The sequence below is a fragment of the Molothrus ater genome, chromosome Z (assembly GCF_012460135.2).
Source record: "Molothrus ater isolate BHLD 08-10-18 breed brown headed cowbird chromosome Z, BPBGC_Mater_1.1, whole genome shotgun sequence".
Lineage (NCBI taxonomy): Eukaryota > Metazoa > Chordata > Aves > Passeriformes > Icteridae > Molothrus > Molothrus ater.
Window position 1 is genome coordinate 14,907,904 of NC_050511.2, and position 288,358 is coordinate 15,196,261.

The following is a 288,358-nucleotide window of genomic DNA, read 5'->3' on the forward strand; positions in this document are numbered from 1 at the left end:
GTGTTTGTTACAGACATCCTATATAGATCTATCCATATATACCATCCATACATATCCAAATCCATATATACCAGTCCATATACAGACTGGTGTGTATATATATGTATATATCTATCTATATCTATATCTGTATATTAATATCCATATCCCCATAGTAATATCTCTATATATCTATATAATCTAATCTCTATCTATCAATATAATCTATCTATATATCTATCACCCATATTTGTATAGTATAGAGAAGTGCTATATATTTGTGTTAGAATTTATGCATTGTTAGCTTTGACACATTTTGACATACTGCATGAATGGGATGCACACAAGCATAATGGGATACATACTCAGCATATAAACAGTATCATCAGAAAATGGATAATACCTTAAACTTGAGGTTTCTCTAGTAGGGGAGATCCCTGTGATTTCTGTATGGCTGAAACACTTACCAGTGTGGATTTACTTAGCCCACATCCACAGGATGGTTGAGTTAAGTGACTGGAAGCAAAAAGTCTAGAGGTGCACTCTCTGGCTGCAGCAGCACAATGTGGAAACTAAAATATATGTTTCAAGCTTTTCCTTTTCAAATATCTTTTCTTTTTCTAATTGCCATTGCACTTTTGATAAAGCTAAAAGGGAATGATAATAACTGAAAATACTAATTTGAATTAATTTTAGGTATGAATGAATGGCACAGAGACCTTTTCTTTCCTCTTTTGTAGGTCACAAAATGAAGAGGAGACTATGGTATTTAAACTGAGTTAAAATAGTAGTGCTAATTTTAACCTTGATTGATGAAATAATGATCCCGCTGTAAGAAAGCTACAGCTTTGTTCCAGTTCCAGTTTCCCATGGGCCTGGGTATCTCAGCAAACAGTCAAGTGGAAGAATGGCTGGAGGGAGATGTGTGATGTCAGCACCATGGGAGCGAGCCAGGGAAGGGAGCCTGAGGTACCACCACCCACGGCAAGGCACGAGCCATAAAAGAGTCTAACAGAGCTGAGGGCAGGCCACACCAACAGGGAGCTACATAACACCCCTCTTAGGATCCCTTAGGTCACAAATGGAAGGGGTTTTGCTTGTTTTCATTGCAACCCTGAAAAGTTGTTTGTCTTGGAAACTATGTTTTATAAAGGCTTCTTTTACACTGTAAAAGAAAAGTCTCCAGAGAAGATATGTAAGGTGGAAATAACCAAATATTTTGAAGCATCCGATAGGGTTTATTTGGTTTTTGTATTCATTAACAGTGATAGGAACATGAAACAGCAAGCACCTTAAGCATTTCAAATAAGATATTCTTGCCACTGCATGAAAAAACGCACAAATTCATCTAGAGAGTTTGTCATCTGAAACAAGTCAGCTGATTGTCAAGAGACCAATGACTCAGATATCTCCTTAATATTGCTAGATGACCTGTCAAGGTTTACTGAAATTCCAATTACCAGAAGTCATTCAAGCACTCTCTAGTAATAATTATATCCTCTGCTACCTAGTACATGGTACTGAGCAGGAAATTGGAAGGAAAATATAAATCTACATTACATTCTAATGACTTAAAATTTAGTGAACAATCCAAGGAAAAAATTACTATTTCCAGATGATTGCCCCTGAACATCATGAATAAAGATAAATATTAAGTATCTTCATTGATGCACAAGAAATAAAAAAAAAAACCAGCTGAAAAACAATCACCGATTCTAGGCCTTAATAACCATGTGGGTTTAGGTATTTCTCATTACCATGGTTTGAGAAGGTATAGGATTTTGCTTCCTCTCAGTCATTATAGAAGTAGTTGGCCTCACTCCAACACTTAAATGTTTAAATGAATCTTTATCTTTCTGTTCAAGAGATTCAGCTAGTTAATGGTTGAACAGCAATTCTAATAAATGTGTTGAACAAAGTAGATGATCATCATCATAATTTAAAATAATTCCATTAATGCTTTATCACCATTGTTTAATATTGTAGCTTTAGAGTGTGTTTTGGCGAAGCTTTCACTTTCATAGTTACCCTGGCCTCAAAACAAGAAGCTCATTAGTAAAATTACTTAAGTATTTTTCTGGCAGTTAACACATGCAATCTAAGAGTGGTCATCATTGACTCATTATGATAACAAAAATGATAGGATAAATCTGATGAGACAGGGAGAATTGATGGGGTCAATATGTGTAGATAAAAGAGCATGAGATGAGTCCTAATTAATTAGTTGCTACACGTCTGTGGAAAGAAAGAAGATCCTGGATGGCAAAGGTTGCAACCAGGCAGCATCCGGCACCAACGTCCATTTGGAGAGCTACAAAGCTTTTCAGAATGGTAGATCAAAATTTTAGCAGTAATGTTGTGGTTGTGTACTCATGGGGAGAGTACATAGAAGACAAATGAACTCATCAGGTGATGTGACCAGCCTAAGACTGTGCGTCCTAGCACAATGTCTGCTATACAGACATCCCCACCTGCACTGACTAATGAGAACAGCCTGATCTGTTCCCTCATCCAGACTATAAAGGAAAATGGATAAGTGGAGGCCAGAGCTTGGACCATTGACCAGGCTCTGTTCAATCTGCAAACTACTGTATCCTATCTAATTATCTCACAAGGGCATCTGTGCTGACACAAGTTGTTTCAGCACATGCTTGGGGAATTTACTTCAACAGTTCTGAATGGCATCTACATTTCCACAATGTCAGTTAGGTGATATGAAACATATAAGATACCAATGATATATACAAATATCAGAATGTCTTTCAGAGGTTTTTAAAAACAAGGGATGTTTATTCTGTGCTTTTCATGAACACAGTGACAAATAGCTCATACCAAAATTTCCCAAATATGCTCTTTCCTTTATCAAGTTTTCCCAGTTTACAAAAAACATAGTGAAGTACAAAATTTAAAATTGGGTACCCATTAATAACTTCATGGGTATGAGCAGTGGGAGTACTTAGTGAGTGCCCCTGCTCTTGCACAGCAAGGCACTGCAAGGCAGGCAGCACATCAGCTGTTTGGGAGCATGACAGCCACCAACTCTTGTGATGGCATTTCCTGAGGCTCAGCTATTTCAAGGTGCTGGAGCTGCTTCTATCTTCTACCTTGGCAGTCAAAAGGCAGCTCAGGCCTCTCTGTGTTCTGTTATTATTGCACAGAGACTAGACGTTGTCCCCTTTTCTATTTGTCTCTCTTTTCTATGTGGAAAGAAAGGTTTTTGCTTTCATTATCACCAGGGCTTGTGACATTTTTGCCCATCACAATCTCTTTAGGAAGCTATGTCATATTTAGATAATAAATAAGAACATTTCTCAGTTTTCATTTATATTAGCAAGTACTCAGTGGAACTCTTATTAGGTGACAGTGGTACTGGCAGGTCTTATAAATTTTTGACAGAAAAGAGAAAAAGGAACAGTTGGGACACAGAGTCACATACTCATTCTCATAGCAGCTTGGGCAATCACAATCAGCTTTTCCCATACTATTGGAAAGGCAGGTTTGGTTTGTGTTTTCTCAACTGATTGGCATGTTGTGCAGACAGATCTGCCTGCATATATTTCTCTATGAGAATATACCCCCCAAACTTCAAAAGATTTTTGAATCAATAAATCTAGGGTTTTTTCACAAGTCACTCTAGAATAACTAATGCCTTCAATGGGAAACACAAACCATCCAGGGTTAAATAGATGAAAATGACAGGATTTTTTGCAGAGAAAAGTCCCTTCCTTCAGAGCCACTGGTAGTTCAGAAAAATCGGTGTGTTCCCTGTGGACCCCTTGAGATCCCTCCTTTCCCTCTTGGCTGGCACTTGACAATGCAACTGCTCCACATCTTGCTGGGAACTCCTCCTGGCCTGTAACCAAATGTCTGAGCAGTGGCTTGGGGGATCTCTTGCTCTCTGCCTGTCCTACCCAGCAGCCAGAGAAAACACTGGGAGCAAACGTGATCTTTTCCCCATCACAAATGCAATCCTTTGACTTTGTATCACTTTTTATTTGCCAGAAGCTCCAGAAAATGTATTAAAAAAAAAGTCTTACCTAGGTTTGTATCCAATCTGTAAATTGTGTAATTGCATCTGAAAACAAGCAAGAATTAAATTCCTTGGCAGGTTTTCTTTCTTGGTTAAACCTTTCTCAGCTACAAGGATAAATATTTCTTACTTATCTAATATTGCTTACTTAGCTGATATTGACCTCCTTCAAAGGCATGAAATTTATTTATGTCAGTGCCCAAGGACTAAAGTCTAGTTCTCCATTTGAATAAATGGTTTTAGCAAGTACAGTAGTAGACAAATCATTGTATTTTGTGGTGCTTCTGGGCATCATTTATCTTGCATTTTATGCTACACCATGAACAACTTCTGGTACTGATTTTGTTGATTCTGAGTTTGAACAGTACACAGCTTTCTCCCCCAGGTCTCTTTTCCTTCTCATTTTACATTCTCTCTCATGTCCAAACTGGAGAGCCACTATCCATCCCTATAAACATCAGACTGGATGAAGCAAATTCCCTGGCTTGCCAGATTTAATTACTTTGTCAAAGGCAGATTCTGTATCTTTCTGAATGTTCTGCCTCAAATCCTGTAATAGTGTGTTCCCTTAGTCAGAAACCCTCCTCAAATTTCTTTTGTTATTCTCTCAATATCAATAAGAATACATCTGAAAAGTTTGTTTGGCTTTCTTTTTATTTTTTTCCCTGAAGTAAAAAAAAATGCAACACTTGACTCATACAGTTTTGTCAAAGTTCCCTACTCACATACAGCTCAATGGCCTATAAATTATGCCCATTTATAAGGGGAGCTTTAGACTGATGACTGGAATCAAAGTTATCAGATTGCTAGACTATAGGACAATTGGTTCATGAAAATTTCCTTTTAACATCTTAGTCTGCTGTTATGTAACAATTTCTGTCTTCCCTTAAGATGAATCAAGTTATAAAGAGCCTTTTTGTTGGACAAAAGTTATGGTCAATTTTAACTCCCTTAATTTATGATTGCCTCTTGGTTAAAGATTTCTGGGTACAAGGTCCAGAATTCATTAAAGAAGTTATAAATGCTGACCTTGATCGACCCTTGCCTCTGGTGGTTCTTATATCTGCTTCCCTGCCTAGGGGCAAGGATACTAATGTTGAGAATGTATTAAAATATGCTTCCACAAAGATTCTTGTTAATTGGCCAGATTTTTCCAAGATCAATAGCAAGCACACTGGACTGAACTCTAAGTGCTTGACCTGTGAATGCTAAAAAATTCCAGCAACCAAAACTGACATTAAGATGTCATCCCAGGATCCCAGAATATTTTTCCTAATTGCCAGTTTATCCTGCCCAAAACTTGAATCCGTAAGTTTCATATCTCCTACTGTATCCTGCAGCATCATATTTTGAGCCTGTGTTTAGCTCATATTTTGTTCAAAGGTCATTTTATTTGGTTTTCAGACTTGTTTTGATGTCTCCTTCAATTTGTGGAAGTATCACATATAAAATGAATCAAGGCAAGCTAGAGAGGAAATGCATGAACCTAGAACCTCTGTCTATGTTTTCCATCCTTTGTTTCACATAGTACACTTTCACACTTTCTTCCTATCTGAAAATCATGGTTCTGTAAATAAAATAGTAATATTTTTGTTATGGGCTTGTTTTCTCCTTCGTGTTAAATGGCAGCTTTGCTCTGGTCTGTCAGTCATCCACTTCAGCCACCAGTGGGTGAAGAACAGTAGCATTTCACCCAGAAAATCAAACCTGAAACTGTATCTTTGCTTGGAGGGAACATACAGAAGAAGATTGCTCTCAACTAACACAAAACATCTAAAGATGTCTAGATCTGTGCAATTGCTTTAAGCTCTGTGCCTGATCAACAGAAAAAAACATTCATGTCCAAGCAGTGAGTCATCCTATCTATTTTAGGCATCTTAGCAAGATGCTGGAGATGCTTATTTTTCTTACTTAAGACAGATTTTTTAGTTCTATTAGATAAAAGTCTATCAAGGCCATCAGGAATTAAATTTTTAATTGGCATGAATTAGATTACATAAAGTAGGATAAAATTGTATGAAATTTGGTCAGATTATTAAAGGTTTTTCTTTGGATAACACTGGAATGAAAGACCACTTGATCTGGTCAGAATAGACACACAAAAACTTCCAGTGTTGAGATTTTCTTCTGATTTTTAACTCCATACTTGATGCACTTTTTAGTACGAAACCCATAACATTTCCAACAGTTTATCATAATTGTATTATAGGAAAGTATAATTTTCCTATGAAGAACAAATGATCCTTTAAAAATACTTCTGCAGAATGAATTAATGTTTTTCTTTAAACTAGAAATGTTTTGTTGGATTGGAAAGCACACACTGCAAATAATTCCTGATTCACCTTTAAGGAGAACCTGTATTGTTCTTTAAGGATCAGCATCTTTCTCACCTTCTGTTTTGAAATATGAGGACATAGATAAGTGGGAATAGAAGTAAAAATTCCAGGTAAAAAAATAAAGGCTGTCTGTTCAGCTGCTCCCAAGGGCTGCATGTCAGGAGAAGGGCAGAACCCAGGGGAAGTGGTTTGGTGCTGGGGAGAGCTGAGTCTGCTTTGAGTCAGCCTGAGCTGCAGGAGATCATGAATCTGAGAGCTTCTGGGAAGAGAGGAAGAAAAAAACCCACAATACAAAACAAAAGAGAAACACTCCATATCCCACCTGTCTCTAGTGATCCAAAAAGAAATGTGCAATTTCCGGTAGTCCAAGAAGCCATGGAATGGCACTGGGCTAACATTAAGGGAAAAGGGACAGAGAGGAGACAGAGATTTGTTTTGAAATTTTTGTTGTAAGTCTTTTTAGCAGGAAGACATCGTTATCTCCATTTCAAAAGTGACATTCATAAATGCACTAGAAAGTTCTTACTTCAAGAGACTGAAAACAATTTCTGGTTTCAAAGTGTTCAGTTAAAGGGAAAAAATAAGCTAAGGACTTAGCAAAAAGGGCAAAACAATCTTTAAAATCCTCAGCTATAGTCACATAAATTTGTTTGTAGTAACAAGATGCCAGGTCCTTACAGTTCCTAATATAAAGAACTGCTTTATGAATGGTAGCTGAAGGTATTTTCACATATGAGTCAGATGATCAGAGCATTTGGGTCTCTTCTGGGAAGAAACTTACTGAATGTTCCTGAATGTTGTTGTGGTATGAATAAAACAAGCAATAGGCTTCTCTTAATTTAAAAGGTCCTACATAGCACCCAGTCAAATACTCAATGCACGTTTTTCCAGTTCTGAAATCCTCACCAAGGGATAGTCTTCTTCCTTGTTCTATGTATTTTTATAGACATAGGTTTGAAGAAAGGACAGCGAAGTCTCCTTAAGTTACACATTTCTTTGATCTCAGATAACCCTAAAGCTGGTGCACACAGCAACTTAAGTTTGCATACATAAAAATTAACTCTCTTTGGTGTATCAAAGATAGCAGTAGTTTTTACTTCAGGTTATTTGCTTTCTGCTTTAGTACTAAGTCTGCTCTGAGCTAGACTTCAGTTTGCTTTAATTGTTCTCTTTCTTCTAATTTTCTTTAATTTTTAATATTGAAGTGGTTCAGCAGAGTAACGTAGAAGCAAAGGAAACACTGTCCTTTTCTTGTAATGCTTTCCAAAGAAATAATAGGCAGAAACTGTCTGTGACCATATTTCATGAGGGTTGGATGAAACCTTGGAAAAGGTTGCCTGTGCCAAAAAAATTGCAGGTGAAGTTCTCGCTTGAAAACCACAGAAAAAAAATATCCTGACACTCCAAATTACCTATATAGAAAAACCCAAACAAATGAACAATGGCATTTTAGTTTAGTTTGGGAAGAAGAATTCACACTCAAGAATAAAGTCGCTGACTTTCCAACTGTATTTTCAGTGACCAATTACAAAATCACAGAAAAAAAGATGAAAAAATGGACTGAAAAGGTCACCTATTTTATCTTTGGGTTGCATCAACTATACCTAACCAATCCTGACAGATGTTTCTCTAACTTGTCCTTAAAATCCTCCAGTGATAGAAAGGCTACAGGCTTCCAAAGCAGTCTCATACACACCAATTTATTATGATAGATAACTAAACAGTTTAATCAGAGATTACTTTTAATGCTCCAAAGGAAAACATGTTTTGAAACTGCCTGAATATCATCCAGACTGGCTTGAGAGAATCACAAGAAGATGTGTAATTGCAGTTCACTCGTGGTCAAGGCCAGGACTCAAGGATGTACATCTGTTTGCTCAAAAGGATGAGGGATCAATTGCTGAATGCAACTGCAATAAGAATTACAAATTACTGGCAAAGGTACAGCATTAAATCCATGCAGCACCTGGTAAGTACACATGCATGTGTAGCCTCACCAAATGCCAGGTATCCTAGTTCTCATTTATTGAGTGGGAGGAAACAAAAAGAAGGCATGGAACACAGCCCAGTAATGTGGAACAGCTGATTAAAAACTCTCACCACTGTTTACTTAGTAATATTTTCATCTATACACACAGAACAGATAAAACAGTGCAATCTATTATAATCTTTACTGTGCTAAGGATTTTGAGGAAAATATAAAAGGCTTCTTTCTTCTTGGTGTCTGTTTTTTCTATTTTATCAGGGTCAACCCACTGACAATCACATGGGAGTCTTACACTGAGAGTCAGATAAAAAAAATCTGGAACTTTCATAAAAATTTAAAAAGCAACCAAAGGATTAGGTGATACCCAAATTTCTCTGAACTGGAGAACAGGTTTGGTATTGAACAACTGCACTGTAAAATCAATACATGACTGATACTTTTCAGTTCCTTCATCTCTCCCAGTATGAGCAGAAAACAGTCTGAGCTGTGCATTGACTTGCATTGGACCCAAGAAGGTTTTAGAGTTGTGAATATGTACTCACTCTCTTGTGTCACATACTTTGCTGTTAGTCACTGTTTTGACTAATACCAAATTCACCATGGACCACAGCCTTTAGAAATTGTTGGCTAAGGGAAAATGTTGGTTCAAGGGCAAAAAGAGCAAGCAAGGTTTGTAAAGAGAACAGTAACAGCTGGTCCTTCAGATATATTAGGAGAAAATATTGATGTGGACATATAACACAAAATAGTCTATTTACACTGACAATACACTGGCTACACAAGGACCATACTTCTACAAAAGAAGAGTAAAATATTTTACAGGTCACCTGCAATACAAGATAGAAGATGGTGGAGTAATTTGGGAGGAAAATAAATTATTAAACAAAGGTAAAAATGAAACTAAGGGAGATATGGGCATTTTCGGCAAATAGAAAAGTACTTTAACTGTTAATAGGACAATTAACCAAGGAAAGTTTAGCTTGCAAACTACAAAATAGCAGGGTGAGTTAGATAGGACTGGAAAATTACCTCTTGGCAGACAGAGGCTGGGGAAACCCTGTTCCAGATGGTTTTAAAAAGACCCTGTTAAAATAAATCTCTGTGGGGGCTGCTTTAGGAATAGCTGATCTTGTCTTGGAGAAGGAGACCAGATCAAGACACCTGCAGATATTTACTAAACAGAGTAGATTTTTAACAGTTCAAGACATTTGCTTGCTCTAGTATAAGTGACACAACACAGAATTTGTCAGTAAAGACAAATGAAATACAAGAAGAGAGTTTTCTCCTTTACTTTAGCAGTCTGGAGCAAACGGGCTCTTCCAATACTGCTTGGCTACAGATCCATTATTGCTTTATAAACTTGCTCGTAGGTTTGCCTCAGATGCAGAATCATGGTGAAACTGTACAAGTAAAGTCCTATCCAAGTAGCAGAGAATGAAACCAGGAACAAGGCACTATAGACAAAGCAGAGACTTTTGAACAACTGAGAAAGCAATCTCTCTAAGAGTAGTCTGTTACAAAGGCTGCAGAGTTGTGTTAAATACACTCAATGTAAAATCCTTCTGAAAAATCTTGTTTTGGAAAATGCATGAGATGATAAACTATTTCTCCATTGGGATATAAATGGATAAACTATTTATTGGTCTGGATGTAAATGGATAAACTATTTTTTGATCTGTACATAACCTGGGATGAGCCGCTATATATCTGTGGAAATTTGAGTCAGTGGGACTGACAGGGTTCATTCAATTCAATATGTTCACTTGAGTCCCTTTGCCTCTTCACAAGGACAAGTACAAACTGAGCTCCACTGCAAGGGATTTCATGTTTGTTTTTTGTAAAATTTTCAGTGGAACAGTTAACCAAGTGAATGGAGTAATCCATCTACAGCTCAAGTATATTGCACAAGCAGGCAGGCTAGCAAATCTCAGACCAGGTGGAGCAGGCCAGTGTTCATATACCCACTACATGTTCAATACCCCAAGCACTTTGAAACACAACTGACTAATCCTCCATGAGAATGCGCAGAATCTGATCACAGCTTATGGACAGAGGAACTATTTCTTTTTGTAAACCTCATAGTAATACAGAGCCTTATTTTAAGCTTATTTTATTTTTTTTTATTGGTAAGATTTGAGTGCTAGGTGACTTTGCTTGTAGATGATATGCTATTAGTGGCTTACTGAAAGTATTTCTGGAAATGGAGAGAGGGTCAGGTATGCAGGTTCTATCCTTGAACTGCCCCACTGTAGCTACCAGAGAATATGGGAGACACAAATGGACAGTTATTCTTGTAGCCCTCTGAAGTGACTGCCGGACCAACAAACCTGCAGCTGTTACCACAGCTATATCCCAATGGCTATACTGAGCACTATCCAAAAAACAAGATTGTGTATCTGGTCAGGTCTTGTCTCTGTGGAGGATTTTCTTCACAGCAGAATGCTGCACCTGCCAGGGGACTGGTGTTCCCTGCATGACACCTTGGGGAAGTTAAAACACACCAGTTTTCACTCCCACTTAGCTTGGACTATCATGGAGCAGGAGAGCTGTCGGGGTCTCTCGCTGGTCACTGTGACCCCGAGAAAAATTGGAAAGTCTCTTTTCCCAGCTCGGAGCTTGAAGAAGGAGTCAGAGCTCTTCATTTCTTGGTCTCAAGATTGTTTATTGTATCTTACCTATGAAATTCTTTCTCCTGTCCGAGGTCCACTCACCATGACAGTGAGAGGCACTCTGCCTGCCCCCGGGGTGGTGTTATGTCTTTATACTAAAAACTACGTACACAATGTTTATAATTACTTTCCAATACCTATCACCTATGTTAGACAGTGAGCTTCTACTCTAAACCAATCTAAAAGTGCCAACATCACAGCAGAAGATGGAGGCCAAGAAGAAGGAAGAAGAAAGGCTGGATGCACCCAGATCCCTCCATCTTGCCCCCTGAACCTCCATTCTAGAAACCCCAAAATCTACTTTTTCGCTCAATGATAAATTCACTATTATTCTACTTAACTGTCGTGGCCTGCAGATCTTCATCTAAGGTTGGTAACTTGCTCCATGGGTCATAATCAAACCCACCGGCATCTTGGGCTCTGTGCCAGGGTCCCTGAGCCCCCTGGCAGGGTCTTGGCTGCTCAGAACAGCCAGAGGGATGTCCTGGGTCCTGACAGAGAGCGCAGTGCATCATGACCTTCTAAAACTGAAGGTAATCAGTAATCTGTATGCTTTTCTCAGTCCATGAACATATCTGTGTTACCATGTGTTTAAGCAGCGTGAATCTTTCCTTACATCTGTGCATTTAATTTCAATTAATTAGAAAAAGTGCTAATCCTAGCTGGATTTTGCATGGATTAAATACATAGTACAACCTCTAGTAAAAAGGTTGATGTTTTTCAATGCCACATTTCACCACCTAATAACTGAACATCCCTGTGGGTCATATGTGTCACCAGGAAAGGGTCATACTTGCAAGGTCAAAGTGCACAGTAAAATTTAAGAATGATTAAGAATGATTTAATTCTAGAAATTAAAAAAAAAGCACTATATTTTGCCTTTTTTTCCCCTAACAAGAGCAATTATCAATTCAGAGACAAAACAAAACCAAACCAATTCCCAGAAATATTACTAAAACCTTAATGAATGTACTTGAAAAAAAATATAATAAACTAAGGAATAAGTGCCCAGTGAGCAAAAAAAGTAATATTTCCCTACTTGCATAACTATTTTAAGAGAATTTTGCTTCTTAATGATCTCAGCCTATTTCTATTTCTAGTTTTGCAAGTACTGCTTTTTAGGAGTCTCACAGCATTTAATACTTTACAGTGGTGTGTGCTGTCCCAGATGTGTCGTTCTGCATGCTAAAATACATTTGCAGTGTTGCAGGTTTTGTTCTGCTGACTCTTAGCACAATATCAAAGGCAGGTGCGTGCAGGATTTGGATAAAAAATTGTTAATTTTTTTTTAACTACCCCATTGCCTTTTTATAATTTTTTTGTGTAAATCTATAAACAATTTCAATACTTCATAGGCTACAGGGATGAAAAATGCAAAGGCTCAGTGTTGAAGTTGTTTTAGTAAAATTCCAGGGAGTCACTTGTTCAAACAAATTTTACTATTTTGTTAATCTTAGGGATGAACCAGATGCTCAGGAAAAGACTATTTAGGTGGCAGATTTGAGGGCTGGATTGTGTTGTGAAAGCTGCCACATGTTTCTGGAGCTTTTTGTTAATGCCCATCACTGCAGGGGATGGGGAGGACACACTCTTTGTAAATTCTTAGAGGAAAATAGAAGTAATTACCCAGCCAGACCTAGTTCTCAATACTATTACTATTTTAGCACACTTTTCAGATGTGCCAGATCATCTGATATGAAAAAAATGTTCAGGGTTTAGCCTGAATCTCTTTAAGCACTCACACTAAAACTGTTCCTGTTTCTGAGCACTTCCAGATAAGAACCACTAGTTATTAAATTATTAATTTTTTTCTATTTTAAGGAAAAAAACCTAAGTGTGGCTAAATCAAAGTTACAGGAATGTCTTCAGAGAGACTGAAAATCAGCTGAGCTGTTTATGTCTTCACCATAGACAGTTTGTATGACTTTTAAAAAAGTATTTGGCAATACCAAAACATAAAGACACAGAATAGGTTTCTGTTGTAGGTATTTAGACATCACTCTTCTACAAAGTCCCTGGTCATTAAAAAAATTCATCTCTGTAATAATGAGAACAAATTGAGGAAATCTTTACTGTTATATCAGCCTTTGTGGTAACTTTCCTTTTCCCTCCTTTCCACTCCCCCCGACACATGCTTGGCTCCAATTCATCCTAATTCTCTTATATGATAAATTCCTAAAGCTGCTGGAAGCTGTTGGCAGGGAGAGATGTAATAAAAACAACAGGGGGGAGAGGGCATTAGTACTTATAATAACACTGACACCAAATGACTTCCACCAGAGCTGTAAACATGTTCCTAAGGAGGGATTCACCAGGCTGCTTCCCTCTGCCCACAGTTTAGCTCCACAATGGGACACAGAGTGGGAGCAAACAGGGGGAAACAAACACATTTCTGGGAAACAAACACATTTCTAGTAAACAAAGCACAAACAGGGAAAAAGCCATGACCCCAGTAGCCCTCCTCAAACCTTGATTTAGCTAGCAAGCAAGGTTTGTGGGCACACATTCTTCCCACCTCCGTGTGAAATCCCTCCTGTGTTGATGAGCCCAAGAGTTGCCAGGTTCTGCTGTGTTTTCTTTGAGACTTGTGTTTGCCTGGAGACAGCAGGTCCCACCCTGCACTGATGGACTCTGCAGTTTCTGGCTGCCTTGCCCAGCATTACACCAATGCACCAAAAATCAAAGGAAGCACAGGTTCCACTGCAACAAGCAGTTTTCCCAGTTCTGTGCTCTTCAATGCAGGGATATGCATAAACACAAATAATTATCTTGCCTGAATAGATGCAAAGGTAAATTACACTCAAAGAAGTGAAAAGAATTTGCAGCCTCCCCAAAAACCCCCAAAAAACTCCCAAACTGAAAAACCCCAAACACAACCAACTAAACACAAAAACAAACACAAAAACCAAACAAACAAATGCCACAAAAACATGGCCAAAAGAGAAATGTTTGGAAATTGATAACCAGGAAAGACTTAGAAATAAAGAGACACACATGAAATGAGATAGAAATAAAATATTGTATAACTGAAGTATAAAATCACATCATTTCAATACTTATAAATTTTAGAATATTCTAACTGCATTTAACACTACATAAACAGACATATATAAAATATTATTTGTATCAATAAAACCATCAAATCATTAAAAGCAAATTAGATTTTTAGATTTTACTAAGGACAGGCACTTTTGAGTTCTTATGTATATTCCTAAGCAGGAGTAGACATTTCAATAGGCAGGACAATCCTAACAATGAATACAACCCTTCTATTTTCACGATTGCTTTCCACATGATTTTATTGTAGTTTAGCTGACAGACAAGGACATGAACAAAAGAAAAAATATCTCACACATTGAAGAAAATGTATCTTCTCTAGTTTCTGTCAGAGTGATAGATTGCATTGTCCTATATATGTTGTATGTAAAGAATACACCCAAGAAAAGTGCAGAGCTTGCAAAACAATAGTTTATGTTCAGTTGAAAATAATCCTGAGAAGAAAAATACTATTAATGGCAAAGATTCCAAAAAACATTGTGGAAGCACAGTTTCCCCATTTCCTGATCATTTTTCACTTCTCATAGAATTATGCACAATATCTCTGCCATAATTCTTCATTAATTCAGGTAAGGAAAGAACTTATGAGATAGTTTTCAGGCATTTTACTTCTGAAGATGAAATTATGTTTTAACTTCACTTAGACCCTACTTCAGGTTCAATTTTATCTAAAGCCTCTTGCTGGGTGAGACAGAGATGCAATTTTTAATGAGATAACCTATTCAATTAATAATTAAAATTCTGGTAAATAATTTGAAATAAAGTTAGGGGAATTTTCTTGACTAGGAATTTTTCTGAAAACTGCTAATCTTATGTGGCTTTTTAGGACTGTATATGAACCATCACATGTTCAGAAATTGAATTGAAAAGTTAGGTGTCTTTTTCCTCTGGAAAAAACATCCAAATTGCATTCTTACTTTTAATCTCACTCTAAAGAACTGTAACTTGGTTTTATAAATGCCCACTGCTAAGAGTTTATTGTTATAAACCATTGTGAAAATATATGTGTTCACCCTGTGTTGGTACTCTGGGCATCCAGGAAGGCAGAAGCCATTGCTCTCCCCAAGTCAGTAAATTCAGTGTAGGTTATTATGTAGGTCAAGCATGATGTCCCATTTGTGATTCCTTGTTAATCACTCCTGAAACCTTTATTGTCCTACCTGTGCCTGGCAGGATTTTGCAGGATTAGCTGCTCCATCACTGTCCCTAGGTGTCAAGGTGAGACTGAGGCACCTGAAGTTCCCAGGATCCTTCTTGCCCTTTTCAAGGTAGGAGTAACATTTACTCCTTTCACTATTCCAATTACTTTTGTCATTAACTGTTAACAGTTTCATGACATGACATGTTACTATATAAGGAAATATGGATGATGACCCTTTTTAATATTCCCAGGACAAGTGTCTCAATTAGAATTATTTGGTGCTGTCCTGCTTAAGGTACACAATTCTTACTCAATTCAAAATCATGTAAACAAAAAAGTTATATTCCCAAGATTGCAAATGAGGAATAAAAGTATATAAGTATAGCTCTTTAATTTCTTGTGTTGACATTACTTCCGCAGTCAACTTTAAAACTGTGTTAGGACCTGCAGTGGTCCTTTTAATTTCATGTGGACTGAAAACAGGCACCACCTGTCAGAAAGTTAAAGCTATGTTAGATGGCCTTGATCACATCAGTTCTACTGGTAGTAAATCAGTAAAAATTCTGGAAAGAGACACAAGGAAAATGCAAGGAAATTCAAAAGTAACTTCATCATAAAAAGAAAACGTGACTCTTTGTTAACTATTTCAGTTTTCTAGTAAATACTTGCCATCTATTCAGATATGTGAGAGAGGAAATGTGATATATGTTTATGCAGGAATGAAAAAACAAAAAAATGAGGCTGCAGAAAATAGATGGGAATTAGAACATGTTATTTAAGAATTAATGCCATAAAGCATCATATAAGTGCTAATATTTCCTCAAGACCTGGAAAATGCTTGGAAGATAAATAGCTACTGTTCATATGCATAACGGAGCAAGGAACACAGAATCACCCCAGGTTTTGGTCCCCAAAAACTTTGGGAAGTGGATACTGATGAGCTAAACACTGCAAACTCATGAGATAGCCATACACTTGCTAGTCACACAGTGAAAAGAAACAATCAAACCAGTCAAGGACAGAAATGGAATGTGCATTCTTTCTTCCCAGGCAGTTTGCCTTATTTGGATGACTAGTTAAATGAGGGCTACTGAAAAAAATGCTTTCACCCCAAGGCACTCTGCAAAATAGCAACTGAAGAGAAACAAATTCTGTACCTGAACTGGAAATAGATATATGTTACAGAAAATTTTGGATTTTATAATTTCAGAGGTCTCAAATGTTAACAATGTGATAACACACAGCAATCAAAATTTAATGCTGCATATTTAGAGCTATTAAAACCTTCTATGGAAAGCCTGTTCATGCAGCACACACAGCACCTGACCAAAAAACATAAAGAGGTAAGGTAGACATCCAGAAAATGGTAAATGATCAGGAAATTACCAAGGACTAATCATAAAAAGATGAAGAATGAAAGAAAAAAACCAAGACAACAAAACAAATGAACAGTGAGGATGCACCTTATTCATCACTGAAGTGTGCAAATTGTCATGAATAGAAAGTGACAAGCAATGGTTGGCTCAGGTATGGGATAATAAAACACAGACTATAGGCCTTGATTAAAGAGTATTGTCTTACATAGCCAAGGAGGGTAAAATCTTTGGATGCCTGATGAAATAATCATTTTCCATTAATATCCTTAATTGAAGCTTCTGAATCAGAAAAAAATGCTTGATTTTTGACAACTGTCATTTTGAATCTATGCTTTCCCAGCATGGTTATAACAAAATATATTCTTGACACAGAAAATGGGACATGCAAAATGGAAAACTAAAAAACCATCTCAGTACTGAAGAGTCTGGCATCTACTAAGAGATGCTGCATCACACATAGATGGAAATGGTTGATCAGAGATGATATGAAAAAAGCACAGGGATAAAATGGCAGTAAAATGGCAATAAAATGGCAACTGGCAATGATTTAAGCAGAAGAAAATGAATGTGTTAAAGTTAATTTTGACTTCTGAGCTGTGACAGAAGAAGATGCAGTTAGGTGCCTTAGGGGAGCACAGGAGGTCTGCAGATCCTACACAGAATTGGACAGTATTTCCAGCAGCTCTGGCAATTACACCATGAGCCCATCAGCTATTGAGCAGGTACCTAATATACTCTGCTCCTTCACCTACCTAATGAAAGAAGGAATTCTTTCTGATGGAAAAACCCATATCTAATATGAACTGTGACTAAACAGCTGCACTGAGTCTAATTCAGTCTAAAGCCCTGGAAGGTCTGCAATGAGGCTGCACACCTGGGACATGTGAAGAGTCTCTGCTTCCTTTGCACTGAAATTTTAATTCAGGTGGCGCTTAGTTCCACCTACTTGGAAAATGTCCAGCAGGCTGTGAGAAAAATACATTGGAGCATTTTTACCTAGAAGTGTAAAGAAAAGTCTCCCTATGCAATATTCTGGTGAGAGAGGTACTCAGGACATCTGTGTCACACCACTGCCCAGTTTAAGTGGGTATTTGAGCTTCAGCCCCAGATGATTATTTATTCATTTATCTGGCAAAAATACCTAGCTCCCAGCCAGAAAGGAAGGCCTGGCTTTGTTTAGGTACCCAATGAGGTTCTCAGCCCAAATCCTCAATGGAGGAAATTGCTTCTCTCTGGCCTAGAAAGAGGCATGTGGCTCAGCATCCCTTCCTCCAAGGACAGCTTTGGCTCTCTTGGCTCTCAGTTCTCCTTGAAATTTTGCTTCTGAGTCAGGCCTTCCCTGCTTAGACATCAGCATTTTTGTGGGCACCTAACTCATCATGTGCTGTACCAGGAAGCCCTATCAAGGTGGATACTGTGAAGGACAGCCTAAAAATTTGATAGTGTGCAGTGTGTCCTAGAATGCTTGCTTCTTTCGCAGCTAATGAGCTGCATTTTTCAAGGGACACTGCCAAAATATGCCATTTAAAGTGATTTACATTGCAAATGAAATGAATGCCAATGAATATCCCATTTTCTCCGCCTATCCACGGCATGGTTTCCAAGTGTATATAAGAATAACGCATATCAAAAAAGTGTGCTTGAAATATTTCCAATAGGAACACAAAGTCTGAATGTGACCACCTCACCTCCTGTAAATAACCTTTCATTGCCTAGACTTCTGTTTATTTGTGTTCTTAAATTTAACTTCTAGACTTCAGGGGAAGGTCATTCCCATCAACCAGAATCTCTTAAGTAGGCAAGCACTTGGAGATCAGAAAAGCTTAGAGTTGTAGCTGTGTAACAATCACATGTGATAGAAATCAAACATTTGTTTCAAACCCTGTAATTCTAACTGACATAGAGAACGTTAATGACTGAGGAAGGAACAAAGACAATGGAAGCTTCAGCAAATCCTCATGCAAAATTAATAGGCAACTTTGAATGAACATTTGAAATTAATACAGAAAATTTTAACTTGTACCTGTAGTTTTGCATCTGTATATGACAAAGCTTTTCAATCTGTCTCTCTTGTTCAAGGAAGTGTGAGTGAAATGGGGGTGGGGAAAGGCAAAAAACCCTGCCCTGATGCTGGGAATAAGTTTTTTTATTCTCACTCTGACACTCAGAACTTTAAGTGTTATTACTGCCCCAAAAAGAAACCCTGAACTATAATTTCAAACTTCTCACAAATTACTTTTTCCCCACACTCATCCTTGTCTAGCTGAAACTATATTAAATTAGGGGCAAAGCTCACACAATCTGCATATGTGCCTACACAGAGATGACTATATATTACCAGACATGTAGAAAGGCTTAACAATTTATTTACAGTTGGATGACACTGAAATTAGATGTCAGGTGCTCAAGCATTCTCATCATCAGAATGACAACAGGAGTAAAGGAATTGCTAGTGCTGTTTAATTGTTTACCACAAGAGGCATTTAATAAAAGAAATGAAGATCCTGTGCTCTTGGCAGTGTATAAAGGTATTACAAGATTCTCTGAGATTTACATTTACCAATATTTTGTTAATTGTTGTTCTACTTCTGACTTAGCTGGTTGCATCTAATTTCACGGTTGAATTCCTAATATAATTTCTGAACTTTATTAGTAGTGATCTGGTTATTAAGAGACATATGGTAAATTAAAAAACCCAATAGCTTGTTAAAAGGGGACCGGATGTGCAGTCTATTGAAATCAGTGGAAATTTCCCTTTGACTGTGGACCAAGCTCAAGGGAAGCAGCATCTCAGCCACCAGGAATGCTGGTAACTCACTACCTTCCCACTGCCTTCCTCCATCAGTGTCCTGAAAGCAGTCCCCTGTCTCTTGTCTGCTCCAGTTTTACAATCTCACTATTAAAGAAGGCCATTCTTTTTTGTTGTTTTGTTTATAATTTGAACAATTTTAAAGCAGCCACATTTTATTTTATAATATTCACTAACAATTCATTTTTGCCCAGAAAACATCTAGGTGGATTCCAAAGGTCCACCTATTGCCAACACCTAGAATAATTTCTTGACCTCTAATCAACTTTCCATTAAATCAATATTTATATTCCTTTCCTCATAAAACACATCGATGTCAAAAGCCAGTGATATCAAGGAATCATTGTTACTGCAGTGAAAAGTGAACCTCTATTGCAAAAAAATGGAGACAATTGTAATATATTATATTATTATACAACCATTATGTGTCAAAGTCACAGAAATCTTACTTAAGATCCCGGTGTAGACACATATCCTTTATTGTTCTAGCTTAAACACATAAATTCACCTTAGTAGAATAATATCTCACAGTCCTCTTGACAGTAAGAATCAGATTTTAAGAGCATTCCTTGCTAGATTTTCAAAGAAATTTATTTCACCACCCAAGAAAGACCTTTTGTATTTTCTTTTTTATTTTTTAAAAAAAATTTTTCACTTCATTTTTTTCAGTAATTCAGAGTTCAGCATTCTGAGTTTATTAGGAAATGCTGCTAAGTATACAGCAGGTTTACAGTTGCCAAGCTACTTATTAATATGACAGTCATAAATAAAGGTTAAATTTGAATTGGTATTAATTTCATTATAGCAGCACTGTGTATGCATTTAGATATGAATTACAGAAACAGAGACATTGAAATTCCTGCCCCCGATTCCTTTTTTGACCCTTTCCTGGGACTCCCAAAGCTACTGAGGCATGCTGATAGCTAGGACCTGGTTAAATTTGGCAGAGTCAAGTCATGTGAAAATATATGTAACTAAAATGTTAGGAAGTGTTTATTTGGGTAAAATGATACAGAATCACATACAGAAATGGACCAGATGATAAAACCAATCAGGACAGTCTAGGCTGCGTGCCTGTGCAGTGCAAGTGCCAACATGGAAAACAGGCACACAAATGCCATGTCATGAGTGGAGAGCAGATGTGAAACAGCACTGCCTCAGTGATGCCTTGTAGCACACCCCTGCTCTCTGGGGACGCACAGCGCCACATTTTTCACAGAGAAAAAGGTGAAATGTGCCCTTTTGACTTCACCAAGGGTGAGAGTAAATTAGCAGGGAGTTGCTGGCACTGCAGGTTCAGCCCTGACCCACTGCAGTGGCTTGTAGCCATGTCTGTGCTGCAGCAGTGTTGATGGTCCTACGCCACGAGATTGCACTGCCGTGTGTGACAGAGCCCAAGGGCAGACTTGGGTCCATAAACAGGCTAAATTGTGCCTATGGAGGCAACACAGCTTACTGATGCCTTTACTGCAGATTTCCATCCCCTGAACTTGGGAAGGTGTTCTGCTTTTCAAAACTGCCCTCAGGAACATCTTCCACCTCAGAGCTGAAAGCTGCTAGCAAAATGAAGAGTATGGCACTGCCTGAGGCAAGATAACAGACTTGAAAGAAACAGTGTGGTCTTGGCACAAATAATTTCCTAAAATGTAGGTATTTCTGAGGAAAAATTCATGCATTAACAATTTTTAACCTAAAAATGTCTGAAATAAATGTAAATTAATTTTAGAAGCCCTCTGCCAAGTATAGTCAGTGTCTCCAAATGTTAGGAGAGGAGCATGTAATGGCCTCTGGAAGCAACAGTGGCATAACATCAGGGAAGCTGAGATGGAATTAGATATCTGGCTCTGAATGCACTCTGCAGTGTGCCCACAGTCCAGAGCCAGACAGCCCAAAGCTCCCCCACCAGCACACAGAGAAGGGAGGAGGCCAATAACGCAGAGGAACAGAAGATTGCAATGCAAGGACCAGCAGGAGGTCCTTGATCCTTCACCCAGTGCATGAGGTGCCCTTGCTGTACCATTTTCCTGCTCTGCAGACTGAAGGCACATCATATCAGGAGACATGCTGGGGCTGGGTAAGGCAGCCTGGTCTGCTTGCTGTACAACCACCAGCAAAGCAGCCTGATCTGCTCATATAACATGCAGCACAGCTTGGAAAAGGTGACAGGTGAGAGTAGTGGGGGACTCTTCTGGCAGAAGGAGAGGCACCCCTGTGCTGACTTGACACACTCTCTAGAGAGATGTGCTGTTTATTGGGGGATCACGTCAGGGGTGCCAGCTGGAGACTACTAAGCCTCCTAAAAGACCACTTATTACTCAGTGCTGTTGTTTCACATGGGTGGCAGTGATACAGACAGGAGCAGTCTGAAGAGTACCAAGAAGGATTACAGAGCCCTGGAAGTGGGCTCATCAGTCCCTCTGGTCAAAATGAAGGGGTTTGAAGGGGCCATCTTCCTCATATAAGAGATGGAGCAGTCCTCCAGTCATCTTCCTAGCCTCATCTTCCTTTACTGCAACCTCTCCAGGAGCTCTTGAACTGGGGCTGGACACACTACTCCAGACACAACCTCACCAGGGTAAAGTAGAGGGGTCAGGATCCCTTCCCTTTACTGGCATTACACTCATTGTAATGCAGGATACCCATTGGCTTTTCTGGCTACAAGGGCACACCAGGACTCTCAGGTTCTTTTCTGCAGAGCACTTTTCCATCAGGCCAGGCCCCATGCAGTACATGCACCTGTACTGGTGCATGGGTTTATTCTTCCCCTTCTGCAGGACCCTGCAAATTTGCCTTTGTGGAACTTCATTAGGTTCCTCTCCACACAACTCTCCAGCCTGTCCAGGTCTCACACAGCTTCCTGAGTATCAACCACTCCTCCCAGCCCTGTGCCATCCTCAAACTTGTCCCTTCATGCCATGTGCCTTCATCCAGGTCACTGATCAACAGACTGAACAAGATGGACCCAGTACTGAGCCCTGGGGAACAGGGCTGACTGCAGGCCTCCAACTGCACTCTGCACTGCTGATCACAGCCCTCTGAGCTCTGACAGTCAATTCTCAACCCAGTCAGGTGCCACAATATAAGAGATTTTAAATTATTGGAGATCGTCCAAATGAGGGTCACAAGGACAATGAAGGGTCAGAAGGGGAAACTGTCAGGAGCAGCTGAGTTCACTTGGTCTGTTCAGCCTGGGGAGGAGAAGACTGAGGGAAGACCTCACTGCAGTCTAGGAGGAGCTTCCTCATGGGGGAAAGTGGAGGGGCAGGCAGTGACCTCTTCTCTCTGGTGACCAGTGACAGTTCCTGGCTCCCTGAGGTGCTGGTCTGTCTTTCAAGGAACAATGGGGCACTTTGCAGGATCTCAGCTTGTCAGTGTAATCCTATAACTTATTTACTACAGAGTGCTTTTAAAATCCATCAAGAAAAATCCATTATGCTTTAGAGAAAGGTCTTATAAGGGTTTGAATGCTGCAGCAGCCTGTGCTCCAGTATTAGGGCAGTTACTTGCAATGTGACCAGCTGTTTTTTAAATGGCCACAGCCTATTCTGTCTCTGCAGGAACAGCATCTCTCATGTCTGTCTCCACCGTGTCATCTGCTCAAACTGAAGGCAGCTCTCACAGCACTCCCCTGCAGCTCCTCAGAAATGGATGAGCAGAAAAGCATTTGTGAATCTCATGAGATCACAGGAAGAATGTAAACACACAGAGAAGAAATCCAGAAATAAAAAGGTTTCACAGCATTTAACTCAAAAGGTATGCTCTGAGTCAGAAAATGGCTGCTACCTGGACATTTTGAAACTAAAAGTTGATGTAAAATTACAGTTTATTGGGAGTCAGGTACAGGCAGAAATGTATTTTCTTTCATAGTTGCAATACCAGAGCAAAATCTGAAAGAGAAGATAGATTTAGTGTATCTGGTCCTGATGAAGTACTCATTAAAGTATTAGCCTAGGTGAGCATTAAAGGATGTCATCTCAGCCCCATAGTTAGGAGAGGAAACCTGAATTACCTTTTCCGCATGAACATTACAGAATACCTGAGAGTGGTTGGCACCTATAAAGACCAACTTTTCTGTCCCCTTTTCTCAGAGCAGGGTCACCTGTGGCAGATTGCTCAAAGCCATGTCCAGTAATGTTTTGAATACCCCCAAAGATACAAAGTCAACACTTTTTTGGGCAATCTGATCCATTGTTTGATCACCTGCACAGAAGTAAAAAAAAACAACCTTCATAATTCCAAGTAGAAATGCAACTTTTGCTTATTCCTTCTTTTCCTCTCACTGGGTACCACTGAGAAGTGTATGACTTCATCTCCTTTATTTCCTCCCATCATCAGGCAGTTACCAGATTGGTAAGATTTCCCCTGAGATTTCCCTTCTCTGGGATAAACCCTCTCAGCTCTCTCAGTCTCTCATGGTATGCCTGATACTTTAAACCCAGCCTCAATCATCTTAGTGACCCTTTGTTAGGCTGTCTAGTATGTCCACACCTTTATTGTCCCGGGAAAGTGACTCCAGCTGTGTCTTACCAGTACTGAGGGATTGGATACCTTGCCCAACCTGCTGCCAACAGTTCTAATGCAGTCCAGGATGGTTTTAGCCTTCTCTGACACTAAGGACTATGACTGGCTAATGGCCATGTCATAATTTACTGGGACCCTCAGATTCTTCTCTGCAAAGCAGCTTTTTAAGTCAGCATTTACTCATGCCAGGGGTTATTCTTCCCAAGGTGTACGATTTCACATTTGCTCCTGTTTGACTCAATGGGTTTCCTGCTGACACATATATTTTGAATAGTGGCAGAAACAACTGGTGGCAGAAACAACTGTTGTATCAGGTACTCTTTTGTATCATCTGAAAACTAGCTGAAAACTCTCTCTCATCACCCATTAATGAAGATGCTAAATGGGATTCATCCCTGTATTGGAGGGAGGAGGTAGCTCATGTTCAAGGAGAGGCAGAGTATGAAATGAGTAAGGGACAGTGGCAAAAATCTAGCCTTTGATCAGGTCTTCTACAACATGATTCATCTTCATACACATTCATTAATGCAGCTGGTTTGTGACAACAAACCACCTTTTAATGTAAGTTTTCATTTCTGTAGTCTGATATTCTGTGACTTGCTCCTTTCTACAAACCTTTCTACTTTTAGATTGTATCCTAAACATGCCTTGATAGTTGAGAACTATTTAACTTCCAAGACCAAAGAACAGGAGTACTCATCCCAGTGTGCCCAAATGTAATACACTCCATGACAAAAGACTGAGAAGGCAAAAGAGGCCACTCAGGCCTGTCCCCACACAAGCCTTTGGAGGGCCAAACAAGTAATTTGCTATGATATCAACAAATCAATGGGTTGAGCTGGTGCTGAGGCCAAAAGGTTGCAAACTCAAAGGCTGCAAAGGTAACCAAGCCCTTCTGCAATCATAACCAAGCTGGTGAATGATCAGGGAAATTGCTTGAAAACCACAACTGCTCTGACACAAAATACTAATGTAGGCACAGCCTAAAGCATAGACAGCAGAGATAGAATTTTCTCTATCTCCAAGAAAATGCAGTAACAAAATTAGTCTGAAACATGTTCGGGAACAAATAACTTTTTCCTTATTATCTTTACCTCATTTGTCTCTAGGAATCAGGAAGTAGTTTCTGAGGGGAAGCAAGATAAGAGTCCAGAGAAATTGACAGGTGGCAGCTATATACATATACATACACATACATATATATATATACGTATGTGTGTGCACACATACGTGTGTCTAAGTCCAAATGCATAACTAATCTTTTCCCAAAGCTCATAAAATTCAGGTCATGTAAGTCCTTGTTCTTTCTGTATTGTAAAGAAACATATTTTGGTTTTTTAGACTCAGATTAGAATTCTCTGAATTAGTGCACAGGGAACCTTGCCAGTTTAGTAAATGCCTGATGAGATCCATATATCACAGCAAAACACAGCACTCAGAGGCCTGGCCTACCTTGCATGAAAAGTTGAGAACACAGCCATCAATAGGTATTTAATGTTGCCTTGTAAGTTATTGATTTTTTTCTTTAAAAAATCAAGGAAAGAATGTGAAAATAATAAGTCATGCTTACAAACTCAAATTGTTTCATAATGTATACAAACGTGTGTATAACAGCACTGAAAACTAGGTTTCTATTCAAATCCCTGGTGGTACTAAAGATCAAATTTACCTCATTGAAAAGCAAATACAAATCAAATTAATGTACTGAATGTCTTTAAAAGCCATTTTTACTTTTCACAAATGTTTCCTTAGATTGTTAGAATTATTTCAATTTAAAATGGCCTACTTACATTCTTGTCAGCTGCAGGTTTGTTACAGTAAGCAATTAGGGAGTTTTGTGCCATCCATCAAGAATATTGAATTTTCTGTCAGTGTGACGATTCACATTTAATAAAATTAGTGCAAAAGTAGCAATTGTTTGAATATTGAGCCCAAGAGAGTATAAAAATTTGAACTGCCTTTTGTATCCCATGAAGAGAGTGTAATTAATCAAATAGTATTAACGCTCTGGAGTATTGCAAAATAGCCCACTGCAAAGATTCTTAGGATGCACTATGATAGGGACAGGCTTGCTGCCCCCACTGAAGATATCAGGTGGCAAAGTGAAAAACAAGATGCCTTTTGTCCTTCCCCCCATACTTGCACTGGTTGCAGTGCCACCAGGGAACGAGTGGGTGTCAATCTGTCAGGCTTTCCTGTCAGGCTTTCCTTTTGTTGCATTCAAGGAAGACTGACAGTGACAAACTTTAGCTTTCAAAAATCATGCATTAGAGCTAAATAATAGTGAAATTCTGCTCCTTTTCTTGTTTATCTTACATCCTGAACATATTTTCAGCTTGGGTAGATTTACTTTATTTTTCTTTTAGTGAAGTTGACATGCTGATATGTTCATTATTCTAGTTTTAGGGCTGCTATGAAAACTAAGAAAGAGCAGAAGATCACAGTAAATTAGTAAGAATTGGTAACACTGTACCATAATAAGATGACTGTAGCAAACACCACTGAGCATTGATGTTAGCATAAAATTTTTATAAGAACTTCCATTAACTATGGGCTTTACATTCTCCTAAATTGTTTGAATCAAAAAGGGATCCATTTAGATATAAACTCAAGGCATATTCAGTTGGCACTAATTCTCTAATTTGAGATAGGAAAAGGTTTTGACTCAGGCTAAAAGTTTGTTGGTTATTGGAGGTTTTTAAAAATAATTATGTAACCACTTTCAGAGCAACTATTTACTCTCTTGTTGAACTTGTTGAACCATTTTACATAAAAGTCTTGCAGAGTGTAACCTAAAATAAGAACTGTAAAACCAAGACATGGAAATGAAGCAACATATGCCTGGATGCTGTTGATACTTTTGCCATATTGGTTTAAAGCTAGGAGGGAGTATTTCATCTGCACTCTCCGTAGATAGCCTAACACCATGGCAGAGGCACACAGCTGACAAGTGACACAGCAGAGTGTTGTGTGAAGTGATACAAGCAGCTGAAAGGCAAGGAGGACTTTTCTGTGTGCTTTGCTCTTATGCTTTCCTTTCATGCAAGACCTTAATTTTAAGGGTTCATAAATTATTTGGCTAACAAGGAATCTCTGGAAATGGACCTTGGTGTTCAAGCAGCCAAGCAGCCAAACTAATGTCAAAGAAAACAAAATACTATCTCCTAGTTCTCTCTTTCTTCTGCCTTTTGAGCTGATTTTGACTGGAATCCAGTGTCTAAATTTTGAGCGTGTCTGAGGAGGCTTATTTTACTGTTCTAGTAGGCCCACATATTCTGTGAGAACATTAGAAGATATTCCTACCACTAAGCATTATACCATGTGTTGGGAGGAAAGGGTTAGAACCAGAAGATATGGTGAGTAGTGAATAATTTCATTTAAAGTCATCTTGCAGCTGGGAATACTAGGAATATAAGTGTGGGAAAACCCCACTCATTATGCCTAGCATTCATGCCCTGCCTGTTCTGAGCAGCAGAATTCCTGCGTTGAGACACTCTCACAGACATGCTTGAGCCTCCTCCTGGAGGAGAGAGAACGTGAAAGCACAGTCTCGTGATAAAGTGTGTGTGCAAAGCCCTTTTTACACTGGGGCAGGCAGTGGGCCCCCCCACTGTCTGTCAGGGTGAACTGAGCCTGGCAGAGCCTGTGTCCCTCTGCGCCTCTGCCCACTAGGATGACCTGAGCCTGAAGGAGCCTGTGCCCCACGTGTCTCTGCTGCCTGATGTTGTTAGGAAGGTAACCATGAAAATCTGCTCTGCATTGTGGCTGCGGTCTGCTGGTCACCCTGGCTACCTACATCTGTCAATTCACACACCACGAAATACAGGGCACGAGCAGTACCCAGCTGATATCAAACTCTTGAGTTCTCTTATGTAACCGGTCCAGTTACCTGAACCTCAATTTAATAAGTGTGTACAGCCACATCCATGAAGACACATTCCTGATTTAAGGAGAGATGTTATAACAAGCACTGGAATTATTTGCACATGCACTGAATTATTTTCCCTTTCCCTATAGTGTGTTATAGTAGAGCCTGGTGACTTCAAATTCAAGTGGCTTGCTAAGGTGTTACTTTTCTACTCAAAGGAATTCCTTCTTTGTTAAGGAATCCAACTTGATTCTTATTTTGCATCTCTGGGGCTTCATGTACCACTACTGCAACAGATAATAAAATATTCAGGACCCACATGACTTGGACTTACTCTGTTTTGAAGAACAGCCTGAGTCCAGAGTACATGTGTGATGATACAGTTTAGAGAGATTGACAGTACAAGATGCGTGTATGGGCTAGAGAGACCGAATCTATGTATGTACTGTCTGGGGCAGAGTGAAATTTGGGGCCGCTTAAAAGCAAGGCTTGTTTGACTCTTGACTCTGGCAATGATTTCTAGTCCTGTTTCTCTGTTCCTTGTGTGTAAATTCAGGATAAAAAAAAAATTTCCTTGTTTCCCACGTTATTCCAAAAACTGTTCAGAAATTGCTAATATCTTTGTTACATTGACTAGCCAGGAAATTATATTAATTAGCCAGGAAATTATGTTGAGTAGTCAGGAAAAGTGTTACCCACAAGATAAAAGAGGATGTTAGCAAAATACAAGCTATTTAGAAAGAATAATGGTATGATGGAGTCATTTTTTCAAATCATCAGATATGTGATGTTGTACAATGTTCTTTCAATAGGATGACTTAGGGATACATTTGCTAAGCAGTAAAGAGACTCAGGAGAAAATAAATCTGATGGGTAAGTAAGATAACTTTCAACTCCTTCGTGTTTAAAAAAATGTGATTATCTCAAAAATGTTTAATTTCTAGGGCTGTGTAAAGTGTGCCTTATACTTTACTGCACATTTTAAGAAAAACTTATTTCAGGACAGCTGATTCTACATTGCTGAAAAGAATCCTGATTAATTTTAGGGTAACTAACTAGTAAAATATTTTCTCAACATAAGGAAATGTTTGGCAGAAATCACAGTGCATGGTTTTGGCACAATTGTAAGCTCCCTAAAGCAGCAGCTACATGTGCTGTGAAAAAGGAGGGGCTCTGGTATGAATAAAAGAAAATTCTTGCCACTTCCTCGAGTTTTCTTGGGTAAGGGAAATTGGAAATTATATTAGAAGAGATGCATTTATTTCATACAGAGATAGTAATCAACTTTGTTCTTATGTTTCTATTTTAAGGAGAAAAAAAATTACTAAGAACTGAAAATAAGTTTATGTATTTCATTTAAGCACAGGTCTTTTCAATTTCAGAAACCCCAAATCTAAATGCTGTCTGTCATATCACTAAAACCCATGCCCATACTTGCTCCTCTAACAAGACTTTAATGAAATCACAAAAAACTTCGAAGATATAATCCATCTGTAATTCACAAAGAGTGCAATTAAGAAAAAGGACAGCAATCTTTTCAGAGCTAATCACACCCAACTTCTCAGTTTCCATTGCAATGACAAGCCCTTGCTGATGCCACCTTTCCAACAGAGAACTATTCTGTCACTGATATGAACTGTGCTTGATACGTCATTAATACAGCCCGACTTCTATTTCACCTAGAATGAACACAGCCATGATCATAAACACTACAAGATGGGTTTAAATAGTTATTTTTCTCTCTTTACAAAGCAGTATATGTTTCTTAAAACAAAGATTTCCAGGCCCAAGAAAATTAAAGCCTGACTTGTTTTGGAAACAGACTAAGCACATCTTCGGATCACAGATTAGCTCAGGAAAGTTTGCTCAAATGGTTGACTCTGTGAATTCTAATAAAGTCACTAAAGTTGCCTATAACAAGTTGTTTCTTGAGCTTGCACTCCAGTGTTCTGCTGACACAGCTGCAACAGAGATACACAGAGTCCCTGAGCTGCAGGATCCCTCTTGGACAAAAACATTGATCAGCAAAACTCTACTGTTAGCAGAGTTGTTCATTTCTTTCATTGGATGAGCACTTTGCAGACTCTATAGATTGAAACTGTACCTTCCCATTTTGAGCCATTATCTGGGAAACCACATTTACATTTCAGTCAACAGTCTCAGTCCCTACTTCAGTATGTTCCATAGGATTTTCTTTCATCCCATTGCACATGACAGAAACTAAGAAGCAAAAGTTGCAAGACAGCTCTCATGTCACAGGAAAAAATGCTTCCTGTGCATCATCAGTTAATACAATTGGATTTTGCTCTGGGATTTAGGTATAGACACTGCTCATCTGCACACGGGCCAGCAGAGCTATTAAGATGTCTCGGTTTCAGCACCAGTCATTTGGCAATGTATTTAAGGCTAAGTAGCATCAGTAAAGCTTACGGCAATAAACAAAATTGCCAGATTGACTTTATACTTTAATTAATTAGAAATACTTGTAAACTATCTTTATATCTTTTAGATGTAAGGCTAGCATTAAGTAAAGTAAATCACCATTAACTGTTAAAAGCAGTTGATAAAAAAGCAGGGATTAAAAAAAAGTAATTAAAAATAATAAAAGATGACATTTTTTATAATAGAGACAGAAATGAATGCAAGGACGAGAGGCCAAGAAAGCATGGAGAAGAAATTTTAAATAAGAGAGTGGCAGGGGCAGATACATAAAGTGCTATTTGAGCTTTCAGACTTCCTTAATTTTTTGCTGCAAGGAATAAAGGACCATTGTGTATTCTACAAATTCAGGAATGTCTGTGGGGGGGCACATAGTGCAATGCAGCACTTTCCAATTTTTATGCAATTTTTTATTGCTGTATGACAAATACAAGTTGCACACAATCCAAGATGTAACAAACTGGGAACAAACATCATTCTTGAAAAAGTGACTGTAAAAACTCAGCTGTTTAGGGCTCTGCATCTTATGTGTCTCAAAGGCTGTAAATCACATCTGTTCAAAGCAGAACTTGGTTTTTTCACTTCTAGAAATATGGCCAGAAGGCTTCCTTTGGGATAAGAATATTCTACTGTGTTCCTTTTGGATTATGCTTCTTCCTCGGAATGATGATTTATTTGAATACATATTTCTGAGTGTGATAGGTAAGCCAAAAGGAAAGCAGAAGCTTCTTGCAATACCAACTGCTTGCAGAAAACTTTACTTATAGCATAATGATTCAGAGCTGACTCTGAATGGTAGTGGAGCACCTCACCTGGCTACTTATATTAACTGATGATCAGAGTTAAAATGGTAATATGGTTACCATGGTTATCTGCTCAGTAACTGAGCACAAAGGTTTGAATTTTGCAGCATGTACCTGAAAATGACTAAAAATCCATTTGACACACATAGAGGGCCTACCCCAACTTTGATAATAATAATAATAAACTTGCAGCAATATGCAGTATACCCCTGCTTCATGCTAACATTTAAAATCCAAATTAAATAAGATACTATGAAGAGCAGTCTTCAAGTGCATTGAACAGTATCTCCTCTCTGGGGCTGTTAGCTTACTTCTAGATGTCAGGTCTGAGAACAGGAAGGGGATGTTTCAAAATGCTTGGAATCTGTCACCTGAAATAATAAAACAATCTCAGCATCCAACTTTGGTTTGTAGAACCCTTTAGAATGTCACTCGGCCAACAAAGACAGAGAGGCCCCTGCACTGCTCAGATTTCAACCAGAAAGCAAGCATCTTCTAACCTCAAAAATGAAACAACATAGATAACCATCTTTTTGAAGCCTAATTGAAATGTCTTCTTGAATGACAGCAATGGCTATCACACAATCCAAGCATGTCTGGAAAGAAGCATATGAATGGCTGTCTTCTCACATACCAGATTTTACAGGTATGAATTCTTCCTAGTTCAATTTTTTGCAGCATTATTGGTCCATAAAAATCACTGCACACACACAAAATCAGTTTGATTTGTAGTTAAATAGAATATTTAATTTCTTTCAATACAGAGTGAACATGCAGGGCTATGTTCAGCCTGTGTGTGGAGACAATACATACAAAACAAATATACCCTGGTTTCTGTATTACAGATGGGGACACTGGGCTATAATCCACATAGAAGCATAAACAAGATGCTTCTATCACGTTTAGTATTACCTGTTGCACCTCTGCCACAAATGAAGACTGAGTTTTGGATGTATAACTACAAGTTTGCTGACAGTTTTTGTTCTGGTTTATAGCAACAGACAGAAGGGAATGCAGCCTAGCCTGCTGGCACCATAGTGTTAAGTGCAAGAGACAGTAAAATACTTGTCAGCCGAGTGAACAGAAGAGGTTTGAGTGCATATGCAGAAATAAGATTGCCTGAGGAAAAAACTGGCAACTTTACTTAAGAATTTTCCAGCAGGAAGGACACTGTATTACCTGGGACATTTCATTGCTTTCCCCCACTCCTCTGTGTTCTTCTCTTTCCCTCTTGCTTTTAACTTGAGGAGTGATTCCAGGGAGCTCCACTTCTCCTAAGGCATCTTGTACAAGGGCTGTTCTACAATGCCCAAGCCAGAAAAGGTCTCCATATTAACAACAAAGTAGCAATGGCTTTGACTTTGTGACATAAGGATGCAAGCTTGTTCAGACAAACTGGCTGGTGCTGAGATTGCAGGAGTGGTGGGCACATTACAATCACAAAATCATAGAAAAATTTAAGTTAGAAGTGATCTCTGGAGTCTATCCAGTACAAGCCTGTTTGAGACAGGTCTAGTTAGATCAGGCTCCTTGTGGCAGTGCTCAGTTTAGTCTTGCACACCCACAAGGATGGTGATGCAACAGCCTCACTCAGCTGGTTTTCCAGTAACTGTGTGCCCTATTAGGAAAAAACATTTCTCCTTTACATCTATCTGGAACTTCATTTGCTCCAACTTATGTTCATCACCTTTCAACCTGCTGCTTGCATCAGCAAGAAGAGTCTGTGGATGTGTCTGCAGCACATCCGTATCCTCTGATCAGGTATTCACAGACAGGAAAAAGGCTTCCCCAAGGCCCACCCACTTCATCTTTAGGCTAAACAAGCTCTCCTTGTCCATCACCCTGGATATCTTGCGTATTCTTTCCTGGACTTGTTCCATTGCTCAATAGTTTTCCTGCATTGGGGAGCCCTGAACTGGATACAATACTCCTGGTTTAGTCCCACAAGTGCTGCATTGAGGGACAAGATCACTTCCCTCAGCCTGCTGGCTGCTGCTTTGCTAATACAGCTGAGCATGTCAAGTGCTGCCTTTGCTGCCAGACCACAACCTTGACTAAAGATCATCTTGTCATCTGCAGGACTTGTCATGTCCCCAGCTCTTCTGCAAAACTGTTTTCTACATAAACATCCCTCAGACTGTAATGCTGAATAGAATTATTCCATACCAGCTTCAAGACTTTCCATTTGCTTTTTTGACCTTCATGAGATGTCAGCCCATTTGTCCAGCCTGCTGAGGACCCACTGGATGCCCTTGTCCTCTGTCTTATGAACTTCTTGTCCACGCTGCCCTGTGTCAGCTGTGGAGTGCTGGTAAATTTGCAGAAAGTGCGCTTTGTCCCACCACCAGAGTTATAAAGCTACTGGCCAGAACAGTGGTCCCAGAGGGATGCTGCTAATTACTGACTTGTCAGCTGGACTGTGCACCCATACCATGCAAATGGTTGTACACATCATTTGAACTGCCTTTAAACACAGGCAATGGTGGTAAATGGTCTATTTGTCCTGAAAAAAAGGAGTAAAAATTCAAGCTGGACTAGGGAAGACTAGAAAAATAAAGGTTAGTGAATGAACTGTTAGACGAATAACCCTGAGCAAAAGAGACTGAAGCTAAAGGGCTGGTACTGCCATGAGACTGGGGGAACAGAGCTGAAGCATTTGTCCATAGTGCTTTGTGTAAGATTTCTTTACTCCAGCCCTTACAGAAATTCCTCTGTTCAGTTCTACTACATTAGGGTTTCTTTCTTGTATGCCAACACTATTCTCTAATGTCAATATAATAAAATATATGAAATTAAGGTAATAATCAAAACTTATTCCTTGTGACATAACCTTAATCTTAGTAAACAGTACAAATCTAATATATTATCTAAATGACGGTTCTACTTGCTGAAAAAAATCTAAAATAAAATGTCTTAAGTATGATATTTAGTATTTTTATAAATGGTTAACAGTTTAAGATTAGGAAATACTTTCAGCTAAATTTCCCGCACTGAAAGTTTAAAAGGAATAGTTTTGACTACAACATTCTGCTGGCTGAAAAAACATCCCCTCAGCCACTGATGGTATTGCATGCGCTTAGCAATGGCTGGAGACTACAAATGGCTGTAAACAACTTAATATACAAGGTGCTGTCTTTGGATTCAAGGTATAGAAGGTTGGGTTGTGCTGCTATCTCCATAAAAACCCATGCACAAGCTTTAGACAGATGTAGATAACTGTTTCAGCTTTGTTCTATTCAATTTGGTTTGATTTATTTACACATTTATACATTACTGAATAGCTTTCCATCGTTTTGCTGTAAATGCATGTATACAAAGTGCTAGTACCAATAAAATTTCAACTAATTTACATGAGGCCTATTGAGATATGATGTTCCATCAAAAATGCAGTTTGTATGTGTGTTCTTAGATGTTAATGGTTAAATGAGTGGTGTCTCTTTTCCTCCCAAAACTCATTTGTTGTAGGGTCTTAGGTGTAGTCACTATTCATTTATCCTAGATTTGATGTTATTATCTGTGATGAGCTTGCTTTTCCCCAACTATAGTGTTAAAACTTAATGTATAAATAGAATTAAATAATATTCTAGTTATTTTATTCTTGATGGATTTCAAAATAATGAATGGCTCTCTTTAATTTTTGCAAGACATATTATGAAGCAAAAAAGTAGCCTTTCCTGGTTATAGTCTCTGCCAAAGACAGTTTTATCACAGTTTTCTGGGGCACTGTCATGATTTGTTGACTTTCACCATCACTACAGTGATGTTCTGGCTTCACTCCCAGAAGCCAACAAATGACTTACAGGATGTGCAAAAAAAAAAAAAAGGGAAAAAAAAAAGAAAAGGAAGATAGGGTGATGTGTAGGGTTTAAATTAGAATGAATCTTTGGGAAAAACTTCATTGGAAATCTCATATGCTATTTATGTGGCATCCCAGCCTCCACCAGGCCCTGACCAGTAGTATTTTTTTGGGGATTTTCATTTTAGTTATTTGGACTGATTCACATTAAACTTTTTTCAGCCTATGCTGAAGTTTAATTAGCAATGCTGACAAATCTTGTGCACATTTTCCAATAATTATAAAAGGAATTGTTAGACACAGAGTGCAATGCTATTGTAACAAAAAAAATATTACAGCATTTTTCTATGTAGAAAAGGTGCTACAAGGATTCATTTATCAGTGAACATAAAATCCCAAAATATCCACTACTTTTGTGATGTTCTTGATCATCTTTCTTACATCCTTCTTCTAGCAGGCCCATCTCTGACATCAACAGAAGGAACAAGCAAAGTAGGTCTACCAACTTTCACTACTCAAACAACATAAATTACATAAAAGAAGTCCAGTATTTGTGGCAGAAACAAGAGAGATTGATTTCTGCTGCTCCCCCAGCTTCATGGCTACCCTCATGACAGAGCCGCTTGGCAGCCTTAAATAGGACATGACATGTTGTCCTCTTTGCTCCCCTATCCTTTTCAGGTCCTTCAGGGAATCTCGACACAAACGCCTTATTTCAAGGAAATAATTTGTTTCTGCCTCTGGCAATTCTCTTTTCCTTTCATCTACTCATTGTTATTGTCACTTTTGCTCTTTTCATTGTGCTTGGGCAATGACATCAGTATTTCACAATTACTACTGAGAACCTTCTCCAAACATATGAGAAAAAAAGAAAAAAAAACCCTAGAGAACAATCATTCCACCTGATGCAATGAATTTTTTCACCTATCATGGCTGAAGTGATGAAAAAACTGTTCTAGAACAATTTTTGTATGTTCCAGCTATTCGCATGTCTGTCTTGCACAGGAGTACTAGGGACAGGATAAGAGAGCAAAAAGTGACCCAAGCAGAGTCAGCAATAAACAATACATGACCTCATTAAAAATCATGGACTTGAAACAGCCAGTGTAACCAGGACCATGACATATGGTGCTCTGTGCTAAGTGTTGTCTGCTGTAATAACACTGCTTACACTATGGAAGTTTACCCCAGATATGTCAGTTTTTGCCACTTATTAACAATGCCAACTTTCTTTTTCTTAGCAAGCTGTTAAAACAATGACAGAAGACCCGTTAAAAACATAACTCCTCTCACAGAACACTTCACTGCCATAGAACTGAGCAAGAAAACAACAGATATATAGTATTCATCTTCCCAAACTCCAAATCTAGGAGATGACATATGTGAGATACTTTCATTATGATTAATGCAGCTCTTACAGAAAACAGGAAACAAGTTGGAATGCTTATTTATAGAGGATCAAAACCTTAGGGATTTGTAATGTCCTCTTTTTGTTGCTGTTTTTGTGTTTGGATTTCTTATTCTGGGACATTAAAATGTGTACAAACAAAATAGGAGATTAAAAGCGTAAAGACATAGTTTCTCACTTTCTGGCTCAGAGGTTATCTTTGATCTTACCCAAAGACAGATTACAGAGTGTTTAGGGACACATACCACCTTAAGCCATGTGGTGAAAAAATGAATTTTTTTGTTGTCTAAAAGCTTGGTTTTTGATGTTATGTACTAAGATTAGCATAAGCTCTATAATTTCTCTGTGTGTATTAACTCAGTCAAAGTTTTCACTAGCAGCTCTGAATTGTGTCCACATCTTTTTGTCTTGCAAAAAAGACATGAGCAAAAGCAACAGCCTTGAACCACACCATCTGATTCTTATTCATCTGGTGGATCTGATGAACTTCTTGCTATTGGAGAGAACAAAGGAGATGTCAAAACCATTCTCTAGAATCTTTCCATGGCATTCACCATTTCTGCCAAGAGTGTGATTATCTGTGATACAGTACCAAAGGTTCAAGTGCATCAGTGAATGTACTTGAGTCCTTCCTGATGGAGGGGCACCAGCATAATACCAGTTGGTAAAACATACACATACATTTCCTTTATCATGTTTGGTTGTTTTTTGACATTGTTTTGTTTGCTTTTTTTTAAAACCCCAGATTTCTTAATCTTTTTTGATATTTAACATGCAGGTATCAGCTTAACGGAAATATAGTTGCGATGCACTCTCTACAAATATTGGTACATATTTCTGTTGCCAAGACGACGTTGCAGAGGATGAAGACACATTACAGACAAAATGGGCATTGACTAGCAGATTTTAAAAAAAGCAAAGTCTGCAATTGCAATATAATCTAGTTTATCACAGAAGGCTCAGATGTGAATTGATCAGTCTGGTTCATTTTTGGGGATATTTCTGGTTTTTGTAAGACCACATCTAATACTGCTATCCATCTTTGTGCTTTACCTAGATTTCCTGTAGCAGGGGGCAACAGTTACTGCTCACAGTGCCTCTAGCTGGAGTAGAGGAATGAATATAATAGGATGTAAATCTTCCAGCACTTAGAAATAATTAAACGCTATAAAAAAACTGCAGGTCTCTCCTCAAAAATAGAGACTGCACATTTGGTGTAACAAACACAGCACACCCATTATTAATGTTGACTTTGCAGAGAAATAAAAAATCCAATTCAAGAACAGCCTGGCCTAGGAACCCAAAATGCCTAACAGCTCACATGAAAACTGAGATCTGCAGTTATTGTCCTCTGATACACAGGAACTTTTTAAACTTCAAAACCAGATCTCTACTTAAAACCTCTACACTGCAGTGACAAAACAGAAACAGACTGCACATATTTGGCTTTCTGAAGAGAAGGTGTTTAAGCATGAATAGTGGTCATACTCAATGTACCACCCACAGAATACTGCAGATTTTGTGACGTTAAGATGATCAAGAATATGATTCACAGGGCTAAGTATGCAAGCACTGGGTACTGATTGTTGCGGAAAAATCTATAAATTCAAAATTCACGGCATGTGTTTCTCTTAGGACATAGTCTAGGACAATATTAATGCTCTTACAGTCAGTCCCTTGATTAAATTAAAAAAATAGAAGCCCAAACCACTAAAGAAATAAATTTGCTCACCCAATTCTAATAGAGTGTTAAAATAATGCTTGTAGCTCAGACCTACGATTTGTAAAGAAATATTTTCTGTTCCTATAGTGTAGCAAATTTTTTTTTTTTTTTTTGTGAACAGAGGAATTTTGAACAGCAGAAATGACTGTCACTGAGTATTCCCAGAGCAGCTGAATTTCAGATTAATTTAAAAGTTTATCGTCTTGTTTTTCAAATAAAATGCTTTTTTCTTCACTGAAGAATGTCACTTACACAGTAGAAAAGAATGCATCGGTATAGAAATACTGAAGTCAGTGTGAGAACTCAAATTTTGAAAACAGAAGTATTAAGTTTACCTCTTACTGACATGCACCAAGGCATGAAAGTTTGCTATTCATAATAAAATTTACTTTGGTTCCAGTCCAAAGTAAGGTAGGAAGTAGGCTGAGGTAGATAGAGATATAAGAGATTAAGAGATTCTAAAAATATACAAATTAGTGTGTAAATACACATCAATATCCTGTATAGTGATATAAAATACCACTTAAAAATAACCCTTTGTTTTGCTTGGATGTGGACACAAAAATATATGTTATAATAAGACTGGACCAGACAGCAATGTATACTCGTGAAGTGGTCAAATGCAGACAAGATAACTGGATTTTGCTGCTTAACAAAATTCTTCTGGTTCAATGCTGGTATTTTTGAAAATCACTTCACTGCCTATTATTGGAATAGAGCTATATCTTAGCAATGCAAAGTAAAAAAAAAGAATAAATACTGGTGAAAGGAATTCACAATACACTTTACAGTGCAAATTACAAAAAATAGAATAAAATAAAATACAACCACCCATGCTTGCTTAAAATCAGTTTATCAATTTAGGATTCTATTGACCCTACTGAAGGTAATGTAAAACACACAATGTGCTATTGATTTGAACGGACTGTGCTTTTTAATTTACAATGACCTAAAATGCGATTAATAAACATTACTTCCATGTCAATGGTGCCTTAAAATCTCAACTCTTATACACAAGTTCAGAGGTACATCATCTGGGATTGGCACACACAGTAAGATAAACTGAAATATGATAGAATACATTGTCCTTAAGTTACACTAACAGCTATTTGCAATTCTTCCTCAGGATATTTAATATATAAAAACAAGCTTAACTTTCAAATATTTGTAGTCATGATATATTTCTGATAAGTGGTAATAGCTTACATGAGAGTTTTTTGGGAAAATAAATTTCTCTAATCTGCAGAGGAAACACAGCTTAGGAACTGCTTGTGTAAATCACATAGTATCCTTGAATTTCTAAGCCTTCTTATTTCAGAAAGGCACAGAATTAATCAGGCAGCTTTTTCTCCACCTCCCCATACTCAGTGCCTATCACTTTTGGGCACAGAATAAAGAAAAGAGATAAGCAAACAGTTCTTCTTTTATGGTAAAGCAAAAGTTGGCTCAGTTACACAGATAATGGAAGGAAAAAAATCATGGTTTTATTTTTTTATATATTTTCTTCAATTTATTAATAATCTTTTATATTTGTTTATTTATGGCTTTGAGCAAAGACAAAAAAAAATCTAACTCATCCCTGATCATACAATTATTGTAAGAACCAGATCTATATTCTTCCCAGCAGCAGTAAGATCCAACCTTTTTCATTAATACATTTCATCTTGTACAGATGTGAGATTTCATACTTATGGGCCTACTTATGTACAGAGAAAATAGGTCACTTCTGAAACTAGCAATGGACCTTTATATTACAGGAATGTGAGTCATTTGTTTCTTAATCTAAGTATATATACATTCATACATACATATATATATATACGTATATAATTTTATACCCTGTACCATTTTTTTTAATTAACATACAAATCCTAGATATTGTCCACTCTATTACAAAGTCATTAAAAATTATTTATGGTTTCACTGAAAGACCATGTGAATTAATATTTCTTCATAGTGCTTAAAATAAAATAAAAATATATATAAAAATATTTTGCTACTAACCCCATTTCTCCTATTAAATGTAAACCTTAAACAGTTTTCAAGATCAGTATATGATCTTAATTAACTGACAGAATTTGTTAGCATTAAAATAATATAAGGGGTATTGTACTCATAAATAAATGGTCTTGCAGCGTATCCATAATGTTTGAGACACTTTTTTAAACAATCATTTCCCCATTTCCACTCCAGGTCACTTAAATTAATGGCAGCAGCATGTTAGTGGGTTAATTACATTGATCTTTACTGGTGAACGTGAGTCAGCAAAAAAAATGGACGATTTAAAAAAATTTTATTTGATGTACCACTTTAGTAAAAGGTATAACAGGCAGCACGGGTTCAAGCTCTGTTAGCTTTAGAGAATTTATTTGGCTCTCAAGTACATCTGGATTCACTGCATTACGTAGTTTGTGATGTTATTTAATTTTTCCATGCATCGTTAAACTCAGCATTGATGGGAAGAGGAGAACTCCTTTGCATTCATTTCCTTAACAGAGTCAGCTGGGTTTTAAGGAACAGAATATATGCTTGTATCATATCCATAATGCTGATTTTTCAGTGAGTTAAATTATGACACATTTAGTTTCAATCTCTATTTAATGTGACAAATCAGGTACAAACGATTACGAATTTTTTTTTCTTTTTTTTTTTGTGGATAAGATAATGTGAAGGTTTGAGCAAACAAAACAAAATGTTCACAAAACAGTATGCTTTAACCCTGCTTTCTGTCACCATTTCCTTTCTGTTTTGAAGACATAAAAAATAATAAACCTCATACCTATGGGCTATGTTTGACACTACATGCCTTAGGATATACTAACCATTTAATTACAATATACACAGAGCAAATCGTGCATTTCCAGACAGACTTGATGCTATATTATATTTATTTTTGTAAATTAACACCACAGTCAACTACAAAACTACAGTGAAGACACAGAAAGCACCTGAAAGTCTAAATCAAGCTGTGGTTTACAAATAATCCTTTAAATGAAAAACCTCACTTCTAGACTTAAACCAGAGATTCAAAGTCAGCATTATAGGAATTTTAAGGTAGACACAATTAATGAATGGTTATTATTTTCTAAGATACCGTAAAGCCTTTTCCTACTGACCAAACCTATTTTTATTGTCTTTTTTTTTCCAAAGCATGCATGGAATATTCTCAGATGCTATTGAGGGCAAGAAGAAAAGTGATGGTATTGGTGAAGTACAAGCGATTTGCAGGATCAAGCGTACAATTTTGCATAAAACATTGCATGTAAAAGTAACACTGTAGGTTTTAAGCCATTGCATTACAATTTAACAGTTGTGTTGCACTTAGCTTTAACAAATTTTAAAACTGTAAATTTTGAAGTGAAAAGCGGAACCTAAATTCCTAAACAAAGACCTTGCAATGGTACACCACACAGCATCTATTTTTGCTTGGGTCTAAAAAGTTATTTACAATGGAAATATATTTAGTCTTTGAAAAGTCTTTAGCAGTGTGAAGATCAAAGTCCACCCAATTCTCTTAGACAACAGAAGGGTTGACATGCCATGAAGTTACAACCTATCCAGAGGAGTGCTAGTGCCTCCCTTTACACTGCAGGTGTTTGTAATATAATTCTCTTCCAATCTAAATTCCAATGGATGGTGCTAACATATGAAATGCAATGTGAAATAACAACTGAATTCTTCACGAGAAATTAACAACGTATACGCAACAAATGAAGTAACAAAGGTTTCAGAATATCACTCAGTCAGTGCTATGTGTTAGTTAAATTGATGGTTTTCTTTCCTTTTTTTTTCTTTTTTTTTAATATACTTGTTTGTTGTTGTGTTGACAATTTCCCCATGAAAACAGCCAATCTCATAAACAGAGAAATCTGTTAGGCTGATTTTAAAGTCAACACATTAAAAATAAGTAATATTAGCGCTAATTTTAATCTTCTGCAATGGTTGCAAAAAAGGAAGACGTGAACTCAAACAAGTTTTTTTAATTGCCTTTATATATATATATTTAGATATATATATATATATAAAACTTTTACATTCGTTACATAGGGCAAAGCTGTCTAAATTATTTTTCTGATAGTAGACTGCTGGGGCACATTAGGAAACAGGCTAAAACAGTTCGGGGGATGGTGCTCGGTTTGTTGCAAGTCTATTGCTCACAGTCACCAGGGATCATAAGTTTGAGGCGAACCGCGGTTTGTCTCCCTCGGGCTCTGTGCTTAAGACTGTGGAAGAATCCCTTTGCAGCGGGGCGGCGGGCGGCGCGGCCCCGCGGTTCGGGGGGATGGCTCCCGAGGACATCTGCCGGAACAGCGAGACCCGCTGGGGCACGGTGGCCCGGCCGGCCGGGGGCACGCCGGGGCCCGGCGCGGGCTGCGGGAGGGAGGCGAGGGACTCCCCCACGGTAGGGTGAGGCCTGGCGATCAGGGTGGAGATCTCGTGGGGCAAGGAGGGCTGCGAGGCGGACAGCGGCCGCACCTCCCGCGTCAGGTTGGTGTTGTGGAGGGCCTGGGTGCTCTTGTGCACCTCGTTCTTCTGCGCGGCTCCCGGCGGCTGCTGCGCCGCCTGCGGCTGCTGCTGCTGCTGTTGCTGCTGCTGCTGCTGCATGAGGGAGAGCTGCGAGGCGGTCGGCGAGGCGTACTGGAAAGTTCGGCCGGCCAGCGGGCTCTGTACCGGCGGGCTGCAGACGGCCGTAGTGTAGGAGCAGGGCGACAGGATGACAGCCTGCTGTGGCGGCTGCGTGCTGGGCGAGGGCGAGTGCAGGTTGGTGTGCGAGAGGCTGCTGCTGGTGTACACGGGAGGGGACTGCGTCCTGCCGCGCGACGACGAGGCCGAGGTGCTGGAGTTGAGGGCTGGCATCTGCTGCAGGCTCACCGGGGCGATGGTCTGCACCATCTCCCTGTCGTGCTTCACGATCTGCTTCAAGATCTCATTCTCCTGGTTGTTGAAGACGCCGGTGTTGAGGTCCTTCTGGAACTTCTGCAGCAGGATCGAGTTCTTCTTCCCTTCACAGAGAGGCAGAAGAGTTAGTGAGCCCGAGGTGCGGGGGCAGGGCCCCGCTCTGGCTTTGTGTTCAGCACCCATCGCTGAGGACTGTGTGTTGTAAAAGCCTCAGCAGGCAGCGGGTGGCTGAGCGGGCATCGCTCGGCCGGCCAGCCCAGGGCAGGAAGGGGCTGTGCCCCGCCGGCACTGCCGCAGCTCCCCGCGGCTGTGCTCCGCATGCAGCCCGCCCCGGCCCTTCCGCACCGCGGCCTTCGGAGCACCGCCGCGCTCCGACACCTGGCCTTGCTCTGCCCCTTCACCTGCAGCTCACTGTTATTACTGCAATTACGTGTAAGAGCCGTAATTTCCTGAACAACTGTCAGAAAAAGTCATCGTGCTCTGCACCTACATCATCTTTCTCGTTGCAAAACTGTCTAAATTTCCACTAAACAGTTACATATTTTAAAAGTACACCTGCCATCTAGCACATTTCTGGGAACTAGTTACTAAACATCGGTAGTAACCAGTGTTTTTAAGTGTTTGTGAACTAATATGAACTCGTGGATAATGTGACGCTTGCACAGTGAAGACGGCTGTACACTGTGACCTGATGTCTGCATGATGGCTCACAGTGTCTGTAAGATGCAGACGCTATTCTGAGTCATCAGATGCTTGGGAACACAATGGCACTCAACTGCTCTTTTTTTTTTTTTTTTCGATAAAAAACTGCACTTCAAATGGGATTGCTACTCCAAGAACAGACTGGAGCTTTAGTGCTAATATTTTTCAAGCACATATTACTTAGAGTTGTACTGCAAGACAAATTGTCTTGCAAGACAAATTGTAGAAGTTTAATGCATTGAGTTGATGTGGAGAAGTCCTCAGACTGAAAATTTCTCGTGAAGTTGAGGAAACACCACCAAACAGGACAAGTGACTTTTTTTTTTTTTTTACAGCTGTATTTTAAAATGAGTGGCAGTAATGATGATCAGAGTGCAATTCTCCTGACCGAAGATGTTATGCTTTGCCTAGTATGTCCTGTTGGGAGGTCCCAAATACTGGAACAGCAGGTTTACACCTCTTGATTTTATAATCTGCCATACCCTTTCACTTGCATATTATTGGACTGCTTTTCTGATTGCAGGCAGATCTGAGCAGTGCCAGTGTGCAGCCATCAAGGCTAGCAGTGCCCATGTTGTGAGGAAAATGAGAGCCCTGTTGCAGAGGATTAATTCACTTCAACAAACAACGGGTTTGTGAGTGCTGAGAGGCTTCAGCTCTTCCCAGCATTATAGATGTCATCCGTAAGCAATTTATTTAGGAAAATGTCATCTACTGCTCGTGACACAGCATACATCCTATCAAGTGCTGAAGGCAGCAAAAGAAATCTACAGGATTAATAAATAATACTAATGATAATTAAAGTATGAAAAATAATCCTCAGAGGAGTACAAGACCTTTCTAAAACTCGGTGGGTTTTATTATTTAAAAGTGAGACTGCAAAATTCTTATCTGCACATGTGTTATTTAGAGATCAAGAAAACATTTACTGCAGCATAACAGAAAAAAACTTTTAAAGATGGCTATTTTATCATGCAGCTCAAGGGAAAGAGAATGGATTTTAAGAAGGATTTTAAGAATTAATCATATGCAAAAAAATGAAATAAATACCTATCCTGTCAAGTCTGTCAATTGCCACGGTTTCGAAGGCCCTTCTCATCATGGGGTACTCTTCCAGGACCTCGTTGAAGTTGTCCACGGAGAGGGAGTACAGGCGACAGTACGTGTCTGCTCGGACACTGGCAGTTCGACGGCCCTTGGTTAAAAGGCAGATCTCTGGGGAGAGAAAAATTCAGCACACACTGAAAACAAAGAAGTTACTGAACCATGTGAAACTTTAAAGGTAGAAATTGACTCTGTGCTAACAAGTTATAATTTAGTACTCAGCAGCAATTTTTCTATTTCTGCTTACGTAAGGTTGCAGGGACAATTCTGAAGGTATTTGATTCTATTTTTGCTACTCTGAAAAAACAATTCATGTCCTTTAAGAGCCCTGCCTATAGGTTTTCTCAGTATGAACTCTGATTTTATGAAGCCTTTTTAAAATAGTGCTTCAAGTTCTAAGAAATGATCCATCAGCTGTCAAACACAGCTTGGTGACTTTGATTAACCCAAGTGCTGAACTAACCCAAGTGATTCTATTGCTTTTTTTTTTTTAATATACAGCTGCCATAGAGGACCAAACCCTTTAATCTTTCACCAGATTTGCTAAACTAATGCAATACATGATATCATGATGTAATGATATTTGAATATAAGAACTGTTCTGAGAAAAAAAATAACTTGAAGCATGAACATGCCTTCTGTTTCCTTGATGTTTATGGCCTAGGTATTTTGGGGAGAGAAAACTTACAACTTTTGAACTTTTTTCTCATTAGATTAAAAAGTGGAATTCATATGCCTTTCTCTGCAAGTGCCCCCAACAGGAATTCACTGTTCTGGAACACTGGAAACTGAAGCTACGAAACAGCCGCAAAATTCTGACTTCTAATTCTTCAACCCACAGTATCAGGGTTACTGCATAGAGGCCAAAGTCGGTGTCTGAGGCTTGTATCAGCAAAACGCTTGGGGTAAAATATTTATTCATGTTATTTAGATTAAAATAGAGAAAATTAAAAAGTCATTTGCAAAAAGTAGTGTTTGAGTTCATCCTATTTTCAAACTGGAGACTAAGAACACACTTAAAAATACTGAGAATTCTTGAGCTCAAGCAGAGTGAGAGACAGTTTCCCTAGTAAGTTCCAGCAGTCAAGGGCTGCGAGTTCATACTTTGTATTTAAATACAAAAGTAGGAAACTGTCTCCTACCTTTCTTTTTTGTCCATTACATGCTCAATTTCAATCAAACTATAATTTTCAAGTGGAAAACTAATAAATAATTCTGGGGACTTCAGTTCTATAAAGTACCAACCTAGTTCTTGGTTTGGGGTCTTTTTGCTGTATGTTTTTAAGGAATATATTTTTTATTAATCTAGAATATGAAGAACCTTGATTTTTTTTGTCACATACTTCTTGAGGAATTTCCACATGCTATCTAACCCTGAAGGCTTAGGGGATAAGATGCTTAAATTACAGTGGATAAATCAAAGTAAATTAACATTGGACCAGTACTAGTACAGAATGTACTTAAACCCCAACAGCTTTGGGGAGAATTTATAGAGACTATTGGGAGAGTAAAATACAGAATTTATAGAAAATGCTGGTAAGAGACTTGACCTAAAGTCCCTCACAAAACTCAATGCCCATGAAATAATGACAGTTTACTGTAAAGAACCAGCCAGGTATAACAGAAGTCAGTCCTTTCCTTTTCTCACTCCTAGCTTAGCCTGACCTCTTCTCCTTAGATTGAACCCACTGCATTTTAGTTAAAAGAGAAGGACATTTTGCCCAAAGGGAGCAGTTAAATGCAGACAATACCTGTTTTATTTCCTAAGATATTCTTTAGGTCTCACAAATAATGAAGTGTTACAATGCATGGTTGAATTTAGAGAAAATCATCTGGAAAGTCTGTGTGACTAATGATCACCTATTGATTTTCAGCTCTCTTCAATTAAAATTGCTGCAAACAATAAAGACACATAAATAGGTGTGTTTTGCTACTCTCAACAAATACTTGAGTATAAAAAGCATCAAATCCACCCCCAAAAACCCAGCATCTCCTAAATCCCCATCATCCTGAAGAGTGCAGAAAAAATTAGAGAAAGTACAGTTTTCATCGTTAAGTCTTGACTACTGTATTTATATTACTTAAACAAGAAAAATGGGAAGAAACCATAAGAGACAATGTTAGGCTTCATGACAGGACAATGGGACCAGAGAATTCATGGATATTGCTGAACAAGTAATTCCTTTTTTTCTTCAGCTTCTTTCATCTTCTATTATTTTTGTCAAGGTGAAGGGAAAAAAATCAATGAAAACTGATGTGCAGACTCTGTCAGCCCACAACTTCTGGTTGAAGACTGTAAGTCTGGAAGGCTTTTAATATCTGTAATCCTACTAGTTAGATAATATAATAAACAACGGGTCAGAAAAGATGACTAATATCCCAGTGCCCAGAAAATGGTCAGGGAGTGCTGCTGTGGAGCCTGACTGCTCAGAAAGCAAAGACAGCTTTGTGTTCTCAACTCCACTTGAATGGTCTGAACTACAGTTTCCTTACAGAAAAAATACTGTGAATGAATACCCACATACTGCATTTCCCGTGGTATTTCTTGTCTGATTAGAACTGTATTGTAGTCACTGATACATTATCTATATTGCCTTGTAATATGTATCAATAGCATCACCTGTAGTCTGTTCATAAGACTAAAGTGTTTGCTAATTGCATGTGTTAATCTATCAGCTGTTTGTTTGGACAGACCCTCAAGCATAATAAAAAATAATATGTGAAATCTTCCTTACCAGGACCAGAGAGGAGGAACACAGAATACTGAAATGAGTTCTCATTAAACACTTGTGTTCATTTAAATAAACCAAAGTGTTTGTTTTCCATGAAAATAATAAAGTAATGAAAACAGCCATGACATATTTAAAATGAGCCTTAGTGGCATCAAGTACACCAGGTGCCCTTAACAATTATGCTCTCCTTGATGTTCAATTGATTTAAATAGACTGGGAGATACAATAATAGCATAGGAGTGTATAGGGGAACACAAAAGGCATAGACTATTTTTAAATAGCTTGGGTAAACAAGGTGGTCTATTAGCATTAAAATAAAGTGTCAGCAGCATATTACTCACTAATATTACTATGTGCATTTGGCATGGTGCATTGCCTTCATGCTGACACTTTCAGTGTGTGAAATATTACTATCTTTCCTTTCCAAACAAAAGAATATCTTAAGTTCCAATTAAAAATTATGTACAATGAACCCGTAATTCAATTCTGAATGCAAATTCTACTTTAATTATTTACTCTCTGTGGACAGCTGTTACCTAGAACATTGTGAAACAATTGTCAATCACTGAACTAATGAAAAGTGACTGAAAACACAGAATGATGCTAAAAACATTCATTTGTTCTTACAGTCCATGTTTAATGCAAATTTAATTAATTCATTTGTGAAAATCATAATTGGCGGTCTGCAAGGATCAGGTGTTTCCCATGTAAAAAGACAGCCCTCAAAAGAATATGGAAATGGGCTCAAATACAGTGTACTCTCTGCTGTGAAGACTCTAACTGAAATGTGCAATGATAGGTTAAAGCTAACTTGTTCTGAAAGTTGCAATAATCAAAATTGATCACCAACAAATCAATTGCACACTGATGGGATGTGGCTGTGTGATGGAGTTGTTAGTGCTGGGTTAACAGTGGTACTCAATGATCCAAAGGTCTTTTCAACCTAAGTGGTTCTATGATTTTATGGCAGGATTTCAGCAAAAGCTGGATCAGATTCAATTTTTGAAACACTATGAATTTCTAAAGGAGCTTGCCTGTATCAGTTTCTCATAAAACGGGGAATGCAAAGGTTGTGTTTTACTATTGCATTAATGTGACAGAACACTCTGCATGGGAAATTCTGCATAACTGAAAGACAGCAATGAGGAAGGCTGATTTCAGGAAAATCTGAACGAGGTAAGGTGAGTGACATAGCCCACAGTATGAATTTTAAAGAATAGGATTAATAGGTCTTTTGTAAGGATCAAGTTTTGATCCTAACTGAGACCAGTTTCATTGTTCTTATGGACTGTACTGATATGCCACTGTAGGAGATAATTTTTAGCCCTCCTCTGGTACTACATGATGCCTAAACACCTTTTTCTTTGAGAAAATAAGGTTATGGGGATGTAAATGTAATGTATTATGTATCAATCTCCCCCACATTTGTCTATATGGATGTGGGGCAGATTAATGATTAGTAGTATGTATGACATTGATCTCGTCTTTAGTCTTTGCTGGATGGGTATGTATCTACTGGCCATCCTAGCAGTAACTTCTGGTTTCCATTTTATACAGAAAATTTTTAGATAAGAAAATTTCTTTTTTACTCTGAGAAGCAGTACAGTTTCTATGTGAGTGTTAACTTGTCCATTCATCATCTATTCATTTTACATCAGTTATATTCCAGATGTAATTACCTCATATGTCACATTAACATTTGACTAGAGAAAATCTACAGAAAAAACGTGCCCACCAAGTGTGTTGATAAAGGTAAGCTATGAGTCCAGTAGTTAGCAAGTTTACTGAAGGACACCAAACCAGTCGTGTCTCCATGGACCATATTTCTTAGCTTAGGATTGTATGAACAGAAAATTCTTACAATGAATTACCGTATGTGCATCTTTGTCTTGCAAGAACACAAGTTCACTTTACTAGGTGTAGAAATTAAATTTGTGTAGTAATGAATTAATGAATTCAATAGTATTTCAGCTATATAGTGTCTATATTAAAAACAACTAAAAACAAATAGCAGTTTTTATACATTTCTGTCCCCTTCCAAATCTGTGTGATTTCTCATCATCTGTTAGATTAAACATTACAGGATCTAGTGAGAGGTCCTTCCAACTGAGGACAGCTGACTATTGCTTCAGTTCCTCAACAGCAAACTTGTTCTTGTCATGGGCATATAATATAGGTTGCTGTGCGTGCTATCAGCTGTTCAGGCTGACTACTTCCAGCAGCAGAAGAAAGATGGAAAGTCAAAGCAATTAAAATGCTTGGGTCAGTCAGTCTAACAGACTTGGGAATGTTTTTTAAGAACAGGACAGTGGATTAGAATATAGTTTATTTTATAGAGAGCAGTGAGTTACTGAACTGCCATAGACAAATGTCCAAGTGCTCTTTCCATCCACCCATCTTGTAAGACTTCAGAGTAAGCTTCCCGGAACCACCATGGCTGTCCTTATTTTCCAACAGCTCTTCCTAACAGCATCTCCTTGGCATGCTACAAAGATTGATAGTTCTTTACTTTTTTCAAGCAGCTGAAGTTATCCACTGAGCAGAAACTAGCTAATGGGCACTTTCTTGCTGTGCCACTCACAGCAAGGGACATTCAGCATGGGACACTCAATTCTCAGCTTTACAACACTTAGTATGAGAATGGTTGGGTTCTTTTTCCCTTCAGGAAAGGACTATATGAACTTCAAGCAGGTTAAAAAAAAAAAAAACAAAACATCAGTAAGCTTCTAGGCATCCCATTCTTTCAGAAATTGTGTGATTTTCCAGTTCCATGTTGACTTAAGCATCTCCCATATAGAAAAGAGGGAGAAGCTGTTTCATATGATAACATGTTACTTTTACATAAGCATCTGCACTTCTGTTTTCTTTTTCTTTATTAAACTCTGGAAAATTCTAGAAATACATTTATCTATGTTTTTTCCACATTTTAATGTGTTCAAAATTTCAGTGTATTATTGCTAGTGTACACAATGGTGAAGTCAGACATATGATGCTATTTTTTTTTATAGTTACTAAAATATCTACCAGCATCTCTTACAATTAGTCAGAATGTAGTTTGATGCAATTAAAAGAATTTCAGTAATCTGTGTTCTAAAAAATTCAGTCCTCCATTTAAGAAATCCTAAAATATAGTCACTGCTCAAGAGGAACATTTCTGCAGCAAGGAAGAGAGCTTAAGGAGAACAGAAAATGGAGATAATTCCTGCCTTTTACAGCCAGATTTGTAATCTGGACTGTCCAAAAGGAAGCTATGGAAAAACTGCCACTTTTGCCACCATGTTTACACTAAATATGGAATTGCAGACAAGTCAGTTTGAGTTAGGAGATACAGCCTGCATGACCTCTTCATTTAAAATATGACAGCAATAATTGTCTTTTGAGTTGCTTTCAGATATCTGGACTCATCAGTTGGAGAGAGGGAGCCTGGATACATAACTGAGAAGTTATTGTTTTGAAGAGGGGCTAAAAATGGCTGTTTGGAATGAAAAGCAACTTCTGTAATATCCCATCTCCAGTCTTTTATCACTTTTTAAACTACTTACCTGAACTTATTTTAAATATATCTATTTGTAATTTGTGATAGCTGTTGCCCTTATTAGTCATCCTATTAAAAAATCCAACCAAACAAATAACCAAAAAACCCCGAAATTCCCCAAACAAAAACCACATACATTAGTTTAGCTAACATTTTTACTGTCTGTTTGTAGTATGAAATTTCTGTCTCTGAAGACTGAGACCTGAGCTCTCCACATGTTCATAGTTTAGTTAATAGTATTTTATTTAATTTAATGTAAAAATAGCAAAAGAGCAAAAAATTACTTGGGGAAAAAAAAGTGCCTACATTTAATTGGCCCAAACTTTGATAGAATTTATAGACAAATACTTATTAAATAAAAAAAAATATTTTAGGGTTTGCCAACAACCCTGAGAGTATGTCCCTTTCTTTACCTAGCTCCAAATGTGTATTTTATGCCACTTAGCTAGGAGAAACCAGTTTCTCATCTTAATAAAATGTGGCAAGTTATCTGAGCAGGAACTTCTTATTTTTCATCCTGACCTCTCTTTGCTTTCTTCCATGTGCAGGTTCTGAAAATAGCTGTGGCCAAGTTTTCAATACTAGTGCAGAGTAATGAAAAGGCCAGTAGCAGAAACACAGAATCACTGAGGTTGGAAAAGACCTCTAAGATCATCAAGTCTGACCTTCAACTGAACTCCACCCTGTCAGCCAGACCCTGGCACTCAGTGCCACATCTAGACTTATGAACATTTCTTACATCCTGTCTATTTTCCCATGTTCTATCAAATTCTTCTAAGAAAGGTCTGTAAGACAGAACAGCAGCTTAGGGTCATTTTATAAAACAGAAATAAAAGTGCATATTTTGTCTTCAAAGCTATTTATAACAGAGCATCCACATGTTTTTCTTCTTACTTATTAAAGCGTTCTTTCTAAAAAGAGTGATTAAGATAGTCTATTTATTATCTTTTAAAAGCCCACAACTTTACTGATAGGAATTCCATATGCTTTAAAAAAATTAATAATTAAGCTAAGATCCTAAGATAATATGCCTAAGTACAGATTTAGTTTCCATACTCACTGTGTCAAAGGCCAAAAGTGATTTTATCTAATTCATTTACTCCTACTTTTATTCTGACACATGCTTACTGCCTATTGAAAAAAAACCACTTAATTCCTTATGTATTCAGTAGTATGCTCTTGTAATCTTGAGTTTGGCAAACAATAACAGTTACAATTTAAACTATTCAAATTAAATTAAAGTTGACTATAAAAATATTGTACTTTTCATTAAATTATTAAAAAAATTATCAGAGACTGTCGGTTCTGAATTAAATATTTAGATTAAATATTTAATCTAAACTCAAATATTTAGTTAAAATTCTACTGTATGAAATTGAAGGTGCTTGGAAAATCATCTGCTTTATCTGTATTGACCACATTTGATTTCCAAGGCATGTTATGTCATATTTTACTTGTGTCTGGTTATATAAAGTTTAAATTAAAAATATATGCTGTTAATGAATTAGTAGAATTATAATTATAAATTATTTATGCTTTTAGATTGCAAGACATATTACTTGTGTTATTATTATGAATACTGTTAAATTTATATTTGTGTTTGCTACCTAATAAAACTCCTAAACCCAAATCAGCTTCTGATTAAGAGTAAGTTATTTTCATTCCATTTTCCTAAAAATTCTCCTGTAATTTTAAAAAAATTATTGAGTTTGAATAGCAAGAAGTCCTTCTGACTGATTATTATTTTCAATATAAAATGTGGTGCCAAAAGAACAACACAACCATTTATTGTCAACAAGAAATTACACAATATTATGAGGACTATTGCATATTATGTACCCTCAAAATGGCAGATTAATCTGTGCCAAAAAGATATTTAATTTTTAGGCCCTCTTGCAGACAATATTTTTAGAAAAATGTTCTATACTGTTCAGCTGAAAAATGTTTTACAAACGAGTTGGCATGGAGATGTGGAGATCCTGCTCCCTTAAAGCATTTAATTATGTCCCTGCTATTAAGAATACGAATAATCACACCTCAGTGGGGCTACTTATAATTAACTATCTGGATTATAGTATGAATATTGAAAGACTTAATCTACCACTACCTTGAAAAACGAATAGCCATATGCAGTATTTTTGCAAAATGAAAAATTATAAATCATATCATATCATAATGTCCATATGTAAAGCACTTCAACAGATTTTTTTACTATTTAAAATCAGTATTATACTGCAAATCTTTTAAAATATTCTATCAAAAGGAAGCACCTAGAGTGTAACCAGAAAAAAATAAGTGGGAAAATATAATCTAAAGTGACTCAACATTTCCCATGGTATTATTTTCCACTGCACTGGTCTAAAATATACTGACAGTTACTGTTCCGAGAGGGGGAAAAGTTCCAGAAATAATAGGTAGGTCAAAGAAGTTCTGTCTAATTGGCCTTCTACAAGCTGAAGTAAATGCAAAATAGAGTTTATTAGAATTTTAAGTGCAGAAGGGTAAATGTTAAAACTGCATTAAATAATTGAAGCAAAATAAAACATTTAAAATTGAAAGTATTCCATGAACTACATGTTACAAAAAATAAACCAAAAAAGAAAAGATGCTATAATATGTCTCTGGGACATTGTCTGGGAAGATGGCAATCAGGATCTGGTTTCTAGATAGATTTGTTAGATGAATGATGACATGAAGCACAGATAGTGATATCTGCCTTTGAGTAAGTAAAATAAAACATGTATTTGTCTCCTATTACAATGCAAGAGATAGGCCAATACAATTTCGTATTCACACACAGTAACTCTCATATATACAGCTCATAATTATTTTTTTTTTAAATCACATTCATTTCTTCATGTTCAACATACCTGGAATTTGATAGGAAAAAAAAAATTAGCAGTATGAGTTTTAGTTATTCTAAAAACTGATTTATCTACTGATTCCAAGTGGCATGATACCAGTGGCATTTTCAGTGGGGGGAAAAAAACAATGGGGAGCTGGATCTGCAATGGATACATGAAAAAATTGGGCTGTGTGAATTATTGAAGACTTACCTACTGGAATTAGAAACTCCGTGAGCTAACAAAACCTCCATGGGGCCCCCAGACCTAATTAATAAAAATATTTCTGCACTTCCTAAACACTAAGTTTGGATTTCCCTAGCAATGTCAGCATTCCTTCAGCTCTAACATAGTATCTGTTAAAAACAGCAAAAAAGGGGTTAAATTTCCAGGAACATATGTCTGGGCTGCTGCATGAAGGAAAGCCTGTGTAAACACAGGTGGGAAAACAGATGGAGAAAGGAAAAGATAGCAGGGAGACCAGTCTTATCTTGTGTCCTTTGTGGTTGAGAGGAATTTTGCCAGTGACTACAGAAAAGAGCAGGATGAGACCACAGTGAATAATCAGGCCTCTGTCCATCAGTGAGTAAGCAAATGAAGTAACAGCAGAGTCCTGAATGTGTTCACAGAAATCCTCCTTTGAGTAAGCTGTGCTGAGCTGTACTGGTTGGGCAGTGTGGGATTTATTCCTTTCTTCTCCTCTCTGTAGGCATGTCAGCTCCCCTCTAACACACCAGCTCATGGAGGCAGCTCAGCAAGTGCTTATCTAAACCAGGACTACCTGTCCTTAGTCACTTCTCTGGTTCTGATTCTGACAGGGCTGGCAGCTGACGGGGCATAGGACCTCATGAAACCACTCCTGCTCATCAAAGTCCTTTGCACTAGCTTTGGGAGAGCTAAAACTTTTTATGTTTTCGGGGGTAACAATCTCAGGCAAGTTATCAGTGGTTGAAAGCTGATTTTCCACTTGGCTCTCCAGGCAGGATCCTGCTGTGTGTAGGTGCGGGCATGGGAACACCATCTGACTGAGTCTGGGGTGAGGGATGTGCAGAGAAGTGGAGGGTCACAAGGTATCAGGGAGCAGAAGGCCTTTCCAGAAGGGAAAGAGAATTTGCAGGGCTTGATCTTACTGTCATGACTGAAGTACCCTTAAGACCCACACATCTGAGAGGAAGGAGATAATTGGAAAGGCTTTATTGTATTAAAGCAAACATCTCTTTAGTTTATTACACTACTGCATGTTTGATAATTAATGTCAGATTAATCATCAGAGATTTTGAATTACCAACTTATATAATATTATTATGGAGTGTTTCTGAAAAAAATCACCACAGCAAAAATCAGAATATTCACACAGCAGAGGTAGTACATCAGTTTCTATCAATATGTATTGGTATAGGTAAATTAGATTAGTATCAGGCTCATTAGATATGTTAATAATTCTGCTCTGTAAAGCCGCTGTAACTGATGAACTAATCTCTTCTATAAGCAAAAGACTCATATTCTTGTGCTTCATCTCAAAAGATGTCAAAATCTTTGCATTTTGCCGATTTTGTATGTGTAGTGAAGAATTAATACACAACCTGTTGAGTAATTCCTCCTGTCACAAGAAGAGCAATTTCTAATCCAATCACCTGGTACTGAGAGAAAAAGGTTCAACAGGATTGAAACCTGGCAATTTCTTTCCTACCATATATTACTAGGATTATATCATAAATGAGTTTGGACTACCAAGATACTAAAGAGAAAGACAAATATGCACTGAGACAGAGAAAGCAAAAATGGGGGAGCTGTCATAATCCACTGCTGTGTACTTTGTATTTTCAGTATTGTAAACTGTAGATACTCAGGACCAGGGACAAGATGACAAGAAAATTAAACCACTTCATAATCACAACATCCTCAAAATACAATTGCTTACATTTTTCACCTGCCTCCTGATTTTTATTCTTCATTCGAGGAAGCTGAGTTCAAGTGTGTCAATCTCAAGTTTTCAGTTCAGCTTAACTGCAAACACATGTGCAGTCAGGTTTTCCAACTTGCTATCCAAAAGGGATAGGTGTAAGTACCTTCCCACTCTTTTCCAGATTCTGGAGGTTGTTCAAAACTGTGCTTGCCACTTGCGTTTTCCTCCCTTTCCCATCAGTCTCATGCCCATGATGTTCCCCTGCACTGTCAGCTGCTCTGTCTCCTATTTATTTGCACCACTCACAACCTGACTCCTACCCACAGAGTTCTCTCTCTGTTGACATCTATATCACTCCCCACGCTCTTCCCTACAGTTTTGTCCTATGTGTTAACAGAGTCCGTACCATCCATTCATTCTCTTCTGACCTTCAGTCACATGTCACTAACCCTACAGGCAGCTAGATCGTAATTCCTTGAATAAAGAATTGTTTGTATGGTCACATCCAGAGGGCACTTGTCAATGGCTCAGAGTCTTGATGGACATCAGTGACAAGTGGTGTCCCTCAGGGATCCATACTGGGACCAGTCTTGTGTAGTGTCTTCATTAATGAAATAAATTAAGCAATTGAGCGCACTCTCAGCAAATTTGTGATGAATCCAAACTAAGCAGTGCAGCTGACACTTCTAAGGATGGGATGCCATCCAGAGGACCTGGACAAGTTTGAGAAGTAACCTCATTTGAGAATATAATGAGGTTTAACAAGGCCAAGTGCTGGTGCTGCACCTGGGCTGGGACAACCCTGGTACCAGCACAGGCTGGGCATGAACAGCCCAGAGCAGCCCTGCCCAGAAGGGCTTGGGGGTGCTGTGGGTGAGAGGCTGCACATGGCCCAGCCATGGCACTCACAGCCCAGAGAGCCAAACGTGTCCTGGGCTGCACCCAGAGCCCCGTGGGCAGCAGGGCAGGGAGGGGATTCTGCCCCTCTGCTCTGCTCTGCTCTGCTGAGACCCACCTGGAGCACTGCATCCAGAGCTGGGGTCTCCAAGACAGGAAGGACTTGGACCTATTGGAACAAATCCAGAGGAGGCCAAGATGATAAGAAGGCTGGAGCACCTCTCCTATAAGGCAAGGCTGACAGAATTGAGTTTTTCAGCCTGGAAAAGAGAAGGTTTCGAGGTGACCTGATTGAGATCCTCTGGTACCTGAAGGGAGTCTCCAAGAAAGACAGACAGAGTCTTTCTACAAGAGCATGTGGTGAAAGGACAATGGGAAATGGCTTCAAACTGAAACAGAATAGATTTACATTAGACTCTAAGAAAAAATTCTTTACTGTGAGAGTGGTCAGGCACTGGGACAGCTTAGCCAGAGAGGGTGTGGATGCCTCCGTCCCTGGAGTGTTCAAGGATGAACACCCAGATGGGGCTTTTAGCAACTCAGTCTAGTGAAAGGAGTCCCTGACCATGATGGGGGGAGCAGAAGTAGATGAGGTTAAACATCCCTTTCAACCCAAGCTAGTTTATGTTTCTATGTTTCTATGTTAATTTCAATTGAGGGCAACCTTATTTCCTGCCATATGAAAACTCTGTCAGTGTCAGTGTGAGAAGTTTCTCTTGTACTTGTACAAGGAAAAGATGCATCTACTGCTATCTATGCTATGGTAGTGGCAATTCCATTTCTAATAATGGGGAACAAGGAGCAAAACTTCTAATAATGGGGAACTGTTAGCAAACAGAGAACAAAAAATTAAGGACATAAAAAAATCCACTGATGTTTTGGAAAAAACAAAGTTAATTTAAAAATAAATCCAATAAAAGCCACTATAGAGTATTAAAATCCCATGATTCTTCACTGTTAACTGTGGCTTACATAATTTCACTGAAGTAGAAATAACTATATAACTGCACAGTATAGTGAAAAGTAGTTTCATGTATTCTTCCTTGTCTAATTCCTGTCCCTTTTATAAAAATTCACATGAGCATACGATGAATATGGTAGGGGGAATATGGCCTATTGAAAAGGATAGTACCAGAAACAGCTTTCAAATTCCTGCTAGCACTTGGAGGAGATATGTAGGATGATAATGTCCTTTAACTTACTGGGGATGAAATGAAATGTTGAGCTAAAAATTGCTCCTGCACACAAAGTTCAAGAAGATTACATTTATGGACAAACATGAAGGTCAAGGGACAGAAAGCTCTTCCCACAGAAATACCAGGGAGTAAACCACAAGATCTTTGTGGTTACAGAATTGTATTTACTCCTTCCCTCCCCAAAGGAGAAACCAGCAAGCACAGATGAGGAAGGAGGCAGACAGTAGTCAAGCCCAGATCTTTCTGTTGTCACCACTTTGCATGCCCCTGTCCTAGGGTGACGTTATGATGCTTGTATCCCCATCATGTGTTCTGTTTATGCTGGATGTTATATTCTGTGCCTTCAAGACTGGCTCTGAGAGGAAAGGAGGGGAGAAGAAGCATGGAGTTTGTTATCAGAGACTGCACTTACTCCTCCACATATGGCTGAATACAGAACTGTGGTGTCTGGGCACAGACAGGGCAGAACAGGGCCCTCCTTTGCTTTTTAGTTAGTTTAGCTAGCTGAGGCAGAGAAGTTCCCTGGACTGGTTTTCTTTTTCCCTTTTCTTGAAACTGTTCTAACCTGTTCTGGGAGCTGGGGAGCACCGAGAGCTTGCACTTTGTGGCCTATGGGGGCCTGCTCTGGGCAGCAGATTTGCCAGCGCCAGAGGGACTGATAACAGAGAGATCACCCAGGAGAGGATTTCTGAATTTGTCATCTCTTCAGAGCAGCAAAGATGAGTTTTGTCATCTGGTATTGTTCATTTTGTGTGCTGGGGAGTGCTTTGCCTGTTTAAATAAAAAGATTTTTTCCCACTTCTTTCTGAGGAAATTTTTTCCTGATCTGGTTGTGGGGAGGGGCCCTGTGGGTTGGCTTTCTGGGGGGGCCCCTTTTGGAGGTTTTCTCCCAAATTTGCCCTAAACCAGGACAGTCCCTCAAAAATGAACAGGAAGTGTACAGCAGAGGTGTAGTCTGATTCATCTATTCCACTGGTGGTTATCCAGGCATATTCTTTTTGAGAAGAATTACCAACTAACTGTAAGGTTTATTTGGTTTCCTATTAGACCAGATGTAAGCCTGTTTTTAATTAAAAACAAAGATCAGGCAAGAGAATTTAAATGTTCAACATCAGTCCTCAAACCTCAAGATATTGCCTCTTTTTTTTTACTGCAACTTTTGGTTTCATTAATTTCATTCATTTCAACTTTCATTCTCCCAACAGTCTCCATTCAAGTCACTCCCAAATATTCATGATTCTGCCTTGGTTCCTCTTAAATCTTGGCTTTCACACTTATCTCCAGTTCTCCCACAACTTAAGTGTTGTTGTTTTTTTTACTGGTAAGTTTTTTTACCTAAATTGTTTTCCTGATATAATGTTATTAGCACAGAAATATTTTACATATTAAGAGTTTGGTTTTCCAAATCCAAGGCAGGATGCTGGTGAAACCCTCCACTGTTCTGGAAGTGAGCCTGCAAATCTCTCTAGAGACAAGGTCCCCAGGTAACTCAGCTCTGGGACATACCCAGCAGACAGATGTTAGCATCTCTGAGCTGCGACAAGGAAGTTTCAAAACATAAGATATTTAAAAAATTTTAAAATTAAAAAATTATCTGTTTAGGTATGGCACCCTGTTACTTGTGTGCCCTTTACTTGCTTTTGGAGCTCAGGTGTTGATATTGATGTTTTGTGTCAGACCTGGGAGCTATACATATCAGTTGTTACAAGTAGCATTTTAAACATAGTGTGAGCTTCAGATTTATCATGTGTCCTTTAAGCAAAAAAAGGGGTTATTGGTCATAGGATTTGAATGCAGCCTTGACTTCCAGTTTATTATTTTATCACTATGCAATATTCCTTGTGTCTGCTTTGGTCAGGAAGCTTTACTCAGATTCTGATACACACTTCAGGGAAAGTGGGTATTCTCCAGAGAGATGACAATTTTAGAACTGTTTTTTATTTTCTCCTTTGAGAATCCCAACCTTTTCAATTCACATATATCTGATTTGCAGCTTGTTTTCTCTCTTTTCAGCTGCAGTCATAGAATTATAAAATCATAGAATGGTTTGAGTTATAAGGGACCTTAAGGATCATCTAGTTCCAATGCCTTTGCCATTGATGACATTCACTAGATCAGGTTGCTCAGGGCCCAATCCAGACTGGCCTTGAACATATCTGTGGATAGGGCATCCACAGCTCCTCTGATCCAGATAGGTCTTTCTTCTCCCCAGCTGGGAATACACTTCTAGAAATTCATAATATATGGTGTTTTTCTACAACAAGTCTGAGCCACATCACTCTGGATCTTGGGGCATTTCCTGTCTCCCTGTGCACTTGTCTTTTCTCACCTCTCCTCACCCCTCCATGCCACAGCAGCACCTATTTCCTTCTGTTTGCCCCAGCAGGCTTTGGATGCATTACCACCCATTTTTGCAACACCTGTCTCATCCCAGCTGCAGTTTGGATGAGCAAAAGTGCTTTGGTATGCAGTATAGTAAGTTCCTATAGTGTCTGGATATTGCAAGTAGCTTATTTTTTTGTCTGCATTCCTATTAAGAAGGGTAGCAGTTGAATAGGATGAGCTAAATAGTTGTTTGCACTGCAACAGCAGGCTGACAGTTATGTAAAATACTTTCATGTGCAATCTCTTCTGATCCTCTGCTGGTTCAGAGGAGTATTATGGCCAGATTCAGCATGCAGGCTCTTGCAAAGACATTTTCATAAACTAGGGCACTGCCAAGCATAGAGGAGACCAAGACCAAGGTTGCTCTGTTTCTTCATCCTCAGCATTTACCTTTTCTTTCTACTTAATCTCCTGTCTTCAGCATCTACAGTTTAATCCTGTGGGATAAGCTCAAGACCTCTTTACCAAAGTGCTTCTACAAATACTGGTGATACAAATCACCTTGCAGAGGCTACTTCGAAGTGACAAGGTCTTCAGGCCAGATCAGTAGGAGTTGCTTTAGCGTATTATTCTAAAATGGGATTAGTTAAGTAACTCTATAGCCCAATCGAAATGCTGAGCCCAATTCACTTTTCTTAGCTTCCCCCCTCTCTTTACCAACTAAATGGCACTGATTAGGCTTTCAATTGAGCATTTTCTGAAAGGGCAGTTATGGGATCATTAATGGAATTCAGCAGCAATGACCAGCTAACTGTAACTCTCATGAGCAGCAGTGGTACACACACAAATATTCAAGCAGCTTCTGAAAACCAGCTTGCTTGTGGAAGCAGACACCTATTCCATTGCATAAAGATAATTTACAGTCACAGGGAACAACTATTTTGTATTGTCAATTATTATATGTAAGAAAAGCAATTGCTTTCATCAAGATATACATATTCAGATGCCTTCATCTAAGTAAATAACTATTTTTCATTAGGATTACCAGATTAATTTAATTAGGATTAAAAGTAATACCTGATTTAATTTTTTATATTATTTAATAATAATATACATCTGTTAGAAAGCTACCTAGTCAAATAGGAAGTCCAGTTTCTCCTAGTATATATTGTCAGGATAAACACTGATGTATGCTAAAAGTCATGGAAAAAGCACAAATAATATATTAAAATATGAATGAATTACAAAATATCTCATGTAAATAATGCTCTTCTACTCATTGTTAATTTTTCAATTCTTACTATGATTTTTACCATCAGATTTATGATTCAAAAATTTTATTATTTTTTAAAGATTAATCCTGTCAATTTTACCCTTGAAAAGCTATAAAATAACTATGCAAATTATTATATTTTTATTTAAATATTTTCTGTTAAATAACAGCGATTTTAATTCAAAATAACTTCAAAATTCTGGAAGGTAATTTTGCATTTGTAACAGCTGTCCTCACAACAGTAAGCAGACTCTGAATGTTTTGTTCAGAAATATTTTGCACACTCTTCACTGTGGTTTGAATTGTCTAGGCAAGTGACTCTTAGTTAACTTAATCAAAAGTCTCTTTTAATCTGTTATCTGTATGTATTTTGTTTATCTGTATGTGTTTTGGTTTAGTGTATTCACTCCAGTGTTATCATTCATTTTTTCCTACTCACCTCCAAAGTAAGAGCCATCTGTCAGCTTCAGCTCCTTGTTGGACTTGGTGATGACACCAGCAACACCATGTTGAATGAAATACATCTTCTTACCCACGGCCCCTTCTCGGATAATATAATCTCCAGGTTGGAACACCTCAAATCTCAGTTTGCTTAGCATGGCAGTCACAAAATTTGGGTCTGCATTAGCAAAAAGAGGCATTGTAGCCACCAGCTTCCGACAGTTGAAGTTGACAATCTCCTAAATGGGAAGGAAACATCATGATAATAATGGTCAGTAAGTATGTTCAATATGATGGGCTTTGAAAAAAAGACATTCTGCTTTCTTAATAAAGAATTTCTTTATGCCCATATTGGACTTTTCTGTGTCTCTGTGCTCACTTTATAACATATTTTCATGTGTTTCTAGAGAAGTGATTGAAACAAAAGTGCAGTCTGACTTTTATTTCTAAGGTTAAAGGTTGCCTTCCTCTGGTGACTTTTCACATGTTATCTATTATTCCCATTGGAGTTTAAGAGGACAATGTGAGAGAAAGGTAAAAATTAAATAGGAATGACACTGCTTGACAACCAGATTGGCTGTTGCAATAACTATATTAAGTGATAAAATGATGCAAGCACTGTGTTTCCAAAAATTACACCATCTTTCTGTTTGAACATATCTAGTGGTAATAGAAATATATATTACATTACATAGTTGAAATCAACAGGAAAATTTCCTGCACAGTTTCTAATTAATTTTGTAAACACAGAAACATACATTTCTGCCTTTTAAAGAGATGTGTATAAAGTAGAAAGCACTACTATTCTCCTAGGGCCTTAAGGATTTCTCCTACCAAGGAGAAACTGCATTTATATTTACAGAGCACACTGTAAGCTCATCTGCATGAAAAGATTAGCACCAAAAAAAGCTGATAATGTCATACTTGCTTTAAATAAATAAAAAGAAAACAAAACCATACGAATAATTTATGAAATATTTTCAAGCTCATTCTTGCAGACCTTACATTGTCTTGGGAACATAACATGGTCAGTTGCCATTAGAGATTTAACATTGCATTGAAAAACTGAGACTAATCAGTATTGCACACCAAGAATGGCTCAGGCAGGCAACATCTACTGAGGTAGCAAACCCAACATGACAGGAAGAGCAAATATAATAATCTGTATATAAATGAAGACAGAGCAAATAAAAGAAAAATACAGCCAGCAGTCACTTAACTGCTTGCAAAACAAAATATGCCTTTATTGTCTGTGGAGTACCCCTAGCATTTCTTAAACTAATACTTCAAGATTGATGTAAAGGACAAATTCCCCCTACCAGTGCTCTCACTCCCATGACTGCATTCCTGCTGGAAGTGGCTCCATGCATCTGCTGTCTCATATATCTCATATATGCCACACAGACAACCCTGAGCATGAAGCTCAGATATAATTGTCCAGAGATCACACAAATTCTTTTCCTCTCCCTGTCCCACAATGTAATAACCTGCTTATAGGCATGTTGGGGAAGTTCAATTAATTTCACACTATAAGCAACAAACCCATAGTGGGTTCTTCAAATCAGTTCCCTTGCATCTGGGAAAGATATGGGAATTCCCCTCTGAAGGGAAGACATTTGTTACTGAAGCAACTAACAGGCAAGTGCATTGAGAGTGAGAAGAGTGAAGAAACAACCACCTTTCCCTGAGCAATCAACATGCTTTCCAAATAAATCTAGTGGGACTTAGAAAAGTAAATTTGAACAAAATGTCTCACTAAGCACCCTAAAAACTAGTGTCCTGTGTAAAAAAACCATGGTAAATTTGATGCAGGATGTCTTCTGTTTGCCTAAATCCAAAAATTACTGCAAGTAGCAGCATGTGGACTGCCATATCGGTGACATTCAAATCTGTGAATACTGCTGAGTCAGTAGGTCAAGAAGGGCAATGCCAAGATACCCTCTAAGTATATTTTTTATGAGGCAATAAGTATCATAATGAGATTCCAACTGTCTGTCTTTCTAAGGCACGGAGACAAGCTTATTTTCCTTCTTGTTTAAACTCTACATTTATTAGTAATGCTTCAGCCATCATCTCCCTCCCAAAGGAAAGTTATTTGCTTCTCTGACTGCCAGCAATGTGGTGGCATCCCATGAGGAGCCCCAGACTACACCCCCTGCTCCCCATGAGACTGCCTTGCTGCCGTCTCCACTGATGCTGGCAACAGCTATTACTTGTCTTGTCTTGCTCAGGGACTTTTCAGTAGGCTTGCTGCTTGTTTACTGCTTCTGAAAGTGAATAGCTTGTCTTGCATGCCCAGGAGGCAGAGAAAGGAAATTACTAAAGAAAGCAAAAATTGACTGGAAATTATATAGAAGCTGGTGGGGAAGCACAGAAAAGGCTGGGAGAGTAGAAAGTTCAGCTCCAGTCAAGATTAGAAAGAAAGAGTAAAATAGGTGGAGTACTACTATGAAAGAGAGAATGGGAAGAAACACAAAGAAGGAACAGTAAGACCTAGAAAAAAATAAACAGAAAAAAAAGAAGGCAGGAATCTTGACTTTAAAAACAGGTTGAGAAATGGAAATTGCAGAAAAGTGAGAACACAGGAACACAAAACCTGGAGAATTGGTGTCTGGAGTGAAAGCTGAAAAGTAGGGCAGATGAAGTAAACAAAAGGGAAATTGGAAAAAAAAAAGAAGTTATCCCTAACATATCTTTATCAGTATAGAGAGGGGAGAATTCAGACCTGGATGAATCCTCTGTGCAGATCCAGTCCTACCCACCAGAAGGGAATTCATCACATCTTGGGAATCCCAACAACACATACCTTTGAAAGAGGATTTTCACCCATGGAATCTCATGTCCTCTTATGGCTCAATCTTCTGCCCACTTTTCTGTCACATTATGTAACCTGTATCTGGATATGCCCATGTATGCACACACATTATCCTGCTCAGCCTGAGTTGCCTAATGAAGGTACCAACATAGCTACAAAACCACCCTGCTGAGGTAATTTCAGCTGTTATTCCTAGTAATGCATTCATTTTGTTGATTAGTTTTCTGTGAAAGTTTGCACTAAAGTACAAACTTCCCTTATTTAAGATGTTAGAAGGTGGAAAATTACCGAGGGAGAAAGAAATGTGTCATTTTTAAGTGCTTTGTTTTTCTTTAAAGTGTTCTTTTATTTAAATATGAGATCATTCAGAGCAGTAAAATACATTTCCCTGAATCTTAATCACAGGCAGTTCTGCAATTTCAGGTTCTTGTGTATTACTTTAAATATCATCCTGGGGAGAAAGAAACAGTAAAGATTATGAAAGTGTTTTATGTAACTCAGAAAGTACTAGGAGAAAAAGTTCTGAGTTTTAAAAGAGAGGTAACAAAAGAACAAACTGACAAATTAAGAGTTGACATTTTGGATAGAGAAAAATCTTTCACTCTTATTTTTCTTTTAATTCTTTGGAGCTAGACTGGAACCAGACTATGGTACCCAATATTATATCTTCATTAAATGAGATTTTGTCTCACCTCTACTTGAAGAAAATACCAAATGAAGCCTGAGGAAAGGATCATGGAAGACAATATCAAATGAAGCTTGAAGAAGGGATTAGGAATGCATTATATAGCTGAAATGGTTAAAGAGCAAGAATGAATCAGACCTAGATAGAGCAAGTGCTGATCTATCCCAACTGCTGGTCTCTTACACAATAATTAAGAGATGAAATTGTCTGCTTTATATAAGAGATTGGTTAGGTAATTACACTGGCTTCTGCTCCTTTGTACTATATTGGATTTATTACTCATCTTGACCTTTCTGGATTTTTTTCAAACTGATGTTAACGCATCAGATATTATCATTTTGTGTGGGTTCAATATTTCTTGATGGTTTCTCTGAAGCATCTCAAGATGTTACAGAAGCAGTCACAAGGCTGTCCCAACCGTGACTGCAGTTGTCTGATGGCATCTCTAGAAGTTTTAGGACCTCTTTTCCAGAAAATTTTTAGATGGATAGTAGTTAGACTGACTGGAAAATCCTGTTGCCATAAAAAAGGAAAAGTTCTTGAAAGATCTGTATGCCTGGAAAGTTCTTTACTTTTTCTCAGTAATCCAGTTGAGCTAATAAAAGGTACTACTTCCATCAACAAACTATGTTCTCCCTATGTGTAGGCCATTTGGAAAAATGGCTTAGTTTAGCTTAATTATGAGACTTTTACATACTATTGCAAAAATCTAGTGTATAACTGTAACACTGCACCTTTTTTCCCCAAGTGTTCCTTTATATTCTGCTTTAAAAGGATGTGAAACTAAATCAGTCTTTATTTCCTGATCATTGAAAGGAAAAAATCACTTTACTGAGAAAACTATTTTTCCCTTAGAAATACCTTGCAAATGAAAAATTACTGACCCATCATTAAGAGAGAACCATAGGCATTATACTTAGGGATTCGGGTTAATTTGAGCAGGTTAGATATATTTAAAGCCAGTTCTAAGGAGCTATATTTTCTATGTGTTCATGATTTCCTGTAATTTTTTAACCCATTGGTCAATTATAGTTGAGTTTGGCAGAAAGGAGGCATCTCACTGATACTAAGTTCTCACAGGTTTTATGACAGCAGGCAGTCAGGAGGACTAGGATTAGTATCCCACTGAGGGAATGACTACATCATTATCTAACAACTTGTTAAATGCCAGAAAATCTACATGTGGCAATGGGATGCAATATTCTTCATTTCTGGTGCACCTGAAGTTGTTCAAATTGCTTTGACACATTCTGTTTTATCATCTCTACAGAGTGTATGACTTAAAAATAAATTTTGCTCAGAGGCCTTTCATGTAAGTAAAAACAACTACATAAATTTTTTTTCTCTTTGAATGGGATTGCCTCAACTTTCCATTTTTCAATTACACTGATAAGTTTCAACATAGAGACTCTGCTTAAATTTTACTTTTAAACATGGTAACTCTTCACCAGTATGTCTAGAATTGTGTCAAGAAACACTATTCTTTTTCCTTCAGGATTTGGTATTTTGTCATTTTGTCAATAGAACTGGATATTCCTTGTGTCTGTTTTAGAAGCCTGTGTAGCCCCTATGGTTATATATTTTAAAGCCCAAGAATGCTCTGGTCTGAGGTACCAACTTATCTGACCCAAAGACAAAGCACAAAACCTGAAAAAAGCCTTTGATCTCTAAGGCAAAGAGAGTCCATGGGATCTCAATTGCCTTGAAAACCAGTGACCAGCCTGTCTATTTCATTTTCAAAGTCCTCCAGCTCCCAAGACCCCCAGTATATACCTGGATAAAGCATATCCAAATGCAGAAAATTTGCCATCCAGCTGTGAGATAAACTTAGGCACAAGAAGGAAGGAATTCATAGGCTTTGCAGAAAAACAATGAATGAAATTCTGATTCTACCAAGACTGACAGGACTGAGTTAAAGCAGGGGTTTTTTTTTCTGTCTAGCTCTTTTCAACTCCGATTAAGACAAGTCAGCCCTAAACAGAGCATATGGTGGCTGGTATTGCTGTCTTCGAACAGAAAGCAATCTTTTTTATGCATTTGCAATCAGGAGGGATAAAGATTTGACCAATTATATTTTCTTCGCTTAGCTGATTAAACGTCGGCCTTCTGCATACTTTTCTGTCATTCCCTTCTTGATTAGAATTTTCTATTCAACTCTTTATATGCATTTTTTATGCCTCAGTATTATTATTGCATTAAATTCCAATGCAGACAGAATAATCCTTTTGAGGCAATATGGTTCAACCAAACCTCCAATAAAGGCACTCTGATGAAAGATATCCATCTTTTTCCTAGCTTGTTAATTGATTTAATGGAGCTTAAGAGAAAGCAGTCCTGTGCATTTCAAGCTCCTCTTCGGATTGTCCATTATATTTAGAAGATTAGAAAAGAGAAAAAGAAAGAAAAAAGACACTATCCACTCTTTCATTCATCCACCGCTTATCCATTTTCTAACTATTTTTAAAAGGAATTTAGCTTTCATCTTCCTCAATGTTCTGATATGCTAAATGCTGCTTAAGTTTGTTTTCCAGCTGGAAAAAGGACGAGAGGCTTTAAAATGGGAGCAGCAATACAGCCAGTGTTTTAAGGAAGCCTGTAAAAGAGAGATAGCCAGTCTAATTTCAAAAGCCTGAGAAGTCCTGATAATTGAGATAAGTACTTAAAGTTTGGTCCATTTGACCAGTCTCTACTTCTTGAAGGTTTTACCCTTTAAACTATTCTGCCGAACAAATTTTCTCTGTGTATGTTTTTTGGAAAAAACACCCACAATTTATTAAAGAAGGTAATGTGGAATTAGTGCTGTACCATAACAGCAGTTGCTGTAGAGACTGTGCTGTCTTATTAACTGAATAAATAAACTACAATTTTCAAAAGTATTTCACAAACACTATTTCAGTCTTTTGCCCCCGAGTAACTAAATATCTTCATTCCCATTTGTGTGTGTGTACACTGGAATGTTGTACTTGTTAATCCTATACAGTATTTAAAAAATAATATCTTGGGGGGGTGCTAATTAAGGCTGAAATCTTTGTTTATCAGGAATTTTAAATATTGAAGTTGCCCATTAAGCCAATGAGAATACAGATTTAAACACATGTACTGTAACACTGCAGCAGAAAAGAAATACTAAGGAATATGAAGTTGAAAAACTCCTATCAGCACCAATATCCTGTTGGTATCTATATGATTATCCATATTTTGTGTTAGTGCATGGAAAAGTGGCACAAGTTAGACTTCATGTTTGCTTCACAATGAATGAAGCAACTTTCAGTTTTCCTAAGCATCACTTTTAGTGATTAAGATAGAAGAGAAAGTTTTGCTAATAATCACAAAACTCTGTCAAACTCTGTCCAGTTTGCTTGCTCACAGGTTAGTCTCTACTGCAGCACTGCTTCTCCATGTCTTTGGAGCCTCCAGTCACCTCCTCCAGCTGGTGATCTGGTTTAATGGTACTGGAAACCATTTCCACTGCTATGCCTTTGTACTGAAACCCCACTTGCCATCACCAATCAGTATGTGCTTTACCTTCTATGTCATCTGTGTGGCAGCTACCACTTTTTAATAGTAGTAACTACTACACTACTACGCCAAAATGCTCCAAAAAAAAACTAGTTCAAGTGCTACTTACAGCTTTGCTCAAAGAAGACTACCTCCAGTATCCACCCAAGTCAGTAAGATTTTACCTGATCACCACAAGAAAAGGGGGTTTGTTTTAGAACAGTGCTGGAAAGAGTGCTGCTGTTCTCAGGACAGTGCTTGATTCACCTGATAGCAAGGTAAAGTAATTGTGCTTGAGAGAAAGAAAAAGAGGACACAGTGGAGTTTCACAAAGGCAGCCTGAGTTACTTTTGTGTACATTATTAGGTAAAATATATTGATTGGGGTGCTTTATTGTTTAAAACATACAGTTAGAATGCAGGACAGCCTGAAGAGTTTCTCTCACTTGAGAAAAGGAATGCCATGTATAGAATAACTTGTGGATGAAAGCAGGGAGGAAGAAATCTGTGTTTAAAGCTATCAGGGGTGACTAGGGGCTAAAGCAAAGTTTGAAGCAAAGAACTAGGTGGTGGGAAAACATAAACATGCCTTAAAAGAAATGGAAAGCTATGGTTTGGGTACAATTTTTTTGTGTTATTTCTGATTTGCTCTTGTTTGTTCAAGATCAGAAACGGAAGCTGTGAATGCATCCATGGAAAGTTTAATGTGTGCTCTGAAACAGGCAAGTAATTCCTTCTGCCATTCCAACTCTCCCTTTGTCCTCTCCTCCCTTCTTCTGTTCTCCATGTACTGCAACCCAGATGGCCAAAAGTGAGCAAGAACACAGTTCCCAAGAGAAGGTTCTTTATCTACACCCTATGTGTATGGTTTAGTTGACACAGTAGCAACAACAACCAGGAAAACAGTTATTTAAAAATCAGTGGTGATTTGTTCACTGAGTTATTTTACAGCTCTTGAGCAGCTCTGGATGAGAAATACTGTTATCTTGTTAATTGCTAGGTTAACACATACTCTTCTTATAATGAATTAAAGCCCACTGGTTCAAAGGCTCTCTCTATAAATTTATTAAGTGGCTTAAATTAAATCTTACTGATGATACTGGATAAATCCCAGTTAGCTGAACTTGGAATATCCACACTGAAATTATGTTTAGTGTTTTTAAGTACATTTCAGTTTGCATCTAATTTGATTTGTAACTACTCAGTAAAGGCCTACATTATATTATGTGCAAGAAATATCAAACTCTTAACTCTACCTAACACACAAAATTTAGACTTTGTTAGACCATGTATATTCCACATTTTAAAGTGAGAAAAAGAGATTTTATAATGAATTATTTATTATTTATTAATTTAATTATTTAGGTTTCTTAGGTAAATGTGTGACAGGACCCTGAATGCCTGCATGTATATGTGCTAGAATATTTACAATGCCAGCTAGAGAGGTACACAGCTATATATAACAGAAGGATATAAAAAGAAAGATAAGGAGGATGCACAATCCCTTTCTAATTCTGAACTCGGCCTTCGTCACTGCTTTGCAATGTGAACTGGGGCAAGCTAATTGTAATACCATTTGAATTTGCCTTCTAAAGGAAACTACTGGCAAGGATGCTGGAGTGGTATCAGGTGCAAAGGCTCAGTGATCTTATGTTGTGAGTAGCAACTTGCAATACAGGTGTAAGAAGTCCATGACCCACATTCAGGCTACTGCACCAGAGCTCAAGCATGCAGAAGCAGAAAAATACTGAAAGTGCTGATTTTAGAGCCCTGGTTTACAGTGAAACATGAGGATGATGCTCATTTGTAAGGGTGAGACATAGAGAGCTGGCTCCAGAAAAGTTATCAGCAGGTCATAAAAATGGAGATGAATTTTCTGGGAATAATTTAGTAGAGTGTCAGCCAGACAGCCCTCAAGACAGAATTTGTTTGAGAGTACCACTTTGGCTAATATTGGTAGCTGCAGGGGAAAGAGATGAATAAATTGCAAGGGAGTTGTAAAGAGTGGAAAAAATTTGAGGAGGGCAAATGGTGACAGCAGAAACAGCCTCAATAGCAGATCATGTGGAGCAAAGAGAAGGAAATCTGGCAGGAGTAGACAAGTCAATGTGTATTAGTAATAACAGCTAGAGCAAAAGTAATGCATCAGACTTTAAACGTCCAGTGTTTAGTGTGTAGGCAGACACACTAAATAATGGCATGGCATCAGAGTAAGAGTCACTTTACAACTAGGAGCCAAATCACCGTCATGACTTGACGTATCAAGGATGCACCAGGACATCCTCAGCATTTTTACATTCTGAAAACTCTTATTCTATAGAAAATGGAGAAGAAGCAGCTATGTAAATAATAAAAAAGAAACCAGGGGAGATGCCTACAGCCTTCTGCTGTCTACATTTACTCTTTGCTTTGCTCTTTGAATGCCATCACTGAGGCCTTAAATACTTGTGCTTGTGCTTCTACTACAGGGTTGGACATACACTAAAAGCAAAGGGGTCGGATGACAGCAGGGCACTCAGGATCTGCCATTAGCATCTGTGCATGAGCCCAGGCAGCCATGGTATGCTGTTCTTTATGTAATTTTAATATTCTTTTTCAAAACAATTTCAGTTCATCTGCTTGATCAAAGTTTAAAATGTATATAACTATTAGTAGCATTTAATTAACTTATATGTATCATTTAATTGCTCACTTAGTGAATTAAAGATAGGCTGAGGTTTATTTCCATAAGAAATATAGTCCTATAATTTATTCAGAAAGTTCTTGAAATTATCTTTAGACTATATCTTAATCTCTACTTTATGAATAAATTTCTCTATATTGATTTTGTATCATAGGAGGACCCCTAAACTCCTTGTAACTATAAATAATTTTAAGGTAATATATTATAAATATAGTCTGGTGGCATAAGGAAATTAGTGCTGAGATATATGGCAACAGCAGAAGAAGGGAGACCATATCAGAGTACCTAATGCAATATATGCACTTAGTACTTTGCAAAGGTATCAACAGAGTTTGACACAGCATTCTTCTCACACAGACATCCTGTACGTGTGTTTGCATGTATGTGTCAGAGTATATGTATATAGGTGTGTAAATATATGTGTGCATGTATGTGTGTGTATATATATCTATCAACATGTATATACATATATACACATATGCATATATATGTTCTCCCACACATGTATTGATATGTGTACTGGACATACCTCTATGTCCTTTACATTAAATGAAAAAAAAAAACCAAAGTGTAACTAATTAATGTGTCCTATTAGAAACTATATTTCAAATTAGATTTAGTTATCTTATTTAGAGGTTGATACAACTCACGTAAGAGTGTGTGCTTGTATAACCCAAGTTATAATCTCCAAGCAAAGAGGTGAGGGGAAAGAAGATTCTGCTCCAAGTCCCAATTATGTTCTTTGGAAATGAAATGTCCTGATGTTCTATATTCTGCAAGGACACATGATCTGTATCTATTTTCAGCTAACTTCTTTTCACATGGTGGCCTAAAAATAGGCCAGCCATGAACTTTAAATAATGGCTCAGGAAGGTTATTAACCTCTTTCTCACATTCTAAGTTTGTCCCATTGCTCTAAGTATCAATATTATGAAGAACGTATCTGGTGTTAGAGAATGACAAAGCAAGCTACATACACTCCATTTCTGCTCCACTACAGATGCTTTTGCTTCTTAATTCCCTTCAAGGGCTTATATAAATTAAGCTGTCCGCACACAATACTGACAGCATTTCTCTTCCTCTAAGTAGTGAATCTGTTTTCTGCCAGGTGTTAAAAAGCATGAACTATTTCATTTCCAACCCTGCAGGATGGGAGACTTTCTACTCTTAGTGAAAACTTGCATTTTCATAAATACACAAGTGTTTATTCAACGTGTGGCAATGATTGGTACATCGAGTTTCTGGATTTTTGTTTTGGGGATTGTGGATATCTGTACTACCTGCATTTCCCAAATACTCTCTTACAATTCCCATAGCATAATGCAAATTTTTCAAATGTTTCTTAATAATTCTGCTCCTTTCTTACTTTTTAAATAGACACAAATACATTGTTGCTTCCTGATTTTCAACTTAGTAAAAGAAAAAATTCTCACTATGAAGTAAACTTAATTTTTTAATACATGTAAGGGATCTTAATGAGATTACAAAAATAATAGTTTCAGTTGCACAGTGATCTAATGACAGCCATACAGGCTGAAGTGAAAACTGCTAATTACAAAGAATGTGGCTTTTCTTTAAATTGATACCACACAGGTGTTTATTTTATCTACAGAATATTTTAGTCGTGTAGCAATCATCCCATTGCTTCAGCGAGTGCACAAACATGCAATGATCAGTTCACAAATTTGCAACTGTTCATGTTTTAGGGTACCTCATTTGTATCCTTTCAAATTGGAATTTTTTTTGCTTTTCACAAGTGAGGGAAAAGAAAAATTGATTTATTGAGAAGAAAATTTACATAGACTTCACAGAACAAGCTAGGAGATAAAAATCCTTTTCAAGGAATTCCTTGCCTGTCAGTGCTCTACTACTACCAAGGCTGGCTTAGGATCCAGTGCTACTACTGAGCCAGCACTGTGAAAAGGTATTGTGAAAGAGGCAGTGGGGACAGATAAAAATATTGCCTTGAACTCAGTCCAGGAGCTACCAGGAAGTCTGTACCTGTACTCACAGTGTCAGACTCCACATTTTGCTCCAGCTTTTAATTTCACTCCTCTCTGAGACTCTCATTAATCACAAGTATCACATATTAAGTTCTATCAGTGTTAGACACTTTAAATGAAACAAGTGTAATTCAACACCTTGTGCATCCATATCTATGCTATATTTAATTATCTGTCTATTTATAATAATTTCAAAAATTTTAATTCAATTTCCATTTCTATTTAATCCCTTACATAGAAATTATCCATCAAAAGAGATTAGATTTTCAAAAGATTATTCTGGAGCTGTAAAGGAGACTCCAGATTTTCATCACGTACCAAAAACAATTCAGCGTTTCAACTTTTACTGCAGTAAAATTTCAGGAGAAAAGATTTTAAGCATTTGCTTATTGCATCTTCTAGATAACAGTTACAATACAAAAGTACAGATTAGGCAGAGTTTTGTGTAGGTTTCAAAGTAATGAACATCTTTTTTTGCTCAAGTAGCACTAGGATGGAAGTAAAACAAGGATTTAGCATTGCCTTGAGGTGCAAAATTTAACTTGGATTATCTCCCACAGCTTTAACTAGGTTAACCTTCCTAAATCATTAGTGCATCAACAGGAAATTAAATTCATAAATGTACCTTCAGAACAGATCTGGTGCTCTGTTGTTTTTCGCTCTCCTTGTCTTTGCCTTTGAGATCACATGCTTTTAAAAGGCAACTACAGATTTATGCATGGGAAGTGCTGTGTACCCTTCTGTATGCTGTTACTACCATAATGTGCAACTGAGTGCATAAAAATAGGCACATGCATTTGCTTCTGCATCAAACAGTTCATGGCATATTTATTTCCTTTTGCTGGAGGTGAGTCACAACTCTGATCTTTGTGGTGACTTTCATGGGCAGTGGCACATTAAAAGGGTGCCCCCTCAACACTGAACCTTTTGTATTTAATGCCCCTCACACCATTTTTACTGGTTCCACACAAGTGTGCTTCAAAAGCCTTTAGCCTCCTTTCTGAATTTAAATTCCACAATGAAAACTCGAGGAAAAGATGTTCACTTTCAACCACCTCCATTAATGAGATTTACAGGAGAGGGATGGATGTGGGCATGTCTGTACTGTACATCTCTGCCTTGTTTGAAATAGGTTTTCTATTGGAGTCCTGTCTGCATCCTGCCCCTCTGTTTTCTCCTTTCATCTTCCCATGCTTTCATTATGGAATGCCGTGACTTTTTTTTTCAGAAGTCAATGAAGAAGAAATGGAGAACTCTGGAGTACCAGGGTGCCAGATCCTAATCTTGTATTAAGAGAAACAATGTAATTTCCAGCTCTGCATCAAGAATTTTAATTTACTTGTTTTTCAGTATTTATGTTCAGTTATTCTCTAAAGAGTTCAGAGGAACATATTTTAAATTCTGCTCTTTTACTGTAATGAATTAGTAGTCACAAATCAGGGATTAGGGACAATGATCATTTGGTGACTAAATAAAGCAAAATTTCTCACATCCTACCAAAAAGGACACCTCTCAAGCCAAAGCAAGCTTAGTATTAAAAGAATGTGTTTACAAAAGAAGACCTAACTCAGGAGTTATCTGAAGTATGTTACTATTACTATTTTGAACCTCCTAAAAATCAGCAATGCTATCTCTAATTGCAATAGCATATTCAGATCTGATAGGAATGAACATGTTGTGGTAGGCACCAATTTATGGCAATGTCTCTTGGCTTTCCCCAGAAACTGCAAGGAGATTTAAAAAAAAGTGCTTGACTCTTTCCATCCACTGCCCCAAGCACGACCTTGGTGTCAAGCAGCTGAGCAATTCTTTGGTCTGTTAAAAACTGAGATGTGACCGACACTTGGAAGCACGGTCTTGGGCAGAACAAGGCAGGGGGTAAATTTAGTCTCAGCAGGACAGATGCTATTCTCGCACTGCACTGGACCTGGTGCCCACAAAAACCTTTCTGATTCTGCTCTTCAGATGCCTGAACAGCACTTCTCACAGGAGCACACACAGACTGGATTTACTTTTCTGTAACAGGATTTTACCTCTCTCACAGCATCCAGTTTGCATCTAAATAGTTTGGAACTTTTATCAAACAGCTTGCCTCGCTTTATTTGAAAGACAACTGCTGCACTAAGAATCGGGCATTTATTTGGATTAGTATATTTGAAGAACTCATGAAAGAACTGTCATGTCTGAAATATTTATTAAACAATTACAACAAAGGAGTCTTGTAAGTGCAGTAACATGACTATTCAAAATCATAACTACTGAGAAGTACTGGTGTATTATTATCTGCGCTATCGGAAGCAATTAGATCTGGGACTTGTCAAAGCATGTCTCAGCTCAGGATGGCTTTGCTAATAAAGCATGTCAAACACCAATAGGACCGTGATCAAAGTTTCCTGAACATGGGGAACAGCAGTGGAAGTGGCTGACAATTTCACTGCAGCATGTACACCATGAATGTGCATACATCAAAGGGCAAACACTCCCCAGAGCTCAGCAAATCAAACCACATTGTCTTAGGTCCCTGGAAAACAGCCTTGAGTGTGCACACCGTTTGTTACCATGTCACACCTGCGGAGGAAAATCATCTTAAAACACAATAATCCAATCACCACCTGGTGATTTTCTGCCCATTTCCACATTAAAATGGCCATTTGCTACTATTTCCGATTTTAAAAGCTTCATTATAGTTCCTTCTAAGAACTTTTCTTTCAGCCTTGTATACTTGGACTGCAATTTAGACATAATTTACACAGATATTTGAAAACCACCAATTTTCTTTTTCAGCATTAGCCAAATAAATCATGCTGTGGTATATCAGCATGTATTCTGCAAGACTGACATGCTGCATAATTCACTCATGATTCAGTACTCCAGAATATGGACTACAGTTATACTTTACCTGAGCCTCTGAGAAAAACAAACAAACAAACAAACACCCACACCCCCCTTTAATTCACTAATTAAAGAAAAGGAGATATATAAGTGACTTCCAATGTGACTACCTCTATAATGAGGATACATTTTTTTAGTTCTTCTCTTTAAGCTTTGTAGAAAGGATCACTGCATTTTAAAATGCAGAAAAATACAGTGGATTGCAGTGAACTAGTTACCTGTTTTTATGAGATAAATTTATGGACATAAGTTGTAATGGAATCAAAATCTCCAAATTCAAACATTTCTATGATAATTTATTGTGTTATAATTAAAAAAAAAAGCTACCATTATTTTAATATTTGAAAGTCCAATCACACCCCATTTTGGCCTTATATTATTACTATGGAGATGCTTCATCTTTTGTGCACAGGACTATAGTATAGTCTAAATAAGAATACATTGCTTAGTGATTTCTAAAGATAATTACTAAATAAAAGAAAGATATTAAAAAAGAGATAAATTTTAATAGGGAAAAGGAAAAGGTCAACAATTAAGAAATAACACTGAGGTTACCAAATTGCTAATTTTAAAACTGACTTTAAACACACAAAATATTTCTCTACAAAAATACCTAATTTGTTTACAAGTACCAAGCCATCTGGTTTGGGTCCAATTTTCACTCAGATACAATATAAATTATAAATCGAGTAATGAAGCTTTCCTTCACTTTATTGTGAGAGTACTTTTCTCACAGGAACTGTCACAAAATGCCACTCCTAATGCAGCACTAAGAGGCTTCTCGGAACCCTACACCTGACTCATTAGGCTGTTGTGGGTACCACAATGTACCTGCATTCACTATCCCCACGGGAACAACAGAAGTCAAGGACTTCACAAAGGTCTGCTCAGTTCCAGAAACAGCACCATGTAAAGGTGGAGAAGCTTGCAAAAAGAAACTACAAGAAGCTTCTTATGGTCTGGTTGGAAGTTACTGGTGGGGAGCAATATTAAGTGATACACCTAAATAAATGCATGAAATTATGTATTTGTTACCACTTAGTTTTTACCATTACAATTTAAAAGAAAAAGTAAACTCATGCTTGGCAGTGATTAAAAAGCAAATCAATATTAGGAATTACTTTCATTATTATAGCATATATCTTGCTGCAGAACTGATGCTTTCACCTCTAAAAGGCTATAGTAGACCCAGGGAAAAAATAATGAAAATGGCAAGAAGAATGATCTAGCTTCCATGCAAGAAAGAATTAACATTTAAAAAGTATATTTAAGGATGTTATCCCAAAACTATAAAATCATAACTGGCATGCAAAGAGTCAGTAAAAATTGACTGTACTATATCATTTTTGCTACAAGAATTAATGGCCATCTAAACCAAAAAACATTTGGAGCCATTTTCAATTCCAAAAGAAGATGGTGGTTTCTCATGCAGGAGTGGTCAGGTCTGTGCTCTTTGACAAAGGATGGTGTAGCTGCAAAGAGTACTTAGAATTAAAGAATGCAAATAAGGAATTGGAAGAGATGTGTATTAAGGATTACCCAGTACTGAACGTGAAAATACTGAAACCCTTCACCTGAAAATACTGAGAGTCTAGGACAGTCATTAAGGGTCACCATACTTTCCCTGTTCTTGTTCTTTCATGGGCATGCACCCACAGCCACTGCTGGCAAGACTGATGGCTTAAACAAAGGCCAGAGCTGAGTCACTTTGACTCATACTCAGTTACAAGATGGAACTAGCAATGTATATGTATTTCAACTTTTATAACTCAGGTGTTCTTTTGAAATATATATTTCTCTTAGGAGCATTTGGTTTTTTTAGCTTCTTGTCTGTAGAGTCTCCATTTCATGTAATGACAATTACAAAGAACACTTTGGGATTAAGGCCTTCTGAGGCCAAAGGATATTCAAGCCTTGTAGAAGGTAAAAATTACAAGTTAAAAAATGTGAAGTTTAATAGCTCAGCCTGCTGAAGAGCTAGAGATGATATTTATATAACGACAACGAGCTAATTGTTTCTAATCACTGAGTCAAGAAATGAGGGAGAGAGACAGTTAACTGCAATTGCTATTAAAGACAGAATTTATTTCACATGTCAATTGCTGTTAGAAAATGCAGTCTTTTTTCTAAGCTAGTCAGCTATGTTTTCTTTACCGTGAGAGCATGTGTGTGTGGGTGGTGTGTGCAGAGAGAGCCTGATTATTATCTTAGACTTGTTGCAGAACTTGTATGGAGCGACAGATAGGTTGGATGAATCCAACGCTGCATGGCATCGAAGAAGAAATTTAAAATCTGTCATCTCTACCAAAATTCTAACTGCCAGGAGTCTCTTGATTATCCTGTTCTTGAGAAGACTGGACACGTATTATCAGATAAGTCTATCTGTGGAAATGGGGATATGCTTTCAATTCAAGTGAAATTTCTGAATTTAATGAAAAGAAACCCTTATCGTTTACTTTTGAGAGTACACGATACATACAGAGAGCATGTATGCTTACAAGCAGATATGCACATAGCATATTGCAATTTATGGTTAATTCAGTTTGAGCGTGCAGAGCTGAGAGTATCCAATTAATTACGTTACTGGTGGACTAATACACCCAAATTGTGCAATTAACTAAACAGGGGAGAATATAGAGCTTTTCAGTCTCATAAATGTTGTCTTAGTTCCCAGCCATTGAATGCAATCTCTTTGTTAATACTAGATTATTCTTGAAGGATACAGGTCAGGAACCAGTTGCTTTACTCAACTTTGAAGCACTTAGACAGAGCCTTGTACAGTTTAAAAAGGTTCAGGATTCCTTTTCCCCTTTTTTTTAATGAAGCCTTGTTAATTGCCCACAATAAGCATGACTCTATTTCTATTATCCAACCAAGCTAGGCACTCACACACATGCATCAAATCTTTTTTCAGATTTTCATTATTTTAATCATCCAATCCACCATGAATGTTCCAAACATATTGTTCAGAAGCTCATTAAAATGAACATTCATCCTCTTTTGCAAAGTCTTAACCTCTGCTATCAAGGCAGATGATTGTCCTGCTCTGCACTGGTGTGACCTCACCTTGAGTCCTGTGTGCCATTTTGGGTGCCAGAGTATAAAAGGACATTGAACTATTAGTGGAGGGTAACAAGAATGGTGAAGGGCCTTGAGGGGAAGCTGAATAGGAGCAGCTGAAGTCACCTGGTCTGTTCAGCCTGGGGGAGACTGAGGGGAGACCCCACTGCAGTTACAACCTCCTTGTGAGGGGAAAAGAAGGGGCAGGCACTGATCTCTTCTCTGAGTGCCCAGTGACAGGATCCAAGGGAATGGCTTGAAATTGTGCCAGGGGAGGTTTAGAAAAAGGTTGCCTATTAAAAAAGATTTTTCCCCCAGAGGGTGTTTGGGCACTGGAACAGGCTCCCCAGGGCAGTGGTCACAGCAGCAGCCTGACAGAGCTCAAGAAGTGTTTGAACACTCTCAGGCACAGGGTGTGACTCCTGGGGATGGATGGTGCTGTGCAGGGCCAGGGGTTGGACTCAATGACCCTGAGTCCCTTCCAACTCAGCATATTCTATGATTATATGATTCTATGATTCTATAAGCATATACAGCTTTATTACTAGCATTGATCATGTAAGAATTATTTTTACACTAGATTTTTGCTGCTAATTCTATGTACTTTAGCTATTTTTAATGGTTGAATGATCATATTTATATCATGCATAATTACTTTCTTGCTAAAAAAACCCCCAAAATTTTAAAACATGGACCAAAAAGAAGGTCATCACTCTTAAAGAAAGCATAGCTGTGGAAAATTTCAGCCCATACAGTAAATTTGGATGGCTGAGAACAAGAAGTAGTGAAAACTCTGCAATTTTTTCATAACATTTCACGATGCTATAATTACTCAGCAGTTAGTATAGTTTCTTTTGTTCTGCTTACTCCAAGTGAGGAAATAATGGTTTCAGATTAATGTCTTCATCAGAAACTACTTTTATCAAGCTAACTATGTCCTATGGAGACTCTGAATGTTTACTCTAAATTCCAAGTACAAGCAAATGTAGGATTAATTAAAAACTCAAGAAATGCACTAAATATTTAGTTTTCAATGATGCAGCCAGGGTATTTTTGCTATTACCTATTATAGCCTTGTGCAGTTAATAGCATGTAACATGGTAAAGCCCATCCAATATATGAATAACTATAGTCCACCTTTAACAGCCTCCAATTTATTACCCATTATTTGCATCAAAAAGACACCACCTGCACTACTAAACTGCACATAATGAAGTGGTAGCTAAAACAGAATTTGAAACTATTACTAAGCAAAGTACCTAAGTGATGTTTTCAGGCCACAGTTGATAAGCTGCCTTGAAAATTTGGACAGATTCATTGAGAAACCTGTTCTGGCACTGCCAGTGGCCAGTTATTATTTTTCTCTTTCTTTGTTTTGACCTTTCTCTGGAACTCTACTGTTTTGTCAGCAGGGCAATGTGCAACCTGATTGTAGTTATTTTTTTGTTATATAAAAGAGAGAACAAAAAAGACCTGCTAAGTATAGCATAACCATAGCAAAATCAGAAGCCACTCCTTCCATGAAATTCTATTATTCTTTCATGTTTTTAGGGGCTCATTAATTTTTGAAATTTTACATGCTTGATTTCTCACCAGAAGTGCTTTTTGTTTTTTATGGTTGACCAAATTTGCCTTTCTGCTTCTAAGCTGTTAGAAAACAAGGAGGGGAAGGGGACAGGGCTAGGGGAGGGAGAGTGGAAGGAAGGAAACAAAAAGGGAGGCAGGAAAAGCTGAAAACACAAGTAATTACGGTGCCACAATTGCAAATTGCTGATAGTAAAATAGTATTTTGCAATGGAAGGGTATCAGGCTTTACTTTTGGATAAATGCTTTTCTTAGAAGTAGAAACAGATGAAACTGTTTCTGCTGTCAGTGTCTGTACATGCTTCTGTTCTCTTAACAAAACAGAAGCTCCATACTGGCCAAGATTCATGTTTTTACTCTCACTGTAGTTTAGGGGTGGTTCCTACACTTCTCCTGTCCCACACGGCAGATTCTTGCAGTACATTCTCCTCTTGGCATTTCAAAAGCTACTGAGGAGAGCCATAGTGTAAATAGGCAGTGGCAATGCAGAAGCCAGGGCCCTCTACCTGCACTCCAAAACACTAACTCAAAATATAAAGGAAGGCCTCAGTCTACACCTGTGTGAGGGAATTAAGTAGGTCAAGGATCTGGAACTTAGTCATGGGTTATTAAATTGTTAGAACAACCATGGTTTGGCCTGATTTTGACTTTAAGCATCTAGCAAAGACCAACAATTTTGGTCAGCACTCACCATTACCACTTGGCAGTTTGTAGGAAGGACGCTACGAGACTTTCACAACAGAGGTGTGGATAAACTGTGACTTGGCAAGGTTTTGTTTCTTTATGACTATTTTAAATATGGAACTTGATTGAATTTGGCAATGGATTATGACGTTCTCCCCTCCCAACAAAGTGCAGGATTCAGTAGTACAGAAAATCCATCACAGACAAAGATTCTCTCTTTGCCCCTCAAAACTTGAAAAAAACCCTGACCAACCTTCATCTATCTTTCCAAAAGTATAGATACACACACATATGGACACATAATCAGCACCACTCCTCCAAAAGCAGAGGATATTAGAAGCACTGAAAATTGGTAGCACTGAAAATTACACAAGTTTCACATACTAGACTGTTCCACCCTTAATTTTCTTGTTTCTTTTCTCTTTTCACTTTTTATGCTCTCTTCCCTTTGAGTTTTTTAACTTGCTTCTTCTCTGGGTATTTTTCCTCTTCTTTCAGTAGAGGATATCAGCCAACATCCTCGACCAGGTCAGGCATGAGCACAGCCCAACAGAAGACCATCTGATTTCTATTCCCATTAAGAAGCTACTTCTGCTACTGCAAGATCCCACACCAGCAGAGAAAATTCCAACTGCTTCCACACATCACATCACATAACATAGCAAAGCATAACCCCTAAAAAAGAGATTTTTTAAATGACTTTTATATATAATATTCCAGCTTCCTCATCTCAAGTAAAGACCACCTTTACCAACGATGCTACTTTAGAAAATGAAAAAAGGCAACCCTCCCTTGGTGGTGACTCTCAGTGGTTTTATCTGTATAGATGTATGGCTGACAAGTAGGGAGAGTAGAAAAAGAATTTCACCCAGGACCATTTTAGTCCAGCTGATCTCTTTTTCAAAAAGTGGCAGAAATGTGAACTTCAGTCAACAATAAGGGTGTGGTTTTACTCTTTGGCAGGATTTTATCCTTTGGCATCCTCATGTGGCAGTGATTGACAGACTGGTCCTGAATAGAGTGTAGATCTTCTTATTTCTTTGTGTCAACCTAGTATAAATTTAATTATCCTGGTCATCCATTGACTATGGTAAAGAAGCTGAAATGCTATAGAAGGTAAAGAGCATTTCAACACAGAAACAGCAAAGATAAGAAGTTTTTTCCTAGCATGAAGAGCTATTCAAATACTTTAATCTTACCTCCCTTAGAGGATCATTGAGCTCATTCAAAATATTTTCTTCATCAAAGATCTTGCCTTGGTAGCGATGCTCATAGTAATCATGGATCTTCTGGCGCATCTCAGCAGGTAACTTGTGGAATGACATGTACTGTTCCACTTGCTTGTACTGTCAGGATAAAAAAAGGAAGGAGAATTAGAAAAAAGCCTCAAATTTTTGCTATCTAAAAGTATCTACAAAATACAAATTCATTCATGTGTCCACTTAAGCTCTACATATTTTATAAAGGTAACAATTTTTTCACATATCAGAAAACTCTCACACAAATATTAATTAATGTAATATTACTCACATGACAGCATATCTACAAATTACAGAAACTACCTTTGGCATCCATATGAATATATAAATTTTGAAAGCCAAACCCTCATACTTCTCATATGTTTCCTAAATTCCCAGCTGTACAGGAGCTGCAATAATACACCAACACAATTTTTAGCTCATGCAGTAGACAGGAAAGCTGTACACAGTGTTTAGTCTGTTGCACTGCATTTGGGGAGAGCTGAAGTTGTGAAATTTTAGAAACTGGCTATGCTGTATTGCTAAGCAACATATTAATGTTGTGTATGCTTATGAAGTTAAAACCTGTGGAGAAAATGAAATAGAAAACATTCCTCAGGAGGGATGAAGAGAAAGGTAAACTAGAAAAATAGGTGTGGGATCAGGAAACAGAAAATGAGGGAAGAAAAAGATACCAGGATCCAGGAGACCAAGAAGAGCTCACTTCATTTACCCTGTACATTTGGTTTCTTAGTTTTTACTAGTCCTCTGTCCTATATTCTGGGGATTTGCCTTTTTTTGGATAGCATAATTTTCAGAAGATGAAGTCCCAAATCAACATACTCATAGTAAGACCCACAAAAAGGACAAGTTGTCTAAAGTACAAATGGACCAATCCACCAGAATAAGATTTTTGCTCTTCAGAGCCCCCATCCTTGTCTCAGCTGAAAAGGATAAGGCACTGAGGCAGAGAAGGATAAATCCCTTCTCAGGCGGAAAGGTGAGTTAAAACTTGGCAGAAACTTGATTCACAGATGTAAACAGTCTTAATTTATTTTTTATTAGTTATTTCATGCTTAATTAGGGAATCTAAACTGTTTCCAACGAGAAAACCAATGAAGTCCTAATTAGGATTGGCACCTCTGTAGAACAATTAAGCAAATGTATAATGTACATGCCCTCTTTTGTGAACTGCAGCATCCATCCTTTAACTTATATAATTGAAGACTGTTCTATCCTCTGTAACTGAAATTAGCTTTTGCTTTGCAAAGTGGCAAAAGATTAGATAAGGCCATGTGTACAACATACATTCCAAAAATACAAGGAAAGTAATTCTGCATGGGACTATTTAACAATGACTATGTTAGAGTGATTTAACCCTTGCACAGCCATTTTGCCCTTCTGCAGTAACAATTCTTCACCCACATCCTTAAGATGTGAGATTTAAATTTGCATACTTGACATTGGTTTCTGATCTGATATGAAGAAATTTATCCATACATTGTGGGTTAAAATCAGACATCATCACTATGGCCCCTAGGACAGAGGCTGCTCCCTCACACAATCTTATTCACACACAATGGGCTTAAGTAACACTAATAATGAATAATCCTTGCTAATAAAAGAAATACATTCATTCTGATGTATATTGCAAGCAAGCTGCAGAAGATTTTTATGCCAGAATGACCTTGAAATAGGGAAAATTCGAGCTACAAGGAAATTGCTTGGGCAGCAATTTCCACTGCTGCCTTTCATTAGTGCTGTTATTTGAATGGGGGCTTTCTCCTGCACTAGCATGCTATTTTCTTTAACAAGATTTATGCTTTCACATGAGACTTTTAGGGAAAAAGAAAAAATAAAACTAGTAGGAAAGTAATGCTTCTCACTGGCATGTCTCAAAAGTGTTTTCAAATTAGTAATATATAGAATAATAGGCACAGATGAATATTAGCATCCTTTTCTTTAAAAATCTATGAAGAAGTGAAAAGCCTTCCCCAATTTCCAGAAGTTTTTAATCATCTAATATAATATCAAGATCCCTTCTCATATCTAAATATCTGAGTCTGTGAGTGGGTAGTATACTATGACTAGCTCTTTAATCAGTATTTTCCTAATGTTTCTCAGTGTGTGATTTTGGCTCATTTTCTATATCATTCACTGTTCTACTACTCCCTTCTTGACGTTCTGTTCACGCGTAGCGTTACCACAAAACTTTTAACTTGCCCTCTTGTTCAGGAACTGTTATCTTTCATTAACTCTGCAAAAGAAATAATTACTTTTTCAGTTCCTCAGAAAAGCAAGTTCATATTGTCAGCCTGCTACATGTTACTGGCAATACTGTATTCCAGATTAGTTGCCACTGTGGTGTGTCACATGAAAATTGCAAAAAAAACCGTGCTGAAATGAAGACACAAAGAGAGCAAGATTAATATGGTCTTGTTAATTTTATGTAGTAAACCAGGAATTTGTCTAAATTAATATTGGAGAGTATTTTCTTTGTGGATACAGATATCAAATATCAGTATAAGACCATAGATATCAATAGTGGTTAGAAATAAAGGTATTTTTCACTTTAATGTAATTATACTGTGTATTATTCCCGGGACTGTATTTATGCATTACAAAAATGCAAATAGCATTAAGAGAACTGAAATATTTTCTGGAAGAGATAAAAGATGTAAAAAAGATTTTAAAATTTTCATTAGTGTTTTGAACCCCTTAAAAATATGATAATTCAGTAGCTTTTTGATTTTTCTAAGTATAATTTTAGATCTGAAGTGGAAAAAACTGTCAATAAAGTTAAATTTTGTTTAAAAACGATCTTTTAATCATATTTAAAATGGCTGTAACCTATCCACATTTGAAACTACATTTTAATATGTGAGAAAAACAATTTCTTTCTAATGACTCTTCTCATTACACTGCATCCTCTATCTTATCCCCTCTAGACTTAAAATTTTGATTTGCACTTGCTTTTTTGTTTTGGGGTGGGATTTTTGCTACTTTTTTTGGGGTTTTTTTCTTGTTTGCTTTGGTTTATTCAGAAAATAGATGCCTTAATCCCACATTTATAAGAACACATCTGGTGTTTATTACATTTGTGTAAAAAAACTTTCAGAGCCACAGTAAGCCCCCTCAAGACTGACTTCCTTTTTTTTTTTCTTTTATTTCTGGCTTTTCGTATGACATATGAGAGGCACCAGACTACATTCAAATACAAAAGACTCTGGTAGCCCCCTGCTTTTTAATTTCTAATACCTTTCCATCCTTGCTCCAGCAGGTAGCACCTGATTTTCCAGGAAGGACTATTTAATAAGGACTTCACATGTGCACATCTAAAGGGATGTGCCATAACTGTTACAAATATATATTCCTGGTCTTTTCAATGCTATTGAATGGAGTAAGTACTGTGTTGCAGACCACTCTTCAACTATATATTTTTTTTAAATGAATATTGAGTTGTCTCTCCTAAAATGGCTATGTATATTAACGAGATTTATATATTGCACTGTCATAATTTCAGTAATTTATATATGTTTTCTATTCATCACTGAAATGAAAATGCCAATACATGCTACAAAATTGCTGAAATAGGTAACAGCTAAGTGGATTTCAAAGTTTCAAAGTAACATTCCACATATTTTAATGCAAACCACCACCCAGTAGTATTTGAATCTTGCTGTTTCAGATATAAGTTTATTCATGGTCTCTCTGTATGTAGCAAAATTCTGCTACTGGACTCCTCCAGCAAAAGGTGAAGAGTATGACATGAGTTATATAGGGTCCATAATAGAATGGGTTAAGAAAGTGCAGTTATCTTAAAAAAATAGGTATGGGAAAAGGCAAAGGAGAAGAAGGACATACTGTGCATAACAATTTGCAACTGAGGCAGGGAAAATATTTTAACAATATAATGTTAAATCACAATACAAAAAAAAAATCCCAGTGAAACCAGTAGAACAGAAACCTGAATGTTGATCTTTCATAAGATATTTTAGCATATATGTTGAGCCTACCAGATCCTTTCTTCACAAATTTTCGTAACTAACTAGTTGAATTGACTTTTTAGCTGAAAAATTTCTCGGAGTCCTAATAATCTTTACAGCTCAGCATTCTGTCCTTGATACAATAAATGACATAAATATTTGAAAGACATGAATAGCATCAGTTGAAAAACATGAAACTAATTACCTTCATGTGCCTGGAACTGCTCCCACCTAAACTATCTGAATACTTTTCAAGCACAGGTGCCAAAGTCAAATTTTTTCAAAATGTCAACACTCAGCAACTTCCAAACTGGCTATTTTTTCAAAGAACCTAGGTCCGTGTACCATCAGTTAAAAGTCCAGCTTGAACAATAGGCCTTTTGCACTTCTTACAATAATTTTGTCCTTGGCAATAGAGCCTCACTTTTAAGAAAGTTTCCCCCAAAAAACTAAGCAACTATAAATAGCATTTTATTGAGACTTATAGCCAGTCAAATATATTTATAGCCAGCTGTATCTTTACAAATACAAAGTTTAATGATATGTGGCGAAAAAAAATCCTATATACTGATTGCAAAGGTAAAAGAAAGCAAAGATCATTAGTGAAATCCTTCTACTGAATCAAGGAAGTTCTGTCCCACAATTTAGATGCAACAAATCCATCAGTAGTCTTAAAATGGTTTGAAGATACTTGCATATCATGTATGAAGGAAGAATCTACACAGCATTAAAATATGCAGAAGATTTAACTCACTGAAAAGGAGTAGAAAGATAAGAGGAGGAATTTGATTAAGATGAATCCTTTCTAAGTAACAAACATGCTATTTCAAGAAGCTCAGTGGTCATATATAGTTCTGAACCTTATTTTAAATTTTAGTCTAAATATATTCAGATGCAGTTTAAATCAACTAATGTTAGTACAAAATTATCTAGCAGTTTCAAAAGATACTGTCTCTTGGTATTTCTCTCTGGAGTATTTATAGTGAATTGTGTCTCTTCCCAGCTTCATGCAGGTAGTTGATTCTGCTTTTTGTTCAGATCACAGCATTTTTGTTTAGAACTGGCTCTCTTCTCTTTCATCTGTTCTAGCTTGGGTTCATTTCTATCCAACTGCAATTACTAGAATAGTACATAATACTTTAGAAGAAGTATCACCAATTTGTAGTTCAGACTGATTTCTTTCCCATCTATTGCAAAACCAAGACACATTGAAAATGTTGTTTGCAGCCATTTTATGAGCAGCTTCAGCACTCAGATTTCTCATTTTCTCCTTGCCACTTACAGTTGCTGTTCTCTTCATCTCCCAGTTTGTAACAGCAGCTTGTACTAGTACCTGAGTCCCTATATTTTGAGTTTCTGCATTTCATCTTATTACTATTACTTGATCTCTTAAAACTAAGTTCATTCTATTTTGATCTTTCTGCAATACTAGCATCTGAAGCTTTATACCACCCTAACCAACCTTTATACCTATCAAACCATTGCTTAGCACAAGCCTTGTGGGAATATCATGCCTCTAGGTATTTTTCTACCACACAATCACAAATCAATTAGGTTGGAAAAGACCTCTGGGATCATCAATTCCAAACAGTGACTAAACACTACAATGTCAACCACACCATGGCACTGAGTGCCAAATCCTTAAACACCTCCAGGGAAAGTGACTCCACCCCTTCCTTGGGCACCAGCCCATTTCAATGTTTTATCATCTTTTCTATGAAAAAATTTCTCTCTAAAGGCTAACCTGAGACTCCCTTGGGAAAGGTTGAGACTATGTCCTCTCAGTCCAGCTTGGTATCTCAAAAACTTGCAATTGGGCCAAAATAACCAAACTGGGGTGTAGACTGGCAGTAGCACATGTGACAGCAAAGAAAATTGCTGTCCTTCACCAGATTTGCTCATGAGAGAAGAATGAGGTCTATATAGCCTAAAGCAAATCAGTTTTGTGTAGGTGACATGTTATGATCTACGTGGCAAATATCTACACAGAAGAGATGCCAGAAACATCCTGTATGTCCCAATACATAAATGCACATAAGAAGTGTTTAGTTCTGATTAAACCCAGAATTCAGCTGACTAACAGTTACCAAGCATTTAAAAAACCAGCTGATCTTAATAGCAAGCATAGAATAAAATGGACAACTAAATACTTTTATAGTGTTCAAATAGCTTTTTAGTGGTAGCTTGTTTCTATAAACACAGTTTAAAACATTAAAAAACTATTTTCCAGTATTTTTTAATCCCTATGAAAGCTCACTGGCTTTACACCTCAGAAATTATTGATATCAAAGTCCTTTTTCTCTCTGCTATTGTGCTGTAAAGCCTTGAAACAAACTAAAGGAACAGAGGAGCTTTGACTCACCTCTTGTCCTTCACTTTGTTGAGCTCAAGGTTTTGTTTTCTGATTACAGATTTTTATTTACTTTTCAGTGAAGAAAAGGGAGTAAATCTTTCTGATTTTCATACAGACTGGGGGGAAGATGGAGGAAGAGGCCCAGGAAATTGTTTCAAAACATATGAACACCCAGTTTAACAATTTGCATATACATGGAGTTTTAGGCCCCTCCTTTCTCTGCAGGAGGTACCAAGCAGAAGAATTTTGAAGAAAAGAGGGAAGGTTCAACAGGGATCCTGTGATACAGAACAGGAGGGATAGCACTTGCGACAACTGTATAGCCAAATGCAGCGTTATATTGAAGCTACCCAAAACAAAATGCAAAATGTTGTAAGGTAAAAAACCATTATGTTGGGGGTTTTGCTGCGGGCTTTTTGTTTGTTTATTTGTTTTTTAATGGAAAAATAACTTTCTTGAAGTGTATAAAAGCTAATGGTTTTCATGGAAAATTTTGCTTTGTGGAAAGTATGCTTGTTATTCAAAATATCTGCCTCCCTCTCAAGCTGCAGTGATGCTCAGCCCTGGAGATAGCATGAGCTGTATGGAAGGGACAGAACTGAACGATGACCACACATTTGCAAATTGCAGAAGGGGAGAAGCTTTGTCATATTAAAGGCATGAGAGGTTTTCTTCCTCTCTCTCAAAATTGTTCTAATGCATGGTGGGCTTGGAAAGCGAACAATCAGGGAATTACACAAACTAAGAAATATTCAGGAAGCTTCAATTTCTAGCGAAACATTAAGTGCATAAAAATAATATTCTGGTTTACAATTGACAGTAATGTCTACTACACTTACATTTCGCATTCAGCTGAGTGTTGACTTTTCACTCAAATTACATTGAGGAAGAAATTTTTAAAATAAACAAGCAAGTTTCATCTGATCAAAAATTCACAGGCAATTAACTTTTAAGCATTTTATCTAGACTTCATTTGTTGAAATTTTTTTTCTGCGCAGAAGGATAACTGCAAGTGCAATGAGTGACTACTGAAAAATTATAAAGGAGAACAGTTTTTTCATATGAAAAAGAAGTAATATCACTTTTTAAAAACAATCTTTCAGCAAAATATACTTTTTATGAACACAGGTAAAAGATTTGCAAAATACTGTACAAAGATCCCAGAATGAAATAATTTCTATTTAAAGATACTATTCTGAAATAAAATGTGCATTTTAAGAGCAGCTAGTTTGCTAAAACACTTTATAAATTACTTAAATTAAATTCTACTCTATTATGCAATGCTATTTAAATGGTACATAAAAATTACCTTGTTACCCCCAAAAAGAATGTGTCGTTTCATGCAATACATATCCCCCTTTCTATGGTATCTTTCTCTCTCATATAAAATAGTGAATCAATTTACTTTTTCACTCAATCATTTGAAAAGGCAGATAATAGATTGTTTACAATCTTTTATCTCAAGCCAGTATTCAATAGTGCCGACTACCTAGCTCAGTGGGCAGTTGGATGTCTGAATATCACATGATATTGCTTCAGTGTGCGAAACAAATAATCTAATCTGTATAAGTAAAAGTAATGTCTAGGAAAAAAATCCCTGAGGTTTCTCCCAGGAAGAATTTAAATAATATTAGACAATCATAGACACCAGGCTATCATTTTCTCCATCTGCAGGAACTTCCAATCTAACATTATAAGTGGGTTTTATGTTAAAATAATTTTAAAAGACATTAAGTTGTAGATTAATGGGAAAGGAATGAGAATTGTATAGCTAATATTTATTAATGGCTACTTAACAAATTTTCAATTTTTCTTGTCACATTTATTGTGAGACCCTGGTATTTTTCTCTTCTTTAACTCCTTAACTTGTCATCAGCTACAAGCCTTATTCCTGACACATAGTGGTGTAAATGAGGTAAAACTGGTATTCCTACTCAAAAAAGATGGGCCACCCATATTTCCAGCCCTGCCAGTGTTTGACTATGGGAATCTGAGCAGGGCATGTAGCCACTGCAGGATGGTTACATGCTTCCTCTCTGTCTGATACTGCAAACCATGCTATTTAGTCAGCCTGTCATCTGTCATCTGACTCTGCATTGTCAGCAGAGTCCAAACCAGTTTGTGTGCCTTGACTCAGGTAAAGACCCACACAGTAACAGACTGGGTCTGCTGCTCTCTATTAGCTATGCTGATCACTCTAGCCCTGGAGCTCAGCTACCAGCAGCCAGAATAAAGTGGAGAGCATAATCACTGATCATCTCTCTTCTACCATAAGGAAATCCTGCCTCACTAATGAGGATTCCTTATTACTGCAAGGACCTTAATTTATGTAAACACAAGGACCTACTGCCCTTGGGTTAGAATCAGAATCATTTTTAAATTACTGGAGGACAGAAAGGAAAGGCCAACACCTTCCCAAGCTAGAAGGATTTCTGAATACTCCTGAAGTGTTTAAGCTCAATGTCTGTTCAATTTCATCTGCCATTTAAAAGCATGATCTTCAGTAGCTGCTAGTATGCATTTCCTATTTGGAGTTCTCATTCTCTTCCATAGAACAGATTTTTTCACCTTTACAGAAGTGCACTTCTTCATTCTGTCCTAATATTAAAAATAATCTCTTTAGGCTACTGCTTCATATGTGCTAGAGGGTTTCAGCCAGTTTTCAGGCACTTGGCCATTGCTCTCCAATGGAAATTCAACCAGGAATCAGGGAACACAACTGTGCCCATTGCAAGGGTTACTCTAAGTCTGGTGTTTGTATAGTTCATTCTTTTATACTCCTTTTTGTCCTTTCTTTGACTGGTATTATTAGGAATGCAAGTTGAAATATCTCCATGCTTCAAATGGGGACCAGACTCCAATTTCTGTCCCTCTCTTGCATGTTTCCCCAACCACAATGGAAAAACAAGCAATTTCCATTTCAGAAACACCTCCTGTTTATGCGTGGTCCTCTGGCATGCAACGGCTATTCATGAGCCAGCTGAATTTTTAACCTGATCACTAAGGCACCAAAGGACACTCTCTAACCAAATACTTCGTCAGACCTGAAGTTAGCACTGACTTTAACTCACAGGATGATTACCTGTGATGATAACTCAAAAATGAGTAAGGTCAGATGGCTCTTAAATGACCAGAGATCTGTCTGTGTTCAGAATAAACATTAAGCAGGGCACATGGCAGTCAAATATTTGGTTATCATATTTTGGTAGTGGCAAAGTAATAAGCTCACCTGTCCATCCCACAGTCACTGAAAGCTGAATTTATCAGGGCTCAAGAGATATTTCTACAATCTGCTTTCTTTACTGCTACTTTACTTAACATACAGATATTTGCACATAAAGAAAAAAACAGTTTATAATCAAACACAGATCAAAATAAAATTTAAGTATTCCTACTGAATGGCATGTTAATGGTAAGTTCAATTTTATAATTCTTTATCATGAGATGGAACAGAAGTGATTTGTTTAGCCTAAAAGCTATCATCTGTTTACCATCTATTTTTCACTAATTACCCCCCAAAGAGTACTGTTGCTTACAAGAATGCTTTAAACTGTCATTTTACTTACAAGCAGTAATTAAACATTTCCTTTCAGTTGCCACAAAATACACAATCTCTTATTATTGTTCCTTTCAATTAGTGTAATTGAGAAATTAATTAAGTTATAGGGAGATTTCTGAATAGGATTTGTTTTCTTAGACCGTTCTTTATCTTTCACAAATTTGCTTTTTACTGCTTTAAAAAGGGGAGTGAAACAGCATGAAAACCAGGATCGGTTCCTCTCTTCACAGAGGCAATGACAGGACTCTGATTTAATGAAACAACAATCAGAGCCCCAAGGCATGAGAAGAAAAACATCTCTCCTCTGTGCTACGCTTGGTGAAACTGTATCAAGTCTAAGGCAAGAGGATTTTCTTTCTTAACTGTAAAGATGACAACTTATTTAAAAATATCAGATATGCTGTAATGGCCTCCTTAGAGTTGCCAGTTTTAACATGAAATTTAATACCTATCCTGTCATCTTGTACAATAATTTTCCTTATCTTTTAAACAAGTTGAGTTTCTTTTTCTTTTTTTTTTTTTTCTTCCCCTTTTTTGAATTTACTTGGCCAGTAAGAAAGAATATACATTCAAGTAAGTGCCTGGAGGGGAGGAGCAGGAGACAAAAGGAGTTATTCCCCTGACAAGCAGTCTAGGGAAGCAAAAGGGATCAGCCCATCTCTGCTGGGTCACTTCTTCAGTTCTGGGCATGAGCAGGATTTTGTGCAGCTCCAGGATCCACGATGGGGACATCTGGACCTGGGCATTGAATGCACACTGGTCAATCACCTATTTCCTTTTCGATGTAAGGTTTTTGGAGATTTGTGCTAATTCTGTTTATCAGAAGCCCTGGTTTCCTCTGGCATGGGCTTCACCTCAAACCACCATCCTGCTGCACAGAAGCATTGCATAATGCTAAATTCTGCGTGTCCCACAATGCCTTTAGCTAAACTGGCATGCTTAGTTGGGAGCATCTCACCCACAGGAAATCCAGTTATTTCAAGAAGCAAATTGAAGTAGCAATTTAGAAAAGAAATATAGAAAAATGTTTAATTAGGTTGAAATTATGTAACTCTGTATCTATTGTTTAATAGTTGCAATGAAAAGAAGAAGAAAGTAAGTTTTATTAACAGTGTAATTGTTACATCTGCTTGGTGTTGTGCCAACAGCTATGCTACCAGCAGCACCAGCACACACAAGACAGGAACACTGGCACAATACAGCTGCTGATCCTGGTAATTTTGTCTCTGATAAAACTTAATTATGGCTTCCCAGTTCCTTTTGTATTAATTAGAGAAAAATGCCAATTCATCAAAAAGACCTTTCTTTTTTAATGCACCCATTTTCACATTTTTCACTTCCATGTCAAGATATTTGCAGGCCAGTAAGTTTATCTTACATGGGAAGGTGTGTTCAAAGCTAAAGGGAGAAACAAAGAGATTCTTCAGTAAGTAAAGTTGCTCTGTTAAAGGATGTATTGCTTTTCTTGACCTCTGATCAGAGACCCAAAACTGGCTTTCCCTCATTTCACAGAAATGTCTTAATGATGGGGAAATGGTTCATCAAGGCTGGGCAGGGCATCTCCCAGTGTCTTTTCTAATTGTCTATTACATGTGTATCAGATAAAGACAGAAACTTCTCTTGTCCTTTGTTGGGGTAAAAAAATTGATGTAGATGATCACATTTCACCATGCTTTTCCAAGAATGCATAATCACTTATATAAAATTAGGGTGCTGGGAAGCACAAAGAGTCATCTCATGCAGATGCTACTCATGGGGAAGAAAAGCCTACACAGGGCCTTTGGCTGCAATTCATCCACCTCCCTGCAGGCATTTCACATGTAAACACCTGAGACAATGTCAGACAAATGCAGTACTAAGATTTTTTAAGACCCATAGGAGCTTAAAGGAGACCAGACAACCTCTGCTCTGAACAGGTAACCTCATTAATACTATCATTACTTTACGAATTATTGTTTAATATCTGCAGTATGAAACCTTGCATATTTTATTTGAGAATACAGCTAGATACTCTAGCATGACACAAAGAGCCCTTCCACTTAAAAATGAGACTTGAAGACTACAACTTATTTTTAGATAATCTAAGACTCTTTTTCGAACTGTTCAGGTCTCCAGTGTCACCTAGAAGACTGTTTCACACTCAGTATCACATAATATTCATGCATTCTTCACCAATACCTGCAGCCATCTTGACAAAATGCTCTTCATCTTCACATTCACAGCTGTTTTGTTTTATTTCTTCTTCTAAACTACCCATAATCTTCTTTTTCTTACCTTACATTTTTATAGTCTTGAAGTATTCACACTTCAGAGACATCCTCAGAGAAATAAATTTATGGCATCTGAAGGCTTCTCTGATAAACGACAGCCATGGCAGGAAAGTAATATTCCAAGCAACCTTTTGTACTCTCCTGAAAAGCATCATTATAGACCTGATGGTTCCAGAGGAATGACTGAGCAACAGGATGTATTCTCTTACATTCCAGAATTATGGAACTTATTCACTAGGTACAGGAAAAAAAAACCTTCAATTTTTAATGACTTAAAGATAATTTTTTAATTAGAATAAAAATGAGGTATATATGAGAACTACAGGCTCTATCAGGAATGGAAAAGCCAATGAAACATTCTGCAAAGAACAAATTTTAAGGCAATTCTTCAAAGAAATAGACTAATGATTCCTGTAATAGTTCTGGTTATGAAGACATAATTCAATGCATTGACCACTTGATCATCCAAATGCATCAAATCTTACATAAAGAGTAGATCTTACTTTTTATTCTCCAAAACAATGCAAAAAGTTCTTAGAAATAGCGGATTGCTTCCCAAATATCTATGGATATTTAAGTCTCAAATTAATGTTGATTCTGTACTTCTGTGCTGATCATTTCTGCAGAAACATTAGGGAAGTCTTTTATTCAGTATAGCTGGATTCATTCAAAAGTGAAGCCATAGACTGTAACTGTTAAAGAAAAAGAACTGAGCTTCTGTGAAATAATACCTTTATTTTCTTTTCCATCTTCTTTCAGAACAAGAAGGAGAAATAGAGAGTGCTTTGAGGAAATGGGCAAAACACCTGTAAGGTGCTATGGAAAAAACATGAAAAGAGTAAAAGGCTAATAAAGGGTCCTTAAACAATTCTACAAACAATTTTAAAGACCTAAGGATTCCTCATAGTTTCTTACACTTAAAGAAATATGGTTTATGAAATACAGATTTATTTCTTCCCATCTTAAGTATTTTAGAACCACTCAACTCAGCACCTGAAATTTTAGGAAAATTTGCCTTAGAGTTGAATAAAGGATCCTTTATTTCCAGAGCAAGAGAAGCAATTTGCACTCCAGTACCACTGGCTGTGATTATGATAGTCTGCCATGTGTACTGTTGTTCAGGCCCAATGGAAAATTCACTTTTATTCTGAGCTAGTTCCCCAAACACCATTACCAGCACTGACAATGGTGTCTCATGGAAAGGCTGCAGTGCAGGACCCCTGCTGAAGCTGAGAAGGCACCTGCATAGCCCTGGCAAGGAGGACTCTTCCTGGTAGGCAATGCAAAACACTTGGTTTTGTTAAAAAAATTGGTTTTGAAAAGAGCCTTTTTTTTTTGTCCAGTTTTTAAAGCATGAAATAGATAAATAAAAAATCACCTTTTCATTATTCCAGAGATATTTGATGTAGATCACAAGGGAAACCTTGCAAAGAGAACAGCAGTGCACCCCCAATAGAGAAAACTACACCTGGGCTATGTGAAAACCACAGGTAACGAGGTGCTGAGGCAAGAAAAACCTTTTCATTTGCATTTTGTTTTTAAACTGAATCTGAATCAAGACCTGGAAGAATTCAGAATGTCTTACCAATAAATCAAATTTTGAAGCTGTACAGACTACGAAATTTTGAGTAATCATAATCAAATATAGCACAAGGGTCTGCAATGCTAATTCCTGAAATGGAATATTGCTTCCACTAAAACTTCAGTGTAACGTAAGAACCTCACTACAGATAAAAACTACCTAACAATTAGGTGGTAACCTAACAATTTTAAGGCAGCAACCACTTCAGGTATAAGCTGGCACTTCCTTCTGTTTTTCACAGCACAAATTGATGGCTAAAGCAAAAGCTCTCTCTGCCACCCAGGAAGAGTATATCAGAAATAGCATATAATGTAAGTTATAGTGTAAAACGTTGTTTTGAGAAATTTTCTGCCTTTAGCCCTGGTGTGCTGCAGAAATCCAGGCTAACATTCTGAGGAGCTGCCTTCAGCTGCTGCAGACAGAGACAGCTCATTTTCTCAGCCTGCCTGATTGATCCCTCCTCTGATCAGAACTGTACTGCAAATTTAAAAGCCACATGCAATGGCGCTTACACCTAAATTAATGGATATACCACAGCACAGTGCTTTCATTATTCATTTTCCCCCCATTCTTCTCCTTTTTCACATTATTCTATGTAGTTACATCACTGGGCCCTCCCCAGGAAGCTCTAACTTTCTTGATGTTAAGTGATACTGAATCATTTGGAAAATGAAAGCTTTCTTTTCCTGCCATGGAAGGCATGGTGCAAGGTTTAGATGAATGCCCTGTCTTCTCCAAACCACACAAAATAGACTGGTTTTGTGGAGGGTTTTGAGGAAGAAGAGGACAAATGGTCTCTGCCAGATGCAGAGACTTCCTTAGAAAGAGACATGGGGACTGGGGGCAGTGCTGGTAGACTGAGAAACTATGAAGGAAAATAAAGCTGAAGTAAAACCAAGGAAGAGCTAAGGTTTATATCTGTTCCAAAAAATATCTTGTTTTGGTACTATTTTGCAAGGTTATACTGTTCTCCATCTTAAATCATAAACTTTTGCAGAGCAAGAGCCTGTTTTTTAAATATTTTGCAAACAAATCTAAACCACAATCATTCAGCAATAAAAAAAGTATCTTTTCATTTACTGAGTTACATATACTGTTGATTTTACTGTGCTATCATTTTTCACGCAGTTACTTTCTGACTGTTATAGCTTTGTTTTGAAATCAATGGACCAATGTAGTTCATCAGAGTTTTAAATCTCTTTTTTCCATTTTTACACCAGATTTCAGATTTTTTTCCTAGCAACACTGCTTAAAGAGTAAATACTGCTCATGCCTTACAGCTGCACCTGATGGAGCAGGGATTATCAGATGTTATCTTGTCTCTGCTCATGCAACCCAAAACTTCCCACCTGGCTGAACTCGGTAATGTGATATAGTAATCCAGGTAATCATTCCATTGATCATCCTCACTTCAGTTCTCTTCTTTTATTTGCACTGTGCACACACAGAAGCTGCTGTTCAAAGTGAGGGGATATGCAGGCGGAAATAGAAGGTTCATCTCTATCTCTTTGCCAAAAATTCAGAGTGTGTGTCAAATGACTTCCTAAATTCTTTCAGATGACATCATGTACTGCCCAATGAGAGGTTCCTGCTTAGCCATCAACAAATCCCTCAATACAAGCTCCTCTGTCAACCACAGTTCTTCTCTAAAACAAGTCAACATCCTCTACCCCCGGTGCAGTCCCTGTTGTTTCTTTCATCCTCACTTCCTCTCACATATTCTTTGGCTCCTGCCATTTCAAACTGGTTTTCCTTGCAGGCATACCATAGGAAAAAGCCAGACATGCCTTTCCACTATCTCTGTTACACTGACCAGTCATCTTCTGAGGCTCTCTGCCTCAGTTTTCCTTTGAGTCATCCTTTTGGGTTGCCTCTGGTGTCAGTGGTACTCCTGGCTAAGGTGGGGCCACGTCCATCCTCTGATGCTGCCTGATGATGCCCAAACATGGGCTGAACAACATCAGACAGTGTGCAGGAATAAAACAGCAACAAAGACAGATGGACTCTTCAGCCAGGTGATCACCCACCTCTCTTACTTACATTCCCTACTAAATCAGGGGAAGCAAAGGCCTATGCCTTAAAAAATGTTGAAAAATTAAAAAGGATTGGGAGGTATCTTACAATAGGGGAATTAATTCCATAAATTCTAGTTACCAGCTCCTTCATATGCATAACAAGAAACACCCGAAGACTTCACTTCTCATTTTAAAAAATTCTCAGTGTTTTCCTCAAAACTTTATAAAATTACTTTTACATATACATCAAATTCTGACCAACAAATATTTTGTCTAGAAGGAGATTGTATAGATATCTTTCTGAAAATTACAGTTTCCTAACCCCAACCTGTGAAAACATAGCACTGTGAATTTTTATTCTAAAAGCCCTTTTATTATGCTTAAGTAACTAGCATTTAGAAAAATGTTTTCTGAAGGTTTTTTTTTTCCTTTGGTAGCATAAGATGTAAAAGGCAGGTCTAGTGTATTTTATGAAAACAAATGGAGTTAAAAGCATTCTACTTCTATATTTATTAGTGCTTGTCCTTTCTTATAAATTTTCTTGAATTAGTGTTACAATATTTTTTCAAGGTTAATAACCACTTGGATTAAACTGTTAATTTATCACACAAAACAATACAAAAGGGTTTTTAAAACACTCATTTGAAGGGAAAATGCTTTGGTTATTCTGCTATCCTCTGCACTCCAAAGCATTTATAAATACTGCATGTCTTATTTATACAAATTATTTTCTTCTCAGAGTATACATATGTTAATTTCTCAAATATTGAGAAACAGGGTGAGGTTGGGAAAGAACTACGATGTACAAATCAATATAAAAATAATCAATCCTTCTTTCTTCCCTTTTTCCCTAACAAAGTAAAGGAAAAAACCCCATAATCTTTCACAGAAAGGATTATTTTCTCACTCCTAATATTATATTAGATAATATTGACTTCTATTTCCTTCTATCCATCTACAGGACATAAGCACAGTTATTCTAGTGCAACTTGGATAATAGCTACCTGCTATAGCTATCTGGTGTGAATCACAGTTTTCTCTTGCTAAATTTGTAACTCGTGCTGTGTTTGAACAGAAAGTTTGAAGCCCAAAACTTAGTTCCTTGTTTCTTGTTTCTCTCTTTTTTTTAAAAAAATCTATTTAGTGTGGGAGCCTATGGTAATTACTGTGGAAAGAAAGCAGATTGTGTGTAAAATCTGACTCTAGAATAACTTCATGCCTTCACAGCTAATTTTATATAGTCATCATGAACATGGTTGCAATTGTAATGAGCTTGCTCTGCAGTTTCATATGGAAAACTGCTAGAAACCTAATCCATAATGCAAGACAGCAGAACACTTTATAGGTAAATTACCCCCAACACAGCAATAAATCAAAGACAGTCCCATCTGTCATTTTAGAAGCAGTGGGAGTCTATTACACTTTGGCACAGGTATGATGCAGCCGGGTGGAGAGCACTTGGCTTGCACAGTACCTGCTGCCGGCAGGGACCAAGCGCCTTCTCAGAGGAAAGGCAAAAATCACCAGCCCGATTTCCCCAGCAAGAATGGGGTAATGAGAAGATGAAACAATAATGAAGTACCAGGACAAAAGAGGAGAGCAGTCTATTGAGAATGTTCTGACTAATTTATATTTTTCTCCAAACTCTTGCTCTCAAACTAAACATCATATTCAGTTCAACTTGAGAGAAAAAGAATTGTTGATTTTTTTAATGTTGTATCATTAAAGGTGAGTAATTTCTGATTTTTGATTGGGAGAGGGAAAATATTTTGTTCCCTTTTTGCAATGCTATCTATCATTCTTTCCTGTTTCAAAAATTGTGAAGACCAATGTCAATATCACAAGTATGTGCAGCAAAAATCCAGGTAATTATTATAAATAAAACACTGATAAAGATGAGAAAGAGAAAAAAAGAGATGGCAGTGAAGGCCTTATCATGACACAACAAATATTTTCATGCTTAGTGAATAAGCTTCTGCCTGCACAGCCCACACTAGTTCTCATGGCTGAGAATTTACATATTCATTTATATGTCAGCTGATTTCATGATGGCCTTAATTACACATCAAGTTAAAAGATGCATATAAATAAAAGGATTAATGTACCTACAAGTTCTATTATGTGCATGTTCTATCAAATAACAGGATGCATCCTGTGAACTAGAGTACCTGAAAAGATTTTTCTGAGATTCAGCTATTTTTTCCCTTCCAGAATGTTTTCCCTTTCAGAATTTTGAGTGATACCAAGTATCTTTTAATTGCTTGCTTTGTTCTAATAAATCTCATTGCTTTCTACAAGGACCAATAAGGCTCACAGAAGCCAGGAATACTACATCTCTACATTTAGCAGTCAGTGATAATGATGTATGCCAAAAAAGCATAAGATGATTCAGAAATAATCCTAAAGGCAACACTTACAAACCCTTTTCTAACTATAAGACACCCTGGACTTCCAAATAAACTCACAAATCCAGGAATTATAACTACCAGAAACAATCCACAAATACTATGGTGTGCAATGACTCTCAGTCATGCCTAAATATTTAGGGAATAATGAATTTTGTTGTTCACAATACTGTGATGACTATATGGCTTCTGGTTAAAATGAATACTTACTACTGAAGTCCTAACATTGTACAAAACTGTTAGCAACTCTTGTACTTGATCACTTGATAAAACACTTAAAAATTCTTTACCATTTAAAATACTGCACTGTGGCAAAGCTGAATAGGATATATGTCTGTGTAAGCTGATGAGAATTTTCTAAAAACCTGCAAAAGTAGAGAAACCCTGCTGAGAAAAGGGTTTGCTTTATTTTCCTGTTTTAGTTTGGGTTTTTTTGGTTTTGTTTTGGTTTAATTTTGGGGTGTTTTTTGTTTGTTTGTTTATGTGTTTTTTCCAAGTAGGTCAAATTCAAGGATAAAGGAAACCACCCCTCATTTTCCAAAATAAGTAATTCCTTTGGTGTGCCAAGTATGCTGTGCTGCATAGAAAATACTAGATTTATCTTCCAAGTCGCTCACCTTCTTCAGCAGTGATATGACATGACTTATTGCTAAAATTATGCTTTATAAATGAAAACAGGCTATTTTTAAGTAAAGAATCACAGAACATTTTTGTGTTACAGTATTGTCAGACTTTCTAAAAACTACTATCAGCCCAGAAAAGCATTATTTCCATTTTTAAAAACCATGTGTAAACCATGAAAAGCTACTGAACTTAGAAATCAGTACTTAATGAGTACTTTGCTGCTCAGATCACACCAGATCCAGTAATAACATTCTGTGACTTCACTCTTGCAATTTCAGCTGTGTGTCTAAAATTCAGATTCTGCAATTTGCCATTTAAACATCTGTTCAATTTAAGCCAAAAAAAATCCATAAACCAAAATTTTCAAAGATTTTATGAATGGCATATGATATTAGGCATTGGAAACTTTATCAGTTTCACTCTATTTCATCTGACTCTAGTCCAGCATGGATATTTGTATTTAGTTTAATAAAATATATAGACCACAAGCTGGTGTAAGCCTAGCTAAATAGTGATGTGGTCCTGAGTTGGCCACAGCTCTTCCTTTCCTATGAATTTCCATCATGACCACAGCAGCCATTTCCCAGACTCATGTGGATAAACACAAATCCCTGATACTTACAGATGACACAGTTACAAATATGTAAAATTTTCCAGAAATATTTCCTAAGAACTGAAGTAGTTCTAATGAACATGCCAAAACTTGGTATTCACCTTGCTCCACTTTCAGTTTAACCACCAACTGCTTCAAACTCAAGAAAACATGGAAGTGATGTCTCCCATTCCTCTTTAGGAAAATGCAGAGGTGTCACTGGCTGGATGAGTAGCTACCAAGTTTTGATTAACTCTGTGGCAGAGCCCCTCCATTGCACCCTAAAACAACTGCTCAGAGAAGGAAGATCGGAGAGGTGGCCCCCAGTTTTGGAAGGGAGGACCTCAGCTGTGTCACTGCCCAAGGTGAGGGAGTACACACACCTGGAGGGGCAGGGAAGTGGGAACATGTCCCATCCACAGCTCCCCCAAAGCACCCCAAGGTGCTGCTACCTCTTGCAATGCATGTCAGGTATTTCCCCACGGACTGCGAGGGCAATTTAGATATCCTCTGTGTGTGTGTGTGCGACAGACAGACCAGAAAAGCTGGGGCAAGGCCTCATGCTGCAAAATCTAAACCTGCCCTGCTGCCCTAATTCGGTTATTCCTTTTAAAATGTTTCTTCTGATGCTTAAGAAATGAAAAATTGGCAATCTGAGCTCCAAATCCCAATGCTAGCTATATTAAAATGCACAATATCATATAATTATGTAGTAGTTGCTTACTACTTACAACTTACTGGTTGCTTTTAAATTAACTTTTTATATAGTTATTACTTTTTCTCTGTAAAAAAGTACATTTAAGTTATTTTCTTCTTTTGAACTAGACTGATTTACCTGAAGACATGATCAAAGATCATAAATTAAGAGATAAAATACAAGCAATAGATGGGGTTAGAAGATGTTCTTTGGGACATTGAAGGCAGTTGTAATTTTTTTCCACTTCCTATTTGTATATAATTGAATTAAACATTTTAATGTCTCTCATATTGCTTGCAATTGGCAAAAATGGTCTGACCCTTTTTTCTTTTTTTCAACAACTTATGTGGTTTGAGTTCTATTAGACAATAAACAATATATATAAAATGATAGCATAAGGAAAATGGAAAATGATAGCATAAGGAAAACTAAAATAAAATTAAATAATAACATCCCCAGCTCATACCTGGTATTTTATCAAACCAATTTAACAATCTTTATGCTCTGAGACAATCTGCATGCCACTACAAATCTTGCCTCTAATAGCTTGTTGTTCCTTGATACTTTTTGCCTATGACAGAATGTAACAGAGGAAATTTTAACCTATCTTCAATCATGAAAATTCTTTGACACTCACAGCATTAGGCAAACATCTTTCTACTAGGAACTGCCAACATCTAAAGGAAGAAATATTTAACTAATGATCCTCACCTCCTTGTCAAATGACTGCTTATTTTGCCTTCTTTGTTTCACACCAGATTGTTAACAAGTTTAGCATATGCATTTCTGGTTCTTTCAAATAAATGTCTTTGAAAAGGCAAAAATCTTTGAGATGTGCTGACTTTCTAGACATTACAAAATGTCAGAGGTGTTGTCACTTGGAATATTGCTTTTAGTTATTACTGCATTCCTCTTTGACTTACACCAAAGTCAGGAAGGAGAGAGCGTTAAGATGACATTGATTGTTGATTTATTCAGTGCTTTTCTAAGGTAGAATGGTCCATCAAACTTTATTACTGTAAAGAGAATATGGATTAAGTAGACCTGAACTGGACATCTCTCTCCTTTTTTAGGTATAAGCCCTTCACTAATTGATACCAAGATCTGATGAATGTATTAAATCTGAGAGACTTTTTTTTTTCCTGTGAGAACAGTTCCATTACTTCAGCAGAAAAAAGACTGAACTTCAGCAGAGTGAACAGAATGTATCAATGCATTCTTTTTTGTACCACTTCTCAGAGCACAAGTTTACTGTCCATCTCCTATATCTGATGGCTTATAATCACTCTTAATTTTCTGATACATTTTGGTTTTGGCCCATAAGAGTAAACCTGTGGAACGATATTTGCTTCATTAACATGTTGTGATTTCTCTCAGCATGCAGTGCTTGGCACAGATCAAATGCTTTGATAGAGCTCAACATTTGGCTTAATGAAATATTGTTCTCATTTTCCTGTGTGCAGTTTTTCCATTTTGAACAATGTTTGTTCTACTTTTGCATACCTTGAGCTTTGGAAGGACCTGAATGAGGGAGATTTCAGCAAATATTTTATTTCTGGCTGCTTTCAGAGTGAGAAGGACCAGAAATTTCCTTTAATTGGTTGCATTCCACAGATATATTAATGATGTTATTCAGAGAAGAATGAAATAAGAACCTCTTTCTTACCTCCACTATCATTCTGTGTTGCCTAGAAATTCATATTAATTTCATTATTTTATGTAATTATTACAAGGAAACAAATGGAGCCAATAAATATACAACCCGAGATATACTTGTCTAAAAAAAGAAGTTGATCCTGGCCCATAAGTCCAAAAAAATCAAAGAAGTCTCCCTCATTTTTTTAAATTTAAGAAGGGAGAAAAAAAACTATCTATGCAGAAATAGATAATGGAATATATTAAAACTCTGAAATCTGTAGTGGGAATTTCATCTACCTTTTTCTAAAGTGTCAGATACATCAAATATAAAAAATTTTTGTCTGCCAGTATTTTAGACAATATGATGACAAGTTGGGTACAACAAAATGGTCTTGAATGCCCATTTATGTCGTTTGCAGAGTAAAGACAAATATAGAATACCCTTTAAGAATTTGTAGTGATATTATAATGACTTATAATTCTTATGCTATAATCAAAGATTTATTTTAAAATTAGATGAAACTATGAGAAAGAAATTATTAATAATCTACAGACAAGTCTGTACAGTTGTTACCACTGTATCAGGGTCCAGGCTCTCAGAAATGAGTAGAAAAATATTCTTTGTTCAAGACATCCTTTTAGCCCTTAATAAACAGCATAAGAATAGATTCCAGAAAATAAATTTTTTTTCTAAAGCATGTAAATATGCAATTTCTGGCTTATTTCTTAAATTTCTGATTGTCAGTGCCATGCTATTCTTTACCTCAGAAGTCAGGAAACAAGTCAGAAGAAAAAAAAAAAAGAAAAAAATGAATGTGTTGAGAATGGCAGGAGCTGAAAAATGCTGGATATTTCCATGCTAATGTTTAACAATGTGTGTGCATAAAATCAGAGAGCAAACAAATAAACAGAAAGTTTTGTTTGCTGTTTTGCAAAAAGATGAGAAATGCAATACTGCTTGATTGTTGCTGAGTTTTAATTTACAAAACAAGTGGAATTGACACTGGCTTTACTCAGCACAGTTTAAAATACATGGATATCTTTACCAGTACTATATTTCTGATGCTGAAAGTATTGTGATATACTGCTGCAGCCAGCAAGGTCTGAGGATAATGATTGACATGAGATTTCAGGTCAATAGTGACATTTCTTAATCTATGTATATGTGTGTATGTATGTTGACCCTAGCCCGTAATGATGCTGCAGTCATACTTCATGTCCATGATTATGAGATTTCTGTCCCACAGCTTCCTAGAAATGTCCCATTTAGATAAAATTACTTTACTTCTTCAAAGAACAGACCCAAAGAGCCAGTTGAGATAGGTAACCCACCAGGATTAGCCCTTTGACATTATAGTGAGATGAATAAGGGGGTTTCGTCACTGACAGAACTCATTTGGTTTTAATGATCATCTCTACTCTCTTTCTAAACCTCTTCTTCTAACTTATATTTTATGACACTACAGTGTGTGAAATTTCTTGCTTCCAAACTTGTTTTGAACTGTTTTGCTTCCAAACTTGTTTTTGAGCTGTTTTGTCAGACACAAGCAAATTTTTCTGTCACTGGACTTACAGCTCATCTTCCCTCTTCCTGTCTCTCACATATTGAACCCATGATCTGGATGCAATTTCAGCTTAACAAAACTGTATATAAACCCTTCTTCACCCACACCTTCTCATTTCCTCCCTCTTTGCTTCCTTATAAAGAAAATCCCCCAATCCATCCAACTCTTTTTTTTCCCCCCTCTTTCTTTCCCAGCAAATTCAGGTCATTCCCCTTCATCCTCAGCAGATGTCAGGGTCATCCCCTTGGCTATTTAGTCTCTGCCAGTTTTCTCCCTCAGGTTTGTGTTACATCATACTGTGATTTCTGCCCAGTTTGCCTTTCTGGACCTTGTTATGGACACATGCCAAATACTACTGCCCAGGCTGTGTTTCTTATTTGCCAATGTAAACTTTGATTTCACTGCTTTGCTCAGCTGACCTCTCCCCTGCTATGGCTCCTCCAGTTCCCCATTTACTATAATAATGAATTTTGTCATCTTTTAAGCACCTCTAATTCTGCACGTTCTTTTTGTCCCTTCCTGAGGTTCATTCTGATCCTTTCTTCCTTATGCCATCATTGCTAGCCATATCTTCCAGTTGCATGCCTTGATCCACCTCTATCTCTGATTTTTATTACACAACTGACAGTTTTAATTAGTACTTCATGAAGATCCAACCCTGTACCCCTTCATATCTTTTTCATTCCAATCTTTTACAGAATAGAACAACTTTTAATTCCTGCTTCATAGTGAACACTCTTCCACTAACCTTTCTCTACTTTTCCACCTTTGGCCAAAATAATTTTTGACCTTGGAGAGGACCTTACAGGTCGTGGAGTCACATGTAAACAATACTGTTACTAAGCAAATGAAGACCTCTTCTGAGCACTCCTCTGAGGAAGTTACAAGCAAAACTAACTGATTTGGTCTGGTCCTCATTTAAAGGCCATTCTTTTGACATGTTCAAGGGTCATCTCTGAACTGCACTCCAAAGGAATGACAGGAAATTGTAAAGACAGGGCCAAGTTACCAAGGTCAAGGCCATGGTTGAAGCTACCTAGTTCAACTACCTACAGAACGTAAAAGGGATACAAAGTAAGTCTGAAGCAAGGGATAGAGTTTTCACAGAAGAGTATAAAGGAAGTTGAACATCAAGAACCAGCTGCTCTCTAAGCAAAGTATGTTCCTGCAAAAATATACTGAACTCATGGAGTGTTCTGAACTCCTTTGTTTTCAATGACATCTGCCAAAGGCTTCACATGCTACGAGACCATTTCATGTAAAGAGTTAAAACATCCCATTAATCCATTCCACAACCCGAGGAGTTGTGAGACAATGAGTTACCTTTTCTTGGTATTGTCGTCGTGATGAATCCAGGGACTGGATGAGGGCAGTGGCATGACCAACAAACATGGCATAGCAAGTGGCTCCCACGATCATACTCAGCATCGTTATCCAGAGGTCGGACATGCTGACGGGGGCACGGGCCCCGTACCCAATGCAGAGCATGTGGCTCATGGCTTTGAAGAGTGCATATGAGTACTGCTTTCCCCAGGAATCGTTCTGCAAGAAAAGAGACAAGTGACTGAGCCTGCGAGCCGCTGGAAAGAAAATGACATTTGTACCTGTTTAGTGGGATCACAGATTGCTGCCTCTGAAAGACGAGTCGGGTAATGTATCCTCTATGTTTGAGAAGAGATATTCCTTCTAAATTAACTAAAGTGTCAGAGATTCTGACAGATAATACTTATCGCAGTGAAATGAAATAAAATTGACTATTTTTAATACATGATTACATTCTTAAATGTGGGTGCTATCCTTATTACAAGGAGACTAAAGGTCAATTTTATTTTACAACCCATGGCAGATGGATTAGAAAAAGCTGAGTACTCAGACTTATCAAGCCAAATAAGGTGATATTTTGTTTTAATATGTGTATACATACTCCTAAAGCCCTATTTCTTTCTTTTTGGAATTGTCAGTTTTAACACACAACCATATTTAGCTTACTAGATTCCTTTCACTTTTCAAGGACAGAAAAAAAAGAGTATTATTTAATGTAATATCTGTTTATCCTGATTTTTTTTGTTGTTGTTTTTGTAATATTGTGTTTCTACTGGAATAATATCAATTGAAAAGAAGTCTGTTTATTCTGCGTCATCGCAAACCTATGTTCATAGTCACAGTCTGTGAAAGTCAGCTCAAAAAAAAAGGTGATGCCTAGGTCCTGCATTTCTGATGTGCAGCTACCCCTCCCAGCCTCTCTGGTAGATTAGAAGGACATGACTTCTGGCTCGTAAGCTTTTAAAATTGCAAAGATGTTGGCAGTATCCTTTACATAAAGACAGTCAAAGGGGCTGTTCCCAGCAAAAAGCAGACACCTTTACACATTCCAAAAAGCCCTGGGACTCCTTGTCAGATTTTTCTGTTTTCCAAGCCAAAAGAATGAAACAAGGAGACAAACAGTGCTTGCAGGCACACAGCGCACATATGAGAAAACACAGTATTTACCACAAAAATAACCAAGAACAAATTCAAAAATGAAGACGTAAAGAAAGAGAAACTGGGATGACTGGAGAGAGATTAGTCAATTATATAGCATAGTGTCTTAATATACAGGACCAAAAGTAACAAATTTGTTATCATAGATTTCCATATCAGCAGCAGCATTTATATACAAAGTTTATGTATGACATAAAAATATTTGTGTCTCTCTTCTGCTGATACAAGCTGTACTCAAATGCTCTAATTTCTCAAAGAGCCGCAAGCTTGTTCTCTTGCCATTTGAATGCCAAGGTTACTAACTATCCTTGTGCTTCACATCTATTAAAATGCTTTTTCTAGACCTCCTATTAGCCTAAATAACTAGTACCAGAAGATAAGCTGCCAATTGTTGTATTGCAGATGACATAGCTAGTACTTATTTACTAAATGTAATAATTTAAAAATTAATGGTTTCTCTGTACTTAACACTCGTTTCATGTTGCAAGTCAAATCTTTTTAGATTTATGAGCTGTTGCTTTTTCACAAGTTAAAATTTTATGTCATAAAAACAGCTAAGGAATAGGTTTTGAGTGTCTACACTTCAAAAAGAAAAAAAAGAAAAAAGGAAAAAATATCTTAGATAGCTGGAAGCCAGGTAGGTTTCAGTGACTAATAAGGAATGTTATTTCAGACCTTCAGACCCTGAATATTGTTTCAGACTTTTTAAATATACTCAAAAAATGAGTGACTAGAAGAATCTTCCCCAAAAAATCTCCAGTTCAGGACTGAACTATCCAGTCTGAGCACAGAAACATCTTGCTGTTGGGGTCACTGCAGATATTCTAATGCAAATTCCCTATTTCTCAGGAAAGAAACTTAAAAATATTAAGGCACCATTTATTTTGAAGACCTTTCCCTCCAGCTGGCATCAAACTCCTTGCGCAAAAATAACTAATGAGGAAATTTTTAGAGACCTGTGTCAAATTCTTTAGCAGTTGTGCTTTATATAGTTTAAATTGAGAAAACTATAAACTGCATGCTGGATAAAAAATACCCAGGGTCTTTCAATGCTACAAGTAGTGTAATTAAAGCCACAGCATTCATGAAGCTGTAACATAAAACCTTCAGTTCTTGTAGGGCTCCATAAAGTTGATCTTTCTCCTAAGTTTATTAGCATAACTATTATAATTATTAAACTAAAATAAAAGCTATTTTTGATCCTGTCTATGAATATTTGCTATCATATCCTTGGTGTGATAAATCCCAATTAAAATACCTTCTACAAAATTACATTTTTACACCACAGTCTCTGAGTTAAGCTGAACACCAATGGATTTTATTTCTTGACTGAGATATTTTCCAGGTCTGTGAATCACAATTTTAAGTAAAATACCACTGTTTTAAGAAAGAATAAGAAAATGGAAGTGAGGAGTAGCAATAAGCAAGAAAATAGAAAGAATGTTTCTTGCTAAAAGGGTAGCAGGGTGAGTGAAAAATAAATTGAATACTACTAAAGAAGTACTACCAGAAGGGAATAAGTAGGAATAAGAGAGCTGTAATGACAGAAGAGACATAAATAAAAATTTACAATGTAAGAAACAATGTTAATAATATACATTTAACTATATATCAGCCTTTTAGATATGTATGTTTATAGAGACATATATAGATATATCTGCACCAAAGTGTGATCCAACACCTAAGACAGTCACGGCTGAACCTGAATCCAGAGTGGAAGTCATGGCCATCTCACATGGCCATTTTTTAATACAGACAGCATCAGCTTTTACCGTGTAGCTTGTTATAGACCATGTTACAGGCTAGGCAGATTTCAGGCACTTGTGAATGGATGGTCCTGAGCAGCAGGTCCCCAGACCAGGTAGAAAGGCTTTAACAAAAAGTGAATAAAAAAAAAAGGAAAGACTGACAAAGCATCTGAATTCAGCTTGGAATTCTCTGAGGATTTTGTTGTCAAAAATAGTTTGCCAATGTGTTTTTGTTTCTTTTCTTTATTAATGACAGGTTTTTAGTAAAATCAGGTGTGCAAAAATTGGTCTTTTTAGTTTGCATGGGGATATTTTTTTAAAATACTGGTTAGCAAATACCATTGTGAAGGATGCAGATTTCAGTACAGCTACTTGTGTTGCTCAATGATTTATTCCATATATAAACCACTTAAAAAGAACATTGATTATAATGTCAAATCCTATATATCATGTATGTTACAACCAATGTTACTAAATGAAATAATAATTATTTAATTATTTTCCTATTAGTCTTGTATAACCTAAAGGTTTGGCAGGAATAACACTAATTTTGTTTCATTGTCAGGGGCTGAAATTTTCCAAACCTTGTTCCAACGTGCTGCTCTTTGCTGTTCAAAAGCAGGGTATGACCATTTCTCTGCTGGCCTACAGCAGTATTTTTTTTAATAAGAAGTAATTTTTCACCTGCATAATGAAATTTTTGCATAACACATTTACAAATAATATCCCTGAGTTAATTAAAGGCCATTCTATGAAACAGAAAATCCTGGTTTCATACAGGATTTTATCCTTTCTTTAATACAATGTTAATTACTAATATTTATATTATTACAGATTAAATGTTTCCCAAATAGCCATATTCTATTTTTAAGGTATAGATTAAAAAACCCCAACAACAACAACAACAAAAAAAGCTGAAAAAATCGCCTACCAATTAATAAAAAAGGGCATTTAATTTCTTAGCCGACAATGGGTTGATCACTGTTTCCAGATTAGCAGTAATCAGTTTAAAAAGTTTTAAATTAAATTACATTAATTTGGAAAAACTATTAAAGACAGTAATTTTGGGAAAAGCTGTTTATCCAAGGATTGATTACATAATCTAGCTTGATGACATTAAGAAATCCTCGCATTTGTGACAGGAATGGTGACTGATCATTTTCAATTAGTTCTGTAACTATATACATTAACTCCTCAGTTATCCTGAAGAATACATTAATTCCAGGGCACTTCTGATCCTTAAAAATCTGTGTCCAAGACTTTTCCTTCACCAAGGATGTTATGGTTTCTCCCATAATTTCACATAAGACTGCTACGAATATCTTTTTATGTATTAACTGTTTATCTCAAAAGAAATAAATCACATGGCACTTTCTAATGGACAACAATAAAAGACAAATTGTTTTTCTAAGGGGATTAAAAAAATGTTTCTATTTTACTATATAATCTATGGAGGTTTTCATCAGGAAATGTTGTTGTCATAAGACAAATCAATTCCATTCCCATATTGTAGTCATTCCCTCAGGCACAGCTTATCTTCCTTCAGCCATATCCTTGCACTGAGATATAAATTGATTTAGAAATCTCATACCAAGGAGACTATTGCACAGACAGCAATGGTTTCCTCATTTTTGCCTCAGTCCCTTTTTTCTTTCACGTCACAATTACTGCAGGTGTTACAGAAATGGGTCTGTCAGTTTACAAGGGCAGGCTTTGCAATCATGGAGTAAAGATTGGCTTAATTATTAAATGAAATAATTTCTACAAGGATTTTGAACTCATCCTCTTTCTCCCTTCAAAACTGAAGCAGAAGTAGGAAAGTAGCTCTCCGTCTCTGAAAGAACTTGTCTTATCACTCACACCCCTTTCTTTTATGCTCACCATTGTCTTCAGGTCGTTTTGAAGGTAAGTAGTATCTGAAGGAAGATCTTGACAGGACATAGACAGTTAGTCTCTATCCCAGTAAATTTAAAAGAATAATTTCTAGCATTTCCGAGTTCTAGAAGTTGATTCCTGTGGTTTCACTTTCAGAAACGGTCCAACACTGGCCCCACAGCACTCTGCAAGCGTCAGCAGTTGTACTTTGGAGCTGGTCTAGGAGTGGAACCCTTCCTTCTAGGCTGCTGGCATGAGCTTGTCCACTGCTGAAACTTAAAAAATATTTTTTCTGTGGATATAGTAGGTAGCTCCACAACTAGTCTCACCCCAGTGCCCATCAGAATTAGGCACTAAAATTTACTTGTGACCATGGAGGCATCTAGAAGTCCATAAATAAGCCCTCTGGGTTTAGCATTGTCATGGGAAGCCATTGCACAAAATGAATGCAAAGTTAGGGTTTAATAAGTTGAAGAAAGCATGAAGTGAAGTTGAAGAAAGCATGAAGTATCCTTGCCTGCATGGTGTCAGAGACTGTAACACAGGAATGGCCCTGAGGAAAAATCTGCATAAATTCTGGGGGACTTGAGCTACTGCTGGTCAAATTTACTGTAAAAATTAGTCTTATCCATCAGGAATTCAATTAAACTGTATTTACAAACAGTATTTTATAGCCATATATGGTTATATAAGTGAGCTGTTTACTTATTTGCAAGTCATTATTTTCAACTGTTTCTAGAAACTGAAGAGTTACTTATAATTTAACTAATCAAAAAGGCATGCTACAAAAAGCCTACAGATGCATGTGGGCAAAATTTTTTACCAGGTATGTCTAACATAGCTAGAAAAAATGCCGTGTGGTTCTTTCCCTGTGTCATCTAGTTATGTGCAAGTAACATGACAATAGAACTGGGCCTCTGTATTGAATCGATCATTTCCTCAGTAATCCATATATATATATCTACATATATACAGATTTATATTTTACATGCTTTTCCATCAGGAAGCTGAATAATTTTCTGCATCTGGTATCATTCAGTACCTTAGAGTTATGCATTAGTTAAAACCTCAGACAGGAAATTGGAGCTAAATATCATCTCAGCATTTCAGCTTTTAAAGAAGTTGTTTGAATTGACAATGAATAACCAAGTAGGCCAACGTGAAAGATGTCCAATATTTACTGTTTCAAAGCTCATGCAATGGTGAATGCACTACCATGTAAAACCTCTAGATCTTATCACAGCTATTACGACTATGAATATCTTGTTTTCTAAAACTAGTAAACAAAGGCAAGGTGGGATCAGACTTGGAAGACTAAAAATCTCACTGTTCTAAAATTCTTATGAAGTGCAAGGAAGAGGAGCCTATTTTAGGAAGTGTGCAAGTATGTATGATTTAAAACAGAAAAACCCTGAATCGGTAAGCTCAGTGAAATAAGCAGATGTCTTCTGAAACTTCTGAACACTTCTCTCAGCTGATACGTGCACAGATAGCAGATGGTGTAGGTGACTCAGCATATACTTTCAGGAGCAGTACTAGCAGGAGAAAAATAAGAAATTGTTTGGCATTGCATTCCACAGGAAAAGAAGTTTGGAGGAGCAATGACTAAATATTATATACTCTGTTCAGAGGAGTTACATGACTTTGCTGTCATTACAGCTTGTACATTTTTTGATGCTATGTCTTTGGCACTAGCTGTCAAACAAAAACAATGTATCATGGCAGATCTTTCTTTTTATTTTGATTATTTTTCCTGATGCAGAAAATAGCAAATATTTATCTGCTAATACACTCCCTCATTAAAAGCAAGTAGCCAGAGTGTCTACTTGTGATCACCTTTCTGAGGTAAAGAATGAATAATTTTCATTGCAGAATAAGTGTGGAAAATTCATAAACAGCAGAAGAAGGGCAGATATTTGGTTTATGTACACAGTCTGGTGTTTCACATATATTTGAGGTGTTATGTTCAAACAAATAGGTCCATTTCATTCAGAGGGATGAGAAGATATGCTCACAATTTTATAGGGGAGGATTCCCTATACACTGCTCGGTATTGTTCTTCATTCTTTGTATCTGTGCATAGTTAAGAGATACAGTAGTGAGTTTTTACAGCTATAAATACAAAGTTACAAAATAATAAATTAAATCTTATGTGAAAAATACTTCTGTTCTTTTGCCTGTGAATCATCTCACTATGACTCATCCTCTTATCTGGCCATTGTGCTCCCTTAACTGAACCCAGATGACTGAAGAAATAACATTCCATTGCAAAGGACTACTTTAATAACAATTTTAAGGGAATTTCAGGTTACAAAGATGTTAGAAAGCTTTTATAAATTTTAAAGTGAAAAATATGAAAAGTACAAACTACATTTTTCCAACAAGAAAATTTAAAAGTGCTAGAAAACATTCCCCTACTATGGAATTTGACAGTCTATAGAAAATACTTTTTCAGAAAACTAGGTTTGGCTCAAGCCAATTAATATCTTCCAGAACAGCTCCTGAACCAGCCTGAGAGTTAGCAGGGGTTGACCTGAGGCCTCCTTGCTTTGGTAACTAGGAAATCCAGTTGCATGGCAGCAGGTTGTGGAAGCAACTGACTTCCAGGATAAAAACCAGACCTGGGCCTATTTAATCTATAATATCAGTACAACCCCCTTGTCAGTCAGTCAGCTACAAACTAAGGGATGAATACTGGTGAAAGAATTCTTCCAAATTGTACCTGTTACTTCATCTCTTTCCCATCTTCTCGAAAAGAAAATCAGAGTGCAGGGAAGCAGACAGGCATTTTTAAAGGATTTGTGTTTCAGTTCCTTAAAGAACTCTCACAGGATGTGAACTGCTTCTATAAGAGGGGTGTCAAGCAGCTCTTTGCCAACCAGTAATGATTTCTTTTTTATATGTGTGTTTTCAAACTGAACAGAAGGTATCATCTTTAGCAAAAATTACTGCTTCTGGAGAGCATTCCCTCTCCCCTGATTTCAAATCAACTTCACTATCATATAACATATTTCAAAAAATAGTTTTTACAAACATTTAGCACTGAAACAGATTAGTTACCATTAGTTATCATTTTTTGGTGCTACATCTTTGGTACTAGCCATCAAACAAAGACAATGTAGCATGGCAGATCTTTCCTTTTATTTTGATTATTTTTCCTGATACAGAAAATATTGAAGATTTATCTGCTAATATACTTCTCCAGTGAACAAAGTTCCTTACTGAAATTTATCAAATAAATTAAAAATCTGATCAAGGCTGTTGGCTTTTGTTTTCCTTTGTCATAATGCACTCAGATTTTGATTATGTTCAAACAACTATGATTTTTTATCCCAGAATAAACTAAGTGCCATTGTTTACAAGGGACTGACTGGAACAGATATACATTGCCTACAAATGGGAAAATATGTTCTAATCACAGTAAGTATCATGTGGTCACAGTAAGTGATTACAAGTGTATCTATAGGTTTCTTCTGAGCAAACAATGCATCTTAAAATTAATTTTCTTACAGGAAAAGAAGAAAAACCCAATACAATGGCATATCTAATAAGAGAATACAGAAATCTTACAAGGCAGCATTTTTGATGAGCAACTTTGTTCATGAAATAGCTTTGTTCAGGAGAGGTAAGAATTCAGTGTGCACTAAAGACAACTTATCTCTTTGCTCTGCTCCTTTCATTTGGGGAAAGGAGCTGGATATAATGTAAAACAGTTTACTTAACAAACTTCAAGTATTGAATCAAACCAGTTATGAAATGCTTTTACAATGCAATCACCAAGAAAAGCTTTGCATTTTTAACAGTAGCTATCTAGATAGTCAAGAATAGGCAGATGATAATGTGGGCTTAATATAGAGCAGTTCTGGGAAGCAGGAGAAGGAGTGAAGTGACATAAACCTGACTCGTGACTCCATAGTGCACTGCTTCACTGAAAACTGCTAGGAAGAATCTACGCCATCGCAGACAATATTTGCAAGCAATTTAGGAAAGGGAACTTGGTAGAAGGAGCTCAAGCTCTCTACTATGTGAACAACTCAGACTAGACAGCAAATTATATGAAGCATCCAATCGCAAATAAGATGACAAATGGAAATTACATGGTTTTGGAAGGGGACACTGAGCTTTCTGAGTGTTGTCACCATTCTCTTTGAATCAAAGGGATTTTAAAGCTACATTAAAAAAGGCAGAAAACAACTCACTAGTGGCAGAAAAAGCTATCATTAGGAAATATCTAGGCAAACTTGATACATAATTTGGAAAGTACATAGACAGATATGCACAAATTAATAGTATCTCAATGGTTTCCCACTACAAATATTTCAAAATGTTCAAACATTTTCCAATATCTTCCTCCTTGTTTTATGTATAGGCATACTCCAGTTAAATTCATTTCCCTTGTAAATATTTTTAAGAATGTGTCCTTAGAGGGGAAAAAAAAAAGATTACAGTAGATTAAAATGGTCTAAACTGATCTACTCACAAAGAGTCTGAATATGTTTTAATCTGCTTAAAAATGAATCAAGGTGAAGGAATGTTACTTTGACACAGAGAATCAGCATAAGGGTAGGATTGGGATTTGTGAGGTACTGAATCCAGTGATTTAAAAACAGGTTTTTTCTCTAGTAAAGTGGTTCTTGGTACCATATAGGCTAATTCAAGTACTGTTCTGCTTAGTCTAAGGATATAATTTTTATCATGTTTTATTTAAGTAATGATTTTTTAAGGCAGAGGATCTGTGCTGGTTTTAAGCTTTTTTTTTCTGTTAGCTGGTACTTTTCTTGTCATTTCTTTCGATAAATTTCCTAACCTGATGCCTTTGAGACTCTACCTTGCATCTCGTTAGTTTACAGTTCTTCAGAAAATTACCTTACTAAATATCTGAGCCCTCAAGAGGTTGATCTGCATTTTTGGTAAAGCACAATTCTTCATCAAATACTACGTCCTACAAAAAGCTGTGCATTATTTTATTAGGCAGTGACAGCAGGAAGCAAAATAGTTCTGCAGCTGAAAACCTATTTTGGCTCTATGAAAAGAACAAACCTCAGTGTCAAAGCAAGTAGGCTGAATCTAGGTCAGAGGCTTTTTTTTTTTTTTGAGAATACATCAGAGTTTCCTGATGACCTTTTCTTAAACTCAGATGCCTTAAAACTGTAGGTGCTTACTAGAGTCTGCAAGACTTTCAAGGTAATATAATATGAATAAAAATAATTTAGCAGCCTAAATACCACCCACAAAATGATGTCTAGGCATTATAAGAAAAAAGACTGGCTTAGTGACTCACAAAAATTTCATTTCCCTCTTCTAGCAGAGGGAGGTTAATCTAAATCATAGAAGAATATCATGGCCTTGAGGGTTTGAACTTTGGACTCTGAGAGGAAGAAGGGGGAACATGCTCCTCTTTTATCATCCTTGAGGGAGTTCACGGAGCACCTGAGTGATCCTGTAGCATTCACCCAAGAGGTGTGGAGCACACAGGTCCCAGTTCCAGCTATAAAGACAGTGCCCACTTGGTTGCTCTGGGCTCCCTCAGGTACAGTCACCCCAGTGCGAGGTGCAGCGTCAAGGACAGCCATCAAGGCCAGCTTTACACTGACAGTACATGACAGCACATCAGAGTCACGATCCTGTGACACCATGCCTGTGCTTCTGGACAAATATGAACTTTTTTGCATGGTCGTGCATAATAGGACTGGGCAGACTACTAGAAGAAACACATAGTGATAGCTGCTAAACACCTGGATACCAGCTCAGAAGCTCAGCAGCACATTTCTGAAAACTGAAAGAAACATCACCCCATGCTTACTGTGGTTTGATCTTTCCTGGGCATCTTCCCTTGCCATCCTTGGAAATGGAACAGGGAAACTGCAAGGAGACATTCTGCTGGTCCCACCTGAATGAACTCCCAACAGCTCAACCATTAACTGGGACACATTCAGTTTGTCTTTAAACTACTTTTGTTTCCCTGTCCAACTTTCTACCTGTTTAAGCAAGTCCAGAGGAGGCCTACAAAGATGAATGAAGGGATGAAGGCTGAGAGAGTTGGAATTGTTCAGCCTGGAGCACCTCTGGGAAGACCTCTTAGCAGGCTACCAGTACAAAGAGAGAGCTTATGAAAAAGAGGGTGAGCAACTTTTTACAATGACATGTAGTGATAAGACAAGGAGAAATGGATTTAAACTGAAAGACAGTGGTTTTAGATTAGAATTAGATATATATATATAAAGAAATTCTTTACTGGGAGGATGGTGAGACATTGGAAAAGGTTGCCCCAAGAAGTTGTGGATGTCCCTCCACATCTTGAAGTGATCAAGGCCAGGTTGAATGGGGCTTTAAGCAATCTGGTTTAGTGGAAGGTTTAACTTTTCTTTAGCCAACTTGCCCTCTCACAGTTCCATACCAAGTATTTATGAAACAACTGTTTAATCCACAGAACAATGGTAATGCCATTTAACTATGTAGAAATGCTTGGAAGGCCCATGGGAAAGTTTCATACCGACAACATAAAAAGGAAGAAATTCTCTTGCTGCAATTAAGAGTTAAACTACATGCATGGATTACAGGAAGACCTGCAAAATAATCCTGCAGAGGAGCTAAAGCATCCACCCAGTGAGTAGTTCCCTGGAACTCAGGTTCTTCAGTGTAGATCTGAGGATAAAATTCTCTGACAGAAGCAGGTAAGGCTGAGGCAGACAGCCCAGGCCAGAGAAGAAACCCTGGGGAGAGGCCAGACATGGGAAGTCTGGCTCTGATGCTTGAGGGAGGGAGGCACAGCAGGAACACCACAATCCTCAGCGATGGACAATGAACAGGAAAAGTGCATTGCACTTTTTTATTGTTTACATGTGGATGTTTGCAATGACCAGTGGCTGTATTTCTCCTGAGATTTGTTTGTGAGAACCAGCACTAAGAGAGAAAGGTATCCCAAAATTTCACTTCAGCTGACTTCAGGTACTTCACTTTGATAGCTAAGAGAGTTGGCAGGTCTCCCTAGGCTCCCTACACAGTCAGTAAAAATCTGACTTCTGCAGATGGTGATTCAGAGTAGAATGTTAATGCAGGTGCTCTTTATCACCTCCAGGGGAGAATTTCTCTTTCCATAAGCTGCCCAGGATCCTATTCAGCTAAAGCTGCATCCATTATCTTCCTGAGCTTCCCTACTGGGCATACCTCTGTTTTCATGGATAGACTTGACACCCCATTTCTTCCTAGCTCCAATCCAGAGGAGAAAATAAAACTCCCTAGAACAGTCTCTTCTCTCAAGTTCTGGTTTTATTTTATGATCCATGTTTTTTCTCTTGCAATTGAACTTTGCAGTCAGATCAGGACATGAGTTTGCCCTTGCAAGTCTGACAAAAGTCAGAGGGGGTCTGTAAGAGGTGCTGCAGATTTGACTTGGTGAATTCTGTTTTAGCACACCGGATTTAATGTAAGCATACTACAGAGAGATGGTATCATAAACCACAGATAGGAGCAGATGAAAGACAAAAAAAGATCCCAAATGAGAACAGAGGAATGCTTAGAATGCAAACACCATAATTATTTACTTATATAGATAAAGTTATACAGCAGAGAGCATGCAGTGAGACAAAAAGAGTTCTTGGATTCAGGGCACATATTTGTAAATCTGTTTATTGAAAGTATGACATTTACCTTGCTTGTAAAAGGTTGGGAAGGATGTTAAACTGGAAACATCTAAAAGGACTCAGATTCTAAGGAAAATGGCATATATTTACCCAAAAATTGCATTATCTAACATGCAAATGGTTGGAAACCTTTCTTAGCTAGAACCTTCATGTTAACTGGGAACATGCCACATTTCAAGATTGATTTTAAAAATCTGATAATCGACAGCATATCTATTTAATGTTAAGTAGAATCAAAATAAGAGCCTTTTTTTTTAGTTTTTTTTACTTAGTTTGTCAAAACAAAGTAATAGAACCACTCACTTCAGATAGGGTCAGTTAAACTTGTCTTGAAACCAATACCACAGCAATGTTTGAATCTTTTAATAAATCTAGCAAACCACAGCACTCTGCACATCTATGGCACTTATTCTGAACAGTGACAAACAACAATCATTTGTTTTTATAGCAACCATGATTTGGATCCTGCAAGCACATAGGGCAGACAAGTTTAAGCTGAGTTACAGATAAAAACAGTTTGTAATTCCCTTGTAAACATTACAAAGTGAAGTTTCTGTTTCATTTAAATTAGGTTTCAAATGGTCTTGAATGTAATCTCTGAATCTAATTTCAGATTACATGGCTATTTCTTCCTTCTGAAATTTACATCAAAAATCCCAAAATTTGTGTTAAAAAATAAAATATACTAAAGTATTTTTCAAATCCAACCTTTATAGTTAAAACTGCGAAAAAGAACAAGGTCACTCTGTGGAGGGAAGGTCATCAGAGGATAAACATCAAGGCAGCTTTCATTCTTCAAAACAGCAAAATACCATGCTTTTTTTTTACTATCTTTTAAAATAAAATTGAGAGTCATTATTGATTAGAAACACACATTATATTGCATTTATGTGTCTTTTTAATTGATACCATATTTAGTTTCTAATTCAGATTTTGCATTCAATTTTACTACTGTAAGTGAATATGGCATTTAAATGGCATTTTTTTGCCTCTAGCATTATTAATGAGAAAAGTTTTTAGAGTATGTTCTAGATAGTTTCTGGGCAGATGTCTATGTCTTTACTGTGTGGGTAAGTAGTGAGCACTTTCTTATACCAACTCTGAAGGATTTTAAAAGCAAAAGAGTAAAAAAACCAATCTTTTTTTAAAGCCTAGAAACCCTTCATCTTTTATTTATCTGTACACATGCCAACTTTATGTTTCCTCAGATCATGTTGCAATGGTTAAGCGCACTGGCTCATGCTTAGAAAAAAATGCAACTTCTACCTCAGATGTTCTATTTCTATTTAAACTGTCGCATTCCTTCTTTCTGCTCCCCATGTCACTCTGTGTGTGTGGGAGGGTTTCCCTCACAAAAATGCAACAAGAGTTGCTTAGGTTTAGTATATTTTATTGATCTGCAAAGCATGTTTCCTAGGAGCAATACACCATTAAATCTAAAGGCACTTCCTCTCAGCCTTTATATGTTTGCATTAACAGCTTCTTTGTCAAGATACAGAATGCAAAAACGTAAGGGAACCTCATCCTTGCTTATTCATACAACTCAAAAATTCATTCATTCATCTCAAGTTTTATATGCACAAAAGTGTATGTAGCAGCAGGATAGTCTAGCTGCAAGAGTAAAGCCATGATAATCAGTGTTAGAGAGTAACAAGAAGGTAAAAGCACATTTAAAAATTCTGTATTGCATCTGTGTTTCATATAGAGAGATGGTGGTACAGGACAGGCAGCATTTAGGTGAATGGCATGGCCTATGAAAGCTCATAGAGAGGCATCTGCATAGGTCCAACAAATTCCAGGGTCAAATCTGTCCTTACTTACTGGAAATGCAGCATGCCTACCCATTCTCCTAAATGTACATTTCCATGGTGAGCTCTTGCATTTTCTTACCACACAAATCTTAGTTTTATTTTGCTCCCAGCAAAGGCTTTTATCAAGGATGATAAACTTAATTTCTGAACACCTGGAAAAAGCTATTAAAATAGACAGGAAACTCCCTCAAATATTCTTCTGTCAATGTAGTTCTAGCAACATTTAGCTGAGTTTAGGTTTGCCATAATTTTTCTAGCTGTATCTAAGAGAAAAAATTTAAGTCTTTTACTATTAGAGATAAGGAGAGGGGTATTACATATTACTGCAAAGAGTGACAAATTAGTGGTACACTGCCTTTATTCCTGAGCAGTATCCAATTACTCTTTGTAAAACTGAACTAGCAGTCTGAGTGCACTCCACTTGAAAACATCACTCCTAAGTAGACAGCTGTTCAAAACCAGTCATGTTAATTCTCTCCCTATCTATACAATGTAGATAATCCTGTTTTGACTGTATGTACTATTGTCAAAGTGCTACCCTCAATTGCAAGCTAACTTTATTGTCTTCTGAATATAAAAGATCAAGCACAGTGACTAAAATGATGGATGTGATGGATTAGAAAGGGAACATGAGTCATTTGTGAGGAATATGGGCATTGTTTTCTTATCTCATTCAAATGCCAACTGCTGGCTTTCAAAGAGATTGTTTCAAAGCAGCTCTCTCATGTTAGCAGTACCCCAAAATACAGGGACTATTGTCTTAATAAACAAGACCTCATAGTGTATCTCTGCTCAAGGTCTCATATCTCTCTCTGCTCCAATCCACTTCACAGGAGGCTGTCATGAACGTTTTGTAATAAATATCAGTGATGCAAAACAAAGAGAAAATATTAAGTCAATGTCAATAATGTTTTTTTTTTAAATTTGAGGGCAAATGGTTTTACTTTTGCAGCTAAATTAGATAGCTGAGTACATTATTTCTGAGTACATTATTTTGAGAAATACTAATAATTTTTTAATGATAACACTGCTTTTCCCCTCACATGAGGAAAAGAAACCCAGTGAAAATTATTAAACATGGCACATGGCAGAGAAAGTTTCACCATAGGGCTTGGTTCTTTTCCTTATGTTTAACAGATATTAAAAGATTAATAATATCTGTTAAAGCATAAATGGACAAATATAAAAATCCAGATACCAGAAAGAAAGCAAAATATATATAAAGGGCATTCCATATTTTAAGCTATTGATACTAAAAGTATTCATTGCTTGCTTTTACAAATAATATGTGAACATCTGTACACACATCTAGAAGATATTAAAAATTTACTCATTAGCAACAAAATTAATAAATAAACATAATAAATAAGATGCTGTATACTTCAGAAAATATAAAGATTCTCTTATGCAAAATCTCATTCATAATTTCTATTAGATTCAATTTTCTCGAAGTTTGAGGTGTCTATTTGAGTTAGTTCAGGTTGAATATGCTCAAATGAGTATATTGTGCAGAAAGCAGGAAGAGCAGGAAACAGATGTATGAGAGCAATCTTAAAGAAAATTATCCTATATTTTTAAAAGAGACAAAGTACATGCAGCTCACACCCAAATAAACTGTGTACATCCCTGGTTTATATGTATAAACAGTATGGGCAAAACCATTTCAGACATGAAGGAAAATTAGTAGGCTAAAACAAATGGAAGAAAATATCATGCCATGTATTTCCTACTTTTCCTTATGTTTTGGTAACCAGAAGTGAATGTAAATTGAGACCTCCAGTTTTATAGGGAAGGTTTTAGGTTCATTCAAATTCAAATTAAAGTGAAAATATGAAATATTAAAATTTTCTTGGGGAGAGAAGTTCATAAATAACCAGATTTTAGAAAGAAATATTATAAACATCTCTTTTCTTCATTTGGGATTTTGGGATTCTAGATTACAGATCCTACAGACTATTGACATAGGTCTGGTAGCCACAGACCTATATCTCAAGTTTCTCATGTATCAGAGTGACTTGGTTTAAAATTATGTGAATCAGAACAAAGTATCTTGCTTTGATTTTTTTCCAATGTGAAATGTAAGCATTCTAAATGCGCAATTTCAGATGACCATTTTTTCATGTCTAATTGCATCCCAGTAGAGACTTCTCTCCAGATGCATTTTAAATATTAGAATGAGTCAGATGTTGAATGTGTGATGTGTAGAAAATTCAGATTTGATATCAAAAAACTCATCAGGTAAAAGCAGTAAAATCAGTGCTCTTGAGAAAATCTGATTCTGATAATGACCCTTTGACAAAAATATGGACCTTGTGCAAACCACATTTTTGTATAGCCTTAAATCATATAGATCATGAATTAGGCTGTGCATTTTCATTAAGGTTTTCAATGAAAAAGACGAAGATTTGCTGAAAAACAGCTCTATAGGAATGGTATTCATCTGGATATATCTACACTGGGTTTATTCTGGAAAACCTGGTCTGGCATAAATATTCCAAGAGTTCAGTTTTTGGATACTCCAATCACAAGAGAAAAGGCCACCCAGGGAAATCTACTTCAAAGTAATTTTTTCACATTTATATTCCAGTTCAATCCAGAGTACAACTACATGCAGATAAACATTTTAAATTTACAGAGCAAAGCAGACTGATCTAGATCCCCCCCAGAACAAAGGGAACACTCTCTTCTACAACAGAGAATCTGCTTTTGGCCATGTGGTGCTTATAACACCTTCTGAATATTTACTCCAGGGTAAATGTGGGATACAAGGTTCTAAAACATGATAGGCTCAATTTATGTTTTTTACTTTAGTTCACATTTTTTACTAAAGAAATGGCTTAGAGCACACTTTATGAAGTCTGTTATTTTCCCCTTGAATGTCTATCAAACACAACAAAAGACTTTACCATTTTATGTGCAATTTCTTCTATTCTTTCAGGTGTAAGGCTTACATAAAATATTTTGTAGTTTACAGTTACCAGAAATCCCAACACAATATACTTCAGCATTAGCATTTATGAGTTGTGTTGATTCTTGAGAGAGAAACATGGAAACCAAATTTTGATGGCAAATAAAGCAAGTTCTTCCTTGCATCTGCTCCTTGACATATTTCTACTAGCTCTTTTGAAAACACAGAAAAAGCGTGGAAATAAGTTAGAATCTTTTAAGTGTACCAACTTGCTTTTTTATGCTCCCTCTAAATGATTGTTTCATTATTCTCATCCCATATAGGGAAGACCAGCTTTCTATCTGAAAGAAACAGAAGCATGCAAGGCAGACAACTAATTCATTAGAGAAGTCATCCTCTTTAGCACCTATTATCACATCAGCAACACAGTGCTACAATCAACACTTACAAACCTGTCCTAATTTAGATCCTTCCATTAGGCACTAATATCTACTAAAATAACTATCACCAGCAGCCTTAAATAATAACATCAATACTACAGCAGTAGTTTTAAGCATTTTAGTGAGACTAACATAAAGTGGCAGGACTTATGACAATAAGTGAGTTTGCAATGCTGAACAGTTCTCACAGTTGGTGGAGTTCTGTGATTACAGCTGGGAACACCTTCTCTGAATGACTATTTTCCCTTTTGAGGAAGTTATAATCCAAATATTGAAATATAACTTTCCCTATTTTTAAGCTTCTAAAAATTTTTAAACCTCCCTGTAATTGATTTTATACCTTTATTTTTCAGTTCTTATGGTTTTACATCTGAATTAGCTCATGGCCTTAAGACAATAAAGTAACATTTATAATCTGAGAAGACATTAATGGCAGAAATAATATACAGGAAAAAAAAAGAAATCTCAGTAACTGTAAGGCTGGGGAAATCTAATAACTGTTTTTATCTAAGCACATCAGAAATCTAATGTCAAAAATACAGCCTAAAGTATATGAGACATCAAAAAATGTACAGAATATTACACCAAAGAGGTTGGAAGGAAACAAGTTTGGAAAGAAAAATTATTAAAATTATTACTACTTGCCATTCTAGGCCTGCAAAAGCAGACTAACTGCTAACCTGTCAGAGAACAGAATAAAGCATAAGTGAAAACCTATGTGGGCTTCCTAGATTCTCAGCACTTGTGGTAAAAATGAAAACCTGATTTGTTTTCCCCTTCATTGATCACGACACACCGAATTAAATCAACAGTGTCCTCAGATACCCTATTTCTCTAGCCCCCACTAGCTTGGCATAAAATTTTGGTATCGCAGTTAATGCATGTCCTCAGTTTGCATTTAACCTACCTTGTCATTTAGCACTGCACAGCCACAGATTTTCCTCTGCATTTTCTGTTACAGAAAAATCACACAAATTAATGTATTTTCCTATCACTTCATGCCAGACCAGTGAAACAGGTCATTACTTCATCATCTTAATGCAGGAGGAAGCACACTGACCTCAGTGACTAGGTCAGTGCTGAGGGCAGGAGAGACCAGCAACTGAATTCCGAACAGCTGCACATTGCAATATAAATACTCACTGTAGATTTAAAAACCTGTGTGTCTCAGTCCTGAGGATGTCAGTTACATATTGTTGTTACTGATATGACTGCATTTTCAAACTGTGTTGTAAACAGAGTATCTGACTTGAGCAATTCCACTAATTTTGATCCCAGCCCATCTCTGATTTGTAATTTTACACTTTTATCTGTTCCAAGATGCACTGCACTAACTAAATGGACACACATTAATATAAATATATGAGTAAAAAATACATTAGAATAATAGTATACCACATCAGATCCTCGGTGCCTCTAGGAATCAGGTGATTTCCATATGGTCCATACTTTTTAAGCACCCAGTATAAGATTAAAATTTACCCAGAAACATTTGCGAAGCTCTAAATGATGATTATCACATAATGATCAAATGCGGAAAAATCTCATGAGAAAACTAGCTTTCCTAATTGCCAGCTATAGGGAAGAAGGTGCTAAGCTGATGTATTATCAAAAAGGAAAAAAACTCAATGAAGAATAACATATCAAAATAACTATAATGAAATCTTTGAGCTCCAATAAGTAATGCAGAGATCTTACTGGAAAAAAAAAGTGATTGTGCAATTGAAAATGGTGCTCATTAGTAAGAAATGCTGATATTTAAAATAATAGTTTATATTAATTATAATTATATTATTAATTATATTATAGTTTTGGGTAGTATACTAAAGAGCTTTTTTATATATTACATGTATGTTAGTATAGTTCTTAGGGCATTATAAATCCTAACCATCTCCTGCCTTTCTGAATTTCCCTATCAAATATTAAGAAATTCGTATTATAATGAGAGAGACTTCCAGATTCTACAGCAGAAATTCCCAAATTCTTTTACTAGCAATGCTGATATCATCAGAGATGAAGAAGGTCTGATTTCTATTGCCCCTGAGGAAGTTATGAGACACAAATGGGCATCAATACAATGCAAAATCCCAGGTTACTAAATCCATCCTAGAACACCCCAAGAGCTGTAAACAATCCAACTGCAAGGACAAAAAGGAAAAGACAAAACAAAATAAATCAGAGTACCTGAAGGGCTCTTGCTGAGCAAACATTGGCTGACTGCCAGAGGAAATGCCAGAAAAGTAAGGCATTCCAAAAGCTTTACAGTCTCTTTTGGCTTTTAAAAAACTCACCATTCCAGTTAAATTCTGTACCTCTCCACTACACTTTTATTTCACAAAGGGAACATTATAAATAAAAAGATCTGTAAAGCCCAGGTAAATATCTTGCTTAAGGGACCATATGTTTTCCTAACCATACAACTAATTATTGCAAATACAGGCAGGAACGTATAGGTTGGGAATCTTCAGATATTGTTAGTAATGATCTGCTGCAAGGTATGCTATATTACAGGCTCTGATGTTTAGATAGCCAGATGGCATCAGTGGCAAAAGAGTCATCTCTTATCTGTACTTGCCTAGAAACCCTCCCCATATAAGACATGACTGGGTGAGTTCATCAGCTGGGACCCACACATTGGTTTTGCAATTACTGCACCTGAAACTGAATGCAGAATCTTGGTTTGCATAGACTGACTATGGCAGAGGACCACTGTGGTTTTCTGGTTTTGTGTTTACCTAGTGATTTGTGTGTATCTGAAAGTTTTAGTCTTAATTTTTTAAGGAACTACTGGCTCAAACTCTGAGGCATGATAAAAATGTTTAGTCTATGAGTCATTATGGAAGGACACTAGTCTAAAGCAATGCAGATCAGAAAGCTGAGGATAAATTACACAGAGAGCTGCAGATAATAGGCTTTCTGAACCAAGGAGAAATTAGGCAGCATCATTAAGAAAGTCTGTGAAACTTCTTCAGAAAAGACCTTCTTTAGGAATTAAAAAAGCCTAGTGTTTAAAAAAACTAAAACTACATCAAAGAGCTATATTCCCTCCTACAAGTAATTTACCCTTATTTTGTCTGTAATGGATGGGCTGGAATGTGACTTAAAGTGAGGAGGGAATGGGGGGGAAACAGCTGCTACTTACTTTCACACTGTATTTACCAGTGTTCTTATTTTTAATGGCCAGTACACTGACATTCTGGAAGATGTCAGCTCTGGCAGTCATTTTATTGCAAGATGAGGGCCTAGGTTAGGAACTGCCAAGAGGTTCAAGCTGAGAGTACAGATACAATATGGGCTCATAATTATTATCATGGCAAAGAGTATAGCAATGTGATCTGAACAATTTTGTTGAACTACTTAGGTTGTAGGTTGGTACAGTGTTAACCAGGGGTGATCTTATCCCCTTTTACAGAGAGGGCTTTCCATTTTATAGTCTCCTTTGTGTTGCACTATGAAGTTTCTGTAACCTTTCAAAGATAAAAATCCAACTAATTTGTTTTGTTTTAATTTCATTCAGTTACATTGTTCAAAGAGGTAGTAAGCAACCTGCAACCTGGGCTCATTTTCCTATTCCTCCATGACACTAAATTTAATCTACGTTACTTCCCTTTACAGTATTTATAAATTAAAACCATGAGCATGCCTTAGGCATTTGGATACTTTCGTGTATCAGTTCAGACAGATGAAACAGCTTTCAAGACAAGGCTTTTAAACATCCTTTCAGTCTGCAGCCTGAAGCAACTAATGTGCAAGACAGAATGGAGCTATGGACTGGAAGAGTAGGTTGGGCTGTGTCAGTTGAGGAGACACCATGTCATCCTTCCAACTTCCTTACTTCCTTTATTAACAGATTATCTGCAAAAGCTTTGACTTGCCACTGACTTATATTTTGGAAAAACTGACTTTTTTCTGGCTGAGCTCACATTGGTTTAAATAAGTCTTCAAGCCAGTGATCACAATTTTTAAGTTCAAAATTTTACTTAGCATCCAAACCCCACTACCAGGTGCATTCATCTCAGTATCAAAAGTTAAAATTCAGAGTAGATTAAATTTTTATATGTTACAGTATACCAGGAGAGTAAAGTTTCCCTCTTGCCAAAGCTCTTGCAGTATCAGGAATGTGAAACCTTTTCAAACAAGGTCCCTGTCAGTTAGATTCTGAACACACCAGAAAAGCAGATAACCATCATCATCATCATCATCATCCTCCTCCTGTTTCCACTATCATTTTAGAGGACCGATATCCCATGACAGCTTCACTGTCTTTTTTTAGTGTTAAAGAATTCATCCCCAAAGCCTGGAAAACAACTAGGAAATGTCTTGTAACACCATGACACATCTAGAAAGGTCTATATGTTTTCCCTAAGACTGGTCTTAAATATGGTTCTGATTCCAGGCTGGCATCCCACCTCTCTTTCTCTTGCCCCTGGCGTAAAAGACTGCCTATGCTGTGAACTTTATATTCAAATTTCTCCCCAATGTTCATTCAACATAAACAACAAATGCAGTTGCTGATAAAAAAAAAATAGTGCTGCAACTTTCAGAAAGGATCTTTCCAAGTTTATGCAGACAGTAGAGAGAGAATATTGTTTCCATAAAAAAAAACCTGAATGTGGGTAGGCAGAAAAAAGGGTCTGAGCATGTGCATAATGTGTACAGTTTTCTTAAGATTGAATGCAGCTCTTAAGGAGCAGAGAGAATTTAAAAGTTTAGTGTTTTCTAAAAGTTAAATACTTCAATTAAGTGTAATCCAAGACTTCCTTTCATTCACTAGCATGATTTTCATCCAGATCTTTAAAAAGCTGGTAGAAAATTTATGCTTTGTAAACATGAATGGAGGATGTTAGAAAGCAGAACACAGAATACAGCAGAATGGAAAGATGTGCCAGTCAGCACTGTGGTGACCTACTTTTATTGTAGCAAACCCATTTTTGAAGATATGTCAGTATTTTTTTAGAAAAGCAGGGACAATGAGATGTCAGCAAACATGCTGGTTATCATTAAAGATGTTGCCTGATGACTGCAAATACTTGTCTGTGTGACTGACAGGCTTAGTCAAGGAGCTCCCACAATTATGTGCAGTATCATGTTCCTAAAGGAACAAATACTGTTATGGTTTTACAGTAGGAATATGTGACACTGAGCAAGATGCCCATCTACAATAAAGGTGGTGGTTTATGGATCCTAAGATTACAAAAACTGGAGAGACACATACTTTCAGATCACCAATGAGAGAGCTGCTTGAGGCCTTTTGTTTTGGCTATAGACCCATTCCAACAATTTCACTGTAACTCCTATAAAAATGTTCTGTATACTGCCACATTATCTGACTTGATTAAAAAAAAGTATTTTTCACAGCCATTGTCCTTTAAATAGAAAGTCATTACCCGTCCTTATAAATAACGCACAGTCACATTCTGTCCTTGAACATTCTGTTCCCACACAGAAAACGATCCTACAACTGACTCTATTTATCTTATTTAACTTATAAAAATCTTGATCTGTGTGTTTGGAACAATGGATCATTACATGACTCAGAAGTTTACAAACTGAGGATAACATTACATGAAACTAATGCCAATAATCTACTTTCAGTAGCATTCTGAAACTATGGCCTAAACTGAAAGCAGTGGTGAACTGAGTGTTTCCATATTTCTTTTTAGGGAATTTATTTTTATTTTTTTAGGTAATAAGGGTTAATAAACTAGGATGACTTTAAAACTTAAAGTATTTTCTGGCTCATTTACTGAAAGTGAGTCAATATCATTTTATTGACCATGAGGACTATAAAACAAACTTTAGTTCATTAGCAAGTGAGCCAACAAAATATGAAAGTAACCTTGAATATATTGCAGGGCAGCATATTACTAGGCATGTGTTTTTACACTAAATTCTGAAGCTAACTGTTTAGAAAAATAATGTTTAGAAAGCACAATGAAAAATGAACAATACTTACAACCATACCGTTTAGGGACACCCAGCAATCTGGTGGGAAATCCTGAAGTAACGGTACTAAAAACTGTAGACAACCATCCCAGTGGCACAGCAGGAGCATCATTCCAATCAGATTAAAGATTCTCACCACTGCACTGGCCAGATCGTATGTCATGTGGAAAATCTGCAGACAAAAATTACAGGTGATGCACATGTTGCCAATCAGAAATCAAACTCATTTAATTCTCATCAGGCAGCTTAAAGGAAAAGAAGTGTCATCCTGAACTTCTAAAAAAGGTGAGGTTTCTAAGGCAGGATCATTAATTTGAGCACATTAATTTTAGCAGAGAACCATACTGACACACCTGACTCTTGGCTGCATGCCAGTGTTATGTAAGCTCCTGAAAAAGGCATATATTGGATAGAAGTCACCCACTAAAGTGTTTTCTAAAAACCTCCTACTCCTTTCAATTGAAGCAAGACTCACAAATTAAAAAATACCTGGTAAAGCTAGTGATACCATTACTTGCCTATGAGTTTGGTATTTAAATACCCAAAAGTTGTGGGAGATTTAATGACCCCTTCAGAAGATTCATTTTTGCATTTATTACCTTCTAAAATGCACAAAATTCTAAGTGAGGAAACAATACAAGTGTTACATTTTTTGTCTTCTACTTTTATACTTTTAATCCCATTTGTATCTACAGGTTCACCAATCAAAAATGACAAAAAGGTAGTTGATAGCTCTTAATAGCATTTTCCTAAAATGCTGATAATTCCATGGCTACTACATAGGCTACTGCAGCAGATAAATTCATATCAATTTAATACAGTAAGTTGGATTTCAATGTATTCCTCCATTCTTAAGACACAAACAATTTACATCTGAAAAGTGTCTTACAGTAGATCACACATAAAATTCTCAAAAACAACAGAGACATTTTCAAGTTTGTCATGGGTAAATTTGCTGGACAGAATTTGCATAAGGAGCATCATTCAGCTGTTGATATAGTATGAAAAAATGCATTTAGCACTTCTCTGCTATATTGGTTTTAATGTACTTCCAATCTATAAATACAGACATACTTCATACTTCTTACAAAATTCAACCAACTGAAGATAAATATATAACATTGTAATATGCATAATTATCACTATGCAGGAGTTATATTTAGAAACTAAAGAATGTGCAGTTGGTGTTGCATAGAATTTTAAGTATAAAATACTATTTAGTAGTGTGGCTAGACATAGAAACCAGAGGATTTAGGACTGAAAACATCAGATGACTAGAGATATATGGGCATATTGGTACATGAAATTTTGCATTTTTAAATTTAAAAAAAAATCACACATAAAAGAGGGAAAATCTGTGTCCTAAATTTTACATATCTAAACTAAAAGCAAAGGTAAAGTATCCACATTGCAAATGAGTGCAAGTACAAATATGGAGAGCACATTGTGGTATCTTTAACTTTCTGTTCATGGGACTTGGTTGTTGTTTGAAAATGGCAGTTTATATTCTGAGTCCCAGAATGCAAAACCTGCATATTAGAAACATACTTCAGACCCTAACACTATGTACAAAACATGTTTTTCAGTTTAGAGTATTTACAGAGAATGCATTCCAAATTTCAATTCAACAGTCATTAGAAATAGAGGCTGGTAACATAAATCCTATCCAAATACCATCTAGCTGCTGTCAAAATTGAGAAGATAACACTGATATTTAGAAGTAGGAAATGGAAATAAAAAGTCACTATTATGCATTTTTCTTGTGAAGCAATGGATTTGTGTTACAGCCATTTCAATAGCTTCAGTTTCAGTAGCTGTTATGAACCAAAATAGTGGATGTGTGCACTGTAATCATTTTATTTCGAAGAACTGGAAAGAATAGCAAGGATTACTACTGGTTTGGAACACCATCTCTCATTTGGGTTGTACTTTGTTGATGTGGTTTCTATACTACCACTGCAAAGAGCAGGTAATTCCTGATCACATGAAAAGTGTCAGAACTTTTTCCCTCAAGTTTCCCATTAGGCTTTGCTGTAAGAGACCCAGGGAAAGACCTGATTGTCAAAACTCTCCAGAGTTCAAAACCCAGCAATCATATATACCCAAGGCTCTGAATCCTCATCCTGACTCTGCATCTATGGGCTTAGGAATTGTGCTGCTGAGTTTGGGCTCTTCCAGGACTGTTTTATCTTGTCACTGTGTTCTTCAAAGTCTTTGCATTATTAGTGTGCCTCTGCCAAAATGGCCACATACTGCTAGAATGCTAAAAGGTTGGAAATTTTGTATGAAACCAAATCCATTGAAGGAAATGACTGCCAACAGTCTGTGTACAACACTGCAAACTTCCATCATTTCTGAAACTTTGCTCCAGAAGTAGCTTCTGTGAAGCTTAGTGTTAAAACGTTAAAAATGCTTGAACATATCCAGGATATTATCTAGACTGCATAATGTGGTAATATTTTATCAGCATTTCAAACATACCATTCTTTTATTGCTTATCTTTTGGCTATATAGTCTAATATTTGTGTGTTCTATCCTAATAAGTGTGATGCCTCTGTGCTAAAAAAGATTACTCCAACAGAAAAATCTTAGGCAAGCGTTGGAAAAACATTAAAAAAAAATCTTTGCATACCCACTCTCCAGCAAATAGTATCTGACAGTTTTTCTTCAAAAAGGAACTTGTGGAAATGTGTGTTTGGCTGGAAAAAAAATTAAATACTGCAAGCATGCACTGTTCAATGTAAACAATAATATTTGCCCATAGTATTGTATTGACATATTTACACTTAGTGGGTGGGAGGGGTGGGATGTGTTGATTTTTTTTAGACTATAGCCAAAATGCCCTTTGGACTGAAGTCATATGCTGCATGTTTCACGTTCTTCCATTCAGGAATTGATTGTGATACCATGAAGCAGGAGGAGTAAAAGAAGCCATATTTTTATAGCTGTTTTTTGGTAATCACAAATTACAATTCTCGTATAATGAGCTAAACCTCATTAAAACTCCTAGGAGATATGTGAAGTGTAATCTTCTCAGAGATAAACTGGAGGACAGGAAACTAAGGCCATTCATTTGTAGAAATGGTGGCTTGTCCATCAGCTGGTCCTCCAGTGGGATAGAAAGAAATACAAGAAGACCACAAATCAGTTTATCTTGATTTTGAAGAGCAGATGTGCGCTCAAATCTCTCAAATTCAACAAGTTTTTTAACAAGATTTTAACTATCCATAACAAAAATAATTCAAACATTTGCACGCAACTAAAGTTAAACTCCTAAGCCCTTCACTCATGTAGTTAAATATAAATGCTTGGTTATCATTAAACATTTACCATAAAAAATGCCAAGCAAATAAGAGGAGATTACAATCACAAAATACATTTGAAAATCTGGCCACTTCATTTAGATTCCTAATTTCATACCTAAATGTTTAGTTTAACCAGAAAGAGAGTAAATTTTGGATGACATATTTCTAAAAAGATTACTAGAATTACTTAAGATTACTGCTCATGAGAAAAAATTAAAATCCTCCTGAGAACTAATTGTTGCCACAGTTTTGTTTCATATAAAAGGAAAAACTTCATAAATATTTCTCCTTTTTAATTACTACTCAACTTCATTTTAGTATTGTTATGTTTGTCTGTATGTGTTTGGCTATAGTACTGTCATTTTTCATAGTTCCAAATACTTGAAATTTTAAAAAATCTAGCCTGTGAACTCACTTCTATAAACTCATAATTTCTTCCTTTATTAATTTTACAGGCTTTTATCAAAAGCCTGGAAACCTTAATTTTTTTTCCTGAATAACTGACAATGCATCTGACAATGGCTGTAATGGAGCCACAGATTAACAGTTTCCAGTCTTTTGGCACAATATTGCTCACAGAGAATAAGAAATTGCTAAAGAAGTCAGACTTCACATGTTTTATCTCAGTTTTCACTCACACTTTATTAATGACACTTTTTATTCCCACATAAGAAGCAGAAAGCAGACTATTCCTTCCTCACATTTATAATGGAGTGTATATATCAAATTGGTCCTGCTAAGTTTGATTTCTGAGCCTGAGATGGAAAAAACCTTTCCAGTCTTACCAGCCCATGTGCTTAATTGCCTTTTAGGGCTGTCATATTAAATTAATAGCACATGTATAGTTTAACCAAGTGAACACAAAAGCTGTTGATCTGCTGTCGTGGAATGCACAGGTTACCTCTTCTGCCTTCTGATAATTGGTATGTAATATTTGTTTAGTTGTGATTTTTAGTTCAGTTCAGAATGACACAATCATAGAACCATGAAAAGATGGAAAAGACCTCCAAGATTAGCAAGTCCAACTTTTGACTGAACACTACCCTTCCAACTAGTCCCTGGCACTAAGTGCCATATCCGGTCATTTCTTGAACACTTTCAGGGATAGTTATTCCACTGTCTTTGATTTATAGGTTCAGTTTATATAAAAATTAATTTTTATAAATCATCAGAATTTAATTCTGATTAAATGAAGGAAAAAAACTTGGGAATTTCCTAGAAAAATTTATTCAAGTCTCACTTCATTGAGTTAATGCAGATACCTCTTCTACTTCTCAGAAGTACTAAAGGTGCTTAGCATCACAAAGCTACCTCAGGTTTAGTCTTCAAATGAGGTCTGCAACCTGCCTTGCACAATATGAAATGGCACTTGTACCAGGTGAGCTGAGGAGTCTGGAATGTTAAACAGCCACGGTGGGGGAAAAGGGAGAGCTGCTCAAGTGCAGCTCTGGAAGGCATGCTGAAAGCTGAACTTCCAGCAGTGAAACTCCAAGCAAGACTGCAGGGCAAAATAACAGCTATGAAAGTGACAAGGGTTTTTTGGATTCTGTCTCTGAGTCAGCCCAAAATTATTAGTTTTATCCCTCAGAGCACCAACTAAACAGAGATTATAAATAGTAGGATCTGAATTCTCCTATCTGAGCTGAATGTTTACTTTTAAGATAGTAGCTGCAACAAAGCTTCCCCAGAAATAAAATAATATAAAAGGGAGAGCAAAATGCCTCTTTTTGAGCATTCATCTCTCAATCTTCTTTAAACCACAAAGGCTTTTTTTCTTTATCTATTTCATATTTGACAAATCAACTTCAAAAGATATTCTTCATAAATATCACTTGGGATACCACCAGTCTGATTCAACTCCTACCAAAGCCAACTTCTTTGAGAACTGCAGGTTATCACACTCTACACTGAAAATACATCTGCACAAGCAGATGTAAACATGCATTGATTGAAATGCCTGGCTATGCCCTCAGGGTAACATTTTACACTCAACTGACTCCTGATATGTGTGCTTAATTTTATAATAAATAATTTATCATTGATAATTCAGTAGTGGGAAAAGGTATATAGCATTATCTAATCCAATTGTATTTGTGACCTTAAGCTGATGACAAATGCCAAGATCTGCTTCTGCTTTAGTTGGCCCTGAAGGGAAAACACCAGTGATTTAATAAACAGAGCAAACTATTTTTAATCAAACATATTCAGAAAAAAAAATAGCTGAGAATGGCCTATTTTATGTGACCTTTAAAATTTGTTACTTTCTAGATGGAGTCAGTCTGACATTAGGTTTTATAATAGGAGTCCCATTTATTCCAATTCAAGGAAATGTACAAATAGAAGCCAGCTTCTGCTGATCAAAAAGAACAGAACAACAAAATAGAAATGTGACAGGTTAAACCTGGAAGCATAATAGAACTACTTTGCTGAAGGACCATTTAGGCAAGACTTGAAAAGGTCACATATAACCAGAAAGCAATATTTATTTAGGATATTTAAGTTCTGCAATATTTATTTACCATCTATATATTCTGCAAATACTATATAAAAATACTGTAAATTGGCCAGTGCTATACTAAATATTAACTCTCACACAGAGGTCATGACTTCACTATTAGAATGTGTGGTTTTGTTATCCTCATGTGATAAATGTGTGGGACCTGTCTTGACATCTAAATAGATAGTAGCAGTCACTTTATCTCTACAAGAAAAAAAGCAAGCAAATGACAAAGGATTCAGCATTCTGAAATAAAATCACCAGTGCTAATTCTCACTTGTTTTTACAGAGGTGGAGGTCTCATTCATCACTTATACTGATGACACAAAGTACCTTATTATATAGACTAAGCATTTATCTCAAGTGAAGCAAAGTAAAAGCAAACCAAAAACATTTCACAGCTGTCAGAAAGATATAAACATAGAATACAAACAGCCTGCCTCTGTGACAAAGTTCAGCTGTAACTCTTCTTAAGTCATAGTACTAAACTGAGTGTGACCATATGGCAAATAACACTGGAACTTGAACATGAACATAGAGACTGATAGTTTTGGCAGCTAGAAGTGTAGGTCCGTTCCCACTTCAGTATTATTTCAAGCATCAGCATCACCTGAGCTTCAGCTCAAGCTTCTTGATGGGTCAAATATTTCCTCTGACAGCATCACTGAACTCAGCTGGAGACCTCCGAGCATGGAGCTGAGCTAAAAGGAACATTTATTTTCTTTCATAATTATTTAGATCTTAAAAAGAAGGCAGCTAGGAGATATAGCCAGTCTGTAAATGGTCCAAAATATTATTTTAGATTTTTCTTACTAGCTGAGCAAGAGGAACTATTTCTTTTATTAATGTGAGGATGTACTTTGGTAGCAACAAGAGAAGAGAAATAAGTTATTCCCCTTCAGTCTTTGCCAAGGCAGGGATTCCCACTATGCTAAAAAGGCAGTTGAACAAGCAATGTGAATCCTAAAAAATATCACTGCCCACAACTTTTCAAATATCAGATACCTGACTGCATCTTTAGAAATTAGTATCAGATTCTGAAGTCTATATTCCCCAATTTTAACACACTTATACAAGCAGTTTTCATCATTAGTGGATCTGAAACAAGCAATAAACACCAGACTTACATTCACCAAGAAATCTCCAATGAAATATATCTAAACGCAAAGCCAATGCAGGGAGAACCTTAGGAAGTAGCAAATTCTTCACAAAAAAATGCACGCTTGTTAAAATATTCTACAACATTTTTGATCATTCAAGTCTCTCAAACCCTGAACCCAATTTTATTTTCATTTTTAAGGCATAACTTTGGTGGCAATTACACTCTACCCTCAGCACACTAGGTCTTTTCCTAAGAGAGACAGGTATTTAGGAGAGAGAACAGAGCAGTGCCCTGACTGTACCTTACATTGAAATGGGTGGGAAATGATCCAGTCCACAGGCCCCTGGATCAAACGGTGCAATTCAATCAAAATGAATAAATACAAAGCAGCTACAATGCTTTCTATGCATTTATAAATATTTTTACAATCATCACTGTACAAATGGGACAAGTGTAACCAACTTCTTTCAATCTCAGTTTTTTCCTGACCTTTTCAAATTTTTTTAAGGTAGTAATATTTTTATCTTCCCATCTCCGTGAATACAAAATGAAATCAGATACTTTTTCATAGTATGTGAAGTACCAGAAGATTGGATGTACACAGAAACTTGGAATTTTTTACGTTTACAAAAATTGTATCTGAAACTAATGCTGTAAAACAAATTTTTCAGTAGATCTGTACATCACGTGTCTCAGTAGATGCAGATTTGGGAAGCAATGGAAACTGAGTGTAGAAAAGCAGAAAGTTTTCTCTTTTGTGATCCTAACTCCTCCTCAAAGTATCACTTTGAGATTTAAGTGGATGGTTCATTAAGCACAGTTCTTTTTACGTGATGCCTTCTCCCCAGCTCACATTGCCACATAGCTGAGTTTCAAATCAATTGTCCTAATTATAATAGGGCGGTGTAATGATCTCATTGAAAACAACAGAAATAATGAAGAATATTTCTTCTGGGGAATTTAAGCTGATGTCTTTCTGAAGCTGATGAGGTTAATCTTCCAAACATGGAAATAATGGGCAAAGAATTGAAAATTAAAGTAATTACATTAAATTTCCTGTGGAATAAAAGTTCTGAGATGAAACTGGTTCTAAATGCTTTCTTTTAATAGCATGCAATACCTTCCTTTTGAAAAGCTCAAGAAATGTTGCTTTCTATTGCACAATTGTTTTAATGTTTATAAATTTGAGTTGTTAAGAATAAATTTAAGCTGTGAATGAAATATGTAAAATTCCATACTGTATTGGAATCTGAATTTTGCTTTTGCTAGTAATTTAATTGAAGAGTTCATAAGTCAATAGTTACAAAAAAAATCCAACACTATCAGTACAATTCAAGGTAGTTGATTAGGGCACAGTATTGCATGAAATTTGGAACTGTTCAACAGTTGAATGCTTAAGGCCCTAAACACATGAAATTCATTTGCTCTGATGAAAATCTTACAATAGGCACTCATATATCATAGTAACTCAAAGGCATAAAAATCCAGGAAATAACATGTAGAAGTACATATGTGAATAAATAACTCTTCCAGTAAGGAATCAGTGAGTTGTGATCTAAGTCAATGTTTCACAATATTGACAAATTATTCTAAAAATTATATAGCTAATTGAATGAAACAATAGAGAACCTTTTCTGTAGGAAGTGAAGATCATTATGCAAAAATGCACAAATTGTGCAAAAAAAAAAGTTTACAGTTAAAATCTTACTGCCTAAAGTAAAAAGTGACACTAAAAGTCATATGGAGGACATCTTTTAGAGTTTTAAAGTTTAATTAAAAAGATTGCTGGGCAGGTACAAAGAACACACCAGAATCAAAATCTTAATAACTTGCCTCAAAAATCACCAGCAGAATTTAGGAATTCAGTTGCATGATAAAGAGCAACATACAGCCAATGAACCAAACCAAACCAAACCAACAAACAAAAACAGACAAACAAAACAAACACAAACAAACAAACCAAAAAACCACCAACATTTTAAAGAAGTTATGTTTGGAAATTTGCAAATGATAGTCTCTTTTCAAAAATACTATGTTTATTTGGTTTAGTTCATAAAATTACCTTGAGCTGAATTATTCATATGCTGAATTATTCTATTTTTCTGTGTCCAACAACTGATAAATACATGGCTACCATTGTTAGGAAAAGTGAGAGCATGTTTGCATGCACACAAACTTGATTTGCTCACAGCCCTTAATACTCAAATTTTCTATAGATAGCCTGTCAGCCTAAAAAAGTGAGAGACTGAGAAAAAAAATCTGAAAGACAAAATAGACATATAGGTATAGGTAGTATTAGAAAAGAGGAAATATAGTAAGAAGAAACAAATGTTCTTTCATGGTCTTGTTTGGGTTTTTTGATTTTTATGTATTTTCTATCTATTTTAAATTGACACTCGTGTCTGATGGTTAAAATTGTTCTGCATTCAATAGAGAATCAACTTAGATTTTACATTTTAATGCTAGCAATTTTAACAAGCTGATGAGGGGCTCTTGTGGCTAGATTTTTTCCATTGTTTTTTGATAAAATAAATTAATATTAAATAATTAAAAAATTTAACATGGTTGTTTTATTATGCAAAGGTATTTTGAAAAATAAGACTTCTTTGAAAAGAAAACTGTTAGTGAACAGCAAGCCTAATGTGTAAGTTCCTCTCACAGTTTACTATAATACAGTCTCTCAAAGTTTATGTTTGGTAACTTTTTTTTTCTTTTTTGACTAGCTAACCTCATGAAACACAATGCCTAATGGGAATAATGGAAAAAGATAGATCCACTAGACTGCACATTCCAAAAGCTGACTCTGGCTCCCTACCAGAGCTCTTGCTGACATTGGAGTCACCCCAGGTGACCACCTGAGGTCTCTCTGCAGAGATTTGGTCTCACCATTTCATCGTTCCAGTCAGATTTTATGTGACTGCCCAGTCTTGAGAGATCTGCTGTTGAACACTACACAAATAAACATCTTTTGCACAATTAATGGCTTTCAGCTGGCCATTCATGTTGTAGTAGACCACACACCCCATTGCTTCTCCCAGGAAAACTTCTGCCCTCTCAACTGTTTTGATTTCATGTATCAACATATCTGCTGATCTTTTCTAGATGTTATTGCCAGATTTCATTCAGACAATATTTAAACCCAGCCTGCACTTGGTGACAGGAACAACCCTCTGCGCACTCATTCCTTGCACTCTTGCACTGATCTACTGCTGGGGACTGTCTGTGGGATTGTCTGCAGCCTTTCCCAGTGGATCCACACGGACACCAGAAAAATCAGCTGTGTGCTGCTCCACTGAAGTACATGCTCCATCCTGTGTTCTGCAAACCTCACAGGTTTAGCAGCCAACAGTGAGCTCTTTCTGGTAAATATCCCACCCAGACCACAATGCTGAAGGCTCAGTAATTTAGGCTGCTTTCTTACAGCTTCTAATTTATAAAAGTGACAGAATTCTATCTGCTTTCAAGAGCAATTCATGCAGCCTTTAACTCTCTGATCCCCCATCTCCAGTTCCAACCTGTTGCAAGCACACCAGCATTGAAAGCACCTTCACATCAGGATGGTTGGTGGTTGGTGCAGGTTGGTGCTTGTGTTAGCTCTTCTTTGACACCAGGGTTCAATGCTGCGCTGAAATACTGCAACACTGAGCACAGCACAAAGCAAAAACATCTCTCATTTCACACTTTTTTTAACCAAATGCATTTCACTTTTTGGTTTCTTAGGGGAATTAGCATGCTAAGCCTCACACAGCTTTTATGCAGTGGCCTCCTTCTGCTTTGTCCCCAAAGCACAGCTGGAATCAAACTGGCTCATGAGCAACAGCATAACTCATATGTGGCAATCTGGCAGCCAATGGAAAAGATGTGGTGAAGCAAAACTAAGAACTTGAAGCAAACATGCTCTTCTTCTTTGAATTATCCCATGTGTCCCAACTTTTTTAATTCTTCCTCAAACGGAAGGAAAACTTTGGAACATTTCCTTGGGATATTTGATTCCATTTACATTGCAAGAACTTTCTTGTTGCTGGCTGAATACATTCCTCTACAATACAGGCTGCAATCAACCTTTTTCCTTCTCCATCAGTCTGTTTCTGTCTAGTCCTATTTTACAGCTTTAAGCATACTGATGTTTTCCTTTTCTGGTTTCTCTAGGTTGCTTATATTTAAAAGAAAAGAAAGATTTCTAAAAAAATAGAACATAATTATTTTTAAGAAAAGAGTATTCTTACTTCCCTTTTGCCAATTATAAGCAATTCCAAATTAGTACTGAGATTTTGGCTCACTTTATATTTTGAAAGGCAGACTCTTCTGTTACTAAACATCTGGAGGGAAACTATTTACTTTCAGTAAGTAGATGAGAATTTCCCCCTAGTTTCTGTGCTTTCTCTTATTCTTGTTTTCCAGAGCATCCCTGCAGTACAATTTCAGTTCATCTATTCCATGTTCTACTTTTTCTACATCCTGTCCCTGTGCCATACCTTCCTTTTTCTTTTATATACTCCAATAGAGGACATGAGTATTATATCAACAGATATTCATAAAAGAGTCTCAAGTCCAGAATAAGTAACACTTCCATCCTTTTTTTAGAATGACTGTACCCAATGGCTACCATGAAAAGGTCAGTAGTTCAACTACCACATTGTAGCAATATTGCCAACTCTGAGCCAGTACTACTGTAATTTAGGTTAGTCTGTAAAACCTGTGATTCACTTAAAAATATCCTTTGGGTTGTTCATATTTGCATGCCTACCAAACTTCCCTCAGAAACTGATGGCTAAAAATAGTTATGAAAAATAAAAAGAAAATAGTAATAAATCTGAGATATTTACAAAATCACTCAACTCCAGGAAATGGGACGGAGAAAGAAAAACATTATTTTAAGGCCTACAATAAAAATGCAAGAGTTTGCAAGTTTTCAGTGATATTTTAATCATCTCCCTTTTACTAACTTAATCCTAAATTACAGGAACCCTTTGTTTCCAGAAGGCTAAATCCTGGAGCCATTTATCCTGTGTGCTCCCTGTGCTGCAGATTACATTTCTGTGACTGTGCTGTGACGGAGAGTGAACAGCAAGAACAGTATTTACGCAATTGCAGAGTGGCAGTGGGATGGAGAGGTATTTATATCATTGCATTTGGCAGCACCAGCACTAGATGCTTCAAGTGTTTCCAAAGGCTGTAGTACAGCTAATAGCCCAGGAAGTGAACAGTGGAGAACACAGAGGTGGCAGGAGGGAGGAGAACCAATATACGGTGAAAACCAATTCATCATGCATGGAAATGGGCTAAGATTGTGCATTGTTCAGGCAGTGCCATCAGGAGCACTGCGTGACAGCACCTCACATGTGGTTGAGAAGGATGGAAAAAGCAGCACTGAAGCACCGAGCAACAGAAGTGGTGAGTGCCAGGAGGAGCACCGGCCTGCTGCCTCTACTGACACTGTCTGTTGTTGATTACAACATTTCCAGTTGGCCAGGTTGGCCCACGTGCCATGACCACATATGTAAGCTGAACCCTTCATAGACTCAGGGCGTCCTGAAGTATTTTGTGGGCATGGTGGCAGACCCTCTTATTTATCAGCCCCTCTTATTTCTAATGAGGTGGTGAAAAAAAAATATGAGGAGTTTCCAAGCAACCCCATCCCACAAGACAGATAATGTTTTATCTCCAAATCCTTTTCCAGCTGCATAACTGCTGTGTGCCTGTGTGGTATGCATGTGTGTAGCATCACTCTAGGAAGGAAACAGAGCAGGAGAAGTCATGGTATTACAGAGCTACAAAAACTATTTGTCTACACAGTTCCTGTGCTGTAGAGATGCTCTATAAACAATAAGGCTGCAGGGAGCTTTCTGAGAGACTGCTGGATGTGGAATAGCACTCACTCAATTCTTTACCAGGCTGTATTCCCTGAAGTACAATTTTGAAATTACTCTGGACAATTTATCACCTGCCTAAATGACCCTGTCACTTGGTGAGTCCACCTGCATGGAACTTGCTCTAATATTCCCAGCCCTAGAAGCAACAATAAACAGCAACCTTTTTTTTTATAAATCAACCTGACAAATACAGCTCCTTCTCCTCTGATGACGTGAAAAACAAAATAATATTCATTCCTAGGTCACCCACATGTTTTCTAGACATTAAAATGCCATTGCTAAATAAAATTGAAAAAAAAATCCCAACCCACAGTCACGATCATTCTGGGAAATCCTTTGTGGTTTGACTGGCTACCATCTGATTTCTATTTCTGAAATAAACACATTAAAAATAAATAAAGAAGTTGTCTTACTTTTTAAACATGCCTCGTGTTAAATATTCAAACTGTGTTCTGCACAAGTCCTGCACTTATTCTGCTCTTCTCTATTTGTTCTTCTTTACAACACGAGCTGCAGAACAGCTCATGTTGAGAAGCAGGAGACATGGATGCTATGGCTCATCCTTGGCTCTCTGTTGGCAATCTGGATAAAACATGGCAGAAGACAGAGAACTCTTCTGGGGCTGATACCCTATTTCTTCTGCACCCAGCACATGGAGGTCACAAATTGCTCACATATAGTTTCAACAAATAATGCTCATCCATTTTACACCCCTTGGATGATGGAGTGGGAATAGTCAGTTTCTTTATATGAGGAGAAACAATGATAAATATTATTCATGTTAAAAAACCCTAAATAATTAATTACTTTTTTCTCAAAAACAAAGGAGTTCATTGCACGATGGTAACAATAAAGTAAACATTATCTCTGAAAGTCAAACCATAACAAATAATGAAAGTACATCACTATGTTCAAAAGATGGAAAAGATTATGTAATCACAGACTAAATCCTCACTAAATCAGAGCCAGGTCTCTCTCCTAGATTTTCCTTTCAAACTTTTTATTTTTCCTTTCAATTGGTTGTCCCTTTCCACTTCAGTGATTATTGATTTCTCCTTTCTGAAGGAGCACAGTTCTAAAACAATTATCTGCTCTCTCAGTATTTCCCTCTTAGCTACATGCAGAATGTTATTCCATTAGTGTACTGTTAGTTCTTTTCTCTTCATTAAAGTACAACTGTTAAAATGGGAAAACAGTGTACAATTTGTTTTCTAACAATGGATATAATGTACTAACATAGAAGGGATATCATCTACCCTGGCTACACCCCTCAACAGTGTTTCAGTACCAAAAGTGTCATTTCTGTGTGTAAAGGCAGTTCCTAAAAATGCCCCACTCAACATGCAATTTCCTGCTCCATGTCCTTTGATTTCAAAAAGATCTTTTCTTAAGAATGTAACAGAGCTCTTTTCAGGGATGTACATACATTCAGGTACCCAGGGGAATCCTTTTCCCAAAAGTCAGGAGGAGTTTGCTATTGTCTTCAGTGGATGCAGCATTTCACTTGATTTTCTCTATCCTTTTGGGGCTGAATTAAATTAAATGGCAGTCTGTCCCAGCCACGAGAGGAGAAAGGTGAGGGGAGGCATGCCTTCGAGAGAGAGACAGCTGTTTGGCAAGGATAGCCAAAAAAGAAGAGCTGTTGTTGATATGGATTTTAGTTTATTTCAGGTATTAATCTCTGTTTTACTAGATATTGCATATTTTAATTTTATGACTGAATTAGCAAAAGGATCCATTAACATTTCCTTACATGTCTCCACATAAAAATGTATGTAAGTTTAAGTTTTATTTGTATATCTATACTCCTGGCACTGAGAACATGCATGTCTTGGTTATCAACAAACAGCCATGTTGTAACAGTCTGTATTAAATGTTTTTGATTTTTTTTCTATCTGTCGCAGTAAAATTGGCCTTGCTGATGTACATGCTCTTTTCTGAAATGCAAACAATTTTTAGATTTTGCATATTTTGAAGTTTACACAGGACTCATATGAAAACCAACTGAAGAACGTCATGTGGGCATTTACTACTCTTCTATCTTTCTCTGATGACCCATGAGAAAACACTGTGATACTGCTTTATGTGTTTTTTAGCCTCAAACACTATTTAGCAGCAAGATGACAGGAAAGAGTCACCACTCTGTGTTAAATCTGGGTACATAAATATAAACTCTAGGCAAGTCACCAAGCATTGAAATTCAAGACAGAGAACATGCATACAATCCATATAGTTTCCTTGCTTTCCTATTACTTATTTTACACCAGCTTTAAAAAAAGGTAAAAAACCTGTCCTGCTAAACAACATCACCTAGATATGGCTAATCCTGGCTGAGGATGCAGAAAAAATACCAGGCCGTTTAATGCATATAATGAAAACCAGGATGTCTGAACATGGTCCCACTCTACACTGCACTGGTATGGATCTCAAATGCTATCTGCAGTTTTGGGTGTCTCAATAGAAGAAGGGTATCAAATTGTTAGAGTGTGTCCAGAAGAGAGGGATAAAGAAGGTAAGGAGTCTCAAGGGCAACACTGAGTGTCAAATTAAGTTGGCTTGCACAGCTTGGACAGGAGAAGCTGAGGGGGGACCTGGCAGCAAGGTACAATTTCCTCCTGGGGGCAGAGAAGGGGAGGTGCTGATCTCTCCCTGGTGACCAGTGCCAGGACACAAGGAAGTGGAATGAAGCTGCACTGGGGAAATTCAGATTTGACATTAGGGAAAGGTTCTTTACGAGAAGATAGTCAATCCCTGGAAGGGCTTCCTACAGCACCAAGCCTCTCAAGTTTTCAAGGAATATCTGAAGGATGCTCTTGATCCTGTGGTTTATTTTCAATAGTCATGTGATCAAAAAGGACTTGTGGGTCCTTTCCAATTTGAAATTCTGTGACTGTACAATGCTATCATCTTGTTCTCCTCCAATACACAGTCTATCTCATTTTAATCCAGTAGGCTTCTAGGCAACACTTCCTTAGTTGTAAAACTGCCTTGTGATTAATATTAATTTAGGACACAGTTTAATGCTCTTTTGTGTTTTTCATCTTTGCTTACTTCAGTTCTTCTACATCAGACGTCACAGAAACAGTTGTGTTGTTTCAACAGGACTGAAGCCATCATCCCCAGTGCTACTTCAGCAATGGCACAAATGTCACCATAACTGCTGACTGCCAGGGCTTTTCTTCCTGGTTTGGGGAAGGAAGAGGGAGGAGGTAACAGGTGAAGCTCCTCTGCTCATTTGACTGACTCTTTTGAAAACCAAACCCTATACAACCAAGATGAGAGTGATGCCTGAGTACTCATGCAGCTATGCCCCAGTCCTGCATTGCCCTGTGTTTGTACCACATGAAAAGCTGACCCTATCTTGTGGGGGATCTTCTGTCTTCACACAAACCCATGGAACAGTCATGTCCATATGCAGCCAACAGATGAAAAAGCAGAACATATTAGTTAACATCCTAACAAGACTTACTGGTCACCAAAAAGGATTAATTCACAGAAGAGAGTCTTTAGTTTTATGAAACAGGTCAATCACTCAGACCTAGTACACTCCTGTTTGTCCCCTCTGCTCCTGTTGGCATGGCTTTACCAAGGAAATATTCAAACATGTCAAAATCTAAGTAAAAATACAAGCATATTTTAGAAAGTTTTATACCTCCTTCAAGAAAATTCTGTATTCAAGTCTTTGTAGGTATTTTCACAAAATTCTAAAAAGACCTTTAGTAGTAAATCACTCAATCCTCAGACAAGAAAAATTTTATTCCATGAGTTATTGTACTGGTTTCAGATGGGACAGAATGATTTTTTTTCTTACTAGCTGGTACATTGCTGTGCTTTACATTCAGTGTGAGAATCACACTGGTGGCACAGAGATATTTGGGATGTTGCTCAGCAGAGCTCACCCTAAATCCAGGACATTTCAGTGTCCCATGCTCTGCATTGCTCAGATGCCCCAGAGGCTGGGGGAGCATGGCCAGGAGAGCTGAACTGACCTGGCCAAAGGGATGTGCCATACACAGACTGATGTGGCCAGCACACAAACACTGGGAATTACCAGAAAAGAAGAAAATAAGGGTTCAAGGACAGGATTTGGCATCTGTCAGTGGGTGGCGAGAAATTTTTTCTGCATCACTAGTCTTTCTTGGGGTTTATCTGCCTCTCTCCCTCTCCTTTTTATTACAATTATTATTAGTAGTACTAGCATTGCAATTATTGTGATTTTTATTGTTGTTGCTGCTATTATTATTGTAGTTGTTGTTATTATTATAATCTTCTACTTTGTTTCTGTTCTTATGACTGTTCCTATGTCAACACATGAGTTCCATTTTCTTTTCTTTCCTTTATCTCCTCCCCATCCCACTGATGAGAGGAGGGGGAAGGAGAAGTGAGAGAGCAGCTCTGTGGTACTTAGTTGCCATCTGGGGTTAAATCATGACAGTTAAAAAAAAAAGCTTGTTAGCCACCTTTATTGGCAAAAATACAGAATGTATTTTATATATTATGCATATTAAGCTATTATGATTTTGCTTTTATTTACATTTAAAGTGTTTGATTATTTTTTAGCAAAAAAGCATGTAGTGCCACCTAGGGGTATTCATAAGCTTATGAATTTGAATTTTTGACAGCTCAAATATATTGGATTAGACTGGTTCTTCATAGCTGCATTCCTAGGAATAAAAATAGGCAATAAAGAAGGAAGTTTTGTTTTGCTCGCCTGACAACAGGGCATTTGCTAATTCTAATAACATCATGAAATTTATTTTTTCTTCTCTGCATCAGCTATTAGCAATAAAATAAACAACTCTCACAGAAAATTGGAAAAGAAATAATCCTTATACTAGAAAGAAATAAATAATAAGTGAAAAAAAGCCCCTTCTCCTGACTCAAAACTCCCACATTACCAAAACTTAGTGGAAAACTAAAAATCACATTAATTGGCTGTCTCAAATGTGTGAAACTCCATTTCACATGCTTGAGTTTTCATTTGATTTCCTCCAGTTCAGCATGAGCTGGTCCAGGGGGAGGATTCTTCACAAGCAGCATGAAGCCAAATGCCATATCAGCCACAGCATCTATTTACTCACTTTAGTTTTTATTTCTTGCATTGATTTGTTTTCCTTTGTTTTGTTTTCCCCTTTGTTTGATAGCTTGAGTCAATCAGGGATATATTGGTGTTATTTTGGAGAGATTATTGATAGAAAAATGGATTAATCTACCATAGGCCACTTTCAGACACAGTTCATTGATAAAAAGTGCACTGCTTCCAACCCAAGCCTTTAATGCACTATACTGATTATAGATATGGGCTGCTAAATTTATCAAGAAGATTTTTTAATAGAAAATACTACAGCAAATATAAAATATACTGGCAGAGAACTTATCCTTTCTATTTTACATGGCAAATTCAGATGACCAAACCGACTACAATCATGAAAATATTTCAATCAGGCTGCTTCAGCAATACAAATTTCTCACTGACTTCCATCTAATGGTATGCACCTCCCTTGCAATAGTATCCCAGCACCTGACCAAACAAGAACTTTATACATTAGTTTGTTCAATAACAAATATGCATTTGCAGGTGATGCAGCATGAGCATTTTCTGCCTAACCCAGGAAAGCACTTAGCAAGCACATTATTTTAAGGGCATGAGCAAGTGCTTTGTTTCAGTGGAGGAAAAAAACAACCAGCCAAGCAGAGCTTTGTCCATCATTTTAACTTTGTGTAGGAAGGTTGGCATCACTGGAAAGCAGAGCTATTTGTCTCTCTCCCTGCCCTGCCTCTTTTGTCAGACACCAAAGAGAGGAGCACTGCTCTCAATCCAATCTGCCTCTGTCCCTATGAAATATCCTGATATAATTTTCACAAATACAACAGTAGCAAGAAGAGCTGGTTTTATTATTTTGAATTGATTTTTCATCAATTTTCAATCTGCCTGATTTTTGAGATTATTGAATCACACTGTCATAGTAATAATTCTGTCATGCTGGATACAGCCTAAAGAACCCCACATAACTGCAGAAGTGGTAGCCTATCCAGTGCAAACTATAAGAAAGCCAGACAAGTCTTTTAACAAACAGTCTCTGTTCCACATAGCAGGGTTTTTTTCACAGCTTCCTCCTCTATCAAGCCCACCCACTCATCTCCACACTCAAGTAATTCAAAGATGTTACCAGAATGTCTGCAAGGTTTGAAGAATCTGTGAAATTGTATGGATTATTTAGAAAGCACTGTTCAGAAACACTGTATTATAATGGATTTTTCCAAAGAAATTGTCCAGTATTTCCCTTGAAAATCTGCAGAACTAGCAACAGTAGCACAAGAGAAAGGATTTAACTCTAAAAGTACTAATGTCAATGCAAATATGGGCTGTGGAATATTCATACTCAATTTGTAAACACTTGGGTAACAGGGGATACAATGATAGTAATACCGTAAGACTTAATCACAATAGTGAGAAAAAGAGAAAAGAAAAAATAAAAGATATGGGATTAGTCCCTAGAAATACAGGGTTTTTCATAGACTTTATGGGAGAACAATCCTGCAAAATGCTGTGTATTCCATGGTCCCAATCCAGGAAAGCACTTAGCAAGTACCTTATTTTAAGCTTATTATCAGTTGCCTTGATGCACTAGCAAGTTATCTTTTCACCTAACTGTAGATTCATTCTGGTTTAAAATCACTCTATTTTATTTGAAGAGTCTGCTTTACATCCTGCAGACCAGAGAGCCTCCTCAATTACATTTTTTTTCTCTGAAGTTAGTGCTCCTGCATGTAGATCCTGCAAATCCTACTGCATCATTCCATGAGGGTTTTTGCATAAAATTCACCAAAGTAATAGCATTTTTATAGTTGCATTTCATTGCAATCTAATTTGGTTTTCTAGTGCGATGCTCTAGTCATCTACTTGTAAATAACCCCTCCTCTCTTCTATGTTCTCTGAGGCTACTGTTCTGCTGCACAGAAGGAGAACAGTTATGGACAATTAAAATTACTCTAAGTGATAAAGGGAAATTGTGAAATGTAAATAAAGCTCAATAACTAAGTGTTTTTTGAGATGATCTCTCTGTGTTACAAGAAGGCCTAAAAATACAAAAACAAACAAGAACCTCTTCTTGATATACAGATTATTGACTTTCTTGTTCTTACTTTAACAAGTGGTTAGAGGTTATTGGGTTTTGTCTCTTTTAAATTACTGCCTTTATTTACCCAAAGTTAATTTTTTTTGAGTCAAGGACAACAAAGGCTAATTTATCTCCATCATATTCCCAATCTGTTATATTTTTCTTTCTTCAGAGAAAGAAACTTTTACAAGGGTCCCAGTTAAATCTGTGTTCTGTGACAGATCAGCTTAATACACTGTCTGCCCTCTTCTTCTGCCCTGGAGAGGTGACATGCAAACTAAGAAATGGGTTCCAAAGTAGTGCTTTTAGCCAACTCCCCTTCCTTTCTGATGCTTGTTTGAGACATCTTATGCATTTATTTGTTTAGTTCTTCATCACCTGTACTCTGAGATCACACGGCACTGATCACACAAGAAACTCAAACTGGGATTTATTCCTCTGCATAAAAAGAGGGAAAAAAACCACTAAGCTTTGTTATAAGCTTAGTGAGCTCACTTAGATGAACATTTATGTCTCTCAAGGGGAACCACACTCAGACCAAATTGAGAACAAAAGAAGGCATTGCAAAAGAGCATAGTAAAACCAGTTAAATAAGGCAGGATTGGGTGAAATATCTGAGAAGTCAAGAAAATTCACTCAAATAAGATCTCAAAGACTGGTGATAGTAGGCAAGGGCATTCAGCAATATTAGTATACTTTCTGATTGGGAAAGGGAGTATCACAGGACAGAGGTAAAAACAGGTTTTCTTAATTCTTCCTGCAGAGCTCATGAAGAGTTAGTGAGCATGTGGTATCATACCTGAACACCATCCAAGATCTCAGATCTAGATTGCTGTGTACCTATGCTCCTCCTGAGGTACCTAAAAACCTCCTGAGGTACCTAAAAACCTCCTGAGACACAATGCACAGCAAGCAAAGATACTTGTGTTTGATATGTGGCTAAATATCTATTTTGCTATTTCAGGAATTTAGCTGTAACGGTTCTAGTGTCCTCTGTTCAAAATAACAGCTCTAGCTCTAAGTTTCAGCCAAATATTGCTTTTCTACATCTCACACAGAGATCCAGGCTGCCCCTGGCCAGCCACAAGGCAGAAAAATACTTTGTACACTCTTGGCCAGTTATAAGGAGTCCCTTTTGCACAGTTCCAGCTCCTCTCTGGGTGACCAGCTCACCCTCTCCCAGGTGGAGTGGAAACAGGAGTGCACCCAGCATTTCACCTCTATGAACCTTCAGAGCCAAATCTGAAATATGATGTGAACTGCAATTCTCTTTCATTTTCATAGCCTGGGCAAATGCTCTGGGATCAACTGTTTTCAAATAAAGTATCTAACTGCAGCTTTAACATGTGAATTTGCACTCATAGGTCATCTAAGGGTTTTAATGGATCAACCCCATACGCACTTATGTGAACATACAGAGAGGAGTCTATTTATGCAGACTGGCAGGTTTTAGAAAAAATACAAATCATTGCATACAAATACAACGCATTGACCCTTGGGATCAGATGGTGGAAAACAGTACTGAATCCTCCTATTCAGTGCTAAGAAAGTTAACAAAGTACAAATCTCAGAATAAAAGTGAAACGAAAAATAATTGACTTCTTTGAGTTTTTAGCTCATTACTGCTACAGTTAAATTAGCCTGTGAAGAAGCCTGTGAAGTTTTCCTCACCAATTCATACTGCCTGTGTCCAAAAATTATTCATAAATCTTATCCCTACATTTCTTTCTTGCACTCCACATGGACAATTGCAATGCTTTCTCAGCAGGTCTACTAGCAAAGCCGATTAGTAGTCTCCAAGCAATTCAAAATCCAGCTGCAAGACACACTGCTAGAAAGAAAGGAATATTTCTCAACTGTAACCCCAGCATAAATCTTTCAAACAGGCTTTTAGTGTGCACTTGGAAGCATACCACTTTGCACAGAACACAAAAAGGTACCTAAATTACCTCACTAAGTTGCTCATCATGTACTTCAGTCGCTCCTTTGGTAATATGGAAAACAAGATGTCAAACGGCCTGTTTCACCAACACAGTATGCCATTATAATCTGAATTATCACAGAGCCCCACATTGCTCAGAATAAACTGATTCAGAATGTTTACTCTTTGACAGGGCAAATAATATCTTTACAGCAGAGCACAGAGACAAATATAGAACTTCTCTTATCCTTATGCAAGGAAACAGGCAACAGCAAGAGAATCCCCCAAATTATCCCCATTCAAGTCATGCAACAGCACTGCTGTTCACTGCTCCCTCATGAGCAGACAGACCAGGGGAGGGAGAGCAGCAGAGGGCCTTGGGGGAGGCACCAGAGAGCCCTCCAAGCAGCAGCCTTAGGTAACTCGTGCTCCAGCTATGGGTGCAGCTCTGCTGACACTGCCTGAGACACGGCAGGGCTCACAACACAGGGTTCGTGTGCATGCCTGTGCCTGCCCACACAGTGTCTACAACTGCCAGACAACAGGAAATGCTCCTCAGGCAGGGAGATGCACAAAATTAGCGTTGGACTTACTTCTTACCTTTCCCAACTGTCTTGCTATGAAACAGACTAATGGCTAATGGCTTTTAAACAAACTCACATGCATCTGACACGACAGAGCAAATCAGTTTGAGAGGGGATTGGATAAGACATTTCTATACATCTGCGGTACTTTTTAGACTAAAATTTTCTACAGCAGAAGTTGTAGTTACAGGGTAAAGTTTAGTTCTAAGATAGGAGAATCTGTATGTCAATATACAGAAATTAAGATTTTCAGGAAAATGAAAATACTTAACATATTTAATTTTTTTTTTCCTTATCTGGCATCCAAGATTACATTGCAGTTAATTTTACTATTACTTTCACTTGCACAATGACTTTCTGATATTTTTTTGTTCAGACTTCCTCTAAGTCCCCTCCAAAAGTTGAAAATTATTATTTTTTGATGTCTCATTATTCTGAACTCTCAGTCAGCTCGTGTTAAGATACCGGAATGATTACACTGCTATCATCTTTCTGTATGGAAGAGATAATTTTTTACTAAAACTTGACTGTAATTTATTCATGTCTGGCATTAAGGTACTGACTAATGGAGTCTAATTTCTCAGAAAAGCAGCATGAATAATTTTACAATAATTCATTAAAAGTATTATTTACTAAAATCCAATTTTGAATATATTAACATTGTTATTAATTGAATATTCCAAGGGGTTTTTTTTTCTGTGTGGCTATTTGACATTTTTCAGTTCAGTTACACAACCTCCTGCTTCCTCTTTTCAGTTATTAGAGCAGAGGATAAGAAGATTCCTCCTGACACCCATTCATTACCATCCTTGGTAAAGCTGCAGAGGACACTGTGACAATGAGGACACACGCAGGCACATTTTGCTGACATTTGTGCATTTGTGAAAAAGTTATCTGTAGGAGTAAAACATGAGAAAGGAAGCATCCTCCTCACATCTTATCAACGACCACGTTAAGTGAATGAGCTAGACAAATACATTTTATTCCTGCAGATTCCCAAAAGGCCAACCGAGAAAGCAGGTAAAGATTCTCCCACTACTGCTGGGAATTCCTCAAAAATTCCTGAGTGTCCAGATCCCAGCTGCTGGTGGGATCCATGTTCCATATGTAGATATTTATACACATCGATGTTTTGCAGTACATAGGAATGGGCTGCCTGCTTTTGTGTGAGTACCATGTTTTCTGCCCATTTTGATCAGTGTGGCTTTGCATGCACTTCTATACGTATATGTATATGTATATATAAATGCATGCATGTGTGACCTAGTAGTAACAGGTTCAGTCTCACTGCTGGCTGGACCTGGGAACATGGAGCTGCAACAGCCTTGACTTTTTTGGGCTACTGAATCTGGCAACTTCTAACAAACATCACTGACACAAATGCAGCTACTCAAAACGCTATCAGGCAGTACTCAAATGGAATTAAATGAGTTTAATAGATCTGTAGTTGTAACTATGCTACATTACATGATGATACAAGAATTATAAGGCTTGGCTTGCAGACTAACAGCTGGAAAGGGACACTAGGTTTTGGACATGTGGTTCTGTCATTACGTGACCTTGTAATTCTTAATAAAACAATCGTATCTGCGCAGAAAACCTGTTTCTCCAGGTAATACATACCAGAAACACATAAAGCTGTCAATGTGACACAGAAACTAATTGCATTTGGGGACCAGTAATACTGCTGACGACAACAGCAACAGAGAGGCTTAGGAAGGCTAAGCACAGAGAACAGATTTTCTGCAGGAAAGCCAAAGGAACCAAGTATCCATGTGGTCTGGAAGCATTTTGTGAAATGACAACAGATCTTCATTGACAATCACTAAATCTAAAAATGGTTACAAGTCCTTTACAAGTCCTAAGATTTATCTAAACTGCCAGGGTCTTTCAACTGTACAGATATTTCCTTTCCTCTCAGCTAACCCCACAAAAAACTATTTGGGTTGCCAGTATTTTAACTTTTCTTTTATATGAAGGTGTATTGTAGCAGGTGAGGTCACATGAAAAGTACAAAAGTTCCTAGTCTCCCTTCTGATTCCATGTCCTCTTATTTCCCAGGCTGCCCGCTGTTGCCTTCCCAGGGGTGGTGTCCATCAGGATGCTCCCTCCAGAGCAGGGCTTATGCCTCTATCCCCGAGGAGAGCTGCTTAGTGGGTCTGTACAGGAAAGGTCACAGAAATGAAAAGGCCACTTGCTGCTCTGGGCAAGGAAAGGAGCAGCTGATCTCCACAAGGTCTGGGAAGAAGGCAAGGCAAATGAACCTCAAGCCAGCAAAGAGTTAACATTCTTTCTCAGATTATTGGGTAAGGACCCACCAACTTCCACAAATACCCTGAGGTATTGGGAACCAGAGTTTTTGGAGATGTTGAGGTCCTAGAATACAGTTCACGGAGGTTATTTGAAATTGATCACCTAATTGTTCCATTATTCATAATTTACATTGTAATTATCCCTCTTGGTTTTACTTTCTCCAGAAATTATTCTGTATTTTGCCCATTAAAACATGTAACCCATTAGATACACCTAAAATAGTGCCTGAATATTTCTGTGCTCCAAAGTATATTGAAGTACAATAAACCATGTCTTCAATTTCTTCTAAACTAGTGAATTTCTTTGAAGTTCACAAACTTATATCAGTCAAAGGAGGGATGCCATGGTTAAAATGCATTTCCATTAATGAATATGACACAATCACTGACAAAAGTAAAGTACTCATCACCTTAAACTAAGGTGAATCTCACTGCTATCTTTTACACCCAACTTCAAAGGGTTGCTTTGTTTTGTTTGAAATCTGAGTGCACTTCAGAGACATTGATTAAATGATCCAACACCACTTTTACAGGTTAACCCACATTAACCTGACCTATTGGTAATCTCAACTTTAAAGTGAAAGTACCAATTATGCTCAGAAATTATTTGCAATTCAGACTCAAAATTTGCCTCCTGCTAAAAATTAAAAAGCATCATTTTCCATCCTTGCCCTAAACTACATCTAGTTTTAACATTTTTTCTCAAAACATCAGCTATAGAACTATGTGATACTATAATAATCAAATTTCACCTCAGCTTTTTCTTCAACAACAACAAAAAGTATTTTCCTCTCTGAATCTCATAGTGCCCACACTTCTAAACATCGAACAGAAGGAAACACAGGCTAGGTTTTTCTATACTCAGGAAAATAAGTCAGCTGGAAAGAGAAGACAGATCACCTTTTTGCTCCTATGTCTTTTCCTCGTCCAAAAAAAAGGCCACAAAGCTCAAACAATATTAGATACTAGCAGATCCATAAGGAGAAATCCTCACCACAAAAGAAGTTCAGAGATTACACCTTATTAAACATAGGAGGATCAACACAGAACAAGGTTATATACAAACAGATTGGAAATACCACCAATATCCAGTCTACAACCTCAAAAATACAAGTCACTAACTCTCATGATTGCCCCAAAAAGCTCACAAATTAAGAACCTGAGGGCTTGCAAACCTGACATAGGCCTCAAATGTTTTCTTCGTGTAATCTTACGGCCACAACATGAAAAATAATAATTTCTAATGCTTCAGCTTGTATTTGGTTGCTGGAATCAATTATATGAGTTTTCATACAATAAAATCTGTTCTGAAGGCTCTGAATGTTTTCCTTGGGAGGATGCTAATGGCACTGCTGAAATGAGTTCCTCTGGATGCTGTGAGCTTTGCAAAAGCCTCTAACCATATTATCTGGCAGAGCTTTTATTGTGATAACAGATCACAATTCTTTTCTGCTTTGCAGCATACTGAGTAAAAAATGTAAAACTGCTATATATTCTGTAAAAAATTGGTGTAAAACAGAAATATATTCTAAGGAAAGTTGCTTTCATGATATTGTAGAAAGTAGGAGAGTCAGTGAGGGAATATTTGTCCACTAATGCATTTCAGCATATATTTTTCTGTTGGAAATGAGAAGGAAAAAATAAATCTAATATCTTTTTTTCTGGCATCAAGGGTGAGGGGTTTTTTTTGTGCCATTATCTTCTATCTGAATTTTATTTTGTTACAACTTTCATTCCCAGACAGTAACTACATTTGCACATGCACAGGAGTAGATATTTGCTTTGCTTTGTCTTCTTAGTACAAAACAGAATAAATACAGAAGAGGAAATTCCACTCTAATGGACACCTGCCTTAAATGATTTTAAAAAATATTTTTATAGTTACAGAGTAATAAGTACTCAGAAATATTTCTGGCTTTTTTTCATTACAATTGTTTCTTCATTACCCTTCCTACCCTTTCTTACAGCAGGGACCCAGATATCAAAAGGAGGAAGATGGTATATGGTCTTAGAGCCAGGTTTTTCAAAATTGGGTGCCATATTTAGGCACCTATATATAAATGGCCTGGTTTTCAAAAGAACTGAGCACTCATCAGTTCCCATTGATTTCAATAGGACCTAGAATTGATCACACCTCTGCAAATCAGGCCACTTCTATTTAGGCCCAAGAATGTGAAAATACCAGAAGCACTTTGAGCACCCGGTTTAAAAGCAACAGCAAAACATTCTACCATGGAGTTTTTAGATAAACATTGCAATCTCTAAATTAATTCACAACAGCCCAAGAGTTTAAACAAAGGCATCTGAGCTGTGACACTTCTTATTGCCTAAATGGAGTTGGTGAGAATTTTGCTGCTGATCAGCTATTCTTCAGAGCTCTTCAAAAACCTTTTCAATTTGTAAATAAAGTGGATCTGAATAATCTCATATATTCATTTTCTTTCCCAACTAAAATAACCCAGTTCTCAGTTTCCATTTCACTAGCTGCCTGCTGTGACACTAAAAATTATGTTAGTTATGTAACAACATGCTCTTTGTAGCTGCAGAATAAGAGAATAGTGACAGGGACTGGGACAGCGAAGTCCCCATGATATTTCAGCTTTAGCTGCTTAATGACAGCAGGTTGCAAATGCACTTTGCTGAGCTGGAAGGCATTTGCTCCTTTATCTGACAGAACTAGACAGCTTCAAGAAAAAAATGGGTATAAATGGCATAAACAAGAGGCATGAACTTAATTTTTAAACATTGTATTTGCTGGATATTAAGAGACCACACACAAATGAATTTTATATGCAATTTCTCGGACAGAGAAGCAAAATGAGCAACATTTGTCATTATCATTTCACAGAAAATGTCAGATTGTCCTTAAAAACCATAAAAATAAAATATGGTGATGCAAACTGCTCTCCTTAAAGTTTCTGTTTCTTTAAAGGTGTTCTTTTACAAACCTCAATAAAAGAGACAAAGATCTCCACAGCAGCCTTGACTCAGGCACAATGAATTCACAGAATGCTGAGCTGTGCTATGCAAATACAGAAGCCTACCTATGGAAGCATGTTTATGATACTGCACCCAACCTCATACATCCTTGTCAGGATACCTGATAAAAGCTGCACAACCTCAAAGCAACACAGAGAGACAAGGGCTGGATGGGGAGGAGGGAGGAGAGGAGTGGTGGAAAATCCAAATAACCCAAATAGTAGCAGACTGCTCCCAGGGCTGCCCCCAGGAGAGTCTCAGCCTCAGTGTCCAGGCAGGAAAACCACCAAGCTGAGTGAACACTATCAATGCTTTTGACTGCCTAGGGGGCATGGGACCCTCCATGGGATGCAGAAGAAAAGCCAGCTCAGAAACCTTTACATCACTGTCCTCAGCAAATCTATTCCCAACACGACTCTGCAATTTGATAGTCTTGCAATCAGGATAGGTGAGATGGGTATGAAAATAGCTGCCAGTGATGAGCTCACAGCAAGCACTTTAACATGTAGGTTTGTAAATACAAACTCTCCCAGCACAGAAATTACCAATTACTGCCTTTAGCTCCTAAGGGACCACCTCTAACCTCTAGCAATGGAGCATTCTGCATTCTCTCCTTTGCTCTTCAGAGACTCTGATGGGTATCCTTCATCACTGCTCTCTCCCCACTTTAGAAACATGCTTGCACCAAATCTCTTCTTTCTCCCTAACTATAAGGCATTCATATTTAGGTGTATTCTCTTTTTGACAGTTATATATGTATATGTTAAATTAATTTTTTTGTAACATTTGTTTTCCTTACCATGAGCTCATGTAATTTTAGTGCCTTTGCAATAAACAAGCCTTATAAATTGAGGTAAAGGACAGGGTTCAGGAATGAGGCTGTTTTGTTTCAAGCTGGCAGCTAGCATGGATGCTGCAGCTCTTTCATGGGAGTATTCTGGGATGCACATCACTAAGGTGACAAAAGAAGCAGCAACGGGAAAAAGCTGTCTTCTGACCCTGGAACATTGATTTGGAAGTTTACATTAAAAACACAGAAAGGTATTATACCTCAATGATACATTAAAGAAGTGGCTAAAAGCTGGATGCAGCTTCATTGCGAATGAATGGGAGAGAAAAACAGGAATCTGTGATGGTAAATTGATCTGCTCCTGTTCACTGAATTCATGCTGTAATGGGCACTTCTAAAAGGGGCGAGGGAGATTCTGCAACCTGAGACTGTACTGCTGCTTGTAATGCTGTAATTTCTTATTCTAAGCTAAAGTGTGCCAGGGATACTTTCTCTCTGTTATAGGGAAAGAGATTTCACTGAGAGGCAGAACATGCTGTACATAAGCACAAAAAGCTGAAGTGTAAAAAATTTAAGCAGTAAGAGTGTTGGGGAAGCTGCAGCCTGGTTCCACTTTGAGGAGAGACTGAAATACAAACTGCTGAGACAGCTCGTTGTCTTCCACCAGAGCAGAAGTGAACGTCCATGAACATACAGAAACCTTTCCAGAAGAGTACAAAACATATATATCCTTGTGTTGTGCCACCAAAAAAAAAAAAAAAGAGTAAGTTTCAGAAGCTTGAGACAAAACAGTGAATCCATTCAGGCAAACAGCTGTTGGGAGATGGGAGGAAGTTAGGATTTTTTATGGACCATGTATAGGCCATGTAAATTAATTCTGTTTTTCTTTCTTACCTACTTTAAACTACAAATATTCCCTTGTTAGACCTAATTGACAGCACTTTCACATACTCTTAGAAAAGGGCTGTGGCATCATGTTTCTATTTTGAGGCTCTGTTGCACTTTCGACTCGCACAAATTGCTGCCTTTGTGATTGTTCTACTTATAAATAATTTCTGTGTTATTGCATATATACAGAGAGAAAGTCTTGATCACATTATTCTAATCTTCCAAGTCTAAGGAGGAAAAATGTAACAATTAAACAAGATGCTGATCCTGAAAGAAATGTGGTTCATAAATAATGGGATTAAAAAAAATTACAGATGATGCAACTATCTACAACTGAGGCTGATACCAACAAGATGCCCATCTATCAAAACTAATTTCTTTAGACACTCTTATCAGTTCCCAGCTATCTGAAGTTTTTATTCAATGCCTAGCCTTTTTTTTTCCTATCATGTACATATTTAGCATTATTATACATGTATCATTGACTTTATATCTTCTTTTGATGTGAATGTTTTCTGACCAGGATAATAAAAAAATATGTCAGAAAGGGATATTATGAATGCACTGAACCCTGAACATAATGATTTTTATTTAAGCAGAAAACTTGAAGGGAAGACATACACAACTGCAGAGACAAACTATTAACCAAAGACTTATCAACACTCAGGGAGTACTGGGCTGTACAATGTAAGTAGAGGGCTTTTTTACAGAAAATTACATGTTTCTTCTGGCTTGATTTTCTTTCAAGACAACTAGTAGGCACTGCCACAAAATGAACTGGGGCAATGACTGGGTTACAAAAATAACGATAAAAATTCTGTTTTGGTTTTGAGCTTAGATCTTCTCCCTGATCTGCTTTACAGAGTAGACCTGACAAACACCCACACTAGTGCAACCAAAGGGGTGAATTCAGATAAAAGAGGTCAAGACAGGCACTTCAGCTTTTGTGACAAAGCATATTTATCCTCTGAACTACAGCCTGAGCTAGAGCTTTTGAGAAAAAAGTCCTTTCATAATGTAGAGGTACAGCCTGTGCTCTTTGTCTGTTTTAAGGACTGTTAATTCCTTAATGCTGCATTTAAATGACTGATCAGTTTTATGTCACAATGAAGTTTTACAAGCGAAGGTTTTATGTTTTCATTCAAGTTTTCTGATAAATTATGATAATTTCATAATTCCCCACAGGGAATTGGGCAATGAGCAGATTCTTCCAAAAAGCTGTTAATTTCTAAGTTATATTAGTTTTTCTTTTTCTTAATTTGCAGTTTGCAGTTAGCATGTTTAGGCCTATTAAACTTGCTTTCCTTAGCCTTTTTCATCTGTTCCTAGCTACCTGACTTGGCAGGTATTATTCAATGCCTTTGGGGTTTTTATTTCTGTACTTACTAGAAATATGTATGTATCACTGATTTTGTATCTTTTCATCTGAGTGGTTTCTGATCAATTCAAGCTTGAATAAATATGGATCTATACATTTTTGGACAATCAGGAGAATGTCCTTGAGCAGTTTTTTATATTTGAAGACAATCTAACTTCAATGCGTAGTCCTGTTCCGTACAGTTAGAGCATTTTGGAATGCCAGTCTCAGACAGATCTAAATTCTGAATATCTCATTTGCATATGGAAAATACAGCTAAATGATAATCAGTGCAACCTGCACAGTTTCTGAATGGTTTTCAACTTCCATAATTCACTGCTCTGAACAACATCCAATTCTGGATTTGAGCTTTTTCACACAGGCCTTTCTGGTCTCAAACAAGTTATTCTAACTTCTGAAAAGCTTTTTTTTGGTTCTGAATTAATCAGAGAACTGCTGAGGTGGGATGGCACCTCTGGAGATCACCGAACTCACCCCTTGGTAAAAGCTGAGTCACCTACATGAAGTTGCTCAGGGCTGTTTTTCTGTCAGGCTTTTTGTATCTGCAATGATGAAAAGGCCATTGGCTTTCTGGGCAATCCGATAACCACTCTAAAAGTCACAAACTAATTACAGAACCTGGGATAGCTAGCTTACTGCATTATGAATCTCTGCAGCACCCAATGTGTGGAACTTTTCTTTTTTTTTGCTAAAAGTGAGATAGAATACATTTTTTTCCTGATGAATTTTAATTTGGTATTTTGATTAGAGTAGTATAGAGCAGGTCTTCGGGGGAAAAAAAAAATCAAATTAAAAAATTCAGTGCTATGGACACTTCATTCTTTGCATGGAATTGCAGTCCAGACAATATCAACCCAGGTGAGATGGATCCCAACCAAAGAAAAAGTTTGACAGAGAATACAAAGACAAGGGGCTGCTCCCCTGAGTTTATGAACTGTCATTCCCAACCGTAGTTGTGAAAAATAACTCAAAGCTATCTACTCAGTTCAACAGGTGATAATCTTTGGAACATAATGTGGAATTGCTACTGACATTGTAAGACTAAAGCTCTAGATTTTGGTGTTGGACTTGGTCAGTGAAGGTGTTTGAGTTTAATGCTCTGTACCCTCAATTGCCTGTAACAGGTAGTAATGAAATGTCTTTCCTACAAGGCTTCAAATATAATTTTTTATTTTCCATTAAAACAAGAAACTGAAACCTCCCTCCTTAAAAGTGTACCAAGGCCTCCTAACTCTTTTCTGTTAAAATAATATCAAAAATTTTACTTGTACTTTCAAAATGAAGAAACATTAAGCCTGATTGCTAAAGGACACTCCTTTTCCTCTGATGGCATAATTCTCTGCCATCATGTACATTATTGACAATTATATTTTCATTCAGTAACTCAAAGATTATTAGGAAAGTTGGCCACGACAGATTTAAGCTGTAACAAAAGTCTCTTCGGGCTTGCACTGAAAAGCTTGCTAACAGCTGTTTGTCTTGTAGATTTCAAATGGAAACAAATCACAAAGCAGCCAATATTTAATGTGGAGAGTTGCTAATTTGTATTTTCCCTATGCTTTTTCCCAAATCTGATACTAGTCAAGTGACAATGTATAAAACCATAAAGAAGGTGACGTTGCTAGAAGGCAGACTGCAAGGAAAAAAAGTGAGTACCAAATCAAATAAGGAGACATTCATTATGAGTTTAATTCCCCTTTCTTTGACATTTCCTCCTCAATTTAATTAGTCACTCCTGAGGCTTACAGTCTTAGCAGTCTTCCTATGCAAAAGAAAACTTGCTTGCCAAGGAAAGTAAGTCCAAAACTGTCCCAGCTCTGCGTCAGTGAGACTAGATTCTATAAATAACCTCCACAAAATCTACCACATTCTCAGCCTGCAAAGTCACATTATTAAATCTGACATGTCTATTACATCCAGCTGTGGCACAATTCCTCTCTTTTTTCTGAAATCTGCTACTGTACCTTGCAGACAACAGAAGCATTGCAGTTGTGGATAGCTAGTGCTCCCCATGAGAGACTGAAGGGTATGGTGGGTGGATGACAAGATCAACATAAGCTGGCAGTGGGCACTTCAGTCCCAGGAAGCCAGCCTGGCTGTGATGGATCCTGGGCTGCATGCAGAGCAGAGTGACCAGCAGGGTAAGGCAATTCTACCTGTCTGCTCTGCCCTCCTGAGATCACACCTGGAGCACTGCATCCAGCTCTGGGGTGCTCAGCCCAAGAAGGACAGGGACCTGCTGAAGAAAGTCCAGAAGAGGCCTATGAAGATGAACAGAGGGCTGGAGCACCTCTGCTATGGGAGCAGGCTGAGAGAGTTGGGGTGCTCTACCTGGAGAAGAGCAGGCCCCTGGGACAACTTACAGAACCTCCCAGTGCCTAAATCAGGCCTAAAAGAAAGCTGAAGAAGTACTTTTTAAAAACTCATGCAGTAACTGGATAAGGAGTAATGGCTTCACACTGAAGAGGAGCGATTTGGACTAGATACTAGGGATAAATTCTTTGCTGGGAGGGTGGTGAGGTACAGGAACAAGCTGCCCAGAGTAGCTGTGGATGTCCCATCCCTGGAAGTGGCCAAGGCCAGGCTGAATGGGGCTTTGAGCAACCTGGTCTAGTTGAAGGTGTTCCTGCTCAAGGCAGGGGATTGGAACGAGATGATCTTCCAACCTAAACCATTCCAAAAGTCTCTACTATCAGCTCTGTTTCTAGAAGGACACAGAACTTTTTAATTCAAAGTTTACATTTAAATCTTTTTATTAAAAGTTTAATTTTAAATATATTAATATTAAAAACATGGTACTTCAGCAGCTTACTGCTTGTCAGCACATAATGATAAAGACTAGTGAAGTTAATCAAGCTAGTTAAGGGCCTGATTCTGCAAACCTGCTCTTGAAGAACCTTTGCATTGCAAATCAAAAAAAATCACTGTTAGTCTAACAATTCCTGACTTTTTAACTCTCATATCCTAACAGGATACCCAGGAAGTATCTCATTTTTAGTTTCGCAATTTCTATAGAGATTAGAAAAACCTTGAAGAATACTTGTCTCAGACTGGTCAAAAAAATCTAAACACAACCTTTTTTTTTTCTCAAGCAAAGGACTGTGATCTCTGAGGGACATAACTCCTGAATTTTCAACTCCTGGCAATACTTTTGTAATTTGAACCATGCAGTCATATTGGCTTTCATGAGATACTTTCATAATTTATAAAAGCATTTATAAACTCAGCCTTTGATAACATTTCTCTAAAACAGAGATAAAGAAATATGAGCCAGTTATTATTGCCCTTAATTTTCTCACTTTTATGCAAGGTAACCAGATGTAAAATTTTGTTACTGCTTCTAAAATCAGGATGCTGCTTTGCTTACTTTAATATATTCAGCTGTCCTGTCTGTTCAATTTTATGTGCAATATTTTTTAAATGCAATTTTAGTTCTGTTCAGTAGTTTATAGATGTAGCTGTGTCACCAGTCTTTTTGTAATGCATTCTTCTGTGCTCCGCACTTAAAAATATGCTGCTGCTTTCTTTCTGCTTTCCCTCCACAGAAACAGCAGTGAACAAATAAGGACTTATTCTAAAACAGAATTATATCCTCTTTTTGTGTTGACCTTAGAGGAAAAAGAGGAATACTCAATTTTCTATTTCCTGACTGAAAAAGAACAGACTATTATATCTGATGACAAACTAGTAATGAAAGAGTCTGCAGCAGTAATTGATCTTTCCACTTTACTTCTCCATATGGCTCTGTCCTAAGCATCAAAAAGCTTCCAAGTGTTTTGTAACAACCTCTTCCATTGAACAGTTCATTAGTTCTGTAAGGAAGCAAAAAAAAAAGCAGCTAACTCTCCCTTACTCCAGTCTTTTCGAAGTGCACAGAATACTTGCGGTTACAGTTACACATTCCTCTCGGTATATTTGTCTGTCATGGATGCTGACGCTGTAGGCATTTACAGCAGTTTACTAAGAAAAAAGCCTCTGACTTCAGGCATTTCCCTAGAACTCCATTATGTCATGACCCAGTTAGCTATTTTTCTCTGGATCTGCTCTTAAATTGTTCACAGAACTTTATATTTTGCTTGACTCCTCACTCATGAAACTTACTTGTCTCTCTGCAGGAAAAGTCTACTAGCTCAAGTCTTATGTCTCACACCAGGGCTTTATGTCTCACACCTAGAGATCACTCAGAACATTAGCACTAAGAGGAGCCTCCTAAGAACAAATTCTTTTTGATTATGTGGATTCATGACAAATTTAAAACCAGGGATGATGTCCACATCACTCCCCTTCTCCAGCCACAAGGCAGAAGTTCAGTGGTAGGCAAGGAATTCTGTACTCCCACCAAGTACTTTCTATACCCCACAAGCCTCATAATCATTCTGGAAAGAAACATAAGTTCAACATGGGTTTTTTACTGCTATTTTACTATCCAGACAGAGGCAGAAGGAGAAGCCATCAATGTTTTTGCTATTTGCCTCTAATAATAACTCTAAAGTGCAATTTTTTTCATTTCAAGACCAGAATTTAATGCAAACAGTTCCATAGCATTGTTCATCTTGATTTGCCTTTTAACAGTTTACAAATGTCAGCAGAAAGAACAAAGCACAGACACAGAAATCACTCTCCTTCTTGGCATCATCCTTTAAGTAGCTGAGCTGGTCCCAGGTATTTGTAAACAAAAGTATTTCTCTTTATGCACAAACTACATAGAGCATAGTTTAATTAATTTACCATTTCAGAACCCTAACTGATTTTGAGAGGAATTTCTTTTTCAACAGTATATACTGAAAAATATCCTCTGTATTTCCCTATACTGACAAATGCAAGCACTTTGAGAATATGTTCATCCAAATGGTTACCAGTGTGTACAGGGGAAAAAAAAGTTGTTTTAGATACATAATCTTGTATTTAAGGAACAATGACTTGCTTTATAAGCTGACCTTGACATACTGTCTTCCTTTCTGTGAACAAAGTAGTGAAAAAATGATGTTTACATAATTAGGCTAACTTTACAGACACAAAAGTAACTGTACTGTTCTATAGCATAAAAAAAGAAACTTCAGATTTCTTAAGTAGTCAGGTACTTTTGGCAGTGAATTCATGCTTTGGATTGAAATTCCAAAAGTTTAAAACTTTCGATGTCCTTTAATCTTCCATGGTTTTATTGTCTGTGTTGCTCACCATCTCCAGGAGGCAGGCTGACCTAGAATCCCAGGTCTGAAAAGGTCAGCACACAGCTTAGCCAGACATAAAACCACACCTCTGGCCCCTGTGTCAGGAAAAAAGGTTTAGAGCTTTCTTCTGTTCTACCAGCTGCATCTCTTCTGCTCTTCACTGCTCTACAGACATTGGGCTAAAATGATAATCTTTGCCTCTTTTTTTTGTTTTTGTCTTCTTTTCTCTTTGTGCTTTATCCCTTCCTACAGAAGTTGGTGAGTATATCACAGTGATAGAAGGCAGCATGGTCAGGCCATGTATCCTTGAAAAGAGAAAATCCAGTTACAGCCAACTGATGGAATTTTTTTAGCAGTTTTCAGCAAAATTTATGATGGTGTTCAGTCTTCAGAAATATTTGTCCTTATCTTCTTTTCGTAGTTTCGACTTGCATATTTCAAAGTCAAATAGACCTAAAGAGTTTTCCAATTTGTCAATCTGTGACATTATTTCATTATTTCTTGGTGTAGCTAAGTATTACTGCTGTGATGACAAGCAAAATCATCAACAGTAGTACACAACAATGAAAAATTTGTCTGATAAGGAATTTCACAACCTCAGGAATATGAATTACAAACCAGACCCTTGAGACTCAATCTTCTGTTGCCCTTACCACTCCCTTTTCCCTTTTAACAACCAAGTTTTGGTATAGATTTCTTTCACTCTAACTTTTCAAATTCTGTCAGTAACAGCCTCATTTGGCTAACTTCATTGTCCTCTACCAGTACTAGATTTGTTTCAAAGTTAGCCAAAATAACTTGTGAAGTGGTAAAGAGGCCTTTGCATTTTTCAAATTTCTTACTGAAGTGGCTACATTGACAGCTCATTTTTTGTGTTCTTTGAGATAAAAATAGTGTGGTTCACTCTGGATTGAACAAGTGATCAGGAAATTCCTGATCTTGAAGTATTTGTATTTGAAAAACATAAAAAAAGTTTAGACTCCTCAGAATTTTGTTTGTTTGAGGCAGGAGGAAGACAGTACACAAGAAGCCCAAATTCAACATTTGGGGGTCTATACATTAAACAGTATAGAAGCCAAAAAATTTAAACCAAACAAACTAAACCCCAAACAAAAACCTAACTCTCAGGCAAAAGATACCTATCATAACATGTCTACAGCAAATTTCAGCCAAAAGTTATCTGTCATGATACCTCACCAGCACAGATTCAGTATTTTCTAATAGTAATTTGTTTTGGAATGCATTCCAACAACAACTGAAATTATATATAAATGTGTTATGAAACCATCTTTATCATCAAAATATTGAGTGATTTTGTTCTCACTAAAGCATTCAAGTAAGAGAAAGGGTACACTAGTAATTTTTGACCCCTACAATTGTCTTTAAAGATTATTACTTAATATCACTTAAGGTTTTGGAAATGCCTCTCAATTACCTTCCTGTAAATCACCAAACCAGTATCTTATTGCTTCATATCTACTGCACTCATAAAAAATTCTAGCTATGTCATCTTACAGCTTGAGAATCTTGAATACTAGACTAAAACATTATTTAAATTGGTCAGCTGGATCAAAAAGATCCATCTTGACCCCTGTTGCTTCAGAGCTTCACATTTTTAGGCAGTCTAAAGTAAGGATTTGTACTTGAGTGACAAGGATTATTCCATTTTATTTCTTCAAGGCATGCAAAATTTCTAATTTTTGTATCATTTATGTTAGCAAACTATGAAAGGATGTGAATGACAAGAAACTCTGTGAGACAATGCAACTGCTCTTCCAGTGCAAAGCAGAAGAAAGTGCTGTTTTCACTTTCCCTCTTGTGACATGAGTACCAAGATGTCTCCTTCACTTTTCTACCTTCTAGAGAAGAAAGCTAAAAACTATAGATGATTCACACAAGAATAAAATGAGCAAATATGGGAGGTGGTGATGGTGTTTTTCAGTCAGAAAATATTTGAGCTATTTCAGCATATTTTTTATGGTGATTTCTTATCTTTGAGGTTCTGAGTAATATAGGACATAAACTTTCCTTAATCTTGTTTGAGTAAATTCTTAATCTGTAAATTTATGTTTTCAAATGCTGCTTGTTTAACCTGCCTTTTCAATCTTGAATTATATTCTGACCTCACTGAAATCACTGTCAAAGTCACTTGCAATGTCTGAGGAGCTGTGATTTTATTCTTCATGTTTAGTTGTTACTGCTAAGTTAGTATGTTTGTTTGCATATTAAGCTGCATTAAATCTACTAGGAAGCGTATGTTTCATTTGTGGGACAACTTCACATCTTCAGCAGCAAGCTTCTGCTCTTATTTTCACTTTTGTAGCTAAAAAGGTTGGACCTAAACAAAGCCAATTGCACGCTTAAGCTGTACATGTCTCAGCCTGACAGGATCAGGGCCTTAAATCCTGGCAGTCCTGACTATGAAACACATTATGCTGTCAGAATTTCCTTGTATTATCTAATTTTGACAGATCTCACAAAATAAATCCAAACAAATACCTGGCATCAGGAAGAAGTATGAATATTATTTTTGAAAAAACTCATTATAGTATAGCTAGATGATGGATTTTGACATTAAACTGGCATTTTTTCCAAGCACTGTCTGTTCAAGACGTTTCAATAAATAATGATTCAAATGAAAATGCATGTATCAATTGATAAATGTATTTCAGTTAATGCCATAGTCATAAAAATCTTTATACAGTTGCATGCATCCAGCAACTGGATTTATGTTAACATTATGTAAATAAATATAAAAATTATTTAACAATAGATAATTTTGTAGCTTTGTGAGATTGGGGGTTTCTGAAGAGTAGCTGAGGAGAAAAGAGGTTGCATTGTGACTTCATCCGTAATTAGCAGAATACCCACTGACTCCAATATGACCAGAATTTCACCATAGGAATACAAATTTAAATTTGACGTGAGACATGCAACGTGAGACATTCAAACGTGAGGACTAAAATGGCAACATTCTTCAGTTTAGACTGTAACTATCTCACTTTACAAAAACCAAAACCAAACAAAAAAAAAGAACAAAACCAAAAAAACAAGTAAACAAACAAAAAAACCCCAACCCAGAATATGCAAAGTGATTCACAGTGCTTGATCTTTAGGTAGTTAATTATATTCTGTCAGCACTAAGGAAGAAATAGTAAAGAATTCAATAACCCTACTATGAAGTCTTTATAGAGATTTTTAATAGAGTGAGTTTCAAGTAAACAGTTGGTTATCACAATTTTTTTTTCCTTATGAGCATGTGTATGCATATATCCCTAACAAAAAAATCTAAAACAACCATTAAAATTTACACCAAGAACAATATTTCAAATTAAAAGAAAATTCAGTAATTTCTAATCAAATGATACTGATAAGCTTTGTACATGTCAGAAAACAACAGTCTTCAAGACTGAATGACAATCTAAAAAGGAATCAAAATTGTTTGATATTTTTCAGCTCTCATAAAATCAGTACATGCATGGCATGCTGCAAAAAGCATAAGGAAAAAATTAATGTGTATTCTCAAAATCCCGGGAAGTACTAAAGATAAAAAAGCCAACCTGATTTAAAAAAAAGAAAAATGAGACACATTTAGTCTGGGGAAAGGAACAAAAGAGAAGAAACAAAGGATGGTCTGGTATCAAATAACATGGGGCAGATTCACCTAAAGATACTATTAGGCTGTCTTTGGAAAATAAAGGACAGTGCAGAAAAGGGTATGAATATGTGGGATCTAGGGTACCTTTATAACTGCTTTCGTTTTATCTCCTATTTAAAATAAACTATTCAATACCTTCTACATTATGGCTCTGAGTATTGTTTCTGTTTTCTGCCCTGGCCAAGACATTGATCAAAGAGTAGTCCAGCTTGGAGTCACTACTGAGAATACAAGGGAAGGAAATAGCATATAAATAGCATATCTAGAGGCAGCTGAATATTAGACACTGGAGCTCCCAGTGCAAATTGAATGATCGTATCAAGACATAATGCATAGTATAAAAATTTTCTTCTTTTAGACATGATCCTATCAATAAAGTAACTTTAGTATCTGACTCTCTGTCCTAGTTGTGCTGTTCATTTCCCAAATATATTTGAGGGTCAGCCTAAATGAAAGCTGGGGATATCTTAGGGTTTTTTTCCATCAAGATTCTCATACAAAGTTAAATTTCATTAAAGCTTAAATCAGTTTATTTTCCAATTCAGGCTACACTATATTTGCTTTTATCTCAAGTAATTTTTCTAGCCATTTGAAAACATTACAACTGCTGCAATACTGCTCATTTCCACTTCACTCCTGAATGATCTTTGATCTATGCTGGACTGCTTGCTAAAATATCCTCAGTTAGGTCTTCCAAACTTGCATTGTTAGCCCTGAAAGAGCTCTGAAGCAGTCACATGAGCCCTTCCCATCATACTGAAGAACTATAGAATTTCCTCAGTGAGATGAAAGATGCAGGGGTTTTGTATCACTTCACCTGAAAACTGCTCTCCTCAGTCCTCTGGAAGAACAGTTTTATTGGAATCACATGTAATACTTTGTACAATATATGCATACAATACTATAACTATTAAAATATTTTGATTCTTTTGATTTTGAACATGCTTTCTGTTATAAATGAGCGACCACGGAGGAGTTTCAGACAGAACAATCTCAGTTCTGGCTTAGTAAGTCGTCACTTTTGTCTGCTCCTGCTTTCACTCTCTCAGATCCAGTGATTGACACTTCAGTGGTATGTGCAATGTAAGTCCTCTCCTAGTTTACTCTTTAGCAGAAACCACCAGTACATAAAGACAACTACATTTACCTACCATAACAACTTTAGAGGAGTTATGACCCACTGCAATCTTAGGTCAATTCTACCATGCTTAGATAAGCAGTAAAGGCAAAAAACATAATATCCTAATATATTTTCTTCTCATTTTCAAATGGTTCTAGTTAAGGAAGGGAGCCGTGGTAAAAATTAGCTTTGTTTGTTGAGGTGTTTGTTTCTAAAAACAAAATACATGTACTGCTTTCCATTCTAAGCAGCATATTATAATACAGGTAGACAACCTGATAAAAAATGAAGCAAAATTCTCAGTGAGGCAAGTAATTAGGTGAAGCTATCCAAGTATGATCTTTTCTGTGCCATGTACATGCATATCCATGCTCTGTCAAATTACCTGAGAAGAGAAATTATATGAAAAAGAGACATCATTTTTTCACTATTGTAAATACAAATATATGAGAACAAATAATTTTTCAGCACATTTAAATATTGGAACTGATGAGCTTAAACCTGTCAGATGACCTAGCATGTAAAGCTTTCAAAACTCAGAGGAGGGTTGTTGCCTTTTACAAAACAGTAATCAGTCCTCAAGCTGGAGAGGTTTGGGGGGGCAAGATTCTCAATAACCAATGACATTTTGTGGTTGTACAATTTTTAAGCTTTTATATGGCATCTTTCACAGACAAATTAAAAAAAAAAACTAAAAAGAAGCCATAACTAGGAGATGTTTTTATTTAAAAGGCAGCTTTACTCCTGAAAAATGTAGCAGTCAAACCATAAAGAACCAGGCACTGGCATATGGCTGAAATGCATTTATGAGCACAGCTGTGCTTGCCAACCAAAAAAACCTGAAATTGCACGCTGTTTTCTATGATAGAGATGTGTCATGCCAGCCACAGGAAACAGTACAAGAAAGAAGGGCTGGGGGCAAGGCTTTGAAGGCTGCTGGGGAGAAGCTGGCTCTGTGCAGAGGCAGGACAGGCATTTCAGAAGCCTGAAGAGCAATAAAGCATTTAACATGCAACAAACAAATTTGAGAAACATTTATAGGAATTAAAAATCAGGATTTTTAACAGAACTTGTGAGTGCTGGTGTCAAGGAGGTACTAAGGATAATGAGCAAAATACAAAACCAGAAGATCACAGGGGGCAGCTGGCAAGGATGCAGCTAACAAATTAGTGAGCGTTTTATAACAAAGTGTTTTAAGTCAGCTCTGCTTTCACATATTTCAACATCTGTATCGGATCAGCAAGGATCAGCTAGTCTTCCAATCCCATCTTACTTATTTTTGATGTATTTTCAAAAGAGGATGCTTTTTAAAGCTTTTTATAAGAAGAGCTTAAATTAATACTCTATATCGGAAAGAAGTAATTACCAATGGGCTTGAGGTATTTTCTGGCAATATGGGGACAGAGGATGGTGAAAGGTATTATCCTAACCAGAGACACCTCTGTTTCACAGAAATTTGATGTCCTAATTAGCACAAACGTTAGATCATGTACAAATCATAAAGCAGACATAAAAAGGCACTTTAACAGTCATTCTACTGTTTGCTCATTATTTCCTAATAGCTCTGCCTATCCCCAGCTCATTTTGCTTACCACCTTTATCCTTCATTTCAAGCAGCTTTCATATACATTTTAAAGCTTTTTAAGCGTTTTAAGACTCAGATATCCTAAATACATAGATTTTTATACTGCCTAACTTAAGAACTGGATCAATTTTGCATCACCTCTGAGGATTTCAAAAGCACAATATATTGCTCTTACTCGTGGCTGGAAAACAGGGTACAAGCATCAAGAAAATGTGAAATTTTCTGCTTTGCAATTCTGGAACACTTCCAAATGTAAGAGTGATACTCATGAGAGGACGAAGAAGAAATTTCATGGCATACTGATGTATGTTCAGTCCTGCATAAGCATTAACAAACCAAGAAGTTAATTAAGCTGAATTACTATATTTAAAACAAAAAAACAATGGTGGAAGGGATTAGCTGATCCTTAGGAAAAAAAAAATACCAATCCAAGCCACCCCCAACTTTGTACAGGAAGACACAGCTCTACATACTTTGGTGTCAATGATGTTATAAAAATCCAGATTAAGTCTCAAAGAACTTGCATACTAATTTTTTTATAAATAAAAGTAACAGTTTTCCTATAATGTAAATATATATCCAGCAATACGCAACAAGAACAGAAGTTGTGAAGATCATTATTTCGGATTTGAGTTCCCAAAGCTGAACCACACAATAAAGTTAAATCCAACTGACCATTAGATGGAATTAATAACACTGTACTTCATGTCCAATCCTTTGGTAGGCTAGGAGAATACTGTTTTGAGAAGTGACAGTCATCAACGTGACCCTCATCAGACCTTAAGTAACATCTGCTTGATTCCAGATGGGATCTCCAGCCCCACTAGGCTATCGGTCAAGACTAGCAGCAGCACAGTCACATCCATATTCCCTCTGAAAGTGCCATGCCGTCTGCAAGCTGATACGCATCTCGTCTCATGTCTGTAGTCTCAGAGACTGAGGAGGGATCATCCACACCTCGATTATTCTAATTTCCCAAACTTGTTTATTCTATATCTGATCTAGACAGAAAAATATTAAAATAAAAAGGAAGTAGCAGGAGCTCTACTGTCAAGACTAACCTATGATTTTCTGCTCTTATTAACCTTCAGACAACAATGCAGTTTGCTTCTCAGTCCATTAAAATCAACTGTTCAGCTTTTATTTTTTGCATTGTGGTTAGGACACATTTTATATGCAATTTTACTTGAAATGCAAGCTTAGGATCATAAAATCATCAGAAAATTAAGAAAGTACTGTATCTGGGCTATTTTGTCTTTGTTGAATAAATTACATTGGTTATTTCATTTTCAGAATTCAGGTAAACAACATAGTCAAAACCAGCAGTAAGTCAGAATGCAAACCATTAATAATTATATTACAAAAATGTACCAATACATATAATAGTACGTATTTGATATTTAAATGGTGATTCCCACATCTTAATGAGATATGTAGATGTTTTAAGATTCTGAAACAATGGTTTGGAATCTTAATAGCAGTATGATAATACAGTCTGCTGCTTCAGGCTTTAGCTCACACAGAGAGTAGCCCTCCTTCCCCTGAGCAATATTTTATAGGAGTTTTATATTCTGTGATATGTAGAAGAAGTGAGATGCAGGAAGGGAAAAAATGATACTAATTTATTGACCCATACTTCAAGCTGAATAAGCAACAAAAATTGGAAGAACGTACAGATCCATGAATGTTTTGCCCTGTGTAAGAGCCCACCTGGGAACATTCCTGAATATTCAAATGAATATTTTGATCTCATACAAACACATTGCTGAGTTGCATCAGCTAATTGTTCATGGTGTCCTGTCTCAGGTACCCCTCAAGTGCAGAGGAAAATAACGGGGAGGAAGATTTTCTTTAGAAATATCTAAAGCTGCCACACACCAGAGGCAAGGAAAACAGTTGTGAACACTTGTGTCCTCTGTTATTTATTCCCTAGGACAGCAGATAAGGGAAGTGGAATTTCATTATTCTCAAAAATCCTGCTAAAGGCAGATATTGCTATTTGTTATTTCATGTGACACTAGTCCTTAACCAAACATACAATTTCTGCACCTAACTGAGGCTGAGCACCCAATCCTATTTCACCCTGATACACAAGCTCATAGCTTGAAAACACAGGTGTTCTTTCCAGGAGCAAATATGAAATTCTGCTCACTTTTTTGGATTCAATTACATTTGGGAACATCAAAATTAGAGGAAAACCCTAAAATTTGTCTCAGTTTAACTCATGTGAGCTAGAACAGTTTATTTTCTCATAGCATCAAAATGAAAAGAATAACTTTTTAATAATTAATCTTTTCTCCATAAGACTGTCATAATTCTCAATTTCTCAGCACAATTCTTCTATATTTTATGTTTTCATTATGAAATAAACAGAGCTTTTCAGACTCAGAGAAGAAAGTACTGAACCTATTTAAGTGATTATAGTATAGGAATGTATCTGTTACAGGTATGAAAAGAGGATTCTCTAAATGCAGCCCCATCTCAGAACTGCACTGCTTTGATGCTTAGATATTCCCTTCAACTGTCAACTGGAAGGGTTAGTGAATATTTCTAATAAATTTAATTTGAAATGGTCAATGTAGTGTCAGGAGTTTTCAAAAAGGTTTTGTAAAATAATAAAAAAATAGGGAGTTCATTTTAGAAAAGCATGCAGTGTATAAATTAAAAATTCTGAAATGGTGAAGTGCAATGAAAAATACGAAAGAATACAGCTGAGTATTAACAGAAAATGCAGTAGACATAAGGTCCCTGAAACAATTAATGCTTATTTATCCTCAAAGCATTATTGTGTGAAGAGTGAAAATGAAGTAACATTCAAAATCAATTTTAAAAACCATATTATTCACATTAATCAACCATTAAAATAATATTATCTTGATTAGAGATAATTTTTCATTATTATATTCTCCAATTTACTACATCAGTAAACCAGTATCTCATAGCTGCTATCATAATTAAGCTTAATTTCTATCTTGTTTAAAGTGGTTTAGAAATGGTCTTGAAAAATAAAACCTGTGTAAAAATACTGAGATAGCTTAAGCAGGTCTGTCTTTTGCTAGAGAAAACCTAAATTCTGCAGATCTTTCCTTCCCTAAAGCCCCGTGTAACCACAGGTAAGAAATGCTGATCCCTAGGCTGATCCGATGAGGTAGAGATGGAAAGAAAGGTAGAGCGTCCTTTCCCTGATGAGGAATGTCCTGCTGTGGGATGTGCAGGACATTCCTCATCAGGGAAATGCCCAAGGACATGCAGTGGGTGTGCACTTCTGTGCACTCAGTGAACACACAGTAATTCCTATTGCTGGGGCTTGGGTAAGGCAAGGCAGTAGCGAAATAAAGGACAGGGGATGAGAGACAGAGGGCAGACATAGTGCCAAGAAGGGAGACAACTGCACATCTGCTTGAAGAGCAGGACCACAATGCTGGAATATTATTTTAGAAAAGCATTAGTTCAAAATATACCAAATGAGCACAAACTGAAGAGCAAAGAAAGACACAAACAGATTGGCTTCCTTTTTCTGCAACCAAACTTGATAAAGAACTTGTCCCCTTACATAACAAGATCTGTGGCAGCTGAAATTCACATAATATATTGCACAATGGTGGTAAAATATGAATGGTAATATAATGCAGTCTAATCAGTTCAGGTTTTAGTCAAAAGCATTGCTGTGGCATCACCACGGTAACAAAGTCCTACTTGTGCAAAAGCTGAGCTCAGGGCATTACAGACTGTTCTGAATACCAATGCTAAATTGCTGTTGTGGAAATATCTTACAAGTATCACTTTACAATGGTTATCTCTTTGCCATAGTTTAAAATGAAACATAATGAAGGCATCCAAGCACTGGATATGCAAAGAAGAACATATCATATGCCATATACCCTTTTCTTTGCGACACATGTTCTGGTCTCAAGTAACTAGTTATTTGTAGTTGTATATCCATTATTGCAACATGAATCTCACACAAATAAATTTTTTATCCTGGTCAGAGGAAAAAAAAAATCTTCTCCTTAATGCACATGACTGCTTATTAATAACTTTCACCTGAGTTTGAAGCTTGCTTTCTGTCATGATACTAACACCTTCAAATAGAATTCTGAAAGCTGGAAAAATAAAATATAGTCAAGTGGTAAAGACCTTTTCTTTGCTTATGGATGTGATGCATTTAGAGGGTTTTTTTTTTTTTGAAGCCTGTTGAAATAGTAACAGTGTTACTAACAGTAACTACCATTTATCTCAAGGAACACCACTTTGTAACATAACAGAACTAAACTTCAAGAAATAAAATTGTTAAGTTCGTTAAGACTACTAAAACCAACATTTTTACAACATTTTGAATAAGAGAACATGAAAAGTTTATAATTCATTAGTCATGAACAGGTACATGAATGCAGAACTGGTACAACCCTCTTATAAATAGAAGTGAGGAAAATTTATTAAAAGCTAAAGATTTGGTGTGTCCAGAAATAATGACCAAGAATATTACATTTAGTAGGAAATGCTGAGGTCTGAAAAGAATGCTTTGATTTTATATTGCTATTACACCTTGCGTAGAAAAACAACAACAAATATCATAACAAACAGAAAAGAAAAGAAAAGAAAAGAAAAGAAAAGAAAAGAAAAGAAAAGAAAAGAAAAGAAAAGAAAAGAAAAGAAAAGAAAAGAAAAGAAAAGAAAAGAAAAGAAAAGAAAAGAAAAGAAAAGAAAAGAAAAGAAAAAAAAAGAAAACGGAGTAGACAAGCCTGGAATATTTTGAGTCCAATAACATGTCATTCAGTTGGTAGGTTGGTCGACAAGTTGGTTCTGAGATGAACTGGCAAACCAAACTAAGAGTTTTCAGCATCCTTCCCTTATAGCCCTATTTAAATATACTTTGTTTTTAATACACTGTCCTTGTCTCATGCTTTCACATACTGAGGACACATTAATTATGCTACTGCTACCTGTCTTGTACCTGAAATGACAAAGAAACCAGACTCTGTGCAGCTCAAGAGTCCTACAGGGCAGTAGGTGCTGTGATGGACACTGGGTTGGTCAGCCATTTCGAGCTGCATCCATTTTCAACACTGACTTCAAAAAATTATGAAAAAAATTTCTTTTTGAAATTGCAACTGCAACAGAGATCAGCAACACGTGAGACATACAGAAAAATATTTGCCAGTAGCCATTTCTGATCATAATAATGCTTACCATAATTTTAAATTCACTCAGGAAGAGAGACCAAAATAAAGCTGTACAGAGACAGAGCTAAAGAGTCATTTGAAATACACTGCACTCAGCATAAAATATAAAATATGATCAATACACTCCTTTAAGGAGAATGCAAAAGGAATGGGAACATAAAGGATCAGTAAAAAGGTGAACAAGTCCAGCATATTTTTGAAGGACTGGGGAAGGGGAGACTTGTGATGTGTGGGCAGTGTTCTGACATAAATAACATTTCAAAGAATCCAAAGGAATAAGAGAGAAAAGACTCTGGAATCCACTACTGAATTCTGTCCAAAACCACACAACTGCGTACACAGTTGTGATGACCAACGCAATATAAAAATGATGCTTATCTGACATGAAAAGACATAGGAAATGGAACAATAATATTACTTTGTGAATTTTCTATGTAGGAACAAGAAGTCCAAATTTCATCATCTGCCATAATGTTGTCTGTTGCATTAGGGAAGATGGATTGCTATTAGTCTGACAGAAAAAAAAAAAAATTAAATTGGACAAAGATGCATAAGCAAGTCTCTTGCCAGGACAAACTTAACTGGATTTTAAGACACCAAATAGGTGAAATTCTGAGAATATTCCAGAAGCACATGCATGAAAAACAAGTTCATAAAATAAAATTCATAAAATCACATCAGTTGGAAAGTACTTTGAGAGGCCTTCTGGTCCAACTATTTCCTCAAAGAAAGGTCACCTTTTATCAGGTTGCTTACGTCCACATTCAGTGAAGTTCTGAATATCTCCAGGAACTGAGATACTGCAAGCCCACAATGTGGAACTCTGCTCCAGTATTTCACCAATCTCGTAGTGAAAAGATAGATTTATCTCAGATAAATCCATCAGTTCTGAGAAGTACCTCCATTCTGCTATGAATCTTCTTGATATGAATCTCTCTACAGTGTAAGCATTAGTATTTTGTAATCTTTGGATTCAAATACAAGGGCACCTAGTTTTTCTTTGTGTTTTTGGTCTCAGGATACCACACTTTGTGCAAGCATTTGTCCTGTATCTTTGAAAGCATTGTACTCTCTTTCCCTGGAGAAAATAGGAGTTTTTCTGAAATTGAGCTTGCACGTAAAGAAAGGTTTATGGTTTAGTGATGGACTTGATCTTTTTTAGCCTAGGGGATACTATCATTCTATTATAGGCGATCGAAGCTTGTTACTGCAGTTCATGTCCACTAAATGTCCTCTTATTTGGCACCTGAGAAAACCCTAACTCCATCTTCCCAAAGACTGACAGAAGTTAGGCAGCTGTAGACAGCAATCAGGTCTTGCAAAGCCTTAAATAAGCCTTAAATGGTGCCTCAGCTGCTTCTTTCACCCCTTCTATCCCAGATCCTCAAGCATTTGATGCCCATACTCTGCTCTTTCCTCCAGTACGAAACCTGTCTTGTCTGGCACTGGGGAACCCAAAGTTAGGCCCAGCACCCTAGATTTGGTCTCAAAGCACCCTAGATGTGATGTCAAACAGAGGAGAAGGATTACTTCCCTCCATCTCCTTGTTGTGCCCTTGCCCCCACAGCACCAGATGCTGCAGGCTTTCACTGCTGCCAGTCCCAGGGTGGCTCCTCTGCAGCTCCTGTGTCCCAGACAGCCATCCCACAGAGCTGCTCCCAAGCAGGCAGTGCCCAGCTTGGACTTTTCCTAGCAATACCTAGATATCACTGCATTCACCTGTGTCTTCTAATGGCAAGATTAAACAGCTGAGGGAGAAGCTTAAGTACATCTTGCAATGCATAAACCCTGTCAATAGAGGAGCACCACATTTCAAAATTAACAGATTCAGCAGTTGAAAGATCAGAACTGTATCAACACTGGCAATATTAGCGGTGTAACCATAGCTTATGAACAGACCCAACTGAAAAGGAAGGTATTTTTGGAGAGAAGTGAAGCAAAGATCAATAAATTTGGAGAGCAAATATTTACTCCTATGAGCCAATGAAGCAAGTTCCAAGAGTAAAACAGAGCTAACATTTGTGCTGAATTAACCCCTTTTACAGACAACACTGTTCTTGAAGCTATGACTGCCAGCTGAGGTCCTCAGCTTTGGGCTGGGAGCAGAACCTGACGAGCAAGAGGCTCAGCAGTATGGCTAAGGGTTTATTGTTTTCAGGTTTGTTTGCTGCAATGAACACATTGAGAGAGTTCATTTTTTATTCCTGGCATCCATTGCTTTTACATTTGTAAAACACTTGTGTGTTAACTATTCAGAATGTACCAGCTGTTAGGAGACCCAGCAGGAAAATGACCCTCTGGAGCTTGTTGTGTGTCTCCAAGATAATGTTCAGAGGCAAACTGCCAGAGAGCAATGGTTTGCCATACATTTACAATGACACCTTGAATTGGACTGGGTACAAAACTATCTTAATTTTAAGTTTGGACTGAAAGTATTAAAGCACTACTCTTGACCATACCTAAAAAAAGACACAACCACATCCTCCTTTTACTCTGACAAAAAGTTCTGAAAGTATTTTTTTGAGCAAAGGATGGCAAAATTACATCCAAATATGCCTGAAGTAATGTTTACCTTCTGCATTTATTTTCTCCATGTTAAAGTAGGCAGAACAGAGTGTATTACATTAAGTCAAAAATCTTAAATGTTTCTGTCAAGCCTGAGTCTAATATCATCTTTTTGCTAAAAAGAATCAACTGTAAACACAATCTTGAATGTCCTTTAAGTCTAAGCCTTTGATATCCTTATCACTGCTGAGAAATACATGATCTCCTAGTTAGGATCTTCCTCATGTTTGTTATTATTGTAAGTAATTTAGCCAATACTAAAATAATTTCAATTACACTCTTGTAGTCATTTTGCTTTTGGTGTCCTTTATTTGACAGATTCAGACCAATAATGATTAAAATTTTTATTCATTTAACTGAGTCTCTTTGCATATGCAAAATAAAATATTAACAAATTCTCTAGCCATGTGATTTGGGCAGGAAGAATTACCTTTTCCTTTTTTTTTTTTAATTGACTCCTTTTGAGTCTTTATCTTCCACTTAAATCTCTGGTAAGAAAAGTGTGTTTGTGTATACTCTGGGTAACTTTCAGGTTCATGATGACACATTTCACCAGGTGTTTCCAATACTAAAAATCCTCAGGATATCTGCACTAATTATAAGCAATTTTAGCAATTAATATTAATGTGTTTCAAAAATTACATAGCTGTCTTGCTGTGCTGATAGGTTAAAAAAGGTTATTCTGGCTTATCAATAGTCTACATCATTGTATTTTATCTCTATGGTATCTAGAGAATCTCCTCAAGCTTCAGGTAATGTCATGGTATTGTTTTTCATCTTAAAAAATAATACCAAACAACCCTCCAAAACTGAATTAATAAACACAATTTCTTTAATTATTTTTTAAGTCCTATCTCAAAGTGTCATATGCTACCTCATGTTGAGCTCTTTTTTCCTTTTCACTGGAGGGCTACTTTCCACTCAGCCAGTTTTACAGGAACAGTTTTAACAGAAGAATGGCACTCACACCCAGACAAACAGCAGCGTGATCACATTTGCAAGTTTCAAGTTCAGTTCTCATCAGAAGTTTATTTAGTCTTGATGGAGATGTATATTAATGAGACAGTAAAGCTGGAAAATCTCTGGAGCACCTGAGCAACTTTCTAAGGAACTGGAGTATGTGCTGAATCCTTTAAACCCTTACTGGTACCAGTCCTGCAAAATACAGCCTGCTCAAAATACCACATGAAAATTCTTTGGTCTAATTACTGAAATACTTCTTACAATTTCACATTAGAAATAAACACACTGATATTTAGAAAGATATATTTTTTTTTCTTTTTAAGGACATCAAGAACAACATTGCTGCAAATCAATCAGTTTGGGCAAAGCTGACACTGGAACAGTTTGAAAACAGCAAGAGAATTGAAGCAATTGCAGTCTTTGAAGAAGAGAAAACAAATGAAAGCATAGAGTTAAGCAGAAAAGCAAATGTTTTTAAATACTTTGCGATCACACATCAAAATACTAAACCAAGACCTGCTAGTTTGTCAGTATGATGATACCAAGAGAAATCAGACTGGGAAGCTCTTTGGAAACGTCAACCACTTCACATCAAGGTTTTCTTGAATGAAAAATGCCATAAAGAGCTATATTATTGCAGTCAATAAAAAAAAAAGAAATGTCACATGCATAAGATCACAAATTAAACAACTGCAGAATGTCCTCCTTTGGCTAAGTAATCTAAGATTTAATTCTGATACTCAGTTAATTTAAGCCTATTGCTTTGTAATGGAGCTAATAAGAAATGTAGGAGAGAAAAAGATGTTCCAGATTCAGTCTTAGTTTAAAAAGACTGACTCAGCTCCCTTGATTTCATTCGATTTCAATTCACTTTTCTCCAAACGAAATAACCCCAATATTCTTAAAAGAAATTATAATGATATCATCAGTCTTCATCCCTCAGATAATTCAACAGTGACTATTTTTTAGAAAATTATGTTTAAGTTTCAGAAGCTCCCTCTTTCCAGGAAGGTTAATTACTCTAATATGTTTATCTAGTTCTCTATCAGTAATACCCTATGTCACATGGCAATATCACTTTAAAAATAGGGCAGATTAAACAAATCTCTTTACTTGTCCTGTAAAAATATTGGTTGTGGTTTAAAATGCACTTTCATAAGTATGCCATTAATGGCTTGTCCTCTTAAAACATTAAAGCATATGTAACTATAGTATTATGTTCTTCATAAACCCTGAGGCAATGTAAAAAAGATTGATAAACAGCGACTTAATTCTAACTGCTACTGGCTAAATCTAAATGTGCTCTGAACAGATAAGATCAAAATTAAGCAATACTCAAGATCTGCCTATGCAAAACAAGATGCACTTGCTAAAATTCTACCACAGATTATGTCTGCAGATTTCATGTTTAACATTTAAACAGGAAACAAAGCGTACAGGTACGGAAAAGAAAACTATTGACACCACATTTTAAACATTTACCTATGTTGTGCAAAGTGCTATATGGTCTTATTGTAACAACACAGGTTCTTGCAGGATCAAGCCCAAACCTAACATCTAAATAACCCAGTGCTTAACATGCATGCCCAGCTTTTGTTTCAGCATCTTGAAACTGAATTGAAATAATTCATGTGCACAATTTTGAGCACAGTCCTGGGCTTGGGAGAGGTTTGCCCACCACCAGCACCACCACCTTCTTGTGAGAAATGCTCAGCTCAGGAGAGGCCACCACCTCTGCTGGCACTGTACTTTTCCCTATGATAAACAGTTTAGAAAGGGTGTAAGAATATTTTCTGATAATAATGAAGAACTGTGGAAGGACATTGAAATGAGCTAGAAAATAAAAGTATCATTTCTATTTCAGTCTTAAGTGACATACAAGATTAAAGAAACTCCTTAGCTTTATATCCAAGATGATGAAACACAGAGATAAGATCTTGGGTGATGGTAGTCCTAAAATCATAGAATCATCAAGATTTAAAAAGACCTTCATGACCATCTAGTCCAATTACCCACCCAGCACTGCCCCTGTAACCCTACACCACTAAATCACATCACCCAGAGTCAGAAGCCTCTTGAACACCTCCAGGCATGGTCACTCCACCACCTCCTGGGTCACCTGTTCCAATGACTGACCAGCTGAACATGAAAGTATTTTTTTTTAATCTGATCTGAATCTCCCCTGTCTCAGCTTAAGGCCATTTCCTCTTTTCCTCTCACTGTAGGCACAGTAGAAAAGTCTGCCCCCCAACTCACTACACCCTCCCTTCAGGTTGTTGTTGAGACTGATGAAGTCTCCCCCAAGACTCCTCTTGAGACTAAACACTCCCAGCTGCTTCAGCCATAAGACATGTTTTCTAGGCCCCTCCCCAGTCCCACTGCCCTTCTCTGGACACAGTCCATCACATCAAACTCCTTCTGGAAGTGAGTAACCCAAAAGTGAATGCAGTACTCTAGGAGCATCCCACCAATGCTGAGTACAGGGGGGGATGATCCCTTCCCTAGTCCTGCTGGCCACATTATTGCTGATTCGGGCCAGGATGCCTCTGGCCTTCTTGGCACACCCTGGGTCATGTTCAGCCAACCAGTACCCCCAAGTCACTTTCTGCCAATGAAAGGAACAGCCTAATGCTCAGCTCTGGTCAAAAAAAGTCTATAATGTGTTTTTCTTTATTAATAAAGACATAGAGACCAAAACAAAGATTACTGTTCTGCGGTATAACCTGAAGCTTTCTTGCATCTTAAATATTTTTGCCTAAATTGCAGACAGAGTGTTCAGGATGCAAAAAGAGTTGGTTCCTAATACCCATTGTCCACTATTATTCATAATCAGAAGAGTTAGTCCTAGAAAAGAAGATACTGGACTGCTATTAGCAAAACAGGAAAAAAAGTAAAAATGAGAGTCTCAATGAAAAAATTGTTTTGAAAATTAATATCTTTACCTTAAACACTCAGTAATTACATTAGTTACAGTTTTCATTTCATATAGCACCTTTCATTAGTTTTCTTTCAGAAATAACCGAATTAAAATGAATGTCCTTATGAAGGGCAGATAGAAGTTACTCCTACCAAAAAAAAACCCAAAACCAACCAAACAAACAAAAAAAATCAGTAGATGAACAGTACTGATTTTGACAAGGAACAAACAGCAAAATCTCAATCATTTTATCATGATAATTTTATAGAAGGCTGATGGTTTTCCAGAAGTAAACATCTACATTTCTTCAGATTAATTTTATTCCATGTGTCCATACAATTTTGATGTTGTGTTGAGTCTCAAGGCACTAAGACAAATAGAAAACAAATAGTCATGACCTTGGAGGTTACACTGGTATCTCAGTGGGTGTGCTACTGGAATGCAGATCAAATTATTAATAGCAGTTATTAATTATATTATGATAGTTGCTGCAAAATCTATCTGAACTCCACTACACAACTGTGCTGGCATATTACAGACAGACAAAGAAAACAGCCACTGTTCTAGAAGAATTCAAGACTGAAAATTTAAGTAAAGCAGAAACAATGATCAGTCTAGACTTGTTGAATCAAAAGTGAGCCAGAATGATGTCAGCAATAAAACATGAATTTTAGCAGAGTGTGTGGAGACTCATGTTTCAACCTCCATAAAGAGATCAGAAAGAAGAAAAACTGTTGGGGTACTGGAGTCAAAACCGAAAAAAGATGGGAATTACCCCATTCCTGAAAACCTGGGTGCTCTCCAGTAGTGCCAGTAGATTTCTACATATAGATTGCCTTCATCTTTCCCCAGCTGCTTCAAGAAATCCTTGCAATAGCCTCCTCAGCACTACAGCATGTGTTCAGGGTATGATGCTGTAGCAGGAGAAGTACGGATTATGACAGAATCCCCCAAATATCCTCCTCAAAGGGAAAACAGGGAAGGGGATCACTGTAGGGATTTGCAACCAGATTTTATGTTTTTATTCATGGTTTGAAACACTGAAGTGATTCTGAAAAAGTTGGTAAAGTGACTACATTGAAGTGGTAGCACAGGGACTAAAAAGACAAGTACAGATGAATGTCTGCAAGAAGAACATTATGCCTTTAAGAAGGTGAATACTGACAAATAATTTCAGGGAGTATTAACCTTGCTTTTCTGTCAAATGCTTTGCACTTCTATTCACAGCCATCTCGTTGCATTGCAGGAATAATTTGCCAGAACAGGGCATTTTAAATTCATACTAGAGAACACTAGAAAACAGAATTGTTATTTATAGCTGGGAGTACTTGTACCAGAAATATGACTGATTTTTTTCTGGCCAGGAAACACAAGAGCACGTGACACATCTATTCAGTAAAAATCAGCTGAAATTTGAAGACCAGCTTTACTTTCAGTTCCAGCAGATGATTTTTTTTTTTTCAAAAACCATCCAGAAAACAGTTTCTAGCCAATGTATTTGGGAAAATGCCATATAAATAGTGAACATATAAAATTAGTTTTGATTAATTTTGACTGCTTAAAACTAATCCAAAGGAAAAATTGACTAATCTGTGTGTCAGGATCTTTAAGCAAGCAGACATGCTTACACTGTAACAAGACCAAATAGCAGCAGGTTCCATTTTGTCTAGTTGTGGATCTTGCTAACTCCAAATTTGCACTGCAGTGTAACCAAGCCCAGTCAGCCATTAAATAAGGAAACTAGCATTTCTGGTCTCATTTATAGATGGGGAAATTAGTATTTCTAGAAAAAGCTACATTTAGTTGAGGGAGCCATAAAGAACCCATGAATTATTCCACATGAAGAGAGGGCTTCTAATAAAATGCATCTGCGGTAATAACAGTCTATGCAGCAACAACACAACGGTAGGCATGAAAACTATTGTAGAGTTTTATAGCTTCAAAATCTATTCTGTTACTGCTAAGACAGTGTAGATCCCTAAGTATGGCTGGAAGAGGAACAGAGGAAAGCAGATGGACACCCTACAGGGTTCTCTCTACATCTTGTGCAGCTTTCTCTCTTGACATGAGCAAGCTTATTCCATATCTTTTTTAATGATAAACTCAGCATTATTTAGAAAATTACCTATGCCTACTTTCAAAAACATAAAACTGTGTTTCTTTTCTCAGAATAGAACAGAGTATAATTCAGTCATGTGTTTGTTGCTCATATGGTAGGTGCAAAATTAAAAAAAAATTACTATGAGTACACATGTGTTTTGAAATTTTGATTAATAAAAGCATACATAAAAGGGCATACATTACAAAAATTGAAAGTGTTAAGCAGTATTCTAAGATAAAATATTCTAAGATAAAATATAGGTACTTATGCATTCTGGATGGAGCCCATACTATTTGAATAGTTACACAAAATAACAAAAACTTAATTTGTAAATTCAAATGTTCCATAGATTAGATATGTGTTAGACAGGCTTATTTAACAAAACTTTTGCCTACAGAGTGAAACCTACGTTTTTCTTTTCCTCTGCCTTCTAAGAAAATCACAGCAGTTCCTGGCTTAAAAATAAGTGAACAGTTGCAGTCATACTCCTTATGTTTCTTTTGCTGTTAGTCAAGAAAAACAGAAGTCTACATTTTTATGACATGATAGTGTCAGAAATATTGGTAAAAAAAATAACTCTGACACAGGGTAAATTATTGGCGCTACTCTTTCAAAGATGTTGCCAGAACCTAACCTTGCTTTTCTTATAATTTATTAAAAATGTGCATACAATTAGTACATACAATTAGTACATAATTTCCCTATTTTTTCACTGAGAGGCTGTAAACCTTATCAGCGCCATTCCATTGACTCTACAAGTAAAATTATTAGGATGCATGTATTTCAGCTGCGGGTACACTCAGATTTGTTTTCTGCTAATTGTTCTGTACTGCTTTATAATTATGCTTGGTTTACTTGAACTTGCTTGTAATTAGTAATTTTTTTTTTAGGCCAGATAACTCAGTCTAGCTTGTAATACTATTTAAAAATAGAAGTAAGTGTCTTAGGGAAATACTTTGGGCGTACTGAAGAACCTCTTTGGAGTGAAGTGGACAGCTGAACAGGGCTGCCCTGGCCTTGCCTCTCTAGCAGGTAGCAGCCCTTGGCAGAGTGCTGCTGCACCTGGCCAACGTGGCTCGCGTGATCCGCTTAGCGAGACACGCCTCCGCGGGAATTAAGGTGCAAACAAGGCCACACGCCAGAGTAAACAATATGGACTTTATCTAACTATGGCTGTGAGGCAGAGAGAGAAAGAAATAGAAAAGAAAGAGGAAGGGGGAGAGGGAACACTTCAACATCGAATAAACTAATTTCGGGTAGGGACTACAGTGCAATTAATGAATACAGAAGATCATTTGATGCAAGATTTCTTAAGAATCTGTCAACAGATTGCATAAGAAGTGAATATCTTTGTCCTACTTAGTGGAGACAAGGGCAGAGATTGCATTACTGTCTCTAATACAAAAACTGAAGCAAGTCTTTGTTGCCTGCACTAGCAATTTTAATGTCCTGCTTGTGATATTGGCTTTTTTTCATCTTGCAGTCTTATGATACTGTGTTTAAAACCATTATTAGACTAGAATTCATCATCAGGGTGAATGGGGTCTTAGATTTTGTTTAACTATGTGAAATAGACAATACTAAACCTAAATTTTATTTTCTCCAATGTCTCCTATTGAGCTAAAGTAACTTTTTTGTTACTTCTATGAAAATACTGATGAGTATTTTCAGTTTATTCATATCCATTTCGCTTGCTCCTCCACAAGATCGTTTCACTTGCTCCTCCACAAGACTGATTTACTTCATTTATTGGAAAACTGATGAATGATGAAGCTCACAACTCAAGTAACAGATGTGACAAAATTTCAACTTGTAATATTAGGTATCTAACAAACTGCTTACTGTGAAGAAATCAGGACAACATATTTTATCCAAACTTTCATGTTGCTATCTTTCTTGCTAGATATTTTTTTTTTTACTGCGGTTCAGGACTAGTTTTGTAGCTTAACAGAGAAGTGAATAGATCTCAAAGTCAAATGAAGATAGAACTTAAAAAAAAAATCTTACAACCAGTAACAAACTGATGCATTTTACAAAAATTCTTTCTAGTCACAGTCAAATAGGCTCACCCTCTCTGACTGACTCTTAGCAGTTTTAAGGAAAAGATCATATACTTCCACCCACAGCCTCATGGTAAAAGGAGCCAAGGAATGAGCCAGCAGTAGCTCCTATCTTCCAGTGCAATGGACATCACAGTGAAAGTGAATGAGGCAGCAGAGAGGACAGAGGAAAATAGGAGGAAAAACCAGAATTATACAAAACCATTAAAAGTCTTATTTCTGCAGTAATAATGAAACAAATCTAAAACAGTAAGAGCATGAAGACTCAAAACCAACCTTGCATTAAAAGCAAACAAGCAAACAGAGTTAAAGAGATAAAAGAAAAATTCAGGTTGAGGACACAATTCTCAGCATGTCCCTGGAAGCATGGTCTGGAAGCACTCCAAGAGATCAGACTGTCTGAAGGTAGGATTACCTACACCTACAGCATTTACCTGACCTGGATCTTGTGGAATGTCTGAAGCACTATTTATTTCCTAAAGTTTTGGTGGTTTTTTTTCCCAGACTGTTTAGTTCCCATACTACCATACTTCACCTACACAATAGTGTGACCTCCATGCAAACAAAGTGTACTCAAATGTAATCTAAAGGACAAAGTAAAATAATACCAAGAAGATGACAGCCAATGTCAAGCGAAACACAAGAAAGTAGAAATCGACTGAATTTGAAGCATGGCGTATTAGTAAATACATCATTTAGCCTTAACTAAATTTACTCTATTCAGTTTTTCAACTTTGTGTCATTTTCAGTGTTACTTGCCATCAAGCCAAAACTAAAAACTGAGTAGAGAGCATGCTCCAACATGCTCCAAAAATACCACACAATCATCCCCTGGCCAGAAGTGATATTGTCACTTCACATGAAATAAAATTCAGCATGGTTATGACGATCATATAAAGCTGCTGCCTTTCTCCTTAGGTTCTTTGCAAGTGATAATAAAACATCAAGATATGTAAGGTTTTGTGACAGTCCATACAGTTTTATTCTGACTTTCTACTTAAACCAGTATTTTTTAAAAATGCTATCTACCTCTTCTCCTGATTCTCTGAAAACTGCTCTGGTAGGTCTTGTCAAAGTATCCTAATGCAAACCACCAGGAATCAAAGTCTCACAGATTTAGAATCACAGATCATAGAATACCACGAGCTGGAAATGATCATCAATCCCAACTCCTGGCTCTGCAAAGGACAACCCCAAAGAAATCACCCCAATGAAATATCATTAGGTTCCATATAATTGTTTAGGAAATTAGATACTCCATGATGGTGGAGGAGGACCCCTATTTCAGACTGTCCCACAGGACATATGAGTCACCATGCTACAGACCATGATGAATAGGAAAACCCCACACTTCTCTGGCCTCTATGTTTTATATTGCCTACCCAACCACATCTGGCTCAAGGCAAATACACTTGGGGGCACAGCATTTAGAATGACTTTGAATCCAGTTTTGAAAAAAAATCCTTGACACAATTGACAGATAAATATTACGCATCACAAGTTTTCCCTAAATATTACCTGCGTGATAATTTTTATATGATAGCTTTTTAGACTAGAAAAAGCAGAGAAGGTATGAAGACTTTAAGAAGAGAAAAACTGCTAAATAATGTATGCTGTAATTGAAAAGTAAAAGCCAGACAGCATCAAGAGTGTTCCAGGCAGTGTAATGGCTTTATCTGTTCCTGAAAATGAGTCATTCTATTTCAGAAAATGCACGGTCGCCACTCTTAGTCTGCACAAAAATCTGCTATGATTTTATGTAACTCAGTAGTATATATGATGTAAAAAAAGATATATTTCAGATTGGGAAGCACATTTCTTTCAAAATGAAAGAACACCACTTCTTCCAACATTTTTTGGAGAAGGAGGAGCAAGGAAGAAGTTAAGGATTTGACAATATTGAAATATCCCATCTCTAAATTGAAATTAAAATTGTAACAACTGCATATATAAAATGAAAAATACAAAATATAAAAAATGAAAAATAAAGGTGAAATCAAATGTTTTGATTTTGTCCCACTAAAATAGTCTATCTTAATTGAAGAATATTCTTTTTTGATTCTTCTTTTTTGAAAACATGACGTTATTGTACTTTGTTCTTTACTGAAGCAAAGAAATATTTCAAAATCACTAAATCATTCACAAAACAGAACTGCTCAAGAAAAGACTGCCACACAACCCTAGCTGCTGTCTCTTAAAATTGCATGCTGAACTGTGTTCCTTCCTTCACTGAGAATGTCTTTATCATCATTCTCTAAATGAATAAAAAACCCCAAAACCTTCATTTAGAGTGTACTAAAATAATAAATAATCATAAATCTGCATTAAGGAAACAATCACTATGAAATGGCATAAATAACTTCTTCCTGTATCAACTTTCCTCATGATTAGATTGCACTCTGAATCTAACATACATACATGTCTTTTACCTGTGGATACATAAATAGATTTCACTAATTTATTTTTCCAAACTAACAAATTTGCCCTTGAGCTTATAAATGACAAAAATTAGCTTTGAGCTAACAAAATAACATTGCCTTTTATATGGGATGAGGAATGTGGGATAATCAAACATTCCATGCAACACATATCAAAAATCATGAGCACTTTACAGAGTTGAATAATAATAGACAGAAATAGAATTATTACAGTGTATTGGCATTGACCATTTTCTCAACAAAAAGCAGCTGTTAATAACAACTTTTCCATGAGCTGCCAGCACTGACATTTTAAAAGCAATTCTGTCACCAGTGGCTATAAACACCTTAGAGTAATGTGACAACTGTCAAGGCTTAGGAAGGCAAATAGAGAAAAGTTAATTTTCAACGTCTGTAAGATTAAAAAGAAAAAAAGGCAGAAGAGTTAATAAACATATTAGTTTCAATTTGATATGGAAATTTTGGAAAAATTTATATCTAGACATACCATCTGCCCATCTTTAGCAATGAGCCAGAAAGTTGTCCTCATCCCAAAAGCCTCTACTGCTTCAAACAAAACACAGACATTTCTATGTGCACTGTTAATAGGTCCCAGACATTTCTGCAATATAATAAAAAACAAATATGGAGGCATTTCTCCTGTGGAGCCTCAAGGCCAGACCACTTATCTGAGATAAGAAATAGATGAATTATTTCCTAAGAACAAAATTGAACCACTTCAATAGATCAAATAGTGAGTACGTAGTCATCTGATAATTTGGACCACTCAGTAGGGGGTATAGCAGTGTATCCAGGCAGGGACTTTATCTGATTTTTCTGCGCTCAAGATGAGTTATCTCATTTACTGAACATTATTCTTTTTGGCATCTCTCTCTCTCTCCTTCCCTTTTCCCCCTCACATCGATGAAAAATATTCAGATCTGCATTTTTTCCACACTAAAGAGCTGTCATTGGTAGCATCACTCTTTCATTTTTTTAAAATTATTATTATTATTTTTGGCAACATGAATTGGCATTGGCTGTGAAAGCTCACAATTTGCAGAAAATGCCAGCTCTAATTATCCTAGAGTCTTAATTTATCACTGCCAAAATGAAGGCAAGATTGGCATGCCACTTGGGTGTGTTATAACACAAGGTCAGACATTGCTACTGCTGTTACTGGAATTATCTACAGTGCATAAAAATAGCAGAACAAGAAAAGAAAATCCCTACTAATGGATAAGACATATTTAATCATCTAAGAGTGGAATTTTCCCTTCATTGGTTGCCTCACTACCACCTTCTCCCAAAGAAAATAAATATGTGGACACAATAACATCCAAGCCTAAGCAAGTTACATATATGGAACAAAAAATTCACAACAGACAAAAAACATTTCCAATTTTAAGTAAGTTTTTCCAAAAACTGAAGCTTGCCAGCCTTGTAACTATTGTTGAGTTGATATCATTATTTTTGATATTTTTATATCAATCATGGAATTGAAAAGAAAAATGCTAATCATGAATCATCTCCAAGGAAATTTACAGTATACAGACCCTCTGGGAGTTTCCCAGTGTCCCCTCCTTCCCTATACACTTATTAATGAGATTCCCTCAAAGTTGTATATTGAATACAGAGAGTCAATTAATTTGAGATATTATGAAAAAAGAAAAATTACTCAGACCAACAAAACTTAACTCTGAGAAAGCTCTTTATGAAATAGTACATAGCAGGAGATATGTCACTCCAGAAATACAGATTGTTAAAAGCACTTGAAGCCCATCTTCTATTTGGAGTTTGATTTATTCAGATTCAAGCCTTCAAACTATCTTCAAAGTATGCCATGTTTCAGCTTTGAAACTTAAAGTCTGTAAAATTCTCCAAAAGGAAGACTGTAGAAAGCAACGATGCTCACCAGCAGAACTGAACATTTCACAACTTCATTAAAACTTACATTTCTTTAAAAAGTCTTTAACAAATAATAAGAAGCCTCATCTATGAATAAAAGAATTCATGCTACATCCTACCTACTCTGAAATTAAAAAAAAAAAATCAAACAAATCAGTTTTAAGGAGCTTCAGAACTAAGACTTATGAAACAATATTGACTTGGCTGGCATTAGACAGTGCTCACAGAAACATAACAGAAAGATGATCTGAGGCACACAGCAGCTCCCTAAAAGCTGCAAGCAAAGGCAACAGGGGACAAATCTACTTGCCTAAGAACTGCAGCAGTCTCAAAGCAATATAAATGTGGGGTACTTTTAACACTGGGCTTGATGTGGGCACAAAGGAGCAAGAGCAGCGGAGCATCAAGAGGGGATTGTCTCTGAGAGCCTATTCAAGTTCTTAAAAACCTGCACCCTGGTAGGTACAGAGGTTGCTGTAACCCCATTGATCTTACAGAAATAAACAGGATAAAAGGATAAAGACATGTGAATACTGGTGGATCAGGATCTGTGATAGCAAATCTGCACTACAAAGAGAAAGAAGATTTTAGTGATCCTTTTTGGCGACTGCTGAGTCTCACAACCTCTTATCAATGGCACACCTAAAAAGGCATAGAACAAAATGAATTTGTAACACTTTGTTAAGAATGGAGCTATAGCATCAGGGAAATCACTGACAACAATTAAATGTAAGCACTGGTATATATTTAATATTCTGAATTGCTGTGAACTACGTTAAGGTTATAAGCCAATCTGTATTACCCTGAGAATGCCAAACTCCAACTGGTTCCCAATTTAAAAAGTGCTGACTGTCTAGAATTTAGCTGAGACAGGACAATATAACCTTGTACTTTACATTGCATTTTTATATGCCAAGGACACCATAGCAAACAAGTAAAAGGGGAATCTTCAGCTGCCTAGTAATTTTAGAAATCTCAGATTTGGAATTCCACAGATAACTCATACTCCACTCCTTCAGGCAATGAGGGAAAAATGTGGCAAATTAAGAACTCTGAATAGATGTTACTTTGGGGGAAAAATTCTTAAAAGTTGTTGATGGTTCATGGAACAGGCAAAAACATTCCGTGTGACAGGAAATGTGCACAATCACAATGCTGGCTTTAAAATGAATTTCAGTTGAAGAAATTCTAAATTTTTAAAGAAACATTACCTTACAACAGGTAGAATAGCAATCTTTACTGATGCTGGTGCACTTAGCGTGACCAAAAGCTAGAGTACAATATCTTTACATGCCAGCAAAGACAGTACTATGAATTACAAAGGTGTTACTCAGGGTAGAAACACATTTTGAAAAATAGTATAAAACAAAAGATATGTCATGTCAGGCATTTTTCTGAAGGTATGCAATTTTTTTTTGCTCTAGCCTTTTTACTGCCATGTTCCATTTTCCTGAGCCATTTTGGCTCACTGTTTCTTCTTATACTGATTAGATATAAGTGCAGCAGATCTGTGTCAATGTTAGACCACCTTTTATCATCTTTTCAGCTACCAGTAATTTATCTCATCACACTTTTAATCAGTAAGTAGATTAAGTCACCAAGCTGCTACAGAAACATGCCCTTTTTTATGCACTGTAGTAAAACTTCACCATGAGCAGTTAAGGATAAAAAGCTCATTAAAATGCCCTTTTTCCATTTGAATTTTTTTTTCTAAAACAGTCATAGTAAGTAGAAGATTGAGATTCTAGTAATGGAACAAAGCATCTGATGCCTCTGAAGTGTCTCTACCTATTTAAAAGTTACTGTAAATGATTTTGTTCTACCTACATAGTGGTTTTCATCAACAATTGTGAGCTGAACGTTTCTCCCAGTACTCAACAAATCTATGAGAATTCTTTCAAAAAGCATAACAAAGAATACATAACTGGTTTTCATGTAGAAATACTTGATCTGCAATGGGAAACATTGTGAAGAGTCAGAATCGGTCTTTCCCTGCTACTCTAGAAATAGTCTGAGAATACAATTTAAGGTAACTGAATGCTAGCATTACTCCTGCAAAGCTCTAGCACAATCATGGAACACATTTCTACACTTAAAATGAACAGCACCTTTAAAATAAAAATTTTTAAAGGTCAGATCTATTCTTCTGTTCCACATTTAAAGATCTTTTCAGCAGAGCTATCTATTTTTCCACTTGAATGTGAATGAAATGGGTCACCAAACCAAGTCTTAAGGAGACTCCAGAGTTTCCACCAGTAAAACAGAAAATTCTCACATTTTCACTGGTGCCACCTCACTGAATTCAGCTGAGCTAAACTCAGAGATGGGATCACTGAATTCAAAATATTAAAAGGCAAAACTAAAGGAGCTACATCTTTCCATTCTCTCCAGGTTATACACCTTATTTCTCCTGCAGACAAGTAAATTCAATGCTATCTCTGGCCAGGAGTTTGAGAGTAGCTCTATTAGCCAAGGCTAAGAAAGTCCTGATTTTGAAGTGTTTGCTTTCCAGTGATTAATGGCTGTTTGTTTGTGCTGTCTGCCCAATCTTTGGAAAGAGATGGACACTTCAGATGGTGCTGCTAAGAGACGTAACAGGGAATGTGTATCAGCTGACAGCTAGTCAATGGGAAATGTCAGGGTTGCCCTTTCTCTGTGTCATGGAACAGTCATTCCACACAACCCACATGCAGCCTTGCTGCCTCTCCATCAGTATGAGTGCTCCCACCTGCTCCATTAGGTGCTTAGTCTGGCACAAGGAATCAAATCAGGTTAGGTAGGGCAGTGTGCCAGTGCCAACTTCATCCCATGCCAACCCTGCCTGAAGCCCTTCAGACCAAGGAAGGAAGGGATAATCTTCTTCAAGACAATAGTAGATGATACAGGGGACTTCCTTGGGTTTGTTTCCTTTCAAAAATAAAGCGCTGCTACTATAGGAGAAAATTTGTAACAAGGAATTAAACTTAATGAGTGGAAAAATTCTATATCCTGCAGTTTTCATCTTGAATGGCTGGCAAAACCCCTCATTTAACTCAGCAAACACAAGTCTTGATTAGAAAACCAGTTTTCTCTCGATTCCAAGTTTAAGAAAAAATCTGGAGCATAAGTCTTCTTGGTATGCTTATTTGTACTAGCCTAAGTAAAACCTGTCACCAAAACCTCTCAGGTTTTCCATCTTCAGTTAGAGTTGAGGGACACAGAGCTACTAACCCAGTAGCAGGCTCTAACACCCCAGAGCCACTGCCCATTAGCACAGAGCACAGGCTCTGTGTCTTACCAAGACAACAATACAAAGGAAGAGGTGTAGGACTGAAAAGATATTGTGGGACAAATGCCTGAGCGTGTATTTTTCAGCTGGAGGTCATTCAAGTACATCTGTAGCTCGATTTAAAAATGCAGTTGGATAAACTTTATCCACGTAAAAGAACTGAAATGTGAAAATGCTGAAAAATATGTAACAGGTTTATATATCAGCATTCCTAAATCATATTTTTAAGTATAAGTCATTTACTGAAAAGAAAAATGTCAGGCCACAAAATTGCATCTCCCTGCCCTGCTAATCTACTGAATACTACACATGCCAAATGTTAAATACATGCAAATGGAGATGGGGAATGGTGCAAGTACTTCTTTGCAACATTTCTGTCCCAAGTGTAGTGATCACAGCAGCCCACCTCAGCTGCTTCTTACTCCTGCCTGATAGGGTCTCTGTGTATCTGACCCTACTGATGTCCTCTAGGTAGCTGGAAACCTGCTTCTATAAATGTCCCAAACTGTCCTGAGGAGTCCAGACAACTAAAGACTAATGAACACTCAAGAACTAGAACAAGGCAATTAAACAGGCTTCATAAGCAGCAAGAATATTAATTTTTACTAATTATTACTAATTATTCAATTATTACATAATTGAATTGATAATAATACTACCAGAAACCTGGAGATGCCTGTCAAAACTGGAATCCCAAAAACATAAACACAGATGAAAAGATGGTGGTTGTTAAGGAAATGGGAAAAAAAAACAACCAAAAAAAAAACCAAAACCAAATCATACCAAACCAAACCAACAAACTGAAAACAAAATTAAGGTTAGGTGAAGACTACAAAGCCATCAAAAACTCATGGCAGAAAATATCAGACATTGTGATTTCCAATCAAAATTCCTTTACTATACTAAACTGCCCAAGCTGCCCAGACATAAATAAGATTTCTGTAAAAATCTGCCATTGTTTCCATAATAACAAATATAAAAATATAGTCAAACAAAAATATTTACTCATGAAATTAATAAAAGCACTATTCAACAGACTGAGTAGAAATCACCCTGAACATATTTTCTCTCTTAGACATTCAGAAAGATATTTTCTTGTGAGGTGCCACCGGTCTTGTTTCTTTCTCACCACATTGATTCTGCTGAGTACTTTCAATGACAAGAGCACAGTCAGGAGAGAAACAAATGGAGTATTCAGTTTCCAGTGACAAAGTGGGTATCAGAGCAGCGGAAGAAATTTGATCAGGTCCATGATACCACCAGTCATAGCACTTGCAAATTTTCATATAGCTCAAAATAAAAGGTGGTAGTCATGGAAGGTATGACAGATGAACATTTTGATACTGGTTTTCTAGACAGCAGCAGGTAACAAAAAGCACCAGTTATAAAGGAAAAATGGGCATGAGATGATTTTCCCTCTCTTATCAGATTTTTCTGTTTTCCCTGTCCTCTCATCTTCCCAAGGTGTAAGATGCATAAGGGTTAATACAGTATTAAAATTTTGAAGTATATTTAGCACTGGAGCACAAAGCTGGAAGTGCATTGCTGCTTCAAGAACCTTAGGTCAAAAGATCAAAAAAGATGAAGTAAAGGAAGACTCCTTAAGTATGTATAACAACCCTGCAATTCCAACTTTAAATATCTCAAGCCATACCTCTGTTATGACTCAGCAAAAATTTACTGTTTTTTAATTGGTGAGGAATTTTTTTTGCACTACTCAGATGAAAATCCACCACTGGGCTAAATTTTCTAATTCTAAATGAGCTGATAATCTCTACTTCTAAAGACCATTATGTTATTTATCACATCAGGAGAAAAATATCAACAAAGAAAGCAACAACAAAAACCCAAATGTTGAAAGGAAGAGGAAAGAAATCCATGGAACCATGATCATGACTCATGTGGACCTTTTTAAATAAGGAGAGAAACAGAGTTCAGTACTCAAATAAATTCACAGTGAAAGCAAAACTTTAACTCTATATGCTTCCTTTCATATTTCAGTGCTGACAAAATATTGAACTGGCCATCTTTCTCTTCATTATCTGTTCAAACCTATGAGAAATTCACTACTTGAGGCTGAGAGCTTAAATAAAAATATTGTCTCTATAATAAATAATGCCCTGACATACTGTTATAACAATTTTAAATTCTTAGCTCTAACTAGGTTAACACAGACGTGTAGTTTTAAAATTACAATTTAGCCGCAGATTTATGGTCTTCAGCTGTTTTTTCAGAACCATGCTCACTTTGCACAAACTGTAAAGGTATCCATAGACATCTCCCATAAGAGTAACAATGGGAAAGTAAAATGAAAAGGAAGAAAGTACATGAAGTTATATTGGAATTTCTTTTGCAATTGTTTTTAAAATAAGATAAGTAAGATATCTCTTCAATTATTTACTTCAATGAAAAAGGTTACAGTGTTGATATTCATTCTAACCATACAAACCTTTGACACCCTCATTTCTTGTGGCCGTTACTACACCCAACAAGAATGCTCCAAAAAAGACAGATTTTTAAAATTATTTTAAAAGACCAAGAAATATACGTATTTGTGATAGGCAAATGTTATCAGAAACATAAATATATACCCAAAGTGAGCTAATCTGTGTATTAAGTTATCAAAATTGACACACAGGAAAAGGAAAAAAAACACCTTTGTCGTAGAGGTTGATTTTGCCCTGGGCAAAATGAGTAAGTGATAGGAAAAAAAGTGTTTAAATGACTGATGCTGGAGATAAAACAGTGTTTTGCTTAATTAATTTGAAAGTCCTTGCAAGAAAAATTCAAGTTACTTGTTTGGGTTCAGTATTTTAAAACTTCTGCTAGAAGTTCTAATCAAAACAAGGCAGAGTTTTGAAGGCAGGTAATCAAAACATGGCAGATTTCTAGAAGTTACCTCTTGCCTGTTGAAACTGAATTTAAGATGCATTTTTTTTCCATTTCCTTTTTAAAACATATCTGACATTATATTTCCCTAGCTGGGAAACAATTCTCATGTGGGATGCCTAGCTATTTTTGAGGCAGATGAAGACATAATTCATGTCTTTGGTTAAGGGAAAAATCGATCATTCTGATGAGAACTACTATATGGTTTTCAATAATGTCCTTTGGAAATCCCACAGGAAGGTACTCTTGAAAAGACATTAATTTTAAATTATGCACAGCAATATTTGCTTTCCAGGTTCAAGTTTTGCCATAAATTTTGTATGCCACTATCTTTACAGTATGAACAGATGTATTAACTCAACAGTGAAACTTACAGTTTTTTAGTTGAGATAAAGGACTGCCTGTTTGTCATGAATCTTTGAATATGGGCAGTCACTTCAGGTAAACTGAGTACATGATGCAAGGAGAATTGATCCAGAGAGATAAAAAATTGTAGACAGATTCATTTTCGTTTCAGAGGTACTGAGTGAAGTGTTCCTATTGAAAGGTGCAGTGAAGGTTAGGAACCTTCACCCTTGAAGACATATTCACAGAAATATGTACATACGCACTTGTCTCAACTACCATTGTTCTCTCGTGTTCTGGATTTGTGCTGTTTCCTGGGGTTTTCTCTATTTTGTTTTTGTTTGGTTGGTTTTTGGTTGGGTTTGGTTTTTTTTTGGGTGGGGGAGGGTTGATAGTCACATCTTTCTCTGTTCTACAAGTAGCTCAACTGAACAAGGTCCATGGTTCTGGCAAAGATTACAGCAGTTATATCATAATTAGCCTTCAGACACTTCCATTTTTTTAGAGATGGGTTCCCCTCGTGCATATACAGGGCTCCACTCCCACAGCTGCTCATCTGGGACGATCCACTTGGATTCAAAGCAGGATTGCAGGTATTGCATACCATTTTGTCACAAACCCCAAGACAGAAATGACACCAAATACACCACATGGCAGCAGCTTCTGCCAGATCAATAACAAGTTGGAACATTCACTGGAAAGAAAGGAAGTGCAACTAAAAGACACTGTACTAAGTTAAGCAGATGTATAGTTAAGCCCATTGGTTCTGAAAGAGAGGATGGGGAAAAAAGATGTGCTTTAAGAAGATAAAAAAGTAACAAACAAAATACTATGAGCTTAAATACATGGAAAGATCACAGCAAAACACCTGCCTGGGTTAAGAAAGGAGAAAATTGTGAGAAATAGAGCATCTTTCCAATGCAGTCTAGTGAGGAGAGATTAACAGTTCAACCACAGCATTCATTTCTACTTGGAAGCAAGGAGCTCTAAAAATCTCTGAATTAGGTGATCTCCCTGTTTTTTCCAGGTCACAACTACATTTCAATCATACACATGTGGGATAATACTTGTTATTTGGAATAAACTCCATGAGATTCAGGTTAGAAATAAGTCATTTAATATAAGATACAAATGGTCGAGCCAAACGGCTCTACACTGCCATCTCAGCTCTCTAACCCTCTCTAAATAGGTTTATGCATTTGCATCTTACTCTCTAAATGGTAAATTTAGGCCATTTTACCCTTTCAAAACAGACCCTTCTTCCCAGTTAACTCTTAAAGTACATTCCACTGTCCTCAATGGGAGCCATGACAACAGAACTTAAAAGAGTAACGTCACAGGTGTTTTACTGTATTAGAAGGTTGTCAAATTTGATCAAATTCAGAACATGATCCTCAACCTATTGACATGAAGTGAATTCTGTATCATTTCAGTCCTAATCTGTTCAATAGAATGCCCATATGAGCTCATGGATATGACTCACTGGGCGAATAAATAAATAAAAGCAGCAGTGTATGGATGGTCTGACCAGCACAGCCCAACACAAGCCCAACATCTCCATTTTCTACCTCTCAGACCTTTCTGAGATAACCAGACTTCTCCTACAAAATCCCCCAAAATTTCACCTGCACAATGTTCTACGCATAAGAGAACCAAGAGAATACAGCTTGTTATTTTTTTAAAAAAGCTGTTCATTTCAACTGACAATTTTCTTCTCAAAGAAGAATATATTAAATAGAATATATACATAGAATTATATTAAATTGAAATCTTATGAATTATCTTTTCACCCTTTAATAAATGATTACTTAATTTAAAAATTAAAGTGCCCCTTTGTAGGCAAATTTTAGGAAAATGTTAAAGTATTTCATATCCACTTTCTACGCATACACTTTTCTAATTAATTTTTTAGTGTATAATTTATTTTTCAGATTTCAAATAGTAATGATGCACTGTAAGGACATCTTCTGGCTTTCTTTAATAGACACATCAATATATACTGTATTAGGAATTATTACTGTGGGTTATATTTCAGCTGTTAGCTGGCCATATTTTACCACGTGGACTAGCAACCTGCCTTCAAATGTGTGTTTCAAAATTTTATTTTAAAATTAATTATTTTAAGGCAGCATAAAATAACCATAAAATATCCCTAACTATTTCTTCCCTAGCAGCTGCATAAAGAGAACAACTGACTTTTTTACTCACAAAGTTCTATAGGTTTTATGAAAAAAAAAATAAGGAAAAGATTCTACATGGCATTAGTGACAAGGTGCGAATATCTTTTAGTTCAATTACTGTTGCTAAATAATTTAAATTAAACAGCAATTCTGTACTGGTTACTATTAATACAAATACCTGAATGAATTGTGTTTAGCCTGCAAGGAACAAAACTACGATTGTCATTCTTGTGAAATTTGTACAATTTTTGACTTTTTAAAATCAAATTTGAAAAGAACTGAAAAATCCCATTCACATCTTCCCTTTCTGTCTCACCACTGCAGGAATCAATGTGGTAGTTTGTAATCCATGCACTCAGTGTGGGAAGGACCCTGCCAGTATCGCAGTGTCCGAATGGTGAAGCGTGATCCCGACCGTGCGCTGCCCAAAAAGCTCTTTGGCTGTCAGCACCTCCTCCGACAGCTCCTCAGCTCCAGGGAGGGAGCAGGACGGCGTGGGAGCAGCCAGCAGCTCTGTCTTGCAAGAGGACTGAACATTCCTGACCTCCCCCCTTGCCTGAAATGGGGTGTATCCAGCAGGCCATTACCCTGCAAAGCTAAGTGGGTTTTCTGCTTCGGCTAAAAGCTTAAGATGGAAGAACAAGACTTTTTTTTTAATATATCTACAGCCACAGATAGTGTGTGCAAGCTCTAGCAAATGCAAAAAAAAAAAAAAAGCATTATTGCTAGAATGGCTTAAAAATAGTGAACTATGAGTTAGACTAAAAAAATTAATCTGCTAAAAACCTGTGTTAGACTTAAGTGTCAAAGACATGCTGACACTACTCTGATAATTTTCAAAACTGATTGACTGGCATTATCTATAAATGTTACTGCAAGGGTGAGCCCACTTTGTTGGGTCTACAGCCAAGTCCCCCAAGAACATTACTATAGAAGCCAGGCAAACACTTGCATAAAGAAGAAAACATTATCATACAGTTCAGGGAAATTTATCTCAGGCTATGTTCTACATTTCCCTGGTTTATCTCCCAGGGAAAGCATCACCGCCACACAATTACTCTCCTGGCGTAGGCACAGAAGAAAGGCAGCTCAGTTTGAACAGTCTTAAAAAGAGGGTAGAACGATGAAGCAAGAAACTTTACACTCATTACACTTCCTATTTACTCTCTAGGGGAATGGATTATTCTTTCTATGAAAGTGATTATGCCTAGACCACAAAGTAGGAAATTAAAAACCAGAATACTCAGTGACTTCCTTGCATTTTAGTAATTGCCCTCTCTACAAATGTGCTGTTCTTTTTCAACAGTTAGTATTCTATTATTAGGACACCATGGATAATAATGCCTTTTAATTGTCTCTATCTGTTATTTGTATTTCCCTACAGTTGCACAGAATTCAAAAGAGTGAAAAAAAAAAATTGAGTTTTTGTCAGAGATGTTTATGGATGTAAGCTTTATCTGCAGTGGTACATACATTTCTCAAACAAATAATTTAACTTGAAATTTTTCCTTATAAAATATTACATAATTGAACACAATTTATCCACCTAATGTTAAAATATGCATAACTTCGTGTAAACAAAAAGGTTTACATGAAATGAGATCCATCATAATTTCCCATTTGGAACACTACCTGTTTTGTAACGATTATATTAGGTGCTCTGTTCAGCAAAACACAGACAAGAGCCTTGTAAGTTACATGTCAAAGAAGAAAAAAATTAAAAGCACTGTGGCTTACATATATTCATGAGAGTGATGAAAAAAAATTTTATTCACACATTCACTTATATTGTATAACACTTTATGTTAAAATTTAGGTATCTTACCTCCTTATTTATGTAACTTACCTTCAGTTCTATCCACATATGCAAATTCTATTTAGCAAACCAGAACTACATTATCAAGACATAGCCTCAACAGTCTCAAAGAAAATGCCTTTACACCCTCTAATTTTAAGTGGGAAAAAAGGGCTAGTAGTCCAGGTTCTATCTCTGTGAAGATAAAAGACCTTGCTGTCATTGAGACAGAATATCCATGAGCCAACATCCCAATGGAATTAGGGAGGAATACCAGCACTGCAAGTCTCACCCAGGAATGAACTGACAGCTAGCACAACACATTCCCTCAGTGGAACAGGGCTGAGCAGCCCTGTGCTCTGATAAAGCTGGAGAGCTTGTCTGCTACAGCAACGCTGAGCAAGGAGCACTCCTAGATTTTTCAATTCAAAATGCAACCAAACAGCATGTTTGGGTTTTTTTTCCCTGTAGATTAAATAGAGATGGTGCTGGTCAGCACATGCCAAGGACTTACTGACCACAGCTGGTCATCATGATCTCATAGGGAATGCTGCAGAGCAAAGAGGAACCCTCAAGCAAACCTGGATGTGGCCCCAGTCATAGGCTTCACGTGGGAGAACACAAATTCACTAATTTACACAAAAAAAAAGGACAATGCTTGTGTTTCTGTTTCCCTTCCTCTAGAACTAGGGATTTTCTCCTACCTCCTATTTTCATCTTTTTGATGGTAGGCAGGCAGAAGGCATCAATACAGAGGCTTTGTTGCATAATTCACAGACTTTGTGCCTCTTTTCCCTCAAGTTACTTAACAAATATCCTCCCCTCAGTCCTTAAGAGACAGACAACCATGAACCATGCATTTGGTTCATGTACCTCTAAAAGGCAATAAAAAAGTGTCCCACTTTCAGCTAATCTACTTCAAAATTGCCACTCAACCTGTACTGATGTGCTTATCTGCAGTAACTAACTAATTGACACAACTATATGGGGCCTAGAAAATGTACTTTAAATACCTCCCTGGACAACAGGCATTAAAATAGAATAAAAAGAAAGTAAAATATGCCACCTTCCATTTCCACAAGGCTATTAATTAAAAAAATTTAAACTGTAAAACATCATCATTGATAGGAAAGCCTCATGCCTTGTTGACAGAGTCAACAAAATAAAATAAAATAAAAATAAATTAATAATCCAGTCAGTAAAGATAAGTGTTTTCAACCAACACTACCAAGTACTCACCTAATTCATCATCTCTCTCTTACCACACAAAAAGTCAGTGATCAAGAGGAGAGAAAAAAACCCTTGAATTCTCATCTGGCTTGAGATGAAAGAAAAAGTTGCTTGGTTTTCTTGTAGGGCAAAAGTCATCTGTGTACCTACCATAGAAACAGCAGGCTACTGAAGTAGAAGTTTTCTTCCGTTGTCTGGGTAAGTCTTCCTTTACAATAATTTTATTTAGGAAATAATAATAGTTCATCAGAGACACATAATGTGTGTTTTTGTACCACTGGCAACAAACAGAACAACAAGGAGAGGACACCTAGTGGTGGTCTCTGATCATCAGGGTTGGTGGCATGGGAGCAACAGATGAAATCTTTAATGCAGGATTAGGCAAAGCTCTCATACTCTTAATTTTTGAGCACTTTAGTAAGTCTTAGCAATCCAGCAAGCTCTTACTTATGCACTGTTCTGAACCTGCATTACTGTGAATATCAGAAACAAACCAACAAATTTGGAATATGGCATGTTGGTGTGATGTGCTCAGGAGTGTGTTTCATTAAACACCAGAGCTTTATCAACAACTAGAGTTGACATTGATATTTAGGTAGGTTCATGAAACACAAAAAGGTCTGGGCAAATTGAAAACCAGATTTCAGTAGAAGTTGAACAAAAATAAGACATGGCTGCAAATCACAATTTTTGTAGATTTTGCCATGTGATTTTTTTTTGCAGAATATAACCTTTATTATACAACTTGCAATAAGCATTGATTCTCTTTAAAAAGGGTTCTAGTTCTACATAATCAGACATCCCAGAACAAAAAAGATTTAGGGCACATTTTAGGAAGAACGACTTCTACTTACTCATAGATTTACTAGGTCTTGTCTATGTTTAGAATAGCTGTAAAAAAGCTATTGAAGTCTGGGTTTTATGCAGCTTTCAGAAAACATTGTAATTTTAAAGAACCAGTAAACTAGTATCATAGGCAAATGTAAAGCAAAGTGGCAAATCATTTGGCATGGAACAATATATCTATTTTAATTGTTTGTATCTTTTATTTTAATTGTTCACTGATCTATGAGCATATTTAACTAAGAATAATCTACTAGTTGCATATAAGCCTATGTAAAACAACATTAAAAAGTCAGAAGTTTGGGTAGTCTCATAAAACTTAAAGGAAATAAGAATTAGGTCGCGGACCTCCAGCTCAGTACTTTTAAGAATGTAAATTTTAAAAAAATCCAAAACAAGCCCCCTGTCAGAAATTACTGCAAAATTATAATTTCTGTAATCACCAATTTAAATATAGATCTTTTTCTTGCGTATAATTTATTTCAAGTAAACATATGATCTATTTTCAATATCTAAGTCTAAAGGACTGTAATATTAGAATTTGTAGCTAAAAAACAGTTTCAGGGAAGTGTGAATTTGCATATTCAGTATATTTATTTCCTGCCCACACATCTCCTGTCCCTTTCTTGAAGTGTTCCTTCCCATTTCCACTGAGCCATTCATTTGGGTAAGTAATTAACATCAGACTGATATGAATATATCAATCAGTTTTCATATATATTCCACCACAGGCTATAGCTGTTCCATACCACTTAATGAGGAGAAAGCTTCTGCAATGCATACATTATTTACATCAATATTACTTTAGGTGGCTGCTGGCAGCTCGATCTTAATTTAATTGACTTAAATGATGTGGAAATAAATAAAGAGGAACCATGTTTCACCAGTGTCATGTAAGAATCTTAAATTTTTGCTCATCTTAAGGTTCAGGATACCAACCACCTGGATTCCACATATGTGATATGAAGAAAAGCTCTTCACATATGTGAAGAAAAGCTCCAACAATGTCAGCCTGCCTTTTTTATTTGAGTATGTAGAAATACTGGGATAACTGCCTTATCATACAACTTGGGTTGTTCATACATCAGTTATCCATGAATAACAGTTACCCAAGTATTCTCTTGGCACATTATGAAGATTGAGTTTGCTGGCCGTCCCCTCAATATTTTTAACATAATGCTTATTATTCTGGAACCAAATACATATATTACAGATTTATCTGCATCACATTTAAAACCAACGTGTCAGCTCATACTATACAAAAACTATTAAATCCTTTTAACCACACACAAACAGGCTCCAGTTCTATGCCATAAAAATTAGTTAACAGTTGCTCCTTGTTGTCCATGTGGAAACACACACATACAGAGAACATAAAAACCAGCAGCAGTCTCGCTGACTACACCATGGGATGATCCAGTTATTGTTTCCCAGTAATTCAGCAAATGTCATCCCTACCAGTTGTTTTGTCTGTCTCTTTTAAAACATTAAGATATTGTAACACACATTTTCCAGGAAGGCATATATGAAAATCCATGACTTTCTGCATTTCTGCTGCCTGTAAAATGCTAAACAAAAATAAAAACAAATAAACAAACAAAAAAACCTCCTTTTTTTCTTTCACACATTTCATTTTGGGGTTTATCAAAGCCTGATTCAGACTGATATATTTCTCTCTATTCTCACATGTGATTATTTTTTTCAAAATCAGCCAACAAACTTTTTGCTGCTTTATTACAGGCTCAAAATAACCCCCAAAAAAGAAAAAAAAAAACCCTCTACCTTTAGATTCCCTTTTACCTTCCTGTGAACCTATTTCACAAATTTTACGAGTGGAATTAAAGCTAAAATTGCAATCAAGCAGCCATTAGCTAAATGGACCAAACAGCAGCTACTGCTGATTTGGACCACATACTCTGGTCACTTTTAATCCCACTTAGTGGCCAATTCAACTATTTTTATTTAGATTACCTGATTTCCATTTGACAACTGACAGAAAGTGGGGGGGAAAAGGAATTTATTTCTCTGCCTAGTAGGCCTTTACAGTGGCAAGCGACTAACTCAAGCTGCCAGAAAATAATGTCATTGAATTCATTTCAGAAGGTTGTCTCTCTGTGAAGCACAGAGGAGACAAAAGCACAGCTTTATGGTAGAACTGCAAAATATGCTTAATCATTTGCCTTAGTTGAATTGAGTACAAAAACTACAGTGCTCTATTTCTGTACAAAAACATCTTTTCAGTGCTTTACAGAGAGGCAAAAAGAAATAGCTTTACCAAACAGAGTAATAAAAAATAATGACCTATTTCAGGAACTTTTTGAGAGACTACTATATATTTTTTAGACTTTTGATATTTAGCATCATCCGGCATCATGTCATTTTAAATTGTAATCTGACTTTATTTGAGATGGCACTGCTTTTAGGTTCTTCTTAAACCAGAAAGTGCATATTATACTAGAGATAACCAGCAGAAAAAGCACCAAAAATAGTATCAAATAATCCTTCAATATTCATTTAATTAAATAAATCTTTATCACAGAGGTAAATAAATTTATGGAAATCAATTTTAATACTACTTCCATGATCACGCTCTACAAAATAATTCTCCCTATGCTTACTGCAAGAAAGGTTTAGAAAAAAGTAATTATTTTTCCTATGGCTTTAGCACTTCTCTTTAAAACACATGATGATATTCAGAACTACAGAAAGTAGGACAGGCAAGAAACAAAATGGTGGTACGTGCCAATGCATTGACATTTCCTAGCCAAAGTATGCCAAAGTGGGGAATGCCATAATTTCCTAGAAAAGTCACTATGCCAAATTGAAAGGCAGCATAACATCATGCCTGGAATCAATGGAGTTGACAGTTTAGAAGGCAGTGACTCAAAATTTGAACTGCCCATTTTTTGTAAAGACGGCCGGTATTTATGATATTCAGCCTACATACAGCCTTCAAACAATAAGCATTCTGAGGAAATCTACTCAATGGTAGATGGCTTCAATTTCTTATAAAATAGAAAAATATAAACAAGTTTAAGTTCTCTGTCACTACAAGAATATTAATAAATTTAAGTGCTAGTCATCAAACTCTAGTGCAGGTTTAGGTGCTTGTCAAAATTTCTAGTATTCCTTTACTTATTCCTTTACTTATTCCTTTATCAGAATTAGTGCTTTATTCTGATATTTTGGACATTTTGTAACATCATTAGGAGTCCATCCATGCAAATTGTACCAAAGCCAAACACATTTTGGTCTCTGCCATTAATACAGAGAAGATGGTTACTCTGCTGGTTGTGTCCAAAAAGGCCTTGCCACTAGCATGTGTTTGTAATTACACCAGGTAGTGAGGGAAAGCTGTGTTACATTCTTGTTCTGGTGCAGCTCTTCACAGAGATTGACTAATGTTGGGTAGCAATAAGATCTTAGTGAATCATGTTATGACCATGTAAATCTTACCTCTTCCCACTGGTGTATGTATCTTATCAGTCTTGAAAGGCGCAATAAACGTAACAGGCTGAGGATTTTTGTAAATCTCACAATACGAAGTGCTCTTGCTGTCTTGTAAACCTCTGAATCCATTCCTTTTTCTACAATGAGAAAGATATAATCCACTGGTATTGATGAGATGAAGTCAACCACAAACCAGCTTTTTAAGTAATTCATCTTAATGATTTTAGGGTCCAGTATTATTTCAGAGCTGTCTTCATTTACAGTCCCAGTTCTAAAATTCATTATCAAGTCCAATAGAAAAACAGTGTCTGATGCCACATTGAAAATAATCCATGGTGTTGTTGTTTGTTCTGTGAAGAATGTGATTCCGACTGGTATAATGACAAGGTTTCCAACCATCATTATGAGCATGATTAAGTCCCAGTAAAACCTAGGAAAAAAGGAAGAAAGAGAATGGTTGATGTAATGAGGTAAAATATTACAAAACAGTCTCCATCATGCCACCAACTTCACCACCAGATTTTGTTATTCCTAAATAAATTCTTGTTGCTTTAACTCATTCAGCATGTTCATAGTTAGTAAAGACACTGTAACTAACACACTTCATTATGTGCCTTCCTTCTCAATGGCCTAGCAGTCCATGGTATATCACACACTGAAAGGTGGGCATATGTGGCACTGAGCAGATTTATTCAGACTCCTGTCAAAACCTTTTTGAGCTTTTATATAGATAAAAACGATGTCTTGTGCCAACCAGAACTGCTTTATCAATGCAACAGTTTTCCTAAAATTTTTGTCTAAATGGAAAGCCAAATACTTAATAAATATATTAAATGTCAGTATCTCTTTTCAAATGTACTGATACCATTACTGTGCTGGAATAAAATTACAGGAAAAGGAAAAAAGCACCGAAGCAAAAAATAGAAACAATAATTAGATAACATAAAAACCTTCAGCCACGTAGTTGAACTTTCATGCATTTTTACAACCTCACAGTCTATATTCTTTCAGAGCTAACTAAGAAATGTTAGAAAAAATAGCTACAATTTTGCATAGTAATAGAAAGGGGTACTGCATTTCACCACTTTTGCTCCAGAAGGATCTAAAGGCTCCCCTCCAACACTGTTAGAATACTAACCATGCTTGATACAATGTGGTAGAAGGATGGACTCATAACTCTAGTATTTGTGATGAAAATGCTGAGTAAATGCATCCATTACATAGACTATCTATCCTGATGGAAGATTTCCAGGGCACAGCCATATATACCAGATTTTAAGCAAATTATGACAAATCCTAAATGTTAAATAGTCAAAGAAAGCTGTTCTTAAGAAGTAAAAGAACTGAAATGGATACTCAAAAAAGCCTGAACCCAATGCATAATCTTTTACTCTGTTCAAGCACATGATCTGGTCAACTAAAATTGATTTGGAGAGGTAGAGAAACCAACCAACACCAGTTACCCATGGACTCATCATAGTTTCTAGAAGACTAGAGGCAGCAGTGGCTCCACAGCTATCCCTCTTCTCTGTCTGTCACAATGGGGCCTGGTGCAGGGGACATGGCATGGACACACCACCAGCACAACACCTCAACACTGACTTCCAGGCCACTTCCATCACACTAATACCAGCCTCCTGACATGCAACACACCCTCATCTTGGTAAAGGTTCACGGCAATCAGCAAAAATAATAGTTAACTGGCCACAAAATATTTCAGAATCGCGAACCTAGTTTTTGCTAGACTCGCACAGAGAATAGGGATTGCATTAGATTTCAGAGATTGCTTCTTGTATTACCAAATTATCATGAAATCATAGATTGGCTTGGGGTGAAAGGGACATTAAAGATCATCCACTTACAACTCCTGTGCCATAGGCAGGGACATCTTTCACTAGACCAGGCTCCTCAGAGCTCCACCCAGCCTGTGGATCCCCACTTCCAGGGATGGGGGCATCCACACAGCTTCTCTGGGCAAACTGTGCAAGAGCCTCACCAACTTCACAATAAAAATATTTTTTTAATATCTAATCTAAACCTCTTTCAGTCTGAAGCCATTCCACCTTGTTCTGTCACTACATGTCCTTGAAATTAGTCTCTATCCATCTTTCTTGTAGACTCCCTTCAGGTACTAAAAGGACACACTTATGTCACACTGAAACCCTTCTTTCTCCAGGCTGAAAAATCACAAAGATCTAGCTTTTATAAATTCCCTTTTTTCATGTCTACCTTGGAAGCGAATACTCCTAAGTTTACAGAGTGCTCATCAGAGAATATCAATTATTATCTGTAACTGTAAAACACACTAAAGGAAAAGCAGCATAGGATTGAGAACAGCATGAGAATTCCCAGTTTCAAAATTATTTATTCCAAGAGGCACCTGGAGAAATTAGATTTAACTATCACTTGAGAAGAGAGAAGTTGGCAATGTACCTCTAACTGGTACTCAGAAACTCTATGAAACAGACTATAAAAATTATTCCCTGTGTACCACAATGTGATTTGTGTCTTACACATTTTCAGTCTTGCAATAAATGTGATCACTGACTGCTAAAAATGTTGAATTTTATGAATTTTATTCAGGCTGTATGTATTTTTGTTCACCATATGATATTATTCACCATATTGGGTAAAAATTCCCCAATTTCTCCTGTCTTTTTTAATTCCTGTCATACTTTTCACTGTGCTAGATTCCTTTTCAGCAATCTGGAATTCCTTTTCAGTAATCTGGAATTACCACAAGGAACCACTGAATTCAATACATCACTACCACTGTGATCTACAAGTAAAATTACCACAAACACTTTTACAATGCTATCAACCAAAGTACTTCACAAAAGTGTTCTGGGAGAATAAACATCTTTGAGAAATCCTTTAAACTAGTGGAAAACAAACAGGAAATAATTACGACAGGTGTCCTTGCATCTGTGGCTCGCTCTTAAGCAAAGCATTGCTAACTTCAGATTGACCTTTACATTTCTCTAGCACAGTTATGCAACAAAGACTAACCAAAGCCACACAACAACCAGCCACCCAGCCAACACAGGAGATAATACAGGACCAGGTGTTTCTAACCTACGGTAATCCGTGGTTTAAAGGATCATCACGTACTGCAATTATGCAAAACACACTGGTGCTCCTGATGCTGAATGTCAGCAAAAGTGGTAGCATCAGGGCTAAAATAATATTGACTGATAAGGACTTTTGTATTTTAGCCCACAATACAATATAAGCTGATTAGTTAGTAAGAAAAAGCCTTATTATTTTTCATTTAGAAATGACTTGGACATTTCCTTGTAGGAAAATGTTTCCAAATGCTATTCTGTTGGCCATGTTTTATTCCAGGTGAGAAAAATTAGATGCAACTGCCTATATTGCCCTTCCTTGACCTGTGCAGAGAAAGCAATACAATGAGTTCCTTGCCTGCGGTTCAGAACATCCTACTATTCATCTAACAAAGAGGAAGCTGTAAAGACTCACAAGACAGTGCAATGAGCTGCCATTGACACACTGAGACAGTCCTTTGTTTCAAACTACTATTAGAATTTTTTTTCCTACTTCCCCTACCCCAGTGAGGATGGTCATGAATCTACAATTTACAATCTCAAGAGTTCCACATTTATGTAAGGTATTATAAAATGTTGGTGGAGAGCAAGGAAGAGGTAGGCTTATAATTGAAAATTTTCAAGAATCAGGAAAAAAAGCAGGAATTAGGGGGTAATGAGACCTTCCAAAGCTCAAAATGAGAAGCAAGGATTGAGCTCGACCCCACAGCATAGAGCTTATTGCTCAGCTGAAGTTAACTCAGTGAATCTACTACCAAATGCCATTAACAGAGGGTGCAGAGGTGATCACTGCACTGCATTGAACTATTCCTGAAACTTTTTAAATGCTTCTAAATGTCTCAGAGGTATAATACGTCTAGGCAAAAAAATAAAGTCTTCAAGTATTAAAATACAAACCCCAATCCTGAGGCACATTTTTACAAAATTTTTTAAAATTATTTTATAGAGAAATATTGGGGGAAAACCCAAAAAAACAACAATTACTATTTTGGAATTCTCAAAATGAATTAATAGGCCTCTTTTGATGATCTTTTCACTCATAATTTATTTACTATATTTTTAAAAATTACAGTAATAGCCGTGTTTTTTCGACTCTGGAATATGGTGCTGAAGTGTTGGTGTTTTCTTCACTGCCACAGGCTGCCCTGGATAGGATGAACAGCCTGTTCAAAATGAGTGCCTACCCAAGCGGTGAGAAAGACTTACTTAGTATTAATTAATCACTGTTTGTATTAGGCTTAATAATGTAAGACGCTATGAATTCTAACAGCCATTTTATTTTCCACCTTACATCCCTAACCCAGAGAAAACAGAGTCTTAAGGAAGGAAATTTCATCTCTGAATTAATTCGCCGCATAATTTGCTGTACATACATATTCAGATTTGCTTGCCTTATTATTTCCTTTTTCTGCCCATCAACAGCAGAGTCTCAATTTCCCTGAATCAGCATAGTTGGAGATATGATTATCCTTACTGCACACCCAGACTGCACCAGCAGAAGCTGTCAGTGGTCTCACAAACTGCACAGCGGAGTGAGCAGCATCTCTCAGGCACTGAGGGTGTGAGTGGAGGCTGCAGGCCAGTCAGGGCTTTGCTTAAGTTTACATTTTCTCAGTTTCAAGAAAGACTGTAAAAACTCTGATCTTTTATTAAAAAGGAGTAAGTCATAGCAGTAAAACTTCAGGAAATTCAGTCTGAACAATGAAAATAAATACTCATCTACATTACAAACTGGAAGGCCATTGAATAAGATACTAACTCAGATTGCTTGTAAAATATCTCCGAAGCAAAACCTCATGCATCACAGATTAGGTTTTTTGATCTCAGATGCAATGCAATTTCACTATGCACATTCAAAGAATCAGGAACTGTAAAAAAATTTCACAAGCTTCCCTAGAAAACTTGCTTCTTCTTTAGCTAAACATTATGATTGACTAGCAGATGCTCAGTGAAATGAACACTGACTTTCCTCTTTGCTTTGTTTTGTATTTTTTTTTAATCGCACCTTCAAACACACCTTTATTTCCTTTGCTTTCATAGATCACTGGTTCACCTAACAGAGAAATCAATGTCCTATATAAAACAGAACAATCTTAGCAGAAATAACAGTAATTTTAAATTTTGTTGTACTATATGTTAGTGAACACTAAATTTGGTAGTATTCATATCAGAATTTCATTCTCATTGGATATGTCATCTTTCTCTGGTTCTGCAAGTCTATTATTCTACTAAGAGGGAACAAAGCTGGATGCCTGAAAACATCTGCAAAACACAGATAATTACTGGGATGTGCTGAAGAACGGGAGAATGAAGAAGAGAGTTTTTTCTTCGGAGGACCCAACTCTTTTAATGATTGCACAGGTACCTGAAAACTTTCAGAAAAATTATCACTACTTTTTTTTACAACCTTAAAACAAGGATACCCCCTTCCGCCCAGCTATCCACTTTCATTCTGCCCATCTGTTTCTCTCTTACAAATACACATACCTAGAGGAAAACAAGCTGCTTCTGGGAAAAAGGCATACAAATTAAATACTAAATTCGTTCTATTTTAGCAAGAAATACTGCATTCAACATCCTCCATAGAGAAAACTCTGTTAAATGTTGCCAATCCATACTTGATTGCTTCAGTGATTTTGGGTCAGCAGCAATTTTTTTTTATTTTAAGATTTCAAAACATAGAATTTACTGTAATCTATCTCTGTGACCATATTAATACAAAGGCATTAAAATTACTAGCGGAGTGCCACTATGTTTTGATGGCCTGTTTTGCACAAGCAAACAGGTCACTTCTACAGTTTTGTCATGCTTCTGCATGGATAAAACTTTTCCCATCTGCATTTAACTCATTTTGCAAAGCTTTAGGAAGACAAACCTCCAGGGTTGGTATTTTGTTTTGCTTTTAAAGAATAAACTGTTCTCCTGAAATTGTCAATTTGGATTTTTTAGGTTACTCTATTTCCACCTTGACAACTATAAGCTTATATTAAGGAAACACAAACAAGGACGTGTTGCAAGGCTGAAATAAAATCTCTTTTGTGGCTCACCTCTCTTGATTGCAAAGCACACACAGAATTCTAACCATGTGTCCTACACACCCAATGGGGATACTGAAGGGCAGAAATATGATTGACACTTTCTCAGGTGAAAATTTCATCAGCATTTGCTATTCTTTTTCAATTCATATCACTAGCTTAATGAATATTCACCGACATAGCAAGGTAACCTGCTAGAGCAGCAGAAAGGCTTTCTCTACCTGTCTGAGACTGGTCAGTCTGGGACAAGGCAGAGGCTGATGGTCTGAAAACTGTGTTTCCCTGGCTGAAATACAAGCAGTGCTGGACTTGGGAATCTTCCAGCTTAATGGTTTCATTCTCATGGAGACTAAAAGCAATTTAAAAAATAACCTAATAATGAAGTTTTCAGACCACCAGAAATCTTAATTTGATTTCAGAATAATACTGGAGTCCATTACTTCAAGGTTAGCCATATATACTTAAGAGATCCAATGTATGTCCCTTGCAGTTTGATTTTTTTATTTATTTTTAAATTAATTATTTTTAAATTAATTTCATTTTATGAAATTAAATTAATTACTTTATTTTTAAATTAACTTAATTTTTATTAATTTCCTACCTCAAAAAGATATTACTAAAGTTCAGTGATACTGACTCTTCTTTTCTATACAACCACAGAATGTACCTAAAATTACAAACTTCCACAATTTCAGGAAGATTTAATTATTTTTATCTCTTTAAACCCACTTAGCAGTGGCAATTTGCAATTTGTTGCTCAGTTGTGATTCTACGCACATGGCAGATGATTAGATAAATGCAGCTCTCAGGGGACCTGATCAGAGAGCCCAGTGAAGCCTATGAACAGCAATTTACTACTTTGGAAAGTCTTTGGTTACATAGTTGGCTAGGTTCAAAGCTTGAGTGCTTTGAATACTAGAAAACAAAATCACAGTACTGACCATGGAAGGATACTACAAAACTAGTTAACTTACATATATTTATTTATTCATATATATGTGTATGCATGTACCTTTTCAGTATATTTTCAATTAATATTCAACCAGTGGAGATTTCATCAAAAGACAAATTGGTTCTTGATATGCATTCAGCAGCTTCCATCTGAAGTTTTCATAGTATTTTACATGCATTAACAAACTCAGTCTCAGACTCCTGAGAAATAAAGGTACAGTAAGGAGAAGTAACTGCACTTACTGCTTACAAGAGGAAAGGACAGAGAGTACAAACAGAAATTTATATAATATAGCAATATTATTTAAAAATTAGACTCTTAGTTTTTAGCCAATAATCCCCTAACACAACTGCTTGAATACCACTGATATTTGCAGTTGCTTTTCCTCCACAGAAACTTATTAAACTACAGTAGAAAGAATTAAAGCCTGACTTCCACTTCACCTTGGGCAAGAACAGTGGATCACTGTCAGTGAAGCTCTGATAATGCTTTTGCTCTCCCTCATTTTTATATAACTCCTCCTTTCTGAGCAACTTGATCTAGTGGGTTGCATCCCCACCCATGCCAGGGTGGTTGGAGCAACATGAGCTTCAAGGTCCCTTCCAAGCCCGGCTCTTCTATGATTCCAAGATTCTTCAGCACCCTCCTCATTAAGAAAATGTGGGTACTGCCCCTGTGGGTACCAGACCAGAAAAAGGTGCTGATGAATAGTCAGGGCTCACAAATACATTTTTTCATAGCAAGTGCTGATTCTGTCTTTGCATATCTGATCAAATGGATATATATCACATCATCAAGACTGCTTCTGCATCAACACATGTCACAGCACAAGCATTACAGCTTCCTCCAATCCACCCCCCTCACACAAGTTATCAGACCACTGCTCTCAGAATCAGGCAACATTTTGTGTAGGGGCTGTAACTGATTTGTTTCAGTTTGATATCATCAGCCCTTAAACCAACTGAAAAGTGCCACATATTGGTTATCTAAGCGTCAGCAAATTTCTGTAGTGGATCACTGTAAAATATGCATTCACATTCTCAAATTAGAAATGACCACTTTAAAGGCATGAAAAAAAGTTTGAAAGAGACAGATCTAAAAATATTTCAGCTGCAAAATAATCTTGTATCTCGTGTTGAAAAACTTGCATTAATTAAGAATTTTGTAGTGACAGTAATTTTAAGAGTGCCATTCAGAAACATGACATTTAGGATGCCTCCATACTAAAAATTCAGAGGCTTAAATTGGAAGAAGCCTTCTGTAATTCTTCTCAACAAAGAATCAAGTGAAAAGGAAGGTAACTTCCTAATGCCCTTCCAAAAATTAGAAAGCCAATCAGTATCAAGTAAGATTTTTTTCTTTAACCAATTAAATCTCAATTACCATATATATACGATAATCATGTATAATCTTTAAGTTTCTGCTGACAGGGAAAATTCTATTTTCTCTACTTCAGAGAAAGAGACAATGGGGAAGACGTCATTCAATAGCTATTGATAGATCTCAGGCATAGGGTTTGGTGAGGAGACTGGCCATGATCACCAAATGATGTAGGAAAATTAATTTCTTTAATTAAAAAAAAACAACCAAACAAAAAAAAAACAAAAACAAAAAAACAAAAACAAACAAACAAAAAACAACAAAAACAAAACCAAAACAAACAAAAAAACAGCAAACACACCCAAAAAATAAAAAAGAAAACCAAAGCTAGAACCACCAACTTAGATTTGACATATATACATATATAACAATTGTATTCTGGTAATCAGAGGTAAAACTGGCTTTTTGTGTAGCTGTAACATGATACAGTACATTTGGAAGAGCAGCTACCAAGTAGGACTTGGTGTATCATTTCTTGACAAAGTGCATTGAAGGCAAGAATGGGCCCTATTTTCAAACCGCAGGAAAAAAAGAGCCAGTCTTCAAATTTCATGAAGAGAAAAATTAGAGATGTGAAAAAGTGTGAAAGAACTATAGATAGACATGAAACAAGCTGATGTACTCCCACATCATAAATGAAAACAAATATTCACAACTGAATATTTACAGTCATCTTATGTATCTACACAGATGTGCAAGATTCTAATGCAGGACCGGGTAATCAAGATATATATATCAAATTTAATTATTATTCCCCTTTGCAACTATTTATAGCTGACTTTTGGCTACAAAGCCTATGTTTCCTTGACTATAAAAATAAGTACTGAAATTTCAACCCTTTAAAATCAATGACAGCACACTTAAGAATCAGTAAGTTATTTTTATATAATCCATGAATATCACACTGCAGTAAATAATTTGCTTCAAATGGTAATAAATCTAATTTATATCTGTTAAAAACATAATAATTTGTTTGTTCTGAAAATAACATCAGAAAATTATGTATGCATGTTCAAATTTATATTATAATTTTATTAACTTATACTATGATGAAAAATATTCAAATATATTTCAGACAATTTTTAGGGAAGCAAAGGAAGGAGAAAGATCAGATTTATGACAGAGCAACGTGGTAAGTAATTAGGGTCATGCCACATGCATCCTCCTTTCAAAAAACAACTGAATACCTAGAGCTTTCATCAACACCTGTGAACATCCATTGGATTTCCTCATCTATCTGTGGGCAGCTGAGCTCAGGATCTCCCACACCTCAGAGAGCTCACTTTCCCCAAGCCATACGGTGCCTCCTGAAGTGAGGTATGCTGCTGACATGTTCTCTCTCCCTAAACAAATATAAACTAGAGCAGGAACAAAATCTTGTTCCCAAGGAAGGCAATGATGAGACAGGAGAGGCGTTCTCAGTTCCCCATTCCACCAAAGCAGAACAAATCTGAGAGGTGATTTTGTTATTGGAAGTGTCCCTACCAGAGGTGCGATGCAAAGTCAATGCACAGGTTCAAATCCTCTCCAGTAGAGGAAGAAAATTATTCTGCAGTTTCAACATCCATGCTGAATGATTTTAATTCCTAAGCAGATAAAGGAGACATTTAGGTATGCACTCAAATACACTGAAAATTTTAAGATTATGGAATTTTTATTTTAATTATTTTATTAACCAAACTAATATCGACTTATCTAAAACATCAACTAATTGAAAATACAGTGTGCACAACATGTAAGAAATAAAAGGAGTAATCTTTCACAAGCTTGATTATACCTTTCCCCATGTATGTTAATTAACACTTTTTTATGGGGGGATGCACTCCACTTTTCTAATTACTCAGCTTGTATTCATATATCTCTGCTAGCCATTTGCCTTCCACAGTATTTACGCAGATACAATGTTAATTTTAACATTTCTTTAAGACTTCCCAATTTGCATACTGCGCATCCCAGTGTTACCATCCTTCTGACAGCGTAGCGCTCTGCCTGCATTGCCAAAACAAATCAGCGCAGACAGAGCAGTGATCAGATAGACCTGATATTCGCTCGTTTAAAACAAAAAGGAAAACCCAGAAGAGCAAACAAAGTAAACAAGAAAGAGCATACATTATGCTCAGAGATGCTCTAGTTACCAGCCTAAGTAACATAGACCTTGTCAGCTCTGCCTCTGCTCCCCTCCTCGACTTTTCGTGCTGTTCACCCTCCAGAAAGCTCCGTGCAAGCTGAGCACAGCCTCATGTGCTGCTGCTGCAACCTCAGCCAAGGCTGGAGGTTTGGAATACAAACTAAATTTCTGGGGATGCAAAATCTCTGACATTTATGAACATTGGTCAATGTAATGGAATGCAATTGCTGAATGGCCTTTTTGCTGTTTAATCCAATATAAGGAAAGAAAGAGGGTTTTTTTTCAATGACATTACTTCAGTTATTCTCAAAAAAGGAAACAACCAAATTCCTTCCAAAAATCCCAAAGCAGCATATGTGAACTTAATATTTGAATAGTTTTGTGATTTGCAAAACAGAAGATAGCCCACAATATCAAGCACCAGGAGATGCCTTTAGCACACCTTTGCCAGCAGTACAGGAGATAATTTCCACTGCTTGCTTGCAAATAAACATGAGGGTTTATTACATTTTATCACAGATATATGCAATAATGACACACAACTGAGATCCTAAAACCAGTATGTATTAAATTTACAAACTGTATGTAGAAAGTGTTTATTGAATTACAGCAGATTATTTGCTTGAAATACATTTGTTAAGTGTTTTGTTTTAAATTAGTCATATGAAATGGTTATTGAGCCACTGGAAGATACATTTTACCAAGACCTAGATTAATTTAAAATTCTGTTCTATCTTCATTGAGACAGAATCATCTAAAGTGCAGTTGTTATACAAAATACATACACTAAATAAAAGTTTTTCCTCTGCACTGCCTTTATTCATTTTTGTAAGAGAGCAAGTCACTTTCGGCACCAGAATAGCATGTCAGTTTGCAGACTGAAAAATGAAAGATTGCTAAAGATATTAAGACTTGAAAATTTATTCAAACTTAACTACAGGCTTTGTTATATGCCTCACCTATAAATATTTATCAGAAAAAATATAAAAGGGAATTATTTAATAATCTGCTTCTTCACTTTTTATTTTGGTAGAGTGACTTTGACAGATGACTTTGAAGTCTCTTCATGCAAAAATTCTTTCTCCAGTCTTCGGGTTCAAACAAAACAGTCTGAATTCCTTTCAATGGGCTGGTCTTGACATCAGACACCCACTGCGGGTTAGGGGTTGCAGGGGGAAGTGTCTGCGCCCAAGTAAAGTTGCCTCTAATTGTAGCCACTGATAAGCAGCTCTAAAATAAGCACTCAAAGAAACTTTGGTCAGGCACCCATAACCTGAACTATAAACAACCACAAGAATACCAAGGAAGCTCTTTACTTCCATACTGATAGATGACTCTTGTTTTGACACAGCAAAGCAAAATGAGCTGCCCTTTCTGTGGTGAATAAAACACCAGATGTCCATCCTTATCTTTCATCCATATTCACTCAAAATGCAGTTGCCTAAATATAATAAATAGGTTTCTGCCTTTTAACAAATGAAAACATTTTACTTTGGAGATCTCATAAGAGGTTTTAGCCACAAGCCAATATTCCTCAGAAAGACAAAATCTAATTTAGCCAAATATTTATGTTTCATTTTTTGGAGGACAGTGAGTTATGAACTAATCAAATGTGTTTAAACTAAAGATGTGTAATAATTAGAACTGCCAAATAGATATTAATAATTTATTGGTGGAGAACAGCAAGAAATTGAGAGTGAAAAATTAATAGAGCTTTTCTTCATAATCTTAGAATATACATTGATCTGTAAATTCAAATCAAAATATATAATACAGAAAAAATGGAAGCTGAAACCTATTTGCATTATTCTGACATACTAGTTCTGCAAAATACACAGCACCCATGGGCGACGTTTTTTAAAAATCAGGTTTACCATTTTGGGCTCCTTATGACTGGAATTCTGAAAGATGTTCAGGCATGGAGTCCAGATGATTACAAGTATCTAGCTCCTGGAATTCAAAGATAGATGGGCTCCTGACTCCCATTTCAGATCTTCATCTAACATCCTATAGATTTGCACATTGTGTAGAGCACTGGGTAAAACTGACACTTTCAAAGCCGTTCCAGAAATGGAAAAATTTGTGCTGGAAACACGAAACCAAGTTAAATACCATATTCCATTTGCTCATTTTGCCAGTGGCACAAAATCAGCATGCACATTCAACGCAGACGAACTGCTATTCAGTGACACTTCACGGAATCACGAGTCAGCAGCCCCAGCAGGAACATCTGCCACCATTTTAGGCAGATCCATGGTACCTGCATTCCCAGGCTACACAGCTAGCTCTCCTTCCCCGAAGCAAATCTGAACTCTGTCGTGCTATGAGGAACAAGTGTGGGAGTGGAAGTTCACGGCAGCTTTCCCATCCATTCCACAGAAAGATAAATTTGGTCTAGCCTGTGGAGAATGTAGAAGTTGGCTGCAGCTTAGAAATTACAGAAACAGCCATAGTCACATCAAGCAGTGCTCATACAGGCCTGGGGAATGAGGGGGATGGTGGTGGAAATTGCTGAATAACACTGACTGATTGTATAATACTGACGGAGTATTCCTCAGACCTGTCTTAATGAGAATCATCTCTCGACAAAAAAAAAAAAAAATTAGCATGCTTGTGAACAATGAAGCACAACACACAGGCAGACTACAGAAAATCTAACTTTAGGAAACAAGAATAGAGAATAGTTTAAGGTTAAACAAGAAATTTTAAACTTATAGTTAGTGCCTTTAAATAGCAATGTAAAACCAGAGACATTTAATTGGATTCAGTCACAATTTATGTTGTACTTATTTCACATCTATCTAAATGATATGTGTATGAAATAATAAAATTATTACATCCTGGATTTAATTATTTTCAACACAAAAACCTTGAAATTGTTTTTTGACTTCTTTTTCCATTGCAGAGAGATGAAGCATGCTAATAAATTTATTACTTCAACAAATAAACAGAAGAACATGTACAAATCCTACTGAACTTTTCAGCACTCAGCAGTATATCACTGGATTTAATATTCTGTTCCAAATTTCAAAGCCACATTTAATTTAGCAAAAACAAGTATTACATATAATACTGGCAGAATGCATGCAGTTAAAAGTCTGTTTGGTCATGTGGGCACCTCATGCTTAGGTTACTCATCTCTCACTTTTCCCACACATTCAACATCTACTGCTTAATAAGCCATCGAATTTCAGACATTTTCAATTCTGACCCTTTTTAAACGCTCTGATAGATTGCCTACCATCTGGCAGTGCTTACTCTTGGTACCACACTCCCTTTGCATTACAAAACTGTGCTTCTGATAATTATATCTTTAATGTGGTAGATGTATGCAAGACTTGAATTCCCATGCTGGCAGTATAAAAGCTGAAGGGACAATTTCGGCCGAGCGCCTGTGTAGCAGTGTATGGTAACAATATGTTCAACTGCATCACGGTGCAATTCTCAACAAAAGGCTGCTAACCTGTCCGAGTCAAGGGAAATGGCAAATATACGTGAAGTTTTTTTGGTTTTTTTTTTTAATTACTACAAGACATTTTACAAACTGCAAGAGGCTATGAAAATACTAAACTGACTTCTCCCTGCTAGTTTGAACAAACAGCTCAGTATCTTCTAGCTAACAGACTGAGTAAGAATGGAAAACTACACAGCAGAACAAAAAATTGTAAAAATATAAAATCAGTGCATTGTTTCCATTTATTTAAAGGAATGCATTATATCTTCAGAAAGAGATGTAGGAGGATGAAGAGAGGACAGAATGAGGGGGGAAAGGAAGCTGTTTCCAAAAAATACTCTTTCAGGGACTATATCCATGCGCTCCTAGGAACTTTTGAATGCAAATTCCCTGTAGCATGATTTCACAGACTGAAAATTAAACCATAAGAAATGCTATAAACAAAAGAAAAAGTAGGATTCAGTATTTCAGCAGTCATCTAGATAAGACCTTCCATGAACACTGCATACACAGCTCTGAAAAACAGCACTTAAGAACACTTGGTAAAGTGGGTATATGAGAAAGGTACCCAATTAAGAACTGAAGTTTGAGGTATATACTTGATTTATTTTGCTTCTTTTGTTCTGTTTCCAAGTTTCAATCTACCAGACTAATCCCAAGCTGGAAAAGCAATTCCTTTTCCTACCACTGGGCTTGTCTGGTACTAAAGGCAAGGTGAACCCGAGTGGCAGACAAGCTTGGCTCTTACCTTCACTGAAAAATCAAGTGCAAACAAGCCCATATGCAGCTATTCCAATGATCCTGTAGCACTGGATGTGTTTGGGGAACCCAGAGGCTTGCAAGCACCTACTGCCAGGCAGTAATAAGATGTTTAGGGAGTAGCAGCACCTGCTACAGGTTTCATATCAGTTTCTCTGCCAGACCTAAATAATAAGTCCTCCTGGAATGAACAACTAGATGGAAATCACTTAAGAGCCTGATGGAAAACCTCTAACTAACCGTGTGAAAGCTTGATTGCATCTCTATGGTTTTGCAGTCATGCTTTTATTCCATCTCCTGGGTAGAACTGGATAGATCTTACTCTGCGTATCTTATAAATTTCTGTGTATTTTCCACAGCTTTTCCCTAGGACAAGATAGACCAATTTATTATTTATTATTGGGGTCTCATTATATATTACTCTAAATTTACTGCGATCCACATATCTGCATTAAGGTCAGATCATTTCATCACCACACTGTCTATTGCTGCAGTCATGCCATGAAGAGAGGTGCTTCTTGGAGGATCTGGTAAATTAGTGCAAGATGCAATGGAACCAGCTAAGGAAACATCATTATTTCCACACCTTAGTCTGCTGATATAAGAGGGCAAAAAAACTGGAGGTAACCAGGGTACAACATGTATAGAATTGATACTGTGAGAGCACAGTTTATTTCTATGGCATTCTTTATATACTGGAGCTTCAGTGCAAATGTAAGATTCAGTGATTTTCAGGCAAAATTGGATGAAAAAGCGTACTTTCATTTAAATCTCTCCCCAGTATTAAAAACATATAAAAACCTCCCCAAATTAAAAAAAAAATTAAATGTTTATTGGTTATTTTAAAGTAATTTTAAAAAATAAACTCACTCAAAAAATATTTAAAAAACAGAACCAACATAGCTTTGATTGTGAACATAGACCAACCCCTGCTTTTTCAGCTGAAAACAGTCTCTTAATATGAATTTTTAATAAATATGACTTGCTTAGAGATAAAAACTTAATAGCAGTAGCATACTAAATTCCAATAGTGTATCAAAATATTTAATAATTGACATGCTTAATTAGATAATATATACACATAAACAACACCAAAGATAATCACATAAAAACAAAATCCTATTCTTAGCTATGTAATGTAACTTAAGTTTTGGGTACTTCACTGGCAAAAATGAAAATGGCTTTGGGGTTAGTTTTTGGTTTTTTCAAATATTTAATGGAAACAGTATGCAGCTCTTTTGTAATTAAATGAACATTTTCTGAACATAAGTTTATTCCAGACTTATTCCAGTTGCTTTGCATTGCAAGGCAATAAGATTACTGAAAAATACCATGCAGCTTGCCTGAATCTGTCATCAGATTAAAAGATATTAGTAGAGATTTTATAGAAGCTAAATGACAGTGTCCTTGAGGTAGTACTGACATTGACTCCAGCTGATACAGTTTTTGGTCATTAACATACCTTACTATGTGTCTAGAACAAGCTCTCCAATAATTAGAGCTGAATACACTATGATTTTTAAAATTAAATCATGCCTCTGGGAAAGAATCAGGAAATAGACAGCTAAAGGACTTTCAAGCAATTAACGAGAACTGTACTGTCAGGTTAAAAATTAAACATTGCAAAGTAGGTTAAAAGTTTCCTCTCTCAAAAAAAATGTATATTGACATAGAAAACAGTTCTCATGCTGTTGAGTGAAAGCAAAGGTGAGAATGGATACTTCTTGTTTATCATCAAATTAAGTAAATTTCTTTTCAATTTTTCATATTCTACACATACTCATCACTAAAAATAGTTTTTTGCCTCTTACAGCTTCAAGTTGAACCTCTCAAAAAATCTGACGAAGTTTAATTAAATATTACAGTGACACTGATCTTAGATAGGTAGGCAGAAGTGCAGCACTAAAGACTCATACTTTTTAGGTGACCTCTGCATTCATACATCTCTATTTCTGCTACTCCAGGCTGAACAATCAGAAACTGAGCCACTCAAATTTTGATTTCATTATATAAACCCCCCCCTACACACACAAGAAAGCCTAAAGCAACATATCAAATCCTATGCATCTTTCAATTAGCTGTTGTAGTCACCAAACACCCAATCGAATCATAATCTAGACCTTTGTATATTACTCGATGCTTTTACACAGTATTCCAATTCACAGTTCCCTTCATATACCCAAGTCTGAGAAAACTAGGATGAAGAAAAAACTTTAACTGACTCAATTACAAGCATCACTTATTTTGATGTGCTAACAAATGGAGTCACAGGACACATTTAAAAACGTGTTGCCGTGCTAAAACAATCAATTGGAATACCAGAATCAGTGCATTTTCCCCACAGGCCCAAGCACAATGAGACCTAATTTTGGATATGCGTATACAGAGATATGGATATAGATCATATTTACCAAGCAATTTTTTCCTCCTTGCAGTCAAAGCAGAAAAAAAATCAGAAAACTGAAGAGGAACTCTCATGATATGGACTGTCCTGAGTTAAATTTTAAAGACTCATATATAACATCCCCAACATATCATCTTTGACTTACATGTAACAGAATTATTAATGGGAATTCTGTAACATTTGAGTTTATTTTATTTTGTTGTGTTTTCTTTCTAAACCTATCTCAAAATCATGATGAACATACTTGCCTTTACATACATTTCTAGAAAGTGAACACTGTAAAACAAAGCATCTTGCAGAAAAAAAAATGTACTTTTGTGCATATTCATAGCTGCCAGTGATCTTCAAAATGTCCCAAGTTAAATTAAAAGTAACTCTGAGAACTGAGGAACTGAGTTACACTTGTTCAGCTCTTTCTCTCCCCCAAACTTCATTCAATGTTCAAGTACATAACACGACAAGAGTGTGAAAGAAAATGCAGTGAATGGACCATTATTCCAGGACCAGAATGAACATAATGAAAACTGGCAAATGTTCAACATATAAGTGAGCTCAAATTATGCATTAGTATTCTACATATCCAGAGACAGAAGGACGTCTTACTAATAAAATGAATCACTTTGCCTGGACAAACAAGGGCATACGGCTTCCCGCATGCCCTAGAGGTCTGGAAGGCAGGTGGCTGCTGCACCAGCCTTGGGTGGACTCCACTGCCTTGCTTTAGCAGCTCTTGAGGAAAATCTCAAGGCAGACAAGAGTACACAGCCCTCGTGAGTCCAAAAGCACGAAATGCACCTCTCTATCCCTGTTTTCCCTCACGCATCCCTGCTTACAAGTAGAAAAGGAAAAGTCAAAGTACAAAAGGAAAAGTCAGTAGCTAGCTTCAGTCAACTAGATTTCGTAACAGATGAATCCATGATAACTACTAATGAAAAATTATTCAGTAGAGAAAATAATAGGAATGGGAGATGAAAAACAGCCTAATGCATTTCTGGCCTATATTTCACATCAGAACATTTCCAATAGAATATTTTGTTGCTTATTTTTGGTCCTGCCTCCTAAACATCTAATTTAGATACTTGTTGCTGCAATTTCACTCCATTACTTAGATGTAATTTCCTTCCTCTTGGTAACATCCGTTTATGCATTTGAGAACCATTACTGTATTTCTCTTCAGCCTGCCTTTATGAGAGTTGCATTCTACCTGGGGAGCTATTATGAAGGCCATACATAACTTGATGTCAGAGAGAATTTTCAAACATTATAAATGCATTATTTAGGTTAATGCTACAATTCTGTCATTTTATTTTTTAAGGGATTTACAGAAGTAAAGGGCAAAAATTTTGGGAATGCTGCAAATAAAACCCAACTACTATTAATAATCTTTTTAGTACTAATGGAACTCCATGTTTAGTCAAATGTAAGGACTGAACATCTAGCAATAAGAATAGTTTATCTGTACAAAGCTTTTCTATAGTAGAACTAAAAATTACAGTCACAACAATATTATTTGAAAATGATACATGAAAGATAGCCCCAGATGAATCTGTGCTTCATTCATAAAAATATAAATATTTTTTTTAAAAATTGCTTGCACAAGGAATGTACTGTATATAGCACAATTATAAATACAGGATAATGATTTTATTAGTGAATTCAGAAGTGTCAATTCTGCAATAGAATCACATGACAAATCCTGAACAAGAAATTACTACCTTGAGAATACAAAACTATGGCCATTTCATATTCCTACACTACCAGCGACACAATGTATCCATTAAAACCCACGCAAATTTATACCTGAACTATTTAATATAGACCAATATAGACTTGATTTATGTCTTCCATTTTGAATACATATACCTCTATCAATTACATTTAAGTCTGATACAATACATTTTGTCTTTATTGCATATAGCATTACCTTCCAACTCTACTGCTCTATATAAACCTAAGTCTGTAACAGCTCACAAAAACATAAATCTCATTAGCTTCAAGAGAGACATTCAAAACATGTGACAAAAGAGAAGCACAAAGTGCTTATCCTAAGCTTCTTAAGACACAACTTAAGATAGGTATAACACGTAGAGTGAAGACTGGTCCCAAAAGGCAGGTTTTAAAACAATGCATGCATGAATTTTAGAGACCTGATTGTGAGCTTCACATATGACATGCACAGTCTATCATGTTAGGGCGACTGCTGGCGGTCAAAGACAGGTCCACAAGATAGGTGAAAATGAAAAAGAAAATTGATTCATAATGCAAATATAAGTTCAAATGTTTTTAAAAAAGTATAATTAAAAAAAAAAACATGAGGCATGCTAAACCATGGCAATTTTGACTTACAGTTTGGCACACACTTACTTGAAAATTAAAGCTGTACATGTGTATGGCAACATGGATGGGTTGCATAAAACTGCACAATATAACAGAATGTTTTTTAACAGCAACAGAAGCAAATTCTTCTGTAACTACCCAGACATACACATGCAAATATTGTGTCTTTCAGCCTGATTAAAACTCTTTGAAACCTGGCATTAAATTACTTACAAGGTATTACCAATGAAGCCTTCAATGATTTATAAAGATTTCCACGATAAACCTCAAACATTTACATGATGCCTTAAATGTGTATACAAAAAGGTTTTGAAATTGGAATGGCACACAAGCTAAAAAAAAATCTGGCAAACTTTTACTATTCACTTAAATTTTCTGTTCAAGTTTTAGAAATAACTCTGCTTTTACTTTACTGTTATCATTAAAATAAGGCTTTAAGTTTCTTGGATAAATGAAAAGTTACCCAGAGAAATAAAATTCCTATGTTTTTGGGGTTTTTTTTTCCTAGTGTTCCAAATTAATTTATACTTGGTATTATTTACACAGGGGAAAAAGACCTTGAGCTCTGCCTGCACTGAACCTCTTTACCTGCTGCTCTGACAGACAATGCTACATCACAGTCCGGCTTCATTTTGAAGCCAGTTAAAATTTTTGTCCCCACTTCCAGACAAAGGCTGCTCTCAAACATCAAGCTGACTGCAATCATCAGAGTGTGAAGGCTACATTTACGCATACACACATTATTTCCACTCAGTCTGTCTCATACATTGCTATTTCTGCAACTCTGTAGCAACTCTGTTTTCTTTATAGATTGCTGACTACAGATGCCCTATCCAATGTGGTAATAAACCCAAGATTTCCTTGACAGTGTGAGTTTCTCTTTGGGGAGGGAGGGAGATGCTACAGGGCTGGATGAGCAGCCCAGGCATGTGCATGCCAGCCCTCTGAACATTACAGAAACTCCTTCCATGCCAAAGGACGTGGAGTAACTAATCATCTAAAAATCAGTCACGTACATTTCCATTAATACCAGAAGGCCCTAACATATAAAAGTCATCCAAAGCCCATGTCCACCACTTATCTCCTATGAAATAATTGACATGTGTGTGGCAGCAGCAGAACCATGTGCAGTTGCTCCCACCTCCTGTCAGCTTCGTCCTGCTCTCATCCTGTGGCTGCAAGGCCACAGGGCTGGACCAGTGAAGCTCTCCTGAAGGCTCATTCTTCCACATTTGAGAATGGACAGCTGGAGGCACTCAGTATCTCACAGAACACACAGAGGACTTCAGCAAACTCTGACTGATAAATTCACTTTTGTTACTTAAGTAATTACACAGAATTGTTGTTCAGCTTTAGAGATACAGTACTCACAGCTGCAAAGTGATAAACAGAGGCCTTGTGCTGGGGTTTGATGTGCATTAGGTGGAGGGTTTATATAACAGCTTCCAAATTACACATTAACCTCAGAAGACTGGGAAAAGACGACCAGGATCAAAATGGTCCTCTTGTGGAAAAATTATGTAATACTTATTGAATTTAATCCTCCAAGGGTGTATCTGCCCAAAGAAGAGACAATTTTTCCCTGAAACACATGCAAGATGGAGAGCCATAAAACTAAAGACCAAGCCCCACAAGGCTGCAAGTAACCAACTGACAGAGCACGGAGTTTAGAGACAGCTTCCACGTTCTGTTCATACCAAAACAATGGGCAGGGGGGCACCGAGATGCTGCCCACTCCTCCAAATGTCACAACAGAATGCCATTTGGTGTAGATTAATATAGTGTTTTACAAAAAACATAAGAATGAAATCAAGAAATAAAGCGAAATACATCAAATTATCCGAGGAAATACATACAAGCATGCAGAACTAGAAAAAAAATAAAAGAGGGAGCAGAAGCCTATACCAGAATTTTCCCACATTTTACATGGTTAACCCAGTATTTTCCTAAGTGTGGCTACACTTAAAGTCTACTAAGATGTTTATCTTCATAGGTGCCACAGCTACCCTAATAAGAACTGTATTTACAAATGCATAATACATCTCCTTATATGGATACCATAAAATACACAGCTTTTTACTTTTTTCTTGTTGTTTTATTAGAGAATTTAATTCTTTCCCCTTGATGAAAAGAACATCGAAACAGCAGCATGGGAATACCTGTGTCTCTTTGGATGCTTTAAAGCTTGTCTGCACACAAGCACTACATTGTTACAAATAACTTGCAAAAATAAATCAAAGCAACTCCATCCTTACACCTGAATTCACTCTGGTACAGAGCCACTGTTAGATTGCACTTAAAAGTGCTGTTGTAATTCCCAAATAAGGTGAATATACTGTATAGTACAACGTCTTCACGCATTTTGCACTGCCACCCAAAAAGAGTGGTACCACCACACAGCTGCAATTGTTTCGGGAGAAAAAACACGCACATCTCATATTTCTCACTGAAACAGTCTTATGGGCTAAAAAATTACATCTGGAACCTGCCACACCATCCCAATACTAATGAAAGAGTATGAACTTTATTTAAAAACCAAACACTCTAATAAAATAAAAACTTTAAAAAACCCACCTGAAAATACCAATTAATTTAAGAATATGCAGACAACAGGACTGAAAAGGATTCAGTGCTGTTTACTTCTGTTGAAAAAAAAATGGGAAACATATGCTACGATCTCTAAACTGTCCCACTTGAAGTATTAGGACAGAATTAGAAGATATTTCTATAATGAAACAGAATGAACATGCTTATCACCTATTTCACAGAACTGCTTAAAAAGTTACATGCTGCAAAATATGACAAGCTCCTATTGCCCAATACACCATTCAAGTGTGCACCTCACTCAGAAACCAAGCTTACAACAGAACAAGGAAAATTATTCACTAGAATAACCTCATTCATTTCAGCAGAATCCTCACGTGAATAAAGTTACTCATGCACACACACAGATAAGGAAGAGGCTATCAGACCCCCCCCATGCCCTATGCATCCTACCACAACACCAGATGCAACCTGCTACATCCCTCTCTAGCAGGTAGAAAGGGAGAGGGTAGGTGCTCGGCTCTCTCTCCCCACTTAATGCACCTGCTAATGCAGCTGAGCTGGAAAAGGTACCCCAGGAAAAGAATGAGTGCAGTTTATTGAGTTCAGGGAACCAGGAAAACAAGTAGGGACTTGAAGCATGATTTCAAGTCACAACTGACTGTGCTGTGCTCCTCCACTCCTGTAGCTGTACTGCTCTCAGACTCAGCTGCAAGGTGCTAGCACAGCTCATTGTGAAACACCTCACTCCACGCAGTCCCGCAGAAACTTGGACTTTCAAAGTATTTCTTCCTGCCCTCACTGAAAGAATGTTCTGTTTAACCCCGTGTTTTCTTAGAAGATCCATGTAACTTCTGAACATTCTGGATTTTCTGTTTTCAAATGCAGTCTCCGGTGCAATTCACTTATCATATAGACGCAGGTTGTTCAATTCAAGCTGTTGATTAAATACGCTTAACGACATCGATAGTTCCTCAGAAAATATCACAGAGAGTGTTACATTTATAAAGGCATACAGCCAGCTGGCATAGAGTACGAAATGAAATAATCTTACACTTTAAATGTATTTTTAAAGGGAACTGTAACTTCTTGGGCATTTCTTTGCACTGCTTTCTGTATGAATATTCCAGTCCTGCATCCATGCATCTTACTGTGAAAGCAATGCTAATCTGCCATCACATTTACCTGTCTCCCTATGGAAACATAGTTTTCTACAGACCACCTGGATAAACTTATTTTACTGTAACTCTGGCAGAGACGCACTTCCTTCTCGCAGCCCCTGGAACAAGTGTTTACACACCAGGTGCTCAGGGAAGGGCAGGCGTGCGCAGACACGGGGATTTTACCGATGCCGATGCAGCTGTGTAACCCCCCGGGTGAGCCCTCATCCCCCCGGGGCAGAGTCGTGCCCGACGGCCCGCGACCCCGCGGCGCGGACAGATCGGGACAGCGGGACGGAGAGCCACAGAGCTCAGCATCCTGCCTCGGGGGCTGCGGGCGGCGCCCCGGCCGGCGCGGGGCCTGCGGGGCCGTCCCGGGTGCAGCACGCTGGAGAGCGCCGGGCCGAGCCCGCGGCAGCCCCGGCCCCGCCGCCCGCCGAAGTTTGCGCCGGGCGAGGTGCGAGGCGCCGGGGCCACCCCTCTCCCGCCCGCCGTGAGCCCCGCGCTAACCTGAAGTCGCTGTAGGGGTGGATGATCCAGAACCCCGCAGTTTTAACCCTTTCCTGCTCCTTCTCCACCGCTTTCTGGCTGCCGAACATGCGGAGGGAGAATTTGTTGACCCCCGGCTGCAGCATGGAGGTGAACTGCCGCTGCATGAAGCCGTACTGCCGCCGGGGTCCCTCGGCATCCTCGAAGCCCACCACGGGCTCCTCGCCCCCGCCGCCGTCCACTTTGAAGCACACCGAGTTGCCATGCTCCTTCACGCCGCCACTGCCGGGGCTGCTCTGGGCTTTCTCCGCCGAGGCCGCCGGCTTGGCCGGGAAGGAGTTAGCGCTGCCATCGTCCCGGCTGCCGGCGGAGGAGCTGCGCTTCCCAGCCTCCATGCTGCGGGGCGGGCGCACCCCAGCCGCGGGAGAGCGCGGGGAAGCCTCGCCGCCGCCGGTGCCCTTCAGCGGCGCGGCTGGGCTGTGCCGCCCTGAGCTGGGCTGGGCTGGGCTGGGCTGGGCAAGGCTGGGCAGGGCTGGGCAGGGCTGGGCTGAGCTCCGCGCCGCCGCGCCGCCCGGCCTCAGCAGCGCCGCCGGCTCGGAGCGCGCTCCGCGCAGGGCGGGCACCGCCGCCCCTCGCCCGCCCCCTGCCGGCGGCCCCGCTCCGCCTGACATTGAGCGCCGAGTCCTTGAGGGGCCGCGCGGCGAGCGGGCAGCGCCTGAGGGAGGGGCCGGGGCCGAGCGCGGGCAGGGGACAGGGGCCCCCGAGCGCCCGGCCCGCGCCTCCGCAGGAGCACAGGAACACGCGTAGGTGGATGTTTCACCCTGAGCAAAGCAAGGGGCAAGGCGTGGGGGGGTAGCGTGCCTGTGCAGCCCGAGCGAGAAACAGTGGCCGGGAGTGATGCAGTGAGGCGTTTCCACGGGCTCGGTGGTCCCCTGGGAAGCCTCTGTTGCTCCTCGTGCAGCAGGCGGACTGGGAGAGGGCAAGAGGCGGGGGTCTGCTTGGCCGTGGTGTCGAGGGTGGCACTGGGAGTCGCGGAGGCTTTGTGGGTTCGTCCTGCTCAGGGTGCGGTGTGTGTCCGGCACAGGGGAACATCGGGGCACCGTGAGGGAGCAGGGAAGGCCCTTGGCTGTTGAGTGGCATTCGTTTTCACAGACGAAGCTCATCGGTCCGGTTAGACACCCCCGCCAAGCGGCCCTTCTTGTCCTTTAGCCTGGAGCGGGCTGCAGACGGGCCACGCGACGTGAGAGATGCTGCGAGCAGGGCTGGACCACCCAGGGATGCCATTCCCGTCGGGAGGGCTGTGCTGCCATGGGCACCTGCCGTTTCTCCCTGAAAGGCGTAAAATGGCAGGTGCTCCCGAGTGCGTACACAACCTTTTCACGTATGCCAAGAGGTGATTTGGCCTTTGTTTGCATGTCAGTAGGAAACTGGAGTCCACATTTAGTTTGCTCCCCTTGACATTTAAGTACATATACTATAATTTAGAAGCCCCTAAAAAACTTCGGCCCCTAAAAAGACGAAAAAAGCTGTCAGACAGAAAGGAAACAGTGGGTATTTCTAGCTTCCAGTACTCTACATACACTCAAAGGAAATAGGGTATATATTGCCTTCAGTATCTCTACAGACATTGTCCTAGTGATTGCAGGTTGTAATTGGAGAGCTCTGGGGTGAGGTAGGAGCTGAGAGAGCAAATGATAAGAAGCTGTTTATAAACCATGAGCGAGGAGGAGCTTGGTCTCTGGTCTGAAAAATGAAAAATGCTGATACTTATCCCAAAAGCTATGAGGTTTTTTGGGTTACAGAATGATGGAGAATCAATATCTGCAGATATTACTAGAAGAGCTCTAGCATTATGTCTGCCTGCAAAAACATATATTACAGCATATACATGTAGGTCCTGGCCCTCCATTTAGAATAGGTTTGACATAGGTTTTTTTTCACCCATTCCCGACACATTTTTCATTTTGCACATTAAAAGTAGAGTAGAAAACAATTAGTAAAGCCTCACAAGCTTGACTCTTGTATTTTCAGAAGCATTTTCCACTTCATTTTTACATGCTTTGTCCTTTACATAACAGATGCTTAAATCTAGAAGAGAAACAGATGTGCAAATCTGCACCCCACCATTTGCACAGTGTCAATCTGGTGCATTGGGGGGCCGTATTTCAAAGTGGGACCTGAGGGCTTTCCTCAGCAATTGCAGCTCTAACAGAATGTTTATGCCTAGTGCACTCAAACACACCATTTTCCATTGATGTTAATGACTTTAGTGTGGAAGATGTTAACATCATGCCAGTGTGGAAGAAGATGACAAGTACAGATGCACTAGGATGGATTGCTGAAGGCTGGGCAGCGACAAGGATGGGAAGGAATATGCTTGTAGAGTGACTGGTCAAGGGCTGACACACATAAACCTTCCCCACCTGGAGTGACACTTTTCTGTAGGATTTTATCCTAAGACAGTGAAGAGTGTGTGCACAGCTGCTAATGGTTCATATGCAGCTGCTGATAGACAAAAACCTCCTGGTGTTTTATCCCCAAATGATTCCCCCTCCTTCCCTCATCCAATGTCTGTCACTATACAATAATTAAAAAGTAAGAAACTACTACTGTTTTGCACCTTTCTTAAAGAATTAACTCACATCATATTTGACAACAACCCAGACAGGCAAGGGGTGAAAAGTCTAACTCACACAGTGCTTTTCCACACACTCAGACAGCATTCCACATAATGGGCAGTGGAACTGACAATTGCCATGTCAGTCAAATAAATGATGCAACCTCAGGGTTTCTGCTACTTCTTCACAACTTATTCCACAGGACTTTTGCATTCAGTCCTTGACCTGAATGGTCTTTGCCAGCATAACCCAGGACAGCAACAGCTAGTCATGTACAGGACAAAAATAGACCTGTAGTGGAGTAAATCAGAACAGTGAAATGGAGACATTTACAGCTGCAGTAAGCAGATTCTGTAGATCTGTACAAAGATGTACATTTTTTTAATTGGAGAAGCAATGAGCACTGGATTAATGGTGATGATCCTTCATTTATGGATGAGGAAAATTTTGCACAGCAAGAACATTCAATTTCTTCCTTCATGAAACTTGCTTTCACTTGTATTTAATGTCTCATTTGCCAGTATTTATCCTTACTTAGCATGGACTGCAGGCCTACCAAAATGACCAGCCCTGCCTATCTTTCCCTCTTTTTACAACAGAAGAATCTGGAAGTGTTCTATTTCCCTTGGTGGCATTATATAGATATGAAAGGGGTTTGTTCCATCAATGCCCTACAACTTAGGAGAAGTTCTTAAAGAAAGAACTTGCATTACCTGTAACATTTGATTTTTTGCATGCTTTTCAAACACAGCATGTGTATAAACCACACAGGTATTTATCTCTTGGTAAAATTGAGATTTTGATATTTTCTGCTTCCCGTGATCAAAGATTTTTGTAACTTTTTTTCTGTATAGAAGAAATGTATACTTATTTGTACACATCTGAGTGGTATTTGTCCTAAGTATGGCCTAATTGACCTTAACAACTCAACATCTTGCAATTTTTAATAGCGATCCTGAGATGTTCGGATGAGAAAGCATTTTCATAATCTGTAGTTTTTCTTTGGGAGAATGGATTCTTCCAAATAACTGAACATTGTTTTCAGCCCAGAAATTTAACTCTCCTGAAACCCACTATCTATGCTTAGATGAGAGAATTTTGGTTCACATAAGAAGAAATAATAGAGGATGGTGTGTGGGAATAGTCCTGAAGACTGCACCAGGGATGAAAATGGTTGAAAGGTCACTTTAGCTGAAGGTATAGCTTGTTCTCTGTCAAGTTTTATTTTGATTTTGTGGCCATGTCAGGAGAAATACACAGAAAAGTGAAATTTATACATGAAATATATAATCAGTGCTAGCAGAACAAAAGGGGCAAAAAATTGATTTTGCATCTCTTTGCTACATCCTAGATTAATCGATCACTACTAAAAATTTAGTAAGCTGTTTTACTTGTCTGTATTAAATTATTTTTATTACTTATTCTACTTCATCAAAGTACTGTGACATCATTAGTTTCAGTGCTTTATACGACTCTGTAATGCTAATGTATACTAAGATTAATATTAAAAAAATTAATTCTCTTCTGCCAAACATAGTAAATTTTTTATACCTACAGTAAATTCCTCCTTCTCTTTATTTTTTCATTTTCATATAACTTGAACATACGCAGACCAGTTTGGCTGTAGAAATAAAAAAAAAAAAAAAAGTAGCAGCCTGTGTACAGAGGCATATGTATTTGTTCAGTGAAGAAACTGGGGCACAGCCAAGCAACAAGACTTCTTTGAGATGACCCAGTAAGGTACACCTGACTGCAGAACAAAGCTGTTGTCTCTCAAGTTAAGGTTTCAAGCCATGTGAGATATTTTTAAGATTCTTTCTCAACACAAGGTCACCGTCAAGTCAAATGGCAAACCAAGGTTAGCAAGGAAGGAAAATAGTTATATTTACAGTTATATAACTATGTCTGCCAGCTTAATTGAGGATTTATCCAGATTCATAATATGTGCTGTATTCCATGCCTGTTTGCTTGAGGTTTGCAATTAAATAATTTTAATTTGATCCTACCCTACTTATGTTCTTTCCATGCATATTTACTCACACATACTTACTGGCAATAAATTTTTTCAATAATACAGATTTTTTTATTAATATTATCCAGTGTTTATGAAGCAGGAAGAGTCTTAGCGTTCTTTGAAAAAAAATACCACACAGCAATTGGAACTTCAACCATGAATGTTACCTGGCAGCTGTCCATATAGTTACTCAGGTTTTTTTAGATTTTTTTTTTTTAACTCTGTAGTACAGTTTGAATGTCCCCAGTGAGTACTGATAAATATGTAAATATGATCTTGGTGATTTCTGTTCTGGCCTGGTGCTGAGTGTTGGAAGTCCTACTGCAGCATCTGAGTGCTTCAGAACTGGATCAGTTCTGGAACAGGAGGGTAAAATTAAATCACAGAATATTCCTACTGGTTTTTACCCTCTCTCTGAAGTGTCTTTTATTTATGCAAATTACTTTCTAAATTTAATAGAATATTTGTGTGCTTTGAGTGCCTTATCTTTTTTGGAAGAAAAATACTTTAACGCCAGTGTTTATTATCTGTTTAATAAGCTGCCAGATCTTTATTCAACCCTATGGAGATATCATTGCAACAAAAGAAAAATAAAAAATGAAAAACAAATTCGAATTTAATTTTTTTTAGTTGTATGTGTATTATTGTTTATTATTATTTGCTAATGTCTGAATTGTTGGGTACCTGAAGTGCTATAGAAATTATTAAGAAATTGCTTTCTCTGACAAATGTTCAGCTGACTGACTAAGTGGCTATGATAAGACACTTCAAATTTTTACTATGTTAAAAATATTTTTTCTTGTAGTTTAAATGCAAATTTACCCCAAATAAAAGAATATTTAAAATCATATTCTTAACAATAACTATTTTATGACTGTATTGCTTTGAAGAACTATGATTTGACACTACAAATATGTAGACATTTCTGAGTAATTTTTTTATAAATCACAGTACTTGTTTCATACAATTCCTAATCCTGTGAACATTTCTAAAATTAGTGCATACAGATGTGAAAGGTCACATGTTACTATTCAGAGTGCTATATGCTATACTAGGCTCAAGTATTTGCAGCCTTGTACCCCTTCTCTGTAATACAAGAGAAATATAGTTTCTATAAAAATGTAAATACCATTAATTGGTCTGGAGTGTAACTTGACATTAGCAATAGCTTTTTTCTCCTGTTGCACACAGTGTTCCTACATAATTGCATAATCAATCCACAAAAGCAAGTCCTTGTGATTTAAAAATCTCTCCCTTCTGGAACTTCCAGAGAAAAATAAATAAGTGCTTTTCAAAACTTGTATACTTCAATAATGTGTGAATATCAGCATTAAACAGAATGACCTAATTGCCACCATCCAGTAACTAAAGGGAGATGGAAAGGAAGTTTTTACAGGAGCATGTAGTTACAGGATGAGGGAAAATGGCTCATTTCCCTTTCTTCAAGCTGAAAGAAAGTAGGTTTAGGTTAGACATTAGGAAAAAATTCTTTACTTTGAGAATGGTGAGGCACTGGAACAGATTGTCCAGAGAAGCTGTGGATGCCCCATCCTTGGGAATTGCTCAAGGTCAGGCTGGATGGGGCTCTGAACAACCTGATCCAGTGAAAGGTGCTCCTGCCCATGGCAGGGGGATTGGAACCAGCTGATCTTTAAGGTCCCTTTGAAACCAAACCATTGTACGATTCTGTGACAGATCCTACACTACCTTTTAAACAATTGTCTTTCCATGGCCCTGATTTTTCATAACTCAACCATCTTTTTGATCTTTCCACCCTAACTTTGCTCATGTCATCAGTACTGGTAGGATGCTTTTTGGGATAGCTGGAAAGCACCATCTTGGTGACTTAGTTCATTAGTTAATGTGAATAATGAATTATTAAATTGCAGATTAAATCCTACAAGTTGCTGCCCTGTGTTCCTTGACTTAGTTTAAGTACTTAAGATCCCTCACCTCACAATCATATTTTAATGAATACGGACACTATCAACAAGCAACATGCCTGAGTTGTGTCATCTATTCAATTCCTTATACAGTTCCTTATGCAGAGCCATGTCTTGGAGGACTAATATCTGTCTTTGATATAATATTCATTAAATTGAGTGTACTGCTTTAGTGTTCCAGTTGTTTCTAAATTATAGGTAGGTCTTCAAGTTATTACCAAGGAATTTCACCCATTAAACCACCAATGAGGAAGAAAAACTGAAACCAAAGACTTTTGAAACAATTCTTTAAAACTACACTGCTTTTTACGACTTGCCAGAATAGTTTTTTAGAATTCTAACTATGGAAAAGTGTTTGTATTTTAATAAATTATTTTGGAAGAGCAGTGTGAAGGTTCTAACTCCTTAGATCAATGTTGATCTAAACATTCAGTTCTACCACTAAATAAAAAGAGATCCGGAGGAGTCCAGAGATGGTACAATCAGTAATCCAGAGCTATATCTCACTTACTGTCTTTAAGGTACCTGCAAGTGTTCTGATTGCTCAGAGGTACTTTTTGTTACTTCTAGCTAGCTGTGCTGGCAGTAGGCACATTTCAATTACTAGCATGTATAATGAGAAGAACACACAGCACTATTCCCTGTTGATTGCACTAGATGATGTCTAGATGGTGACATTGAACACACAACTCCGTAAGGATTGCCCCAGTTTTTGCTGTCAGACTTTCATTCCTCAGTTCACATGGGCAGCTTTCTTGCAGCTAAAGAAATCTCTGTTGCAGGGGAGGGGAATAAGCTATCACAGCTGGCAGAGGCAAACAGTACAGCATGCACAGCTGAACAAATGTAGCATCCCGAATTGCCATAAATACTTGGAGGCAAAAGCTGCTACAAAAGACAGGACCGCTAGCTGTTTAAGTTTGAAAGCATAAGGTTCCCATAGACTGCCTTCTTCTACTTGGAATGTAGATTAATTTGTGATTATAAAGAAGTTCTACCTCTCAGATTATTTTTCCCCTTTCAAGTTGTGATACCAATACATGAGGAAATGGTAACTGCCATAATGGAGACATTCCTGTTATAGGGTTGGTGTCCTTTTATTAAAGACAAATATGAATAAAAAATCAAATCATTAGCAAAAACAATGGAAAATAAAAAGTGGGGTTTCTCTATGGGCCACTGCTGGGTGAAAATACACATGACCTTATATATACACTTCCTTAAATTAGACATTTAGATTTCTGGTGGGAAATGGACTGTGAGAGGTGCTGAGAGGTGCCTGTGTGTCTGGTAGATGTATTGGAAAGGGGACATGGGTAGTTATTGTGCTCTGTAAATGAATTGCCAGATGTCTGGTCCATGCCTATGGCAGCCTTACAAGTAAGGGATCTTGTGTGTCTGTGGCAAGTTCATGTCTTGTGAAAAAGTAAGACTGACTAGAAAAAAAACAACTTTTATGGACTGAAGTTATTTACTCCCTAGGGCTGTGACAGTGGAAGCATTAGGAACATGAAGCATAAAGAGACCTTAACCAGTAACATGCAAGCCATCTCAGAGGACTTTGAACTGTAATGCTGGCAGTAATTATCAATGTTCATGAAACTAAAGTATTGCTGAACTAAAAGTGGCAACTGTAGAGAATTAAGGGATTGCAAACATTCCCTCTAAGTGGTATTAGAAAAAGATATCAAGACTTTATTTTAAAATAAAAGGGGGGGAAATGCATACAAGCTTTAACTTTTTTGAAAGTATATGCATAGTAGGTATCCTCAGCAGTAAAGTAAGGTAAGCATACCTAAAACTTCAATTAACAAAGGCACTTTCAATAATTATTTCCTATAGCCTTTTAATATATTTTTATTTTATCTAATGGTTTATTTTTTTAATTACTGTATTCTTCCATGTGACTTTCAGTTTTGTTACAATTACTGCTAAAGGCTACTTTGCATAGAAGCTGGATAAACACAAACATTTACAGATGGAATTGCCATGCAACCATTCATCTTTGTATCTACACATTCACAGAGACAGGAGAAGGTGTTTGACACATAGAACAGTGGAGATTATTTTATGTTTCTAAGGGTTGTTCTTCATTTTTGTGACTGATGGAAGAACTGGACTCAAAAGGTTAACCAGAAAAAAAAAAACCCCGTAAATGGTCAGTCTTTCTAAAGCATTTAATTTTAGCAAAACTCAGAGGACGTAGTTGATTTTTTGGGGTATTTTTTAGTGGTTGTAGGGAAATGAGAGGGCAGGTCTTCAGTACCAAACAATCTCTATTTGAAAATAATGTGATTCAAGAGAAAGAAAATAAGAAAGAATCCATATTTGTCTTCAAAACTTACCTCCAAAATTCTGGATGTTACTTAGCAATTAAAAAGTCAGATAAATTTAAGCATCAGTGGAAGCAAGATATTATAGAAAGGATGAAAAATTGTAAAAATCTTCAGAAAAATAAGGATAGCAGTCTGGACAAAATGCAATCTTTCAAAGTGGTTGTAAAGCAAGATTCTACTTGATATAAAAGGAGTATAAATTGAAGGCAAAGAATATCCTCAAATACTTTCAAAGCTTGTGTGAAAGTACATGTCATGTGGACCAATCACAGATAACCAGAGAAAATTGGTATCTGGTACTTTATTAATGGAGTTCTCCTATCTCACTTTTTTTGTAATGGCATTCAAAAGCACAACAGCCTTCTCTGACAGTAATGCTCAACAGGTAGTAGATGGTGTTGATATTAGATGTGAGAAAGTTATCTCGATTCCTTTTGTAAGAAAGATTGGAATTTCAGAGTGCAATATGGCAAGCTGAAAAGTCAAATCTGATAAGCAGAAGACTGTAATACAACCAGAAAGAGGCAGTGGTAGCAATAGAAAAGAGATTGGGAAAGCTCTCTATCTAAAACTTGCTTTTCTGAAACTCTTGAATAATGTTTTTATGCACTAGATGGCAAATTGCAAAGGGAATGAATTACTTGTGATGACCTGTAACGTCCTAAACATGAGAAAATTTTGTTTCACCTTTTTTTCTTGTCTTTGAGAACTACAGCCTCTCTGAGCAGAGACCATAATAGATTCTTTTAATACTGTTCTTATTTTGTGTACATCAAAGTAAGAGGCTTTTACTCTGGTGTAATTACAAAACTGATGATGTTAAATATTTCTAATCAAATGATAATTCAACCACTTTTGCCATTTTACAAGTGATCTTTTAGTAAATTCTCTGGATGTCACTTGTGTGAAGAATCACTTATCAGTTCATGTTCTGTAAGTTAGTGTTTTCACAGATTTTATTCTTGAATTCTGTATTTCCAGCCTGGATAGCTTTATAATCTATCTTCATTCATACTGGCTATTCACTAACTTCACTCATACTGTGGAGTATTCTTTTACTTCTCTGCTGCTAATACTGCTGTATTGGAGCAGTAGAGAATATTGCCTATTTAACACGAAAATGTACATACCCCTATCTAAAAATTCTCCATCTAAAAATTATTTGATGTTTGAGATGGGTCCCTTCTATGCACTGAAACACTCAAGTGAAAACCATGAGGTAATTTATATTTTATAGTTTGAGTTTGATTCTTCTAAGTATGATAAACTTAATAGAATTTTTTAATCCATGTATCACTGAAGTACTTATCCATGTTTGCATGAAAAAGAGGCTTTCAAGAGCATTATACAGTTTGCCAGAACTGTGGCTTCTGAAAGTCACAATAAGCAGTTTAAAGTGCTTTAAAATAAGCTATTCCATTATTTATAATCTTTGTATGTTGTGCATTGTGAGATGTGGTTAGTGTAGACATGAGTTTGGTATAGGTATATGTATATGTTTATGTTTCAAAAATTTTCTATGATCAAAGTACACATGAGATAATATCTTAAAACTGTAAATTTTCTACTAGGAATTTGTAAGTGAGGATTTGTTAAGGAGTGATGGAGTTATGTTCTCTGGCCTTTTTCTCTGTATTTTGAAAACTATGGCACACATCCTGCTAAAAAAAAACCACAGGACAATGGGAGGCATCAGGCTTTCCTAATTTTAAAATTCAAGGTTGACAAAGCCATTTGTTTTTTAGTCATGCATATTCTTTACTATGATTTCCCATAAAATATTTTTCCTTTCTATGCCTCTCATCTGTATCTTTTCCTCTCTTTACCTTTATCTGTATCTCTAAGAGAGATAGTGCATCATCAAATCTCTTCAGCTAACAGAGGGGAGGGAACTCTCAGACAGACTTGGAATCATAGACTCATTTAGGCTGGAAAAGGCCTTTAAGATCATTTACTCTAACTCTTAACCTTACATTGGCAAGTCCCACTAGGCCATGTTCCCAAGTGCTATGTCTACACATCTGTTAAATACCTCCAGAGATGGCGACTCTGCCACTTCCCTAGGCAGCCTGTTTCCATGCATAATAACAATTTCTGTGTAGAAATATTTCCTAATGTCCAATCTAAGCCTCCCAGCTTTAGGCTGTGTCTTCTTATTCTATCACTGGTTTCCTGGGAGAAGAGACCAACCCCACCTAGCCACAGTCTCCTTTCAGGCAGCTGTAGAGAGTGATAAGGTCCCCCCTGAGCCTCCTTTTCTCCAGGATAAACACCCCCAGCTCCCTCAGCTGCTCCTTACAGCACTTGTGCCCCAGACCCTGCCCCAGCTCCATTGCCCTTCTCTGCACTCTCTCCAGCCCCTCAGTGCCTTTCCTGCAGTGAGGGCCCAGAGCTGGACCCAGCACTGGAGGTGTGGCCTCAGCAGTGCCCAGCACAGGGGGACAATCCCTGCCCTGGCCCTGCTTGCCACAGCATTGCTGATCCAGGCCAGGATGCCATTGGCCTTCTTGGCCACCTGGGCACAGCCTGGCTCATGTTCAGCTGCTGTCACCAGCACCCCCAGGTCCTTTCCAGCCACTCTGCCCCAGCCTGTGGCACTGCCTGGGGCTGTTGTGACCCAAGGGCAGGACCTGGCACTTGGCCTTGTTGAACCTCACACCACTGGCCTCAGCCATGATCCAGCCTGCCCAGATCCCTCTGCAGGGACTTCTTGCCCTCCAGCAGATCAACACCCACTCAACTCATTGTCATCTTTAGAACTGGTGCTAGACAAAGAGGACAGGCATTTTGCTAATGGATTTAATAAATATTTCCTGGCAGCAGAACTAGTGGGTCCCATTCCTGACTCTGGACTCTTTAACTAAAAGATTTTGCATGTGCACTTGGAAGAAAGACCCAGGCTTCTTTCTTGCCAAGAAGTACTTCAGCAAGTGTGATTTTTTTTCTTAAAATCTTGGATATTCTGGAACTTATTAAAAAAATTACCCCTACCTGATATAAGAGAAATATATTTTGTTTTGTCTAACCCTTAAAAAAAAAACTCTTCTATTTTGTCCATCTGTTAAAATTCAGCCTAAGGCAGATTCCTGGCACAGGCAAAATATAAAATTTAAAATCTGTGGGTTTGTGCAGCTGGCAAGATTTCTTCCCCCCTTTTTCAGCAAATCAAATGGATTTCACTGTTAGACTATCTTATTAAAAGAAAGAGGTGTTAATCCCATTTGCAACATGATTATGTTGTCACTACTGTCGTCTGATAAAAGGCCAGCAGCATGTTTTCTGGTGAGAGAAAAAGTAAGAAAGAACATGATAGCAGTGCTAAGTTGGACCTCCACTTTTATTTTCTCAGCCACCTGCCGCTTCAGATCTATATAAGGAATATGCCTGCCCTGCAGCCAGCAGAGAAGTACAGAGGGAGTCAAGCTATCCACACAGTTGGGCTTGTTTATATCAAGCAATCTGGTAGCAGCAGCATGGAGCCCTATGTGAGTCAAGGTAATCGGGTGAGAAATGAGAGCTGATTAGCTTATGCACTGATGCTTTTAGAACCCTTCCAATGTTTCTGCTATCTCTTTTAAAAGGGGTTTATGCACTCCTGTACTAATCAAGTATTAGTCATACTTTCAAAGGAGAGGCTATTATACTTGACAAACTAAATTTACAATTTACTAAATTTTTCAGATGTGTTTTGTTAAAATACTTTAAATTTCTTGCTTTCTGTGTTCAAGTATTCAAGGATTAAAATCTTTACAGTATTTGTGTTTCATATACTATAAGTATCTGGGCTGTGCAAGCAGAAAAGATATTATTTATTTACAATGATCATGCATTTTTTCCCATGTTTCTCAGTTTCTAAGTCACTGAAGAATTTACCCTTATCCTAATCAACTCTACTTTATAGAGATACTTTTTCATTAACAGAGAGACAGATTGTCTTTTCCTCAGCAGTGCAGCCCACTCCAAGCAGATGACTAAAGAACCATGGAGAGCATATGCTCGGCTATGACAGTGAATGCTACACAAGCATTTTTCCTGCTGTTGTGAAATGTGGCTGTTAACATCTCTCCATTTTTCTCAGTACACTCAAAGACTTATTCAGTTGCTAATGCTGTTTGAGTCATGGAATATCTTAGCCTACCACATGGAAACAGGAGGAAAAACATGGAACATATGCTTTTATAAGGAGGCTCTAAAAGCATATACAAAAGCAATGGTGGAATTCTAGTAATACCCATAGAATATGGAAAAAAAATTCACAGGGAAAAAATATCATTACCCTTTTCCTCTGACTTTTAGAGCTCAAATAATATATACACTGTTTGAAATTTAGTTTATGGAAACAATCTAACAGATTAGAAATTCTGCTTTTAATTACTGAAGGATTTATATAATCATGCCTTTAAAAGAGTCTGTCTTTAAAAATGTAGGTCCATTCACTTTGCATCAAGACTTGTATATTTGTGATTACGGGGAGCCATGTATGATTTAGGACTATGTATTTAGAAATGCTGACTGAACAGATAGTATCTCAGAAAACAGTAGAAACTCGTCATTTTAAGTTGTGAATATGGGTAAACAGGCAGTTGATAATCCTCAAGGATGCACCTTATTAATACAGAAGTCATGCAGACTATGTATTGTGAGCACTAGAGATGACATTTTTTTGTATTACTCACACAATCCTGTGATCCCTGGAAAAAAGGCAAAGACATGGTTGACTGTAAAAATTAGAGCAGGTCTGCATGTCATCTAAGGACAGAAAATAACTTGACAACATTTTTACCCATCTTTAAGAATTCTGTTTTGATAAATTTCATTTATTTCCGCTGTTTAAGTGAGATCCCACTTGTTCAGTTCTGTAGGATGGACTGCATCTGTGTTCTATATAGGTCTCATAATCTTTTCTGAGAAAATCTGTGTGGTTCTCTGACCCCAAGTCTAACAGAACAAAGACATCAGAAGTAAATCACCTTTGTGGGGTGCAATGGGCATCAAGGCAGCTGTTTGACCACTGACCTGTTTGATAGTGCTTTTTGTACTGCAAATGTTCTTCAGCTTTTATCATATGATGCCTTGATCCATGGTCATTGAGATAAAAAAGTGATTTTTTTTTTTTGGTGAAACTCTGAAAGAGAGTGCAGTCATGCAGGTCACCTCACTTTCAGTCATAAATTAAACAAAGCATTCCGTGACAAAAATAAAAAAAAATCTCATACTGCTCAAGATTATTTACCCTGCTTATACAAGATAATCAATTCCAACCTCAGAGGGAGGTCACTGCCTGTGGTCATACTTTTAAAGATATTATACTGGCGTCTTGCAGGAGCATGTAACACTGCAGAGCTTGCAGGATTATTTCTGTAACATTTAGAATAAGCAATAGAGCCCCTTTTAACCATGTTATTTTAAAGCTAATTTTTGCAACCTAATAAATGATTAAAGCCTAATCTATCTGCACTGGTAGGCACTTTCCTGAAACTTTTAGGTGACTATCACATACTTAATTTGCCTACCTACAGTGTTTCTGTGTGATTCAGCAAAATAATTAAGCTTATGTAGTTGTGTACATTTCACAGAGATCATGCACATTTTCAGGATTTGATATACACCTCATTAACTGGGGAACTGAGATCCAAATATTAGCCTTAGAGGGTTGCACCCATCCCTATGTATCTTGGATTTGAGTTAGTCTTCTGAGCACAGACACTTTGGCATAGCTTTCCCCACAGGATCAATCTTAGAAAGATGTCTTAGGGTGACTTTATGTGAAAAAGCTGCAATGTAAGAATTTCTATTCAACAAAAAAAAGAAAATCAAACCAGGAGCCCTTTTTCAGAAAATTACAATCACATCAAGATATGGTGAAATCTAAGCAGGACATTCAATGCCAGGGAGTTCTTTTTCAGAAGATTCATCTTGCCATTCCTGTTCCCCAAATTGGTGTTTTCTAAAGCCTCAGAGGTGCAATGATGGGCAGAAAAATATTTCACTTTTTTGTACTTTTTCCAGTACAAAAGAGATAGTTTTCTGAATTTAGTCGGAGTTTTATTTCAGATACATACACAGTGCTTTGCCTGTTTATCACAGTAACCCATGTCTGTATACCCTATTGTACAGACTTTTCTTCAGTCTTCTGCTTTCTAAAATTCCTTCCAAAAATGCCTTCCAAAATTTCATAATTTCATTCAGAGTGTGCTAAACTGTAGTTTTAATATAAATTAATATTCCACTTTTAAGAGCATTGATAGAAATATTTGAAAATGAGGACTGCACTTTTCCTTTTCAGAACAGGGCTACTCATGTAGTTTACATATCTTGTCTCAGGTAACCTAATGGCAGCTAGTAATCTGACAAAGCTGTTGATAGCAATCAATTGATGAATTCACTGCTGAGATTTTAAATTTTCGCTATTCTCAACTAATTTGGCACACCTCACTGGCTGATCTGAAAGCTTCATATGATTATGTACTAAACAGTAAAATTTTAAGATTATGCTAAGTGCACGAACCACAAATCCAGAGTTTTTCTTTCACAGCTTATAGTATTAAACATGCAATTTTTTTTCTAAAATTTAAAAAGTAATAGAATTAATGGTCTATTTTTAATATGTATAACTGCAGAATCTAATTCTGACATTTTCATGTCATTTCAATTCTATATTTTCAATTTCTTCTCTGAGGCATGTGTCTCACCTACATTTTGAAAAGTAGGGAGTCAAACTCAAGTGGCTAGTAAATACTATGTGCTAAATTCTATAAATAAACTATGAGGATGAAAATATTTGCGCTAGTAATCTTCCATGCAAATTAAATTTAATCTAGGCAGAATAACCCCTTCAAAAACTCTGCAGAGAAGTACTGAAGTCTTTAAGTTTTAGCCTTTACTAATGAGATTGAAAGGGGTTTTTTTGTTTCTTTGTTTTACTGTAGATAATTTAAGTGTTGCTGAATTTTTGGTTTTACGGATTATAATAACATTTGCATCATTCAGTTGTAGTAGCATTAATAGGTCTTCCTTTTAAGGCTGCCACATAGAAGTCTCCTGTGATGAAAAAAAGCCCTACAACTTTCAATCCTACTTGACTGAAATTATACCAAACTATGAAGAAAATCCCCTAAAATCTTTCTTCTCTCTTATCCAATAAGTCTCAAATCACAGTTCAGTGGGTTCCTTGTCCTCACATCAGTGATAGCAGAACATGAATGATTATTATAGGATCAGTGAAGGGCTCATTGTATAGCCTTATGTATGTTCACAGCATTTTGTATGTTCTTTGATATAATGAAACTGGATGTAGCTGAGGGCGTTTCCTTGAGAATGAGCTCCTCCAGAATGACTGACCAGGGCTGTATGGCTGAGGTCTCTCATAGACTGAATAAATCATTTAGCTTTTCCCAGGCCTCTCTCTGGCAAAGTATTTTCTGGAGGATAAATGGAAGCTGATGTGCCAGTTGGCATTGAGATTCTGAAATGAATAAAACACTACCTGGTGTTCTTTAACATCTTCTAGTCTGTTTTATCAACTGCCAGAAAACATTTCAAATTAGCATGTCACACTCTGTAGACAACTGAGAGACAAACTCTCTCAAACACAGTATATTAGGCTAAATAATGTAACATATTGTTTGAAAAATCAATAGATCAAAGTAAGTGGGTTTGATGTCTCACAGATCCAAACAAAAAGTACATTATAAATCAAATTAAGCACTGAAACTCTGTGAGAGAAGTCCACCACATAACAGTAATTACTCATTTACTTGCTTTATCCTCCCTTGCCAGTATTTCCTATTTGAAGATTATACCATCAGGAAATAATGCTGATGGTTGTTTTCAAAGGCTTTTTGTCATAACTACTTTCTAAATCTAAGCAAATCATAAAATTCACACAAAATAACAGCAGCACCTTTCTAAAGTCTAAGAAAAAAAAAGACAACTTATAGGTATACTATTTTTCAATGAAGTGTGCACTCTTCTTATGCCAGAGGTATTCAAGATTGATTGCATAATTTTAAAAATTGCAATATTTAAAAAATTTTTTTGAAACATAAGAAAATTGCAGTGTCATCTGCATTTCACCAGACATGCCTCTTGAGAAGGGGTTGAATTCACCATCATGGATGTTCACCAACAGAAGTAAGATTTCCTTTCTCCCAAATTAAAGTCTCTTCCTTTTTCATTCTCTAAGTAAGGTTTTTTCTTCAGAACTACCTCACTGAGGATGACTACACCCTGTGATGAGATCTTTGATGAGGAAGTGATTTCTGTGCTATCTTGGACTACTGTCAAGAAAGCTTTTTGAATTTCCTAGGTATGAAATTAATTGAGTTGTAAAAATCCACAGGAAAGCTAGTAATAAAACAGTCGAGAATATGGAGATTAAATTAATTAAAAGAAAGGCTTGAGCTTCCACTCTTCAGTATCTTCACTTCAATGGAAAATTAGCCTGGTCTTCTTGGAAGTATAATACTAGACGGTCAGTGTATGAAATAAGGGCCTAATTCTGTGAATAATAATGGGACACAGATATATTTTTCTCCCCTTGGAATGACAGCTCAAATCAGAGACTTTCAGCTTCTTCCTTTCCAGCTTAATAAATCTTAAATAATTTTTTTGGAAAGTAGGAGCTGCTATCCGCCTTTGCAGGCATGGAGTAGATCTAATAGAGTTAAACACCTCATCAGGCTAAAAAAATAATTTGACTGAGATTTGCTGTTATTATAAAAAGTGGACATGGCCCCATTTGCTGACCATTTATACCTAGAAACAAAATTAGTTGATGGAAGATGAAACATGATTGCTTTCCAAGAATGAATACATGCTGTTGAAGCTCTTGAGCTGAGTAGAATTCAAGAACTGCTAAGATCTATTAGACAGATCTGTATTTTTAGAATCTGGCCAGCCTCTGCAGCCAGTCAGGCACAGAAGGAGCATTGCCTGGAGCAGCATGGGAGATTTAAATGTCTCCAGGGAGCACAAGGAACAGGAGCTGGCAAATAGGACTTGGTGTGACAGAAGAATGGGACATGGCAGTGTGCACGGCAGTTCACACAGGCAGGGGGAGCAGGAAAACCACAGCCACCCTCCCAAGCTCCTGAGTGGGGTGTTTGGTTTTTTTTCCTAACTTGCCCACCTTGAACTGCCCGCAGTTGAAAGCCTTTCTGGTAGGAGCATGACAACCCAGACAAAGCTCCCCAAGAAGGACACAGCTTTCTGGTCTCTGGCTGTAGGGAGTGCCTGAGCCTGGTGTTAGTACCAGGAGCTGTTAGAAGACACAGGAAAAGACAGCTACGGGCAGTGTGAACGGGTTGATGATCTGCTCTGTCTGTGTCAGAGCTTAAAGAGGAGGTGGACAGGCTGAGCAGTATCATGGAGTGCAAAAGGGAGGTAGACTGCTGGGGTCAAAATCTTCCATCCCTGAGACAAGCCCATTGGATGGAAAATCAGCAGGCATTGGAGGAACCTCACCCCTCAGTAAGAAAAAGGAGATCTAAAAGATGGTAGAGAATGGAAATGGGTCCCTGCTAAGGGAGGTAGAAGAATCCCCTCCAAGCCTCTCTCTGCTTCCCAGGTGCCCTTACAGAACAGGTATGAAGCCCTGTAGCTTGAGCTTCAGACAGATGACAGTGAAAAAGGAGGTGTATCTGTAGAGTCCACCTGATCAAAACAGTCAACCAGACAGAACACAATTTTAAAAAGAAATTATATTTCTATTAAAATAGAAAGAAGGGTGGTTGTAGTGGTGGACTTACTTCTGAGGGGGACACAGGGCCTTGTATGCCGACCAGACCCATCCCACAGGGACGTCTGCTGCTTCCTGGGGCCTGGACAAGTGATATTACCAGGAGACTCCCCAATCCAATATGGTCCACTGATTACTACTCACTGCTGGTTGTCCAGGTCAGCAGTAACGAAGTTGATAAGCCAAGCACCAGGGTAATCAAAAAGGACCTTAAGGCAGTGGGTCACCTGTTTGAAGGGACAGGAGCACAGGTGGTCTTCTCCTCAATTCTGTCAATAGCAGGGATGAACCCCAAAGAGAACAGGAAAACCCACATGATCAATAAGTGGCTTAAAGGCTGGTGCCACAAGTTGAATTTTGAGGGTTTGTTCATGGGGGCAGTTTATATGGCACCAGGCCTGCTGGAGACAAGATGGGGTTCACTTGTCTAACAAAGGAAAAAAGATTCTAGCCCATGAGTTGGCAGGGCTGCTTGAGAGAGTTTTAAATTGTGTTTGAAGGGGGAAGCAGATGAGACCAGTCTCAGGGATAGCATGCCAGAATCAGGGGTGAAATCATCAGCCCAGCTGAAGTGCGTGTACATTAACGCACAAAGTGTGGGAAACAAACAGGAGGAGCAACAGGAGAATTATGACATAGTCACCATCACAGAAACGTGGTGAGATAACTCACATGACTGGAGTGGTGCAATGGATGGCTACTTGCTCTTCAGAAGGGGCAGGCAAGGAAGGAGAGGTGGTGGGGGTTTGATATATTGGGGAGACTTTTGGCAGTATAGAGCTTGAGCATAGTGAAGATATGGTTGAGTGCTTCTGGGTGAGGATCAGGGAGAAGGTAGTGTGTCAGATACCTGGGTCAGAGGCCTGCTCAGGATGCTGACTCAGAAAGTGCCTTGTGGAGCAGCCTTTAAAAACAAAAGGGCCACTGAACGCTGGACATATTTCAAGAAAGAAATCTTGATAGTGCAGAAGCAGGCTGTCCCTACGTGCCAGAAAATGAGCCAGTGAGGAAGACCAGCCTGGCTGAGCAGGAACCCTGCACAGGAACACAGGTAAAAAACAAGGGTGTATCTCCTTTGGAAAAAGTAGCTGGCAGTATGGGAAGTATTTCAGGATGTGGCCATGCAAAAAGAAAATTAGAGAAGCGAAAGCTTACAACTTAATCTGGCCACTTCTGTAAAAAGTAATAAGTGTTTTTATAAATACATTAATAACAAACTGAGGGGGGCAAGGAAACTTTATTCATTGTTGGATGTGGGGGGAAATATATACCGAAGATGAAGTAAAAGGCTGAGGTACTTAAATCCTTTTCATCAGTCTCCAGCTGTAAGACTGATGATCCTTAGGACAATTGGCCTCTTGAGCTGGTAGACAGGGGCAAGGAGCAGAACGGACCCTCTGTAATCCAGAAGGAAGCTAGTGACCTTCTGAACTCCTTAGGTGCTCACAAGCCTATGGGACCAGACAGGATTTATGCTAGGGTAATGAGGGAGCTGGCACAATAACTTACCAAGCCACTGTCTGTAATTTGTCATGAGTCCTGGCTAACCTAGGAGGTCCCAATTGACTGAAGGTTGGCCGGTGTGACATCCATCCACAAAAAGGGCCAGAAGTAGGATCCAGGGAACAGCTTGACCTCAGTGCTGGGGAAGGTTATGAAACAGATCACCTTGAGTGCAATCACACAGCTGATGCAGGGCACTGGGGGGATCAGGTGACCCACCTGGTGGATGCAGGAAAGGCTGTGGATGTTGTCTACCTGCACTTCAGCAAGGCCTTTGACACTGTCTCCCACAGCATTCCCCTGGAAAAGCTGCAGCCCACGGCTTGGGCAGGAGCACTCTTTGCTGGGTTAGGAACTGGCTGGATGGTCAGGCTCAGAGAGTGGTGGTGAATGGTGCTGCACCCAGCTGGTGGCCAGTCACAGTGGTGTCCCTCAGGGGTCTGTGCTGGGGCCAATTCTGTTCAATATCTTTATTGATTGTATGGACGTGGGTATTGAATTTACTATTAGCAAATCCATGAGTGACCTCCAAGTTGGGCAGCATTCTTGATTCTGCTGGAGAGTAGGGAATCCCTGTGCCCAGGTGGCCAAGAAGGCCAATGGCATCCTGGCCTGGATCAGCAATGCTGTGGCCAGCAGGGCCAGGGCAGGGATTGTCCCCCTGTGCTGGGCCCTGCTGAGGCCACAGCTCCAGTGCTGGGTCCAGCTCTGGGCCCTCACTGCAGACATTCAGGTGACATTGAGGTGCTGGAGCGAATCCAGAGAACTGTGGTCTTTATTGCTGAATATCAACATACTCCTAGAGAGATTTTAACTAAGAATCATTACTTTGTTGTAAATCAAAGTTATAGACAATAAAATTATAGTTTCATATTGTGATATCACTTATACTGTTGACAGTGTAAGTGATAGTTCAGAGTCCAATGTGAAGCACACTAAAGGCTCAGAAGAATGAGGATAACAGAAGTTCAAAGCATGTTTTTAAAGTAGAACCCACTTTGGTTTAAGCTCAGTTTGAAATCATAGAATATGAATAAAAATTGAGCTGGAAGAAATATCCTTCTAAAATTTTGCTGCTTTCACTTTAGCCTTGTTTTTAGGAAGCAATACATAATGTGAACTGGTTAGGGATAGTAACATATACCATGTGATTAACTTTAGATTTATTTAATAAACGCACTGAGTATGGAAACTAATTACAGATTTTGTAAGGGGAAAGGAGAATTTGTAAAGAGACTATGTTTCTGTTTTAAGTTACTAAAAATTAGCATGTTGAAGACACTTGCACTTTTATTTTTTTGTTACTCCCCTTTATTCCCATACATTAATGTGCAATTCAAGTCTTGGGCATTACCACCTCAGGTATAACCCTAAAATACTGTCTGGTTGTAGCATCTTTTGTTCATCTTGCCATGCTTACCAAATAGAGTAGATTAAGTCAATGGAGCTGCTCACAGGATTTTATTCAAGGGACAGCAAAATACAGCTACATTTTTGGTATGACACATTTTTTCCATTCTTATCCATAATTCATTTGTGCAAGTGGGCTTTTTTTACATTCTAATAAACAACATGAAAGAAAGAGCTATTCTCATGGTATTTGCACAACAACAAAGAAGTGTTGAAATGTGTACAGTAGCCCTTTCTTGTGATAAGTTTAGGCTGATTTCTCTGATTAAGGTGTTTAGTCACCCAGTGAACACAATTATTTATTTAATGTTACAGCAGTCTTGGGGTTTTTTTATTGTCTAGAAAACCAAAATATGAATAAAAATATTTTATCAGGCTACCATTTGAATTGGAGATAATTTTTAATTGTTTTTGTACATTTCACCAGGGAAAATGACAAGGTATGCATTGTCCAGGAATTCTTTCCCATCTAAAAAGTGAAGTTCATACAAAACAAAAGCAAGAAAAGAAAGCAGCTACTACATTGCAGAAATAAACCTATGTTGAATCCTCACCGCTGAATCATTTTGAAAAAGAAATTGTTGTAAATAAATTTCAAAATCAACTGTTTACTAACATTTTCAGAGTAGCTATTCAAAGCTTTCTTGTAGGAATATTGACTGCCACATCTAAGATTTTTTTTTGGGGGGGGGGTTGGGTTTTGTAATTGTGCTGCATCTGATGCACCATTTTTAACAAAACTAAGTAAACCTAAAGAGAACAGAAACATTCTTAAGCAGCATGAATCAAGAGTGATATATTGGTACACTAGGTGATGTACCAAGTACAGTTCTAGAAACCACTAAATGATGAACGCATAGTACATCTGCTACCTCCCAGTGGTTAGGAATGGGAAGTGTCTCACTTATGAGCATTGACATGAAGGTATGCTTCAGAATCAAAGGCTAACAAATTATTTTAATTTGATAATATTTATAAAAGCACTACTTTTATTTTTACTGTAGTTGATAGGACTTGAAGATAAGGAGGTGGGAATACTTCTTTATTGCAAGATCTATTACTAAAAAATTAATATATCAATCTGTTTAAATGCAAATAACTAAAGGCAATCTGTCTATTTCCACTTGCTTAATGGAAATTGCCTTCAAATTCAGCAATTATATTTTGCTCTCCATCTCCAGTCCTCACCTGCCTTTCAACCTCTCATGAAAACTGGAAGATTTTAATGACTTCAGGGTCATGAAAGCAATTAGAAGTGTTGAAACCAGTGACTCTTTTAATTACTTGGAGCTACTTGATCACCCACCATTCTTTTTTTCTTCTCAGAAATTCTTGGGAGGTATTCACTGACTCAAAGAATCACAGAATAAGCTGAGTTTCTGGGGACCCAAGGGGATCACCAAATCCAACTCCTGCTCCTTCAAAGGGACCATCCCCAAGGGTCACATGTGGTGCCTGAGTGTTGTACAAACACTTCTTGAGCTCTGTCAGGCTGGTGCTGTGACCACTGCCCTGGAGAGCCTGTTCCAGTGCCCAAACACCATCTGGGGGAAGACTTTTCCTGATGCCCAGCCTAAACCTCCCCCAACTCAGCTTCAGGCCCTTCCTTTGGGTCCTGTCACTGGGCACCAGAGAGAAGAGATCAGTGTCTGCCCCTCCTCTTCCCCTCCCAAGTTGTAACTGCAACAGTCTCCCCTCAATCTTCTCCAGGCTGAACAGACCTCAGCTGTTGTCATATTGCTTCCTCTCAAGGCCCTTCACCTTCTTTGTTGCCCTCCTTTGGACAATCTCTAACAGCTTTATACCTTTTTTATACTGTGGCACCCAGAAGTGCCCCCAGCACCTCATTCAAGGTGAGGCTGCCCCAGTGCAGAGCAGAGCAGGACAATCCCCTCCCTTGCCTGGCTGGTGATGCTGTCCCTGATGCCCCCAGGACACGCTTGGCCCTCCTGGCTGCCAGGGCACTGCTGGCTCATGTTCATTTTGCCATGGACCCCAGGGCCCTTTCCATGGCACTGCTGTGCAGCCTCTCATCCCCCAGTCTGTCTGTACATCCAGGGCTGCCCCATCCCAGGTGCAGAATCCAGCCATTGCCCTTGTTGAACTTCATACAGTTGGTGAATCCCCACTTCTCTAATTTGTTGAGGTTTCTCTGCAGGGCCTCTCTACCCTTGAGGGAGTCAACAGTTCCTTTCAAAAATCATTGAGAGAAGTTTTGCAGTGACATCAGCCAGTTCTTTGAGGATTCTTGGATGCATCCCATCAGGATGGGACCCATAGATTTGCAGGGATACAGCTGCAGCCGCTGTATCAGGACCCATATATCAGGACCCATAGATTTGTAGGGATGCAGCAGCTGCAGCAGCTGATTCTCCATAATTTCAGTATCAACTGGGAGTTGATCATTCTGACAGGCATGATCCTCCACCTCAGGGCACTGAGACCCCCCCTGTTCCATCATTCATGTTGAAGACAGAGGCAAAGAATATGTTAGGAGAAGGACTGGGACGTTTATCAAAGTGTGCTTGCCATTTGCATTGTCACAGTGGAAACTGAATGTCCAGATGCAGAAGGAAGAAGTGTTAGTGATTTGTAAATAAACAGAAATGTCCATGTTCAATGTAAAATTATTTTAGATCATAAAGATCCAGATGTGGCCATAATAACGTTTTCATTACACTATTGAAACTTCGGTGTTCAGGAGATGTTGAAATGCAATTTCTGGATGCTCAAGAAATTTCCCTAGCCTCAAGTCAATTCCTGGTATTAACATGTAATGTTGCATAAGCAAGCCTGTCTCACACAGCTGATCATTTTAGCACAGGAATAATGCATCAATTGTTACTGTGGATAAACAAAATTCCACTTTGCTTTTTTTGTCAACTTTATGAATACTAAACATACAGGATTTAGCTTAGTTGAAATGAGTCTTTGAGATACAGCAATAAATTACTTCTATTGTGCACTACTTCTAGTACCATGCTTCTTTCTGAATGTCCCTTTAATTTCCACCTTTGGCATGAGAAAGTGATTACATGACAACTTCCAGTGTGGCCTTGAGTTAAGGTTTGGGCCTGTTTAGCTATGGTTAGCTAACTTCTGTTTGGGCCCAACCTGGATTTATTTGGGGCCCATCCCCACCCCCCACCCCAGTTTGTTCTGTTTTCTTTTCCTCTTTTTGTGCTTTTGGGGGGTTTTATTTGTCTGAAGATTTTTGTCCAGAAAGCTACAAAGGCAGATTAAAAGATACAATTTAAAACTGTCACAGGCAGGTTCAGTTTGGTGCCTCTATAAAAGCAAGATATCTGAACATAGTTTTTTAGGCTCAGTAAATAATAAATTAATAAAAGTAACTTAAAAACTAATAAAAACTAAATTATTTCTGCTTGTGCTTACTATTGCAGTTACAGTGCTTGCAGTAAATAATTTTGTGGTGGGTGTCTGCCTGATACTCAAAAAATAAACATGAGAAGTAGAACATTACATAAATGAGAAAAAAACTATAGTATTTCCTGATTTTTTTCAGGCCCAGGTTGCAGTCTTGAAAACATTTGAGAATTATGGTATGTTCACCTTCTGCCACTTTTCTCTGTACTAGAAGCTGTATATGAGATATGTAAATACCAGCCTCTTTTAATTGAATAATTATTCTTCAAATGCAACATAATATCATGAGCTGAGTATTTATGTTATAATACCTCTTCCCTTTCTAACACACAGATTTTTATAATTTGTGAACTTGCTTATACTAATTTCCAGAGGGAAAATCTTGTCTGCCTTCTGTGCTTGGAACGTATTGTGCATGACATTAATATTCTTAAAAGATCGTTAATTAACAATGAAAAATATCTTGAAACATGCAGGAATAGCATCTGACAAGTCAACATTTCACAGTTTGAGGATAAAAACATATCCAAATCACAGAAACTATTATGGTAGACTAAAATAATAAGCAAATTAAGGTCTTGAGCATTGAACATTAGAACTGAGGAGAATGTTTGATTGTTTGTATAACATTTATCCAAAACTTCACTGAATCAAACAAATGCTATTCGTGAAATAATGCACAAAAAACCAAATTAACTTATGGAAGAACAAACCAACGGACAGACTTTTTTACTGCATGAACACAGAATGGCAATTTCAGAGAAATTAATATTCTTATGAGAAGGTGTCAGTGAGACAGTAATATCCCTAAAAATTTTTGCTTTGATGTCTTTCTCTGCTAATCCAGACTTCATGCATTCTTGCTATTCTTACCACTTTAGCTTGAGTGCCTTCAAGTAATGCATTAAGGAAATTGATTACCATCTCTTACATGCTTATCCTTTCATTTTTTTCCCCTGAGAAGGAAGCTCATGCAGTTAGAAACTGTCTTCTGTATTTTCATGTATGCTTGATGTGCACAAACAGAGATATCAATCTGATTGATCTATATGTCATTTCGTTTGATAGGAAGCCAGATTGTGGGAGCACATTTTTGCAGTTGGAAAAGGAAATAGAGAGGTTTGTGACAGTCAGTAGTTCCCATGGTCCTCTCCTCTGTAGTCATGGAGCAGTCTGTGGGAGTGCATTATCCTTTGAAAACACAAACAAGTTCTGCCTTTAATTCTAGCATTTCATTGTGCTGTCAGAATGAAACTGTTGAGCGTGGTCCTTATGCGGACCTTGTGAGAATAAGTGTAAAGCAGTGAAATTCAAAAAAATTCAAAGTTGCAAATACGACTTAGAGGTCAGTGCCCAAATGGGGATATTTGATAAAACTTAAGACTTTTTTTGTCTTCTAGATGCTGGGAACTTAATTTAAATGTATCTGTATTGATTTCTAGATCTGTAATTCTAAATCAGAGTATAGACATGCAGCTGGGATTCATGCATTTAAATAGAGGATTAATTCATTTACTATTAGTAGTATATTTTGCTACTCAATTGAAATACCAATTATGTAAAATCATTGTAAGTTTTAAGTTCTTATACTTTGTGAATGTAGAGCAAGAAGTTTGTATCTTCAGTACTTCTATAACTTTTAAGCCATTTCTATTTCCCCAAGTACATCTCCCCATTTCTATTCTGCCCTGAAACATAAGGCTAGAAATTCCTCATACTCTGGTGTAATTGTTCCAATCATTGTTGCCTAATGAAACTAGTTAAAATAAATGAAGTTAAAATACAAACCTTTTCTACCTGATTTTTTTTTCTTTTTTATTTTAGAGTGGAGGAAACAGATGCAAGTGATTGATTGTTATCATCCTGTTCTTACATTGTTAATATTGTACAAAGATATATTTTATGTAAGAGCCAAAATGAGGGAAGCAGGACTCCAGGTGGCTCTCCAAAATGCAGTTTATTCCATCCAAGAGGTTACAGCAGTCCAGGGTCATGGGCAACAGAGCCTGTGCCTACCGCTGTCAGCTCCAGCTGCAGGCAGGCCTGGAGACCCTTTGGTTTTGGTTACAATGCATTATATTTTTCTTTGCTCAGCATCTTAATACAGTAGAACCAATCTATACCCTAACTGTTATCTACAGCCTATCATAACTACTATAATTACCATATTCATGATACTATTCTCCAATCACTAAAAGTTAGTACATTACAGTTTAAGCCAGAAGTTGTTTTTCAGTTTTCTTGTAGTGGAAAATTCTGAGACCTTTTTTCTACTTGTAACATTTGCTGACTTGTTTGCCTGTGTTATCTTTCTGCTTGGTAAAAACATCTTCTTGTTTGAGGTGGGGTTAGCCTTTGCTCTAAGTCATAAACACCTCTTCTAACTAACACACCCTTTGCCTCCTTGGTTAGCCAGTAAGACTGGCTCATCAATTCTTTTCTTCTATATCAAAACTTGCTTCCATCTCTATTCCTTCATCAGACTCTACGTTTAAAAGTCTTTCTGCTAAGCATACATATCTGTGAGACTTGTCAAACTTTCATCCTTCCCAACAATTTTATACCTATTCAACCCTCATCTCTATTTCAGTGTACCTACCATGCTGACTGTCATAACAATATAAATGTAAAAACGTGAAAATACAACTCATAAAACTGGTAAAAGCACATGAATTACCTGAAGTAATACATTGTGTTTAATTTTTTTATTTTCAAATCAATGTCTTCCCATCACATCTATGATCATAACTTTAAATAATTAAAACATTTTTCTTTCAACCTGATGTATGTATTGAAATGCCAAAAAGTAAAAGTGAATAGTATTAAATGGCAAACACCTCTTAAGAAATGCATTAAGTTATAGTTGGAGGCAACCTTTCCCTGAAGTACACCATAACAACAAAGATGAAAGGTGTTAAGCCTGATGGGATTATTTTTTGCTGAGGCAGAAATTGGCAGAAGATGTAAACCATTTATACCATGCATAGAGATACAGCCTACAATAGGATCATGCCCTCAGTGCAATCCTTCTTTTGTGTTTTATTGTATTTTCCTTTCTGGTGTGTTGGACTTCAACATTTAGGTGACCACTGGGATTCTTGTTCGGAGTCTCCAGTCAAGCACTGTGGTGATGGTGGCCAGCAGGGACGTCCATGCAGTGCTCTCACTGAGTCAGGCTGAATTCACAGAATCACACAATGGGTAAGGTTGGAAGGGACCACCGTGGGTCATCTTGTCCAACCTCCCTACTCATCCCAGAGCACATGGCACAGGGTTGTGTCCAGACAGTTCTTGAATATCCTTCATGAGGGAAACTCCAAACCTTACTGGACAAACTGTTCCAGAGCTCAGTCAATGCACAATAAAGTTCTTCCTCACATTCAGGTGAAACAGCCTGTCCATCACTTCCTGCCTGTTGCCTCTTGTCCTATTGCTCAGCACTACTTATTTGTAGACACTGATGAGGTCCCCTCTCAGTTGTCTCTTGTCAAGGCTGAACAGGCTGGACTCTCTCAGCCTTTCCTTTTAAGAGAGATGCTCACTCCCCTAAATTTGTTTTGTCCTTCACTTTTGCCACTGATGATTTGGTAGACCTCTTGTCTTTACTTCTTCTTGTTAGTTTAGGTCATGGAGACCTATTTTGTTTAGCCAGTCCTGTTATGGAAGGTTTTTCTTCTCTTTGACCATCCTTTTTGCCTCTCTGTCTAAGTTTTTCTGTTCTATTGTAATATTCTTCAGACAGAAGAACCAATCCACAGGCACTGTTTGCGGGTGCTATGCAGATTTATATCATACCATAATGATGTTTTCTGTTCTATTTTTTATTCCTTCCTTGATTAGTCATAACGGGTTTTTTTTGCTTTTACGCTTCTGCTGCACACTGAGCTGATTTCTTTATGAACTCTTCATAAAATTACTTTCTTTAGTAAGCCTTTAATTATTCAAAAAATTATTTTCTGAGTGGTTTTAGCAATCTAATAAACTATCACTGGGTCATACCCTAGCTTGCCATTGCCATGGCACACACATAAATTTTTAAAAACTGTGTCCCTGGTGATACACTTATTTACTAAATGGACTACCTTGCCATGCTGTAACAGGGAGACTGTTAGAGCTCCACCCCTTAAAAGAGTAATGGCAGGGAAAATGGTACAATCATGGTAAATTGGATATTGATCAGTGATGCTCAGAACCTTTTCCTTAATCAGTACTGCTCTCTGATGATCCCTTAGCAAGTAACTGCCTGTCAGTCATGATTAGAGAGAGAAGATTTCCTCCTTTCCTCCCATACCAGCCCAAAGCCCCACCTTTATGTAATGCTTGGTATCAATGATTTGCAGCTGCAAATTGCAATGGAGAACAGGTAACTCCAGATGTAAACACAAAACACAGTTATTGCAGAAAAGAAATTTACAGATAAAGGAGCCAGAAATAATAAATCCTTCTTTACAGAGAAGAGGCTTCATGAATCCTCTTTTACTGACTGCTGTATGTCCTATTTTTGAAACCAAACTGTTCCTTGTTTATGATGAAATGAAATAATTTGATAGACAGATGACAGGCATGCTGTGTACCAGAGGAGCAGCTGTTTGCAGTATCATTAAAAATTCTGGCAAACCAAGGATATTGAAAGCAGCTGCAAGACACTTCCCAAAGTAATGTTACTATGTTTCTACATTGATTCTTGGGAGTGCAATTAAATTTCTTAATAGTAAATCTTTGAACTCTATTTCAAGGCAGCTGAATTAGACTCCTATTTCTTAACTGACTTGTAAGAAAATCTTCATTTTTCTGTGAATTTAGAAAATTATACCAAGTCACAAATATTTATTAGTGACTCAAATATAGTATCCCAATATCTTAAAAAAAAAAAAAAAGAAACCCAAACCAAACAAAAAACCCACAAAAAACCTTATGTGAACTTTAGAGCTTTAGTACTTTTTGTTTGTTTGTTTGCTTGCTTGCTGAAGGCGTTTCTCATTAATAACAAAATGGACAGATAATTTGTGTACTTGATTCCTTGAGGTGCCTGTATGACTGGTAGAAGGGTATCTTTGCTGCTTTGTTAAAAAATTAATTGTGTACTTAAAGCCTCACTGTGAAACAAAAGTTAATGAATAGACTCTAAATATTCCAAAAGGAAAAGTCACTTAAATATCGCATATACATGGAAACTATGTATTGCTAAAAGGAGAAATAGAAATGGGAAGTCTAGTTTGATACATCTAGAATTATCTTTACATCTTTCTAGAAAAACAAAAGCAGATGCTGAAATACTCCTCCTCCAGGTCCCTAGTCAAGATAGCTTGAACCAATAGCTTGAACTCTGATCCGTTGTTTTTTGTTGGTTTTTTTTTCATGTGTTCTGTTGGCTATTTTTCCCCCAGAGTTTTATGCTTTGCTGTAGTTGGGATGTAGGTCAGTAAGGCTGTGGTCAGAATGCCCTTAATTCAACTTGTACTTGGCTCATTTTACCTTTCAACTTATGCCTTCTGCCAAGCCAGCTTGGCATCACATTAACTGCCCTTCCATGACAGCCTCGAGGTTGGTTCACTTCTGCTTGCAGCAGGTTGTACAAGGCTGTCTGAAGAGGTCTGACTTTGAAAAACGAATTCTTTCCATGGATGGCATGTTGCACTTGCAAATTATTGTATTCATAATTATTCATGGTGTTATACTTGCCAGCTGTCTATACAACTTTACAAATTATTGCGCCTGTGAAATCTCTTCTTAAGAGAGCGCCTGCAAAGCACAACTCTGATCTTTATCATCATCTCCAATCCTCCTCGTTTTCTTTCTCCTTTTCACTTCATGGAATTTTTCTTCACTTCTTTTACCCTTTAAGTGGATCTCTGGTTTGTCTAGGTTCTCTTAGATATGTTCTGGTTCGCATTCCAAAGAGAGTCTGGGTAATCAGCTTACACTACATCTCTACTGTGTAGACAACAAAGGAAAGGAGAGACAAAGTCCCCACTTCAAATTTATAGCTAAATGTCCTTTCCAATGGATAAATACTTTGATTTTGAACATTTCTCTCTGCTGGTTCACAGTGTTACTTTTCTGGATTTTTATATTAAGGAGGTATAGTAGTCTGTTTTGCGTGGTGATTACTCAGAATCCACATGAAAGCTTCCAAATCCACCTTTGTCTGAAGGCTTTTTTCTAAGGCTTACAGACCTTGTTGCAATGTGAATGAGATAAGTGAGACAGTTGGAAGTACCCCAATACAGTTTAACAGCTTTTGCTCTGCTGTGAGACTGTAACAGTCCACCTCTACTAAGAAGATAAATTATAATGTAAACCTGTTACCATGTGAATAAAAGACCACTTGAGTTAAAGTCACAATGTCTAGCTATCCCATAATCCTATGCTTAGTTAATATGACCTACAGAATGACCTGTGGTGGAGTCCCACAGCTACTGTGGAAGAGAATAGCTTAGCTTCTGGTGGTTTTCCTTTTTCCAAAATGCTGGCCTGCTTCAAAATTATGTTTAGGACAGCATCAAGCTGCTGACCAGTACAGAGTACAAACTCTGCCCAGACTGTAAACTCATAAATCCATGAAAAGCAGAATTGAAATTCTTGATACAGTTTAATGTACTAATCACAATTTTTTCATAGAAAACAGTTTTAAAGAGACAAACAGTAGATAAGGAACTGCTTCACAGTAAGTTCTTTAAATCAGCTGCTATAGAAATACTGTATAAATAAAATCAACCTATTGGATTCCTGTGTTAGATAACTTCTAAACAGCACATAAGAAATGAGGGAGAAAATGTTTTGTTCATGTGATGTATGCAATGTTTGGCTTTGAAAAACAGCAAGGGGAAAAAAAAGGTAAAAGCTTCCTCTCTTTCCAAAGTGAACATGTGGATGTAGACAATTCTTGCTGTAATGAAGGAGTTTAAAAGCTCCTCAGATTACTTAAATAACATGGGAGGAAAAAAAAAAGAAAAATCTTCTTTTCAGTTTTTTGGCATAAGAACTGTGTTTGAAGGAAAATCCTGGATGAGCATCACCAGAGGTGTTATTAAAGGAGCATCAGCCACTGTACAGGCAAGAGACAGAAGTCATAATTGTGCTAAATTTGTTTCTGGATTCATGGTTTAAAGTAACTGACAGTTCCATGGCTTCTGGCAAAACACATTATTTAGTGCAACTTCTTTTTGATGCTGTTTTCAAATGAGCAACAGTATCAAACTGACTACCAAAAGCTGGCAGAGCTTTTGCATTTCTCTCCCTCTTACACTATGACAACAGGCTTTTTAAAATAGTTTCAAGGAAGTCCATTTACATCTTGCAGAAAGCAAGAGAAATTCTTCTTTTGCTACTATGCAGATAAATGCTGCTCATGGTCCCAAGTATAATCAGTATTATCCCCAACATATCTAGTCAATGCAGCTTCTGGTGACCTGGAATTCAGGTAGAGAAAAAGTCAGTCATGCTAACCAAGATAGATAACCTGTACAAAGAACACCTCCTACACCTCCCATACGACTCACAACAGGTTGTCTGTCTTGGTTGCAGACCTCCAGGCATGGCCTTCATACTCTTCACTTTTGAATTGCAAATCTCAATTTCTTTTGCATTATAGCAGTAATATCTTCTTCACAACTTTTTCAATCTTCTGGTCCATGCACTGAGAAGCACTTGCAATTTAAGCCAAAAGGATTGGTTTGAGGTATTAACCACACCACTGTGCCTGTTTGACACTTGCTAATGAAAATTGAAGATACAGCATTTTTGTTTATGTAGGGATCCCTAAAATAAAATAAAATTTGATTGAAAATTACATGTGGGCATATTGGACCTTACTTATCCAAGCAGAACTATCTTCAGAGCTGGATCACCTTGCTTGAAGCCTTGCCCATGGGAGATTTGATAATCTCCAAAGGACAGAAATTACAGAAATCTTCGAGTACACTTTTCTACCTTTTAGGCTATCATCCTAGTGAAAAACTTGTTTTTCTGATACCCAAGCTGAGCTTTCCAAGCAGCAGTTTGTGCCCATCATCCTCTTTTAGCTCATCTGGCATTATCAAGACATTGTCTCTGACATCTTTGCAAGTATCTTTAAAGTAGATTCAGGAAACTGTATAATTTACAATAAACCAAAATCCTAAAGAGTTATATGTAATCTCACATCCAATGAGAATTGCAGAAAGAAAAAAAAATTATAAGTGTGCAAAGATGCTTCATTATTTTTAAAGATAACTACATTGATGAGATTTTTGTTCAAAGGGATATCTGCAACACCATATAGACATTCCTTTGTTTCATGGAACTAAAATTAATTGTTATGTAACTACAGCTAAAAATAGAGAAATATTATTCCTTAAATTTTGACTTTCATTACAGGTTGGTTTTTCATTTATTTTATTCACAGCAATCATGTATTATGTAAGCTAACATATGATAAGGAATATTTTCAGTGTACTGTAGCTAATGGCATGTTCCTCAGCAAAGGGGATTAAGGTGTAAAATTGAGACCAAAGTTAAAAGAAAGTGACTGCTCTGAATGCTATTTAAAGGAATTTAGAGAAATGAAGGCAACTCAACATTTCATATTGCTGAGTGCTGAGGATGCTATTTTTAGTGTGCTCTGGTGAATTGGTGTGAAACTCATAGCAGCTGATACTAATTGTAATGAAAGATACTTGTAAAGTGGTGTGGAATACAGCTGTGTGTGCAATTCACTGTCTGAATGTATGCAGAATGGAGAAGAGTCACCTCAGGGAAAGTGTGAAGTAAATGGTGTTCATGAAGAATAAAAATACTCAGCCCTTGGAAGGCAGATGAATGACCTCAGTGAGTTAAGTATATATAACAGCATAGAAATCAGTGTTTAAAGAAATGGCTGTTGCTATTTGCAGACTAGAAAACCACAAAGTATAATGGCATTAAGCCATTTGAACATACATCCAACTCTAAGACCTTTACTTGATTTTTCTAAAATAGGTTTCTTTTATAGATTTTGCTTGAATGAACTCTAAAACATTATTATTTGTTTTATCAGGTTTTGATTGGGATTTTTTTGAGTATTACCTTTGGCACATATTTCAACAAAGTGCTAGTAGAGCAAAATTTCCATGTGTTCAAAGCCCCCAAAAGGAATTATTTAAATTTTAGTTAGAATTTACTTTTGTACTCTGCTGCAAATCTTAAAAGTGATCTACAGGCTTTTAGAAAAACATGGTATCTTATAAATCTTATATTTATAAGATACCATGTTTTTCTAAAAGCCTATAACTTCTGCAGCTACAATAATGAAAGTAATGATCAGCTTTGATTACAGCTTCCTTTCATGACAATGATTTATCATAAAATCACAGTATGAAATCTCTGCATAGTTTAAACTGGGTCTGATAAGATCCAAGAACTCTCTTATTCAGGCAAAGAGTGCTTAAAAAGAGGAAAATTTTAAAAAGATACACTAGTTGCCTAAAGTTTACATTTCTAGTTACAAGAAAGCACAGCTGAAAATCAGAACAAAATTTCCCACTGAAAATTTTTATACTTTGTTCATTTTGCACTGACTGATTTTCAAGAGCCAAGTATTTTGGGAATTAAATGTGTGTAAGTGCAGTATAGGATAAAAAAGTGACTCCAAAGCAGTGAGCTATCTGGCAGCACATGAGGCCACATCTTTAAGATCTTTCCAAATACATGAAAACGACAATGAAGGCAGCACTACTGGCTTATTGCCTTCTCCTGCAACAAGCATTTAAGTTCAAAATCCTGCCAGCTGCAGACTCACAGAGGACCCTTATAGTACACCAAGAGGGAATGTGATCCTTCTGGAAAGAACTGACACACTTACTGCATATACCACACAATGCATAAACACAGATAAAAAGCAAAACAAGACAGAATCAGAGTGGATTATCTTCTTGCACTGAGGATGAATGGATGCCTGTGAGAGGATGAACTGTAACTTGGGGCTGGAGAATAATCTGAGTGAGGCAGGACCTGCCTGAGTCTATCTGAGGTGAACAGTAGGTGGTTTGGCTTTTAATGAGACCTGTTTGGTTAGGTATGATAAGAAACGTTAACTTGGAAATTTGGGATGAGGTGGAGGGAACCAAGGTAGTCCTAACTGGTTAAACTAAGGTATTGAAAATCTGAATGGTCTCTATGAAAAGACACTGTTCATTTTCTAGAACATGTAACCCTGGAAGGTCCTCTAGGCTCCTGCCCATGGATACTGATAAAACAAAGCTGAAATACTGCTGCTGTACAAACTGAAGCGGTATCTTGTTATCTCACAACTCAGTTGTTGTTTTAGTGTGTGGAACTCACCTGCAGAGTTTTCCAATTTCCAATTAAGATTCTATGTGTTAGAAAAACTTTGATGGAGAACAAATAAAGAACTTTTAATCATAGGTATTGCTCGTGAACATACTTGTCTGTCTAGGCAGCAAGTCTGCCATAACCCAAATGCATTGGGTTGGCTTGCATATATGTTCTTCCATGTTGGTTGGGAGTTTTTTGTCTGGTTCATTGGTTGGGGTTTTTGGGTAGTTGTTGGTGGTGATGGTGGTGTTTTTATTTACTTACTGGTTTAATCTCCTAAATTATCCTGAAGACAAATTTCCATAGTAAATCAGTGGTGGTTAGTGACACATCTGCAATCTGAAAAAAGATTTATTGTGTAGGTCTTTTTCCTGATAAAGTTCTAACAAGAGAGAAATTGTTAAATCAAATCAAATCATGAACTTCATTAATTATCTGAGAAGAGTAAAACAGGCTAATTCCTGTGCAAATACCAGAATGGAGTGGATGGGGAAACACAGTCAAATTTATAGTCTGTGAGAAAGAACATTGAATTGCAAAATAGGGATCAAAGGATGAGCTTAAGAGTGTTACTGCTGAAGCAAAAATAAGTTCAACTTTATTTGTTAGATATTGTTTGGGGAGCTATTTTAGTAAACATAAGCAAATGTCATTACAACACTGTTATAACTTTATTCTGTTATTTGATTTTTGACTAGATGTGCTCTATGCATTTGTAACTTGTTATAAAAGGACAAGGAGTTCTAAATCCCCCTGAGACCCTCTTCACTGGTACTGCTAACACAATTGGAGTCTTGTACTGTAAAGATTGTAAAGATGAAGCAGCAACAAATGACTAGGCTTAAGGAACAGGATGGTAAAAATGTACAGCCAAGTTGGGTAAGAATATCTTGCTATTTCCCTCTGGATTATTGCAGGTGTCTACTAGAAAAGAGAAAGGCATCTCACATTTGATCACTTCAAAAACAAAGTGCTTTTCAGTGTCTATTCAAACTCAACACAGTGGGTATTTGGATGTATTCAGTTTGCCTGGGCTTTGAAGTCTCTTCTTCAAAAGCAGTGAATTGCAGACTTCTAAAATACTGCCACAGATTACACAGATTAATAGCCCACTTCATATGGCTTTGGCAATGTTGAGACATCCTGCTGGAAAAAGTAACACTTCAGGATCTATATTCTGTAAAACAAGTTGGTCTTTATTACTTGTCATGTCTGATACAGAGCACAAAGATGGGGAGAAGGAAAGACAGTGAAAGATGTGCTTCCTTCAGCAGCAACTGATCCTCGCTGTAATTCCTTTTCTGTGAAGGCTGGATATCCTGCTATGTCTGACAACATCTCAGACTTGCTGATGGGAGGCAGCTGCTGACACCTGCAGCCTCTGTAGGCAGCAGGTCTATCTGGGCTATGACCTGGGGCATGGGGCATTCTGGATGTGATCAGGGTGCAAAAGCAGCAGAAATTAAAAGGAAGGATTTGTTAGAGCTGCTATTGAAACCATGAGCGACTGTGCTCCAAAAGTTGGCAGTTACAGAAAGAAATCCATAAGCTTTGAAGATCCAGGTTTTCCTGTATTCCCTGGAGTTGCCAGATGTCACTGTGGCTTGGGAGTTTTGTTAGTTTTCTCTTAGAATTGCAGAATAGTCTTAAAATGCCATGCCACTGCATTCCAGATTGGTGGCTCTAGAGCAAGAACCAAGAACGCACAATTTTTGCCCATTCCAGTTTTGTTAAAAATAATTAGGGGGTTTTCTATTTGAGAGCTCAGTACAGCATGTTTCAGAATGGATATATTCCCAGTTAACCAATTAATATGTGTCTGTAGTGGATCTCTGAGATCAGCTAGAAACAGTCAGCAGTCTGTAATCTATGTTAATTTCAGGTTGAAATATTCTCAGAAGGGAATCATATGTTGGTTTCCATGGGCCTGTGGTCAAGAAGGCTCCTGATTCCTGCAGATATTTGCTCAATAAAGTGCAGCCTTTTTGCAATGCCACCTGCAAGGAAGAAAGTTGTGAGCTGGGGCAAATTTTTTTCTGAAAAAGGGAAAGTCCTTTTTCATGTGATAAGATTCTTAGAAGTTAAAGCATTTGGATCAGCTTTACAGATTCAGCCTGAGTCATGAGGAATATGTGTCTGACAGGACAGAAGAAAGCTGTGAAGTCAGTTTAATTTGACACCTGTGAAATTTTGTTCACAAATCTTGAACACAATAATTTAAAACAAACCCTCCAAAACAAAATTTATACCATGCAGAATGAAGTGTGTAATTTTCATTCTAAGAAATTATTTAAAAATTAGTAATTCAAATTATGGCTGTCAGTAATTTATAAGATGAAAACATACCATTTTTTAATAGCTTGGGTATTCTTCTCATAATAGATAATTTGGTTGGTATTTGAGGTCCTTCATGTCCTGCATGTCAGAGAGACTTCCTTTGTCATGATCCAGAATATTCATGCTTCCATCTAGACCAAACTTTCTCCACAGATTTCATTGAGTATGTGACATATGAAATGGAAACTTAACTATTAAAGCTACATAAATGAAATGTAGAGTATGTAGCATGATTATAAAGCTCTCAGACGCAAAATGGTTCAATATTAGCTGTAGCAATAATAATAGGTTTTAACCCACAATGTTTTACTTAAGCAAATTTTAGAGGTTCTGACTTGTCTACATTACTTGAGTAATGATTTTCAATGATTTTCCAGTGTGTGTTGGCTCCTAGTTTTATATCTCATAACTGAGTAAGCACAAAAGATCATAAGGGGCTTTGGAGGTAAGCAGGTCTGGAATTATTCAGTCTCTGGTCATTTGGAGAATTTTTGCTTATGACACAGTCTTTAGTTACATGATTCAATACAGTCAAATGCTAAAAGCAAGATTATAAGAAGAGATGAATGATTTAACACTCCTGTAAAAATAATGGGCTCAGACTCTCCCTAACCTGAAACTTACATGGAATGATCGACAAATAATAATATTGGATTCCTGAGGCCATTACAATGCATTACTCTCACTCTTTTCTTGACTAGAAGTATTGACTTTTGTTTTCTGGAGACTTGCTGGCCACAGCTCTTGTAAACTAAAGCAGGAGTTTGAATTTTTAAATTCTTAACTCATGTTCACATTAGTGTTCACCTTTATGTTTTTCATAATTTTGACATTTCCTGCTTCATATACCTTAAAAAAAATGTTACCTAAAGTTTTAGACTAGCAAACTTTAAATCCCTGACTCAAAACATTTTCTAGCAGTTCTCAGTGAAATTATTTTCACTCAGTAGGAACTACTTTTTTTTCAAAACACCTTCGACGGACTTTTTCCCCATAACAGTAACAAATCTCAGTACACACACAGACTTTATGGAAGAAAGTAATACATTGAAATTGGGCTTCTATAAATTAAATATAATTTTCTTCTAGAGACTGCATTAAAAGTGAGGTCTGAATTTCACATTTGTCAGCATAGTAACATTAACTTATATGTGTTTTGAGATATATGATATTGACTACAGATAATACTGCAGTTCCCAGCACAGTCCATCTAAATCATATTTTAAATTTGGAAAACCCAGATATAGATGAGTAACTGTGTGAAGCTGTTTTTTCAACGTCACATTTTTTTCCTAAGGTTCACCTTGTTGGTCTTTCTCATTCTTGTATTGATTTGCTGTAGTAGCAGAAAATATTTGTAGCCACAAAAATAGCAGAATTGTCTGAATTGAACTTCTCTGCATCCTTCAGAGTCAAATCACATAATGTAATTGCTTTTTAAGCTTCCTTCTCAGTTGTTTCCTGTCATACTTGATTTTGCAGTGGACTCAGAGAAGACCACTGCAGTTTTGTCCTACAAAGTTGATTTGAGGCCATATTCTATCTCTTGTCAGAGTAAATCTTAGTAATGCTTGCTTCTCGTTTGCATTTGCTGAATGTGGTGAAACCCCACTGAATTTTTGCCTTTATGAATAGATGTTTGCAAATATGATCTTGCATTTAAGATCTCTGAAAGCCAGGTTTTTTCTGTTAATTCCCTAAAGAGTGTGTTCAGTCCTCTTGCAGCCTCTGTACTGCAAGAGGTCAGAGATAAGACCTGAGAAAAATACTTGATGAGAAAATCTCTTTAAACTCTTTACACACTGCCATCAGCATTTAATGTTTCCTAATACCTCCCACTTCTTATTTTAAACTCTCACTTATCATAAAAACTAATACCACTGCAAGGATTTTGCATATGTACAGGAAACAGTCTTTAGCTGTAAAATAATCAAATTAATTGTAATTTTGAATAAACTAAGTGGTAACCAAGGTCTCAAGAAAAACCTTCATTGCATCCATGGTACTTCTGTTTGCTCATGTATTATAATTTGAGGCTATTTAAAAGAAATATTTTGGTCCCAAGGAAATATATGAAATGAATAATAGACTAAGGTAGGCTCCTCTAAGTCTATAAACATTAAATGTTATGTTTCTCTCTATACTTTTATAATATTCAGGCTGCAAACATTCAAAATATTCATGAGATCCAGTCCATAATCAATTCAGACTACTAGTCACATGGTGCTCCAGTTATGAGAATCTTTACATGATTAGAAGAATATAAACAATAGGATGAGTGAAACATTTGCAGGCCAGCTAATCAGCTTTAAGTTCTTGTTTTGAAATAGTAGTTGCTCTATGTAGGTGTTATAGAAGCATTATTCTGACATTTTAAATCATTTAAGAAAAAATCTAATATTTTTTTATTCTGAATTCTGATAATCTCAGTTTTTAGCTTGTCCTATCTCACATAAAGAGGCTTTATATTGATCTAATGGTCATTTTTGATTAGTCAGTAGGATCAGAGAAAATTGTTCCTAAGAGTTATGTGGCTTGAGAAATTATTTAATTTGATCTATTGCCTATGATCTTGTTGTATTTGAAGTGTTTTGAGTGTGATAAAATGGGCTAGTATTTTCCAGATGTATTTAAAAGCCTATTCAAATATAAGAAAAAAAACAAAGAAATTGCCTCCTTGTTAATCCATAAATCTTGTGCTTCCTAATGTCAAATTGTTTACTTAGAATAGTTGCAAACCCTCCCTTGTCAATTTAACAGGGAAGAATTTAAATATATCTAGGTTCATAGAATTTTTCTTCTGATGGCAAAAAATTTATTTAAAAATATTTCCATAAACTGTTATACATATATCTCAATTCCTAAAGGCAGTTAACAAGCCCTAAAGGGTGAAATGGGGTTTTGACATAGTTTTCTACAATACTTCTATTTGTGTTATCCAGTTTTGCAAAAAGTCAAGTTGATCTCTTGACTGAAATGAAACAGCTGTGTAGATTTTCCAAACACAAATTTGAACATTTTCAAGCAAATACAATGAACTAGGATTGAGTCTGTTGTACTAACTACACTGCACTAAACGATTTCATGAGATGAAATCTGTGTGAAAGGGAATGTCTGAGGGTGGCTTGGTCTCCTAACTAATCAGATTGGTGCCATCTAGTTCTTCATAATTATATGCAGTTTTATCACTGTCCTTGTTGATATTTTCTTGCAAAATGAAAAGCCCTGTTCTCTCTTTGTATGAAACACATTCTTTACTCTTGAAGCCATTCTCTGAAGACTTCCACTTACGCTTCCTCTTTCTTTTGATGAGAGTTGGAAGTATTGCACCTTAATAGCTGTGAAAAATATTTATTGTTATTTGAATTCTTTCTTATTCAGTCAGGCTGTTTCATTTGTGGGTTTGTTGTTGGGGTTTTTTATTTGTTTTAAGTCACTGACTCTCAAGATAGCACATGAGAGTAGCAGAAATCATCTTTGATTGGCAGCCTAAGCCCATAAACTGTGTCCTACTCTAGGTTAATACATTTTCTGGTAGAAAAATGTTTTCTGTGGAAACAATTTGATCCTGGAAAGGCTGGCTTAATATATGGAATTTGAAGCATGGGCATAATGATGTGACTCTACTCACAAATTTTGAGTATAAACCATACAGATAATTAGGACACCTGACTCTAACTGACATTTACAATGCCATCTGTTTTTTCACAGTCATATAATGCATCTTGACATGTTCTTTCCTTCTGAGGAGGTCTTGTGCTATCATCTTGCTGTCCCTCTATATGCATATACAGAATAAGAAAGATATTTTTCTCTTTTGTTTGTTTTCTGTATAATTATTTTCCTTCCTAAATGTATCTGTAATAAAACATATCATCTTGCTATCCCTCTACATGCATATACAGAATAAGAAAGATATTTTTCTCTTTTGTTTGTTTTCTGTATAATTACTTTCCTTCCTAAATGTATCTGTAATAAAACATAATGTTCCATTTCAGACATTTTATTATCTGGAGTTTTTTTTATTATGAAGCTGGAGAACTTAAATACTTTTCTTCTAATTTTCTTTTCTTTTCTGTGCCCTTATTTATTTTGTTCTAATAAGAGATGGTAGCCACTCATTTTATCAAACAGAAGAGGTAATTTAACTGCAATACTTCAAAGAAACTTGATATATTAAGTAGAGTACAGGTCTTGGAATGTCCAGGGAAAATTCTATCTCTTGCTGAGGAGTAACATGAAATACTTTGTATTTTTAGTCATGTATTCATCAATTTCTATAGAATACTTAGCCTCAGAAAGAAAAAATTCTAGAGCAGGATTATTGAATACATTAAAGTAAGCCTTAAATATTTCTGAATCTTAGCTGGTGAAGATGGCAGCACAGCCTCTGAAAATATGGGAATTGATCCAGGATGCTTGGATATAGATATATATAACTTACATTCCAGTATTCTTTTGAAAAAAGTGCTCTATTTTTGTTCAGTCTAAGGTCCTAGCCCATAACAGCAGTCCTACATGGACTTCTGAAAATATCACATGGTGCTTCTGAAAATATCCCATAACTATTTCCTCTGTTTATATGCCTCATACAGTTCTAAGACTTTTGATAAGCCTTTTATTTGTTATCTCAACAGGATTTGCTTTATCTTTTGTATTTTTTAATGCTATTTTGAAATGAGCAGATAATCCTGACAGAGCATCTCTGGATATAAGCTTGTAGGTAGTGAAATGCTACCTTATGCCTGTGAATTCCTGGATTGCAAAAACCCTTTCAGAAAGTCTTCAAGTCTTGAAAGACTCGAGAAGTGGTAATTTGACTTAATTGCCTTAAGTGAAAGCCATTTAAGGACATACATCTGTATAAATTTAGGTTTTGATAAAAGCATTGCATATTTGCCCAACAGCTTCATCCCTCTGCCCATCCACTATTACAGTCTTCTCCATGGATAGTGTAGGCACAGTCAGGCAGTTAATGTTGTAAAGCCCACGTGTTTGGTTGGGTTTTTTTTTCCTTTCTGTTCTTTGAGAAGAACAGTACTTTATTTATTGTTTTAAGTGATGTTTATGGATGTTGAGTCATGGAGCATAAACTGAAGTCTTAAAAGAGCATACAGATGGACTGCATGCTTCATAAGAGGAGAAAGGGTTTGGCTACAGAGAGCCAATCGCTGACATGAACGTAAGCAGGTGCCATTGATCAGTGAGCTGGGTGGTGAGCAATTGTAGCCAATCACATTCTAATGCAGAGTCTTTCAAGTAGCATCTATAGAGAGCTGTGCACACCAATAAACTCTCTCTGCTGCAGGAAACCCCGATGTGCGTTGTCTCTCATCTCCACCTTCTGCAAAAATGTCTTCCCAAAAACATGTGGGTAGGTAACACTGTTCCTGTCTGAAAGACAGCTGAGCTTACTCATGGAGTAAGGGACTTTGGCAGGTAACTGCAGTGCAGAGGTGGGAGACTGCAGGGAGTAAACAGCCAGGCTTCAGAGGCAAAGGGGTAAGAGGAGCACTCCAGGTCTGCAAAGGATAGAGAAGAGTTTCTTATTACTTGCTTACTTACTTATTCTTGGAAAAGCTTGAAAGGGAAACTGTGTCTGCAGGCACGTAACAGGTAGAAAGATTACTTAGCATCCTGCAAAATAGATTTCAGCCCTGTGCAGGCAGAATAGTCCCTGTAAGCCAAATCTCTTGTCCTCCCAGGAGACTGACCACGGCTACTTTCTTTTGTGTGTGTGCTCTCCAGCGATCTATTTCTTCCTCCTGGCTCCTGGAGCCTGGTCATCCCTTGCAGACCACAAGGTCATGTGATGGTTTTGAGCTCAGTAAACACAACTGCCTCATACTATGGTGGCCTGCTACTAGCCTTCAGCTGTTTGAATAGTGAGAATTGAAGTTGAGGAAGAGAAGTGATAAAATGACAGATGTTCTTTAAAAACAGAAGTTTTACTTATCTCTGTAAGTTCACAGTGAGCAGTAGACTGAGATTCCAGGCTGATGCAACAGATTGCTTATAACATTGAGAATTTCTACCAGTTTTCTGGTACTGAGTTGTAGTGTTGTATCCCTTAAGATTTTTAGTAGTTGTAGGATTGGTCTGTATCTGAAATCTACTGTTGAAACATTCCTCTGGCTTACCAAATATCTTAGATTTTTTCAGCAATGTGTAGTAACTATCACTAGATTAATAAACCCTAGCAAAAACACTAGCATAAATCCAAGATGATTCTGTTGATTTTAGAATGCTCTAAATTAAGCCAAATCTTGGAAAGTAATACAATATATTGTCTAGTAATTTGGAACATGCTCTATTTTTAAATTAAGTCTTAATGTGTGTTCCCATTGATATGAAACAGTCTATTAAAATCCAAGGTATGATGTGTTTTTCTTTATTGAATATAGGTGTTCTGAATTGTCACAGTTCATATTGAAGCCTTTTATTTTCTGAAATCAGTGTCATATATCTCAGATATACTTTTCTAAATCTGTAGTATACCTATGTTTTTATAGGTATAGATACATATTCTCTGCATATCTTTAGGTCTAGATATTTAAATATTTTACAGAGATGTATGTATATATCTATATAATACACATGAATATTTAAATAGATATGTCTAGATATAGTTATAGATATCTATATAGAAAAATAAATATCTAATATATCAATTTGTTTATATTTATCCTAAATATCTACTGATAATCTACTTTATATGTGGATACCTCTATATTTATATATCAATATATGTATGTATTTTCTATTTATATGTATGTGGTAAATAGATATGATTCATGCTGACAAAATTGAAACAGTAATCAATATTGATACAGTAATTAACATTTGAAATTAATAAAACAGTTAAAAGGTGTAATGCCAAGAAAGAAAGGGAGAGGAGGGGTTCCACCCCTCCATCTTTTCCTGCAGATGTTCAAGGCAGGAAAAAGCAAGAGATAACAGTTACTAAAAATTAACAGAAAGAAGGGAAAATCTGGTTGGGTCCCAGGAAAATGCTAATTATAAGAGATTTATTGCTTTGATGCTTAAATATAATATTATGTTACTTTTGGCTTATTATACTATCTTGGTGCACATGTATAACCCAAAGATGAATTAAAGGACATCGAGGAAGAGGAGAGGCCTTCATCAGAAGACGACCCCCAAAAAGGAGTGCGATCACCTAAAAGAGTGGTGGAGCATGCACAGTAAAGGAGGTGATGAGGGCGGAGGTAGAAGTGTGATGAATCGAAAATGGGAGGAGATGGCATTGACACATGGCAATATAAGGGGGGAATCTTCACTTGGCAAGCTCGTACATGAGGTGGCAGGGGTCCCAGAACCCTGCACTCCGTACCCCGCGGTTATCTTTTGCTTATGCCCTGTTATTGGAACCAAATTATTGCTTATTTTTAATCAAGTTATGTTGTCAATGTTTCAAGTGTATCCAATTTTATATATTTTCTAAACTATTCAATTAAAATTGCTGCTACCTCTAATATTGTTTGGTTTTTTTTGATGATGGGATAATTGGGCAAACATTAGAGGTAAAAATACTATCTAAACATTAATAGGTACATAGATAGTTTTTTATGCATATTTTTTTTTAACCCATGAAATTGATCTTTCAGTTAGCAGTGTATCACATAGAAACACATGCTGCCATATGAGCTACATTTATCACCAGACAGCAAGAGGCACTGGGAGAAGTCACTGCCCAAAGCTGTGTTAGCTCTAACTGAGGTTTTCTACAGCAGGGACACTTTCTGCATGTGCTGTGTCTTAGTGCTGCAAGATAACATGGAGCTATTGGGACACTAGCTAATATTGGCAGGAGTTGTGTTCTCCAAAATAAAGAGTAATGCTGAAGACTATTTACTTCAGACAAAAAAAAAAAAAAAAAAACTGGCCAGGAATTTATAAAGGGTTAAATACTGTGGCTAGGAAAAGTTTATTTTATTTAAACAAAACTCTTTGTTTCTTCCTCTAGAGAGATGATGGATTTAGCTTGGTTTATTCTAGTGATGAAATCAGTCAAGACCAACCAAGAAAAATACAGCTTCAGATGTTGGGATGCCATATATAGGATTGTTCTGTCACTTACTCAAGAAGGCTTTGTGTAGATTTTCCAGCATTTAGCTCCCCCAAGCTGTGGCATGTCAAAGATGCAAAAAAATTTCTTTCCTTGGTTGGGGTGATCTGCTCCTTATTCTTAGCCATTCTGATGGGTTGGTTGTAGATGAATAGGCCTTTTCTAGTTTTCCAGGCCTGACAGAGCAGGGCTTTTTCTTATCTCTTAGATTCTTATAGAAGAACGCTGGAAGCATAAAACAATGTGAAAATCAGTGAGTCACAGTCTATAATTTAAACATAATTCACCAATGACTCATTCATGAAATGCTTTTGCAGTTTCATGTGACAAAACAATAACCATAAGCATAATCATTGCTGCCTACTCAATCTTCTCTACAGCTATGCAACTCTGTGAATCAAACGATTTTGGAGAGTCTTAGCAGCTATAAATCATCACTAAACCATCAGGAGCAAAAGAACTCAATGACTTGGAGCAGCTGTGTGGTCATACCTTTCTAAGGGTTCAACTGGCACAAACAGCTTCAGTTGTTACACAGATCCCTTTCCACCCCTTACTCAAGAATGTGGTGAGAGTGTTCTGGGATGGGCAGCCTAATCCAGACTACTCTCTCAAGACCTGTCTCCGTGCTCCCAGAAGATAACAGACCTCCTGTAGTGTCACTCAGTGTTGCAGCCAGGGTTTTCCCTCTTATTCCAGAGGCAGATTTGCCCTGGAATGAGGTCTGTGGGTCTGCCTGCTAATAGATGTTGTGGCTTCACTGGGGTCTGCAGAATAAATTGTTGCACAGCTCTTTTAATGAGTGTGTCCCTTGTTGTAAGGCCTTGATTTGGTGCTTCATGTTCTCTGTGTTTCTTGCATGAACTAGCTTAAAACACAAAAAGGAAACTCTAAAACTGAATAAACAGGCGTCCAATACAGGGAGTGTTGGAAGGCATTAAAATAATTATATCAGTGTTTCCACTAAATTAAAGGGGCTACAGCAAATTACTGCATTATAAACTTTCAAGTAAAAAGGAATGCAGGAAATAAATATGGAATTTTAATCAAAATCCATAGTTTTCCAGAAGAATCAAAGATAAAGAAGAACTTCTGCAACAGTGAAGTGTCTTCTTTTGTTACCAGAAAGAGAAGACATAATGTTTTTCTCATTACCTACCATAAATCCAAAATGCTAGACACTGGACAGAGCCTTCTCAATAGTTGTTAGCAGTGGTGTCCTTGTAAAGGAAATTTGCATATTGTGTCTTGGATTAGCAATCTGATTTATTCAATCATTGACACCAATATATTGCAGTATATTAAATGGTACATATTCAATCATGGTTGTCAACATCTGTCACATTAAGAATTTCATCAATTATAGAAAGCAGCCTTCCCAGAAGGAGATTTTTCAATTGACACTGAATGATAAAATGAATCTAAATTCAAAGATGGATTTATTTTTTTCTAACAGGTTTTGTGTGACCTTTTAAATTTCTTCAGAAGGTCTCAGGAAGTTAACTTTGCATCTTAAACTTACTGTATGCACCAAAAATCAAACAGAAAATGTGGCTCTTTGCTTCTTCTGAATAAAATGTGTTGCTAAATAATATAGTGAGGTCTGGTATTGATGCTATTGGTTGAGGTCTTTGGTGATATTGAGTCTTTCATAATGCAGTTCAAAGCAGAATTTCTTTCAAAATGGCCCACAAACTTTTAAAGTGCATTTAGTCTGATATCTGACTAGCATAACTTAACTCATTAAACTGCATTATTATCTATTTATTGTTGTTTATAACATTATTTATTCGGCTAATTGTATAATCAGACATTAACAGGGGACAAATATGTTTAACAAAGTGATATAAAAAATTTACTATTTAGACCTTAAAATTTATTCCAGACCTTAAACATAATAAGCCATCAGAATATAAAATAAACCTAATTTTCAATCACTGACTAAAAAGGATCCTAGAAAATTGTCTTAGAGTCCCATAACCAACACCAGCACTAATTTATAATTCTCTCTCAATACCTGTAAATTATCTGTGATATTTAAGAAATTATGGATATTCCATGACATCCACAGGCAGTCTATGCCTGAAGTCTGTCTTGAAAGAAGCATTTCTGATATCTAGTCTGAATTTTTTTTAACTAAAATCCATTATTGCATTTTGTCCTCCTGTGACCATGAACTGATTACTTCCTGTCTTCAGATACATAAAAACATTCAAAAAGAGGCTTATGTAAGCTTTGAGTAGCCTGGGATAACTCATCTAAAGAAGGGAATAATCTTTGATACAGGATCTGCATTGGTCTCTGATCACTCTTCTTGCTTTTCTCCTGTTCTGTAAAGTTGATCTATACTTATGAAAATTACCATGGAGGTCTGACTGTTGCTGTTCAAAGCACATAGGTAAGCTTGTGTATATTTCAGATAGTGATTATGGTCTTTTCATTCTGGCAAATTTATTTTTAGAAAGAAATTAAACGAGAAAAGGTGGGCTTTCTTAATAGTATACTTATTCCAATACACATCTCCAGCTAAAAAAAAATAACACAAGTGCGCAAGGTATATCCCATTATATATTGTTATCTATTATTATATAATTAATATGTATAATATATTTTATATATTATATAACACACTAATAAGTGTGACAATAATTTTCAAACCTTTAATTTCAAAAAAAAAATGAAAAAAAATCTTTTTTTTGCAATTTTTTTTTTTACTGTTTTAAGAAAATTAAGGTTATGATAAAGTCTTATGACATCTTTAATGATTTTTTAAAATATTTTAGTTCTGAAAGGTTTTATGGAGACCATGTCTCAATAAATAAAAGCATGGGTTACATATTGTCTCTGCAACTTAGGTTATACTGTAACTACTATCTAACTACTCATCTTGATCATGTGAACTATATAAATTGTTTTTCCTTAAATCTTTCTTCATTTCCTCTAGTTTATTTGTGTTACTTCGACTTCAGCAGTTCTGCTGTGTCAGATATGTGGTATCGACTCACTCTCCAGAGGAAACCCAAAGATTAGTCCTGGAAAAGATGACATTCCTGAAGGAAAGAGAAAATAAGCACAAGGGTTTCTGGGGTGCACTAGGTTAATTGGTGTCTCTGAAAATTAGGCTGTAAGTGGATATTGTTTCAGTTAGAAAATAGATTGGGTTTATGAAGCAGTTCTTTTTGTATGATTGAATTAACTCTAAGCTTCTTTATGAGCTATTTATATTGATGTACAAATCTACTAGCAAAAAGAAAATACTTTCTGAGGATGTAATTAATTTGTTTTAATCTATTCTGTATTTAAATTGAAAGGGAGCATAAGCATCCCACTTGAATAGCTTGCTAAGACACCATCTGATTTGATTAATAGTCCTCTGGATCAAATGTCAGCTTTCTTCCTAAATAAAACAAATTTAAACTGCTGTCTTAATATAGAAATACAAAATATCTGTAGTGTGCTTCAATATGACACTTAGGTGCAGCTTGCAGTAGCACGAAAGAAAGGCCCCAGCTGTTCTAAGTTCAACCGTAAGGCAGTGCCTTAGCAGTGCAATCAGTTTGTCCTAGATTCCTTCCAGCATAGTTCAGGATGCTCTCTGACAAACACACGTAATCCTCTGAGAAGCTCTGTGTTGCGAAGTCCTCTTTTAGATGAAATTTTAAATAGATTAGGCTTTTTTTTTTTTTTTTTAGCTTTAGCTTCCGGGACTTTACATGCATAAAACCAGAAATTATGTCAGAAAATATTAATATTCTGTTACTTTCCCAAAGTTTGTCTGGCCTCATTTTTGTTTTATGCGTCTGTAATATACACAGCTGTGTGTGTTACAGCTGTGTATGTTACAGTTGTCAGGAAGCTTTTCCTGAGGGAACAACAGGATCCTGGAGAAGTCACTTAATTAAAAGAGTTAGGGTTTACTAGTCTGTATGAAGTTTTACAATTTGTATATTACTCTTGTATATTACAACATCTTTAGGGGTGTCTCTTCTCTATTTGAGAACAGCTTGCCATTTCTTATGTTAATTGGACTTTTTAAGTTTTCCTTCTCCATTAATTAATGTTACTTGATGTTAGTCATCATATAATCATTGATTAATTACCCTTTGTATTCCTGAAATACTTCACCCTGTAGTGTTGTCTGGCCAGCAAAACTTCAGGTCATAGAACATACTGCCTACAGAAAGCACTAGTCTTCTTTAATTTCATTTAAAAATCTAATTATTTGGATAGTCCCATTTGAAATCTCAAAGGTTCTTTGCTATTTTCTATTTTCCCCACTCTAGTCACCATCAGAATCATAATTGGAGTCCCCATGTTCATAGCACATTTCAAATTTGGAATATCTGGTTATGAGGTGAGACTGCCCCCGTGCAGAGCAGAGCAGGACAATCCCCTCCCTTGCCTGGCTGGTGATGCTGTCCCTGATGCCCCCAGGACACGCTTGGCCCTCCTGGCTGCCAGGGCACTGCTGGCTCATGTCCAACTTGCCATGGACCAGAGCCCCAGGGCCCTTTCCATGGCACTGCTGTGCAGCCTCTCATCCCCCAGTCTGTCTGTACATCCAGGCCTGCCCCATGCCAGGTGCAGAATCTGGCACTTTTCCCTATTGAACTTCATTTGGTGGGTGATTGCCCATCTCTCTAATCTGTCAGGGTCTCTCTGCAGTGCCTCCCTCCCTCTGAGGGAGTCAACAGCTCCTCCCAGTTCTGTATTATTTATGAACATGCTCACTATCCCTTCCAGGCATACACCCAAGTCATTTACAAAGAAGCTGAAGGCCACAGGGCCTAAGATGGAGCCCTGTGGAGCGCCACCAGTGATAGGTCACCAGTCTGATGTCACCCCAGTCACGGTAACTCTCTGTGCCTGACCCATGAGCCAGCTGCTCACTAACCATGGGAAGTATTTATCCATCTGTGGGCTGGACATTTTGTCCACAAGGATGAAATGAGAGACAGTATCAAAAGCTTTACAGAAACCCCAAAAGATTCCATCAGTTGGATCCCCTTGACCAAATGGGTGGGTTGCCTTGTCTTGAAAGGAAATCAGGTTTTATAAGCAGGACTTTGCCTCTCATGAAGCCGTGCTGGCTGTGACCATGGACTGCATTGTCTTTCAGCTATTTTTCAATCCCCCCCAATAACCTTCTCCACATTTACCAGGCACAGAAGTGAGACTGACAGGCCTGTATTTCTGTGATCCTCTTTCTTGCCCTTCTTGAAAATTGGGACAACATTCACCAGCTTTCATCTGGGATGACTCAGGATTCCCAAGACCAATGAAAAATCATTGAGAGAAGTTTTGCAATGACATCAGCCAGTTCTTTGAGGATTCTCAGATGAATCCCATCAGGCCCATAGATTTGTAGGGATCCAGCTGCAGCAGCTGCTAACTGCAGAGTTTCAGGGTTGATGGGAATTGGTCATTTTTGCACAGTCATGGTCCTCAAGCTCAGGGCATTGCAACCTCCTCGTTCTATTTGTTCTATCATCCATACTGAAGACAAAGGCAAAGAATGTGTTAAACCTCTGCCTTGTCCATGTCCCTGTTTTTGAGGGGACCATGCTCATCCTCTAATTGGCTGATGTTATTTTTACATTACCTATTGCCATTAATATTTTTTAAACTTTTTTTGTTCTCCCTCACATTTCTGGCCAGATTTAACTCCAGTTCAGTTTTGGCCACATAAATTTTCTCCATACATTGGAAAGCAGTATCTCTGTGTTCTTCTTGTGTCACACAACTAGACATTGCTTCCACTGGACATTCATCTTCCTTTTTTTACCTTATTTCCAAGAGAAGATTCCTGTTCTGCCTTTTGCTTCCCCTGCTTGATTTCCAGCATTTGGGAATTGCCTGCTCCTGTGCCCTTAGGAGGCAATTTTTAAAAACTGACCAGCACTGATGGACCCCAGCACCTGCAAAAACATTTTCCCAGGGACTTCACTTAACTAAATTCCTGAACAGCCTGAACTGAGAAGTCAGTTCTCCTTATGTCCAGAGTTGAGGTTTTGCTGGCACATTTTGTCCTGTCAACAGAGATTTTAAACTTGATCACTTTCTTGTTATTGAGGCCAAGACAGACAGCAATCTCCACTTCACTCATGAGATCCACCCAGTTGACAAGCAGAAGATAAGAGGGCATCTTTTTGAGTCAGCTCTTCTCTCCCTTGTACTTTCCAGCAACAGCTCTTTGTGATAAAACGCCATATTTCAGGGTAAAAGGACTGAAAACTTCAAAATCTATTATTTACATTTAATTGCCTATACAGCAGGCATCATTTAGCGTAGGAATGAGTAGGTATATAGTGCATTTCTGTGCTCTCTGTCTGTGCTTTTCTGCACTGGTGAATGATAGTGAATCTTGTTTTCTCTTGTAACTTTAGCTGCCAAAAATTTAAGCCTTATGTCTTCTCTCTTCTACTGCAGAAAGCTGTCCTGGAAATACAATAAATTGGAAGTCACTGTGATGAACTGACCAATCTTTTTAAAAAATGTATAATTGTTTAAATTAGTTACTGTAAAAGTTAGGAATTTAGTATTGACTTACCTTACAGATCTTCATAATAATTTTAAAGAAGCTGTGATTTATGGGCTAAAAATGCTCTGATCTTTTCCAGAATCTGTAGTAATCTCCTTTTACATGACAGAGTAATTCAACCCATATTTGTGGTATTACAGCTTAGCCAATGTAATTCACAGTATTGCTGAACTTGTTTTATTTGCTCTGTACCAGACTCCAATGAAATGATGAAATTTTTGCATAACATCTTTTTGACTGAAGAGAGAGATCTTTAATACTGGATGTAGTCTATGTTCTTTTACATCAAGTAAGGCACCAAATATTTGTGAACACGGTAAGTAGGTGAAAAACACATCAAAGAATCACAGAACCACAGAATGAACTAGATAGGAAAAGACCTTTGAGATCATTAAGTCCAAGCTATGACCTAACACCTCATCATCAACTAAACCACAGCACTGAGTGCCATGTCCCATCTTGTTTTAAACACTTCTAGGGATGGTGACTCCAGCACCTCCCTGGTAGATGATTCCATGCCAAATCACTTTCAGCAAAGAATTTTTTCCTGATGTCTGACTAAACTTCCCCTGATGCAGCTTAAGACTGTGTCCTCTGGTTCTGTCAGTGCTGCCTGGAGAAAGAGACCAACCCCACCTGACCACAGCCACCTTTCAGGGAGTTGTAGATGGTGATAAGGTCACCCCTGAGTCTCCTTTTCTCCTGGCTGAACACCCCCAGCTCCCTCAGTCGTTCCTCACAGGGTTTGTGTTCCAAGCCCCTCACCAGCCTCTTTGCCCTCCTTTGGATGGGTTTGAGCATCTCAACACCCTTCCCAAACTGAGGGGCCAGAACCGGACACAGCACTCAAGGTGTGGCCTCACCAGTGCCGAGTACATGAACTGTCCGAGGTCTCAAGAACAAGAAGACATTCTTAATGGTAAAAAAAGCTATGGATTCTTAGCTATTCAAGAAGATACGTTGCCCAAAAATTTATTCTGATTCACCTGCAAAATGACACCTGAAAAGAAACCTGAAAGTTCTGCCCACTGTCTGGTGCTTGTTGACAGTTGATAAACATGAGACATCAAAAAATGTTCAAAACTTAAAAGGAAGCAGAAGACATCAATCTCAGGGCTTTCTGGATAACATAATTGTGTATTAGTAGTAAATGTAGCAGAAGTAAATATTTTGATACAAAGTCACCGTTTATTGCAACTCGTCCATACAATTATCCTCAAAAGTACATTAGATTAAGAATAAAGACTAAATAGATGTTCATCAGGGACTCCATGTCAACAAAAGGTAGAGTCACCTAGAAAATCAACCAACTTCTAATGTCTTCTATACATTAAGGCTTGTGACCATTTTGGACAGCTATAAATTTTTGTTATAATTCCTGTGTTTTCCAACATGATCATGGCATGAGTGTCTGTTGGTTCTTTTGTTCTAGAGCAAAGATAAATATGATTACATGTCTAAGCATTTTCCTAGGTACAGGAATGGCCTTGCATTTCTGAGACCTTTCTATTAATTTCATCTCTTTGAATTTATTTAAGATATTGGGGGTTGTTGCATTTTTTTTTGGTTTGGTTTGGTTTTTTTTCAAAATAAACTGATCCAGTTTTCTGTACCAGCTCATGACAATTTGAACAAACCATCACCCTTATTTTGTGGGCAGGCATACCCACAACTTAACAAAATCAGTAATTACTTCTGAGAAGTTAATGTGTATGTGTCAAGTTACTCACTGCAGAAATGCAACACCAGTCCCTGAATCCTGTGCTGTAAAGACCAAACTCTTAAAGAGCAGTAATGACATGTGGCTGCTCTTGTAGCTGTCACTGCTAACAAAGCTCCCTTCACCAGCCTTGTGCAGCCTGTTATCTCTCTCGTTGGTGCTCACTGTTTGTGGCTCTGCCCTGTATTTCTGAGGTGACAAGCTCCATTTATGAATGGGTAACTATCACAGTAAACAAGCAGTTGATTATCTTTTTACTTGATACTTTTTCTGTAGATAGGGGAGTGCAGCTGGTTCATCCCTGGCACCCTGTGGTGCCCAGAACTAGAGAATGATGGTGATGGCAGTGGAACAAAGCTAAGGTGCCTGGAAACTTCATTGTTGTTAAACCTCAAATGATTGGAAGCTCTAACATTTAGGAAACTAGGAAAAATATACAAAATAAAAAAGGTCTGTAAAGACCTATTCAACTATCTGTAGTATTATATTACAATGCAGAACTGTGATAGGAAAAAAAGTACCTATTTCTTCATAGTAACTAATCCAATGGGAAAAAAACCAAACAGAAAAAATATGTATCTCTCCCCCGCCTGAGAATGTTTTGATAGCATTTAACTCATTTGATTAGATGACATGAAATCACTTGTGACTATTGGAGAGAGAAGGCTATGAAAAACTGGAGAAGCATAACAAAGTTAGGTGCCTGGGAGGCAGAATGACAGAAGAGACTGTCTTTTGTCAGCGCAAGAAAATGCACAATAAAAGAGATAATTGTAACTACAAATGTACCTTGGGGGGATGTTCTAAATTAACTGTACCTTTCAGAAAAAGGATCTGTGCATAAGTCCATGAAATTACTTGCCTAAAACATAGTTGTGCACTAGGATAGCAAATAAGAAAATAAGGATAGAAGAATGAGAGGTAATAAGGATTCCTGTAATTACCTTAGCCCTTATGTAATGAGGATTAGAATGAATTATTAAATAAGTATATTACCTATGAAACTTTATTATTATCTTATATATCTGACACCAATTATCCTATTTAGAAATAGAATATATATGTAGCATGGGAACATGGCTTTTATTTAGGCTTAAATTTACATATATAATTTATATGAATTAAGTAGAACCTTTTATAGCTGAACAATCATCATTTTAAAATAGCTGTTTTGTACTGATGAAATAGTACTTACTTATTTGCGGGGAGGATGTGGTTCTTGGGGAAATATAATGAGATGAGGTGAGGG

The 288,358-nt window shown here is 37.2% G+C and overlaps 1 protein-coding gene across 1 annotated transcript; it reads right to left on the reverse strand.

Moving 5' to 3' along the window:
• Window positions 1-38,853: 38,853 nt before the first annotated feature.
• On the reverse strand, window positions 38,854-233,649 carry HCN1 (hyperpolarization activated cyclic nucleotide gated potassium channel 1). The gene is made up of 8 exons (XM_036403601.1): window positions 233,201-233,649; window positions 209,479-209,902; window positions 131,085-131,246; window positions 107,546-107,764; window positions 82,898-83,044; window positions 61,794-62,034; window positions 44,594-44,758; window positions 38,854-42,945 (listed from the first exon to the last, which is right to left on the reverse strand). Exons 1-8 carry the CDS (start codon window positions 233,572-233,574, stop codon window positions 42,113-42,115), a joined length of 2,565 nt encoding a protein of 854 aa, XP_036259494.1. The 5' UTR covers window positions 233,575-233,649; the 3' UTR covers window positions 38,854-42,112.
• Window positions 233,650-288,358: the final 54,709 nt, after the last annotated feature.

Bases quoted from the DNA above. Each gene is read 5' to 3' on its own strand.
- HCN1 (XM_036403601.1), bottom strand. From the start codon at position 233,574: ATGGAGGCTGGGAAGCGCAGCTCCTCCGCCGGCAGCCGGGACGATGGC. The intron at 209,903-233,200 runs GTTAGCGCGGGG...CTTTTTTCCTAG, and splicing joins CACCCCTACAGCGACTTCAG to GTTTTACTGGGACTTAATCA. The intron at 42,946-44,593 runs GTATTTATTTCA...CTCTCTGTGAAG, and splicing joins TGACAGACTTGACAGGATAG to GGAAGAAGAACTCGATCCTG.